This window comes from Budorcas taxicolor, chromosome 11 (genome assembly GCF_023091745.1).
Source record: "Budorcas taxicolor isolate Tak-1 chromosome 11, Takin1.1, whole genome shotgun sequence".
Lineage (NCBI taxonomy): Eukaryota > Metazoa > Chordata > Mammalia > Artiodactyla > Bovidae > Budorcas > Budorcas taxicolor.
In genome coordinates, this window is record NC_068920.1 from 10,243,363 (window position 1) to 10,526,709 (window position 283,347).

Sequence of the window (283,347 nt, forward strand, 5' to 3'; positions counted from 1 at the left end):
ACCCCCCAGGACGGGGGCTTTCTCAGCTGTCGCTGCCCGTGGATGGCCCCCATTCCTCCCCCCCATAGGGAGCCAGCCGCTCCCGCAGGGCTGCCCCAGGCCCTCTAATCAAAGGGCCGGGTGGGAGGCTCGGAGCCTCGTCTTCCGCGGCCGTGGGGCCCTGTGGGAGCAGCCGGCCCAGGTAACAAAGGATGGGACCGAGCGGGACGATGCTGAGGCCCGGAGTGCGGGCGGGGGAGGCGGCGGCGACCTTCCCTTTTGTTCCTCCGTCAGGCTGGCAGTTTTCCCAAGGCCGGCCTCCGAACTGGGGTGAAAGTGGCCTCAGGCCAGCCTGAGAGCGCTGGGCTCTCCGCGCCGAGCGTTGCCTTCTTTGTCCTGCAGGTCGGCAGAGGGAGTCGGACCGCGTTCTCCGGACCCCCGCGCCCTCCCCCACACCGTCGGAGCCCCTGAGATTCTCGGGCTGGGGGAGGGCAGGCCAGAGGATGCGGACTCTGTGAATCCTTGGTGAAGGACAGCTCCTGACCAAGCCGGATTGTGCGGAAAAGGCAAGCAGAGGGTAGAAAATACCCTTGAATGGGAGCCTTCCGGAATACTAAGACCAGCAGGTGCAATCCGTGAAGTCACAAAGGTAGAAATAAGTTTATGACATGAATGCTACACTCAGGAATCTATGGGGGGTGCATTTTAAGTTTCACGCAGTCGCTGAAGTAGAGTGTTATATCAATGTGATTGCGGGGCTGCCTCCCTCCCAGGAGAAACCGGTCTCCCAGCCACTGGGCACATGGAGATCCAGGCAGCTCACCGCTTCTCTTCCAGATCTGCCCCAGAGCTTTGCCTGCCACCTAAATAAAATTAAAACGTGTGTGTTCAGATAGACAGAGGCACACAAGTCCACAGAGTGTCTGTGACTGTCTACCCTTTGCCTCTGGCATTTCGATGGCTGGTCACCATTAACCATTAACCTGGTCATTGACACCTTCACTGCAGAAGCAGGTCAGCTTTTAACAGGGACTCTTGGCTTGACCTGCCCAGCCTTCTTGTCATTGGCCACCGCACATCCATGGTCCATTTTCAAGAAAATTATTCCTTAAGAGAATCTCAGGGAGAATTTCGCTCTTCCCTAGTAATCTCTAGAGAGACAATTTATCAAAACATTTGGTTTCTCACATATATTCAAAAGAGCTGAAAGAATTTTGTAGAGATATTTGCACACTTATGTCCACAGCAGCATTATTCACCATAGCCCAAAGTGGAAGCAACCTAAGTGTCCAGTGATAGACGGATGTATTAACACAAATCAAGTGTGGTCCACACACATGCATGAAATACTGCTGCTGCTGCTGCTAAGTTGCTTCAGTCATGTCCGACTCTGCGACCCCATAGCCGGCAGCCTACTAGGCTCCTCTGCCCCTGGGATTCTCCAGGCAAGAACACTGGAGTGGGTTGCCATTCCCTTCTCCAGCATGGAGTACTACTAAGCCTTTAAAAGGAAGGATGTTTTGACACCAGCTGGAACATGGATGAACCTTGAAGATACTGTGCTTGGTGAAATAAGCCAGTTGTAAGAAGACAAAAATAATGATTTAATGTATACAAGGCACCTAGAGTAGTCAAGTTCGCAGAGGCAGAGAGGGTGAGCACGGGGCCCAGGGCCTAGGGGAGGGGGATGGGGAGTGAGTATTTTTTGAGGACAGACTTTCAGTTTTGCAAGATGAAAAGAGTCCTGGAGAGGTCTGCGGTAGTGGCTGCACCACAGTGTGAATGTGCTAATGCCTATGAGATGCAATTGAAAACGATGGAGAGGGCAGATTTTATGTTTGTGTGCATTTTACCACAATTAAAAATAGCTTATCACTCTCTCTGAAATATATAGAGGCATTTTTTCGTCTTGATGCTAATATGGTGCCCCAAGTTTCCCAGTGGTGGATAGATAGATAGATAGGCGATAAGCACAGAGACAGTAGACAGATATTTTAAATACTAATGTCAGTTTCATCGTTTATTGCCCCTTATTTTGCACCAAATGGTCAGAGGCATCTCAGCACTGACTGGCTGATGGCTCTCCTTGTTCTCACGTCTCCACGATGCCCTGTGGTTCAATCTCTGGCCCAAATTCTTAGCACAGCACTGAGGCCACTCCAACCCGGGTGGTCTACCTTCCCAGTGCTACCCGCCCCCTTCTGCCTCCACAGTATGCCCCAGGAGACTTGACCCTGCCCACCCATCTCCCTTTCGGGAGGGGCTCTCCAATCTCTGAGTCTCCGTCTGCTCCACTGACTGGCGAAGCCCCTCCTCTTCTTTACTGGCGACATTTCCATTGTTCTTCCGGCTGCAGCACGGCGACCTGCGACCCTCCCCACCCCCACCCCACCCCCAGCAGGTCACCTGGAACAATGAGTTGGTGCTGCTCTGCTCCCGGAGGCCTCTTCTCTGGTTAGCGTAGGGCTTACATTTATTACCTAAAAGCAGTGATCACCCCGCTTGTTCATTGTACACCTCTACCCATTAAAAAAAAAGTTGAGGATACATGCCCAATATGTATTCAGTCACTTCAGTCGTGTCCGACTCTTTGCGACCTATGGACTGTAGCCCATCAGGCTCCTCTCTCCATGGGATTTCCCAGGCAAGGATACTGAAGTGGGTAGCCATTCCCTTCTCTAGGAGATCTTCCTGACCCAGGGATCAAACCTGCCCCTTTTATGTCTCCTGCGTTGGCAGGCAGATTCTTTACCGCTAGCACCATCTGAGAAGCTCCCACAAACCCAACATATTTATTATTTATTTATGCCCAAGGTATTTATCCATAAATTGTATACATTTATTTTTACAAGCCAGTATCTCGAGGTACCATGTTATCCTGAGTGACATCAGAAGGTAGTCAACATTTCAAATACACCATTGTCTAATGTCTAATTTTATTTTGGCCAACATCTCACCAGACTTGAGCTACTCATGATTTTCTTACCTGTCAATGGGCTTGACTAAGAGCCTGTGGAAGGAGCAGAGTCTAAGCTCTGCCATCTCCTTATTTTTCATGTGTTTGCGTCACTAATCTCTTCACTTTGCAGTTTCTTTTCTGTAGTGTTTTAAGCCCAGCTGTGAGGACCAGTGGAGCAAAATCTAGATAACGTGGTGGCCAACCCACCATCGCTTCCTCCGCTCCAGGGAATGATTCACAACAGGTGACCACGACGCACAGCATCCGGTGAGGCCCCAGCATCACCGGGAACCCTAACTATTTAAAACATTAGCTAGTATATTAATTTCTTAATTTTTGTGGTAGGGCTTCCCCCGTGGCCCAGCGGTAAGGAATGCGCCTGCAACGAAGGAGCCACAGGAGAGGCAGGTCCGACCCCGGGGAAGGGCACGGCAACCCACTCGAGGATTCTCGTCTGGAGCATCCCGTGGACGGAGGAGCTATAGGGAATAAGCATAAATAGGAATCCTCACAGTTTCTTCCCACACTGCAGTGGCTGCTTTGCCGGCCCCACCTCCAGACTAGATTTCTGCATGAGGATGGGGTTCATTCCATTGAGGCCTCTGTTTCCTGCTGGTTTTTGACCCCTTGATGGCAGGAACCATGTCTTATTAGCCTTTATATCTCCCACATTGCTGGAAATGAAGTGCAGGCAAACAATATATATTCCTCTAGTAAATAAAATATCTCGAATATACAGCAACCAGAGAACCTAGCTGTTTCTAACACACACAGCAGCAGGTTAAAAACAGAAACACACCAGGTCATTTATACAGGTGGAAAAAATCAGTTATCCAGATTTTATAAAGCAACAGTCAATGCTAGAACATGATAGAACAATTCCTATAAAAATTTTGAGGAAAATATGCCTTAATATTTGCATGCCCAGTTACATTTAATTTTAAAGATAATAGGTATTTTGGGACATAAAAGGACTGAGGAAATGTAGCTTCTGCAAGTCGTTTTGGAAAGAAAGAAAAAGAATCTCAGAGAATGTAGAAATAGATCTTGGAAAGGTTGGTTGGTTGACAGCACATGACCTAAAGGATGAAGGTCCCTCTGAACTCAGCCCAGAGACAGACACAGAAGTCCTTCAACTGGTCCTTCGTGAAGGATGCTGGAAATGCTTTTCTAAGACGCTGGCCAAGGACCCGAGGCTGCCAGATCCTCATCAAGTTCCCTGAAATTGGAATTATTACCTCCTTGCAGGGAATTGGTTGTTTGCCAGTTTATTCTGGAAACTTCTCTGCTACAAAGAGTAGAAGATTTCAAATGATGGAACTACAGACGCACAGATGTTTAAAAATGTCCCATGAAAATATAAAATTCTCAGCAAACCGTTAAGATTTTAGGCAGAAGTCAAAGCAACAAAGGCAACATTAGAAGTCAGGGTGCAAAGAGCATGCCTGAGGAGGCGAGTGGGCTTTAAGACACATTGTCGGGGGCTTGGAGAGAGGAACCAGACTGCAGTAGAAAACCCGATTCTTACTTTGATGACAAGGGATAAGTGCCGTGGAAAGAAACCGGACAAGCTACTAGGAAGCCAAAACTCTATGGAAATGTCACGTGTTTTATAAGGAATTCTGTAAAAACCCACAGAGGCAGAAAGAAAATTTTTTAAAAGCTGTAATAAAACTAAATTAGTAAAGAAAAGATGAGGTCTAAACTCCATCAGGCTTATGAGGAACATGGCCAGATTTGAGAGGAGCGTGGAGCAGTGATGGGGGAATTAGGAACACTCTGAGCTCTGTGAACTAACAAAATTATGCAGAAACCCTTAGAAAGATGTGTGAGGCGCCTTGCTCACAGAGAGAAGGAAATCGAAGTTGTGAATCACTGCATTTGCAGCTGCTGCGGAGGCCAGGCCCTGCAGCAACAGTATTTTAAAGAAAGAGGAGGAAGATGCAGGGTTCACAGACAAACCGCTGCTAAATCCTTTGTTTTCAACGTAAGCTGAGGGCTGAGAGGTCAGTTGGGTATGACATTTGCCCAAAATTTCTGCTGGGCTTGCAGCACAAAGCAGAGAACTGCAGAGGAAGTGAAAGCTCGTGGGCGGAAGAAGGAAGACATCCCAAGTGCAGGGTGGCAGCAGGGACAGCTCACAAAACCCCAGGCTGTCCCCGCTGCGCTCACCGGAGCGGAGGGTGATGTGCGCCATCTTGGGACGGAAACCAAGGCAGCCAAACCTGCGGCTTCTCCATGCTGCTCTGCTCACACCCACAGGACGCAGTACCCATGGCTCTGGATTTCTCTTCTTTAGGGAAGAGACAGGCTCCAGGGATCTGCTGACAGGCCAGGGGGATCAAACGAGGTTTCTGGGACGAAATGCGCCTAGGCCGTGGGCTCCAGGAGCTGCCATCAGTAAATGCAGAGACCTCATCCTACTGGCAATGACGACCGCCCCGGGTGATGCTGGTCTGAGAACTGGGTCTTTTGGGAGGATGACTGAGGGTGCCCACAGGGTCCGCTTGGACACCTCCTCACAGGGGGTGGGCTCTGGGCCTCTTCACTGTCCCCCACCCCTCACTCCCACTGGGCTCCCCTCCAGGCCTGGGGACACTGCCTCCTCCGAGCACGCTCCCGTGTGGTGGGACGCCCTGCAGAGAGCCCCCCTCCAGACTCCCAGGCCCTCTGCACTCTGCTCTGACCTCGGTGACCTCCCTGCCGTCCTCCCACCCTGGAGCGGGGGACTGTTTGCCGCCACCTTTTGCAAGATTCTGGAATGTCTTCAGGCTCCAGAGCTGAGCCTTGGCAGGCTCCGGGTCGGCTCTCAGGCCTCCCCCTGACCCGGCTCACGACAGTAGACGGGCCGCTGGTTGGACTCCGCTTCTGTCGTCCTCTTGTACTGACTCTCGTCTACCCAGGCTGAGCCCCAGACGGAGGAGACCCTGCAGATGCAGCTGCCCACCATTACCTGCTTTATTTTGTCACTGTAATCCGAGTAAATTATTTTAAACATTAATGAAAATATGATGAAAATGACCTACCCTTAAAAATATCTGTAAAGTTTAAAAATGTTGTCGAGCTACTTTAAGATGGAAAAAGAAAAGTCCTCGCTGTGATTTGAAGGGCAGGACTTCCCTGATGGCTCAGGGGTAAAGAATTTGCCTGCCAAGCGGGAGCCACGGGAGACTCGAGTTCGATCCCTGGGTCAGCAGGATCCCCTGGAGGACGGCGTGGGAAGCCACTCCAGTATCCTTGCCTGGAGGATCCCACGGGCAGAGGAGCCTGGTGGACTACAGTCCATGGGGTTGCAAAGAGTCAGACACAACGGGGCGACTAAACAGCGAATCTGAAGTGTAGTGAGGTGGTGTCCACCCACCCCTGCGTGATAGTGATTCCCAGTCAGGAATCAGATGGTCCGGAATGGCCGCAGGGGGCCTGACCCTTTGTCCTAGCCGATTCTTCATCCTGGAAACTGAGCGAAATCGGGCGTGTGCCTGGGCGGGGCAGGCCCACTGTCCTCATGATCAGAAGGACCCAGAGAGAGGGGGTCCTGTCACAGCAGAGGGCAAGAGTGACAGACAGAGCTCGCTTCCCAAAGCTTCCCTGGTCCTGGCCCAGGAGGGCAGAGGAAGGGGCCTGGGGCCTCCCCACGACAGCAGGCTGGGCCCCGCGGTGGGCTCCTCGGGGCCCTTGGAAGTGTTATCTTCCAGCCAGCACACCCCGCGTCATCCTTCAGAGAGGTGTGAGAGGCCACCAAGTTCACCCAGCAAATGTCTGCTGTGTCAGGCGCTGTTCTAGGCCCAGAAAGACAAGCGAACGAATCAGGCGGGACCCCCGCCCTCCTGGAGCTGAGCGGCAGCCCAGGTGGTCAGGTTAGCGAAGCCCCTGGGGTCTCTGATGTTTTTCCGTCCTCATCTCCTTCCCCTCATTGCTTTTGTTTAGCCGGTTCTTACGCTTCCCCAAACCTTTCTGCTCTCTGCTAAATCGAGCGTGTGGTCAGACAAGTAATTAAGGGCTGCAGAGGCCGGAGTGACGGTGAGTCTGGGCGGCTTTCGGACTAGGTGCTGTCAAGGTGAGTCACGGAGGCGCTCTCGGTCCTGGCCTGACGAACCCACCCTCCCATCACTTCCCTCCCTCCATCTCTTCCTCTCCCTCTCTCTGAATGTTTACAGAGTACCTGGTGTGGGAGACAAGTGATTGATTCTGGGATTTCACTTTAAAAAAAAGCAAACCCTCAGCTTCAATACTGGTGTCTTTAGTAATTACAGGGTCATCACAGAGGTGACCCCCTGGGCAAAGGCAGAGAGAGGTGAACCTATGTTCTGCGGCCTCTGTGAGGCCCTCTTTGCTCCAGACCAGCCACCCAGACTGAACTCTCTCTGGGCCCCCATGCGCCCGCCCGGGAAGGGCGCAATGTGGCCCTGGTCTCAGTGAGCGCCTCCAGGAGCCCACACAGTGATTCGAGGGTCCTGGGAGAGGCCCATTCGGGAAGCATGTGCAGAGCGGCCGTGGGGCGGGGTGCTGGGGTGCTGAGGGAGGGTAGTTGGGCCTGTGCGCCCTGGAGGATTTCATTTTAGCCACGAGAAGACAGTGATGGAACTGCACCGGTTGACCGCAGTCTCCGTGCCTCTTTAGCAGTGGTGTGGGTTTCCAGAACCCACGGTGCCCCGTAAGGCCGGCAGGTGAGCCCTATTCTCTCTGCCCCGAGCCCCACCCGGCCACGCAGTTTCGAGACTAAAGAGGAGCAGCTGGAGGTGCTGCGGCCTTCCGGCGTCTGTGCAGGAGGGCGGCGGCCCGCCGGGCGCTGGTCCTGCAGCCTCAGGTCCACCCTGCGGGTCCAGTAGCGGCTGGGCGGCTCTGGAGCGCTCCCCGCCGCCCCCAGCGAACCCCGGGCTGGGGTTGCAGTGCTCTCGCTGCTGTGGTTGGACTGGAAACTGGGCCCTGTGGCAGGGAAGGGCTGGGGTACAGGAGACGTGCAAGCCGATGAGTCAGGAACACAGACGGATGGGGACGTCTTCTGAACCCGGAGCGAGGCCTGAAAGACACTTGCAAGGGGAGCCCAGGTCTCTCAGACCAAGTGGGCGAGCAGAGAGCGAAGAACACCCAGTCTGGACTCAAACCGTGACCTAAACGGAGAAACGGAAGGACGCAGACGCCTCCCTGGGTCGCGGCTGAGAGGACATGAGGAACGTGGCAGCGGCTCCCCGCTTGCGGCGGGCACCCCGGCAGGCAAACGGCATCCACACTGCTAGCTGAGAGCATGCCAGGGTTCAGGGTCTGGTGCCAAGTGAGTGGGAAAAACCCAAGTGGCAGAGCTGGGCCCCGGAGGCTGCACTTCCGTGCTGCAACTCGAAGCAAAGTGCAAGGAGCTAGGAGGTGTAAGGGGGCGATGCACTGATTGCTTGCCTGGAATGCTGGCTTCTCACCTCAGCACAGCGCCCGGGGCCTGTGGGCAAGGAGCTTACCACTGTGCTCTGCAGCCAGGCGGAGGTCCTGCCACCTCCCCTGTAGGCCTGCTGCGCAGCCGGGCTGGGCGAGTGGCGGGCAGGGGCTGCACAGTGCCTCTTCCCGGCCTGGAAGCCGTGGTGGGCTTTTAGCCTCGGCTTCCAGAGAGGACTGTCCAGAAAGGGGCCACTGACCCAGAGGGGCTCTTGGAAATGAAGTTGATCTGGAAGTTTACAGAACTGTGAACCAGGACCTCTGCAGCATCAGTAACAAACAATTCGGTGTTCGTTGGGGGTTCTCGGAGAGTGTTCCCACCCGGGTCCTTGGATTCTTGTTCAATAGAAGTTGATAGGAGGCCAGACAGAAATCCAGGCAAAGCTTCTCTGAGGGCTCGGCAGCGTGAAGGAGTCAAGACCAGTAACAGGTGCCCTGGGTACTCCCTGAGGAGGGCGGGCTGGCCCCTTAAATGGGGTGAGTGTGGGGGCAGACTGGAGGGTGGCTTAGGTGGTCTGCTTGCCCCCCCCCACCCCGCCCCCGGTGGTGCTGTGTGCAGAGACCATGCCCAGGACCTGCCTTTGCTCCCGGCACCTCGGAAGTGGCCTCTTTAGTATCTCGTTCATAATCTGCTCAGCTGGGCGTGCCTGTAGTTATTTTTAGTCCCGGCCATTCAGTATCTTTGTATTTTGTTGCTCAAGGAGACGTTTGTCCAGGTACAAGCGCTGCTGCGGCAGGTCCCAGGGCCCAGACTGTCGCGAGGGCCTGGCATGGTTTGGACAGCAGAGTGCGTGCCGGCTTCTTAGGGTGAGGCATGTGTGTGTTGGTTGTGTGTTCGACTCTTTGCGATCCCATGGGGTGTTGCCCGCCAGGCTCCTCCATCCATGTGATCTTCCAGGCAAGAATATTGGAGTGGGTTGCCATTTCCTTCTCCAGGGGATCTTCCTGACCCAGGGATCAAACCCGGGTCTCCTGCATTGCAGGCAGACTGTTTATTGTCTGAGCTACCAGGGAAGCCTTCTTAGGGGGCTGGTTGAATACATCATATGAATGTAGTTGACTTTCCAAGCTCAGGTTACCTTTCTTTTTCTTAAAAAAAAATATGGTAAAACACATAAAATTTCCCTTTTAACCATTCTGATGTATAAGGTCTGTGGTATCACATCCATTCACACTGTTTTGTAGCCATCACACCATCCATCCATAGGGCTGACGACTCATCTTGCAAATCTGAAACTCTACTCCATTAGACACTAGCTCCCCGTTCCTCTCCCCCTGTGTCTGGCTTATCTCACTGAGCACAGTATCCTCAGGTTCCTCATGCTGTAGCCTGTTGCAGAATTTCCTCCATTTTTAAGGCAGAGTCCCCACTCTGAGTGGGGTCCTAGACGTTCAGATGAGGGTTTCTTATAGAGCCAGGTCGGCTGGGAGAATCCTGCGGACTGTAGTCCTCCCCTTCCGTCCGCGTCAGTGCCTTTTCAGCTCATCTCTCTCCCTGTGTACCAGCCTCTGAACCTTCTCTGCCCTGCATCCCCAGGTGTGTTCTCCAGGCGGACCCCAACTGCTCATCACCCTGCACATTCCCCCAGCCGTGCCCAGGCCTCCCGTCATCCATCTGACTCCCCTCATCCTCCTGCACGGCGCCGCCTCTTCCAGGAGCTCCTCCTGAGGGCTCCATCTGCGCTGGGCGGCCCCACCCTACCCACTTTGCCTCGAGCCCAGCCCTTACCGTGCTGCAGTGTAGTTATTTGCTTTTCCATTCCTTTCGTTAAAAAGAGCTTTGTCTTCATTTTCTTTTGTTCCCCTGGTGCCTGGTACACAGTTGTCACTCAATAATTTGTAGGATAAACATATGCATGGGTAAGTGAAAAACTGGGAACTCACTTTCCCTATAAACCAGGAACTGTTAGGGGAAGCACACTGATTGAAACCACCCACCCTGGCCAGGCACCATAGTAACTATTTGCATGAGCTGTTTTATGACAGGAGATCCTGAAAAGGAATATGGAACTAATAAGCCACCACCAACCGGAAAAGTTCGGGAAAGGTCTAAAGGAGACATCGCGTGTCTGTCCACTTCCCGGAATCCCTCTCGCTAGCATCCATCTTGGCTGAGTGATGCATGCGCCACCAGGAAAGACTTTAAATTAGAATGATTGACCAAAGACCACCCGGAAACTAATCCCATCACCTGCAGTTCTCCTGGGTTCCCTTACCCTACTGCTCTCCACCCGGGTGCCCTTTCCCAATAAAATCTCTTGTTTTGTCAGCACATGTGTCTCCTCGGACAATTCATTTCTGAGTGTTAGACAAGAGCCCAGTTTCTGGCCCTGGAAGGGGTCCCTCTTCCTGCAACAGAACCATCATTAGGATCAATGGACTTAATTATTGCATTTTATGGACTGGGATGAAGACCTTTTTGGTGGAGATGTGATAAAATTTGGGGCAAATAGGGAAGGGGCCGGTTCTGTTTAGATCTGGTTCTGTGCAGAGGCAGTGGGAAAGGTGCCGTGGAAGGCCTCCTGCTCTCTCAGTCTATACAGACGTGTCTATAAATACCTATACAGACGCATAGACTCGCAGGCTAGTCAAGGATCAATGCAGGAAGTGCTTAGATGAGAGGGGACGGCTTCAGGACCCTCCTGGTGGACACCGCACGCCTTCCTGGGCCCCTTGGTGGTCTCCATCTCCCGCCCGGGAGAGTAACCAGGTATCGGGCAGCACGGATGCACCTGCGCCCCGCACTGTGCGCAGGTCCATTCATCCGGGCGCGATGCGCGTGCACATGGCCGGCCGCTCTCCGGAAGCTGAGCGTCGGGGGTGGAGGGGTGCGGCCCTCCCCGCGCGCTGGGCAGACGGGCTGGGCAGCCGGGGGCGGGGCGCGCGCTCAAGGGCATCTTTGTGCCCCCAGCACTCGGGGCGGGCCTGGAGCACAGATGGCCTCAGTAAATGTTTGCCGAGTGAGCCCATGAATGGGCGTTTTGTCGCTGGACCTTTTCATTTTTCCTTTGGCTTGCTCCCCGCTCTTCTTGAAATAACAGCTGCTTTCATGGGCCGCGTCTTTCGTTTTGGGGCCGCTGGACTCCTCCTCAGGGCCGGGAAGAAAACACCAGGAAGGGACCCACCCGGCAGCCACGGTCTGGGCCCTGCAGGTCTACGCTCTGGGAGGGGCTCGGGGGCCGAGGGACCGGGCTGGCACCCTGGCAGGAAAGGGGCTGTGACGCTGAAGACCCCCAGTGCTCTGAGCCGCCGGCCGCCTCCTCCCCCTCCCCGCCCCCTCCCCCGCCGGGCCTTGCAGACTGAGCTTTGCTCTGCGTCACGTGACCCTTCCCCAGGAGCCGCACAGTGTTCAGGAGAAGCCGCTTTTGTTCCCCGTTCTCCTTGTCCGCTCCTGGGGGGGGCGGTCCCCGGCTCCGAGGGCTGCCAGGATTCTGAAGAAGCCTGGGGGGCCGCGCCCGGAGCCTCAACCGGCAGCTGTGTCTCCACTTCCTCCCGCGTCTCCTCGTGTCAGCCACCCCACGGGCTCCCCAGCGCCTTCAGGGGGGCCCTCCCAACAGCGACACGCCCACGATGGCCACATGTCCCCACCACAAGGGGCCTACCCCATCCGTGGAGTGGGTGCTCCTCCGGGTGTGTGAGTTTGCTCATCTGAAAAATGCTGAGTCACAAAACAATCCCATTGAGAGCCGCATAACTGAAAGGTTAACAACTGGGGTCGTGGGAAATCCCGAGGTCTGGGATGAGAGAGAATAGAAGTCCCCCTGGCTTTGGTGACCCGGGCCGAGCTCCTGCCCACCTTCAGGGCCGTGGCTGGTGTCCAGCCATGGAAGCCGACGAGGGACGCGGTGTGGAACAGGCTCCCCGCCCCCGGCCTGTGCACGCCCTGCATCCTGGCTCCCTGGCTGGCATTCAGCGCCCCCTCCCTGGTGATGGGAAAAGAGGCCCCATTGGGTAGGTAGAGGCCCAGCCCTGCCCGCAGTGACCAAGGGTCTCTGGGGTCCCTTGTCCCTCCTTATTCATTTCCTTGTTTGAAAACTCAAGTCATAACAGTCAGCTCATGGGATCCTTGTGAGGGTCTCCCCCAAGTGGCCGGGCACCTGCCCCCGTTGTTAATTATCATCTGGGCCCTGCCTGGGGCGGAGAAGGCAATGGCACCTCACTCCAGTACTCTTGCCTGGAAAATCCCATGGATGGAGGAGCCTGGTAGGCTGCAGTCCATGGGGTCGTGAAGAGTCGGACACGACTTCCCTTTCACTTTTCTCTTTCATGCATTGGAGAAGGAAATGGCAACCCACTCCAGTGTTCTTGCCTGGAGAATCCCAGGGATGGGGGAGCCTGGTGGGCTTCCGTCTGTCTATGGGGTTGCACAGAGTCGGACATGAATGAAGCGACTTAGCAGCAGCAGCAGCAGCAGCAGCAGCAGCAGCATGGTTCGTCCAGAGAACCATGAGAACTGGGGCTCCTGCTGGGCCCAGGATGGAGGCGAAGTGAGGGGGTCGGCTGGTCTGCAGCAGAGGCTGAGCAGGTTAACCTCTGGGTGGGGTGGGGCTGTGTTGAAGTGTAACTGGTAAAGAAACTGAACATTTTAAAAGCAGTTACAGAAAAATCTCACGGTAGAGGGTTCTATCCGTGGGAACAGTGACGGCTCAGCTTGCTTCTGCCTCCTCCTGAAGGTCTGTCTTCCTCTGGAGCACACCAGCAGGGTCATCTTGTTTTCCTTTCGTGCCTGAGCCTGATGACGTCAGAACCTGGGCAGAGCTTTTCTTTCGTGCCAGTGCTAAGGAATGCCCTGGGACAGTTGGTGCCAGCAAGAATATTTCGTCTGCATTCGTGGAGAGAGTAGGGGAGCTGGCCTGAGGAGCAAGGGAGAGGTGGCTGCTCTGGGAACGCTAGCCTTTGGGGACTTCAAAGACTGATGGGGGCTTCGCTGGTGGCTCAGATGGCAAAGAATCTGCCTGCAATGCAGGAGACTCGGGTTCAGGTCCTCGGTTGGGAAGATCCCTGGAGAAGGAAATAGCAACCCATTCCAGTATTCTTGCCTGGAGAATCCCATGGAGCCCTCCAGGCTCCTCTGTCCATGGGGTTCACAAAGAGTTGGGCACAACTGAGCAACTAACACACACACACACACACACACACACACACACACACTAAGAATAGTTCTGATAGCCCCTTTTAGAAGTCTTCCCTGGAAACAGACTCCTCACATTAGGTAATTTTGGTTGGAGAATCTAATCCTCTTATTTTAAAAATGAGGGAAGATGAGAGCTGCTTAAAGGACTCACCCTGCTATTCTGAGAATAGATATCTGGCCAGGGGCTGAGATGAGGGTGGAGGCCGTGGGGTGCGGGAACCATTTAGGTTACTGTCTGCATCAGATGGAGGCGATGGGCGGAGCCAGCAGGGAGATGCCTGAATGCCTAACAATCAGGGGCCACGTTCTAAACTGGGAGACTGGAGGGACCAGCTTGCCGGGGGACCCCTGTAAAATGAGAGGTTTCTAGGCACATTCGAATGGAAATGCTTGGTGGGCAGCTGAACTTACAGGGTTGAAGCTCAGAAAGGAGGCTGCCTCCAGGGACACAAATTCGGGGGAGGTCGGTGTGGGCTGTGAGGTGGGGTCCCCTGGCAGGGAGAGCAGCTCGGGCACAAGTGGGCCCTGGAGCTGGGAGACTGGGACCACCATGACCCAGAACCTGGGGGGACACTGAGAAGGGGCAGGAGGGAGGAGACATGCTGGACGCTGCAGCAGCCGGGGCAGGGGAGAGGCTGTGTCAGCCTACGGCTCTCACAGCCGAGGTCTTTGGTGGCGTCGGTGGGACCCGCTCAGGCGCGGAAAGGCAGCTGGATGGAGTGGGTTCAAGAAGGCAAGGGTGAGGAATGGCAGGCATGTTGTGGGGCCGCTCAGAGCCAGTAGGGAGACAGGGATCTGTTTAAAGATGCGTCTGCACGCCGACAGGAGCAGTCTAGTAGGGAGGGGCGGGTCAAAGATGCAGGAGAGAGATGCGACCTGCTGGTGCCGCCCTAGACGTGAGACAGGGCCCGTGTGTGAGGGATTGGACTTAGTCCCGGGATGGAAGTGGACGTAATGGTTCAGTTGGAGAAGGTTTTTCGGGTTGGGGCGGGGGGTGGGACAGATCTGGGGCAGGGCATGCATTATCGAATACTCTTCGGTTTAGAAAATGACTCAAATGGTTTAACCATTTGGGCCACGCCTCCTGACCCGGGGTCCTGGAAAATCTGGACTGCACTGGTTGTGGTCACTCTTAGAAAATCGTGCTGTTCTGTTGTGGTGGCAGAATAGTGGTGCTCATTCAACACTCCATCTGCCCCCCCCCCCGGAGCCCCCCCTGGAGCCCCCCCACGCCCAGCCACAGTGACGGGTGGCTGTCTGCGGTAAGTGGGCTATAAGGCTGTGATGCGTCACTTCTGGGTCAGAGCACTGAAAGGCTGGACCCAGCACTGCAGCTGTGACCCGAGGTGGCACCTGGAGCCCAGTACCCCCACTGCCCCACCTCCTACCCCCTTGTCCAAGCTAGAAACACATCGTGAGCTGAAGACAAGAGTTGGTTCCGTCACAGCACTGCTGTTTCAGGGTTAAAACATTACCATCATGTAACCTGGTCTATTACTAACCTGGCATACAGCAGAGTTTGGGTTTGACTTTGGATTAAAGGCCCAAGGATCTCATGAGAGACTCTGGTGATGCTGCTGACATCCTGGATGTTCTTGTGACTCACTGACTGTGCTGTGAACACGCCGCACACGTGCCTGCGCGCAGCTGCATCTCCAGGTGGGGCCCATCACGAACCTGGGACTCACCTTTCCTCCCCCGGGAGGAAGCTGATAGGTGTCCTCCCCATGGGCGGTTCTCTTATCCATCACCTAAAGCCTGTAGTTCTTGGTTCCTAATGAAATTCACACCAGACCGAGGCTCACAACCCAGACGGGTGGCAGAGAGAGGAGAGGGATGAGTCGAAACACCGGCCCATCCCCTCTTCAAGCCCACAGCTGGCAGGCTGATCTCTCCTGAAGCCTCCTGCTGCTGGCTTTGCATCTGGGGGCTGTGGGCAGCGTGGGAACCAGGACCTGCTCTTTTACCTGAGTGTTCTAAAATTGCACAGTTTAGAGAAAAGACTGACCCTGAGGATAGGATCCAGGCCCTTCCTTTGCTCTGCAAAGCCAAGGTGGCTCTGCACAGGGCCCGCCTCCTTCCCACCTGCCACCCCGCGGCCTCCTGCAGAATTACAGGCTCCTGCCTGTCCTGGAGTGGAAGGATCCTGTTACCCGTCTGCATGCTAATCTGATCTTCACAGGACACTAGCCCTGGAAGGCGCCTTGCTGCTGCTGCTAAGTCGCTTCAGGAAGGGGCCCTGGAGGTGACCTAAGCCAGTCTTTTCATTTCCAGCTAAGGTAACAGAGGCCCAGCGCAGGGACACAGCGCTGGTGAGAGCTGGGCCAGGCCAGGAGGCTGTAGCCCCGTGAAGTCCCTGGCTGTTCCTCCAGCTCCCTCACTCCCCCAACCATTCAGTCCATCTTCCCTGTGCCCCCAGGGCCCTGCCAGCTACCTACCCCAAGGTGAGGGGCCCCCTGGAGCTGCCCCGAGAAGCTTCCTGAGAAGGAAGGTGGGCAGGAATAAGGACATTGTGCTAATGATTGCTCTGTGCAAAGTAAAAAGGCAGGCCAGGAGAGGCTCCCCACTGGGCAGAGTCAGCAAACCTCCCTCCGGACAGGGGGGTTCTCCTGCAGGGAAGTCAGGGAGGGTGGGGGAGCACAGGGCAGGCGGTGGGGGTGGGGTTGGGCCTCCTTGTGGAGCTCAGTGTCTGCAGAGCATCACTCTGGAATGAAAATGGCCCCCGCAGTTGTTCTGTGTTGAGCTGAAATGGCCTAGCCTTTCCGCAGCTGCTTCTGTCAGTCACTGGGTGTGGGCTGCCTGGGGAGGGGGTGCAGACCCCGAAGGAGCCCACAGCGGGAGGCTGTCTGCTCTGGGCAGTTCCAGCAGCTGGGACAGCCAGTCCTTTCTTGAAGGGGGTCTGGGCGGCACATCTCAGAGGCCACCACAGTGTTTGCAGAACTGGCATGGTTGATGGGATGGGTTCCTGAGGACATGCAGGAGGGCAGGGTCAGAGCACAGAGGGAAGAATCAACCTTGGACACAGGGAGGGGGCATCTCTGCTTAATGAGGGGGAGAAGGAGGTAAGAATGAGGCCACTGGAAGGTATGGGTTTGAGTAGAGGGACAAGGCCTTGGGGAAATTGAGCCTGACAACCTCGATTTTCTTTCTAAATGCAGAAGCTGGGTTATCTGGTGAACTTGGGCTTGGTGGGGTTAGGGCTTGAGGGGAAGCATCCTCGAGGCAAATGAGAGGGTGCAATCCTGGGGCCCGCAGGGCAGTGTGTTAAGGGACAGCTGCTGATGGGGTGGCTAGAGGTTGTAAGCCTGCCTGCTGGGTCATGTGACTTCCCTGGTGGTTATCTGAGCCCAGTAGGAAGAACAGAGAGGAGCACGATCCCACCTGTGCTGGGGCTGGACTGGGGAGGAGGCAGGGAACAGGGGGTTAGCTAGTTGCCTTAGGTTCACAGACAGCTCTTCAGGATTCTTCAGAGAGAGAAACTCTTGATTTGAAAATGGCGTTTGTCTTCTAAGGGGACAAGGCATTAAGAGGGTATTAGGAGTTAATGTGGGGTGACATCACCTGCTGTGTCAGTCCAGTTTGTTGACTTATTTTTTCATGGATCACACTTTTGGTATATTGTTGTGAAATCTTGGTCTGATGAAAGGTCACAGACTTTCCCCTATGTCTTCTGCAAGTCCGACAGCTTTAGGTTTCCCATTTACGTCTCTGAACCATTTAGGCTTCACTTTGTGTATGATGTAATGTATAAATTGAAGTTCATTAATAATTAAGGAAATGCAAATTAAACTTACATTGAGATACTCCTTAGGATGGCTAAATGAAACAGACTGGGAACATACAGTGTACACTCACTGTGGAAACAGCCTGTCAGGTTCTCAAGAAGTTACACATGGTACAACCATTCTGCTCCAGGTCTTTAACTACAAGAAATGAAAGCACATGTTCATACAGAGACTTACTTGTTCACACGTGTTTGCAGCAGCTTGACTGCAGTATCCCCAAACTGAAAACTGCCCAAGTGGACACCACCGCATGGCAGCTAAACACACAGCGATGTGTCCAGCCAGTGGAACCCTGATCATCACTGACTCACGCAACAACCTGGGTGAATCTCAAAGTAACTGTGAGGAGAGAAACGGCAGACAAAACACTGTACACACTGTACGTTCCATTTACATACAACTCTAGAAAATGCAAACTACTCTGTGACTGAGTGCGGCGCAGCGTCCCGAGTGGGGGTCAGGAAGCATTCCCAGGGGCTTGAGGAAGCCTCTGGGGGTGATGGACATGTACCCTCTTGATTGTGGTGATGATTTTATGAGTTACACGTGTTACAGCTTCAGTTTGTATACTTTGATCAGTGCAGTTACTGTAGTTTCTTAATAAGGCTGTTAATCTATTATAATATTGACCTGAAAATTATAGATTGAATCATTAATTAGCGAACAGAGCAAACTTTTTAACAGTACTTACTTTCTTAACTGTCAGTTTAATTTAGACCTACTAGAGATTTAAAAAGAAGAACTGGTATCTCTATCCTTAAGCCCAAGTTAGTTGCAACAGAATCTGACAAGAATGGGCGCTGTGTGCTTTTTACTACAAAGACACTCTCTCAACACACTGCAGGGTCCCTGTGTCAACTCTGAGGGTCCCAGAGTGACTCAAGTCAAGCTCCCCAGCAGGGCTGACAGTGGCCCCCGTCCCCGTCTCTGAGGCAGATGGGGAGACTGAGTCTCGGGCTGAACCGTTAGCCGAGGCCCACGCTTGTACAGGGGTCAGCTTTGCGGTCTCGGACCAAAGGTGCGCCAGCCCACGCCCCTAACTCAGTCCACGCAGCTCTCCTTTTGAGAGCTCCCCCAACATCGCTGCCATTCTCATGGGCCTCCTGCAGCTACGGGGCTGCTGGCAGCAGGAGGGTTTTAGAAAGTGTAATCCAGCTCGCGGGACACAGGCGGCCGCGCTGAGCGCTCATGGCACCGAGTAAACAGCGCGAGATCATGCGTCTATACCCGGGAAGGTGCTCCTGCGAGTCTACACTGCGCCCAATGAAGACGCCGGCCCGGCCCGCCCCGCCCCCTCCCGGGCCCGCCCCGCCCCCTCCCGGGCCCGCCCCGCCCCCTCCCGGGCCCGCCCCGCCCCCTCCCGGGCCCGCCCCGCCCCTCCCGGGCCCGCCCCGCCCCCTCCCGGGCCCGCCCCGCCCCCTCCCGGGCCCGCCCCGCCCCCTCCCGGGCCCGCCCCTCAACTTCCCACCCAGGCCCCGCCCTCCCGGAAGGCCCCGCCCACCCGGCCTCTCGGCGCCCTCCTGCTGGCGTCTGGTGGCGGCGGGCGGGTTGGCGCGGCCGGGCTCGGGGCGGATGGAGCGGCCGGCGGCTGCCGCCGGCGGGGACGTGTCCCTGCACAACTTCAGCGCGCGGCTGTGGGAGCAGCTCGTCCACTTCCACGTGATGCGGCTGACGGACTCGCTGTTCCTCTGGGTGGGGGCCACGCCGCACCTGCGCAACCTCGCCGTGGCCATGTGCACGCGCTACGTGAGTGCGGCGGGGGGCGGGGCGGGGAGGGGAGGGGGCGGGGAGGGGAGGGGGCGGGGGGAGGGGGAGGGGCGCAGGCAGGGGGAGGGGCGCAGGCAGGGGGAGGGGCGCTGGGGTCCCGGCGGGGGCGGGTGGGGGAGGGGCCGGGGGCGGCCGGGGGCTGCGCCGCCCACCGCGGGGCTCTGTCCCGCCGCACGGCTCGTTCCCCACCCCCCGCGTCTCTGGTTGGAGTGTCGGGGCCCCCGTGGGACCTCTGCTGTCCGCTCTCACCCTCTCTGGGCCGGGGGTGGCGTGTCCCCCCGGTTTGCTGCCGGCTCCTCGCTGACCGCGTTTGCTTACGTCTCCCGCACGGACCTCTCTCCCGCCCTTTCCCTCCGCTGTCCCCTCGGGCTGTAACTGGTGTCCCACTGGGCGCTCCAGACCCCAGGCTGCTCCTCCAGGGCCGCCCCTCCCGCAGAATCCGGCCACTTCTCACCTCCCTCACCTGTCACCTGGGCCCCACGCCATCGCTGCCCTCGGCCGAGGTCCCCTTTGCCACCGTGTGTCAGAGCTGCTGTAACCAAGGGCCGCAGCCCGGAGAGCTTGAGAACAGCAGAGAAGGCGGAATCGAGGCGTCAGCGGGCTGCTTCCTCCCGCCTCTGGGCTTGCGGTGCTGCTCCCACCTTGCGGCCCCTGGTCTGGCAGCCTCATCACCCCAGTCCTGCTCCAGTGTCCCAGGCCTCCTCTGTGCATCTGTCTCTCCCCTTCTTCCTAAGACACCAGTCCTGTTAGAGGAAGAGTCCACCTCGCCTTGCTTACATCTCAACTATATCTGCAAAGACTCTGTGTCCAAATAAAGTCACCTTCGCAGGTGCTGGGGTCAGGACGCTAGGACCTGGACATTCCTCTTGCAGGACCTGGCTTAGCCTGGCACTGACAGCATCAGCATTGTCGTCCCTCCGCTCAGACCCCCAGGAGTTCAGAGCCTGCATGGACCTCCAGGCCCCATCACGGCTGCGGTGCCCCGGCCCCTCTGACTTTGCACCCACTTGCCCCTCTGGGCTGCTCCAGCCCTTCCCTGGGCAGGCCTGTCTGCTGCTGGGAAAGGACACAGGCCCACCGCAGGGGGAGGCTGGCCTGTGGCAGGAAGGGGGGCCCAGGTGATCCAGGAGGGCTGGACCTCGCAGAGGAACCAGTATCGCTCTGTTTTCCTTGCAGGACTCCATCCCCCTGTCCACTGCCCTCCTCGGGGACACGTCTGACACCATGTCCACCGGCCTCGCCCAGCGCTTAGGTAAGTTCTGCAGCTCAACTGCCGGAGCGCCCAGGTGGGGACCTCGCTGTTCAGTGGAGCAGGGAGGTGAGTCAGCATAGGAGGAACGGTCTCCGTCTGGGAGGTGACCCCCCTGGTTACTGCAGGAAGCCCTGGCCTTGCGCACGGGTCTCAGGAGGTGGTGCCAGCACCCTCTCCAGGGGCCTGCTCCCCACGCGCTCCGATGGCCTTGGTTGCCTCCAAGCCGATGAGTGACAGGTGATTTTGCTCCTCATCCTCATGGGAGGCGAGGGTGAGTGACGCCCACTGTGCCCAGTGGCAGCGGCTCCAGGTAGCATCCACTGCACGTGATGCTGCTCAGAGCTCGAAGGGAGAGGGCCTGGCGAGGTTGGGGGCTCCAGCCTCCGCTGTACCCAGAGCACACGTCCTGCAGACGCCTCGCTGGTCCAGGTGAGGATGCCTGTGCCCAGTGGCCGCTGGTGCTTGGGGGCCTCAATGGGCAGAGCAGCCTCGCCCCCGTCTGGCCTGAGTGTCCCGGCCACGTGCGGAGCCCGGTGCCTGGCCGGGGTGTGGCGATGGGACCCCTGCCATGGTTTTGAGGCGCTTACCTGTGGTTGTGTTCACAGATTTGTCGGCCTGGTCCCTGGGGAGTGGGCATGTCTGTGCCGGTCACTCTGGGACGCCCCACAGTCACGTGCAGCCCAGGGAATGGCAGCTTTCTAGGGCCGGGGTTGTCACAGCGCCCACAGGCCGCACCAGACGGGGTGGAGACCACAGGGCCAGCCGCCCCGTCTCAGGACCATCCACCACACTTGAGCTTTAGTCTCAAGGTATAGGAACCCAAGTAGTACGTTATCTTGGTGACCTCTTAACAGGAAGCAATTCTGAATCCACAGATAACCAACAGGAAAAATAGGAAAGCTTCCTGTTTAGCCTTCATCTGGTTCCCAGGTGCTGCCATTCCTTCTCTGCCTTCGCCAGAGTTGCTAGTTTTTAGTGGAAATGGGTTGGAAGCCTGACACCCTTTTGCTTCACTGTGTGTGCCTGCGTTTCAGGGTAACACCACCCCCTGCAGCAGCCAGACCTCCGTTTGCTGGGCCTGGTGGGGGAGGCCTGCTGGCGTGTGGAGCTGGGACTGGGGGGTCCCTGAGTGTGGACAGAGTCCGGGAGAGGAGGCAGCGGGAGCTTGTTTGAGGAGACACGAATGAGCTGGCTCCCAGTGTCCTGGGGGTGAGGCAGTCTGTGAGCGTAAACGGGGCTCTTTTAATCTTTTTTTTTGCATTTTGTGCAAATGTTGGGGCTTTTTTAAATTAGCATTTTTCTTTCATGTGGTTTACATCAGTTTACAAACAATGTAATCTGGAACAGAATACAGACATTCTCTGTAACTTAAGTCAGATGTGATGGAGGCTCCTACCTACCGATATCCACGAACCTGGCAGCCATTGGCCACTGCCCAGCAGGGACAGGCATGCGTGGTGAGATGCCAGCCCACCGCCCAGAGGGTCAGACGCACGTGGTGAGATGCCAGCGCCCCCCGGGGCGGGTGACATGCCTGCTGAGATCGTGGCCGGCCGGCCTGGGACGCCCCGCTTGTTGTCCTTTGGAGCTGGGTTCTGGACCCTGCAGTGGAAGGCGCTATTAACTGTTATTGGTTGTCTGGACGGTGCTGAAGAGACAAGTGTCCCGAGACCGTCTCGAGTGGGCGAGATGAGCGACCTGGGGGCCTTGGGGGCTTCCCGTGAATGGGGACCCCTTGCTCCATGCGGCTCTGGAGGGCAGAGGGGCTGCTGGGTGGGCGATGAAGGTGGGCTCAGGGTTGGCGCGTGAAGGGATGGGAGTCAGCAGCCCCTGGGGACAGGGACTTTCTGCCACTGAACTCGGAGCCGCTGTGATGTGAAGGGCCCAGGTTCCCCCTCCGCCCACTGTTGCCTCTGATGGTGGGACTTATCTGTCTCTGTGGTCTGTAGGGAGGAGCGCTTTGCCTTTGCCCCGGGGGTGGGACCAGGTGAGGGGGCTGGTACCGCCCGCTTAGTCCTCAGGACCTGGGGTTACAGCTGAGGTTGGTTTTCACGGTTAGAGCCGCTCCCACCTGCCCTGGGTGGTTCTGTAGAAAGGGGCTCAGACGTGTATTCAGCGTCCAATTGAAAACCACACCCGTGTGTGTGCGTGTGTGCACACCTGCACATATGTTCACGTAGGAGCGTCAGCTCCTCTGGGAGGAGGGTGGTGGGGTTGGGGGAGAGGGTCGTATTGAAGGACCTTTATATTTTACATCTGTGGACATCATCTGTGGTTTGAAGATGCGGAGCAGCCAGCCTGTGTGTAGCGCAGGGGCTCGCAGACACCGGGGTCCGTGAACAGACTGGGGGACTGGGGGTGCGCCTCACCGGGCCCTGGGGCCGTGGCTCTCAGAGCTGCTCTTCCAGATGACGGGCGGCTCCGGCAGCTGGTCTGTTTTGCAGCAGTTGCCTGTGATGTCGTCGGAGTCAGAGCTTTCTTCGCTCTCGAAAAGCTTGCCTTTCCCAGGCCTTTCTCTGCTACGGGCAGGCGTGGGGTCACACGCGTCCCTGTGGTCTCTCTCTTCCAGCCAGGAAGACCAGCAAGCAGGTCTTCGTCAGCTATAACCTTCCAAACACCAGTAGCAGCTTCGAGTTGCTGGTAGAAAACCGGATCAAGGAGGAAATGCAGGCCTTTCCGGAGAAGTTCTAGCCGGAGAGACTCGGGCACTGGGGACGCTTGAATAAACGGCCCGGATCCACCGCGGCACAGGTCCACGAGTTCCTGTTTGTGTTTAAAGGGCTGGCCTCCTCCCTCCTGTCACCGGGGTGGGTCCCGGGAGGAGGGCCCCAGCAAGACGTGTGAGGATGGGGGGCCGCCCGGTCCCAGAGAGGGCATGGACCACGACTGTCAGGCCGTCCTGCTGGCTCCATCCCCGGGGTCTCGCTCCGCTGGGCCCCGTCCCCTCACCTGGTAGGTGGGAACCGTCTCACCCGGCTGGGTTATCGCCAGAAACGCTCTGCAAACCCTGGGTGCCGGGGTCCCTAAGGACCTGGGTCCCGGGCTTACCTGCTTCGCTGAACATCCCCGCGTCAGCCCCTCCCCATGCTTCCGCCAGCCCATCTTTCCTTCTGTCTGCTCTCTCCTCCACTCCCCGGGCTTCTCCCGCCCACTCCCCCTCTGCCCACATCTTAATCCTCAGCCTTTTTCTGTGGCTCACGGTGGCGTCAGTCTCTCTGGGACACGTGCTGCTCTCCGGAAGCCAGAGTTCCTGGGTTGGTGGTTCCTCACTTGGCTTCCTGTCACGTCCCTGGGGAGTTTTTACAGCTTCCTCCCCAGAGTCGGGTGGCCCCCGCTTTGTGGGGCTGGAGAGTGCCCCGAGTGCTGCCAGCACAGGACTCTGATGCTTGGGGTCCACGTGGGCCCCTTCTGTCCCGGGAGGTGGTGGTCTGGGACCCTGGAGCTCGTTTCACGTGGTGGCAGGTGTCGTGTCCGGCCAGGGCCCACAGCTGAGCTGGGACAGCCGGGATGAAAGGCCCTTCCAGGGAGCGGGGCCCGGGCTAAGCCACTAACCTGCCAGCCCCGGCCGGTCACGGCTTGGAGGTACGGCGGGCATCTCTCTGGGCGGAGTAGGTAACAAAATCAGGGCTATGGAGAGGAGAGTTTGGTATAAATACTTTATTAAAGAAATATTGCTTTCTTGTTAAAAAAAACACTACATTAAAGAGAGCTCTGGGTGCTGTCTTCCCTGACAGTCACAGTGTGAGAATCGTTCCCTCCTCGGGAGGCTCCAGGCCCCGGGTGAGGTCAGCAGGACGTCCACACGAGAGGGGCGAGCTCGGAAACCTGCCGCCCCCTCCTCGGGGGTCTGAGGGCAGCACTCAGCACGTGGTGGGCGGTCACCCCGCCCTGCCTCCGCCCGGCCAGGAGCCCCCGCGCCGTCCTGGGGCAGGGCCGGGGCTGGGGTCACAACGGGCGCTGAGGCAGAGACACGGTGAGACCTGAAGCAAGACAGTTTATTCCTTGTAGCCAGTGGTCGTGAAATGCCCTGTAGGGGATCCCACCGGATGAGGTAGGGAAGACATTCCAGAGGAGGTGTGTTAATGGGGCAACGTCTTTATTTCTGTACATTTACACAGATCCCCCCCTGGGGTACAACAGCCGTGACGGCATGCAGGCAGCATGGAAGGCCGGGTCAGGGCTGGGCGCAGCTCTGTGCTGCCAGCAGGCACTCCAGGGGGCCCATCCACTCATGGGCTGCACGGGTCCCGTCCAGGAGCCTCCGGGTCAGGGCTATGGGGCACGGAGGGCCTCCCAGCAAGGCCAGCGCGCTGCGTCCCCCCGGCCCGGGGCTGCGTCCTGGCCAGGGTCCCCTCAGTCTTGTGGCCCCTCGGCCCCCTTGTTTGGCTCTAGGAAGTGGTACCTGGGGCAGTACTTCCGCTGCGAGGCCTCATTCTTGCTCTTCTGTGGTCAAACCAGCTCACCAGCCCCTTCCCCCTAGTTGCAAGTGATTAGGCTCTTAGAAAATGAGACATTTAAACTCTTTTACCCTTTGTTTCGGGTGGTAATATGCGGGATATTGCATGAATTGTTACTGGTTTCTGGAAAAGAACAGAAAGCAGAAAGGTCGCTTGTGTGCCTGACTTGTTGGAAGGGGGTCCTGGCTTCCTGGGGTCGGGATGGGGGTGTGCAGGTTGGCGCTGGAGGCGGCGCTGGTCTGCCGGGCAGCGGGCATTCAGGTGCCTGAGCAGCATCTCCCTGCTGAGTGCAGAGGACATGGGCGGGGGCCCACGCGTGACCAGGGCCAGGCCAAGCAGGCGGGCCCTGCTGCCTTGCCCACGCGGGGGGGTCTCAGGGGCTTGGCCCGCGGGAGGCTTTTCTGCTTTGGCCCTGCTTCTCAGCTGTTGCTCACAAAACTTGAGCCTGTGCTGCCGCAGGCCTCTGCTGGGCAGTGCCGCCCTCACGCCTGCAGGAGCCCAGCTCAGCCAGCTTCTCCAGTCCAGCAGCCGGGCCTGACAGTGACGGGACAGTGCTGACACCACAGGCCCAGCGTCTACCGCGGTCACCTAAGACGGACAGTCTGGGAGTGGTGTGCGGGGACACCCTGCGGCCTCACGTGTTCCCTAGAGGTCTACACTGCCAGCGGGAGGCCACGCAGGGCCTGGGGCTGCTGCCACAGGTGCAGGCACAGCTGATGGGTGGGGCCCGGGGACCTCGCTTGCTGTCCCAGCCCCTGCACTGCAGGCCTGTCCTAGACCAGGGGGCCCTGTGCCCAGCACGCGAGAAGGGCTGAGGCACCTCCCAGTTTGGCACTCGAGCTGCGCAGCAGACAGGCAGGCCTGGAGGTGAAGGTGAGTGTGACCCGCCCATGGAAACAGAACATAAGTGACTGAGAGACAGGAGGGGCTGGAACGCAGGCCTGCAAGTTTGCTTGCTTCCCCACAAAGTTCTGAGCCCATGGCCCCTGCTGGGGTCAGCCAGCCTGTAGGGGCGCAGTGAGGGGCAGGGGGAAGACACAGGCCAGAGGGTCAGGTGGGGAGCGTGGGGCTTGTGCTCACCTCTTCCTGGCCGTGGGGGCTGCACCACTGTGTGCTGAAAGTTGACTTGCTGCTTCGCGCAGACCCAGGACCACACTCTGCCTGGAAGAACAGCCCACGGCAAAGACGTGCCCCAGAGCTGGGGGCTGGGCCTTCCAGAGCAGCCCAGGCTGTCCCCAGACGGGTGCCAGAGCTGCGGCAAGGCAGTGCCCGCCTGGCTGGCGAGGGTAGCTTCTTGGCCTCCCCTGCGCTGCTTCTGAAACAGCCGCAGACTGGAGCCGAGGGCCTAACCTGGACGGGCGGGAGGCCGAGGCGAGGAACGCGACGCGCGCCCTAGCACAGTGGGACGGGGCCGGGGCGAGCTCCGGTGGGTTATTGCTTCTCTCGGTCGGCCTCGATGTCCTCCGAGGCTGCAGTTAGGGCCCGCCCCAGGCTCGCTCCTGGCCAGGGGAAGCAGAGGGCACGGCTGGTCCCCCGCAGGCTCCCCGGGGCCTCCGGGCTGGTGCTTTCCGTGCGGTGTTAGTTCAGGGAGGAGCCGGTACTGGAGCCGGTACTCAAGTCCTGCTGCAGAAACGCTGGCTGCGCGGCGGTGCGGCGCGGGGGCCTCTCCTGCGGAGCTGCACCGGGAGGAGGGCCACAGCACTGCCTCGCGCTGGCGAGGCGCTGGCTGCTGGGGAGCGGAGCCGGCAGACCTACGCTGGAAGACCTTGGCGGTGCCACCACTCATCACTTACGACTTCCGGTGAAATGGTGAGGCTTTTCCCCTGAAAGAGCTTCCGGGTCAAGGATAAAAGGATGATCTCCAAGTAGAGACGAAGCTGGTTTTAATGAGATTGTGAGCTGCTTTCTCCTTAACACAGAGCGGAAGTTCTTCCCTTACAGAAAAGACCTTTACAAACCATCACAGAGACTTTAGCAAAACCCTAACCATTCACATCTCAGTCTGAGGAAAGTGCAGCCGTGGGAATGCTCGGGGGCAGGGGGACCCCCCGGGAGCCGGGCTGCGCGGTCCCTGCGCGCGCGCGCGTCCTTCCCGAGGAGGGGGCTCCGTTTCGAGATCAGTGAAGGGAAGGGAATAAAGTGCTTCTTGTAAAAATGACCAAAATAAATACAAACATTTCATGGCAGAAGAGAAAGTCTCTGAAGGGTCGTCTGCTCGCTCAGACGCGGGCGCTCCTCGAGAGTTTCGCAGCGTCCCCCACCCCCAGCCTCGGGTCCCCAGCCTCCGCGGAGCGGGGTCTCCCACGGCCCAGCTACATGGGCCGCCCGCCGTTGGCCGTGGCGCCGTCAGGCAGCCCGTCGCCTGCGGCAGCCGCGTCGTGCAACCCCGAGTAGTCCTTGAGCTCGGCGTGGGTGGGCAGCAGCGGCTGCTCGCCGCGCCGGGGCGGCAGGAGAGGCTGGCGCGTGTAGTGCTCGCCGTCGGGGATGCTCTCGGGCAGCCTCTGGCCCCGGCTCTCGGGCAGCAGCAGGAGGCAGATGATGCAGATGAGCGTGCAGCAGGCGAAGATGACGTGGTGCAGGAAGTAGCCCTTCTGGTTGTGCAGCTCGATGATGGGCGCCGTCAGCATGCCGAAGCCCGCGCTGGCCAGCACCAGCCCCAGCCCGCCGCACCTGCGGGCGCACGCGTCAGCGGGGCGGCCGGGCTCCACCCCCGCCCTGTCCCGCCCCGCGCGCCCTCCCCCCAAGCCCCGACAGCCCAGGCTGCCTCTTCGTTCGCTTTCAACGGCGACTCTACAACAAACACCAGCGTGAGGGGGAAAACCAGCCTCACTGGCTGTACATGATACAGGGTGTCGGGAAACCAAGTGTCACTGGCTTACGCTGTTGTCCCGAGGCTTGCTCTCGGCTTAGAAGAGAGGACGGTGGCCACGGATTAGTGAAGGCATTAAAAGCACATCAAGATGAAAGCTGCCACGACGGCGGAGCATAGGGACCCCGCGCTCACCTCCTCTCACGGGCCCACCAGAATCACAGCTGTCTGCGGAAGAGCCGCTGAGGAAAAGGACCAGAAACTGCCAAACAGACCCACAGCTAAAGACGTGAAGGAGGAGCCACGACAAGATGGGCAGGAGGACCAGACGCACAACACAAAGCCTCATGACCCCCACTGGCCCGCCGACCCACACGCTGGGACTAGATTCCAGAGGATCTCGGGCAGAAGTGAGTTCTGAGCCCCAAGTCGGGCTCCCCAGGCTGGGGGTCCTGCACCAAGAAGAAACACACCTCAACACAATAAAGGCCATATATGACAAACCCAGGCTGCCCGGTGGCGCACTGGTGAAGACTCTGCCTGCTAGTGCAGGAGGCGCAGGTCTGATTCGCCTCCAGGGAAGATCCCCTGGAGGAGAAGATGGCAGGCAACCCACTCCAGTATTCTTGCCTGGGAAATCCCATGGACAGAGGAGCCTGGGGGACTACAGTCCGTGGGGTCACAAAGAGTTGGACACGACTTAGTGACTGAGCAGGAGCATGATCACAGGCCCACAGCTCACATACTCGACGGTGAAAAGCTAAAAGTGTTTCCTCTGCGATCAGGAATGTGAACAAGGTGCGCACTCTTGCCATGTTTACACAGTGTAGTTTTGAATGAAAGTCCTAGCCACAGCAATCAGAGAAGAAGAATCCAAACTAGAAAGAAGTAAAACTGTCACTGTTTGCAGATGACATGATACTATACATAGAAAATCCTAAAGATGCCACCAGAAAACTGCAGGAGCTCATCCGTGAATTCGGTAAAACAGCAAGATAAAAAATTAATAAACCGGCCTGTTGCCTTTCTGTACAGTAACAAGAGACTCTCAGTGAGAGAAATTAAGGAAGCAATCTCAGTTGCCATCACATCAAAGGGAGGAAAATACTTAGGAATCCACCCACCTAAGGAGGCGAAAGACTTGTGCTCTGAAAGCTATGATGCCAGTGAAAGAAGATGACAGAAACAAATGGAAATATACACTGTTTTTGGATTGGGAGAATTAATGTTCTTAAAATCACCACCACACAAGGCAATCTACAGATTCAGTGCAGTCCTTATCAGAATACCCATGACATTTTCCACAGAACTACAACAAATATTTCAGAAACCTACAGAAACACAGAAGACCTCTAATAGCCAAACAACTCTGAGAAAGAAGAGCAGAGCTGGAGGAAGCAAGCTCCCTGACTCCAGACGACACTAGAAAGCTGCAGCAGCTGGCGCAGCGTGGTGCTGGCCCAGAGGCAGAACAGAAAGCCCAGAAATAAACCCACAGCCTCGTGGCCAGCTGGCCTGTGACAGAGGAGGCAAGAACGTGCAGCGGGGAAGAGACAGTCAAGGATTCTCTTCTGGAACGTCCACAGCAGACACGGTGCTTTGTGACCAGCAGGGCGCTGCGGATCGGATCACCCTGGTCCTCAGCAGGAGGCCGCTGGCCGGGTGAACGCAGCAGAGTGACATGATGACCCTGGGAGAGTGTTGGGACTCAGCCCCTGAAGATGGGTGAGCAAGAGCCTGAAACAACCGTTTGGTCCTCACGAGTCTGGTCACGCCAGGGAGCCGCAGGGCGCTGCGGGGCCATGTGCGGTGCTGGCGATAAAGTGCGTGTTCTTCGGGCTTTGGATACCAGTGACCCGTCATTTTCTCCAAAACCACCTGGGTGACCTTCCCGTGTCTGAATCTGGGTGGTGCTGAGGGAGGTGGGCACACAGCCCCCAAGGAAGTCCTGTCCTGGTGAAGGAGCTGGGCTCCCCTCAGAGTCCAGGAGAACTTGTCGTGGTAAGGTGCTAGGTTAGCGTGCGTGCATGCCAAGTCGCTTCAGTCGTGTCTGACTCTTTGCGACCCCATGGACCTGTAGCCCACCAGGCCCCTCTCTCCATGGGATTCTCCAGGCCAGAATACTGGAGTGGGTAGCCTTTCCCTTCTCCACGGAATCTTCCCAAACCAGGGACTCAGCCCAGGTCTCCCACATTGCAGGTGGATTCTTTGTCCCTTGAGCTGCCACTGGCAGGCGGGTTCTTTACTGCTAGCGCCACCTGGGAGGTCTAGCAAATGAAATGTATGTGATTTGCAGTAGAACTTCGGACTCGATTTTGCCTCTGTGTCTACAGACGCGTACATATCAAATCCAATACACGTGTGCCTGCGTCTGTCCTGTGCACTGCGTCTTTACATATTTTTCCCACAAAAGCCATTTTCTGTTGATTTCCTATCAAGGATCCGTTGAAATTAGTAAGATTGGGAACAGCTGTGGCAGAATCTGGTATTCCATTTTTGGCTCTTGTGTTTCAGAAGTCTCAGTTCAGAGAATGGGATGATTACTGTGGCTGGTTCTGAGGCTCTACCCCGTCCCGCAAGTGTTTCTGCTTTTCTCCAGCTTGTCACGAGAGGGCAGCACCTGCCCATGTTTAAGCAATAGATTTACAGAGAAACAAAGACCCGGGTTCACTGTGCACTGGATATCTGGTTTACTAGTGATGTGATGGTGATGCGTCAGTCACGCAGTCGTGTCTGACTCTGCGACCCCAAGGACTGTAGCCCGCCAGGCTCCTCTGTCCGTGGACGTCTCCAGGCAAGAATACTGGAGTGGGTAGCCTTTCCCTTCTCCAGGGGAATCTTCCCCACCCAGGGATCAAAGCCAGGTCTCCTGCATTGCAGGCAGATTCTTTCCCATTTGAGCCAAAGGGCCCTGATTTTTTCCTAGCAATAACACCTAAGTTACTTTAACGATAGAAAGGTAGGTGCGCAGGCAGATTTCTTAGAAGTAGCAAGCTTGAGCTAAGTATTCTGGGATCTTTGGGGGAAAAAAAAGAATAAAGAAAAAGGAAAAACAAAGAATCTTCAAATTATCCTTTTAAAGACATGAACCGGGCATCTTGAACACAGAAAACAAACCTCCTGTTTTTCGCTTCCTCCGTTGTGTTACTTACTTTCACTGCCTTTCTGTGAAGTCAGAGATGAACAAATATTTCTGCCAATCTCTGCATAAGTATCACTGCCAGAAACACTAAGGCTGGAGTCACTGATAACACCACGTCCCTGGGATCAGACCCTCCGCATGCACTCTGTCCGCACCCGTCCCTGCAGATGGGGCCGTCAGGACGAGACTCTCTCGGGGCAGAGGTGAGCTCCGCCCACTTGCGGCAAAGGCCCCGGGTCTTGGGTCAGCCCCCAGGGGGAGTCTGTGCTACACACATTTATATACGATGTAAGCGGCTGCCCCGCGTGTCTCATCACATGCAGGCGTCTTTGTCCCTCCCTAGTGCCCACTCTTGAGGTGCGCCTGGAGCAGGGACTCGGCGGGTTCCGTCTGGCGGGGGTGGTGGCTGGGGAGGAGCCGGTCTGCGAGGAGGAGGGTGGGGTGAGCTCAGACGGAGGCAGGGGGCAGCCAGGCCCCGGCGCCCCCAGAGCCTGTGAGGAGGTATCGGCAGGTGACGCTGCTCATCCCCTCAGGTGAAGGAAACACAAGGAAAAATAAACAGGACCTAATTAAACTGCCTGAAGTTAAAGGTTTTGCACAGTAAAGGAAACCGTCAACAAAGGGAAACGCCAGCCCACTGAATGGGAGACAGCATTTGCAAGTGGTACGACCGATCAGGAGTTAACATCCAAAATAGACAGGCAGCTGATACAGCTGAACACCAAAAACACAAGACCCCGGCCGAAACGTCGCAGAACTGAACATGCGTGTTTCCAAAGAAGACAGGCAGATGGCGACAGGCACAGGGAAAGACGCCGGGGCCGTCAGGGAAGGCAGGTCAGAACCACAGCGAGGCGCCGCTTCGCACCTGTCAAGACGGCCACCGTCGAAAAGAGCACAACCCTCCCCCCCCACCCCCGTCGCCAAGGACGAGGAGAAGACAACCTTTGTGCGCTGCTGCTGGGAACGCGAAGTGCTGCAGCCACCCCGGAGACCACGAGGGAGGAGGGTTCTCAGCAGAGGAACCCTGGAACCGCCACATGGTCCAGATTCCACTTCTGGGCCCAAGGAAAGCCAAAACCACCAAGACCAGACATGCTCCTCAGTGTCTGGAGCAGCATCATTTACAGCAGCCAAGACACGGAAGCGCCCAAGTGTCCACGGACGGATCAAGAAGACGCAGCACATACACGCGACGGAGTGCCAACCATGAAAAAGAACAAGACTGCCATCTGCAACGTGGACAGACTTGGAGGGTGTTATGCTAAGGGAAATAAGTCAGAGAAAGACAAATACTGTATGGTATCACCTATAGGTGGAATCTAAAAATAACAACAAGCTAGGGGATATAACAGAAAGGAGACAGACTCTAGATATGGAGAAGACTAGTTAGTGGTTCCTGGTTGGGGGAGAGCGCGGAGGGGCATGACAGGGTGGGGGGTAAGAGGCACAAGCCAGCCGGAGTAAAATAGCCACAGGGAGGTATTGAACAGCGCGTGGAGCAGAGCCAGCACTTTATAATTTACTTTTAAATTAATATATATGGTGACCTTCACTGAGTCACTGTGTGGTGCGCCTGAAACTCACACTGTGTGTGGACTGTCCATAAGGAAAAGCCCCACAGCCAGGCCCTGGTGCGCAGGCAGCCTGGAAATGTTGGGAGCTGAAGCAGCTTGTCCCCGCCCCCAGCGCCTGCTTCCTCCCTGTCCAGTTTGAGGGTGCCCGCCCGCAGCTTGCAGGTGACACGGGGCCTGTCACACCAAAGCCACTGCCACCTCTTCACCAGCCAGATCCCCCAGTCCTGCCGAAGCCCAAGGGGCGGGGGCCTGCGGCGCCCGAGAAGCCCCTGCTGCACCTGGAGGCCCTCAAGCACACCCATCACCCGAGGACGTGACGGCTGGCGCCCCGGAGCCTTCTGTTTGCCGCTCGATAGGCAGGCCCTGACCTTCGCTCCTGTGTTTGTTCAGAGGGTGTCTTTGTAACAGTGGTGAACAAAAGGCTAGTTCTGTACCAGCAAACATGAAGCTTGCAGGCCTGAGCGGCCCCTCCCAGCTGCCCCAGGGTTCACCTGCGAGATGGGGGGGGGGGCAGGAAGCCCATTTCCTCCCAGCGGCTCTGGGACTGGCCCCAGAGGGGAAACGCCAGGAAGGGCCGGGATGCGAGGTGTCCAGCGGGGAGCGCCCCTCACCTCCTTCCTCTGCAACTACAAACGCATCACCCAGGGGTAAGCTGTCTGTCGGGGTAAGCGGACCCCGAGAACATTCGCTGAATTTCCGTCCCCAATAATCTTGCCAGGTCTGCCTCCAAGGAAAAGGATGACTCCGTTTCCTTCAGTTCAGCTTGTTCAGCAGAACCCAACTGTGATGAATGCGGTCTGCTGACCACCAGGGTGGAGGGTGGCCCACCCCGGAGGAACAACCACACAGGTCTGACCGTGCCCTTCTGCCTCTGCAGGAGCCCCCCTGCTGGGCGCCTTCGTGAAGGGGGGACGTTTAACCTGCAGAGAGACACAGAGGGCTGCTGTCTGCCTGGGCACTCTGTGGAGTCCCGCCTGAAGTAAGCTCCTGGCATCATATTCCAGGATGGGGCAGCCGTCAGGCTTGGTGCGCGTGTGAGAACCCAGAAGGAAGAATCAGAGTGATGCCCACGGACCTGCCTGTCTCCGCCCAGAGCCCAGGGGCAAGACAGTCCGTCCTGGGCACCCTGCCTTGAACGGGATTGGCCTCACGTGTCTCCCACATGGAAAGGGAGGCTGGCAGGGTGTCGCGTGCTGGCGGCCTGGGCTCTATCTTACGGCCGAATAACTGCCACACTCATAATTACATTCAACAAAGTGCTCAGAAGGTTAATGACATTCACACACCAAGTTCAGAAGCTCGACCGAAAGTCACCACTTCACTGAACCCAAGTGACACCCTTGACAGCAGGACACCCTTCCGTGTCGCTATAACCTCAGCACCGAAGCCTGTGCACATGCCCCCTGCCCCTCAAGGAAAGGGCAGTTCCCCCTGCCTTTTCAGAAAACAGACCGCCACTCAGTCTTTGCACGCGGCCCCTGCCGGGCAGGCACACGGAGGTGGGGTGGTTCCCAACAAGTATTTGTCAGACAAATCAGTGACGTAACCGGCTGGGCTTTCTCTCTACGAGGCCTTTCTTTGGACTGGAGACACCGGCTTCTCAGCCAGCAGAAAACCAAGGCCCTTTCTACTCTCCTTTCTGAGACCGGCTTTTCACTGAACCCTAGCAGAGTGGGCAGCACTTGGTGGGGCTGAGGCACGGGCAGACATCCAGGGACCCCGACACCCCTCCTTTACCAGGTCCTTTTGTGCGGCGTGTACCTCCAGATCCCCGTTCCCCATCCCTCTAGCCCCCTGGATGGACCAGGCTTCAGTTCTGCCCTGACTCGGGGATCCCTGGGGGTCAGGGTAGAACAGCAGTCCATCCCAAGTGGACGCCCAGTGCCGGCCGCACCTTGTCCAGAGACCCGGGCTAGAGCTGGTGGGTCGTTCACCAGCTTTGGCAGGCAGCGCCCACTGCAACCCCAGTGTCCTTGGAAGACCCCCGTGACTGCCCCGTGGGCAGCCCACACGCACCTGATGACCGTGGGTGTGATCTCTGCACAGAAGAACACGCTGAGGCTCCCCACCGCGTGGGAGGCGAACATGCCCACGATGGAAAAGGCGATGGAGAACTTGTCCTTGACGCTGTCGCTCATTCCTGGGGGAGAACCGGGGCGGTGAGGGGCTGGAGGGCGCGGGGGAGGCGGGAGGGGGCCTGATGGCCGTCTCCCCTCCTCCCCTCTGCCCGGGGTGAGGTGCAGACCCGGGAGAGGAGCAGCAAGTCCAGGCGTGGGAGGTCAGAGCCCTCCTGGCAGGTTCCCCCGAAGCCCCGGGGGTCTGGAGAGGGGCCCAGGCTGACTCTGCCGGAAGCTGAGCACGGGAGCAACCGGCATGGACGGAGGCTGGGGGGCTCCCTGGCCACGGGCTGCACCCTCCTGTCAGGTCTTCAGGGTCAGCCCCAGAGAGTGGTCTCGGCTATGGAGAGCCTGGCCAGCCTGGCCTCAGGCATGACCAAGACGAGGGACAGGAGCGCCAAGCTTGACTTAGGGGAACAGAAACTCAGATAACCCTGAGAGGGGAACCAGGCGCCTGAAGGGAACCTGCCGGACCGAGTCAGGCATCTTGGCCGTGGCTCGGGGTCTGACCTCACACCCAGGTGGCATCAGGCGGGGGGCGGCAGGCAAGCTGCTGGGGTCGGACGTGGGGTGCAGCCCGTTCCCCGCGAGGATGGTCGGGAGCCCCGGGGGCTCGGCTCGGTAGGCCAGGCTCGTGCGTGCGCACGGCCGTGTCCCGCGCAGGGACAGCGGCCCGGCAGTCCCCGCGGCCAGGGCGGCGGGCTCACATGCGGGGTGGGCAGTTTCCCTTGGCGGCAGCCAGCCAGGCCTCCAGCGCTCCGGGGCCGCATCCCTGAGGCTCCGCATCCCAGCAGGCATGGCTGGGCTGGGCCACGCTGCCAGCTACTGCCAGGGGAAGGGGCGAGGGCAGCGTGCAAGCCGGGTGCAAACGGGAGGGGGCAGCCAGGCTTTCTAGAGGCAGGAGGGACAGAGGACAAGTGGATGTGTGTGGTGTCCAACCTACGGCCAACTTCAGCTGCAACTCTTGGGGCAAAAGGGGTGGGGAGAGAGAGGAAAGGGAAACCACAGGTCCGTGAGTCGCTTTGAAAACGCCCTTCCGGTGCAATAAAAAGAGTGTCGCCGCGCGCGCCTGGGGCTCACCTGAGTCTGGATGCTGGCTGTATTTCCCGATCACTGGGCCGCGGAACCGCAGTGGAGGCGGGCGAAGGCGGGCAGAGAGGGGGGAGAGAGAGCAGGTCAGGGCGGCCGTTACGACCTCGTGCGTCCAAGGGCAGCGGGGCGGCCTCTGCCTGCCTGCCAGGCCCACGTGGGCAGCACGGTTGACGCGGCCAGAGAGCGGGAGGGACACGGTGCGGACGTGGGCGAGGGCCCAGAGCATCCGGGTGGGCGTTCCACCAAACGGAGCCCCTCCTGTTCAGCAGGGAGGCCGGGGGCCCCTGTGGCCCTGAGGGGCCTGAGGGGGGGTGCGGCTCTGAGAGGAGGGGTCTAGGCGCAGCACCCCTCACCCCCTCAAGCCTAAGGGTGACTCTCACTGTGTCCAAAGCCGCTCAGGTCCCTGCGGTCTGTGCTGCGGTACCAAGCTCAGGTTAGACCAGACGGAATCACTGTGCCCTCAGAGCCTGGTCCCCTGGGCTCCCCGGCTCAGGGACCGAGGGAGCAGCTGTGAGCCTGGGCTGCCACTTGCCTGCGCGTCCATGCAACCCAGGGGTGCCGAGGAAGCCTCCCCCAAGGGCAACTCGGGAGGCCCCAGCAGAGGACGGACCCCATGTGGCCACAGCTGAAAGTAAGACCAGTCTCCCGGCAAGGTGCTGAAGGCATGCAGACTTGCCCAAGTCGGAAAACTGAGTCTGACACTGCGCTGGGACTGAGTCCAGAACTGCTCCTGAGTCCAACACTGGCTGTTCTAGAGTCCAGTTTGCACAACAAGGCTGAGGAAGTCCTCAGTCTTTTCCTTCTCTTCCTTCTCTCCTGGACACGTGCTCCCTCCTGGACACGTGCTACCACCTGGACGTCACACAGACCTGGGGCACTAGCAGGCACTGGCTTTCTCAGCATCTCTGGCCCAACTCCGACATCTCAGGAGGGAGGGGGCGGCCATCAGAGGCATCTGGTCGCTGTGGCCCCCAAGTCCGTCAGGGGGACCATCCTGGGTGGAGGGGGCTCGGGTGCCCGGCTCCTGCCTCGCTCCGGGTGGTCAGACACCCTGGGCCTCATCCCTGCCTGGGAGCGGCTTCAGTTCACCAGGAGCCGCACTGAGCTTGACTCTTAGAGCTGAATGGGCTACACAGATGGTGTAGCTTTTCTTTACATAATTTTTAACATTTACTGAGAAGTTCTCTGGCCCCAAGAGCAGCTAATAAACTTGGGAACACAAACTGAAAAGCAGTATCCCAGGGCAAGGGCGTCCCCAAGTATTTATCCTTCCCTTGATTTCACACGAGAGAAAAGTCCTTTGTTCCTTCTCAGGTGATGATGGATCACAAAGGGACAGTGTGGCCACCAGGGGGTCATGTCCACCAGGACTGAAGAGGCCTGGGGTGCCCGGGAGGCTTGGGGTCAGAGTGGGAGGAGGAGAAACCCCTGGAGGCTTGGGGTCAGGGTGGGAGGAGGGTAGACCCCGGGAGGCTCAGAGTCAGGGCAGGAGAAGAGACCCCACACCCTTGGGGCAGTGGGGATGTTCGGGGTCAGGGCAGGAGGAGAAGAAACCCCATACTCTTGGGGCAGTGAGGAGGCTTGGGGTCAGGGTGGGAGGAGGAGAAACCCCTGGAGGCTTGGGGTCAGGGTGGGAGGAGGGGAGACCCCAGGAGGCTCCGGGTCAGGGCAGGAGAAGAGACCCCACACCCTTGGGGCACTGGCTGTGCGTTCTAAGAGAAGCTCATCCCGCAGCCGCTCAGTGCCGGGGTTCTGGGAGGACAGTGGGGCCCCTGGGCTCCCCCACTGTCCCCGGCCGGGCCCACTCACGGTTGAGCAGCCCAAGCTGCAGGAGCGAGGCCAGGGCAGTGAGGATCATGAAGAGCAGCAGGCCGCCCCGGCGGCCTAGGAAGCGCACCGCCAGGCACATGGCCAGGCAGGACGCCAGGGCGATGCCGGCCGCTGCGTAGTAGTCGGCATAGAAGTCCTCGAGCAGCGGCACCTTCACCTCGTGGCCCATCATGCTGCGGGCGAAGCAGTGGTGGATCCCGAAGCCGGTCAGCCTGCGGGCACACAGTGCGTGGGCCAGGGGGTCCTGGGGGCGGGGCCGCCGTGCAGGGTGCTCCTGGTGTGCCCCGCTTTCCCGAGGCTGGGGGGCTGTGTCCGCCAGCACTGCTCCCTCCAGACGCCTATGCGGAAGCTCAGCCAGGCTCCCCAGCTCGCCGACCCCCCCACCCCACCCCACCCCCGCAGCTCCGGGGGCCCCGCCCACCGCCCGGCCCCGCCCGCCGCCCGCCGGCACTCACGAGTTCACACACAGCACCACTATGTTCTTCCACAGGTTCCGGGTCCCCACCACCTTCACGATGCAGACCTTCCTGGGCCTCCGGGAGAGCTCCTTCTCCAGCTCTGCAGGGAAAGGCCCGTGAGCCACACTGGCCAGGCCGGTGGGCAGGGGCCCCCACCGACGGCGGGGGCGAACTGGGGCATCAAGAGAAGAGTGGCTTCCCATAAGGCGGGGAGAACGCTGACTTTGCAGGTTCAGCTGCCACGAGGCTGCAGGGAAGCAAGCCTTTTCCAGAGCTGGCAGGATGCACGAAGCAGCCACCCAAGTGGGCTCTGTCTGCAGGGGCTGCTGGGGGTCCTGAGGCCCTGCTTAGGCTTGGGCAGGGGTTCTCCTCCTTGCGAAGTCTGATTGGAGATGCATGCACTGCCCTGGTCCCCAGACCACCCCTGTGGGCACAACAAGCTGGGCAGGTACAGTGGCTGCATCTTAGAAAGAAAGTGACCAAATGGACAAGGAAATCCAACCAGTCCATCCTAAAGGAGATCAATCCTGAATGTCCATTGGAAGGACTAATGCTGAAGCTAAAACTCCAATACTTTGGCCACCTGACATGAATAGCTGACTCACTGGAAAAGACCCTGATGCTGGGAAAGATGGAAGGCAGGAGGAGAAGGGGACAACAGAGGATGAGACGGTTGGATGACATCACCGACTCAATGGACATGAGTTTGAGCAAGCTCAGGGAGATAGTGATGGATAGGGAGGCCTGGCATGCTGCAGTCCACGGGGTCGCAGAGTTGGACACGACTGAGTGACTGAACACCCACAAGGGAAAGGAGACTTAAATTAAGCAAGCAGGACTGTTGAAGCTGGGGCAGTGAGTGAAGACGGGAAGTGCACCGACCAGAGGCGGCTGGGGGACCTGAGGGGCGGGCAGCCCTGGTGGGGTCCTGGGCAGCCCTGGTGGGGATGTCGGGTCCAGGCTGCAGCTGGGCTGCCCGCAGCACAGCCATGCGGTTTCTCAACAGTGACACGGTCAGGGGATGTGGGACGTTACAACGGGGAGATTGATGGGGAGGTTTCAGCATTCTGTCTCTGCAACTTTAGCATAAACCTGGGATGAATCCTTAAACAACTGTACTAAAAATAAAGCCCGCGGTGGGGTGCGAAGGCCTGGGGGAAGCAGGGTCGCCTCTGGAGGGGCCTGGGAGTGGCAGCTTTCTCACGAGATGGGGTCTTGGGGGTGTGTTCCCCTCCTATACGACCCTGGGACGCCCTGCCTCCTCCCTGCCATCCCACGGGAGAGGGTCACCAACTCACTAGTGACCGCTGGGGGGAAAAACAGGCTACTTAACCACAAGGGCTTAGATTTTCTCTTTTAAAAATGTTTGGGGACCTCCCTGGTGGTCCAGTGATTAGGAATCTGCCTTCCAATGCAGGGGACGTGGGTTCGACCCCTGGTTGGGGAACCGAGAGCCCACAGGCTACAGGGCAATGAAGCCAGCGTCCCACAGCTGCTGAAACCCCCACACTGCACGGGAGACCCAGTGCAGCCAAAAAAGAAAAAAGTCCCGATCAGCATCACCAACGGGGCCCGGAAGGGAGAAGGGATCCCTACATCCGAGGGATACCAGCCCCCTGTCTCCAGAACCTCTTTCCTCCTCACTGTTCAGGCCCAGACTGGAGGCCTGTGCCCCAGCCAGAACAGTGGGCCGTCCAGCCGTCCGGCCACAGACGCTCTTGAGGTCCTCCTGACCTTTATCGTCTCCTCTGCAGAAACAGGCTCGTTAGGGTTACAGACACACTTTCCCCATGGTCAAAACACTAGAAGACTTTTAAAGATCATGGAAATGTGCTCCTAACACACAACACTGATCCAACGATATGAGTATCCTCACTGTTGTAAAACTGCTCGTGAACCTGCCATCACGGCCACATTTGCTCACCATGGAAATCTTCCAAGAAAAACTAAACGTCCACTAGCACAGCTGTATGCTGCTAAGTCACTTCAGTCGTGTCCAACTCTGTGCGACCCCACAGACGGCAGCCCACCAGGCTCCCCCGTCCCTGGGATTCTCCAGGCAAGAACACTGGAGTGGGTTGCCATTTCCTTCTCCAATGCATGGAAGTGAAAAGTGAAAGTGAAGTCGCTCAATCGTGTCCGACTCTTCGAGACCCCATGGACTGCAGCCCACTACGCTCCTCCGTCCATGGGATTTTCCAGGCAAGAGTACTGGAGTGGGGTGCCATTGCCTTCTCTGAGCACAGCTGTATAGATTAATTTTTTTTTGTACTTTTGTACTGTAGCCCAAACTGAATTCCAGATACTTTCTAGTATATGAAATAGAGGTTGTTAAGAAGCTGTAGCAATTGTAATTACGACCCGAGTTTTTTTTTTTTTTTTCCCTAAGCATTAAACTCTGGAGCCCAAGTTGACTGTGGTCGGCAGAGGTAGCTGGATTATTCTGGGTGGAACCACATTGACCCATCAGGGCTGCTGGCATCTTGCGCCTCCCTGTCCTCTCACAGCAACGCAGAACTTCCCAGGTCTGCTCTGGTGAGGCACTCAGGATGGACACTGGAGGTCATTCGGTCTCTCCAGAACTCCCGGGACTCCCTGAGGTCCTCACGTGGGGGAACAGAAGGAGTGACAAGGGGCACCGAGAACAGACTCTGAGCACCCGCGAGTCGACGGGGAGACGCCTCCCCTCTCCCTGCGCCTCTTCCAACCTCTTGGAGCCAGAATCAAGATTCCACGACAAAAGCTAAGTCGAGCCCCTGGGGCTCCAGGCCTCCCCTGCTCTGCCCGCACCCGCCTCTGCCCTGCTCTCTGCGATGGGCCACTGGGGAGCTGGCCCTGGCTGGGCAGATGACAGCTGTCCTCACCTGGGGGGTGAGGGGCCTGATGGAACCCCAGCTCTCACCCTTGGGCTGAGGCTTCCTGCTCTGTGCCTCGGCTTCCCGTCTGGTGAAGGGACAGGTTAATGACCAGACAGAAGACGCCGTGGGGCTGCCTGGCCCCCAGGGTGCAGCGGCCTCCCTGGCCCCGGGCTCTGCCGACTCAGACCGTACCGGCTTCACCCTGCCCAGCGCAGGGACTCCTTCCTGGGCCTGGGGTACCCCCGTTGACCCCTGAGGCTGACCCCTGAGGTGGCCTCTCTGCCTGTGAGGCTCCAGCGGCCTGAGGACCCCGCAGGAGCAGGAAGCTTATGCACAGGGTCAGAGGCAGAGCGCTGGGGGCAGGGAGGGGGCCTGACACGGGGACCTGCTCCTCACCTGGGGTCCAGGACAGACAGACAAGGCAGAGCGAGGCACACGGGGCCGGGTCTACGCTCCGTTCCCGAGCAGGGCTCAGGCAAAGCCCTCTTGGCCTGATGCGGGGACCCTTGAACCTCAGAGCCTCACCCGTCTGACCTGGGCCAGGCGCTTCCCTCGGCGGCAGGCTGCCCAGAGAGGGCCTGCCTGCAGGGGGACAGCGGGCCGCCCTGACTGGCCCAGGAGGGAACGCCACGAATGGGGAGCCCTGCCCCAGCCCCAGCCTCTTGGGGCCCCTTTCCCAGAGGTAGAGGGGGATGATCTGACGGACAGAACAGGTTCTGAGGAGGGTCAAGCGCACAAAGCGCGGCTCAGCCCCGCCTGGCGGGGTGGAGTCAGGGCGGGAGAGAGCCGGAGCGGCCTGGATTAGGTGCTGGGGAGGAGCGTCCACGCAGGCAGTGCCGGGGGCGGGTCTGGGGCTCGGACACCCGCCGTCCGCCGACTTTGCCCGGGTGCTGCCGCGGAGGGAGACCCAGGGGCGGGGACAGTCGCGTGCCCCAGCGCCCCGGGCTGAACCCAGCACCACCCAACTCCCTGGCAGGGAAGCGGGAGGAAGGCTGAGCACCGCCTTCCAAAAACAGGAGGGAAATGAATCCGTGCAACGAGGATGCAGACAAGTTCCTCCCAGATGGCTTCTAACCGGGAAGTAGCAGAGGAGGCGATATAAGTGGGGAAATGCCAGAAACTAGGCACTTTGACTTAAGAGCGCTGACGTGCTAATGGACGGGCTTGGGCGAGACTGGGGACGAGGGCCGGACCATCCGCAAGGAGCAGACGCGGCCGGAGAGGCGCGCGGTCCACCCGGCTCTCCCGCCGCCCCGCCGGGCCTGCGCCCCGTCCCCGTCTCCAGCAGCACCGAAGCCACTGCCGCTGGGCTTACAGGGCCCGCGTCCCAGCGCTACTGCTCACTAGTTGGGTGACCCCTGGCGAGATGCTCATCCTCTCTGTGCCTCGGTCCCCTCACCTGCGAACGGGGACAGTTAGAGCGCCGCGCACAGAGCCGCTGTGAAAGGCTCAGCATGCACCAGTCACTTCTGGTGCTTACTGAACCCAGTGTTCAGGGTTCATTCCAAGATCTACTGGACCAGAGCTCGGGGTGCCAGGAGGGGCCCAGGAGTCTGGGCTCCAACACCTCCTGGTGACGCCATGGGTCTGGTCCAGCTTGTGCTGACGTTCCTGATAAATAGGAATTCTACAGATCTGAACTTTCCTGCCTCTTCCGATGCCCAGTCGGTGGGTCCTGACTGATACAGACAATGGGGTATCTGTCTGAAGGTCCTGCTTGGGAGAGATGGTGGGAGGGCCAGCACCACCCCCAGGCCAGCGTCCCTGGCCATGACTGCTGGCACCACACCCTGCAGGCTGAGTGCCAGGAGCCAGCTAAGCCCTCGAGCTTCCCCTGAGGAGCAGGGGCACGTGAGGTCACGCCTCCCTCCGGACTTGGACCTGATCACGTTCCTAGTCGAGCTGGGAAGCAACCATCACAGGAAGTGAGACCCCTGGATGGGGCCGCTGCCTGGCAGAGCAGGGCCCTCACAGGCACCAGGGGCATGGTGGGGTGACTCCCTGTCCTGGAGGGGTGGCTGGCGGGCCCCCCACACCTGGTGGGGCCCTGGGGTGGAAGGGAAGGCGTGCTCACCGGGCATGACGCCTTTGATGTCGCTCTCGGGATCCATGTGGTTCTTCTGCGTGAAGTGCAGGATCAGCTTCTTTGCCGACTCAAACTGGTGGGTGGCCATGAGCCACCTCAGGGACTCGGGGAAGATCCTGCACAGAGATGGGGCGCAGGTGAGGGTCTCCACATCGCGTGGGGCGAGAAGACGCTCTGTCAGGGGCTGGGAGCGTCCAGGCAGGTCTGTCTGGGTTTCTGTGACTGTGGAGGCCAGTGGGGGCTCGGGATTCATGTAGTACCACTGGCCGAGAGGACTGTGGCCTTGGATGTTGCTAGTTTTCTTTAGAAAGTATAAAGCTGCAAGTTTAAAAAATACGGCAGAAAGGAGCAGTGTCCTCCCAGCTGCGTCAAGAAACCCATGGAGACTGTTGAGCACAACTCTGCGTGTCCAAAGCCCATTCCAGCAACTCACTGACTGCTTTTGTGACAGTTTGTCTCAAAAGAGGGGCTTCCCTGGTGGCACAGACAGTAAAGAATGCAGGAGCTTGGGTTCCATCCCTGGTCGGGAAGATCCCCTGGAGGAGGAAATGGTCACCCACTCCAGCCTTCTTGCCTGGGAAATCCCATGGACAGATCTGTTTCAAAATACAAATGCTCATAGAATGATTTTAAGTTTTAAAAAATGCCCCCATTCTAGCAACCTGACAGGCACTTTCCTGGGCCTCACCTGCAGAACTATTTTCATCTTGCTGCTAATGCCTGGGACTCCTCCCTGAGAGGATGGTTTTCAAGGGTTATTGGCAACAGACTCCTTGCTGGTTTGTGTTTAGGATGAAATCTGATGAGGATTCCCAGTGGGAGAGAAAAAAAAAAAAACCACCCAAAGTCGTGTCTTATTATCAATGCATTGTGTAATTTTACATTTATAACGATATTTGCAAGTTGGCCGAAGAGAACAGCGTGCCTGTTTGGAGCAGGGTTAGCTTGCTTTTTCTGTAAAAGCCCAAACAGTCAATATTTTAGACTTTGCTGCGGGCCGAGAGGTCTCTTCATAAACCACTCACTGCCACGTGCCCAGGGGCGGGCTGTGTCCCCCAGGACTTGCCTCTGAGGCTGGCGGCGCCCCTGGGTGGGAGACGGGGACGACAGCACAGCCCTTGCGTCCCACGCTCCAGTGTCACTGCATCCCCTGTCGCTTGCAGGGTGTCCGGGAAGCCTGACCGATGCTGATAAGCAGTTATCTTGGCTGCTGCCCGGCACCTGCCCTGCCAGCTCTGGAGAGCCTCCAATTAAGAGTAAGCCAGAAGCTGGGAAAGCTGTCAGTGTGGAACTTTTATTTCAAAGTCACATCACTCATGATGTAACAGCTGTCACCCCCTTGCCTGTTTGAACAAAAATCAAATTTCTAAATGTTCACAATATATTCTGCAGAAAGAGTGGACGTCAGCGGTACATTGGGTACACTGGGCTGATCTCTGGGTGTTAATCTGAGCTGGGAGACCTGGGTCGTCAGCAAGAGTCAGAGCCCCCCTCCCACGGAGCTGCAGGAGGGCCCTCCCCAGGGAGGCATGGTTCAAGCCGGAAGCTGGGCTCAGGAGGGAGCCCCATGTCTTTTCCCCTGGGAGCCCTTCAGAAAGCTGATAACACAGGTTTCAAACTGGAGGTACAGATCTTTTTTTTTTTAATAATAAAAGTTAATGTTTTACTAGCTTCTACTTTTTACAAACTAACTTTGAATAATGTATGTCAAGCAAAGAGAAACACTCAGAATCATATTATATAGACATTAACATCTTGCCATATTTTATCAGAGCTTTTCTTTGTAATGAAATAACCTAACACAAATGCTCACCCTTATAGCTCTCAGTGCCCTCTCCCATCCATCTTTCTGATTTATCTGAGTTTAGTGTCACGTTCTCATTTCTTGTGAGAGACACACAGATCATCAACTTTAATTCTTCTTTTCTAACATGTACATTTTGGAATTCAAAATTCCACCTACCATTTAGCTACACTTTACAATTTTTGATAAGGAGTTCTTGCTGAGATTTGATTCTAAATATTTTGTGATTCTCTCAGGATTTTTCCTTACCTATGACAAACCTTGTATATATTTTACAAATGTAAATGTTACGTGTATATGTCTATATAAACATATGTGTACATGTTACATGTATATATACATTTACAAACACACAGGGTTTGAGAGGAGGGTAGTGGTAGACTTGCAATCCTGTTTTCATTGATTTTCAATTTTTTAAAATCATTTTGAGAAAACACAGTCTGTGTTCCTGCAAGCTGGCACAACCAGAACCCTGGGTCCAAGAGGACAGATGGAGAGGAGAGGCAGGGCCCAGGGAGGGGGGCCCCTGAGGTTATGCGGGAGCAGCGGCCCTCGGACCAGAATGAACCCAAGTAAAGAAACTGCTCTCCCAGGAGACCTGGGCACAGGGGACAGGCAGACTCTGTCAGCCACACGACCCATCTCCGGGGGCAGACAGCACTGCAAACCATCTTCCCACGCCTGGGTCTACACTCACTAGGCACCCTGCCACACGTTTCCCATGAGTTTAAGCCTTTCAAGCTCATTATGTGGAAGTAGCATTCTCCCTACTGCACAGACGGGAAGACTCAGGTGAACAAGGTTCAGAGGCTTCATCCAGCTTCCGTGGCGTTAAAGGCAGAGCTGGATCAGAGCCCAGGCACCCCGACCCAGGACCCGCGTCCAGGACCTTGGGGTCACAGCAAAGACGCCCAGTCTGAGTGCGGGGACGTGCTCCTATGATGGGGGATTCGAGGCAGACACTGGTCCAGGGACGCCCCCTCAGGCCCTCCAGATACTGCGGTGGCCCCCAGCCCCGGTGTTTCAATCTGCTGCGGTCATAAAGGACTCGCTGAGCTGTCCGCCTGTGAGAAAGCCCAGGATGGCCGCTGCAGCCTGGGTGATGTGCGGTGTGGCCACATTATGGGAACTTAATGAAATGTCTCCCAACAAGTACATAACGTAATAACACCATGGAAATTAAAAAGCCGGCCAGCGGCCCAGAGTCTGGCAGGAATGTAGCTGAGCCTCAGGAATATCTATCATTTTCAACGAAAAGGAAAGAGCGTAGTGGGCGGCTGGAGCCCACGTCTGCTGTGGGACTCACACGTGGGACCAACACTGAAACGGCAACCGCTCCGGTATTCCTGCCTGGAGGGTCCCACGGGCAGAGGAGCTTGGTGGCTCCGGTCCATGGGGTCGCAGATGAGCCAGACAGGACTGAGGCACTGAACAAGACGCAAGTCAGACTTAGACTCATGGTCTCTTCTGCATCCCTGTCACCCGAAACATCCCTCAGAAATGAAAACCTAATACTGTGATCCTTCATAATACTGTGACGTTGACATTTTCTTCTTAACGTTTAACAATAAAACCAAGTACTGCTTCTATCCCACTGCACACCACACGGGTTGCCTTCCTGCCCATCCATGTAACACCTGGTCCTGGCAAGGGTCTACATCTAAAGCTTGTCCCTCTTCAAATCACTGAACTGGAACATTTGCGCACAAAGAAAGTATGGAAGTAAGGCTGATTGCTGACGCTCTGCAAAATTAATTCTGTCCTCGAGTTGTTCTGTCTGTGATTCCGAGGCACTCAGTGTGGGTGACATGCCTGCTGGTGACACACAGCTGCGGTGACATCACCACACTCATGGGATAAACGTGAGCTGAACACGATCAATCCAGGGGAAAACACGTAAACCAGTGACGCCTTACAGGGAGGGCCTTCGATCAAACAGGTTAGAGGGAAGCACAGGTGAGGATGGAGGAGCAGAGCCGTGAAAGGCTTTGAGGATGAAGTTTCCCTGAACGTGGCTGAGAAAAGGGTCGTAGATGGTTGTTCTAAGGGTGCTCTGATTTAAAGAGGTGATTCTAACTCTGGAGTATTACCAAGCACCACATGTATGACATTCTGAAAAGGCTCTCAAAATGAAAAAAAAAAAAAATCAAAGACTAGAATTGAATGAAACGCCAGCTGGAAGGATATTCTAAGTCTTTGAGTTAAAGCTCCTATAAAAATATATACTTGGCTCCAGTAGGTAAGCTTTCACCTGAAAATTTTTTTTAACTTTCGTTCTGTTTGGTATTGAAAAAATTAGGTAAGGCGGCTCAGTTCGGGGTAGAGCAAATGGCTATGAATTAACTCTTTAAAAAATAAAAGTTAAGTTCATGATTTGAGTTAAATTTAGTAAATTAGGGAGAAGGGACAAGAACAAAATTAAAGAAAGTTTGGCTCTCAGGATGGTTAAACCCCAGAGTCTTCCTAAGGCAAATGAACCCTTCCTGTAAATTTCTGTGGAACAAGGAATTCTTTCATAATTAAATTGCATCCCATGAGCTGATAGGTTACATAAATTTGGAACACAGCACCTTTATTGCTTTTCAACATGATGTACACGTAAACTCCAGAATTCCTCCACTACGGCAAAACTGTGGGGGAGGTTTATCAGCAGGCCCAGGCTCATAGACCAGTTTTGTGACCTTGGGCAAGTCACCTCACCCCCAGGCCTCTGTTTCCCCATCTGTGGAATGGGGCGGGGGTGTGTCCTGACACCAAGGCTCCCCCAGCCCCAACATTCTAACTCATTTCAAGGGGACTTGTGGCGACTGTTGCCTCTTTCTGGAAGTTAAAAATGGCGCTGCTCATGCAGTGCACGGAACAGATGCTCCAACGCTGCTTTAGGTTCTGCCAGGACGGGTGGAGTCAGTCCCTAAGACGCCTTCGCAGCTGGCCTTTTAAAGGTTCGGCAGCTCTGAATGGACCACAGCGCGGAATAGCTGGGATACAATTAAAACGTTCCTCAGTTCCCGCTCGAGACAGGGGTTACTTGGAATTCATCTGGGCTCATTTCCTCTACTTCCTTGGTCTCCCTTCTTTCGGCTCCTTTTACTAATTGATTCACAAGAAAGGTGATCAGGCCGCAGAAATTGATAGACACGTGGGCACTCAAACGCAATACTGCAGGGGAATCAATCTGGCATTTTTACCAACGATAAAAATAAAACGTGGTGCTGAGAAACGCCCTGAGGAGGTGATTGGGCAGAAGGAGCAGAGCCTCTGTGTGCTTCTTTTTCTAACTGGAATTCCCTCGGCTCCTCTAGACAAGCTGCCTGTTACAGGGAGCCTCAGGGACCCCGCAGGGAGCGGCCCCTCGTCCTGCGGCCTGTGGCTGCAGTCTTGAACCCCTCGGGATGATCATCGAGGCCACAGATGGAACCCCGATGGCTCGCCATGACCGCAGACCCGGCTCTGGGAGGCGGCCTGTCGTGGCACACCTCGGCCGACCCCAAAGGAACAGTCACAGGATTGAGGAGGCCTCCCATCTCCTGCCAGGACCCACCCTCATGTGGGCCTGTTGTGGGCTTTGCCGGAGGGCCTTCAGCAACCGAAGGAGGCTGGGACCCGGCCACTCGATCCCCCCGGGGACTCTTGCCAGTTGCCAGGCAGGCAGGCACTTAGCCGCTCCCCCTGCACACCTGTCACCAAAAGGCCACTTCCCTAATTTCTGCTGGCCGCCAACAGCTCCGCCCTGCCACTCCCACAACACACATGCACACCCAACACAACGCAACACACACGTACCTGCATAACACACACACGCACACACGCACGCACGCACACCGCCTGAGCTCGGCCGGTCCCCAGGCTCCGAGATTCTCAAGCTGCTCTGACGCGACCCCTGGCTTCCCCGTGGTGGAATACTGGAGCACAGGCCAGGCACTGGGCCATGGTGTGGCTCCGGGGTCAGCACCGCTGGCCTTTGGAAACGAGGCCAGACCCTGCGGTGGTGCCTCGCTTTGGACTGGCAGCTTCTCTCCACATCTACTTGGAAACGTTTCAGTCGACTGCAGGGGTTCCTATCATTTTACATAATCTCTGCCTACTCAGAGGGCAAAAATGGGGCTGCCTCTAGCCTGAGGACTCCTGAAAATTCCACCCATCAGCAAGTACCCCAAACCCCATTTAGAGAGCATTCCGATTTGTTCATCAAGTGCTTACGACTGACATCCGGCTGCCGCTTTTGTGTCTGTGCTTGCCTTTGTCAGTATTACCTAATTTTTCTCATCCAGATAATTCATAGACAACCAGGAATCCACGGGGCTTCCCTGGTGGCTCAGACGGTAAAGAATCTGCCTGCAATGTGGGAGACCTAGGTTTGATCCCTGGGTTGGGAAGATCCACTGGAGAGAGGAACGGCTGCCCACTGCGGTATTCTGACCTGGAGAACTCCATGTCGGACACGACTTTCACGTACGCACACAGGATCTGATGGGCTTTCCAGGGGGCACAGTGGGGCAGAGTCCACCCGCCAGTGATGCAAGAGCTGTGCCGGGTTCCATCCCTGGGCCAGGAGGGTCTCCTGGAGAAGGAGACAGCAACCCACACCAGTGTTCTTGCCTGGGAAACCCCACGGACAGAGGAGCCTGTGGGGCTACGATCCACGGGGTGGAAAGAGCTGGACACGACTCAGCGACTTAGCACACACACAGGATTTGACTAAAACATTCTTTGTTGGTTTTGTTGCAAGTTTCCCGAAACTCTCCTTAAATTAACTATCTGATGACTGTACGAATAATCACTGCAGAGTCGGTCGAGCTCCCAGAGGCGACGTGTCTTTCATGACTCACTTCTTCCACTTTCCTGGGAGGAAAACGTTGCCCGTGGGGCTTAACCTCTGGTGGCGGTGTAACTGAATCAGGTTTCCTTCCTGGTGTGCAGGGCGTCCTGAGGCCCTTGTTTTATGTCTGCACTGTGTTATTTTGACCCCTTGTTGTGAAGAATATGCCTGCACTGCAGGAGACCAGGGTTCCATCCCTGGGTTTGGAAGATCCTCTGGAAAAGAGAATGGCAATCCACTCCAGTATTCTTGCCTGGACAATCCCATGGACAGAAGCGCCTGGCGGGCTACAGTTCGTGGGGCTGGCTGAGAGACCAACACACACATTGAAATAAATTTTCTCTTGATGCAGAAAGGTGTTTTTTTCCCCTGGTGAGAGTGGGCAAGACAAACACACGCTGGGATGCACACGTATTGTCCTCAAGCTGGCTCTGGAGTCACTGCAGGCCTTGACCTTGGCCGGCAGACCAGAGCTGGGCCAATCTCTCTCTGCCTTTGTTTCTTCACCCGCCCTGGAATCTCCTCCAGAGGTCTGAATCACAGAAAATGCTGGGCAGCATCTGACTCCAAGCAGACCCTCAAGAAATGTTAAAAATCAGTATTATTCTGCCCAGAGTAGCCCTGGCGGTATTTAAAAGAGCCAAGTAATATTTAGGAGCGCTTATAAATTGGAATTGTTAATCATTTTCTTCAGAATGTTATCTAACATGAGGCCCTTCAAATGTTTTACAAACGCTTGTTCCTTGAAATTTTTTAAAATTAAGATTGCTTGCAGCACACACCATGCGCCCGAGGGTGTTGAGTGCTTCTCCTCCACCAGCGAGTCCCAGGCCAGCCGGCTCAGATGGCTGCGGTGTCGAGGTTCGTCCTCCCTCTGAGGGATGGACAGACTGCTTGCTCTCCACCGTTCCCAGGGCCGCGAGAGCCTCCTCTCAGGCCTCTGTTCCCAGGGGGTTGACTCCCTCCTGCTCTCCTGGACGCATCCCAGGGCTCGCTGAGTGCCGGCAGTGCTCAACTGATAATCCCGTACCTTCACACGTCTTGAACTTTCTCACGGCAGCTCACGCCACGCGTCCATCAGGCAAGTCTCGGGGAGACCCTGTTTGATGCAGGGACTTGGCTGGGAGACCATGCCCAGGTTCCCTTCGGGGTGAGGGACACATGGGTGCCAGGGCAGGTGGGCAAGGTGGGACCTTGCCCTCCCAGCAGATGCCACCATGGGCCACAGCTGGAGACTCCCAGACATGCCTGTGCATGGGGATACGTTCTCACAGTGCAGATAACATCCCTGGATTTGGTACTGAGGCTTCTGTGTCTTCTACCGGTTCCAGGAATGCCTGCAACTTCTCCCGTCTGAGATGACCCACAGGGACTGCACACACAGCACCCCCAGCGCACGCCAGGTCCCAGGCAGACGGACGTGCCCACGCTCCTGCTCACAAACCATCCCAGGGGCTCGGCTCCTGCGGAGATGCTCTTCAGGGGGCGACAGCGAGCAGCGGCGTTCCAGGAGCGTGACGGAGCATCTCCACTGTCTTTGGGAACCCTTCCTCCTGGGTCTCCCCCAGCCCTGCGGGCAGACGCCGCGCAGCCAGCCTTCGCCAGCACCTCCTCGGCCCCGGGTCACTCTCGGCAGGGAGACCGCCCGGGCCAGCCAAGACCACCTCTTCTGTGCACACCTTCCTGGTGGTGCACCCCACACTCTCCCTCAGTGAGTGCATGCCTGGACCCCTGAATACAGCCAACCCCCGGCGCACGCTCAGGCCCCAGACCCTCTCAGACAACCCGCACACCCAGAGGCCGCAGCCCTGCCAGCCGCAGGGAGCCAGCTTCCGCCCAGCTCTCCTCATCTGCCGGGAACACGTCTCCGCCCAGAGCCTGGTCCGATCTCTTTTGATCCCTTAATCTCAGCAGAGCCCGTTTCCTCAGAGAGGCTAACACTGAGCCCTGTCTTCCCGTGGCTCTGTCCCACTTCTCTGTGCGCTGCTCATTGGAAAGTGTGCCGTTGGCTCGTTTACTGCTGTTCGAGCCGTGGCCCTCCTCACCCCCCAACGAGCGTGAGCACGGGCTGGACTCAGAGGCCCTCGTGCCTGGAACCGCGCTCGGTGCAGGGAAGGACGACCGCTTAGCACAGGAGGTGAATTCACTTCTCGGTCAGAGTGCTCTGTTTCACAGACTTCCCGAGACGCAGACTCCCTGATGTATTCCTGTTTGGCCTCGGTGACGGGTCCCCTTGGTGAGAATCTCCTTCCACGAGGGTCTCGGATCCAGTGATTCCCCACTGAACTTTCATTTCTGACCCCGAGAGTCCAGTCCCTGGGTTCTCCATCAGCTTCCAGCCGTGGACAGCGACAGGAATTTGGAGGAACACTCCGGCCCCTGTAGTGCAAACTTCCAGGTGCCAACGTCTCAAGGGTGAATGCTCCCTGCCCAGGGTCCGGGGCAGTCAGCCAGGTGTGGAGCTGAGGCTCTGCCGGCGCGGAGACCTTCCGGCCCTGTCATCACTGACGCTCCAAGGGCCAGCTTTCTCCTGGGGCCTCAGTTCTAAGTGCAGACAGGGCCTGAGACCTCAGCCCCGTGCAGGGGCTCACCCAGAGCCCCGGGCCCCTTTCTGGCCCAGATGCCCGTGGTGGCCTCTGTGTCACTCCTGCTTGAATGCTGTCCTGGGTGCAGGCCCCGGCACCCTCTCTCCTGCCCTGGAGGTCAGCACTGTGTCCGTAACCAGCTGATGCAGCCTCTTACCTAGCATGTGTCTGGAAGCCCCAGCCTCATCTGGACCAGGAGGCCTTCATCTGCGCTCCTCCTCCTGCGCGCGCCGCACTCGCCCTGCGTCCCTGGGACTCTGCGTCCTGTGCCCTGCTTCTGCTGCTGCTCAGTCGCTCAGTCGTATCCGACTCTTTGCGACCCCACGACTACAGCACTTCAGGCCTCCCTGTCCTTCACCATCTCCCGGAGCTCACTCAGACCCATGTCCATTGAGTCGGTAATGCCATCCAACCATCTCACCCTCTGTCGTCCCCGTCTCCTCCTGCCTTCAATCTGTCCCGGCATCGGGGTCTTTTCCAATGAGTCGGCTCTTCGCATCAGGTGGCCAGCGTTTTGGAGGTTCAGCTTCAGCATCAGTCCTTCCAATGAACATTCAGTTGATTTCCTTTAGGATGGACTCTGGTTTACGGCCTCTGTCCACGCACCTGCTCCTCAGAGTTGCTCCAAAGCACCAGGCATGCTGCCAGGCACCCAGACCGCATATAAATACTGATTCTTAAATTAAAGAGTGACTTTTAATATTTTGGTCACCAACAGCCGGGCGTGCTGGCTGGCTGCAGCTCCTGCCCTCCCCAGAGGCCAGTTCATGCTTCAGGAGTGAGGGAGCTCCTCCTGCAGCAGAGGGGTGGAAGGGTGGTCATCAGGGGACAAAAAAGAGGGGGCACTTCAGTGGCCTTTAGAAGCCAGTGGCGCCCCCGGAGCTGTGGAGGGCTGCGGGCAGAGGTAGGCCGCGGTTCCCTGGACTGGCCCCCGCGCACGCAGGCCCGCACCCCTGGAAGGGGGTCTGACAACGGTGGCAGCAGCAGTGCGATCTGCCTGCGCTGCTCAGGCCAGACGCGCGCCAGCTGCCTCAGGGGTCCCGAAGTCGACGACAGCAGCTGACCGGGGTGAAGTGGGTCCACCTCAAAGCCAGGGGGCCCGGGCGGGAACCACACTGCGTCCATGCGTCCGGACGCCGCCCATCTGTCTGTTTGCACACACTCCTCACTTATCAAAGCACCCCGGGTGCCCTTTCCACCATCAAGTTTTGTTTTTACATTGGTGTGTTTCAAAGAACATTTTAAGGTTTTATAATGTATTCACATCAATGAATTTTTTTTTTAACCTTGCCTGTCATTAAATCTTGATGTATTTTTTACATTGAAAATAAAAAATAAGATAAACCCTCTAGCACTTGGCACGGGAGCCAGGCTCCCAGACCCGCTCCAGGAAACCCCTCCCGGCCACTTCTCCCCATCCTACCTGCAACAGGTGGGAGCAGAGCCTGGGTGGAGCCTCGGAGCCTGGCGGTGATGGAGACGCCACTGCCTGTCCTCACAGGCGTCTGAGTCTCTGAGAGGCCGTGTGGATGCCCAGGCCTCCAGCCCCCAGGGGTGGCAGGTAGCACCGCTGCCCCTGGGAGCTGTGGAGGCCGGGAAGCCTCCAATGGGTTCGGGGGGTGGGTGTTCCTGACTGCTGAGTGGACATGCCGGGGCGGCGGGCTCCTTTCAGTGGTGGGGAGGTCAGGGATGAGGCACTGAGGCTGAGGGCATTAGATAGCACAGCCCTTGGCTCGGGGGCCAGTGGGTGTCCTCAGTTTTGCCTTCTGTACAATGGGGCCATGAAATGCCCAGCCTGACCCATCTACTGTTTGTACAGGGCTTGCCATTTGTGTTGGCACAAATGCAATGCGAGCAAGTGTTAAGTAAGAAAATGCCCTGAAATTCCAAGCCAAGTGAAGCCGAGCCCTGGGTGCAGCAAGAGAGTGACCAGGAAAGGCCTCCTTAGGTGATAAAAAGGAAGGGCTTCCCACTCCATCCTGCCTTGGGGAACGGTTTCTTTCTTCGCCTCTTACAGCCCTGCCGGAAAGAGCAGGACGTCCTGAGACACGTGGGCTCCTGCAGGAGCGGAGCCGTCCAGCCCTGGGCTGGTGGGGAGCAGGGGGGCTGGCCTATGCCCGAGAGTGGCCTCCTGGCGGGTGGCCTCTACCTCATCTGGCCTCCTCCCCACCGGTGCCCGACTCTGCGGACACCCTGAGCGGGAACCCAGGTCTTGAGGAAAGCCACCTGAGTCTAGGTCATGCGACTGCTCTGCTGGGGGCTCTATTGCCAAGTGAAGATGGGCCAGCCTAGTAAGTTGAAAGTTTGCCGCTTTCTTCCCCTTTCTGGCGGCTTAGAAAAGGAAGCCCAATTAATACCTGTCTTGGCCACAGTGAACACTTAAAGCAAAGACACAATTGACTTCTGGCCAGAAACTGGTTTTCATCAGTAACTAAATAACAGGAACACAGGGGAGCTGGTAAAAATCTCTCTGGTGTCTCAGACTCGGGGCTGGGGCGGGGCTGGAATTTGGCACATAAGTGGGATGGGAGGGAAGGAAAGAGAGAAAAGAGGCTTTTCCAGAACAAGTACAACGCTCACTTTCTGCGTAAAAACCTCTATCGAAGGGCGGTGGTTTTCCAACTTTGGCTAAACATTAATCCCCTGAGGGGTGTGAAAGCCTCTGGTTGACCAGGTCTTACCCCCAGGCCAGTGTGTTCAGTTGCTTTTTTCCCCTAAAGTCAGCAAAGCCAGACACTAAAAGTTACACGCGGTTCTAAAAGCCTAGTGGCCTCGTCCAGGACAAGGGCTGGTCAAACGCCTGCAAGAGACCAGAGATGAATGTTCCTGACTTTGCCACATCGTCCTGGTCGAACCTGCTCAACTCTGACAGCGTGGCGTGAGAGTGGTCATGGATGACAGAGGTGGGAACATGTGAACACGGCCGTGTTCCAATAAAACTTTATTTACAGACACGGACAGCGGGCCGGAGTCTGCCCAACCCTCACCCAGAGGAGACAGGGAGGGGCTCTGCCAAACCTCTCCTGCAGCTGCTGCTGCTGCTGCTGCGTCGCTTCAGTCGTGTCCGACTCTGTGCGACCCCATAGACGGCAGCCCACCAGGCTCCCTGGGATTCTCCAGGCAAGAACACTGGAGTGGGTTGCCATTTCCTTCTCCAACGCATGAAAGTGAAAAGTAAAAGTGAAGTCGCTCAGTCATGTCCGACTCTTAGCGACCCCATGGACTGCAGCTTACCAGGGTCCTCCGTACATGGGATTTGCCAGGCAAGAGTACTGGAGTGGGGTGCCACTGCCTTTTCCGAAACCTCTCCTGAACATCGTCAAACAGGTTTCCTCCTCCCAACACGGGACCCTGCCCTTCGGAAGCCCATTCGGGAAAGCCATGTCAGAACACCCAGCATCGGGGGAGCCCGGCCAGCTGATGGGGCCAGAGGGGGCACCCGGGGCTCGTCCTGCTCCTCCGTCTACTCTCGTGTATGTTAGAATGTTTTCCAAGATGAAACATTTAGAAGAGAAAGTTTTTTAAAAAAGAGAGAGAAACTCCCTCGTTAGAAGCCACAGGCTGAACCTGGAAAAGACTTTGGAAAAGACTCTGATGCTGGGAGGGATTGGGGGCAGGAGGAGAAGGGGACGACAGAGGATGCGATGGCTGGGTGGCATCACGGACTCGATGGACATGAGTCTGAGTGAGCTCCGGGAGATGGTGATGGACAGGGAGGCCTGGCGTGCTGCGATTCATGGGGTCACAAAGAGTCGGACACGACTGAGCGACTGAACTGAACTGAACCTGGGGGCCATCTGGGCTGGGGCGGGCGCGGTGGGTACTCACAACCAGTACACCCGGGGCGGGCGGGGCAGGTGGGGCGGGTACTCACGACCAGTACAGCAGCGTGAGCAGGAAGGGGCAGATGATGAGCGCCTGCAGCACCTGCCAGTCCCGGCACAGGGCGGCCAGCCCGGGCATGAGGAACTGCCCCGCCGTGGTCACGAAGCTTGCCACCATCGTGATCATGAATCGCTTCCCCGGGGGGCACAGCTCTATTCCTGGAACACAGAAGGACGAGAGAGCCATGAGCGCCTGGCCCGTCTGCCCCCCTTCCGGCCAAGATGCTCGTTTCTTAACAGCTGGATGAGCTTGGGTCCCCAGCGTGAAGGGTCGCAGGGCGTGTCGGCAGAAGAATACAGGGATGGAGAGCGGTGGCCCCACAATAGGAGACGCTGCTTCGGACGAAGACTGAGCGTGCCATCACTCGCAGCCCCCAGGCCCTCTGCTGCCCTTCCTCTGCCTCTGCCCTGCACCCTCCCCACCTCTGCTCGGGGACCAGGAAGTCCTCCAGACCCCACCTTCACCACCCTACTGTGTGTCCCAGTTGCCCCCAGACCCTGAGTTCCAGGCAACCTGCTCACACGTGAGCCCAAGTCAGGTCAGCTGCACCCAGCCTTTCTCTTGAACCAGGCAGGAAGCAAACCATGAAGCAGACTGCATCTCCTAAGGGGAGAACTCACTGAAGCCCCCCGCCTCCCACTGCCCTTGGAACTCCACTGCCCCCCGCCCCCCGCCCTGGGCTTCCCACGCAGCCGTCTCAGATGACGGCTCCGCCAGCAGGGGCAGGTCTGATTCACCTTTGAAGCTCCAAAAACACAGTGCCTGCCTTCAGTAAATTTTGGAGCTCCAAAAACTGTGTCTGCCTTCAATAAATGTCAAGGTCATCACAGTCCCTCCTGTTTGCAAGAATCTATGCTCTTAATCTGACCTTGAGTAAAGAAGATGGTCCCCAAACCTTGGACTGTAGCATCCAAGTGACAGCCGGTGTCCACCCACTGCATGAACTCCTGTAATAAAGGTCCCCAATACTAGAACATGCAGCTGGGTTTTATACACGTTCCCCCTATAGAGCATGTAGTCTGTTTGCTATCCTTCTTCAACAATTTGCAGGATTCCCTAAAGTTTGCTTTTATTTTTTTTTCCCAAAAAACAGTGTCGTTAAAATGAAGTTTTAAAAAAGCAGAAGAAAGACCCTCAGGAGATACTCCTTCTCACACCTCTGTCCCCAGATGGTAGGTCAGTGGCTACAGAGCCCCTGCCGGTTGTCCAGAGGTCAGAGCAGAGGTCAGGGTTAAAAAGGTATTAAGAAGGGAAGCAGATGAGGGGAGAACAGGAGAATCACATTTGGTCACAAGGATGGAATCGGTGCCAACAAGGATCACGCGATATGCCAGCCAACACCTCCACCAGCTCACACACAGAAGAAACCAGAGTCATCAGTCTCTATCTCCGCCCTGCCGCAGACAAACAGGTCACCCTCACAGCTGTCCGTGGGTGAGAGAAACCTGGCCCTGCTGATAAAGACCCTCTGCCATTTAATGAAGAAACGGGACCGAACAGCCCTCTCCCAGCCTTTTACTGTGACGCTGTAACTTCCAGTGCCCCGGTCAGGTTCAGTGAAGGATTACTTCCTAGCGTGGCCTGGGTATTCACCCCAGCCACATTTCTGCACTTAAAAATGAGAAAGAGATCAGGGTCTTTTAGACAAGATTGCCAGTGGCAAGTTCTAGTTTTCACGTACGAAGCAGGAGCAGAGGATGTGTTGCTATGGAAACCAGAACTCAGCATCAGCCAGGGCAAGTGTGATGCTCTGAGGCTCAGCACTGGCTAGGACCGGATGAGAAAATCGAGCACCCAGGCACCCGGGTAACCTACAGACAAGGCCAGAGAGGTAACCACGGCTTCACGACCTGGAGCCCTGCACCCGGCTGGCAGCTTTCCTCTTCCCTGCCTGGCTCTTTAATTTCACGGTGCAGTAAGCAAACATCTGCAGCTGCCGAGGTTCCCCCGGATCCCTTGGGGACGTCTGATCCCACACACCAATTTACGTTACCTGCTGACACAGCCAGGGTCACAGGTAACGACCCGAACCTGGGTCGAGGTTTGTGGATGACAAAGGCGCTTCGCCCCTCTACCTGCCTGATTCCACAATCTGACTCCGCCCTCTCCCCTCGCTGTGGCCGGCGCGTCTATGAGGTTTACACTGCCAGGGTGCACCTTCTAGAGGGTCTCTCCTGGCTCTCCCTGAGTGGACCGAGGGAGTCTCTACCTCCTGGCCACCTGAGGCGGAAGCAGCAGCGCCACCTGGGAGCTCGTTAGAGACACAGACCCGCAGGAGCACGTCTGCAACTTTAACTAGATCCCCAGATGCCTCGCGGAGGGGCGCTGGCTCACTTGTTTCCCCCAAACCGTTAAGCATCACCCCCAGCGGGAGAAATGTTTTTGCCTCCCAGACACACAGCGACGAGAGCTGAATGAGTAACATCACTCCCGGACCTCTCCAGGGTTGCTGTTTTGCTAGGAATGCTAGCAGAGGTTTTACTTTCCCCTAGGTAGCAAAACGTAGAGCATCCCGGCAGATCCACGGTATTTTAGCCTTCCTGCTGGGGCAGTGGAAAAACACAGCGATCTGAGGTAAGGACACGCGGATGACAGCTGCAAACAACGACCTTCTGCCTTGACTCACCAGGACTGCCTTCCAAACTGCTTGAAAGTAACTCTGCTCTGAAGCGTGGCTGTAAAGATTTTTTTTAAAGGCAACTATCAAAGAACCGCAGGCACTTCGGGTTTGCCATTAATCACATGTTCCTTTTGGACGATGAGAAATCAGCTTTTCTGAGGTGAGGAGGGGAAGGCGTTCTGCAGAGCGTGAGTCCCCGAGTCCCCGCAGCCAGTGGGGGGTGGGGACTTCAGGTGGACGGTTCTCCCGAGAGAGGCCGGGCCCAGGGCTGCATACGGGCGCCCCTGACCCTCATTCTCTCTTAAATATATTGTAAATAGACTTCCTGTGCCCTTGCTGCAGGAAGGCAGGGGGTCGACGTTTTCCTGAGATCACGCAGTGTTCCCGGCTTCTCTGGAATGAATCTTCGGGGTTTTTCCGGGCGGGGGTCGGCAGTAACGCAGGGCCTGCGCGGGAGGAGGAGGCAGTGGGCCCGGCAGGGGAGGCGGGGCCCCATACAGCCCAGGGCGGCGCGAAGTCGCCCGGCCTCTCCGTGCTACCCCCTCCTCGCCCACGAAGTCAGTGACATCTGTCAGCCGCACAGTGACGACGTCTAGCTGCCGCACCTGGCTGTTGTCCCTGCAGACCGCAGGCCCTGGCCGGGCATGGAACGAGAAGTCGGTCAAAGCACAGGGCCCTGCGGAGCGCTCGGCCGTCCCTACGGAGGAGCGAGCCGGACAAGGGCCACCAGGCCTGGTGCAGCCGCTCAGAGGCCACGCGTGCGGATGTGGGTCCTCCACCCTGCGCCCCTTCCTCCAGCCGCCTCTTACCAGCCCAGCAGCTCAGGAGCTGCTGGAGAGAAACCACCCCACGGAGGAGGATGGCGGCCTGGGGAGCAGCTCCGGCCCCCTGCCTGGCCCCCAGCCTTGGAGTCCTGCTGCCTCCCTGGAGCTGGGCTCCTCCCCGCGCCCCACCAAGGGGGGTCGCTCCCTGGCCACTGCCCCCGGACACCTGCGGGCCCCTCTCCTCTCCGTTGCTTCCTGCCGCTCACCGTGCTGGCCCGGAAGGGGACACTCCACTCACTAATTACCATCCCGGCTGAGGACACGGGGCCCCCAGAGCCGCAGAAGACAGGCCTGCCACATGTCACTGTGGAGTTCCTTATTATAGCAGGAGCGTCCGAAATTGCCAGTCATGGGGACTCAAATAGCACTCGAGGGCGTGAGCGCAGAAGCCTGCGATTATCTTCCCTGCCCCCGGAAAACTTCCTTTTCCTCTCAATTTAGGACCTGCCAACCCAGTGGAATGGTTTAAACTGCCTCCATTTAGGGGAAAAGAGAATAAAAAATATAGAAACATCAATATTTCCTACAAATCACGTTCCAGTGTGTGCCAGACGCGCTGACGCAGACATTTAATGCTCAAATGCGGAAGAACCACACCGCTCACCCACCAGGCCGCCGGATCCACAGCGCTGGGCTGAGGCAGGCTCCCCATCCCTGGGGCTGAAGGCGTAGGTGGACATTTTTCACGTATTAAACTCATTCGGTCTGCTCCACTCTCTGATGGAGGTACTGACTTCGTCCTGTTTTTCAGAAGAACACCTCGTTTGTCAATCTATGGTGTCCAGCACAGTATGTTACAGAGACTGTTGTTTAAAAGATAGTAATTAAGTAAATTACTTTTATCAAGCCACAAAATTGTTATAGTCAGTACACAATGATTTCTTCCTTAAATTCAATTAAGTGTTCGCTATTTGGACTCTCATCAAATATTCAATGACAGACAACATGAACTAAGTCATTTATAACACACATTCCTAGGGTAATATTACAAATGAAGTTTATTTTTTCAAAAGCTTTTTACTGTATATCGGGATCTAGCGTAGGTGGGCTTCCCAGCTGGTGCTAGTGGTGAAGAACCCTCCTGCCAACGCAGAAGATGTAAGAGGTGTGGGTTCGATCCCTGGGTCAGGAGATCCCCTGGAGAAGGAAATGGCAGCCCTCTCCAGTATCTCGCCTGGAGAATCCCATGGACGGGGGAGCCTGGCGGGCTACAGTTCACGGGGTCACACAGGGTCAGATGTGTGACTCAGCATGCACTAGGGTAAGTGCTGTTTTTAATATTCATTTTTCTATCCCTGGGTTGGGAAGATCCGCTGGAGAAGGGATAGGCTACCCACTCCAGTATTCTTGGACTTCCCTGCTGGCTCAGCTGGTAAAGAATCCGCCTGCAATACAGGAGACCCAGGTTCGACCCCTGGGTTGGGAAGATTCCCTGGAGAAGGGAAAGGCTACCCACTGCAGTATTCTGGCCTGGAGAATTCCACGGACTGTATAGTCCATGGGGTCGCAAAGATAAGACACGACTGAGCAACTTTCACTTTACACAGAGGACCCTAAAGCCCAGGGTGATGAAGCGGCTTGTCCAAGATCCCATGCTAAAGAGGGAACAGAGCAGGAATTGAAGCCAGGTGCCCCCTGCCCCTGTGTGTCCGCCCCTGCTCTGGGCTGCAGGGAGGCCCCCAAGCAGAGCCCCTGGTGGCTCTGGCCTCTCAGCGGGACCCCCCGGGATTTCAGCTCCTGGGGCCGGGCCCACCTGAAGATGCCCACGGCCCTGGGACGGAGCCGGCCCGGGGCTCGGGTGTCTGTCATGTGAGGACAGCTCTTTCTGGCGGGTCCAGCGGCGATGCCTGTGCTCCCTGCGCCTTAGAGCCCCACAACGGAGTCCGTCAGGGTCACAGGGGCTGAGACGCACCAGTAAACCCGCAGAAGCCGGTCTCACCCAGGATCTCAGGAGGCTCACAGAGCCACTCGCTGATCACAGGTGCGGGAGACACCGCCGCAAAGCCAGCTGCGAGGCACGAGCCACAGAGCCCAGTGTCCTTCCCAGATAAAGGGTTCTTTCCACCACCTTATGCTTCTTTGAATGAACATTATAATTACTCAAAAGGAGGGAGAAGGATTTAAGTGTTCACTAGTGTTTCTGCTCAGGGAATGCTTCTGTTTAAAGCCAGTGGCTGGCGTTCAATAGTACACACTTAAGCATTTCAATTAATACTGTACCACCAGTTATTTAATAAGAGAAAAATAACCCAAGAAGGGAAGTGACTTGAAACATCAGAACGGGCTCAAGTCCATTGAAATCCTGGCATTTCGGGTCTGCTGAGTGTTTTCAAGCTGAGTGAAGGCGCGGAAACAGAGTGGGCGATCTTCACGACCAGAACAGAGTTCAGGAACCACCCAGGTTTCCAGCTGCTGATTCCAGAGTGACATCCTCAGTGCTCACACTGTTCTGTATCATCCATTCCATGGGTCGAAGCCACACTTACGGACCGATCATGTTTCCATAATTAGACGAGACATCCAAGCAAACAGAGGCCCCAGGGGCATCAGATGTGGAGCCTCAGAGGAATGTGCCCAAAGAGTGGGTCCTAAGTTAATATGTCCAACCCTGCCCCACATCAGCGGCACACAGCTCCCCGGGAGGATCACCCAGCTTTTATTTCTCTTCATCAGCATTGCTGGCCTTGGTCCTTTACGAGCTTGACAAGCAATCAGGAAATTAGGGGGTTGGGTTTACGGTAAAGATATCTCAACCTGAGGTCACAGTATCGTTGCTGGTAACAGTGAATGTCCTCTGCTCTTTGGCATACTTTTCCTAAATAGGGAAGATTTCTTAGCAAGGTAGTCTTTCTAAATGAGTTCTTCATTTTTTATTTTTCTCTTCTTCTTACCTTCCCATTTCTCTTGTGTCTACATTTTTAAAACAATTTTTTAAAATGTAGACCATGTTTAAAGTCTTTATTGAATTTATTGAATACATTTAAGATTCAATATTGTGGTTCTAACATGTTCCCGGGTGATGCAGGAGCTGCTGGCTCAGGGACCACACTTGAAAACCCAGCGTTCTGAACCCTGGAGGGAGAGGTTTACACATCTTAACCCTGAGATTAAGTACGGTCCCCTTTGCAGCATTTTGCTGGGACAAATATCAACAACCTCAGATATGCAAATGATACCTCTCTAATGGCAGAAAGCAAAGAGAGACTAAGGAGCCTCTTGATAAGGCTGAAAGAGCAGAGTGGAAAAGCTGGCTTGAAACTCAGGATTCAAAACCCTAAGATCATGGCATCCAGTCCCATCACTTCATGGCAAATACATGGGGAAAAAGTGAAAACAGAGACAGATTCTCTTTTCTTGGGCTCCAAAATCACTGCAGATGGTGATTGCAGCCACGAAATTAAAAGACACTTGCTTCTTGGAAGGAAAGCTATGACAAACCTGGAGAGCATACTACAAAGCAGAGACATCACTTTGCTGACAAAGGTCTGTATGTTATCTAAAGCTACGGGTTCTCTAATAGTCTCATACAGATGTGAGAGTTGGATCATAGAGAAGGCTGAGTGCCGAAGAACGGATGCTTTCCAATCGCGGTGCTAGAGAAGACTCCTGAGAGTCCCTTGGATGGCAAGGAGATCCAACCAGTCCATCCGAAAGGAAATCAACACTGAATACCCGTTGGAAGGACTGATGCTGAAGCTGAAGCTCCAACACTTTGGCCACCTAAGCGAGTAGCTGGCTCATTGGAAAAGGCCCTGATGCTGGGAAAGCTTGAAGGCAGGAGGAAAAGGGGGCAACAGAGGATGAGATGGCTGGATGGCGTCACCGACTCGATGGACGTGAGTCTGCGCACACTCCCGGAGATGGGGAAGGTCAGGGAAGCCGGGTGTGCTGCCGGCCATCCATGTGCCGGGCTGCAGTTCGTGGGGCTGCAGAGAGGTGGACACGACTCCGCGACTAAACAACAACAAACAGCAAAGCCGCAGCCCTGGCACACCGAAGGCAACGCAGACCAGGGCTGCACACAGCTTCAGCACCAGGCGGCCTGCAGGCCTCGCGGAGGCGGGATGCTTGCTTGTTCGAATCACCATACATGTGATTTTTTTTCCCATTGAAGAAGAGTTCTCCCAGTATCCCAAGGGCAAGGCAGGCAGAGGCATAAAAGACCTGGAGTTGCAAAGAAGTTCAACTGTCAGCCTATTTCAGATGAAAGGAAGCTCAGAGAACACCCAGCAGGGTAGGCGGAGTCGAATGCCAGGCAGGTAAGAAACGTGGAAAGCTGGCCCGGTGTGAGGGGGGCCTGTGGCAAATCGCAGCTTTCCCGCTTCGTTCAAAGGCCTTTAAATTCAATTAGGAAATAAATTGCTGTCTGGGTCACTGGGAACACAGCTGGGCTGGGTCTGCCGCGTGCTGCCAGCCAGCTGGAGTCATTCACGGGAAAGTCAGGTTGCAGAGGTTGTGTGAGCAACCAGCCCGCTCCCGTCCGGCCCCTCTTCACGTCCAGCACTGCATCCGGGACCGAGCAGATGCTCAGCAAACGCTGAGATAAAACCACAAAACAACGCACACGTTTCCACGGGAGCCCAAGATCTGGTACACCAGGGCCTGCAGCGTCTACTGAGCCCCTTCCCACGTGGGCAGGAGGGTGCTAAAGATGCAAGGACCCCTGACCACAGAGGAGCTGGCAGCCTACCCTCTAGCTACCCCACGGCTCCCAGCGGGCATCGGCTACCCGAGGCAGCGCCTTCAGGGGCTGCGGCCAGGATGTGGAGGGCAGCGCTCACCGCTGACCCAGGCCTGCCCCGCCAGCACGGCCGCAGAGGGGCCGGAAGGCTCACGGGACAGAATGTCCAGCCACCCCAAGGTGCCAGGACAGCTGTGTGGCCCTCATTCCCACCACAACTAAAATCCAAGTCAGCCTCCTGCTAACCAGGGTCCTGCCCCGGTTTTATAAAGACGAAGCCAGCGTTCCTTCACCTGCCCTCCTCTCCCTGACATGTGGTCCTGGCACCAGGTCCTGGGGAGACGCTGACCGTCCCTTGCCAGGCACACCGGCTTCCCAAGCCCCAGGCCCAGTCCTCTGGGGCCAAGCCTCAGCTTTTCCAGCTCATGACCTTGGGGGACACCTGCCACGAGGCCAGCCCCCGTCTGCAGGCCTGAGATTACACAGGCCTTATCTGCGAGTCCTCCTCCCGGCCACTCCTTCCCCACGGGAACAGCGTTGTCCAGGACAGACGGCGGTGGGGGGAACAAGTGAGGACATGGGTGGACTCTCCACCCTCCAGACCAGCCTGGTGGCCTGGAGCTGGGTGCCCAACACACTCACGCTACCAGTGCGAAGGCTCAGGATGCGCTGGCCGGCCCGGTGACCGAAGCGGCCTCCCAGCGCCTTCCCCAGCGCCCGGCGCAGCGCCTCCAACTAACAGCGACTCCGGGATGTGGCCCAATAGCCCCAGGGCAGCAGGGGCCGCTCCCAAACACCCCCTTAGTTCCAGGTAACCTCGAAACAAACCAACCTCTGGAAAAGCTTCTACCTCTTGTGAAAGTTGGGGACTTTTCAAAGAACGGCAACTTCTCAAGAGCCGAGAGTTCTACCTGCAGCTTGAGGAAGGGCCTTTCTAAGTGATCCATTGTTTAAAGGTGAGGAAGGTTTCCCAGGGCCCAGATGAAAAGAGAAGAGACACCTCTCACAGCAGATGCAGGCCTCAGGGACACAGATGGGCCTCGGGGAAAGGACAGCCCCAGGATGGGAGGGTGGGAGAGGTCCCGGGGCCTGTCTGTGGATTTGATGGGATCCACCCAGAAGGGACACATTTAGTATTTTTAAAGGCAGCAGGGAGGCACTGTAGATTCTATGTAAATTTTTTAAAAGTTTAATAAAAGGTTTTGTTTCTCTTTTGGTGGCACTGGGTCTTTGCTGTTGCACACGGGCTTTCTCCAGCGGTGGCGAGCACGGGTCCCCTCTAGCTGCAAGTGCGAGGGTTCTCGTGGAGCGTGAGCTCCAGGGCCCGCAGGCTTCAGCAGCCTCGGGCAAGGTGCTCTGCAGCGGGTGGGGTCTTCCCAGCTTAAGGACTGAACCCATCTCCTCTGCATTGCAAGGTGGATTCTCAACCACTGGACACCAGGGGAGCCTGACTCGCAGCAATCCTACTTAACAGAGCAGCGTCTTCCAACCACGTTCCTTCTTCAAGGACAACAGTGAATGGCCGGGAGCCCCATCTTTCACACTCTCTGTGAGCATAGGGCCACACACACACGCACACACACACACACACACACACACACACACACACACACACCCGTTCTGACCACTTCATACCCTTCAAAACAGCCTCCTGTGCAGTCAGGAGTCATACGGCGCCTGCGAGTTCCAGCTGTTTGTAAAGAGTGAGACCCTGTGTTGAGGCCCCAGGCAGGCCCACCCATTCAGGGGCCTCTGTGAGCTACAGCGGGAGGAGATTCCCAGAGAGCAGCCCTCCTCTCAGGCTGGGAGGACACGTCAGGTACAGGACAGAGATCAAAAGTTTGGGAAAGTTCTGCCATCGAGTTACAGCTTTTTCGTTTGTTTAAGATTTTCTCCCAAAAGCCTACTTTCTATACTGCAAGGAGATCCAACCAGTCGAGCCTAAAGGAAATCAGTCCTGGGTGTTCATTGGAAGGACCGATGCTGAAGCTGAAACTCCAATACTTTGACTACCTGATGCAAAGAGCTGACTCACTGGAAAACACCCTGATGCTGGGAAAGACTGAAGGCAGGAGGAGAAGGGGACGACAGAGGATGAGACGGTTGGATGGCATCACTGACTCGATAGACATGAGTCTGAGTAAGCTCCGGGAGACAGTGAAGGACAGGGAAGCCTGATGGGCTATAGTCCATGGGTTTGCAGAGTCAGACATGCCTTAGCGGCTGAACAACAGCAACTGTTTATATGGGGCAAGAGGCTATTTCAAGGTGAAGCTTTGAGGGCACGCCTGAAGCTCATTTTTAGTTAGACGACTGTCAGACCTCCCAGACACATCTGTGGTTTATACAGAATGTGGGGCTTATACCCCATCTTAACATGAGGAAAGAGTGAGGATTTCAAGGAACAGTGAGTAGGGAGAAATGAACACCACAAACGCAGATGAAAGAAGCTACTGGAAAGTAAGGTCTGCTCTAGGAGAGTCTGTCTGTGCAGTTTCTCATCTCGGGCAACAGGAGCTATTTTTCCTGATGTACCCCCCTCCCCCCTCAAAGCTTCCCATAAAGGGGGAATTATGGAAGTTGAATTCTTTTAGAAAAGCCTCTTTGGGGCAGTAAGGGGGGTGCAGAGAACGCCTCTTCCCGCACCTGTCAACTCCCCGTAACCCTCGCACCGCCATTGCAGCTCCTGGACCCTCCCGGGGCAGACGCAGTGGCCTGCATTGCCGCCTCTGTTCCCAACCACATGCGTGTCTGCAAGCAAGAGCCCTTCCCACTTCACAGGGTAGCTCCAAGAGGCAGGGGGCCAAGCAGGCTTCCAGGGTTACAGCACCTGGGACTTGAGCCCAGACCTTCAGATTTTAAACAGCAGATGTGTCCTCTGAGAACAAAGCAAAGAACACTGCCCTCCAAAGGCAAACTCAGATCCCATTTAGACACACTTTAGACACTGTTTTCCTGTTAATCATCTCCTTCCAATAAGACTCACCCAATTTATCACCAGGGCCATTAACAAGACCAGCCCTTAAAAAGCTAAACATATCCATGAGGGCTCCCTCCTGTGTTTGCTGAGACATAATTAAACACTCAGCAACCAGCCAAATGTCTAAGGGCCCATCACTGGCTCCTGAATTGTCCATCTGCTTTCAAACAGAAAGACACTGATTGATGACCTCAGGGACTGGGTGGAGTCTGGCCTAGAGAAGAGCTAATAATTGTCAAACAACAGTGCCAACCAGTGAGCAGCTCTCACAGGCGAGGAGGAAGGGCGCGTCTTATTTGGGAAAGGACAAGTGGAAGCCAGAGGGCTGCAGAAGGAGGGCTCTGCATCCTACGCAGACATGGAGGATGTCGCTTCCTTCAGGGAATCTTACACTTGGTTCATTAATTCCTAAGACTGTTAGGACTTTTGCTCAGGTATAGAACACAAATTGGGCTTCCCTGGTGGCTCAGATGGTAAAGAATCTGCCTGAAATGTAGGGGATTTAGGTTCGCTCCCTGGATTGGGACGATCCCCTGGAGAAGGCCATGGCAACCCACGCCAGGATTCTTGCCTGGAAAATCCCATGGACAGAGGAGCCTGGTGGGCTACAGTCCATGCGGCTGCATCGGACATCACTGAGCAACTAACTCTGAGGCTCTCTGAGGACACAAATTAGAGTGTTCGGCCCTGTCTTTGATGGCCCTAGAGGAATATTCTGATTTCTACAGCTTTTCCTTCCAGAACTGCACATGTCCAATAAGATGACCAACTAAGACTTAAAACTTAAATTTAAGTAAAGTTAAATAAAATAAAAAAGTCAGTTGTCGAGTTGGGCTAGCCACATTTCACATGTTCTATTGGACAGCGCTGATCTAAAATCTGACATCAGTGTCGAAATAAGGATATTTCCACATTCTCAAGAATGTAGAAGTAGGAAGGAGGGGGAGACAACTTAAGAGATGGTCTTTAAATTGTGAAATATTTCAAGTCTACAGTGGAAAAGTATAAGAAGTAATAGAAGATACCTGTGTGCCCACACTCAGCTCGGTCGAGTCTTTACGTTTATCATACACCCCCACTTCCTTTCTTTAGTGAAAATAAGAAACTATAAGAGGTTCAGTGAGAGCTCCAGGGGGCCCCGTCAACAAGCCCAATGAAAGCCTTACTGAAAGTTCAAGGGAGGCCCACGATGGTGCCCGGCAACCATGTGGTGAGCACCCTGGGCTCCGGACCAGACGCGCAGGCCTGGCTCTGTGCATCTCTGCGCACACGCGTGGACGTGGGCCCTGGGGACGGGATGCCACATCCTGCCGTCCTGCCCTGAGTAACCCGGCCATCGCAGGGTGTCCACCCCATTCTGGACACTGAGCTGGGTGCTCCCCACAGCCACGGCCACTCACTCAGAGCCCCAGAGGACTGTGCAATCTGGCTGAGACCTCTCATCTGTACATGGCCCGAGGGGAGCGCCCGTCGACCTCCCCAAGCCATCCCCAGGGGTCAGGCCTGGACCAGGGATGCCTGTGAAATGCAGACTCCGCTTTGGGGAGGAAGTGACTGAGCCCCCTTGCCTCCCCACCTCATTTCCGCCGCCAGCACCACCCTGGAAATAGAAGCTAATCTTCCATTATCTCGTCAGCAAAGTAAACGTTTCTCCCTCTGGGTAAACAAGTTGGGCATTCTCTGAGCAGGAGAATAGGGGAGCCTGGCGGCAGGCCTTTCTCCTGGCAGCTCCGAGCAGGAGCGCCCCACTCATGGGGCCGGGGGTGCTCCAAGGCCTTCGAGTCCAGAGACCCCGGCCCACCACCACCAGGAGGTGCAGGCCTGCTCCGCAGGAACCTGACCTCTTTCCAGCCCTACCTCCCCTTCCCTGCCCTACCCCAGTGGTCCAGTCCAAGGCAGGAACCTAAGGGGCTGTCTCTCCCTTCGTCCACCCCGCACCAGTCACCACCAACACCTCCTGGAGACACTTAGGCACCACTGACTCGACCACCAGCATACACAGCTGAAGGCCCATGGGAGCCCCAGGGGCCCTGGGGTCTCTGGAACCTTCTCCAGGTTGTGGATCACCCCCAGGGCATCCCCGTGGGCCCTGAATCATTACAGCGCTAAATACTCCTTCCTCCGCCTCCAGTTCCTCATGGCCTGGCAAACAGCCACACTTGGCATGACTTGTTTTTATCAGATTAAACTGTATCATCCCTCTTCCCACGCAGGATTGCGTTTCTGTTGGCGAAGGACAGTGAATACCCGACCAGCGCTTTAAACATCACTCAGTGTGGGGAGACAGCGGAGAGACGAAGACGGAGCCTCAGAGCTACGCAGAAATGAGCACAGCGCGAAAGCAGGGCGTTCACGTTTAGCGGGCAGTGCCCCAGCCCACCTAGTATTACAAGGACGAATATTTGCTCCTTACTTCTGTCTCTCAGGCTACGACCCAGGAGACAGATGTATGTATGCCAAGCATCCTGATTCCTGGGGTACAGGAAAGAGGGGAACCACACGCTCTGGTCCCCCTTGCTTCCTGACCTCAGCGCTCCACCAATTCAGAGTCTTTGCATCTCCTGGGGTACACAAAAGGCTGGGGGTGGGGGTGGGGAGGGCCATGCTGATATAAAATTCTGTCCAAGAACTTGATGGCGCCGTGACCCAGCACACACACAAAGGCTCACGACACAGTTGTCGTCTAGTTGCTAAGTCGTGTCCGACTCTGTGATCTCATGGACTGTAGCCTGCCAGGCTCCTCTCTCCATGGAATTCTCCAGGCACAAATACTGGAGTGGGTTGCCACTTCTCCAGGGGATCTTTCTGAACCAGGGATCAAACCCATGCCTCCTGCCTTGGGGGGTGAATTCTTTACCACCAAACCACCTAGGAAGTCCTCATGACATAGTACTCAAGCCATATTATGTGTTTGCACTAAATTCTATTTTTTCCCTTTTAAAATACCTAGAAGGAGTCCCCCAAATGGACCTGGTAACCCCCTAAAGTATTATAAACTGCAGTTTCAAGGGTAGGGTTCAGGGTAGCTGCTTCAGGGGAGGGCTCAGCTCGCTTTAGAAGCACGTGTACAGGGGCTGCCGAGAACTGGGACCCTGGCCCGTCCAGCCCGCCGCCTGCTTGTACTCGGTCCGTGAGCCGCACGTGGTTTTTACATTTTCAAAGGGCTCCCAGCAGTCACAGGGAGAATAAAGCTTCCTGTGTGGAATGTCTGTGAAATCTGAATCTGAGCCAGCCAACAGTGTCCTCCTGGGGCAGGGCCACGCTCGCTCACACCCAGCCTGGCTGAGCTATTCTCATATCAGGGCACAGACCGAGGGCCTGCGGACGGGAAAGACAGAACGTCCGGCCCTTCGCAGAAAAGCTGTGCTGAGGGCCGCGGAGCTCTGACAGGCGCAGACTGGACCACCTGGTCAATCAGGCAGGTGGGGTGCCAGAGTTAGGAGATATGTACGTTTATGGTCTGCGCAGCACGCAGGATCTTAGTTCCCCAGCCAGGGATTAAACCCGCCCCCTGCAGTGGGCGCGTGGAGCCCTAACCCGTGGACCGCCAGGGAAGTCCCAGAGTTAGGGTATATCCATTTCACTTTCGTTTGTAACAGAATGACCAGTAAGGTCACTTGAAGAGCAAGGTGATTTTTATTATGAGAACAGATTCCTTGGAGTTTCTCGGCTGCGGGGTAAGGAGGGTCCTCACTGTGGATTCCAAGGGCAGTGAGCTTGTCATCCAAGGGCAGTTTAATTTTTAACGCTTTTCTCTCATTGGGGCATTTAATTTGTGGTGGAAGAAAAGGATGGTGTTAAAAACCATCCCTTTCGGAACTTATAATTACGAGCCTGAATTTTCTCCACATGAGGGAACACCAGGCTGATTAGACCAAATTTCTGTTAACATTCAAGCCATCGGAATGGCTGCAAACAAAGGTCTGCTGTGGCTGAGGCCAGGCGTGCAGAGGCCGGGCGTGCAGAGGCCGGGCGTGCAGAGATGTGCAGAGGCCGGGCGTGCAGAGATGTGCAGAGGTCAGGTGTACAGAGGTCAGGTGTGCAGAGGCTGGGCGTGCAGAGATGTGCAGAGGCCGGGCATGCACAGGCCGCGTGTGCAGGGAAGGGAGAGCGTGGGCTGGGGCGGCGCGGCTTCTGGGAGGCCCGCCCGGGAGAGGAGAGAAGGCTCCCACAGGGCCTGCCGCCTGTGGGCCTTGGTACAGTGTCATCTGGGGACGCGGAGACGCCTGGGGTCGGCCTCTGGGGTGGACCAAGGAGGAGGAAGGAACAGTGGGAGGGGGAGGAACCCGACTGTGGCTGAGTTGTGGCGGGGTGCTGGGGGTGGCGAGCTGCGCCCCGGGCTCTGTCTGAGGGTGTGTCCACGGGCACACTCAGCCTGTGTGCACGGTCAAAGGCAGGCCCATAAGGGGCCCTCTGGTGCTCCCCTCCCGCCCCAACCCCCAGTAGCTCTAGCACCACCCCCTCGCCCCTCCTGGCCTCGGCCTCGGGCCGGGCCAGGGCCACTTAGACGGCTCGCAGCCCCTCCTGGCCCCCTAGCCCACCCCACCCCACAGTGCCCATGGTACCCGGACCCAGGGAGGCCACCCTTCTGTCATTTGAAACCAAAATGGTGGCCAAGGGGACTCAGTGCTTCCTTGTAAAGTGGGCCAGAGGAAGGGACCTCGCCCGTCACATCTCACACACACACACACACACACACACACACTCACACACACACACTCCCCACCCCTGCTGGCAGGGTCCAGAACCAAGAGGCCAAGGCCCATCCACGCCCCACAGACGGCAGGGCCGGCAGAAGGGCAGGGAGGCCCCAGCTCGAGGCTCCGGTGCCCAGTGCCCGGCTGGCAGCAGGCGACTCCGAACTTGAGTCACGGCACAGGCACAGCCTCCCAGCACAGGCACAGCCTCCCAGCACTGTGCAGGGCTGGGGGCCTGTGGGCCGGCCAGGCCTCGGGGACCACGGAGAAGAGGGCTTTGGGACGGGCAGCGTGGAAGTCACACACACACACACACCAGGCACACAGCACACATGCGTGCACGCAGGCACGCACACCAGGCACACACACGGGGAGGGAGCACTGGGCCTGGCTACAACAATGGTCCACAACAGCAGGGAAAGAGCAGCCCCTCTGACGGGCTGGTTTCCGAGGCGCTGACCTTTGCCTCCGTCTCAGGCTCGTTTTTCCACCTTTAATAAGAAACCTCTATTACACTCCTCCGAGTCCCGGAAAACAGAATCCCCTGGGTCCTTCCGTCATATTCTCACATCAGGAGAAAACTTCTGAGTCTAGGCCACACGATTTTCTGTGTCCTGAGGACGATTACTGTGCTTTGCTGTTCTTCCGTGATCACCAACGTGGACTGTGGCCCGCCAGGTTCCTCTGTCCATGGGGTTCTCCAGGCAAGAACACTGGAGTGGGCTGACATTTCCTTCTCCAGGGGATCTTCCCGACCCAGGGATAGAACCCATGTCTCCTGCACTGGCTGGTGGATTCTTTACCTCTCAGCCAGATTAGGAGTTTACGACTCTTTAGATCGTAGAGTTAAACATCAGGAAAAAGGGTCAACTGAACACAGAAGACGAGGGTGACGGGACTTTTGTCGCCAATCACCAGAGCAGTCACGTGCCTCCTTCCCGGGTGGGATGGGGCAGGGGGAGGCTGTACGCTGTCTCCTTCACTGACGTCTGACACGGGTGGGTCTCTGTCCTTCCCTCTCCTCCCTGGGGACTTTCCCCAGGACCCCAGCCAACCCCGACCGTGACACGGGCAGGGGCTCCGAGTCCCGGCCCTGGATTTTCTCCGTCTCTTACCGTCTCTTGCTTTTTTGAGGGAGCCGCTGGGGGAAACCCCGTTCCTGGCCAGGCTAAGTTCTCCCTGCGTTCTCCAGGGTGACCGGTGGTGAAACCACCTTCCCACGAGGCAATCCTCCTGCGCACCCGGGGTGGTTCGTGGGGGTTTCCACGATCTCAGGCGTTTCCCCTTCGAGTCGGCGCGGCCAAGGTGAGCCGTGTGAGAGTCCAGGCCAGAGACACACAGAGCGCTCAGCTGGCGGGAAGGACCAGACCCTGCCCTCAGGACCCTCCGTGGGAGGTTCAGCAGGAGACGCACGTTGGCCTGGAAACTGGTAAGGGAGGCCCTGAGCCCCGCGTTCTCCTGCGTTCATGTGAGGGCAGGTCAGGGGAGGGGAGAAGATTCCAGAGAGGCCAGGAGTCCCTCAGTCCCGCACCCCACCGCACCTGGCCTGCGCCTCATCACGTCTCCCGTGTGGCCAGACTCCTCTGTCACCCCAAGACCCTGAACTGCAGTCCTCTCACCCTCGGAGCCCGGTGCAGGGCCGTCCCTCAGTAAGTGAGGGATGGGCCACTCGGCAGTGGAAGAAGGGAAACCCGTCTCGGTCTCAGTAAGGTAAGGTAAGGTGAAGTCGCTCGGCGGTGTCCGACTTTTTGTGACCCCACAGACTGTAGCCCAGCAGGCTCCTCCATCCATGGGATTTTCCAGGCAAGAGTACTGGAGTGGGGTGCCATTTCCTCCTCCAGGGATCGAACCCAGGCCTCCCGCATTGCAGGCAGGCGCCTTACCATCTGAGCCCCCCGGGAAGGCCTTGGGAGACGACCCCTTACGAGTGTCAGTGGGAGACGAGCTGGGGGGACGGCCGCCCAGGTTTCAGTCCTCCGCACGGCCGCTGAGCTCCCACCAGTCCATTGAGCCATCAGTGGACGTCCGCAGGGAAGGAGCCGCCCTGGGCCAAGCGGCCGTGGCCGCTGAGCATCACAGCACAGTCACAACACATCACCTTCCTTAGCACGTGTCCTCCCGCGGCAGGGAGCTGCGTCAGTTCCCAGGGAAGAGGGGCCCGTGGGAGAGCGGTGATCTGAGGGTCAGAGGTTACAGCTCTAGTTCCACCCCTAAGAGCGTCTCGTGTCTGGATGCCTCCGTGCTGCCTCGCTCCTTTCAAATGGGAAACGGGAGAGCTTCTGAGTCGGCAAACCTGAGCCGACAACAAGACAGGAGAGCAGCGGCCCCTCTAGGCTGCGCCAGCATCCGCGCCCTTGTCTGCGGTGCCCATCCTCCACCCTCCTTGTGCGGCTGCCGCTTGCCAGTCAAAGCGAAAGGGGCCTCCCTCCAAACCTGACCAGCATCTCTGCACCTTCACACTGTGGGAATCAAAGAGGATGATCAGGGGCCCTGCTACCATCACTTTTCCCATCTTCAGGCTGAAAATCAGAGTATCAGAGAAAAGAGATGAACTTACTGTGTCTGGTAAGAAGCCTTTGGACTTAAAAAAAAAATGAGAGGAAGCCCAGTTTCCCGCTCACTGATTCCTCGTGCCCTATTCTTGGCAACATGACCATCTTTCCTTCTCACTGTTTGTACCACGGAAAGAAAGGGGGCCAGGGCCACGGCCAAGGGCAGGAAGAGCCCCAGCGAGGTTACACCTGTGACGTGAAAACGGGGTGTGATCTGGGCCCTCGCACCCCACGTCCCCATCACCACACTCCCAGGCTGCAGGCTCAGGCTCCAGCTGCCCTGTCCACCGTCCTGTGCCTTCCAAAATTCAGTTTCAGCACGGAGGAAACAGAAGCATGTGATTTTCTGCCTCCTCCACTGCACCCGTTTGCTATTTCTCAAGTCAAGGCCCAAGTTCAGTCCTGAGCAAACGTAACCATCAAAGCTGACTCGGCTCTTGTTCGTCCCTTCCACCCTTGTCTATGTGGAGGCGCCTCCCAAACACAGTGCTGAGCTTTCAAAAAGAAAAAGAGGAAGTTCAGGAGAGCAAATACATTTGCGGTTGTTTAGTTGCTAAGATTTGATCCCTGGGTCAGGAAGATCCCCTGGAGGAGGGCATGGCAACCCACTCCAGCGTTCTTGCCTGGAGAATCCCATGGAGGGAGGAGCCTGATGGGCTACAGTCCATGGGGTCACAAAGGGTCGGACGCGACCGAAACAGCTTGGCACACAGCACAGTGCCATGTGGTGCCCTAGAGAAGGCTTAGGGACAAGGACAGATGGGCTAAGATGAAAGGACATTCATGGGCTGACAGAGCAATGGGAGGTCCAGACAAGCGGGGAGGAAAAGCCGAGGGGCAGGAGGCCTAGGCGATCCTTTTCAAAACAATTCTATCGACGTGTGGTTGGTTCTCAACGTTGTGTTAATTTCTGCTGTACAGAATGACTCAGCTATGCACACATATATACTTTCTCATATTCTTTTCCCTTCTGGTTTATCACAGGACCTTGAATACAGTTCCCCATGCTCTACAGTAGGACCTTGTCGTCCGTCCATCCTGTATATACTACTTTGCACAATGATTCTTTGTCTCTGAGTCTGGGGAGGGGGTGCATAGCTGGGTGACGTCAGGAATGTTTCCTAGTGACCGTGGATGAAAGCAATCAAAGCCCACATGCTCCTCTGAGCGGCTCCCCTGTGCCTGCCCGTTCTCAGGAGTTGGACCAGAGGCTCCTGGCACGTTTGGAAGGAAATGGTGAGCAAGCCAGCAGCTGACGGTGCTGGGCCCTAAAGCAGGGCACGAATCCAGCTGACCAGTGGCGGGGTCATGGGCCATGCCCCTGTCTTGGAGACGGCAGTGGCCGTCTCAGGAAGGGACACCTCCAAGGAGTGACCTTGGCAGCCTCTTACTTCCTCATCTGCTGCTGAAAATACAGCTGACCCTAAACTGAGTTGCCGTCCTCTGCCCTCGGTCAGCATCTCCATTTCACTGGGCAGATCTTAGCCAAGGGGAAGAGTGTTTATTTTAGGACCAAACCTGCTGGCCAGGACCCCATCCGCGCAGGGTGTCTCTCCCCCACCGTGGAGCTGGGTTGTGGCCGATGACTCCATCCTCTGCTGGGCAATGAGGACTGCTGGCCTGGACTGCCGGCTGTTGGAATCGGGCCCGTGATGTCAACAGAGGAGGATGCACGGTTACACCCGGGCCCTTCGGAGCGTTTTTAGACTCATGACCTCGTAAGGCCTCAGTAAACCCTATAAATAAGGGTATCAGGTGTCATGCCCATCTCTAAGACGAGAAACAACACCTTCAAAGGCCGGTTCATCGACACGGGGATACACCAGAGACCCAGGCTTCTAGATCACCCACTGCGGGCATCCCGGAGGCTCCTCTTTAAGCAGGCCAGCCTGGAGGAGATAGTCACAGCAGCACGAAAACCAGACACGAGGCAGGTCTGCACGAGATGCTAACACCTCGTGCAGGGCCCACACCACACTGCCCAGGTCTCAGAAGTCCAGCGGCACGCAAAGGCCAGGGGAGCATTTATCGTTGTTTTTGCCAAACAAACCCTCCCTTACCTTAAAAGCAAAGGTCGAAAGCACAGACTAACTCCCAGTGCAGACAACCGGCTGGAGAATGTGCCGCGGCTTCCAGAAAGCCTGTGCTAATGATCACCCAGACGACTTTCTTCGGTCAGGCAGGCGGCAGCCCGGTGACAGCATGGGGACCAACCCCCTAACCAAGCAGCAGGAGGAGGCGACGCCCACACAGGGTGTGTGCGTCCCAGCTCCCCACGCCCTGCATCAGCCAGAGCTTAACTGCCTCAAAACCCGAACCCCATGCATCGTGCTGTTTACCTCTTTCCAAGTATCAAGAAAGAGGAGCTGTTAGTCGCTTAGCTGTGTGCGAATCTTTGTGACCCCATGGCCTGTAGCCCACCAGGCTCCTCAGTCCATGGGATGCTCCAGGCAAGAATACTGGAGTGGGGTGCCACTCCCTTCTCCAGGGGAATCTTCCTGACCCAGGGATGGAACCTGGGTCTCCTGCACTGCAGGCGGATTCTTTACTGTCTGAGCCACCAGGGAATACCAAAGAGACATCTAAACACGTATCACAAATAAAAATCCAGACTCAACCTTTCTGGTGGCCAGATTAAAAGCTCCTTGAGGTGAGGGGCTGCGTTCCTATTCTAAGTCCCGCGTCCAGCTTTTGACCCAGAGGAAGCTCTGAGTAACGGCGAATCACGGGAAAGAGAAGGCTGGTCGTGCACCATAAACGCGTCCCGTCTGCTCATTCAACAGGGGCTGTGCAGAGGCGCTCTGCTGGGGCAGGTGCCAGGATGAGTGAGCGGCCTGCCGGCCTCAGGGGCCCACAGTCTGATGGAGGAGACATGGGGCTCTGAGGTCAGATCCCTGGGAGGGGGAGGAGGGAGGCGACCCTGGGGAGGACTCTGCAGAGAGAGAGGTGTCTGAAACCGTCCTGTGGGGGACAGGGAGGCAGGGCTGAAGGCAGGGCTCAGCTCACGCCCAGGAAGAGTGGTTGAGAGCCCCCGGGAGGGTCTGCTTCATCACCACAGACAGCACCAGAAGGGGCCACGGGTCCGCGAGGAGGGGCTGCAGCGGGGAGGCAGGCAGGGATGGGGACTCTGTGGGTTCACAGGTGCTCGGGCCACGTCCTGGGCAGCCTCTGCTCTCTGTGCCCCAGTGCCTCGGAACCAGGCCTCCACTGCCTGCCTGCCTGCCTCCACGGCAGGTCTGCCCTCCCCCGGCCCCCACAGTGGGTCTCAGTGATTTAATATGACAGGAAGATGGGGTGCGCCGAGAGGGAAAGTCTTATTCCTTCAGTGCCGCAGAGACGGCAGACCAGACAGACGGCATCCACAACCACAATCATCTCAGCGGAGCGAAGCAGGGGCTCCGGGAAGGACCGGCGGGAAGGCGCCAACGGAGGCCCGGCTGACTCGGAGACAGGGCTGGAAGGCCCACCTCCCGGAGGCCTCGCCAGCACCCAGCAGACGCAGATGGTGTTGAGCCGGTGGGCGGGGGCTGGTCCTCGTCACCAAATGGCCTTCTCAGCCCCCACACAGAGACTTCCACTCGAACAAGGATCCTGAGTGCGAGTTTAAAACAAAACGGAAACCAAGGAAGATCTACAGACAGCCGATAGGCAGGTGTGTGTGATTCCACCCCTACGAGGCCCCTGGAGCCATCAAATTCACAGAGACAGAGAGCACACGGGTAGTTGCCAGAGGCCGGAGACAAGGTGGCAGGATGCTGTGCTTAGCGGGATAGACTTTCAATTTTGCAAGATGAAAAAGTTTTGGAAATGGACAGTACGACAATGCAAACATTTGTAATGCTGCTGAATTATACACTTAAAAATAGTTAAAATGGTAAATTTTACATCATGTGTCTTTTACTACAACAGAAAATCAACAGAAAGTAGGCATAATTGCTTCTGGAGCCCTGCCCTGCCTGCACCCACCTGCCCCACACACCAGGGTCCTTATGTCCCCTTTCCCATTGAGGGACATGATAAACTCGGTCACCATGACATGGAACTGACTCCGGAGGGTGTTGTGTTCCATCCTCAGGGCAAGGATCCTATATGGCTTAAAATAGACACTTCCATCCTGATGGTCAGATGTCAGGCACCTGCTCGGCAGCAGGGAGAGGTCACTTCAGGGTTTTCTCACCTCCTGAGGTCACCTCGGCATCTCCATACACACACCCATCCCCACGTTTCCACTTATTCCTGCATCCACCGCCACCCGAGGAGCGAGCTGAGGCCTTTGTGACGACGCCAGACAGAGGGGCAGACAGCCCCAGGAGGCGCATCCACCACAGGCTTCCTGGGGGAGGAGGCGGGGAGCGTCGGGCCAGGTGTGGGCGGACACAGCGGGCAGCTCAGAGGGAGCTCAGGTGGACAGCTGAGCAGCGTGGGGCTGGGGGACCCTCCGTCCAGGCCTCGGGAGCATCCCGCGTCCCACGTGTGCACACTTTGTGGAAGGACGGGGAGGGCACAGGAAGGGGCAGGATCTCGGCTGTGGGCTCTGTCCTGTGTGCAGCTGGCCGTCTAGGTCTCCTGGCTGAGACAGGGCCAACGCCGCTCGGCCCCCTGACCTGGCGTCGCAGGGATCCCCGCTTTACACCTCCCGGAGGACACAGGGGCCTGGGGCAGAGCCAGGGGATGGCTGGCCCCAGGAGGCAGCGGCCACCTGCAGGCATAGCCCGAGGACAGGCTCAGACTCTCGGCCACAGGCCTGCTCTTGCCGGTGGCTGGGCAGCACAGCTCTCCCTGCCCTGGGCTGTCTGGCGTCCCCACATGCACCGAGATAGGTGCGACGCCCGCCCCCCAACTCCCACCCCCACTGCCCCGGCTCCCCCGGGGGCCCCTCCCTGAGCCCCGCTGGGAGGGGACACCCGTGCACACACAGAAGGCTCTCTGTCCAGCCCCACACAAACTGCAAGAGGGGCTCGTTGGAAATGAATGCCCGTGACTTGACTCAGAACCAACCTCCTTTCCTGCACTTGACCCCAGAGCGGAAGGAAGGCAGGACGGGCTAATTCCGGCCATACGTCGCGTAGCTGACGAAGTGCTCACCGGAGGACCAGACTCCAGGCTCCCGGGCTGGGGATGGCGCTCATTCGTCCCCTTCTTTACAAGAGTGTGCCAGTGCTCGGGACCTGAGCTGGCGAAGCCCTGCGGGGCGAGGTCACACCCGTCCCGGCCCTGCTCACACCTGGGCCGAGGTCACACTGAAGGGCATGGAGACTCGGCACAGGTTAGGGAGGGGGTCAGGAGGTGGTCCCACCGCCGCATTTCAAGGTCAGCCTGTGCCGCTCATACGGGAAGGGATGGCAAGGGAGGCAGTCACTCCAGGCCATGAAGCCCCACAGCCTGCTGCCTCTGGGAGGAGGAGGTGCCTACGCTGCTCCTGGGCCCATCAGGGGCGCCATGCAGGGAGCGGCAGGAGATGTGTGCAGCCAGCCCACCGTCAGGGACACGTGGGCTGAGTCCGAGGTTGCTGAAGGGACCTGAGGCAGGGGAGTGACGTGATGGGCTTGGGCTGAGAGGGGTCACTGTGGAGTGATGAGGAGTTGGAGGGGCGCACGGATGCACAGAGCCCCTGGGAGCAGCCAAGCCCCTCGAGGGGGGACGAGAGGAAGGAGAGACTGAAGGGCGGGTGCCGCTGCAGCCGTGGAGGTGGGAGATGCTGTGTGCTCGACCCTTAGTGGGTTCAGGAAAACGGCGGACAAGACACGACAAACCCATCTCGGCCAGCGCTCTGAGACAGGGCCAGGGCCTCTGAAGTGCCGGCTTCTCCATCCGCCCAGGGGGCCTCTGTTGGACGCCCACTGGGCACCTGTTCACCCACGGAGGGTGCAGGATCAGGAGAAGCAGGTGGCACGCTGAGGGGATGCCCCCTTTCCAGCGCTTCCCATGAGGAATGAAGAGGGAAGGACACAGGTGGGACCAACAACCGTGGAAACGACCCACCAGGGATTTACCAGGATAATCCTGCTTGAAATACCCTTTTCTGCCCTAATCCTGAGACAGGGTTGGGCCATGTGTTCATTTTCTTCTCCTTGAAAACTTTAAAGCATTAAAGGGCTAGCTGTCGGGTCTGTAAGGCCAGTGTCTGTATCCTGATTTCTTCTGGGGACATCAGCTAAGTGGTGGTAAACGTTTAACTCACACTGTCGGCGTGCGGGGGCCGGGTTAGTATGTGTAAACTCTCCAGTAGGGTTCTTGCCTCAACAAACAAGTAACTCATTACTCTACCATCAGTGCCACCAGGAGGCCTCCTGGGGGAGGGAGTCGGAACCACTCACCCTCCTCCCGTTTGGACAAAAAGCATTAATGTTTTCTGGGAACAGGGCGTTTGGGCCTGAACCCGAATCCTTGGTTCTCTCTGATGCACTGCTTGCTAGACCCATGCCTTGTGAACACGCTTCCTGCCCGGCGCCTCCTGGAACGCCTTCCACAGAGTCCCAGCGCTGACACCACAAGTCAGGCTCCTCCGGGACCCCCGCCCCCCACGCCCACCCAGAGCCGGGGGGTCGTCAGCTGGGACGCACAGGCGTGTCTGGGGGGAGCCGCAAATTTCCTGCAGTGTTACATACGACTGCCTGGGTGTAAAATAAGCATTTTTCAGCAGAAGAACCCATAGTTTTCGTCAAATTCTCGTAGGGGTCTCTGACCCAAAAAAAGATTCAGATGACTCGGAAGCACCAGTTTAAAAGGTGCTTTCATTTCTGTCAAATCGGCCATATTTCAACATAAAGTGGGTCAGAGCGATCAGAAGTGGAAAGAAGTCAAGGATGGGCAATTGCATCTGTAAGGTTTCAGGGAAATTAAAACACATCCTGCGACGGGATACGATATGCAAAAGGACTGTGATAGAAGGGGGCGGGGGGCGAGGTGATGGCCACGGAAGCGGGGTCGGGGTCAGGGTCAGGAAGGAGAAAGAGCTGTGGGAAGCCCCAAGTGGACGCAGGACCCTCCTGTCCGCCCCGAGGTGGGCGCCGCAGGCAGCTGGCTTAGCGGGCACACCGGTTCCTCTTTTTATTTAAACTATTGGAAAGCGCGTGTGCAGTACAGCAGTCCTGGCCACCCCCGCCCCCCGCCGCCCCAGACACCACCCCCGGGACAAGCCGCTGAAACGTCAGAACTGCTCGGAGAGACGGGCTGATTGAGATTCTGTGGTCTTCCCAGAGATGCTCTATTTCTAACCCAATTCCGACTGTCACAAAGTGTGAGGTTTACACAGCTTTTTGGTAAGAAAATACCTTTTCCTTTTTAACATTCCCATGAATAATTTAGCCTCGCTGACAATTCCTCCAGTCTCCTTCAAGCGCTGCTTCTGAAGACAGATGGGGACATTCCGGGCAGAAGGGACTGAAAAAACCACGTGAATCTCTGCTTCTCACCCTGCAGGGGCCCTAATTAAAAATAAAAGAACCACCACAACAAAAAGACCAAAAGGACTGTAGTCTGAGGGCTTTGAAGATCACCATCACCTCCTGGTAATTCCCCTGCAGCCCCGGGTTCAAAGTGATAGGTCTCCTTTATGAGCCCTGCCTGAAAGTTCACGCATAAATTGCTTATTAGAAATAATGGCGTAAACAAAGGAGCCTTCTATGAAACAGAAGGAGACTCACAGACAGAGAGCAGACGTGTGGTGGCTCAGGGCAGAGGCGTGGGGGAGGGATGGAGAGGGAGTTTGGGGTTAGCAGGGCTATATATAATAATATATAAGGACGGGTAAGCTCAAGGCCCTACTGCACATTATGGGGAGCTCTAGTCAAAAGCCCATGATAAACCACAACAGAAAAGAGTATGAGAAAAAATGTATATATGTGTAACCGAATCACTCTGTTCTATAGGAGAAAATAGCACAACGTAACTTCAACTGTACTTCAATTAAAAAAAGAAGTAATGGTATGAACATACGTTTAGGCTCTCAATTCAAGGCCACAATTTTTAGGGGCCCTGACCCAGGCTACACAAAGCATTTTAACCCAAAGACTGGTGAAAGGCTTCCTATTTAAAATGTCTGTGTGTGGAAACAACATTGCCTTGATATTATAAATGGTTTTTTAATATATTTTAAATGCAACATTTTTCTTGCGAAAATTTCCATTACATACAGGTACACCTCCAAATTCAAGGGGAAAAAGAACTCACTCCATGGTAACCACTAATTATCCTTTGTTAACATCATAGTTTTGTTTTAGGAGGAAGAGACAAAGTATAAGAAAACAGCTCCAGCTGATGAGGATGACGTCTCAGTGTGGACGCGTGTGCACCCCTGAGCATCACTGTATGGGATCCATGCTTCCACTTTTAAGGATGCCTTGGTTGGGAATTCTTTCCCCTAAACTTTCCCAGTGATTTTTTTTTTTTTTTTTTTTTTTTACAAAATTAAAGGTGGTTAACCATATCCAGGGAGAAGGCAATGGCACCCCACTCTAGTACTCTTGCCTGGAAAATCCCACGGACGGAGGAGCCTGGAAGGCTGCACTCCATGGCGTCACTGAGGGTCAGACACGACTGAGCGACTTTACTTTCACTTTTCACTTTCACGCATTGGAGAAGGAAATGGCAACCCACTCCAGTGTTCTTGCCTGGAGAATCCCGGGGAAGGGGGAGCCTGGTGGGCTGCCGTCTATGGGGTCGCAGAGTCGGACACGACTGAAGCGACTCAGCAGCAGCAACCATATCCAGGGATGCAAGAAGTCTTTAAAGTTAAGCTTTTGGGGAAGTGACTTACATGGAGATTATTTAGCAGGACGATTTAAATGCTTAAACACAGGTGGGAGAAGCCCGAGTGGGTCCTCGAGGAGCTTGGAGCCTCAGGCAGAGGTGGTGGGTGTGGGCCCCCGAGGACAGGGGGCCCGCTCTTGATTCTGACTCCTCGACGCTCTCTCTGCACAAGCATGAAGAGTGGACTCTCCCCGGGACCCTGACTTGGGAGAAAGCCTCATCGGGGTGGGCAGGCTGCCCAGGGCACCGGTCAGTTGTGCTGGTCCAGACCTGCGGCCCCTGCAGCCACGGGGTCCGAGGCCGTGGAGCTCCTCACTCATTGGGCCGTGGGCCCACCTGCCGGAATGCCTGCTCAAACTCCAGGTTGAGCAAGTTCCCCGTGACCTTGCTGATGCCTCTGTCTGCCTGCCTTGTACACATTTAATGGAGAGGGAACATCGATCCTGGTCACGTGTCAATAACTCGACTGACCTCTTGAAACCAGCAGGGCCTTCAAAGCAGGGCATCAGGGACCCGCGTCTCCGCCCCCAAGGCCGAAGGGTCTCCTGCCTGCCGAGCCCCTGCCCTGCCCTGGGTCCTCCAGCCGCACGGCAGGCCTTTCAGGGGCAGACAGCACAGGTCAAGTGTTCGGCTTCCTTAAAACAGCTCTGATCTCACGCTTTCTTTTTTTTAAACGAATTCCACAGCTCCTGGGAATGTGTTCTTATTCTAAAAGAACCAGTTTACATTTTATTTACTCTTTAAGAGATGCTGTAACACAAATATGAACTGATTGGGGAAAGCGCCTTGGAGAGGTTCCGAAACTAGGGTCCTCTCCTTGATGAGCGTTTTTATTTTGACGTTTGTCTGGCACCCGGGTTACCAGCACAACTCGAGATCTACTGTTAAGACTCAGCAGCGATTTCAGAAATTTGAAGTAGCCGCCGCTGGCTGAGTGGCTGCCAAGTCTGGGAGACAAAAATGAACAAGATTCTCCTCCAGCGGACACAGGCGGGCGGGCCAAGACCCAGGCCACGCGTCGGCAGCTTCTCCCATCAAAAGCCAAACGGTGAAGGTGTTGGTGCTTCGGGCCACGGGCTTTCTGTCAGGACCGACTGATGCTGGCATCGCAGTGCAGAAGCCACAGAACTGCAGGGGCAGGGCCGGCTCTAAAGAGCTCCACCGCTGGACACGGAAACTCCAATTTCTTACAGTTTTCACACATCACTAAATACTCATCATCTTCTGATGTTTCCTGAATCGTAAAACAGAATAAACCCACTCACAGCTCAGTGGCCACACAGCACGGGCAGCCGCCGAGCGTGGCTGGGGGGTGTGGCCTGCAGACCCCTGAGTCTGCCCCTTCCTTGCTGGGTGCCGGTGAGCTGCCTGGACGTCCCGAGCCCCGCTTTCCTCATCTGTAAAACGAGGAGGCGAATCTTTGTCTCGTGGGGTCGAACAATGAGGCACCTAAACATAGAAAGCGCTAGACGAATGCCAGCTGGTCTTCCTGGAGGGGCGGCCTCGCTGGTCGCGGCAGTAACAGCTAAGCTTCCCGAACACTTGCCTGCTGCCAGCATGGTGTTGAGCTCTGCGTGCTTTTTATAGTATTTTATCTAATCTACCAGGCCATCGGTTTTTTAAGATGCATCGTTAATGAATGGACCACCGAGACAGAGAGAGCTGCCAGTTAACCTCTGACATAGCATCGATCGTAAGACGCACCCTGATTTCAGAGATGCTAAAATATGTGTGTGTGGTGGGGGTGGGACCAGGGAGGACTGCGCTTTAGAAACAACGATAAACAGTGTCTCCTTGAAGTCCGCGAGCATCCTAGGAGGTGGGTGCTCCTATCCCCACTTTACAGAAGGGGAAAGTGAGGAGCAGCCCGAGTATGCTCAGATGGCTGGGGTCGAGCAAGGGCAGCACAGTCTGGAGTCTGAGCTCAGACCCTCAGGCACGAACGCCTGGCGGAAGCTGAAGCAGCTGGACCTCTGAGTAGGAAATGGCAAGGTCCAGGAGTCAGGCACAGAGGGGGCCTGTCCTTGGTCAGAGAGGACACACATAGGCCGGCCAGTCGTGTCCCCTGGGCGCTTCCGGGCAGGGTGTGATTACAGAAGGAAGTAACAGGAGACTCGAGTCTCAGATGCAGGATAAAAATGGCAGCTGTACCAGCATCTCAGCTGCAGGGTCCCCGGATGGCCACATGGGGAATCCTGTCCAGCTCAGGGAGGTGGACCGAGATGCTGAGCGGACGTGACGTGATGTCCGGGGCCCGGGACTTCAGGATGCATCCCTTGGTGCCCCGGCCGACCAGCGTGGGCCCGGGGACCTACACTGCGTGGGCAGGGTGGTTCACGCCAAGCACCTGCTTCCTTCTGAGAGCCTGGAGTCTGGTCCGAGCCGGGCAGAGGGGGCTGGTGTGATCAGCCCTGGTCAAATCTCCAGGTGCTGGGTCTCCGATGAGCTCCTGGTGGAACCGTCTCCCACGTGTCGTCACGGCCTGTAGCTGGGGAATGAAGCCCCCCTCCGTGGGACTCCCTAGGAGTGGACGCTGAAGTCAGGCCTGGCCGTCTGCGGACTTCGCCCTGTGCTGAGTTTGCTGTTTCCTCTCCTGTGATAAATCACAGCCAAACTAGAGGCCGACATGCTGAGTCCTGAGCACCTCAGTCCCAGGGTGGGCTGGGGGCTCTGATACAGCCACACCCAGCCGTTTCATTTCAGGGCACCGTCCTCAAGAGACGGCGCCGAGCCAGGTGCTGGACGGAGGCCCTGTCTGCACTGGCCCTGGAGGAGAGGTCACAAGAAGCCGGCGGAGGATCTCTGTCCCGCTCAGGGGCAGACTGCCCGGTCCACGCTCCACTGGGAGAGGTGACCTCGTGATTTCTGTGCTTCGAGTGGAAGACAGATGGTGGCGGGAGACGGTAATGGTGACGACGAAGGTGACAACGGCTCACGCTTTCTGGGACCTGTCAGGCACCGTGGGCACTTCCTGCGTCAGCTCACCCTCAGCCACCCTGGGAGGTGGGCGCCGTTGTCGGCTCCATCTTGCGATGAGGACGCGGACCACAAAACAGCTAAGCACTGCCCACCGTCACACACTGGTTCGGGGACACAGTCCTTGGCTTTAGAATCTGAGTTCCCACCACCACGCCCAACTGTCCCTCTCTGGACACAGACAGAAATCTTCACTGGTCTCAGCAGGCCCGATGCCACCCTCCCCTTGAGGAGACACAGGGCGGGTTATCTCCAGGCCTCAGCAGGACGCGTGTGTGCGTGGCACCCTCTGGCAATGTGGACAGTGTGGGCTCTGGGTCCCTCTAGGGCACCACGCTTTGCACCAAACACTCAGAGCACACAGATGGGAGGGGGTCACCGTTTGGGACCGGGGGGTCAGCACAGACTAGAACTGTGATCCAGTCTTGGGGAGCGTGTGGACATGGGGGGATCTCAGAGATGAGTTCCCAACAGCCAGAAGGGAAAGCGAGCAGCCCACGGGGAAGAGGTGGACCCAGCCATGACCGTGAGAAGTGGAGAGGCCCAGGGGTCCACCTGCAGAGAAGTCAAGCTGACGGCTCCTCCGTGGGATGCTCGAGTGGAACAGTGGAGTGCAGCCAAGAAGGAAGTGATGGTTTACTAAGAGTTACGGGGGCAGATGGAGGCATGGGCCAGAGCCCTGGGGACGGGGAGGAGCTGAGAAGATGCTGACGGAGTCTCAGAACCCCGTGAACCCGAGCGACACGCAGGCAGAGGCTAGACCGAAGTGGGTTCCTCGGCCGCTCTCCTGCTGAGACCAGTGAGACCCCGGCTGGCGCGACCTCTCTGAGCCGACGGTGGTGCTGATGGTCCCGGCCTTTCCCAATCTAACCTTTGAGGATCCTGATAGACTTGGGCTGGAACTGCTGGCAGCCGTGGGCTTAAGAACCACTTCCGAAGAGAGGACTGACGGACGGCCTCCAGCATCTCCCTAGCAGCGGCGGGGTGTTCACGATGGCCCAAGAGCAAGCACGGAGAACTGCAGGAATGACGGTGATACTGATGGGGGTAAGGGAGTCAGGGCAGAAAGTCAAAGACATTCATCGCTTCACACAGAAAAACACGTTTAGGGAAGAAACAATCTTAGCAGCGACAAGAAGGGAGGCTCTCAATAACAATAAGCTACATGGGAAAAAGGAAAAAATGAAAAGCAAGCCCAAGAGAAGACAGGCTCGCTGGTGGCTGCCTGGTCACCAGTTAATTCACCAGCTCCGCAGCTTCAGACAAATCACCGCTGTCAAAACACTGCTCGGACAGCTGCAGTCGAAGCCGGTTAAGTCTCAGGATCATGTCCCAGCACATTCTGTGTTTTGAAGGAGGACCAGCCAGTGACCCTCGGGAAGCTAACTGCTTTTCCATTTCCAAGCACAGTCAGGCATCCGATGAAACCATTCATCTCCCAGGTGGCCATGCCCCCTAGCGAGCTTTCTGCCTGGGGACCAACGTGGGCCCATGGCAAGCACCAAGGCCACGACCCTGGGCTGAGGGAGCAGTTCTGGGCAGAAGCTGCTCAGTCCTGGCGTGGAGGCTGCTTCCTGCTCTGCGCACAGTCCCTCTCTCCAGGGAGGGAGACTTCAGCCCCTGATGTGTGTGCTATACGCGTGCATATTGAGTATCCAGGCCGCTCTGCAGCTGGCTCCTTCCAATCAATTAGCGCGCCTTGTACACGTGCACGGGGCTTCCTAGGTGGCTCAGCGGTAAAGAACCTGCCGATGCAGGAGACTCAGGAGGCTCGGGTTCTAACCCTGGGTCAGGAGGAGCCCCCGGAGGAGGAAATGGCAGCCCAGTCCAGTGTTCTTGCTGGAGAACCCCATGGACAGAGGAGCCTGGCGGGCCACAGTCCACGGGGCCGCACAGAGTCGGCCACGACTCGGTGAGTGAGCGCGTGCGTGTGCACTAGGTCACGGCCGCGACTGATTTCCGGGTTAGTGGGGCAGAGAGAAGGGGGCGGATGCAGACGCCTAGCAGCTGGCGCTCTTCCCATTAAAATGTTCCCCTCAGAGGAGACCACACGCCTCCTCTGTTCACTTGGACTTGCCTTTTAAGTAGCTGATACACTGGGAATTCTAAGAGCAGAAATAAATTCGTTTGGTGCCATGCGTATTTCTGTTCCCATTCTAGTGGGCGCTGGGAAGCCTCCTCTACGTTCCACCCTGGACTGTTTTATGGCCACAAACAGTTCTCTGGAAAACATGCTGCGCTCAGGGTAATAAAGACCCTGCAGATTTTATTAAACAATCGTGCCAGTGAGCACGAGAAGTAAATACTAACGCTGGCTTCAGGGCACAAACGCCCATTGTGCCGTCATCTCAGAGGGGAAGGCGGGGGAGCGGCTGGACCAGAGATGTCTCCGGCCCCTCCTCCCCCTCATCACTGGCTTCACTGTCGGATTTGAGCCCTTAACCACGGCTGGGCCAAGACCAAACCAGGCTGCAAAGTGAGCCCCCCCTTCTCTCCCCTGAAGCCCACCTTTGAGGCCATGTTAGAGCCTCTCCCTCCGTGGTAAGGAACCCACCTGCCAAGCAGGAGACAAGGGTTCGGTCCCTGGGTACTCACTCCACTCTTCTTACCTGGGAAATCCCATGGACAGAGGAGCCTGGGCGACTACAGTCCATGGGGTTGCAAAGAGTCGGATACGACTCAGCAACTAAACAACAAGAGCCCCCCTCAGCCCCACCACCCTCCGTGCCCCCCCCCAACCCTTGCAGCCTCATTCGACCACCCTGCTTCCTCTCACTACAGAACGTGCCCTCTTGACTCCTTGTCAGGAAACGTTCCGTTTCAGGCCCCCTCCCACAGGAAGGCCTCCTGTCTCTCTCAACATGCACACTGCTCTCTCCTGGATTTCCGGTGACTTCCAGCCACCTGCACCCATCCTTCATTGATTCACGTGCGTCACTAACATCTCAGCAGCTGTTGATACAGCTCAGTGCAAGCGGTGCAGGTCACTATACACGCACGGCAAGGGGTCATTTGGACAGAACTCAACAGGACACACGTGTACCGTGTGGACCAGCGGGAGAGAAGGGCGCTGACCGTCAGGAGGCGGAAGCAAGGCTTGGTGGGGGCTTCAGAATAGATGGGCCCTCCCCACCAAAATTCCATGGACTGCATGAGGTTGCAAAGAGTCAGACACGACTTTCACTTTTTTCACTTTTCCCCATCGAAAAGTCTTACAACCAAGAAGGTGGGAAGCTCCCAGAGAGAAAGGCCCACCCTAACAATAATCCATAAACTTTGGGGCTTCCCTGGTGGTTCAGATGGTGAAGAATCCGCCTGCAGTGCAGAAGACACGGGTTCGACCCCTGGGTCGGGAAGATCCCCTGGAGAAGGAAATGGCAACCCACCCCAGTATTGCCTGGAGAAGCCCGTGGACTGAGGAGCCTGGCAGGCTATGGTCCATGGGGCTCACAGAGTCAGACACAACTATTTAAAAGTTACCAAATGTTCCCCGAGAAAGGTCCTTGTCACAGATGAGATTTATTTCTCACGCTGTGGGACGCTGTCTGTGAACGGAAGGACAGAGCAGAGCAAACCCAGGGCATCGCCGCTGCGGGGCCCGGGGCGGGGGTGCACAGCGTCTCCACTCGGCTGGGAATTTCAGCTCCTGGGACACTGAAACAACACCCCGGTGGGGCCTGGAGTGCGGCTGCCATTCCTTTCCCTCGGGGCTAGGTTTCTCCCACTGACCGTACCCTGCTGCGCGTCACCCTGAACACGAGCTGGAACCCGACACCCCTGGAGCTTAAGGCAGAAGCTACACGGCTCAGACTGGAGACGGTGGTCGGGTGGGCTCAGGGCCCGCGCCCTGCTCACCCGAGCCCCTCGGTGCCTGGCTGGGGGGTTTCCTAGGAGTCCCGCAGCTCTGGTCACAAGGGATGATGAAAAAGGAACATTTCCCTAGAATCAGGGATCTCAGAACAGCATCGATTTAAATCTTTTGGGGGTTGGGGGAGAGAGACAGTCAGAGAGGAGCGAACACCTACTTGTGAGCAAGAGAAAACGTGGAGGACACGATGAGGGAGAAGGGTGTGGTGAAGAGGAGAGCAACCCCAAAATGACGACCACTGAGGACACTCGGCAGGAAGCGCGTCCAGGGCCGGAGCAGGGTCTGACGTGCGAACCACACACGCGAAGCAAACAGGCTGAGCGAGTGGCCCAGACTCAGCGGGTGAGGCAGGTGTTGGAGATGCTTGGACGAGCGTTTCAGGTGGGTGGGCATCTGTGTGCGTACCTGAGGAGGACGCTGTTGGACCCGACGCCCGTCTGGCTTGCCCTCCTGGAATGTCCAACATCCTGGGTGAGATGTGAGGGGAGGCTCTTCTGATGAGTGAGTCCCAGCCACAGTCACAAGCATTGATGAGGACTCGAGGGAGTGGCCGGTCTGGCTGCATCAGTGAAGGGTATTTCTGCACATCTGGGCTCCTAACGATGGTCTGACCCAGGAAGCAACACTTCCTGACATCATCACGACCCCCGAATTCTTAGTAGATTCATCATCACGTCCATCGCTGACGGCACAGTGCCCAGGGGGACTGTGCTTCCTGTGGAAGCCAACCCTATTTTTGCAACTTATTTATTCTTTATAAAACTCTATCTGAAATCAACGCTAACTTTCTTTCCTGTTCGTCCTAGCTCACTGACATTAAAAATTGGTGCAAGCAGGGGTCTGCACAGAGAGAAGCCCGCATGGGCTTGTGTGTTGGTCGTGGGGCTACGTCATGCCGCAGGAACAAAAAACTCTCTATAATTTCAGATGCTCAGAACACCAGGAGGTCACTTCTCACTCACACTACATGCCCCATGCGGGCTGGTTGGGTCTCTGATTATCAATGCCTCTTGAGGGTCAGGCGGAGAGAGCGGTTATGTGTTAAGGCCCCCAGGTCCCTCGCCAGTAATTCAATGCTCTGGCCCAGGAGGGACATGTCACTTCTGTTCACAGCTCTTGGGTCAGGGCCAGACACGGGGACCTGCCCAAGGTCGAGCGAAATACTGGCCAAAGGTACCAGTGGCATTCACACCTTGTTACAGGGAGTTGATTGTTCAAACACGTGTCACGCATGAAGAGGCGGCCCCAACTTCCTGGAAGCTCTGTGTCCTGAGCTGTCTCTAGGCCCCCAGCTCCATCGCCCCCCGCAGAGCCCAGGCCTGTCCCGGAGGCTGACTCTGGGCCCCTCCGGGGTCTCCCCGCGCCCGCCAGCATCCCGGGAAGCGGCTCAGCACCTGGACTTCGACCCCCAGACCTCAGTGCAGGCTCAGCCCCTCCCATTTCACATCCTCCTCTTCCTCGGTGACACTCGCGAAGGCGGCTTCTGTCTATTCTGCCAAAGGTCGGGCATCCTTGAGGTGGGAGAGCAGACAGGCGGACTGAAGATTTCAGGACCACTGCCCAGCTCCTCGGCAGAGAGGAGCAGCCAACGCAAGGCAGCCGCCCCGTAGCCATGAGCAGCAGCTCCCAGCCAGGCGGCCTGCGTCTCGGCCTCGGTCCCCCACTCACTGTGGCGTTGGGGGCGGCCCCTTCCCCCCGGGCACTGTGCCGTCAGCGAGGGGTGAGGGCCAGCCCCACAGCACCGGAGCCACTCGTCTTCCTCCCGTCCTCGTCACCGGACCTCCCTTTGGCCACATTTGTTTCAAATGACTCGGTTCCACAAAGAGCAAGTCGCCTCCCTCAGGGATCCTGGGAGCTAAGCATCCCCATTAAACAAGAGAAAGACCAAGACGGATCCAGCGTTCGCCTCCATCTACCCGAGTTTGCCCTGATACCATGAGAAGCACACACAAGGGTCAGGAAAACAGCTCAGAAAGGTCGATTCCCCCACTTGGACCTGGAACTCTTCAAAGAAGCCACTCTGCCCAATTCCATACAACATCAGGCCACGTTTCCCCCCGCCCCTCGCCCCTCGCCCCCGAACACACCCTGCGTGCTTGACCCTCCGTCGTCTGCACACACGGCCAGCCAGGCTCCCATCGCAGGGGTTGGCAGGGAATCAGGAAGCAAGGGCCGGGGAAGGACGGGGAGGTGGCCGTCCAAACCCTGGCCCCTCCCGCACCTCAGGGCCCCAGAGGCATCTTCCTTCACAGCTCCACACGCATGCACAGCAGGCCGCTGGAAGGCAAGCTGTGGTCCCGGTCTGGAAACTGTTACCTTCCCACCTGGATGGAGCCACTGAGCTCACCTCTGGCCTCACAGGCGCCAAGGCCCTCCCTGCCTGCCCTCGTCTGGAGGCACGTGCAGTCAGGGCTTCTCCTCTGGAAAGTCCTCCAGAGCAGATGCTGGCAAACGCAGCTGATGGGCCCGTATGGCCCAACGGCTAGTTTTGCAAATAAAGTTTTATTGGTGCACTCCTCTGCGGACACATCATCTGTGGCTGCTTTATGCTAGGATGGCAGAGCAGTTGCGAGAGAAACCCTTCGGCCCAGAGAGCCAGGGATACTTTCCATCTGGCCCTTACAGAGAGTGTGCTGAGCCGTGGTCGAGGACACATGGCAGGGGAGGCTTGGGGGGACGGAGCAGTGGCCCCACAAGGATGCTGTCCTGGGCCGTGACCGCCACACGCAGACCCGCAGACCGAGTGCCCAGCTTCCTTTACTCAATACCTTCGTGTGTGCTGGAAGCTGGGACATGATGATGGCGAGATGGACGCCCTGTGGGAGTTTAAAGTTGTGTGTTGGGATGAAGATGGGGCAGAAGGGAGAGAGGCGTAGAGAGATGTGAAAAATCCATCAAGGGTCAAAGAGCAGTGGGCCAGCAGCGAAGTGAGGGAGTTCCGCCTGCCAAGGTCAACACAGAAGCACCTGGGGCACACGCCGGGGCAAACAAACACGTCCAGGACAGGCGCGCGATCCTGACCTAGACGTTCAAAACGTGCGAGCTAGCGGACATGTCGTCTACAAATCCTGCAGACACAGCGAAAGTGTAAAGAAGAGCAGGGAAGGGGAAAGGCAAAAGCCAGGCTCGTGGGGACAGAAGGAGGGGAGGGGGACAGGCGGGGAGGGGGACACAGTGGCTGGTGTGGGAGGCACACGGGGGACGCACGGGGATGCCAAAGGAGAGCTGGGTTCCTCCACTGTGCGTCACGTTGGGATCCTCCATGTCTGACTTCTTATATTTGTCCCTATTCACTGTCTAATCAAACTGAAGTTTGAAGGCAGTCACTGTGACGAGTGAGGAGGCCCCCAGCTCAGATGGGCTGGGCGGGGGGTGGCGGTGGGGCCAGGAGAAAAACCACTGGGAAAAACGGCACACTTGTCATTTGAGGACCTGAGCAACTTTCACCCAGAGAAAACGTCAGGGGAGAGTGTTCCAGCAAAGAGCGCCATGCAGAATCCAGGTAACAGAGAGGCAAAGTTTCCAAGGGCCTGAACGGGCAGGGGAGGGGGCAGTGGGAAAGCGGGGCTGGAAGGCCCCCCGGCTGCCCTGGGAGGCAGCGGGAGCCTTTGAAAGACTGAAGCCGTCGGGTTAACAGACACGGTCAGTCATTTTCCAAAAAGACTCTTCTGGGCAACATGAGTTTATTGTGCTGTGCGGACGTGTCCCTCGGGGTCCTGCAGGGGCAATGCCAGTCCCTGTCTGTCCCTGACACGCACCAGCAGTTCCACAAACACCGCCAAGGTGTCAGGCCACAACCGCAAGGCCCTTCGCTCCCACAGCTGATGGGTATTGACTATGGACTGTTACCAGCAGGAACACAAACAGTTTGTGCAAACCAATGTTTTTTTTGCACACTGACTTAAAGATCAGCGCACTGGGAGGGATTACAATTACAGAGACATTCCAATGGTGAATCTTTGCAAAGCAGACGCTCCTTCTCTAAAACAATCTCTTACCACAAACCGACCTTACAATGAAAGGCTTTAATCCATCAGAACCGTTTTAAACAAGCATTCCATCTAAACGCACCTTTGTTCTTTGAAAGTATAGACAAGTGAAAACTAGGAATGCTGTAAACATTTTGAAATCATATCAGTAGGAAAATCAGTTCAAAAGCACATTTCTCTAGAGGCAGGAAGAAGCATGCATATGTAATAATAATAATTATTATTATATAAAAAGGTACAAAAAAAATAAAAACAGCACTGCCTTTGGCTTCATCATCACATCACCTAGTTCAAACTTGCAATTTGATTACTAAATAATGACTGTATTTTTTGCCATTCATTCTATTTGAAAAAAAAAAGTCAACATTAACTCTTATTCTGCTGTAGAAAGTTAGATCAGATCGTCTCCAAGGAAAATAGTGACCATTTGGTCCTGGAGATGATGATGAGATCCAGTTTGATGACATAGGAGATGATGAGGAAGACATTGATGATATCTAAAGCGAACTCAGCCTTGCACATTCCAGTTTTCTCTGAAGATTGTTCAACAGTTTGAATGTTTAACTGTGACTCATTAAAATAAATGTTTCATTAGCAGCACACATACACACACACAAAGTCCTCGAAACGCTATGACCCAGCAACTCCTCCTCAGAGCATGTGCCCTAAAGGAGCTGGAAGCAGGGACTTGGACGGACCGCTGTGCTCACCTGCCCACAACCATCCAGAAGAGGAAGCCCCCGAGTGACCATGCCCACAGGGTGGAACGCGACTCAGCCTCAAAAAGGAAGGGGACTCTGACCCAGGTCACAGCGTGGATGAACCCTGACAACACTCCGCTCAGTGAACAAAGCCCCGAAAGACAAATCCTTGGTGATCCCACTTACATAAGGCCCCCAGGGTGACCGGATTCGTAGACACAGGAGGGAGAATGTGGGTGTGAGGGTCTGGGAGGAGGGCATGGGCAGGTGTGGTTTACTGGGGACCGTTTCAGTTTGGCAAGACGAAAAACATTCCAAGATGGATGGTGGTAACACCGGTAACACGAGTATGCTTAAGGCCACCGAGTCGAATTTCAACCCATTTAAAGGGCTGAAATGGTTTTACATTACGTACATGTGTGTGCGTGCTAAGTCGCTTCGGTCGTCTCCAACTGTTTGCAACCCCATGGACTGTAGCCCGCCGGGCTCCCTGGTCAGCAGGCTTCTCCAGGCACGGACAGTGGCGTGGGCAGCCATTCCCTTCTCCAGGGGTGGAACCCAGGACTCTTTCACCTGCTGCACTGGCAGCAGGGCCCTTTACCACGAGTGCCCCCTGGGAAGCCCCTAACGTTGTGTCTATTCTACCCCATGAAACACAAAGGTCCCAAACCCAGATATCTTGATCGAGCCGCACAACTGGTGATCTGTTATAGACGGACTCACCTTGTCCCTCCCTGCGGCCCCAGTGGCCCAGGCTCCTTAAAGGTCTCTGGGCTCCTCGGGGATGTCCTCTGAGGTCACAACACTGACCGGAGATGAGGACATCCGTGTCCTCCCCGCTGGGAACAAACTCAGGTATCTGCTACTGGCCCCCAGACACCACCCCCGTCCTCACAGCAAACCATCCCCAGAGAGCCCTCTGCCACCAGGACGGAGACGCGTCTGTCAGCTGCCTGTCGGCAGGGCAGGTTCCGCCTCGAGTGTTTCTCAGCTCACCTTCTCCAAGAACACCCGCATGGAATGATCCATTAGGCACTAAGATCCCTCGACAAGCGCCTCGGCTCTGAACTCAAGTGGGACGCTGCCAAACCAGACGCACTGCACTCGAAACAACGCAGCTCTCCATCTCCCCATTTAAACCCCTCAGTCCCCGCTGGACACGAGAGGAGGTCTCAGAGGGCTTCAAAACAGCATCTTTACACGCTCTTCCCACGTCTTTAATTACCTGCAAATGCATTTATTACACAACCTGGCTTGCCATTAGCTAGAAACACACCAGTGATGCCGCCCCGGCTCGGAAAGCTGCCCCGGAGTTTAGAAACAGACCAGAGGGAAGGCAAGAGCGGGGCAGGAAAGGATGCTTGGGGATGCGGCCCCGAGGGCACCCTGTAGGAAGGCAGACAGGCCTCAGTGCTGGACAGAGAGGAAGAAGGGAAACTCGCTTGCCGCACAGAGATCACAGACGAAGCCCCAGCCGCGCACTTGGGAAGGGGCACCGTCCTCCTTAACGAGTCGCTTGTTTGTCAAGTCAGGGGAGGGGCTCTGAATAAAGCGGCCGCGGGAGGTTCCCGGTTCTTCTGAGACAGCCTTGTTCTTGGTGCCCGGAGGAGACTGGCACCACTGCCCACAGTGGCTCTGCGGGCCCTGCTCCCCACGGGCCAGGCCCCGCCACGCTGGAGACAGCCCGGGGCCCAGGGCCAAGACTTTCCTCTTGCAGATGGAAAAAGTGAGTCCTTATAATCCAGCAATCCCACTTTTGAGTACACACCCCAAAGAACTGGAAGCAAGGTCTCACCCCTGCTCCCTTCATCAGCCAGAAGGTGGGTGCAACCCAGGTGTCCAGGGGTGGAGGACGGATGAGGCACACACAGTCTAGACAGCCACTGGAGGCCTGCTGCTGCTGCTGCTGCTGCTGCTGCTGAGTCGCTTCAGTCGTGTCCAACTCTGTGCAACCTCATAGACGGCAGCCCACAAGGCTCCGCCGTCCCTGGGATTCTCCAGGCAAGAACACTGGAGTGGGTTCATTGCCTTCTCCTACTCAGGCTTAAAACAGAAATCCGGACACATTTCACAACATGGGTGAACCTTGAAGACTTCATGATACGTTAAATAAACCAGCACAAAAGGATAAAGACGGCGTGATGCCACCGGCGTGGGGTCCCCGGGGGACTCAGATGCAGACAGAAAGTGGAGCATGGTTGTGGGAGCTGGCGAGGGGGAGGGGAGGCGCGTGTGTCCCGGCACAGTTTCAGCGGGAGACGGATGGTGGTGGCGGCTGCACAAGAAAGTGAACGCAGTTAACACGGCGCAGCTGCGCAGAAGGGGTGATGACGGAGGCTCCCTATCAGGGCTTTATGCCTCGATCAAACAATGTTTTAAAAGTGCACGCAGAGAATCAGGGTGTAGTAAGAGAAATAAGCCGGTGAATTCTGTGTGAGCAGCCAGGGAAGCCTCTCTGTGGAGGGCCAGAAGGTGGAGGGCAAGATAAACTCGAGACCGAGCTCACGGGCACCTTTCGTCTGCTGTCTCCAGATCGTCGGTCGGTCGTGGCAGCAGAGGGGTGAACGATCGGTTCTGAATCTAGCCAATTCTCTCGGCATCCGGTCCGAATCTGTCTAATCCACGAGGCTTTCATGCGAAATCTCAGCTAATTGCCGCTACCATTCATAGCCACCTACGTGACACCATCACGTCCCCTTCCCCTCATCCTTCATGGATAAGAAATGGACCAAGAGAACTCCAGCCTTTCCACTCCACACACATACTTCTACTCTGACGGTGCCGTGAATTCCTTCAGTCACTCAACTCATATTCAGACACCCTTTCTGTGCCAGGCACAGCCCTGGGTACCAGAGATACAGGGGGAAAGAAGGGTGAGAGGCCCTGCTCCGGGGAGTTTACTCCAGAGCAGGGGGTGGTACTGATGGAGACACAGATAAATCAGTATATCTGTGGGAGTGGTGGATGCTGGGAAACAGGCAGACAGTCCTAAAGGAATCATTTGGGTGCTGGCCACCAAGGTGATGTGAGCAGGATCACGGTGACAAGACGTGGCCCAGCCTGCAGAGGGCCAGGACGCAGCACTTCAGGCAGAGGGCAGGCCAGTACGGATGACCTAAGGAAGCAGGGAGAGCCCGGCACACAGCGAATGGAAAGGTCCATTTGGCTGGAAAACAGTGAGGTGAGCGGGAGGCAGGCCTCACAGGACCTCACAGGCCGCAGCGAGGAGCTCGGGCTGCACCACGAAAGCCGCTGCAGAGGGAGGCAAAGACCGCGGGCCACTGCCCACACCCTCTGCCCCGCCTCCTGAGGGCTTGTGGACGTTCACGATGGAGCACTGTCGCCCAGTACCATCCCCTCGCCCCCAGCAACCGGCTGGGCAGGACACTAAGCGGGGGCAAGATGCGGTGCCCTCAGCCTCTGAGAGGCGGCCTTCAAGGGGGAGCATCCCGCCTCCTCGTTCCTGCCGCTGTGCTGGCCGGGATGTGGAGGCGCTGCAGAATTAGCAGACAGGGAGTGTCCGGGCCCCAGAGTCAGGAGACGGGCCACACCAGCCCTGGATGACTCCAGCGATGACAGACACGAGCAGCTACTTTGCTTAGACCCCTGTCGTCTGGGGTTTCCCTGCTTTCATAGCGAAGCCGCTGCTGACGAGCCCCGAGGGTCTGAAGCGGATGGGTGCAAGTCCTGGTTCATGCCGTATAAATATTGCCCTGGTTGTAAGAGAAGAATCAGTTGCGTGGCTTGACCAGGAAGATGGCTCAGGAAGCTGTTGCAGGTATTCGGGCAAGAAACGGAAAGGCTTTGCTGCAGGGGCTGCAGCCGGGCAGGTGATCTGCAGGACTTGATGATCAAGAAGACAGTGACTCGGACCCGGCTGGGGTCCCGCTGCGGATGGTGGCTCTTGACAGGCTGGCAGGATGAGCGGGTGGGGCCGTGAGGCTGGCGGGGTGATGAGGGCTCTGTTTCAGCCACACAACACCTGAAAGGCCTCCAACAGCCAAGCCGAATACCCTCCAGGCCGCAGGGCGCAGGGGGTGGAACTCAGTAGGGAAGTAAGAGCTGGTGAAATAACTCACCCCCAGATGATTTAACACTGTGTTTCCAGCAGCGCGGGCTTCCCAGGGGGCTCAGCAGTAAAGAACCCGCCTGCCAATGGCACCCTGGGTCGGGAAGGTCCCCTGGAGAAGGAAATGCTACCCACTCCAGTATTCTTGCCTGGGAAATCCCACGGGCAGAGGAGCTTGGCGGGCTACAGTTTATGGGGTCGCAAAAGAGTTGGACAGGACTGTGTGACTAAACAACGTGTTGGGTGGTTCAAGCAGAGCTGACCAACACAGACTTTAATTCATTAAGCTTCATTAAAGTCACAGCCACCCTGCCCTGCCCAACGGCCCTGTGGTGACGTCAAAGCCCCGGGCGGTGTAGACAGCACACTCTCAGCATAGCCGAAGGTCTCTGCGACCGCTCTGGTCTACGCCTCTTTAGAGACGGTTCATTATGATGGATTTGCTTTGTCTCACAAGCTGAGGTGTGACAGAGATCAGGAGAGAAAATCATTTTTATTTCTTCTTCTGTAACGTGGACCCCAAACCACCAGTGTTCTCACGCCTTTGCCCAAACGCTTCAGGTTCACGTCTATACACTGCTCACAACAATTCCCAGTATTCACCGAGGACAGAGGTCTGCACGACCGTGCAGAAGGTAACTAGCCTGAGGTCTCAACTGTCCTTTTACTCGGGGTTGCCTTCTCAGCCCTGAGAAAGGATGGGCGCCTAAGGGACGCTCTTGCATCAGCTGAAGGCAGACACCTCCCGCGCCCTCGCCCCAGCCCCACACGGACGCCGAGCAGCGGTGAAGCGACAGAAAAGCCAGCTGTGCAAACGTTCGCTTCTACGGTCACAAGGCGGACGGGAAATCGCCAGACAGGAGAGCCTGGAAAAGCACCAAAAGAGCAATCATCCCCTGAAGAGAACACAAAGTAAGACCCTACCGTGACCCTACGAAGAGGCAGAAAATAAACTCCCCCCACAGACGAGCGGGTCAGAGACGAGCACCGGGTTTCCAGGTGACAATCACAAGGAAGAGCAGGTCTGGGCTCCGTGGCACTCCTCCGGGCGTCCTGTGGACCCCACCTCCGCTGTGTGGCGTGCTCCAGGTCAGCTGCTGTTCAGTTGCTCGGTTGTATCCAACTTTTTTGCGACCCCATCGACTGTAGCCCGCCAGGCTCCTCTGTCCAGAATTCTCCAGGCAAGAATTCTGGAGTGGGTTGCCATGCCCTTCTCCAGGGGATCTTCCCAACCCAGGGATTGAACCCACATCTCCTGCGTTGGCAGGCAGATTCTTTACCATTGAACCACCTGGGAAGCAAGTGATTCAATTTCAGTCTCTTAAAGGACAAGACCCGAGTACTCTGGAGCAAGCTGATATCCAACAGCTCCAGGCTGACATCCCAGTTCCAGCAACATCCCCGCCCTCCATGAGCCACGGAAACGCCAGGAGAATGCCGAAGGGTGATCCCAGAGGAGACCCTCTTGTCTGTGACAAGACTGCCAAGAGAAGGAAGGCTGGGGTAAACGTCATCCTTGAGAACCAGAGATCTGAGTCACTCGTTCCCCACTGAACCCCTTCCAGGGACGCCTTCTGTGACAGAGGATAGTTCGGTTCAAACCAGTTAGAACCGGGGAGAACTAGAACAGCACAGTCACCATGGGATGGGAGGGCAGGACCCCCAGCACCGCCTCCCCAAAACACGGAATGGAGCAAATGCTTTCTCACAGAGTCAGCAATGGCCATCCTCGGCCGGCACCCACGCCCCAGGGAGGCCCCAGCCCTTTGGGGAAACCTTCTCCTTCCCCCATGGAGACTCCCTGGGGAGTTACACCTGCTGGTCAGGCTCCTGGGCTAGAGGGTGGCACATCGTGGGAAGGCGCCTGGTCCTCAGCTGGACAAGGCCGGGGAGGAAGCGGACCCTGGAAAGGGAGGGGGGTCGAGGCAGGAGAAGCCAAGCCATCAACCTGGGGATGGGGGCCAGGGGGAGCTGAGGGTGGCGGGAATGAGGACAGGGAGAGGGCCCCGCGGTGGGGCTGGACTCCGGACTTTAGAACACAGTTCCAGAGTTGGGGGGAGGCCTGCGGCCACCTGCGGACACGTTCCAAACAGTCTGCAGAAACCCATACATTTTATGTTCTCACGTCAGTGAAAACTCATCTATTGATATGTTAACATAAGCGTCACCCTGATTGTCTGGTGAATAGCCAGGAACCCAGAGTGGAGCTAGTACTTCAGGCCTACATTTGTGTCTGAATTTACACTCACAAAGGCCAAAGGTCACCCTGACTGGCGGCACAGATGCAGGCTTAATAGTGGTTTGAACACAACAGCAGAAGAACGGAGTCTCCACACGTATAGACAGCAGTCCAGGGCGTGACCAGGCTGAAGCCAGCTATGGAAAGGCCACCAGAGCACCAGGAACTGCGGGTTTGGTAGGGCTGGAAGGGTAGGTGTTTGCTATTTGCACTGGATGCTCAGAGGCAAGAGGAGCTTAGTGCATTCTGGGTCCTGTGGGTGATGAGGAACCAGCGTGAGCCTAGTGCATCCTGGGTAATGTGAGTGGTCAGGGGAGCCTACAGCATCCTGGGTAAAGTGCTTAGGGACCAGCCAGAGCCTTGAGCATCCTGGGGAATGAGAGTGGCTGGGGGCTGGGTAGAGACCAGAATCACGAGGAGGGAAGCCTGGGAAGGAGGCTAGGACACCGCACAGAGATTCTGTCCTCCGTGACCATGGGACAGGCCAGGCTCCTGTAGGTCTCAAAGAAGAAAGGCAGAGTTTTAGACGCACGTTTCGGGGGGCTGCTCAGGCTGGGGCAGTGGAGAGCTCAGGCCAAGCTGAAAGCTGCAGGCCGCTGTGGCATCTGGGTGAGGAAGGAGAGCCTGTGTGAAGGCCGTGGCCACGGGGAAGGAGAGACTTTGGGGAGGTGGGATGGGTCCTAGGTGACTGACAGCGGACGAGGGAGGGGGCAGGACCCGGCGATCAGCTGGGGCACCTGGACTGGGAGGCAGCCCAGGATCCCGATTCCAACCCCTATAGATTTTGAAGCCACTGGCCTCTCCCTCCTCGGGTAGGTTGCTGGGGGTGATGACAGACAGCTTCACATTCAGATACGATGAGTGGGTGGTGCCTCAGGGGTACCCCAGGGGGCTGACTTAGCAGGCGATCGTCTGTCCAGGAGTTCAGGGGCAGCCACAGGCTCCCGAAGAGCTGAGTGTGCCAAGAACCCAAGTGACAGGAGAAGTAAGTGGGTGGAGGGAGGCGGGAAGCGGTAGCCTGAGAGACCAGTGGGAAGTCAGAACAGCCTGATAACCAGGGCGCCAAGAAAGGGCCAGTGAGAGTGGCCAGTAATGCAGGCCGAGGGTTGAGAAACGCAGGCCGCAGATGGAGTAATGGTCGCCCAGTAGGTCAGAGGTAACTGGGACAAAAGCAATTTCCATACAGTGGTCAATGTGATCTAAATCGTTTCAAGCACAGCTTTTAATTCTTGTGTTCCCCAGAAAAATACCACCTTGTCTTCATGTCAAGTATTTTTGGAAGGAAATAACTTTCAGAAGAAAATATGGTTAAATGTATATAATATAAAATTTGCCACCATTTTTAAGTGTATAAATTAGGGGCTTAAGGGAATCTGCACTGTTGTGCAAGAAAATAACAATGGTAAATGTTCCTTATCATTGGACAGGAAAAACCAAGTTAGAAGGCAAGACAGTAATGAGATCTTTTTCTTGAAGTCGCCTAAAACAGCACATTATCTTGGCTCGATCGCTGGGAATTCAGAACCGCAGTAGAGCTGGAGAGGCAGCTGGGTCCTTCGAGGGATGTTACGCTGCTCACACTGAAGGTGGGGTGTGTGTGTGTGCACACGCCTGTGAGTGTCTGTGTGCGCGTGTGTGGCGTGGTGCCGAGCTGTGTTTTGATGTTAAGGAGTAAAAAGGAGAGACTGAGGAGGACGTGGTGATAGGTCTTTAAGTGTGTAGCTGATTTGCTGTGCTGTCTTAGTTTCAGGCGTACAGCAAAGCGGCTCAGTTATAAAGAGACACATTGTCACTTTTGTCCACTCCAGGCTGTTAGGAGATGCTGGCTCTAGCTGTCTGTGCTACACAGTAGGACCTTGTTGTTTGTTTCATATACAACAGAATGTACCTGTTGATCCCAGCCTCCTAGTCTATCCCCCCCTTTCTTTTCTCCCTCTTGTACACACAGTTTGTTTCCTATGTCTGAGAGTCTGTTTCTGTTTTGTAAATAAACTCCCTTGTATTATTTTTTAGATTCCACGTGGAAGTGATATCACGATGTCTGTCTCGTCTGACTGACTTCACCATGAGCAGGTCCGTCCATGTTGCCGCAAACGTCACTGCTTCACTCTTTTTAAGGCCGAGTAATACTCCACGGTGCACACACACTGGGTCTTCTGAAACCAGTCATCTGTCGATGGGCAGAAGGGCATGTTGCCTTTGCATGCTCGGCCCCTATTAGGGCACAGCGAGTACTCAAGTTCATCCTGGCTCCCCGGTACCCAGGAAGCCCGCCACTTGCTGAGCTTCAAGACGCTCCAAGCGAAACCGAGGCTCTCTGAAGCCCAGCTGCTCTGGCGTGACGCAGAGTCACACCGGGGCTGACAGCAAGCGTTCATGGCTCCTCACCCCGGGAGTCACATTTCTCTCCGGTCTCAGAGCCAAAGCTGTGTTTCGTTTTGTTTTGTTTTGGCCAATAGGAGTCTCAGCAAACCACTCACAACTTCGCCTCCCACCAGATCCATTTGGATGTGGATGTCTTTGAAGAAGCCTGGTCTTCACCTGCTCCCAGGGCGACGCGTATTTCCTCTCTCTTCTGTTTCAAGAGTGAAAAACAGCCTCGGGCCGCTCTCACTTCTCCTCAGCCTGGCTTCCAGCCCCGTGTCCCTTCCTGTCTTTCCAGACGAGAAAAGAAACTTCCGTAGCGTCTAACGGGATTCCCAGAACAGACCTGTGAGCCCACCTGGCAAGCGTGCGGCAAGACAGGAGGGTGCAGAGGGCAAGGCGGGCTTCCCCAGGGGGTCGGGGTGCTCCGACAGCGCCGTGGCGGGAGGGCAGGGCCTGGCCCCCGGGCGCCGGGAAGGCGGGACCGTTAATCTGGCCGCTCGCTCACCTCCTCCCGCGTCGTCACCTTGGACTCCAGACCCCATGCGTGGCAGCCTCCGGAAGGGAGTGACCCCGGCTGCCCACCTGGGCTGGAGGGGGATGCCACGTGGAGCCCAGCACCCCTGGTTCCCTGTCCTCCCCGCCCCCGGGGGCTAGGACCCGCTCACCCTGGAGGAGGCTCCTGGTTGGGCCTAGAATTTCAAAGCAAGAAGGCAGCAGGGTTTCCCCTGGTTTTGCTGTTTTCTTATTTGGACTGCCGTATTCAGTGTCCACACCCGGAGTCTCTTCATCTTCGTTTTCTACTCATTTTCTCCACCGATGGTTCCAGAAGCGACTCCGTAGTTCCGTGGTTCCACGGGACACACCTGTGCCCTGACTTTAGAGAGATGGAGACAGAGGCGCAGGGACGAGGCGGTTTGTGGCAGGTGCAGCCAGTCCACCATGGAGCTCTCACTACACCTGGGTCTCCAGACTTCCAGATCGTCCTGCTTCCCTCTTGCTGGGCGAACACCTTGTTTCAGACGAAGCTCTCAGCCACCACTACCATCCCACCGCTAAAATCACTGTGTGTCTGGAAATGCCTAGTCCTTAACGACAGACACGGTGTTAATATTAACATTATCCCTCATTGCTGAAAAGAGGTGGGGGACTTCCCTGGAGGTTCTGTGGTATAGAATCTACCTGTAGGGCAGGAGACAAGGCGTCTATCCCTGGGCCAGGAAGATCCCCTAGAGAAGGGAATGGCTACCCACTTCAGTATTCTTGTCTGGGAAATCCCATGGACAGGGGAGCCTGGTGGGCTACAGCCCCTGGGGTCATAAGGGGTCGGACACGACTGAGCAACTCAGCACACACGCATCTGGAAAAGGCATCCAGATACTGTAATTTCAGAATGCTGGACAGCTAAGTATTTTCTCTTCTTTCCTGCCAGTTTTGAGACAGACTATATTCACCAAGTTCAAAACACCCAAAGAAATATGCACTCAAGCCCACACACACACAGGCTGCCCTAACTTCCGGCAGAAGACGGGCACCGGCGCTGGGGCTCCTGGGAGGTGGCGGGCAGGTGGGTGAGGGCACAGAGGCCTTGTCACCTTCCTCTTCTATTTGCTCTTCACTTGTCCCGGTCTGTCTGCCGGGCTAGCAAAGTGTCTCCAGAGAAGGAAAGGACAGATGAGAACCCAAGTCCATTCTGATTTCCCAACCGTATCATTTGGAACCTGCATCACACAAACTCTTCTGAAATTAAAATAATAATAATAATAATGCTTGCCAAAGGCTTTGGGTAAACTCTGACTCACTGCCTTGGCTGACAAAGCCTGTTGGCAGGTCCGGTCCCACCAGAAGTGCAGGGCTGGGGCTCCCGGGACGGCTGCTGAGAAGGCGGGGCGGCTGAAGACGGGGGTGGGGGTGGGGTGCAAACAGGCGATGGGTCACGGTGGCCGAGAGCACGTTCTCGAGAAACTGTCCCTTCACCCAAATGCAAAGCACATATTCGCGCCCTAGCCCAGCTGAAGTCACTACGCGGGGCCCCACAGCCCAACCATGCCCGCCACCTGGAGGCATGGTTCAGGGGATTGTTTTCTTATAAGCACGGCGGCTCTGACACTCAAAAATCCTGGTGACTGAAATACATCCCAAGGAGTATTCAGAAAAACATCAGACTACGGAAATACACGCAGAACTTCCCTGGTGGATAAGAATCTGCCTGCCAATCTCTGCCAGTCCGAACAGCTGACACCAGTTCTACCCCTGGTTTGGGAAGAGTCCATGCAGCACAGAGCAACTAAAGCCTGTGAGCCACAACTGCTGAGTCTGTGCGCCTGGAGCCCATGCTCCACGAAAGAGAAGAGCCGAAAGGAGGAGCGTGAGCGCTGCAAGAGGAGCCGTCCCTGCTCCCCCCAACTAGAGAAAGGCTTCGGAAAAGCAATGAGGATCCAGCGCAGTCAAAAGTAAATAGAAGAAAGAAACTGTATTAAAAAAAAAAAGATAAAGAGCCCTGGAGCGCCAAAGTCCCAGATTTGAACAAAGAAAGAAAGACACACAAGAGCAACGAGGAACACCACCCAGCACCCTGGAAGTGACTCCGCTGGGGGCCAGATCCGTCATCTCGTGAGCCACATCACCCCGCCCAGAGCAAGCTCGAGGCTCCTCTGAGATTATTTACCAGTTAAGACTCGGCTTCTCATTTTGCAAAGTAATCAGTAACTCAGTCACCTGTGAAATCACTCCTTGATTATGTGTAAAATTCGTCCAATTATTTAAGCTGTCTGGGTTTGAGGAGGGTTGTTATGAGAACGTGAAGCTTTGAGAGAATTTTTCAAGGAAATGGCTCACTGCTGTTAGGCCAAAAAACAAAAACAAGGAGTGTTCATTCACCCACCGTCACTAAGGTATGGTCTCTGCCATCAAGAAGCAGGCTTCATCACTTCCACTTGGGGCGGGGGAGGTTGCTCAAAGTGGGGAGACGGAGAGAGATTGAACGAGGACAGATTCAGAAAATGTATGAGAAAGCCATTCCTCTCCCCCAGGACTTAGGCCATGGAGCAAGTCAGCTCCAAGAGCTATTTTCTCCCTGCGCTTCTTTTCCACAAGGACACATCCTAGCAAAAGCTGCCTCGCCTCGTCTGCGAGGTGAACCATCCCTGGAAAAAGGAATCACACAGCAAGTCGTGGCTGCCCACGTTGAGAAGCACATGGGCAGGACTTTCATCTCTGGCGAGTCCTTATTTTCATAAACAGATAAGGAAACAGGATGCTCGCCTCTTTCCTTGGTCTGTGGTTCCCTGCCCCTGGCCTGGCTAGGTCAAGATTTTCTATTTTTCCGTCTTTGGTCAGAGCTAAAGAGATACAAGGAGGGTACCACAGCGGTCCAGGTGGGTCAAATGACTTGAGTGTCTCGCGCAGCCTCAGAGGCGGCCAGACCCCGCCTGCAGCCGCCTCTCGCAGCTCAGCATCTGTCCGTCTCTGCTTCCGCCAACGGGCTTCCAGGTACAGGCTCCTGGGGAAGATACCAGCGGTCTCTGGTTTATGTCCTAATTACGCAACCTCGTCTCCCTTTGGTGAATTTAAGGAAACTACAGTTTAAAGGAGGGAGTCTAGCTGGAATGTACCGTAGAAAAATTCCAAAGCAGAAAAAGCCTTAAGCGAGCCTGCACATAAAAGCAGTTCCCCACATCAGCAGCACATCTCAAGACAGAGTCCACCTTCACAGCGAGCTCCGCGAGCCACGAGATCCGCCAAAACCGTGGCTCTCCCCACTTACAGTGCCAGGCACCGGCGAGACAGAAAGGAGAACCACGTCCTGTCTCTTCTGAGAAAGTTCAGACCTTTCCAGCAGATGCACGAAGTGAGATAGAAACCTGCCAGTGGGAGGGATAAAACGTCAGGGCCGCTTAAAAGCTATCTCCCAAATCATCAGCGCCTCTGGTGTGAAAGCTTCGGTCAAGAAATACTTTAACCCGGTGACCAGGGTTAGCACAAAATTCCTTTGAGTGAAAAAATGGCCAAGCATTCGCTAAGCACGGGTGCTCCTTGTGGACGGAGCGAGCACACTGGCTGAGAAGTTCAGAGCTGCCAGCCCCGAGGACCGAGGGCTGGGATCTGCAATGCCGATCAGATCACCAGCCTCGGTTTCCTCCAAGACTGCCAGAGGGAGGGGCCGCCCCCGCCCAGCACACAGCTCGCCCGCCCCGATGCTGTCCACTTAGAACTTTCTTTGCTTTTTTGAGCCTCTCTTCCCAAACTTAGTTCTCCTGCCGTCTCTCAGTCAACCCCCTGATTCACGCTGTTCGAACATTATCTCAGTGAACTCCAGACGATCAATTACATCCTTCTTCTTCATGTTAATTTTGCTATACCACATGTCATATCAACTTGACAGTGGGCCACTAGGGCACACTTGGAAATTCTCACCACAGTGGTGATCTGCCGTGACGTCTGGTTTATAATTCCAATCTAAGAAAATGTAACTCTTTATTTATGCCCTGTTTCATTGCAGAGAAAAGACTGCTCACACAAATCCATATGAACTTATGGCGATATGAAAATGGGACAAAGGAAAAATGAAAGCAGAAAATTTCAAATAAAACTAGGAATGGGGCCAGCATTTAAAGCTCAGCTGGCCGAACCCACACACATGCTAGATAAGACTCAAAGTTTTCCAAGCTCCCCAGCAGTCAGCGGAAAGAGAATCACTTAGGGTGGAAAACTACACCGGCCCACTGGTCAGATCAGCCACCATCTGCTTCTGTAAACAAGGGCTTACTGGGACACAGCCACACCCAATCAGTTACACCTTATTTACCGCTTAGTGCTGGAGAAGACTCTTGAGAGTCCCTTGGACAGCAAGATGAAACCATTTGTCAATCCTAAAGGAAATCTACCCTGAATATTCATTGGAAGGACTGATGCTGAAGCTGAAGCTCTAATACTTTGGCCACTTGATGCGAAGAGCCAACTCATTGGAAAAGACCCTGATGCTGGGGAAGATTGAAGGCAGGAGGAGAAGAGGGCGACAGAGGATGAGATGGTTGGGTGGTATCACCGACTCAATGGACATCCGTTTGAGCAAGCTCCAGGAGATGGTGAAGGGCAGGGAAGCCTGGTGTGCTGCAGTCCATGGGGTCGCAAAGAGTCAGACAAGACCTAGTGACGAACAACGATAGGATATCACGGCAGAGCTGAGTACCTGCCATGGAATACAACATTTACTACCTGGCTCTTTAGAGAAGAAAGCCTGCAGACACCTGGGTTACTTGTTTCTGCACCCGTCAGGTAACAGCACAGCTTTCCTGGGATAAGCATACTTCCTGTATGGTTCTGAAGTACAGAGAACTGTCTACTGTCAAGAGCTCACTGTGTAATCTCTTGAAAAACATCCTTAGCTTCATTTTTCACAGTCACAGGCTCTACAGGGCCAACGGCGATTCTAAGTGAGGCTGAAAGGGTGCCGTGGGGGTAGTTTTTCTCCAGGTCTGCTGAAGGCAGGGGAGTCTGCAGAGATGGCCAGTGCGGGTCCTCCCACTCCTGACCAGAGGCCGGCAGGGCTCCTGGGTCAGGCTCCTTCCCCGCTGAGCCCAAGGGCCCCCGAGCCCTCCCTGCGGTTGCTGGCAGCAGTGTGCAGGGCTCTGTTCTGTGAACGTCCTCTGCGCTGAGTTTGACAGGCACCGGGGTTTTGAGATGGAGGCCATTTCTCTGCTCAGTTCCTGAAGCCTGCTGTCCCATTCTGCCAGCCTGAAGAGCTGCCCCTAGAACAGGGTCCTTGAGGGGGCACAGCATGGTGCCCACCTGTGAGAACTGGAGCCCCATGGGGATGGGGCCCTGGGGAGCAGACCCCACACGCTGGTATACACCCGGGGCTTGTGGGCCCGAGAAGAGGGCTGGGGTCTCCTCCAGAAAGGGGGCTGCTCCTCTGTGTAGACCATGGGGGCAGGGAGGGAGGAGGGCCCAGGCAGCTCCCACGGAAGTGCTCAGGCTCAACGCCCACCCCCGAGACCTCTGTTCGGAGAGACAAGCCCTCCACGGGACCGTCACCCCGACCCGCTGACCCGGGACATGTACATTCCTAAGAACCCCCCAGAGCAAGGCTTCCAGGATAAATGCAAATAACCTGAAAACGGCCACGTCTAAGAAACCACAACTCAAGTCAACGTCAGAAGAAGATAACAGAACCGCCGACTGTAGATTCCGGAGAACACATCTGTAGTCCTTTTCTTCTCTGTGACAATAAAACCATGCTGTAACCGACTCTAGTTCTATCCTCTACAACAGGGAACAAAATCCAACTTATTTAGCAGTGTCATTAAAGGCATCATCCACTAAACGAAGGTAGCCGCATCCTAAGATAATCAGAGCTATCCTTATCGACCCCTCTAGAAACTGCTGCTTAATCTGTGATCCTACAGATGTCGTCAAAGGGAAAGAAAAAGGAAATGTGTGATAAATAATCATATTATTCCTTCCAGTTCTGTCCACACCATGATTAAAAAACATGAAACTGGAAAATAAATATCCACACCTAAAACCTTCCTTCTCCTTGTGGGTGTGCGGCCATGCGCTAGAAAACACCAACCACAAAGAAGGCAGGCAGGCATCCTTGGCAGGGATGTCCACACGGCGCCCACATGGTAGATCAACAGAGGACAGTTTCTTCACCCTGAAAAGATCTCCACGTAACTCCCCCAGCACCCGTAGTCCAGACCACTCAGGCCACACGGGAATGTGGGACACTTGGACCCTGCATGGCCTTAGCGGAAAACACAAAGAAAGAAAACTTTTAAGAAACCCATGAGAACATGGAGCCCACACCAACCGTGAGCCACTTGGCTTGCTCTCTGGAGCCAAGCGCGGGGATGCCTGGGTACGTCTGGGTTGGAGGAGCATGGGACGTCAACACGGAGGACCCCGGCCCCTGCGGCAGGCCGAGCCCCACTTCTCCATGCGGCGATGCAACCCTCCACGGGCTCCGAGCCGGAGCTCAGGCTGGAGGGCAGGTGAGACGCACAGCCCGGAAGCAGGGTCCTCGCCACGGAAGACACCGTCCTCTGCGCTCCAGAGCTGCAGCACGCAGACACCTGCCCGAACCTCACACGCGGCGGCCACAGGCTCCCTCACCTCCTCGAGGCCCCCCCGGAAGGCCCCTACTTACGCAGCGCGTACAGGGTGAGGGTCACTCCCGCCAGGCAGAACCCTTCGAAGAACCTGAGTGTGCTGAACATGGTCACGTTCACAGACAGCGCCACGGTCAGTCCGAAGATGAGGATGAAGATGATGGAGAAGAGCAGCACAGGCCGCCGGCCAAACCTGCGAGCGGACGGGGACACGGTTAGTCACCGCCGGCCGGGCCGGGCCTCCCCAGGGGCCAGCAGGCGCTGGGCCGGGACCCCACGGAGCCTGCATCCCTCCTGCACCCTCGTGGGGAGGCCCAGGGGTAGGGGCCCTCGGGGACGCGCACCTACCCCTCGTCCTGTAAATAAGGGAACACAGGTCAACAGCCGCTGTGTGACAGACGTGAGATGGGAACCAGTTCCTGTTGGCCGGCCCACTCCTGAGTTTATAGGGGTAATTCAGCAGAACCAACAGTGACTCCCCAAACTTCAACCTTGGCACGCCCAGCATAAAGCGGCTTGGAGGCTATGATCTTTGGAACTGGCTCCAGAGTCAACACAGACACAGGGTGAGCGGCTTCCAGCTGTTTCTCTGAGTTGTTAACTGGACTGGCCTCGACCTTGCCTGCGGCCTGGTGGAGCCAAGGGCTGAGCTGCCGGCCGGCTGATTTCAGCTCCACGATGGGGAGTGACCCGAAGGGAGCACAGACTGAACGGGGGTGGCCTGAGCTGTAAGGATGCACGTGGACCTGGGAGGGAGGTCCCCAGGGGCCTGTCCTCTGCACTGGGGAAAGGCCAGCACACCCTGGGCGGGCGGTCACAGGGCTGGCCCGAGCGGGCTTGGGTAGCACCAGGGATGTGCTTCCGGGCGTGGCTGGGGGCGGGGGGGTGGCCCTCGGGCCTGGGCGGCCCTTGCTCGCCACCCCTCCCGGACCAAGCCTCACACACGAGGATGAGCGTGGCATAGCCCGTGTGGACTAGGAGAGCTCTCAGACAGGCTGGACTCTATTTGCCAAGGGAACAAAGTCCACGCCTGGAACCCCCAACACCTGGACATGCACCTGGAAGGGGAATGTCCAGAAGGGCAAATAGAAACGAGGAGCAGGTCTGGGGCTGCCTGAGGTTGGGGTGAGAACGACAGGGACGGGAATGGGCAGAAAAGGGAAGAACGTCCTAAACGCGGTGTGTGCCAGAGGCCACACATGTGTGACTCTGCAAATACGCCAGAACTCACCGACCGTACACTTCACATGCCCGAGCTGCGTGCTGTGCAAACCATCTCTCAATTTAAATTGGTTTTTTAAAAAAGCAATACGTGGCAGCATCCGGCCTTGCCTGTGCAGGAGACGGATGTCATTGCTATACACTCTGGGGGCGGGAACCCCAGGACACCATCTCATTCAGGATTTCTCAGGCCTCTGAGCATCCCAGTCCGTCACTCTGGGTTAGAGAAATGGAGCCAATGCTGTGAGCTCAATGCGACGGAAGTCGATATTCTTGTTGAGATTTTAGCCGTTACTTCCCTTCCCCTGTGCTGGGGTCACTCAGCCCTTACCAGGAACGACTATAGGAAGTTCTGTCCAAATCCAACTCGTCTACAGAATGAACTTAAACACGGCTCAGCGGGCCTATTGAAATGAAGGAAACCAGAGTCTGACTTATCTCTCTTTACTTCCCTCTGCTTCCGTCTGTCCTGCATCGCAGAGCGTTGAGATCACTAACAGGACGGCAGACCGGGCACCAAGCAGCCGCGGCCCACTGGACACAGCCTGCTCTTCTGTCCCGACACTTTAGGGAAGGCCCTGGATTTCTGCTTAACTTGTAGAAACAATTCTAAATCTTTCCCTCCCAAGTGGCTGCTAAAGTCATTAAGTGAAAATTCGTATTAGGAATGGGGGGCGAACATGGGCTTCAAGGTCAGAGCCCTGGCCCCGATCCCAGGCTCCCTGGGGACGGAGGTCCCGAGCAAGACCTGCTGGGTCCGGTGAGCCTCAGGCTCTCTTCAGGAAGGGCCATCGGGTGTAGATATGTGCACGTGTTTAGAAGCCCCTGGGGTTCAAGTGGGCCCTGGCTCTCCCCAGGGCAGAGGTCTCCCACCAGATGACCAGCAAACTCACACTCCCAAATCTGCGATGCAGAGGCTTCATCGGTCAGCCAGGACCTGTGACGGGCAGAATATCAGCCTGGGGGTGTCCCTGTCCTAACCCCCAGAGGCTGTGCCACCTCTCACGGCACAAGGGGCTCTGCAGATGGCGTCAGAGTGGAGGGCCTCAAGGTGACGCAGCTCTGCCGGCAGCCTCTCTTGGCTGCGTGGAACCAGGGAGACGGTCTCACAAGCAGGACCTGAGCAGCCACGGTGGGCTTAGACTAGAAGTGGGGCTGGGAGCCAAGGGACAGGAGAGCCTCTGCTGTTGTTTAGTTGCCAAGTCGTGTCTGACCCCGTGGCCTGTGGCCCTCCAGGCTCCTCTCTCTGCAGGAGTCTCCAGGCAGGAATCCTGCCGTGCCCTCCTCCAGGGGATCTTCCTGACCCAGGGAGCGAACCTGCGCCTCTTGCATCTCCTGCATTGGCAGGCAGATTCTTCACTTGGGAAGCGCGGGAGAGTCTCTCGAAGTTGGAAAAAAACTCCTTCGCCACCAGTGGCCAAGCTCAGCCCAGAGCCAGAGGGGAGGGGTCTGCAAGGCAGCCATACACAGCCTCCCAGGACTGGCAGGATGAGAAAGGCGCAGAGCCCAGCAGAAGACCCAGCAAGAGAGGGAGCGAGGTCATCTGGCCACAGCCCCTGACCCAGCTGGCCCCCGTCCTCCACCTAAACTAACACATTTCCTGCAGGACATGCTGTCCAGCCCCGACTGAACGTGGGTGCAAAACAGTCACCTTTAAAAAACGCAAACAAGAAGCCATGCAGCTGAAGTTTCCCTAGACATTGACCGCGGTCTCGGCATAACCTACGAGCCGATCAGCTTCCCGACACAGCCGTGGAATGGTGCCAGCAGCTGTGAGACCCGGACTTCCCTCTGTACATGTTTATCTCCTTTGAAGCAAGGCTCCAACAGGGAGTAAAATGCTAACAGTAAATCAGTCAAGGGTGGAAAATACCAAACCTTCAAACTGGAACTGAAGCTCACTCAGAATGTTCAGAAAGCCGCAGCACAAGCCGCCTGCCCCGACCCTGTGGGCACCCCTGGCCCACTCCCCCCAACCCCCGACCTTGGAGAAGTGCCTGCAGCTCAGACCCTGGCTGCTTGCCAAGGAAGACCCCACGCTCTCCCGTCTTGGTGCCCGGGGCTGGTGTGTGCCCAGGGAGGCCGAACACCATCCATGGGAAAGGCATAAGAAACCACAAAACCGCCTATAAGCAGCTTAAACCACTGCAGACCTCTCAGATCTCACTGCCTTTGCTCTCCCTCTTAAGTCACTGAGGCAGGACGCTAAGACCTGAGTCAAGTCCGAGTTTTTAGGAAGAAGTGATGTGGCTGTGTTACTCTTATCTTCCTATCTCAGTGTAGGTTTCTGGGAAACAAAATTCCTTGTGGTTAAAACATTGGGATTGGAGGGTCTTTTAGGTCAGTATAGCTCACTCTGAAAACCTTTAAAAGTTCAAGTATTTGGTTTGAAAAAAAAATAAACCGAAACCCTCTTTCTTTCCCAATTCTGTTCCCTCCCCTCCCCCCCAAAAATCCCACCACCAAACCCCACGTGAGGGCCTGTGTGGGTTACCACAGGCCACCCCCAGCATCTCTGCTCCTGCCCCGGGGGGGATGCCCTTAAGAAGCATGGTTCAGCAAATTCTGAGCACACAGGCAATCGCACTTCATGTCAATGCAAGGAACACCCAATTAGATGCTAGCTTTTGGGGAAGAACTTTCCAGAACTTGAAAGTGGTCTCTCTGGGCTCCCCGGCCCCCCGCCGCAGGCACCCCCGCAGCGCCGGCCAGCAGTCTCAGCTGACCAGGACAGAGGGCACCCCGGGGCGCAGCCTCGGCCTCGAGGAGCCTGCTCCGAATCACTGCCGGCTTTATTAAGTCTGGGGTTCAAGAGGCCCTTATTCGTAACTAAAGTCCCTTAACGAGAAAGAACATCAAGCGGGGAGGGATCCCCACACCTCTCTTCTTCGGCAGTCCCCTGCTCCCCGCCAACCCCAGCAGCACTGGGCCGTGCTATTCGGGAGACTCAGTCCACACCCGTTGAGTCTGGCTCTGGGGCTGCTAGGAGCTTAGTTTCCAGTGCTGGCTCTCCAACCTAAGGGCATCCCGGGATTTTACTTAAACATCTGTGCTTCTGTTTTTCCCCAGGAGATAGGGGTGATGCCGCTTTTCCACTGGGAAACGGGGGAGCTGTGCGGAGGGGCTCTTTTAATCCACGGAGACACTCAGCACGGAGTCTGGCCACACAGGCGTCGGTGAGGGCGGGCTGCTAACGCCATCACTGCTCCCACGGCGACCTGCATCTCCATCCCACCACCATCTCGCTCCCCATGGGACCCTCACCTGGCCCCTTACCCGCCCAAGGAAAGCACATTTATTCTTGACTCCGGTCCCCACCCCTCTGCTTGCCCTGCTCAGCCGCCACCCAGAGGCCAGCCACTTTCCAGAGCCCAGCTCCCCGTGGCCCTGCAGAAGCATCTCCTGGCCAAGCCAACTTACAAGGATGGTCCTTCTCTGAGGTCTGCCTGCGTCCGTCCAGTTCTCGAGGGTGAGGAGTCTGGCTGCCCTCTTCCCGTCTTTTGAAGCCCCTGGTCTGTGTATGCCTGCTCAGAGCCCAGCTCTTAAAGCCTGAAGCCACGTTTCCCAGGCTCTTTCTAACCTCGCTCTCTCAGGAGGACATGGGCAGCTGGCTGCAGGCTGGTTTTGCTAGATTCTAGCAGCCAGGGAATGGCAATGAATTTAAATTCTCACTTCAAAAGGGTCTGCTCTACGCACTGGCAGCTCTCTCTGTCTGAACTCTGCAGGGGGCGGCTGCCCCCATCAGCGCTGGCCCCAGTGCCAGGGCAGGGGGAGGGGGGAGCCTCGGTCGCGGCAAGCTCAGGCCAACCTCGCTCTGGGAGGCCACAGAGGCTGCTGCGGCTCCGAGAGGTGTGGTGTGGCGGGCGTGCGGGTACTTACCAGTCAGCAATGCATCCAGTTATCAGGTAGCCAAAGATTAATCCAACCAGTAAGGAGAACTTAGCGACATGGACCTTCCAGGCATTGTCACACACAAGATCCCACTAGAGAGAGGCAAACAGAAAACAGGTCAGAGAGAGACGCACAGAGGCCGGCGTCATCAACCACAGAGCGCTGATCACGCTCATCCCACGCACCACTGGGGGCCTCTCGATGGTCTGGAGAGTCCAACGAGAAATATCAACTGGCCACAGAAGGTGGTGTGATGCTTTCATCTGGGGCAGAGGACAGAAGTCTGCAGGGTCTGGTCCCCTGATGCCATCTTGGGGGGGGGGGTTCCTCCCTCCATCCCGGCAGGGAGGCAAGGGCAGGCACCCCCGGGCACCGACACGCAGCAGGAAGCCCCTGCCAGCTTCTGTACAGAGTGTCACAACAGCATGAGCTCTGCGTTTCCAGCCTGAAACCCAGCCCCCGCCCCCAGACTTCAAAAGTCATCTTAATAGTTAAGACGGTTAGCGGTCAACACTGAAATGTCCACGTGAAGCAGTCTGCACTTTCCTTGTCAACGCCGCGCGTGTTTCCCCATACTCCAGGCTAAAGCCCCCTGCTCCACTTGGAGAGAAAGCCAACCAGTTGGTGCACACAACTTTTAGACTAGTTTTACAACTAAGCTTTATTATTTTTAAAAAAATAGAAACAGCCCTCCAATCTTTCCCTCCTGCTTTGGCAGAAGTGGCAGAGAGACACACATCTGCTCCCTCCCACATGGAGCACACGTGGGCACTGGCCCTCAGTCCGCGGGCAGCTGATGGCTGGGTCCGAGGGGGCAAACCACCGGGGTCTCTGCATCAACGGGCTTTGGGAAGAGCCGCGCCTCTGCACCGGCCTCCGAGGAGGAGGCACCACCGCCTGTGACGCCACCCGCTGGACTCCGGGGGACACACCCAGGGTGGGGCGCCAATGGCCACACAAGTCGCATCACTAATGACTCAGAATCAGGGCTTCTTTACGGGGTTGCCGTCCTCCTGTGTCCACTCAGGGACCCCACAGAAGCAGCAGCAGCGTCACCTGGGCAGTCGTCAGGAACGCACATTCCTGGGCCCAGGCCAGACCCCACGGGGGCTTTTGGAGGAAGCGCAGCGAGGCGGTTTAACAAGCCATCCAGGTGACCGCGAGGCTGCCCGGGGCGGCCACGTCCCTGCCCATTCGAATTTGGCGAATGAGCTTCCCAGGCCGGGGCGGGGGGTGCTCAAACAATCCACCCCCGAGCGCAGGGGCCGGTCAGAGGCTCCAGGGAACACACCGGGCGGGGCTGGCCAGTGCAGCCCACGCCAGCTCAGAAGACTGGAGGGGCAGCTAAGGCGGCTTCTGGAGGCCAGCCTGGAAAACCAACACTCACGTATACCTGGCTTCTAGAAGCAAACGTACTCATAACAACAAATGCCTTCCACGGGGCACCCTGTGTCTAACCTGGGACACGCAGCCCGAAGCACTGCTGTAAGCCACAGCATCGGAAACAGAGGGGCGTCGACTCTTTGCTCCCGTGGTTTCGACTCAGAGGCTGTTCCATCTCCTCTCCTCTCTGCCCTCCTGTGAGTCACAGCCCGGATGCGCCCGCGTGTGTGGAGTCTGTATCCCTCACCCCGCTTTCTACCTTCTGAGGCTGCTCCTGCTGTTTTCCCGTCTCTCCTCACCGCCCGCAAGGGAACCGATCCTCAGGGTACCAGCTGCATCGCCCCGCCCAGCTGGCCCTGCGGGCCGAGGGGAGGCTGACAGCCCCCGCGACCATCGCAGCCCAGCGCCATGGCAGCTGCCCGCACCTCCGCCCGGCACACGCTTGGCAGGGGACGGGCACGCCCTGTCCCAGGTGCTGCTGGGGGAGGGGGAGGGGGCAGCAGGTGCCCACTGGGAGCTGATCTGAGGTCAAGTGATGCCCGCAGCACATTCTGCTTATAGGAGCCGGCCAGGAGGCATCAGAGAACAAAAGCATTCGGGAAGGAGGTGGGGGCTGGGGGCTGGGGACTGCCAACACTGCTGTGCGCTCAGGCCTGCGAACCACAGCCCGACCCGGCCCCGGCCCCGGGCAGCCACCACCCAATCTGGCTGTTACCTAAAGAGATGTCCAGGGCAACCTCTGTCAATTAACAAGGCGGAACAGAAGACTGACTGCCCGAGCACACAGGCCTGGGGACGGGATCCAGAACAAGGCAGCCACCTGGTGCCCTAACCCCCTCAACCAGGTGCCAGGGCAGACAGCATCTCTGAGTCAACAAGAAAACCGCCCCAGACCCCCGCAAGCTCCTCAAGATAAAGATCCCCCGCCTCAGGTCTGCTGGACACCCCCAAAGCCTGGAGGCCCCCCTGGAGGCACATTCCGTAAACCAGGCAGGTAGGACGGAGATCTCTTGTCTGACCTCCATGTCTGATGAGAATAAAGTACACTCAGATGGGCTATAATCTCTGGAAGGATTTCAGGAGTCTAAGGAAGGCTTGGAGATCACTTAGCTTCCAAGACTTGCCCCATTCCCAGTAAAATATGGCTGGGCTTCCCTGGTGGCTCAGTGATAAAGACTTTGCCTGCCAGTGCGGCAGAAAACACTGCTTCCGGACTGCCTTACTGCTGAGCTTTCCCATGTGGCTGGGGTTCAGCCAGTGATCGGCCCCTCAAAAAAACCTTCCGCGGGTAACCCGAGGCTGACTTCCAGGAGTTGGATACAACTGAGCGACTTCACTTTCACTTTTCATTTTCATGCATTGGAGAAGGAAATGGCAACTCACTCCAGTGTTCTTGCCTGGAGAATCCCAGGGACAGGGTAGCCTGGTGGGCTTCCGTCTGTGGGGTCACACAGAGTCAGACACGACTGAAGTGACTTAGCAGTAGCTGCAGACACGGGTTCGATCCCTGGTCTGGGAACTCCCCACATGCCGTGGTCCATGAGCCATGATTACCGAGCCGGGGCGCTAGAGTCGGGAACCGCAAGTGCTGAGCCACGAGCCACAGCTACCGAAGGCCCGCGGATGCTGGAGCCCGCGGCGTGCGCCGAGAGAGACCACTGCCCACCCCAGCCAGAGAGAGTCTGCAAGAGAGACCACTGCTCACCGCAGCGAGAGAGTCTGCATGGAGCAGTGAAGACCCAGCACAGCCAGAAATAAATACAAAAATAGACAAAATTATAAGAAAAAAAAAGATACAGCAATCAGCCATTTCGCTAAGCAAAGGCGTGTTCAAAGAGTCTAAACTGTGCAAAGCCAGGACTCAGGGGCGTGGGTTTCGTCCCTTGAGGTCACCCGCTGTCACCTGCCTCTTCTAATGCACCCCACACCAATCACCAGTCACCAATGCCCAAGGGCACTCTGTGCCCAGCACACCAGCACCCGCCCCCACCCCGTCCGCTCTGCAGACAGCCTGCTTCACGGGGACCTGCAGGGGTCCACATGCCACCCTTCTGCTGTGGGTGCCCGCAGGGAGGGCTGGAAAGCGCTGCTTCCGTACTGCCTTGCTGCTAAGCTTTCCCACGTGGCTGGGGCTCAGCCGGTCATCCGCCTCTCAAAATAACCTTCTGCGGGTAACCTGGAGCTGACTTCCAGGGTGACTGAATTAGGAAGAGAGTGAAGTGGGGGAATATGGGAGCTGCCCGGGAATTCTGAGTGCTGGTTTCCTGCCCCATCTCCCTGGGGAGGAGGGGAGAGGGCCAGCACATCACCATCCCCCACCCCCGAACTCACACGGGCTCCACGCATTAACCCCTCAAACCACTCCCTGCTTCAACAAAGGCGGGAACAGTCCTCTCATTTAGCACTTCATCACTCCAGCAGCAGTCTGCCAAGGCCGTGCAAGTGTAGAAGTCACGCCCCGTTTTACAGTCTGACACTTGCTTTCTTTGCTGTTGTTCCAGGACCAGGGATGGTCCTGTTAGGGAACTGACCTCAGAATATGATCTCAATCTTAGTTGCCCGTTTTTGTTTTTGTTTTAAGGCAGCAGTTACAAAACATCTGGTAAACTGTTTACCTACCTATACATTCCAAGGATAAGCTAAAAGAAAGAAAACTGATATTACTTTCTAAGGAATAAATCTAATTGCTTGACTTGCCAGAGGGGAGAAATATTCATCGAGGAAACTAATGAAATTTCTAAAGAAGATGGAAAATAAATGGGACGGGAGGAAAAGAATCTTATTTTCAGCAATAATGAATACTCTGATAAAGTGAAGTGCAAACAAGAACATAAAAAAAGACGGACGGAAACAGATTACTTTTCCAATTTTGAGGTAAAGAGGGGCTCCCTACGGATAAAAACTAAAAGAGGGAAAACTACCAAGGAAAAGATGATGGATTTTCTAAGTGGATCTGTTACTCCTGAGTTATTATTCATTTTACTTATGTAAAATCTCCTCACATCAAAAATAACATAAGCAATATTATAAAGACTTAAATTTCAGGATACATTGCAAGGGGATAGGAGTCTGCCAGCCCCTGGAAAGGCCACTTTGGCACAGAGGTGATCTTCATCTGGAGGCAAAGGCGGGTCAGCAGATGCAGAAGGCAGCCTCCTCAGAGCCACTCCACCTGCCGAAAAGCAGAAACTCCGGAGAAGAGGAGGGGGCCATAAACCCCTCCTCCAGGGAAGCCCTGAGGCCGTGGAGACAAAGCCGGCGACGAGATGTGTCTGCAAACAACCTCGCCGACAGATTAGGAGTCTGGGACTGCCAACTGGACGCACTGCTATGCGTGAAAAAGTAAATCGACAAGGGCCTGCTGCACACCGCGGGGGGCACGACTCGGTACTCTGCAACAACCTCAACGGGAAAGGATGTGAAGAGAACAGGCGTCCTGTGAAGGTAACTGAATCGCTTTGCGGTACACTAACACAACATTCTAAGCCGACTACGCTCCAATATAAAATAAAAACGTCAAAGAACCTCATGGAAACAACCCTCACCTTCCATTAGTTCCCCCCATATATTTACCTCCCAAGCCCGGAGTCTTCTCCCCCTTTTCTGCAGGCCTGATGTCCTTTGTTAGGGTGCTCCTTCTGAGCGCTCCGTGTGCCCGGCTGCACTTGGCAGTGAGCCCTGGTTCCCTCTTGTTCGGCCGCCTTCCCTCAGTCTAGCTGCCAGGGCCCCAGCCACAGAGCCTAGGAGCATGGAAGAAAGAGATTTCCTCCTACGATAGCCAAAGGGAACAGCCATTCGCTCCAACACGCTTGCCTGGAGAATTCCAAGGAAAGGGGAGTCTGGCGAGCTAACGTCCATGGGGTCACAAAGAGTCGGACACGACTGAGCAGCCAGCACTTACTAGCCGTAGTCAGCATTTCTGTAACAAGGCCGGCTGATAATCGAAGTCTCTGGTCAAGCATCCAGGAAATAACAAAATATGAAACGGACGGTTAAAGGACATCTGGGAAATGCTCCATTCCGCCAATGAAAATCAAAGCTCAATACGTGATTAACTAAAAAATATTTTGTGTGTGTTTGTGTGCTGTGTCAATTCAGTCGTGTCCACCTCTCTGGGACCCCGTGGACTGTAGCCCGCCAGGCTCCTCTGTCCATGGGATTGTCCAGGCCAGAATACTGGAGTGGGTTGCCATTTCTTTCTCCAGGGGATCTTCCTGACCCAGGGATCGAACCTGCGTTTCCTGCACTGGTAGGCAGATTCTTTACCACTGAGCCACCAGGAAAGTGATATTAACTAATGCTCACCGACTAAAGCCAAAAACATTTTTTAGGGAACTAAGTGAAAAATTTCCCCCAAGTTTCATCTTCAGAGCTGGAGATCCCCATGAGAAACCACGGGGGCTTTAGCAGGCACAACACACATGTGCTCTAGAACTGAGGAGTCAGTGGAGATGAAAGGAAGCGTTTCTGCTCAGACTACAAAGGGGATAACAGTGCTGAAAATTTCAAAAGCTTAAATAAAACAGCATTCCTGACTGAGCTGTAGGGATTTAGAGAAATGCAAAGTCAGCATTCTTCTGCAACCTTTTTTCCCCCTGAGGCGGCATTTCACTGGTCGCTCGTGAACCACCATTTCATACTCTGAGGATTCGCCCTGCTCTGTGTTTCTCAGCTGGAGACAACAGAAGTGGCAAAAACACACACTCACACACACTCTCACACTCACACACATTCACACACACACACACACTCACACACATTCACACACACACACACACTCACACTCCCTCTCCACCCTGGAAGGCTGGCCATGTAAGCTGGATCCATGAGGCACATTAAAAAGCTAAAATCCATAAAGCTAAAATCCATAAAGCGAAAATCAGCTGTTCAACGGTCTGTGTTTTTCAGTGGTTCTTTCTTTTCTTTCTTCTTTTTTTTAAAAAGCTAGCTGTATTTGGATTTTTCTCTAAAAGATTCTATCAAAATTCAAGAAATACTGCCTGTTTTGAAAACCCCAAACTATTCTCTGCTTTTCGCCTCTAAGCTCATTCTGCAATTTTAGGAGGTTGGCTACTGTCGACAGTAGCCAACAGAGCTGCCAATTAGGGCTGGCACTCTCAGAAGCTTCCTTAAATGACATAACGAACACCCTTGCCAGCTACTCTGGGAGGTTTTTTTGTTTTTCTTCTTCGTTTGGCTTCTCTGTCTTTCATTCATTGCTGCTCACGTGGTTACCCCCTCCCCCAACCTGGTGCCCAAAACTCAAACACGGCACCCTGAGGGCAATATTTGAACCAAAAATCTACTTACTGCGAGCCTGCTGGGGCTGCACGGAAGAGACCAGCAAGCCTGAATTCCCCGTTCGTGTGTGTGTGTGTGTATGTGTGTGTGTGTTTGGGCGGGCACTGTTCCAAAACCATAGCATCAAAGCTGGCACATGCCTTCCGCCTCACGTGGCCCACTGTGGACCAATGCAGGCACCTTGAGTTATCATAGCCCTTTGCTCAGTGACCCTTCCTGTTCTTTTTTTCTTCCACCGTTGATTCTAAGCCTGCTGCCCTTTGCCTTCAAATACTGCCATCAGGGGCTTTCCTGGTTCTAATTGACCATTTTTTAAAGCTCTGGAAAAATAAAACCTCTTATTCATAGTACAAAGAACTATATTCAATGTCTTGTAATAAACTATAATGGAAATAAAAGAATACAATGATATAATATATACATAAAGTATATATGTATTTGATCTCCTTGGACAGCAAGGAGATCAAGCCAGTCAATCCTAAGAGAAATCAACCCTGAATACGCATTGGAAGGACTGTTGCTGTAACTGAAGCTCCAATACTTTGGCTACCTGATGTGAAGAGCTGACTCGCTGGAAAAGACCCTGCTGCTGGGGAAGAGGGAGGGCGGGAGGAGAAGGGGATGACAGAGGATGAGATGGCTGGATGGCATCACCGACTCAATGGACATGAGTTTGAGTGAACTCTGGGAACTGGTGATGGACAGGGAGGCCTGGCGAGCTGCAGTCCCTGGGGTAGCAAAGAGTCGGACACGATTGAGCGACTGAACAGCGACAAATATAACGAATAACTGGGTCCCTTTGCTGTAAACCTGAGACCAACACAACACTGTGAATCAACTATACTCCAATTTCTTAAAAAAAAAAAAATTAAAGAGCTTAAAAAGGAAACAGAAAATTATCTACCTAAACAGGCCCTGAGTATCGGATGCAGGATCATCCCTGGGCAGTAACACTCAATTTTCCTTCACTTTTTCTGAAGGGAAGCAAGGGGGCGTTCGGTCTAAGCAGCGGTTATGTTAGTGGATGTTCTGATTAATCCGCCATCACGCCCTTGACGGCACTGGGCGATGCTGCATCTACGTTCCGCAGGCAGCCGAGACGACAGATGAGCAACGACCTTCTACCAGCCAGAACCTCGAAGAGTCTCTCCAAATGTGGCAGGGCATATTTCACTACCTCCAAGAGACAAAATTGAGAGCACACACTATATATTCAAAAGGACTCCTGCAGAACCAGGAAAAAAAGGGAGAAGGAAAAGCCGCCACCGAGAGCACTCAACCCGCGGAGCTACTCGCGGCCTAAGTGAAATCAACACACCGGCTTCTAACACGTAACTGGTACTAGTAACTGAAAGACTCTTAGATACTAAAAAGTTGTCTCATGTGTTACTAAAAGAGATCTTAGTATAATGCAGTGAAGAGCGAACGCGAAAGTTGCTCAGTCGTGTCCGACTCTTTGCAACCCCATAGACAGTCCACGGAATTCTCCAGGCCAGAATACTTCTCCAGGGGATCTTCCCAACCCAGGGATCGAACCCAGGTCTCCCGCACTGCAGGCAGATTCTTTACCATCTGAGCCACCAGGGAAGCCCAAGAATCCTGGAGTGGGTAGCCTATCCCTTCTCCAGCTGATCTTCCCGACCCAGGAGTTGAACTGGGATCGCCTGCGTTGCAGGCGGATTCTTCACCAACTGAGCTACGAGGAAGGTGCCAGCAGGAGCAAAACTGGACTCTACCATTTAAAACAGCCTCCCTAATTCTGGAAAGGAGCCAAATGTGGGGACCTCTGGACAGGAGGGTCAGGGAAGCCGCGGAATGAGAAGAATGCGATGACCCCGGTGACCGACCCCGGAAGAACTCAGAGGCAGAAGGAAGAGAACTTCTCACCCGCAAGGTGCACGCCCAGCGGGCTGCACCCTGACCCCTCTCTGCCTGTGAGGAGCCTCCGGGCCGAGCCGCCCTCACCTCTGTGCCCACGGCTGCCCCTGCCCAGCCAGGGCCCGGCCTCGCCCCGGCTCCGCGTGCTCCCCACGCTCGTCTTCCCACCTCCACGCACACCCGATCTTTCCTCAGTGCATACCCAAAGCATAAAACTCGTTTCAACCATAGTCTTTAACAGGGACCATCATGTGTGTGCTGGAGAACGGCAGCCTTTCTGTACTGCTGGCGTTTTTCCTTTCAACTGGCACATATTACCTTTGTAAGCACACAGTTAATTACAAGGAGTAAAAAATTAGAAAGACGCAGTGAATACACTTCTGAATATTTAACAAAGACAACTGAGCCGCTCTCCTCTTCCTCGCGCCGCGCTCTGCGCCCTACGGCACCTGTTCTCAGGGGAAACAGACCACTCGTCAGAACGTATCGCACTTGCCTGCTGCTTACAGATCTTTCCTTCCCCAGCTCAGGGGTTGGCAGACCACAGCCCACAGACCCCGCACGGCCCTGCCACCTGTTCTGCACATAGTCTGATGGGCGTCCAGCCGCATGCCTTGGTCCTCGCCTGATTCAGCTTGTGCACGTGTGTGTGCAGAGCAGTGTGGTGGCAACACAGACCACACAGCCTGCAAAGCAGAGAACGTCTACTATTCAGCCCTGCACAGGGACAGTCTGCCGACCCCGGGACTGGACTGACAGCTCCTGGAAGAAAGGGACTGCGTCTTCAGTCTCCGAGCTGATGTCCTCGAAGGGGCAGGATGGCAGCTGGAGCCGGCTCCCGGAAGCGGATGTGTCCGCTTGTGCTCACCATGCCAGGGACCGTCTCACCCTTCCTCCTCTCTGCAGTTATTCCTTCCAATAAGATTCAAACCATGAACACACAGCTTACGACATCCGTATAGGCAATGTGGTATTTAAGTGTCTCTGCCACATTTTTCACTATTAGTCATTTTCCCCAAGGGAAAGAGAATTCTAATTTTATTATAAAAACCCATAGGATATTGGGTATGAGAAATTTACTTAAAACAATGAACAATTCTTTCTTAATAGAACAAATCTGTTATATAAATTAAGCATCATCTCAACATTTGTTGAGTACCCGCCATGGTCTAGGCGTCCTGTTGGCTGCTTTGACTAAGCATCTCATTCAGGTATTGGAACAGCCGTAGAACTCAGGCTTTATGACCAGTGAGCCCACTTTACAGGTGAGGAACCTGAGGATGAGGGGAAGCAACAAGAACAAAGTCAAATGGTTTCTCACAAGGTTATAAATCTGTGTCTGATTGAAACTCATGCTCTTTCCCCACCATCAACTCAAAGAGACAGCCTCACGCATGCAAACGCAAGCAACTCTCTGGTTTATGTTACGCTGTTAGAGGTCACAGCATCTGTCTTGCCAGGTATTCAGAAGACTTCAGATACATGGAAGCAAAGCAGAACCACGGAAGCAGAACAAGCTTTGTTGTTGCTTTATTGTTCTGATGACTACACAAAGATAGCTGGTAACGTCCCTGTAAATAGCAAGGACGTACTCAAGGGCAGTAATTAAAAATAATATCCCAGTGTCTTATTTTTCATAAAATTTTAGTACCAAAATGCTGGAAAAAGTCAAGGTCAACATCCTGATTTTGAAAATGAGAAATCTGAAACCCAGAAAGGTGAAGTGACTTGTTCATGTGACCTGTGGCTGGGCCAGGACTCCTGGACTGCAGTCGTCCCGGTTCAGGCTGCCGTGCAAGGTCGCACTTCCTGACAGGTGACCCCAATGCACGCTGTCCGGGTCCATCACTGCTGAGCAAGACAACGACACGTGGTCCAACTTCTGACCTCAAGGTCACCTGTCTGCATCACCTTTACTCTGCTCCAAAGGATTTTCAAAAGTTGACTCAACATTCTAATTGGGACCAACTCTTGGGCTTCTTGTCAGATGGTCCCTTCTTAAATAATAAATGAATCAGAACAGAGGAGAAGCTAAACCAGTTCTCTCCGTTTCAACATCAGCCTAACCATCTTGAAGGAACACGAACGCTATGAGGTGAAGTGGCGTCTTCAGTGAGGATGCTGTTTGCTTCGTCTGACTCAAATCAGCAACCAGGGCGACTGACGATCTAAATGACCGCCTTCTCCAAGAGCTCCGCCAACACCAACTTGCTAAGCGAGCTGCACAGAAGCCTCAGCTGCTGAATCTCAGAAGTTCTAGGACAACAAGATCTGGGGAATTTTCACCAATCTGGCCTTTTTCTCTGCTGCACCTGGGCTGGGCAATACTTTACCAGGGTCTCCGAGGAAGAGCACCATCAGATAAATGAGAGCCTGGAGGAGCCCAGGAGTTCGGAGACCGCCTCGGGGGCGGGCTGGGCGGGGAGCATCTGGCACCTGGGTGAGGGCGCAGGTTCCCCGAGTTTCGGTTCTAGTCACGTGACCCGGGAGCGTTACCTCACCTCTCGGGGGCCTGGGTTGCAACATCTATGATATAAAGGTCATAAAACTTGTAGTGTGGGTTTGTTATGAGTCAAACTCATATAAAGCATGTGCCTGTGTAGTCACTGGCACAAGCGATTACCGCTCACTAATTCAGTCTGCCATTTCAGCAGCTCCTTTAAGACTTACGTCTGCTGGGAACACTTGGAGGGGACCTACTAGAGCTGCTTTCTGAAAGGGTTTGGATACTGAGAGTCTGGGTCATTCACGGAGCCTTACCCCAACTGATCCCAGCGGAGGGATGGCACCAGAAGAGACGGGGCAAGGCGGGCAGAGACGATGCCCCCAGGGCACAGCCGTGTCCACCGCTGGGCAGGGTCTGCAGGGCAGTGGGCGCCGGTCCCCACAGGGTCTGCACCCCTCACGCCCTTCCCCTGAGCTCAGACGTGATGCCCTTCGCTTCAGCAGCCACAGACAGGGACAGCGACCCAGCCTCGTGAACCAGACATCCCACAAACAGGTATAAACACAGTGCTCTTCTGACCCCAAGGAGGAAATGGAGGCTGCTTCTCAAAAGCTAACAACACATTTTACACCCAAAAGGGTGTTTACATTCGCCCCTCCTTGAGCCAACTATTAATATCTCCAAAACACTGAGCTGAACTGGCAACGTGACGGCTCGAGGTGACGGTGCGGTTTGTCTCCTGCCGCCCAGGGCTCAGCGGGACCTGGACGTGCAGAAACAGATGCAGGAGGGGCCCCGCCGTCCACATCCCGCGGGGCTGGGGGACCCCCGAGGGGAATGGCCCCCGCTCCCCTGCAGCCCCCAGCCCCAGCGGGAGACACGGCTGTCCCTGGGGGGCACAGTCTCCGGCACTGGCTGTACAGACAGGACATGCAGCTGGAAGACACCCCTTCCTCGGGATCAGTGAGGGACCAAGTTAACACACGATTCTCCAAGATCTTTCTCGAATAAAACGCAAAAGCATCCTTAAGCCAACCCTAGAACCAGCTCCCCAAGGAATACCACCCACTGCCAGTCGAACCGGAGGGACAGACCCCCTGGGACCCGCGGCGGGCTGGCCAGGTGTGCAAGGGAGATGGACAGACAGCCAGAGTGGTGAGACAGGGGCAGACACCCCTCAGGCCCGAGTGGCTGCCAGTGGCCAGGCTGGGCCTCAGGTGGCCTCCTTTGCGGGCTCCCAAAGCTGCATGGGTGTACTCACCTCCTCGCCAGGCTGGCCAGAATCACACGGGCTTTATTTACTACTGAGGACAGGCCTGGGAACAGTGGACTCCTAAGAGGAGCCTTCTGCTGGGAATGCATTTGAAATTGCAGCCCTGGGGAACCTTGGGAAACCCGGGTTCTTTCTTGTAATGGTATTAACTGCATCAGGGCTGGGGCTTGGTGGGCATGGCCTTGCTAAGTAAGCCAGGGCACCTGAATTCCATCCTAGCCCTGCTGCTCCTGCTGCTGCTAAGTCGCTTCAGTCGTGTCCAACTCTTTGTGACCCCATAGACAGCAGCCCACCAGGCTCCTCCATCCATGGGATTTTCCAGGCAAGAGTACTGGAGTGGGTTTCCATACCCTAGCCTTGGTCACGCTCTAAAAGCACGCAATTCACAGATGACCAGATGAAAACCTTCCATCACCCACTGATTCAAGAGAGCAGATTTTGCCACAGGGCCACCAAGGCGAGGCTCTGGGCACTCCATCCCCTCTGTCTAAGGCACACAGGAAGCAGAAGAGAAGTGTTCAGTTCAGTTCAGTTCAGTCGCTCAGTCATGTCCAACTCTTTGCAACCCTATGGACCACAGCACGCCAGGCCACCCTGTCCATCACCAGCTCCCGGAGCTTACGCAAACTCACGTCCATTGAGTCGGTGATGCCATCCAACCATCTCATCCTCTGTTGTCCCCTTCTCCTCCTGCCTTCAATCTTTCCCAGCATCAGGGTCTTTTCCAATGAGTCAGTTCTTTGCATCAGATGGCCAATGTATTGGAGTTTCAGCTTCAGCATCAGTCCTTCCAATGAATATTCAGGACTGATCTCCTTTAGGATGGACTGGTTGGATCTCCTTGCAGTCCAAGGGACTGTCAAGAGTCTTCTCCAATGCCACAGTTCAAAAGCATCAATTCTTCCACGCTCAGCTTTCTTTATAGTCCAACTCTCACATCCATACATGACCACTGGGAAAACCATAGCTTTGATTAGATACTTTGTAAACAAAGTAATGTCTCTTCTTTTGAATATGCTGTCTAGGTTGGTCATAGCTTTTCTTCCAAGGAGCAATGTCTTTTAATTTCGTGGCTGCAGTGATTTTGCAGTGATTTTGGAGCCCAAGAAAATAAAGTCCACCACTGTTTCCACTGTTTCCCCATCTATTTGCCATGAATTGATGGGAAGAGAATGGCCCATAAATGAAAGCTTCAGAGGACTGTGCTCCCCTGAAGGCCTATGTCTTTAAGATGCTTTCACTTCTAACAGCAGTGGAGGCGTTTCCTGATGGTGTTTGAAAGGGCACCCATGGGTGATGCGGGGAAGCTGGGAGTCTGCCCTGTAGGACTTTTCAGAGCCTTTACCAGACTGCACACCACAGATCCGGTGACTGCACCTCCCAAACCTGAGGCCTTGGAAACCCTCCACCCTACACTTTGTAAAGGACATTTTCCAAGCTGCACAATAAGAGATGCTGCTGTGTACATTCTGTTTGCCTTACGACCTAATATACAATTACGATGCAAATTATAACATGGCAATTCTGGGATTTTGAGCCTGGGGTAAAACACTTCAGTCACCCCTGCGCCCACATGTGGGAGGGGCCTGCTATTCACATGTGTCAAAGGACAATCAAAGGAAGCAGAGGAATGTTTTCTACACTTGGTCAGAGAAAATAAAAACAATAACATGGTTCTGTGTCTCTATAAAGACTATAAAGGCGAACTGGTGACGGATGAACAAACACTCATTACTCTTAGAAGACACGCGGAAGGTCAGCCCGGCAAAGCGCCATCACCATGCACAGTCCAGCCTCCTGGAAAGGACGGGAGCCTGCCCGGGACGCCACCGCGTCTCACAGGAGGACGCTGGCTCAGCAAGGCCAGTGGCACCTATGGATCCCTCAAGGAGCAGTTCCATCAGCAACAGAAGTGAACACAGGGACACAAACGGTTATTGCTATGTCCCTGTGCAAACCCAGGCGGCTCAGATGGTAGAGAATCTGCCTGCAATGCAGGAGACCCGGGTTCGATCCCTGGGTTGGGAAAATCCCCTGGAGAAGGGAATGGCAACCTGCTCCAGTATTTTGCGTGGGAAATCCCATAGATGGAGGAGCCTGGCCGGCTATAGTCCATGGAGTTGCAAAGAGTCAGACACGACTGTGCGAACTAACACTTTCAGTTTGTGCAAAGCACAACAGCCCCAAAGGAGGAGCAACCCAAGGGTCCATAAACACATGAATGGATATGTAAAATGTGGTCCATGCACACAGTGGAATATTATTCAGCCCCGAAAAGGAAGGAGAGTCTGCCACAGGCGACACCAAGGATGACCCCTGAGGACACTACACTCAATGAAATAAGCCAGTCACAAAAGGACAGACTGTTTGGTTCCACTTACACGAGGTGGTTAGAGTCAGATCCGTGGAGACAGAGAGTAGAAGGGTGGGTGCTGGGATGCAGGGAGTGGAAATGGGGAATGAGTGTTTAATGGGGACAGAGTTTCCATTTAGGAAGACGGAAACCTTCTAGATGATGGTGATGATGGTTGTATGATATCGTGAATGTGCTTAATGCCAGTGAACTATATACCTAAAAATGGTTAACACGGTTACGTTTTACTTAATATATATTTTATCAGAATTTTTAAAAGTGGAATAAAATTGTGTTCCAGTTGAACAACGATGAACCTGAGATGACTGGCCAGCGTTCTGCTCGGCTCACACACCGAGGCTGCCCCTCCGAGAGCAGCCAGTGCGGGGCAGCCCCTTCCTGCCTGCAGAGTCTCAGTCTCATGGGCGAGAGTCTCAGGACCAGCGTCCCCTGCCCAGGCCGCTCTGCACTGCACCTCCTGTCCACAGGAGACGAGGAAGCCCCTCGGGATGGCCCCGCCCTTCCCCCGGGCTGCACTTCCCACGACGCTTGAGCCAGACTCCCAGCCCTAAGCTTCTGTGCTCATGCACACAGGTCCCTCCGTCTGCGTGCCCACCCTCGGGCAGTGCCCTGGTCCAGGCCTCTGCGTGTTCAGAGGGTGGCACAGCTTCAGGGTTTGATGGCGACGTGCCAGTCACGACTACATGCCAGAGCCCAGGAAATAACAGGGCACAGCGCTGTCCCTGCGGTCGAGCCTCAGGCTGGAAAACGGGCTGTGAATAAGAAACGAGATTCCCCTGAACTCCAGGTGCAGTCAGAGCCCCAGGGCCAGACGAGGCAGGACTTCCCCTCTGACCTCTTCCAAGCCTTGGCCGGGCAGGGGATCAGGAGGTGTGAGCCAGACACCAGGCTAGAGGTGAGGGTAGGGGGCAGGGGCAGCCCCCGGAGGGCCTGGAGCCTTACGTGCAGAGGGAAAACCCACCACAACCAACTTTTCCATGCAGTTCAAACGTCAGCTGAAACCAAACCTCAAGCTACTCTAGTTAGAAATACCCTGATCCAGGCTAGCAGCCTTTCAGAGGGAGGGGACCAGACCCCCAGGCCTGCTATTCAGGGGACCGGGGAGGAGAGAAAGAGGAAGGATGATGGGGAGGGGAGGGCACACCCCAGCCTTTCTAGAGACACAGCGACCGGTGGGCACGGGGGTGCAGGCCACAGATCAGCTACCGAGGAACAGGGCGAAGGGCACCGATGAGCCCCAAGGAGAAGGATGAGCCCTGTGTCGTGTGTCCTTCGCTGTGACACCTCTGAGCTGAGAAGAGTTGCCCAGACGTTTTCTTAAGCTAAGAAGCAGGCTCCCCACGTGTGGCTGTGCCTCAGTTGGCTGCCACGGGTCACAAAAGCTCGTTTGCCAGGGCCGATCTTAATTTTCTCCCAAGACCTTCCAGACGTCTGGTTCTAAAGGTGCCGAGTGCACAGCTGAGATCCTCCGGGGTCTGTATGAGATCCTCCAGGGTCTGTGTGATGCCTGAGAGCAGCCGTCCTCCCAGCCCCGACGGGTCCTTGAGAAAAGGACTCAGACGACACACAGGTCTCCAAGCTCACGCCCGGCGGACGGGGAGCTGCACGCGTCCCCACAGAGCCGGCAGCTGCACGCGTCCCCACAGAGCCGGCGCGCTGAGCGCGTCTCCCGCTGGGAAATCGGGTTCCAGGAGGCCGGATAACTCTAGGAGCCGGAGCGCTGAGCGGAAAGGCGGTGAAGATCCGGAGACCACCCCTCGTCCCCTGCTCAGCACGGCGCGCGCGCGGAGCTGCACCTCCGCCAGACCCCGTCTGGGTCAGGACCACGCATGCGTGCGGCGGTGAAGCCCACACTGTGGACAAGCCACGCGTAAAATCATGTTTCACAAGGTCTTTCAAATACTGGGGCTGATTTTACAAAACCTGGAGGAACCAAGCCCCCGGCTGCCGCACACACTGCCGTTCAGAGCACTGCCTTCCGGAGCGCGAGAGAGATGCTTTCCTCTCGGGCGCAGAAAGATCACCACCATCAGGATGAACTCAGCCTCTCTGCAGAGCACGGGGGCCGCCCGTCCCTAAACTGGGGTCTCAGGACAAGCGCATCCCTGGTGCCTTCACCTGCTTCAACAGGAGTCCAGTTCACCGGGGCGATGCGCCGGCACAAACACGCTTCCCGACGAAAGGCCCAGGGACTTGAAAACGGGACAACCCCAGGGAAAGCGCCATGGCTTCCGAACTTCAGAAGTGGCAGGAGCCGTGTCTGCCTGCACTTCGCGGCTTCCTCCAGGGTCTGCAGACGGAGGGGAGAGGTCGGGAGGACCAACCCCCTCCCCACACCCCAGCCCTGCTGGTAAACCCTCTTCTAACCCTTTCCTCGCCCTGAAGGGAACAAGCAGGACCCTGCGAGCACGTCCATGGGAAGAGACTTCCCTGGTCCAGCCTTACACACGGGCTGAGCTGGCTGGTGGACGGCGGATGCCCCCTCCGTTTTGTTTGGCTCCTGCTCCAAACTTCATACCAGAGCTGTCTGCCTGGACCAGGCTCACCCGGGTCTCCCTAAGCCACGAGGGATGGGGGTCCCCAGCACAGTTCTCACGTGGCTGGAGAGCCTGCATCCCAGAGTCCCCGGATTGGGGTGGAAGACCACAGCACACATGGTACCCGCCCCGTGGTCAGGGGACCAGCCGGTCCTCGTGGGGCTCCTCCGCCCTCCCCAGCACCACGTAGTACCCACCCCGTGGTCAGGGGACCAGTGGGTCCCCGCGGGGTTCCTCTGGCCACCTCAGCATCATCCCCGGCCCCCTCATCGGCTGAGGGGTGCAGGGCAGCTGTGGGCCAGGATGCTCACCCGGGAAGCTCTAGGTAGATCCCTGCGTCCCAGAGCCTGCAGCGTCTCCCCTACAGGCACCCCCTCACTCCTGCTTCCGACCCCCAGAAAGAAGAGAGCGGGAGGCTGACCCAGATGACAAGCAAGGCAAGGCCTCCCACCGGCTGCTCTGATTCTGTCAATCAGCTTGGAAGCCTCAGAACTGAAAGGTAAGAAGGATCAGGAAGGGCATACTAAGTTCTGAACTTCACCTTCACGGAGCCTGCGGGTAACGGCCGGAGACAGGTGACCCCAAGCACGGCACAGAGCGATGGAAGACGGGTTAGAGGCCGTGGGAGCAGGAGCAGCCGTCGACGTGGCCGGGACGTGGACGAGGCTCACGGGAGACACCGGGCGAGCAGCGGACACGAGGCCGCGGGTCAGTGCTGCGCTGCCCGAGGCGGACACGCCTGCTCGGGGCGGGGTGACGGAGCTGCGCGCGCAGGGTGCACTGAGGCTTAATTCAGGTTCAGAGGGAGTTTCCCTGGGGGCTCAGATGGTAAAAAGTCCACCTGCAGTGCAGGAAAACCAGTTTTGATCCCCCCGGATGGGGAAGATCCGTCACCCCAGCGCAAGGATAAGAACCTGCTCTCGTCTCCCAGAGAGCTCCCTGTCGTGGGCCGAGCTGTGTCCCCAACACGAGATGGTGGCTCAGAACACGACCGGACGTGGAGAAGGGGCTTCACAGAGACTGTGAAGATCAAGTGACATCAGCAGGATGGGTCCCCATTCCGGGGGGCTGGTGTCCTTAGGAAAAGGGGACAGGTGGACACAGAGACACAGCGGGCAGAGAGCGGGGTGAAGACACGCAGGGAAAGCCGCTGTCGGAGGGTCACCGTGCCAACACAAGGATGGAATCTGTCCCCTCAAAATCCACCTGCGGAAGCCCTGCCCTCCAGCGCTTCAGATGTGGCAGAATCTGGACACAAGGCTTTCAAGAGGTGACAGTGTTAGTCTCTGAGTCGTGTCTGACTCTTTGCGACCCCATGGACCCTCTGTCCGTGGGACTCTCCAGCCAAGAATACTGGAGCGGGTTGCCATTTCCTTCTCCAGGGGATCTTCCTGACTCAGGGGTCAAACCCTCTTCTCCTGCATTGGCAGGCAAATTCTTCACCATGTGAGCCATCAAGAGGTGATTAAGCGGTCAAGAGGAGGTCATTGGGGGCGGGGCGGGTCCCACGGTGTCCTTACCGAGGAGGGAATCGGGACACAGATGCTCAGAGGAGAGACCTGTGAGGACCCAGGGAGGAGGCAGCCCCTACCCAGGGAGAGAGGCCTCGGGAGAAACCACCCTGCACAGCCCCACCCCGCACAGCCCCCCTTTTCAGGCTCCCCCACCCACGCTGTTCCCATTCTCCTCTCCAGGCCCTCCCTGTCCAAGGGGCATGACTCATGGGCTCAGTATGGCGCCGAGCAAACAGAGCTGCCCAGCAAACATCGGACCGGCACACCCTCTGCACTTTGCCCCCAGGGTCCCCTCCCCGTGTGAATGGGAACCTGAGGGGGTTCAGCTGCTGCCTCTGCCCTACGGGCTCAACCTGGTTGCCAAGGAGAGGCGGGTGTAGACCATGGCCTCACGCCTGGCAAGGAAAACGCCTCTTGGAGACTGAAAACCTACTCTTGGTATCAGGGGTGCGTGCTAAGTCGCTTCAGTCATGTCCAACTCTTTGTGACCCCATGGACTGTAGCCCGCCAGGCTCCTCTGTCCATGGGATTCTCCAGGCAAGAACACTGGAGTGGGTTGCCATGCCCTCCTCCAGGGGGTCTTCCCCACCCAGGGATCGAACCCACGTCTCTAGTGTCTCCTGCACTGGCAGCGGGTTCTTTCCCACCAGCCCCACCTGGGAGGACCTCAGTAGCATAAACAGTCTTTAGACCCTGGTCACCCCACCCTCCCGCCTGCTCAGGTCACCTCAGTTCAGTTCAGTTGCTCAGTCGTGTCTGACTCTTTTCGACCCCATGAATCGCAGCACGCCAGTGTCCCCTAAATTGCTACTGGACTGAGACCCGTAACCAAGCCTCAAGGATTTCTTTCTTCACTGGCCTTCCTGTAATCACTTCTCTGAGACTCCGGTCAAAACTCCAGTCAATGGAAGACTAGTTACAAATGGGGAAAAATAAGATGGCAGGTGAGAGACTCATTAAGGAGAGAAACCACTGCTTATGCCTAAACCACAATTCAATCCAGACTTGTTATCTGCAGACACACAAACGCCCAAAAAAACTCAAAACAGCCTCATAACCTTGATAATACCCATTTTTGAAAAGTGGCTTCTTCTGGGACTTTCCAGAGAAAGCATTAAAAGTGAAACTTCTATCACGATGAAATAAAAAATGCTACCCTGGAGCCTAGGAGTCACCCACCATGCGACAGCTCCAGAAGCTTCCAGGCGCGCCGCTGTCTCTCTGAACGCTGTGTCTCTGCGGGTGACTGCGGACCGAGGCATCTTTATTTCCTACTGGAAAGTTACCTCTAGGAGCGCGAAGATGCGCTCCAGCCCCAGAACGCCCCGCGAGGCCTCCACGCCGGCAGCCCCGGATAGTTCTTCCTATCAGGACGCTGAGCACAGACCCTCAGAAGGACAGCGAGCGGACAGACGGACGGCACGGTGAGCGTCTAAGGAGGGAAAGATCTCACCGGGGGCGAAGCCGTGGCTCCGAGCCTCCCCGAAGTGGGCAGTGGGCTCCAGCCAGTGGAGGGACCCCACGCCAGCAGCTGTGGAGACCCTCCAAGGGTGAGTCTCAGAGGCACACGTGTGGTGGGCGACGTCACACCTGGACGGCGGCAGGTTCACTGCCTGTGCTGGGGAGAGGGGGTCACCCCGATCGCGGCTCTGACGCCGTGAACGGCGCTCGCTCGTGCCGGGTTCCGGCCTCGCAGGGGGCCGCTCGTTTCCGGCCGCTGAAAACACTATCAAACCACCTCAATGGGAATTACGGAAAAGACTGGTCTGAATTAGGACCATTTTAAAAATAAATACCTGTTACTTGCAAATAAATGTTTCCTTTACAAGTAGTTAACCACTATTCTAAGCAGAGGTTTAAAGGGCATGTTTAGTCAGGGGCGGACTTGTTGCCAACACCCGTTTCCAGGTAAACTGGGCCAGCTGGTGTTTCACAACGTGCCTCCCCAGGGCAGGCTGGCCGCGGACCGAGCCTCGCTGACGGCTCTCAGAGCCGCACATGCCCCTCCCTGAGGCTGAGGGCCATTCCCGGCCTCTCTGCAGCTCGGACCCGCGTTCCCGGGGAGCCGCGGTCTCAGCTGGGCTGCCCCCGGCCATCTGTTGGGTGGGCATCTACACTCGCCGGGACCTGAGCCCTCGGCACACAGAGCAGCGCCCCTGCCCCGGGGAGTCACCAGCACCCGGTCCTCTGATGTGACACCTACATGTCCCCCGGGGAAGAACAGCCCACGTGGAGATACCCGAGGACCTTTGCAACAGCGGATGCCGGGGTCTGCAGGCGCTCCCCAGGGCTCCCCAGGCGCGCCTGCGATCCTGGATCCTGAAAGACCGACTCTGTCCTCACGGACCTTTCACTGGAAGAAAAGACTCTGACAAACAGGTCTGGAAAACACTGGCTTAAAGACAGGATGGGGCCCGGGGCCCAGGAAGGGGCCCAGCATGATGAGCCGCTGGTTCAGATGCATCGCAGGGCTCGGCACGGTCCTCAGCAGCTCCTGGAAACAGGACATCGGGCCTGAGCTGGCCCGAGCTGACCTGCGGTTCCGTCCTCTGCATCCGAGAACTATTTCAGCTCACCCCCCACCCCCATGAGGACGGAGAATGATTCCACTTACATGAGGTGCTGAATAGTCAATTCACAGAAAGTAGAGGGTGGGGCCCAGGGGCTGCGGGACAGGGAGCTGGTGTTTGATGGGGACAGAGGTTCAGTTTGGGAAGATGAGAAAGTTCTGGAGGGGGTGGAGGTGACAGTCGCACAGCACAGTGACGGCCTCAGTGACATCAAACTGTGCACTCACAAGGGCTCAAATGGCCAACTTTAAGTGACAAAGGTTTCACCACAGTTATGAAAAAAGTTTTAAAGTAGGACAAGGACTTTGTGTTTTCTGCAAACGCTCATGTGTGTCCATTTGGGAATAGTGGGATGCCTCAGGAAGAAGCCACCAAGAGTGCCCAATTTGTAAAGCATCTTTTTTTTTTTTTTTAAGCACAGTCACACTTTATTATATACACTTAATATTCCTGTTGATCAGGGAATATTTTTATCATTTTTAACCTCATTTTTAATAGAGATGAAAAGAGGGAAACCATGATCATTCATGATCCCCTCACACAGACGTCACTCTGCAGACACTTTGATCCATCTCCCTGCTGATAAACACGTACACCAATAATTGGGATCACAATACATACTTACAATCTTCCTATAATCCTCCAGGTGGAGGATAATTGCTTTATGTGTTGTGCTGGTTTCTGCCATAGTCAACATGAATCAGCCAAGGGCATCCACGTGTCCCCTCCCTCTTGCGCCTCCCCCTACCTCCCAGCCCATCCCTCCCCTCTAGGTTGTCACGGAACACAGCAGCGCTCTCCTTCTTACACGTGGTGCTCTCTTGACTCGCCCCGGCCTCTCCCTCCCCCAGGGTCCGCGGGTCTGCCCTCTGTGTCTGCGTCTACACTGCTGCCCTGCAAATAGGTTCGGCCGGACCATCTTTCTAGATGTCATATGCGTGTGTTGACATATAGAAGATTTGTCTTTCTGACTTAGTCACTCTATAAAATAGGCTCGAGTCCCATCCACCTCATTAGGACCGACTCAAATGCATCCTTTTTTATAGCTGAGTAATATTCCATTGTATACACGTACCATAATTTCTGTATCTATTTATCCATCGACGGACACGTAGGTTGCTTCCATGTGTTAGCTACTGTAAAAAGTGTTGCAACAAACATCGTGGTACATGCCTCTCTTTCCATGATGGTTTTCTCAGGGTATATGCCCAGCAGTGGGATTGCTGGGCCATGTGGCAGTTCTCTCTCTGGCTTTCGAAGGACTCTCCGTACTGTTCTCCATAGTGGCTGTATCAAGTCACATTCAGGGTTCCTTTGCTCCACATCCTCTCCGGCATTTACTGTTTGTAGATTTTTTTTAATGATGGCCATTCTGACGGGGGCGAACTAATACCTCATGGTGGTTTTGACTTGCATTTCTCTAATAATGATCAGTGCTTAGAATCTTTCATGTATTTGCTTGCCATCTGTCTTCTTTGGAGAAATGTCTGTTAAGGTCTTCTAACCATTTTTTGATTGGGTTGTTTGGTATAAAGCTGCTTGTATGTTCTGGAGATTAATTCTTTGTCAGTTGTTTCACTTACAGTTATTTTCTCCCATTTTGAGGGTTGTCCTTTAATCTTGTTTATTGTTTGCTTTGCTGCAAAAGCTTTTAAGTCCCATTTGTTTGCTTTTGTTTTCATTTCCATTACTCTAGGAGGTGGGTCACAGAGGATCTTGCTATGATATATGTCAAAGAATGTACCTATGTTTTCCTCTAAGAGCTTTACAGTTTTGGGCCTTACATTTAAATCTTTAATCCAATTTGAGTTTATCTTTGTGTGTGGTGTTAGGAAGTGTTCTGGCTCCATTCTTTTACATGTAGCTGTCCAGTTTACCCAGCACCACTTATTGAAGAGGCTGTCTTTTCTCCATTGCATACTCTTGCCTCCTCTGTTAATGATAAGATGCCCAGAGGTGCATGGGTCTATCTCTGGGCTTTCTATCTCATTCCATGGGTCTATATTTCTGTTTTTGTGCCAATACCATAGTTTGTTAATAACTGTAGCTTTGCAGTATAGAGAGAAGTCAGGAAGGTTGATTCCTCAGGTCCATTCTTCTTTTTCAAGGTTACTTTGGCTATTCAGGGTCCTATGTGTTTCCATACAAACTGTGAAATTTTTTGTTTTACTCCTGTGAAAAATACCATTGGTAGTTTGATACGAATTGCACTGAATCTATAGATTACTTTGGGTAGTACAGGCAAAGAAGGAACCTACCTCAATATGATAAAGGCCATGTACAACAAACCCACAGCAAACATCATTCTCAGTGGTGAAAACCTGAAAGCATTTCTCCCGAAATCAGGAACAAGACAAGGGTGCCCACTCTTGCCACTGTTATTCCACATAGTTTTGGAAGTCCTAGCCACAGCAATCAGAGAAGAAAAAGAAAGAAAAGGAATCCAGATTGAGTAAGAAGAAGGAAAACTCTATTTGCAGGTGACATGATATTATAGATAGAAAACCCAAAAGACTCCACCAGAGAATTAGTAGAACTAATGAACGAATATATCAAAGTCGCAGGATATAAAATTAACACACAGAAACCCCTTGCATTCCTATATACTAACAATAAAAAATCAGACAGAGAAGTTAAGAAAACAATCCCATCCACCACTGCAACAAAAAGAAGACAATCCCTAGGGATAAACCTACCTAATGAGACAAAAGACAGTATATAGAAAACTACGAGACACTGACGGAACAAACCAGAGACGGCACAGGCAGACGGAGAGACACACCGCGCCCTTGGATTGGAAGAGTCCCTGTTGCGAAAAACGACTATACTACCCAAAGGAAAGCATCTTTTAAACACACAGGAAAAGCGGCTTTTAATCTAATCTGGGAGGAAACAGTCTGCAGCGCAAATTACGGGGCTGAGTGCATAACCACCCATCGTTTAACATGACCCCTGGAGGCTGGTGGCTGGCTTACACCGGCACTATCGTCATCGAACGTAAAATGTGACCGTCAGCCGGCAGGAATTAAGTTATACAAAGACTGACCCTCTTCCCCACTTAAAGAAAAAAAAAAAAAGCTGACAAACACGTAACCAGCATCCCTCCCCACCGGCCCCTGTGACTCAGCGGTGGGTCCGCTGCTCAGATAAGGAAACTGTCTCACTTCTCTGAGCAGCCGGGTTTCCAGGGCAGGGAGCCTCCCGGCCCCTCGGAGCGCTGCAGGCCCCCTGCTAACTAGACACTCAGAGCTCAACAGGTTAGGGCCGTGCCCCCAGACACAGGCCCCCCAAAAGTGAGTTATACTTTCACTGCAAGACAGCGAGAAAAAGACGCGAACACAGAGAAGGAAAAGCAGAAGCAGAAGGATGTGAAACTGGGAGGCGAGAGGCGGGAGGGCAGGGGGACGCTTGCCGGGCTTCGCAGCGCTGACCGCTGGCTCTGTGGAAAGGGACGGGTACACAGCCCCCAGGGCCAGCCCAGGAGGGCCGCATTTGGCTTCCGGCTCTGTGGTTGCCATCTTCGTCTTGGGAACCATATGAACAAAAGGCCCTGCGTTTTCATCTTGCAAGTTACATGGCTGGTCGTGAGTAGAAGAAAGGTTTGCAGACCCGCCCTGAGGGGCAGGGGTGGGGGCAACGCTGGGCCGCACCTTCCAGTGCCTGTCCAGGGGCTTGTTCCAAGCCCCTCTGACCTGGAGCTAACAGCCGAGGCCATCTACACCTATTTCCAGAAAAAAAGCCTCAGGAAGCATGGTCCTGCCGATTCCACACCAAGCTTAAGGAGCCAGGTAGGTTACATCCTGAGTCTCCGGGAAGAAGACAACTTTGTCTGAAAGCATCAATATTCATTTATTCTCCATTCATTGCCAAGAAGAGCCATCTCTTAGCAGCAGCAGCTAGTCCCTTTCACCCCAAAAAAGAACAGCGACTCTTGTCTCCTGTCAGAAGCTCTGGAAGGGTCCCCCACCCTGGGTAACTGCACCCTGTGTTCCGAAACCTGCCTCCTCGGCCCTGAGTGGACATAAGAATTGCACCCAGGAATCCAGCGTTGGACGGAGGCCCACGCTGGCCATTGCCTGACCCAAGGCCAGGTGAGCGACATCCAGTCTTGAGGGGGTGGAGGGGAGCCAATTCCAGGAGAAGCTGACGTGGCTTCCAAAAGGCTGAAGGTGGTGGCAGGGCCCCTGAAACAGCCCCCTGCCCCACTTTCTGCTCTCAGATCCCACCCTGGGTTTCCTCAGCCATTTCTGCATTTTTCCAACCAATTTCTTCTCTGTTTTGTTAATCAACATCCTTGGAGATTTGTTTCATTTCTTGGAACCAGACGAGTCCTGAGACGACAAGGCGTGTCAGCACTTCATCTGTGCGAGTGAGGACCCAAGAGCCCACTGGCAGTATTCTAGGACAGCAACGATTTGTCATAGGGGAAACCCACTTCAACCAGCCCATAACCCTGCCCCCTTTCCCAGAAACACAGGCTTCTGAATGTCCAGCTCACTTGTCTGGGGCAGGTCAGCCCCTACATAGTGACCAGCAGCGGGTAAACACTGAGACAGGCAGAGATCGCAGGTCCGTGGACCACCAAGGTCAGATCAAGGCCTCCCACAGACAGAACCAGGAACACCACTCGAGGCGGGGTCTGGCCCTTTCCCCGCTTGCACCTGCCCTGAAGTCACCTCCCCTGATCTTCCTTGCGGTCAGGGCTCAGGTTACCCTCTGCCTCTGTTTAAAATTCCACTTTCTCTCCATCCGTTTCCACCCAGCACAGCCAACCAGGCTTCCAAACTCAGAACACTGTCTTCCATCGAAGGGCATGGACTTAGATTTCTGACCCAGGGCCTCAGTGGAGGCAAGGAAGCCTCCCCGCTCTTCCACCCACCCACCAGGCGGCCAGAAAGCTCCTCTGCTTTGTCAGATTCCTGGGCCCTGTGGCCACAGACCTGCTCTGTCTTCACACGAGAACCACAAATACCAACCAGCCCCTTCAGGGGTCTTTCAGGCAAACTGCCCGGAGGTCCCTCTTGGCCGGCCCCCTCCGGCCCCCTGGATTGGGGCAGCCAGTCTGAAAGGAGCACCTGGCTCCCCGTGTCATCAGTTTCCTGGCGGAGGTGAGAGACGCGCTGGAACTGCCACAGAATCAACTGCCTGTCCAGGTGTGGCCTATCACCTCCTCCCCATCTAAGCATTTCTGACCTGACTCGTTCAGCCAGTCCTCACCCCACAGATGAGGAGGAAAGGAATCTAAGATTTCCAGGTGCCTCCCGGAGGGTGGGGGGGCTTGCTCCCATTCTGTCCCATGGCAGCCTGGCAGGGCGGGCAGCCCTGAGCCCTCTCTACCCATGAAGGTCCTACAGATGAATGGGTCATAACCTCCCTGTCAAACTATAAACCGGCAGTCTTTTCAAAACATGAGCTCAGGCGAGCTGATGTTCGTGGTGAGGACTCAGTGGGTGAAAGGTACACCTCTAGCGGGGAGAAGTACAGACACACGGCCAGTCCTGGGGGCACTGCGTGCAGACCGGGCAGATCTAAAGGAGGAACAGGGACCGGCAGGCTGACGGAGGAGGGAAGGGTTCCAGGAAACAGGCTCAGAAGCCAGAAGGAGCAAAGACCAGGGAAGCTGCCTGCCAGGTCTGCACTGCCCGCTACAGGAAGCCACAGTAACAGCCCCCAGCCACCCCGACCCTCAGGCAGCAGCAGGACCCCGCCTCGGATTGGCCGGCAGAGATGAAGATAAAGGGCAGGCTCCCCCCATCAATCCCGTCCCCCAGATGGGGCCCCAGGCCGAGGCAGGCACACCCTCAGGGGGAATGGGTGAGAGATTCTAACCCAGTGGCTCCAGCTCTGGACATGCCAATGACCTCCCGCCTCCTCCTCCCAGAACTGAACTTCAGACTTGTAGATAACACCACAGTCAGCCCAGGTCAGCCTTTCACCCATGTCGGGCGCTGGGCGTGGGTGAAGCTGGTTGAATGAACCCCACGCTAGCCGGTGGCTTCCCTTTTCAGGGCCCTCAACCTCGGGGAAATTTACTTAGCAGCCTCCCCTTTGGAGCCAGAGGGCAAGAGAAAATGCTGAAACTCTCCAAGGCCGGTGCTTCTCCTATCAGCAGCGCTGGGGCTGGGTCAGGCCCACATGTCCAAGGCCTGCTGTGGACCTGCTGGCCAGGGGGCTTCTCCATGGCTCCCCTTCAGGCCCCTCCTGGGGTCAGCAGCCTCCCTCCGGCAGGAAAAGCAGGCCCAGCCTCCCTGCCACCCGTCTGCGGGGCCCCAAGCAGGGTCAACCCCAGCCCCCATCTCACCCCACAGGCCTTCCCTGGGTGCCTGCCTTTCCAGCCCCTCTCACCGCCGGCTGAATTCATCTTGTGACTGTGAGTCACCCCGGCCTGTGCTCTGGGCCGCCCTGCAGACCCAGGCTCCCAAAGGCCCCAGGGCCCTTGCAGAAGCCACTTGCTTTCCAAGGGAAAGACCCACGCGCACTCATCCCCGCCCCCACCACCCTGCCCCGCCTCTCAGCATATCAGGCCTCAGTCTCAATGCGAGGCCAGTCCGCCTGGACCAGGCGCTTTGCTCTCGATCTCTCTCACTTCCCTTTCTTTCTGTGCACTCAGCTCAGTTTGTAATTAAAAAGTCATGACGATTAGTTAAGGTGCACCTCGCTCCTTAGTCTATCAGCTCGGTGGGACCTGCGCTATTTCCGCCTGGCGCTGTATCCCCCGCACAGAGCACAACGCCTGGCCTGCGGAAGGGAGGACGGGGGTGGGGGAGGTTAGGGAAAAAAAGAGAGGAATGGCCCAGGGTCACACTCAGGCGCCTGCTGATTGCCTAACAACGGCTTCAAAGAAGAAAAATAAACCCAGGTGTGCAGTATTTGAAGATGTCCACGGGGCCAACACTCTCACGGCGGCCAGCTCCCAGCCGCCAGCCCTGCATCCTGACCGTGTGGTCCAGCCAGCTCCCAGCCAGGACGGACATTCAGGGTCCAGCGTGATCTTGTTGTTGTTCAGTCGATCAGTTGTGTCTGACTCTTTGGGCTCTTTGACCCCATGAACAGCAGCACGCCAAGCTTCCCTGTCCTTCACCGTCTCCCGGAGTTTGCTCACATTCATGTCCATTGAGTCCATGATGTTACCCATCCATCTCATCCTCTGTTCTTGAATGGCATCAACTTTGTTTTAAAATTACTTTATTTATTTTCATTGGAGGCTAATTACTTTGCAATACTGTGGTGGTTTTTCCTACACATCGACATGAATCAGCCGCGGGTGTACGTGTGTCCCCATCCTGAACCCCCCTCCCACCTCTCTCCCCACCCCATAAATGACATCAACTGTTGACTCAATACTACCTGGGACTGAAGGCCAAGATGAACTGAGACTTGTAAGAAAACGCTGAAGACAAGAGGTTGTGCAGCTGATCCAGACAGGATGAAGGAGAGGTGAGGTCTGGGATGAGCACCGTCCCCCAGAAGATGGAAGAGCTGCTGAGTAACTGTAACTTCCAGTCTCCCCGTCAGGGAGGACCAGGCCGGATTCTGAGCAGAGGAGCTTGTCACGAGCAAGTCGAAAACCTTCGAGAAAAGCTGCTATACCCGCTGACCTAACATTTGTTTTCCTTCCCAGTAATTCACCCTAATATAGCTCAAAAGAAGCAAATCTGACCCTACAACACCAAATCAAAAAAGTACTGAGATCATAAAAATATTAGAAGACAATGTTTTTTCCCTGATATTCCAGGATTATAGAAGCCCTAAGTCTAACACAAAACCCAGAAACCATGAGAAATTCATTTGACACGATCCGAACCAAAAGCCTGTGCGCGATGCAAACGCCATAAACAAAATCAAAAGACAAACAACACACTGTGGGAAAAAACGTCTACAAAACATCCCAACACTTAATTCACTTTACGCATAAGGCCCTTCTGTAAATCAGAAAGAAAATAACGCCCCCTGCCCCCAAAGATACACACAAAAGGGATGTGAAGACGCAGTTCAAAGAAGAGGAAAGACAAGGCTTGAGGATTTTCAGAGATGTTTAACCTCCCTCCTAAGAAGAGAACGCAAATTGCAAGAAAGGTCACAGACAATTTCTCCTTTAGAGACAGGCCCCGGGTGGGGGTGGGGGTGGGGGGAACGGGCCTCTCTCCTTTAGAACTGAGACAGGCCCCCGGGTGGGCTGGGGGACGGGCCTTCCACCTAACCAATGCAAGTGTGAACTGGCAATAAGATCTCTCTGGAGAGCACTTTGACAACATCTATCAAAATAAAAACACAGCCTCCACTTCTAAGTTTCACAGTGTGCAGAATTTCACTATATGTTTATAACCAAAAGGCCCCTCCGGAAGGCGACCTGTTCACTTGTTATACAGAAAACCAGTGAGGCGCCTCCAGGTACTGATGAACACCCTCCCCCCACACAAGGTGATCAAGAAACATGAAACAGTGCCTAGGATATGGTAAGGTTTAGGAGAGAAGATAGATATAAATGAAAATAGAATATTTTTGGAAGAACACATAAACTGTAACCATGGTTGCTTTTGAAGAGGGAGCTTAGAGGCAGAGATGGTGAGAAATCTTGCTTTTATTCTTTACGTTCGGTCCCATGTGGGTACATTTTTTTTTATTACGGTCAATTTCTTAAAACAAAACAAAACGGAACAAAACACGCGCAGAGATGTTCACTGCTGCGTTGCATACAGTGGGCAAACAAAACAAAACCACACCAGGATGACCTAAGGTGAGTTCTTTCTTAAACTATTCCTATTGTGATGACATTGTAATTATTTTCCATCCTAGTTGTACAGAGCCCCTTTAAAGAACTTCTAGTCTTGGGCCCCAGAAAAAGAAGTCAAGTTACTTCCTGGGATATTTAAACAACTCTCAGGTTACACAGGAGAAAAGCCAGCAATCTATGAGAATTCTTGGCAAACTGAAAAAAATATCAGAATGTGAGATAAACAAACATCTTAAATTTCACGTACAGGAAGAGAGAGAAGCTTAGCAAGTATTACTGACACTGATTCTAGGCTAAATTCTAAGGGTTGTTCAAGGAAGTGGAGAGCATTAGAAACCAACAAGGGTTCACACTGAACAATACAGGATTCATGCAAATTATCGAGAGGAGTGTTTTAAACTCAGCAGAGCTGTGTTAAGCAGGACAATCTTCCTACGTGGCTGGGGACAAAAGGAAGAGCAGTCAAGAGCATGTGGAAGTTGAGGACCAACTTCATGGTCCACTCAAGGCTGGTGAGCCGACTTAAAACTCAAGACCACACAGTGTTAAGACTGGTCTTGGACAGCTCAACATTCTTAATCAAAGGCAGTAACACGTGAAAATGCTTTGAAGACTTTACAGGGCAGCACAAAAGTGGCATCAACCCATTATTTTGAAGGCACCACGAATCCTGAAACACCAGGCACCAAGGCAAAGAGTAGAAATTTACAAAAACAGAAATAAGGTAGAAATGAACAAAGATCCTAACAGGAGAGATCTAGCAACCCGAAACTAGCAAGCACGCCACACGGGCACTGGCTTAGAAATCCCTGCCTGGACAGGATCTCATCGAGCTTTGGTGACCGTGGCCTCAAGGTGGACAGATGATGCGTCTACTGAAAGCCTTCATACGCTGACTATGAACTTCGTGAGTGGAAGATTCTGATCAGAACAGATCAGGGTTGTATGTGCCTGCCAGCCATGTCCTGAGTGGTCTGCTTAAGAGACACGCAGGCTGCGTGGAGCCATCAGAAGGGCAAATTCTGTTCCTTACGGAAGGACTGAAGGAGCTGGAAATTTCCTAGTCAGGAAAGAACCCAGCCCTTGTACGCTCAGATGTCTGAGCAGGTGTGACACGAAGGAAGAAGAATCGCTCGGCGGAGAATGCTGCGCAAACAGGCTTGAGATGATCCTTGTTGTCGCTGCCAAAAAGCACGTCTTTCTGTCGGAAGAGCAGCTGAGAAGTGGGCTGCTAGCTCTCGAGGGGCTCTCAGCGAGGGACGGCCCCACTGGGGATGCCACCGGGAGGGGGTGCAGGTCTGTCCGCTCCAAGGCCCCTCCAAACTCTAACAGCCTGGAGCTCCTCCTGGCCTGGCAGTTTCACATGTGTAGAGGCTATCCTAGCCTGTATAACCCAGTGGTCCCCAGCCTTTTTCACACCGGGGGCTGATTTTGTAGAAGACAATTTTCCACAGCCTGGGGCGAGAGGGATGGTTTGGGGATGATTCAAGTGCACTGCATTCATTGGGCCCTTTATTACTAATTTAGTGCTGCTACTGATCTGAGAGGAGGTACTGGTCTGTGGCACAGAGGTGGGGAGCCCCTGTAACAGAAAGGACAATATATGATATGTATATATTAATGGTATATATCTATAACATACATTTAATATAATGTAATATATTCATTGGAAGGACTGATGCCGAAGCTCCAATACTTGGGCCACCTGATTCAAAGAGCTGATTCATTGAAACAGACCCTGATGCTGGGAAAGATTGCAGGCAGGAGGAGAAGGGGATGACAGAGGATGAGATGGTTGGATGGCATCACCAACTCGATGGACTTGAGTTTGAGCAAGCTCCAGGAGACAGTGAAGGACCGGGAAGCCTGGCGTGCTGCAATCCATGGGGTTGCAAAGAGTCGGATGTGACCGAGCAAGTGAACAACAACACCATTGTGTACAACAATATAAGGAAGGGCAAGGAGCCCCCTCCCCACCTAACACCTGGGGAGAGGACAGGGTCTCTGGGGCAGGGAGGGGCACACGCTTGCCAAGGGAAGCCAAATGACAGAAACCTAGCACGGGCTTCTTTGAGTGGGAAGACCTTGGCACTCCGCTGGGGAGGAGGGCACCAGAGGGCACTCCTCAGACCCTGCACTTCCACTGACAGGAGAGGCTGCCAACTCTACCCCCAGGCAAGCCAGGCTTCCAGGCCCCCGACCCTGGAGCTGGCACCCACCCAGGATGCGCTCCACCTCCGTCCGTCTGATTCAGGATCCAGGGGGCATGGCCCGCAGAGGAGACGGCCGGCCTTAGCACTGCAAGAATGTGCTTAAAAGGTTCTTGAGAGCATCGGTTATGGAACGGAACACCGTGGAAGGACAGACCTTTATTTAGATCCTATTTGTGCGTGAAAATCAATATGTCCTTTTTAGTCTTGGTCTTACAGGGAAATGTCTCTCTCCCTACTGTCCCCAAGTCTGCATCTCCTGGACTGCCCTGTCAGCTGCACGGAGCAGACACAACAGGCACCCCAAACCATGCTGCGCATACGTAAGCCCCTCGATCACTCGCCTGGAACACCTGTCCAGCTCTCCGAGGTGCCCGCAGAGCCTGCTTTCAAGGACGGTTGTAGTTGTCTCCTCCCACCATCCACAGCACCGCTACACTAACAATTCTCTGTCCCACCTCCTAACTCCAAGTTGGCCTCCCCTGTCACCCCGGGACAGACCACTCTGCACATGCCTCTGCTTTGATCTCCGTTATTCCTCCCCTTCTGTAGAAAGAGGCGCTAAGTATTTGACAGTGTTGCAAACCCTTACTTTCACAGACAAACAAACAGTGTTAAGATACTCAACGTTCTTCATTTTTCCTGCTGGTAAACAAAAGACAGATATTGACCTCCATGGATGAGAAACAGTCACAGAAACGCCCTGGCAGAGGATAGGCTGACGGGGGGCAGGGGACTCAAGGTGAACAAGCTAGAAGCCTCTCCCTATTAACAGGTAATCCAACAGTTCCCAGAGGCTAGATCACTTCTCACCAGGCTGGTACAAGCCGAAGACAATGGTTATGATGATGTAAGAGTTTCATCTTACACATCCATGAGGCACAACTGTTTACTAACACACGTTTCGGGGAAAGAGGGAATACATGCCCATGGATTATTATAAACCATCAAATTTCAGTCTTGCATTTAAGCAAAGCATTTCAAACTCTGCCCAGAACTGCACGGAAGTGGGAGAAAGATCCACATTTACTTTGAAATGCAAATTAGTTGTTTAAGACACACAAGGAACAAAATATCACAAGTTGTTTGACACACTGGCATACGACCTTTCTGACATGTTAAGAAATCCAGACAATATGTAGATGTCTTGGGTGTTAATTTCCTAGCATCTTTGTGCAGGCCACACATCTCTTGCAAACACTCTGTTCTGTCTCCCAGGATGCAGGACCTCGGCTAGAGGGGACCGCTGGGCTGGAGCAAGTCCATGTTGAGCTGAGGCTGACCAGGATCTGATCTCAACGCCGGGACAAGAGGGCTGCCGTGTGAGAGCCGGGTTGTCCCAGAACAGCACAGACTCAGCACCCTTCCTATACACCAGAGGTGTCTGCTTTCTCAGGAACAGGGGGTGGCAAACTCCAACCGGAAGTAAATACCCCAGCCTCTGGAGAGGACTGAGCTTGGGGACAGGGAAAGGGAATTTCAGGAGCCGTTTCTTTCTCTGGCCCCCACTTGGGCTCTTCCCTCAGCTTCAGTCAGTTTCCAGAGCCAGCGGGGGATGGCTGCGGTCTGCCAGGAAGAACGCCTGGGCATAGGGGCGACTCTAGTGGGCCTGGTTCTCTGGCGGAGACTCGGGGCAGCGGGCTGGCAAAGGGCTGAGCCCGGGGCCTGGCTCCAGCGGGCAGACCTTGAGAGAGGCGCATCCTTAGGGCCAGGTCCTTAGGGCCAGCGGCTCACAGATCAGCCTCTCGCCCTCCGTGGGCCATCCCTGCCCGAACGAAGTGACAGCTCCAGGGTGGGGGAGGGAAGCTCGCTCCCTCGCAGAGGGAGGGGCGCCCCTTGCGTGTGTGCCAGCGGGGACGAGAGTTGGGGTGCCCCTTGGAGTCCGGAGGCAGCGCCACCGCAGAGGGCTGCGGGAGTCCGGCCGCGCACCTCTGTCTGGGGGACGCAAGGAGGGCGAGCCCACGGGAGGCCGTGGACACGCGGGCGCGCACCGCCGCAGGACCCCCTCTGCAGAGCGCGCGGGGACCGCGGAGGGCAAGGCGCTCGCTCGGGAGGGGGACGAGGGGCCGGCGCGGTCGCTGCCCTTACCTTGCTGACCACGTTTTGCACCAGGCCTGTGCGGATGCCATAGTCCCACGCGTGGCAGTCGCAGTTGGAGGCGTTGTCCCCCTTGTCCGGGGGGGACGGTAGGGGCGGCGCCTCGCCCCCGTCCGCGCCGCTGCCGTTGCCGTTGCCGAGGGCGCCCGCTGTCCCCCAGGGGGCGGCGGGGAAGAGGGTGGTCGGGGGGCTGGTCCCGTTGGCCAGGTCGCCGCCGCCCCACCGGCCCGTGGCCGTGACCCCCGCAGACTCGGCGCCCTTGCCGGCCCCGCGGCACCAGAAGTTGGGCTGGTCCAGGAGGAAGGAGTCCGAGAACTGGCTGAAGCCGATGAACAGCGCGGGGATCCAGGTGAGCAGCACGAGGGTCTTCTGGTAGCCGCCGCCCAGGCCCCCGAGGAAGGGCAGCACCGACCCGTCGTAGTCCAGCAACAGGAGGCTCGGGTGCGGGCCGCCGGCGGCGTGCGGCGCGGGCAGCGGCTGGATGTCACCGCCGCCGCCGGGGCCCGCGCGTCCCCCGAGGGGCGCCGAGGCCGCCGCGTCCCCGGGCGGCAAGGCGCCGTTCTCCTCGGCCGCCGGCGGCAGCCTCCCGGGCCCGCCGCCCGCCGCCTCGCGCCGCCGGTCTATCGCCATGGCGCGGGCCCGCGGCGCCCGCAGAGGCGCATAGAGCGCGGCGGAGGCTCCCGCGGGGCCCCGGGCAGAGCGCGCGGGCCCGCCGCCGCCGCCGCCGCCGAGCAGGGCCCGCCGCTCGCAGGGAAGGTCAGCCGCCGCGCGCGTCACCGCGCCCCCATGGCCGGCCGCCCGCGCCCCGGCTGCGGCCCCGGCGGGCGCCGGGCGGAGGGCGGGCAGAGGCCGCGGCCCTCAGCCGCCGCCGCTCATCGGCTCCGCGGCCCGGGCGCCGGCGGCCGAGCCCGCCGCTCTCCGCGGCTCCGCGCGCGGCGCGCTCGAGGAGGAGGAGCGGCGCGGTGGCGGGGTCGGCCGGCGGAGCTCTGCGGGGCGCGGCGCGCGGCGCGGGCGGCTCGGCGATCCCCGCGCGCCCGGGATGTACGTATCCGACCCCGGCGCCTCCCGGAAGCCGCGAGCCCGCTGCCAGCCTGCCGCGCCGGCCGCGCTCCCCGGCTCGGCTCGCCGGCTTCCCCCCGCCTCCCGCGCCCCGGCCCGCCCCCTCTCCCCCCGCGCGGTGGAGGTAACGCGGCACCTGCTGCGCCCGCTCCTGCGCGCCAGCGCCCCCTCCGGCCCGCCGCCGCCGCCGCGGGAGGGGCGGGGACTCGGGCTCCCGGCCGCGGGCGAGAAGATCCCCGCCCGGCTGCGCGCGGCGCCCGGCAGGGCGAGGGGGCGGCGCGCGCGGCCGCGGGCGCGTGGGGTCGGGGGCTCGGAGGGGGCGGCGCGCGCCGGGCGGGTGATCGGGTGGTCCTCGGGCTCGGCCCCGGCGGGCGCCGGCCGTCGGTGACCTCTATCCGTTTCCCAAGTGCCCGCCACCAGCTACCTGCACCCCACGCCCGGCCCCGAGCCCAGGGGTCGCCAGCGTCCGGGAGCAACCCACCCCCGGCGGTGTTTCGAGGTGCCGACACGAGTGGAGTGGGCGCGTTTGCCCATTTCAGGTCGTGGGTCTTCCGCAGCGTCAGGTCCCCCGAGACCGACCGCAGCACCCACTCCCGAGTCGCCATTTCTCACCCTTCTCCCAAAGGAATGCTGTCTAAATACGATGCCGGATGTATTGCCAGCCTGGAGTTATATGTAAACATCAACACCGGATCGAGAAGGTGCTGGCGTCCCCCACCCCCTCCCCGAGGTGCACTCCGATCCTGGCGGAGCTCACGGGGCACCGCGGGGCCGGCCTCCCCTCCCCTCCCGCGCTCCCGGGCGGCTGGTGTCGCCAGCGCGGTACACAGAACACCGCCCTGCGGCAAACGGCCGCATTCGCACATTTCCTCCTGCACCCGGCTTGCCCAATGATACAGACCCTTGACTTGACATTCTGGGAAGTTTATTAATGAGTGTCTCAAATAGAGTAGTCGATTTCCACCCTTGTTTAGGGAGGGGGGGAGTGGAAGAAATGCTTTTGCTTTCCAAAAGCAGCTGTGCTTACAGAACGCACTCTTGGATTTCCATTATCTGCTTACATCTTTAACCTGGGGGTCCTCTTTGTTATGGGCAATACGTACTTACTATATAAAATACTAGCACGCCCGGAGAGAGAGAGAGAATTCTTTAAAGGCTTCCAGGGGCTTGGGGGCAGGGAGCTCGTGGAGTCTCCTGTGAGCCTGAGAAGGGGAGATTAGATAAGCAAGGGGCCCGCAGGAAATGCCAGACCTCGGAGAAATGGGTCTCAAACCCTGCACGTATCTAAACACTAAGCACTTCGTTACTGTTCAGTGTTTCCATCAAGACGGAACCTGGCAGTGTCGGCTTTCAGATACACCGGGTCACTCAGTCCTCTGGGGACCCCCAAGAGGCAGGTTCTCAAGATGAAGCTGCAGGCTTAGGTGAATACCAGGCCAGGCAGAGCCAGACATCTAGCTTGGAACCAGATCTTCTGACTTTACACTCAGGGGTTTCCTCCATTTCAACAGGCAGGGTAAACAACAAAACCTCAACAAAGCAAACAGAAAGAAAATCAAGAAAAAAAATAATAGGAAAGACTTTTATAAGATGTTTGTCAATATGCATGGGGTGGCAAAGAGTCAGACACGACTGAACTGAACTGATTTTTAAGTGGGAGAATCCCTGGCCTTGGGGAGGAGTTTCATTGCCAAGCTCTTGTTAGCTCCTGTTAGCTCTTGTTAGCTCTTGTTTCAAAATGATAGCAAAACCCCTCAGGTGGTACATTTCCAGAATTTGGGGACATACTTGAAATGGTACCCCTTAAAATTCAAGCTATATGGAGAGAGTAACATGGAAATTTATACTGCCATATATAAAATGGATAGCCAACTGGAATTTGCTGTTTGTCTCAGGGAACTCAAACCTCTGCTCTATAACAATCTAGAAGGGAGGAGAGGGGAGGGGGGTGGGAGTGAGATCCAAGAGGAAGGGGACATACATGTGCCTGTGGCTGCTTCATGTTGATGGTTGGCAGAAACCAACACAATTCTGTAAAGCAATTATTCTTCAATTGAAAAATAAATTTTAAATTAAAAAAAATCAAGCTAAAAGGAAGTCACTTCATGGGAAATAGATGGGGAAACAGTGGAAACAGTGTCAGACTTTATTTTGGGGGGCTCCAAAATCACTGCAGATGGTGATTGCAGCCACGAAATTAAAAGACACTTACTCCTTGGAAGAAAAGTTATGACCAACCTAGAGAACATATTGAAAAGCAGAGACATTACTTTGCCAACAAAGGTCCGTCTAGTCAAGGCTATGGTTTTTCCTGTGGTCATGTATGGATGTGAGAGTTGGACTGTGTAGAAAGCTGAGCACCGAAGAATTGATGCTTTTGAGCTGTGGTGTTGGAGAAGACGCTTGAGAGTCCCTTGGACTGCAAGGAGATCCAACCAGTCCATTCTAAAGTAGATCAGTCCTGGGTGTTCTTTGGAAGGAATGATGCTAAAGCTGAAACTCCAGTACTTTGGCCACCTCATGCGAAGAGTTGACTCATTGGAAAAGACCCTGATGCTGGGAGGGATTGGGGGCAGGGGGAGAAAGGGACAACAGAGGATGAGATGGCTGGATGGTATCATCAACTCGATGGACATGAGTTTGAGTGAACTCTGGGAGTTGGTGATGGACAAGGAGGCCTGGTGTGCTGCAGTTCATGGGGTCGCAAAGAGTCGGACATGACTGAGCGACTGAACTGAACTGAACTGAGATGTTTGGAATTAGCCAGCACCACACTGACCTGGTCATTGTAATTAAGTTACCAATAAAATTAGGGTTTTCCTAAATTCATCTTGGATCGCCATGGCCCCAAAATCTAGTCAAGAAGATTAAAAGTTGACAATTAAAGTCCTCTTTAATTTATTAAGACATATCACAAGTGACCTCACAGAGGGACCTAGAACAAAACTGAGTCAGGAGAAAGAAGTGGAAACTGAAGGCCGCCAGGCCAAGTGCCCAGGATCCCTAGCTGGTACAGGGCAGTCTATCAGGCACCTGCTAATGCGTTACTGAACCCTACTTTCCTGCACCGTAGTTACCACTAAGGGCTAGTTTTCTTGTTTGTTTATTTATTTATTGCCGCCTGACTCTAGACAGTTCCTGTACTCAGCTGTATTTCTGCTGCCTGGGGCACCCAACTACAGTATGTATCGTTGAATAAATGAGTGTGTCCCGTTGTTATCGGTTGGTGATGTCGTCTGTTAGGATTCTCATCTCTGTTTACTCTGATTCTTCAGTCACCCATCAACCTTTTCACGTTTGTTGAATCTCTCAAATATAGTGCTCAGATCAGCCAGTAGGAGAATTCAAATGGTCCTGGCAGTTCTATGTCTTATTCTATGTTATTGTGGTTAAGTCGGTTAGCTCCCAGTGTAAAGTTCTGGGCAGTCAAAAGACGCTTGCTCCTTGGAAGAAAAGCTATGACAAACCTAGATGGCATAGTAAAAAGCAGAGACGTCACTTTGCCGAGAAAGGTCCATATAGTCCAAGCTATGGTTTTTCCAGTTGTCATGTAGGGATGTGAGAGTTGGACTAAAGAAAGCTGAGCACTGAGGAATTAATGCTTTTGAACTGTGGTGTTGGAGAAGACTCTTGAGAGTCCCTTGGACTGCAAGGAGATCAAACCAGTCAATCCTAAAGGAAATCAGTCCTGAATATTCATTGGAAGGACTGATGCTGAAGCTGAAGCTCCAATAATTTGGCCACCTGATGCGGAGAGCCGACTCACTGGAAAAGACCCTGATGCTGGGAAAGATTGAGGGCAGAAGGAGAAGGGGATGACAGAGGATGAGATGGTTGGATGGCATCACTGACTCAATGGACATGAGTTTGAGTAACTCCGGGAGATAGTGAAGGACAGGAAAGCCCCACAGGATCACAAAGAGTTGGACACAACTTAGCAATGAAACAACAACAAAGGGTTTGCAGATGATTTGTGGGTCAAAAGCAGCTCACAGACCACACACTATGCTTCCAGAAAAATAACTACTATCTTAAAAACCAGGAGATTTTTTAAGCACATGGCAGAGGCCCTGGCCCTTGTGATGCTCTTTTCCTTGAAAGACAGTGAACAGACAGGAGTTCTCCAGCTTATCTTGTTTCTGCTGGGCACAGTGTGTGCCCACTTGTGTGCACGCCACTTGTCTGGCCCCAGAGAACGTCTGAGGTTGTGACCCTAAATTTATGTTAGTATCCTGAGCTCACTGATCTCCATTTCTCTTCCTGTGAAAGCATGTCAAAAACGTCTGTTTGTAATTTTATTAAAATTGAGAAAATAATGAAATAAAAGATACAATCAAATCACCAATACACTTGAACAATTTTATTTCCTTGGAGATAGCAAGAGGAAAAAAAATATTTAGCTTACTTCTAAAGTTGATAGAAGCCTAATTTTAAATCCTCCAAAATTCTGGAAGAGTTAGTTTCAACGAATTCGTATCAGGGTTAATAAACTTAAAATGTACAAAGCAATCATAGCAAATGGATTTCACATTGTTTTCTTTTCTCTTTTTTTGAACCCTGTGTGTTCATGCTTTTTATTTATACTTGAAATGCAGGTAGATATATTTTAAAACATCGTGTCCGTTTTTTTTTTTTTTTTACTACAGTCTGATTTCTTTCTTTCAAATAGCTATTTGAAAGGTAGGTTATCTTGATTTTTGGAGGATGGGAGAAAGTGATATGAAATTACTTCAAAGTCTACTGTGTACATTTGAACTTTATTTACATCATCCTTTGACTTTTGAAATGTTAACTTTTGACTAACAAGGAATTTGACATTTACAAAACCCATCATAAATGAAAGTGCAACAGCTACTTTTGTTCTGTGGAAGTAATAAAAATGTCACAAAATCTATCCTTTAAAAAACCTTCAGGGAATATCTTGAGAAAAACTGGAGGAGTACAAGCCAATTCATTGTTCCTGATCAAAGGAAGTGAAAAGAAGTAACAAAGTGAAGATAAGACTTCTATGCAAAAAGCAATTCAATTATAAATCTGATTAATAGGGCCCAATTGAAAGCTGGGTTAAAAATTAATTTTGAACTCTTATTGAGTTTAAAAACAATTAGTATAACAAATTGATCTAGAATTGGGGGCTGGCTTTTGTTTGGTAAAACTCACAGATGTCACGTTTGCCTTCCTGTGGTTAGGAAGTGTGATATCACTTACATGTAGAAACTAATCCGTGATACAAATCAACATATCTACAAAACAAAGACAGACTCACAGACCCGGAGAACAGACTTGTGGTTACCAAGGGGGTGGGCAGGGCTCAGGGAGGGGAGCACTGGGAGGGTGGGCTGAGCAGATGAAAACCATCATATATGGGATGAACAAAGAACAAGGTCCTACTGGACAGGACAGGGAGCTACAGTCAATATCCCGTGATTAAATCACAGTGGAAAATAATATGAAAAAGAATGTATATATTTGTATAACAAATCACTTTGCTCTACAGCAGAAATTAATACAATATTTTAAATCAACTATGCTAAGTTGCTTTAGTCGTGTCCGACTCTGTGTGACCCCATAGACGGCAGCCCACCAGGCTCCGCCATCCCTGGGATTCTCCAAGCAAGAACACTGGAGTGGATTGCCATTATCAGTTCAGTTCAGTCGCTCAGTCGTGTCCGACTCTTTGCGACCCCATGAATCGCAGCACACCAGGCCTCCCTGTCCATCACCATCTCCTGGAGTTCACGCAGACTCACGTCCATCGAGTCAGTGATGCCATCCTGCCATCTCATCCTCTGTCGTCCCCTTCTCCTCCTGCCCCCAATCCCTCCCAGCATCAGAGTCTTTTCCAATGAGTCAACTCTTCACATGAGGTGGCCAAAGTACTGGAGTTTCAGCTTTAGCATCATTCCTTCCAAAGAAATCCCAGGGTTGATCTCCTTTAGAATGGATTGGTTGGATCTCCTTGCAGTCCAAGGGACTCTCAAGAGTCTTCTCCAACACGACAGTTCTAAAGCATCAATTCTTCAGCACTCAGCCTTCTTCACATTCCAACTCTCACATCCATACATGACCACAGGAAAAACCATAGCCTTGACTAGACGGACCTTAGTCGGCAAAGTAATGTCTCTGCTTTTGAATATACTATCTAGGTTGGTCATAACTTTTCTTCCAAGGAGTAAGCGTCTTTTAATTTCATGGCTGCAGTCACCATCTGCAGTGATTTTGGAGCCCAAAAAAATGAAGTCTGACATTGCTTCTACTGTTGCCATTATACTTCAATAAAATTTAGAAGAAATAAATGGAATGTCAGAATGTTCCTTGTCACACACACAGCAGCAGAGCCATGTCAAAGAGACAAGCTCCTGATTTGAGCAACAAAATAAAGTCATGTTGGTTAATAACCCAAAGTATAAAAGAACTATGAGCTTTCCAGATAGCACAGTGGTAAAGAATCTGCCTGCTGAGGCAGGAGACGCAGGAGACGCAGGTTCTATCCCTGGGGTGGGAAGATCCCCTGGAGGAGGAAATGGCAACCCACTCCAGTATTCTTGCCTGGGAAATCTCACTGACATAGGAACCAGGCAGGCTACAGTCCATGGGGTCGAAAAAGAGTCAGACACGACTGAGTCCTGAGCACATCACCGAACTATCCCCAGATTCATAGGATATAGAAAACGACTGAATAAAGCAAGAAAGAAACGGAGGAGAGAGAACTCTCTCCCGTGAAGAACTGCAGACAATACATGTAGGTACGTGGCCCTCGGGAAGGTGGAGCGTAACTCAGCACTCGTCCAGTGTCGGCTGGCCACGGCGTTTCCTTCTGAAGAGGAAAGGTCATCACTTCAACAACAACAAGGACAGATCAGCCGGAGAGCATGTAACCCTGACCTGATGTGATGAGAAGGGCCCTTACCTCTGGAATCTTCCTCCCCCAAACCCAAAACCTGTCTAACCAGGAGGGAAGTACAGGCGCATCCTGGCTGAGGGATCCTACAGAATACCTGACCGGAACAGACAACTACCCGGATCATCCAAGCAAGGGAAGTGTGAGAGACACCACAGCTCGGAGGCGCCAAGGAGAGGTGAGGGTCAAGCGCCACGTGACAACTGATGGGATCCTGGAAGAGAAGGACCTCCCGTCCGAGCGAACTAGAGACTTTAGTGATTAAAAATGCATCAGTATTGGCTCATTCGTTCTGACACATATACCATGCTATATCAGGGGCGTTAGGTGTAGGGTATATGGAAACTGTACTATCCTTGGAATTGTTCTCTATGTGTCAAAATATTCTAAAATTTAAAAAAAAATGTCAGGCTTCAGCAATACATGAACCGTGAACTTCCAGATGTTCAAGCTGGTTTTAGAAAAGGCAGAGGAACCAGAGATCAAATTGCCAACATCCGCTGGATCATGGAAAAAGCAAGAGAGTTCCAGAAAAACATCTATTTCTGCTTTATTGACTATGCCAAGTCCTTTGACTGTGTGGATCACAATAAACTGTGGAAAATTCTGAAAGAGATGGAAATACCAGACCACCTAACCTGCCTCTTGAGAAATCTGTATGCAGGTCAGGAAGCAACAGCTAGAACTGGACATGGAACAACAGACTGGTTCCAAATAGGAAAAGGAGTACGTCAAGGCTGTATATTGTCACCCTGCTTATTTAACTTATATGCAGAGTGCATCATGAGAAACGCTGGGCTGGAAGAAGCACAAGCTGGAACCAAAATTGCTGGGAGAAATATCAATAACCTCAGATATGCAGATGACACCACCCTTATGGCAGAAAGTGAAGAGGAACTAAAGAGCCTCTTGATGAAAGTGAAAGAGGAGAGTGAAAAAGTTGGCTTAAAGCTCAACATTCAGAAAATAAAGATCATGGCATCTGCTCCCATCACTTCATGGGAAATAGATTGGGAAACAGTGGAAACAGTGTCAGATTTTATTTTGGGGTCCAAAATCACTGCAGATGGTGATGGCAGCCATGAAATGAAAAGACGCTTACTCCTTGGAAGAAAAGTTATGACCAACCTAGACAGCATATTCAAAAGCAGAGACATTACTTTGCCAACAAAGGTCCGTCTAGTCAAGGCTATGGTTTTTCCTGTGGTCATGTATGGATGTGAGAGTTGGAATGTGAAGAAAGCTGAGTGCTGAAGAATTGATGCTTTTTGAACTGTCGTGTTGGAGAAGACTCTTGAGAGTGCCTTGGACTGCAAGGAGATCCAACCAGTCCATTCTGAAGGAGATCAACCCTGGGATTTCTTTGGAAGGAATGATGCTAAAGCTGAAACTCCAGTACTTTGGCCACCTCATGTGAAGAGTTGACTCATTGGAAAAGACTCTGATGCTGGGAGGGATTGGGGGCAGGAGGAGAAGGGGATGACCGAGGATGAGATGGCAGGATGGCATCACGGACTCGATGGACGTGTCTGAGTGAACTCTGGGAGATGATGATGGACAGGGAGGCCTGGTGTGCTGCGACTCATGGGGTCGCAAAGAGTCGGACATGACTGAGCAACTGAACTGAACTGATAGTTGATTTACAGTGTGCGATAATATTTTTAATTAAGTAAAGGTTTGGTTTTAGAACTCAAAGCTTATGGGAGAGCAGAAAAAATAAAGCCTTGAGAATGGATTTTAATTTTACTGACTTTCTTTTGGCTGCGTCTCCTCTGCCGCATGGACTTTGCTCTGGTTGCAGCGAGCGGGGCTCCTCTTCATCGCGAGGGCTTCTTACTGCAGCAGCGTCTCTTGCTGCAGAGCGCAGGCACTAGGGCATACCGGCCTCAGTAGTTGCAGCGTGCGGCTCAGGAGTTGCGGCTCCCAGGATCTAGGGCACAAACTCAACAGCTGGGGAGCACGGGCTCAGTTGCTCCACAGCCTATGGGATCTTCCCAGACCAGGTATCAAACCCAGGTCCTCTGCACTGATGGGTGGATTCTTTGCCGCTGAGCCACCAGGGAAGCCCGAAAAATAAATTTTAATAAAAGGCCTGTTCCAGGAACATTGTTTAAACTACTCCAAAATATCAAAGACCCCAGCAGCAGTAGACCTGCCTGCTGCGGTCCAGGCTGTGGTCCATCTGAAAGGCTGGGGGGTGGGGCATGAGCCTCAAGGCAGCCCGAGAGGCCTGCAGACTCAGTGTTCAAGTTCTCCTGTCTCATTTGTTTACATTTCCGTCTTGTACCGGGTTTTGGTCATCAACCAGAAGTGCACTTGTCCCAAGTTTTCGCTTCATTTTGGCAGAGTTTTTTCCTCCTGCTTTGGTAACCTTCTCAAAGACTCCATTTCTTTAGCGTTAACAGAGCCTTCGGGGAGGATGGGGATACACGTGTGGCGGAAATAGCCACTCCTGGGTGATGGGATGGAGCAGCTCCAGGTTAATGGTCTTTGACAGAATCTTTTCATTAACCAGAAAATGCTGGGATGTAAATCTAAGGGCGTTCGAGGAAAACTCCATTTTTCTAGTGTACGTCTCTGAAGGCCAGAGCAGAGCCCTGGTTATACGTCTCAGTAGCCACGCTGCCTGGCACTCGATAAATATCTTCGGAATGGATGAAGACTGGGGCGGTAGGCAGGGTCTTGCCAGAAAGAGAAGCGGGAACAGTGGAAGGAGCAGCAGGCGGGAAGGCCCTGAGGTGCGAGGAGAAGCACCATTCGTGAACGTTTAGGGACCTCACGGCATGTCTATCTGATGACTTAACTATGACACGTAAAGAATAACATTGTTGTGAAATAATAAGAAATACATTCAAGGAGGAAATGGCACTCCACTCCAGTGTTCTTGCCTGGGAAATCCCATGGACGGAGGAGCCTGGTGGGCTACAGTCCACGGGGTCGCAAAGAGTCAGACACAACCGAGCGACTAAACAACAACTTCAACAAAAAACACATGTGTGAGTCTCTGTCGCTGGGTCCTGGCACAGATCTCCCACATCCCTTGCCATTTCCAGGTGATGAGAACTCTAGGCTTGGGCCTTCCCCCGTGGTCCAGCGGTTAGGACTTTCTCTTCCAATGCAGGGGGTGAGGGTTTGATCGCTGGTGGGGGAATCTCACATGGTTTGTAGCCAAAAGACCAAAACAGAAAGCAGAGATAACATTGTAACAAATTCAACAAAGAGTTTAAAAATGATCCACATCCAAAAGGAAAAAAAAAAATCTTAACACCAAGCCAACAGAAAGCACTAGGAGCATCCCTTGTTCTAATGAGGTGAATCTGGGAGGCTCCCGGATGCAAGCTAGTGGCCAAAACACAAGCCAGGGTGAGAAGCTCGGAATTTGCAGCACCTCTCTCCCCGGATGGCAAGAGAGGGGGAAGGGGCTGGTGATGCACTCTTTAATAAACAGGTAAAGGCAAGTAAACATTTCCACCCCTTCTGTGAGCCTGTCTATCAAGTGAATCACACTCAAGAAGGAGGTCATTGCAACCTCTGCTCCGTTGGGTCAGAAGCACCGGTGATGCTGGGCTGTAACAAGCGGCTGCAGTGGGGGCGGGGAGGGCAGTCTTGTGGGACTGAGTCTGATCTGTGGGGTTTGATGTGACTCCGGGACAGTGGTGTCAGAGCTGGATTAAATTTCAGGACACCATGCTGGCGTCCCAGAGACTTGCTGGTCGAGAACCCTCTGTACGCGGTGACCAGAAGCGAAGCGTTTTCCGTGAGCAGCAGAGGAGACCCGTCCATAGGCCAGAAAGACACAGGGGCAGAGGCACGTGGGAAGGAGGAGGCGCACTCTTCAAAAGACTATGTTAAATATAAACACTAGGAGTTTTGAGAATCCTGGGGAAATCCTCATTAGAAAATGACTTTACACGCCAATAATAAATTTAAAGTGACTTTATTGAGGTACATTTTATACGTGTGCGTTTTAAATTTAAACAAGCATGTACACACCCGTGAAGCCCTCGCCCCCGTCAAGGTACAGACACGTCCGTCACCCGGAAAAGTTCCGCGGTGCCTCTTTGCAGACGGTTCGCACCCTCCAACCCAGCCTGGACAGTGGGAGGCCCGTCCCGTTCCTGTTCTCGGTGTGTAGGTGGAGCCAGACGCCGCGGTCCGGTGTCCGTCTGCGTTCGCTCAGCGGGGCGCCCGTGAGAGGCCCCGCACTCCATCTTTGCGCGCGCCGGTATCTCACTCCCTCGTGTCTGTTCCGTGACCGAGTTATCCATCCCCCTGCTCACGGGCCACTCGGGATAGAGCTGCTCTGGTCCCTCAGATACCCAGGTGTCCTCTGTGTAGGCACACTCTTTCATTTCTCTCGGGTAACGATCTAGGAGCAGCGTCATGAACTCAGTACTTTTTGGGCCACCAACCCACGAAAACTGTCCCAACGGCCACTGTGTGAGCAAAGGGCCCTGGCCGGGTGGAGCGCCGTCCGAGAGGGCGTGGAACAGCTTGCGTCCTCAGGCGATGCGGACAATGCCCGTATTCTTTGAGGACACGAGGGACCGTGGGGAGACAGCACCGAACCAGCTGGCTGGTGGTCTGAGCTGACGTGAGTGATTGGCATGTCAGTATCTGGAGATGGACTTATTTTAGGCAGCATAGCGGGGTCTCATACTGGCTGACACAGCAGGACATCAGCAGGAAGTTACCAATACTGAGAGTATGTCGGTATTTTTTTCGTACAGAAACTATAGACCGAAGGCAAACTGACTTATGCCAAAAAATAAAGGGACTTCCCTAGCTTATGTAACCAAAGAGAGCAGGGGTGGGCTGGCTTCTGACACGCTGCAGCCTGGTGCCTCTCTCCCCGGAGCTGCCGTCTTCTCTGCCCTCGTTCTCAGGCTCGTGTGGTGGGTCCCCTGCTCACCCACCCTGGCAGCTCCCACAGAAGGAAGCAGCTCTTCTTGAAAGGTCCCAACAGCGTCCCCGGCCGGTTTCCACAGCTCTCGCGGTGGCTGGAGGGCCCCGTGCTCTTGTGAGCCATGGCGCCTGGGCTGCGATGCTGCGTCCTGGCCTGGTCTCGTGCAGGGAGGGGCCCGAGGCTGGTCTGAACCACGAGCCTGGTGGGGCGGGAGGCGGGTAGCGGAGTCCCCTGGTGCAGTTCCTGAAGCAGAAACGATGTCGTCCATTTCTGTGCTCATTAGACACGGCGTGCAAACTGTACTATGTTGACCTCACCCAGGGCCCTTCCTCTCAGAGAGAAAACAGATGAGACATTAGTGACAAGCTGTCAGGAGGGAATCCTCCATTTCTCGGGATAACTCAGCAAATACACAAGAAGGACTTGCTGCCCATTAAACAGCGGTGACCCTCAGGTACTGAAATCCACGTTTCCCTGAAGCAGGGGTGGGAGGGCTGCTCACGAGGCCGTCACCCTGAGGTGAAGATGCAGGACCTTCCAGGCCTGCTGGCTGCAGCCCTGCTTTGCCCAGACCCCAAAGGGCACAAGCAGCTGTCGCTGTGGGGAGGCCAGGGCAGGGGGCTGGGGAATGGAGGCCAGCTCCACGGGGCGTTCAGCCCGTCAGCCCCCAGTGGAGACTTCTCAGAGCACTGGATTCCGGGAGGTCACGGACCGGGCAGCAGGAGGCCCTGGAATTCAGTGCCTCTTCTCCTGGGACAAGGAGGCCCCTGCCCCCTCGCCGGCTTCCTCATTCCAGAGTCTGCTTCCAGGCACCACAGCCCAAGTCCAGGAGGAGAAGGATTTCAAGCCCCCAAAACACTCAGCAGGATCTCGTCGAGGAGAGCAGGGCGTCTAGAGTCAGACTTCCTGATTTCTTCCAGCTGTGTGACCTTGAACTGGTCCCGATAGCTCTGTGAGCCTTGTTGTTCTCTTGAGTTGTCGTCGTTGTTTGGTTGATAAGTCATGTCTGATCCTTGTGACCCCATGGACTGCAGCCCACCAGGCTCCCCTGTCCATGGGATTTCCTAGGCCTGAATACTGGAGTGGGTTGCCATTTCCTCCTCCAGGGGATCTTCCCGACCCACAGACTGCCTGCATTGGCAGGCAGATTCCTTACCACTGCGCCACCAGGGAAGGCCTTCCTCATCAGTAAAGTGGGAATGATCTTCACACCTGCCTCAGCACCAACTGCCCACCACACGGGGGGGCTGTGAGGAACATGAGACCGTGGGAGCTGGGGACTTGGGCGGGTGAACAGCTGTACAATATCCAAGGTCGTTCAGGTGCCGTCAGAAGCGGTCATCCCGGCCCCAGGCCCTCGAGAGACCCAGACTGAGCTGAAAGGATTCCTCGTGAGCCCCAACCAGGGTCAGCTTCCAACAGCAGTCAAACAGAGCAAAGAGGCTGGAATCCCCAGGACGTTCCACTCCGTTAGCTCCGCTAAGTGATTCTGCAGCCAGGCCCGACAGACACGGAGCTGGACTTTGCTGCCTGTGGTCAGATTTCCTAGTAGCAGTCACTCTGGCCTTGACCTCTGTCCTTCCTCCCGAATCCCCGTGGCCCCTTTGCCCAGGGGCAGGCCAGACAGCCCTCTATCTTATCTAAGGAGCTGAGTCCACATCATCAAGAGTGAAGGACTGCCACACCCTGCCGTCCGGTGTCCCATCCACCGACCCAATCGCGCCCTGGAGCAGTCCCAGGCAGGCTTCCCCGACCCTGATTTGACACCGAGAGGAGCTAACAGCTGAGTTGACCCCACTGCCCTCTGCCCGCCCTCTCCTGGTGCAAACACATGGCTCCGAGTCTCTGGTAGAACGAGGGACGGGCCACGCTCCCAACCATCTCAAGAGCCATTCCGGCCCCCAGACCTGCCTGCTGCATCACTCCCTGAAATGCCTGCACACCCGTGACGGCTGCGGCAGAGGTGAGGAGGGCAGCTTTGGCGGCGCTGAGTAGCCCATCCGAGGTTGCGTGGTACCCGGCCCAGGACGCAGACGGACCTCAGCCGGGTCCCCTGCCGGCCTCAGGACACCAGCCTGCCCTGTGGCACGGCTCTGCCCGCCCCATCCTCCCAGCAGAAGGTCGTGTCGGGGGCTCCTTCACCCCGAGAAAGCCTCACTCCTGGAGCCCCTGGCTCTCTGCCCCAAGGCTGGAGACCTTGGGAAACCCAAGTGCTTCCCCACAGGGAAGCACCCGCCTCCAGCTCCTGAGGCCAGCTCTGTGACCCCTGCCGTCCCGGGGACACCACCGAGCCTGTACGCTCTCCGGAGTCCCCTACCTAGTCAGGAGACTCACCTCTGCATCCCCTGGTCAGTGAACAACACAGAGCCCCAGACAGGGAGGGCTCCTTGGAAACCTGCCCGATTTGATTGCCCTTTGGGTTGGGCTCAGAACTGTTCCCCCACCAAGAAGGCTCTGGAGTCTAAAATTCTGTGTCATCCCCTCTGTCTTCCTGTCGGACATGGCGCAACGGAGAAGCGCAGGGGAACTTCAGCCCCTCCCCACCCCCGGAGGGACTGGCGCTCTTGGGCTGGAGCCTGAACTGGTCTGAGTGGTCACGGGAGCCGGGATCACCCTGGTGTGAAGGGGCGCTTTCTGCAGATAGATCTGAAAAGCGGGAATCTAGACTCCATTGTCTAAGATTCTTTTTTACGTCTTTACCTTCTTTTTCACGTAGATCATTAAAGAAAGAAAAAAAAAAACTCAACCCTAATGCCTTGTATCAGATGAGACTTTTACATAGAAAAATAGATATTTTATTTTATTTAAGAAATTTTTATTTTAGAGTATCAGTTCAGTTCAGTTCAGTCACTCAGTCGTGTCCAACTCTGCGACCCCATGAATTGCAGCACGCCAGGCCTCCCTCTCCATCACCAACTCCTGGAGTTCACTCAAACTCTTGTCCATCGAGTCCGTGATGCCATCCAGCCATCTCATCCTCTGTCGTCCCCTTCTCCTCCTGCCCACAATCCCTCCCAGCATCAGGGTCTTTTCCAATGAGTCATCTCTTCCCATGAGGTGGCCAAAGTACTGGAGTTTCAGCTTTAGCATCAGTCCTTCCGGTGAACACCCAGGACTGATCTCCTTTAGGATGGACTGGTTGGATCTCCTTGCAGTCCAAGGGACTCTCAAGCGTCTTCTCCAACACCACAGTTCAAAAGCATCAATTCTTCGGCGCTCAGCTTTCTTCACAGTCCAACTCTCACATCCATACATGACCACAGGACAAACCATAGCCTTGACTAGATGGACCTTTGTTGGCAAAGTAATATCTCTGCTTTTGAATATGCTGTCTAGGTTGGACATAACTTTCCTTCCAAGGAGTAAGCATCTTTTAATTTCATGGCTGCAGTCACCATCTGCAGTGATTTTGGAGCCCAAAAGTACAGTTGATTATTAATGTTGTGATAGTTTCAGGCGTACAGCAAAGTGACTCAATTATACAGATACGCATATCTCTTCTTTTTCGAATTCTCTTCCCATGTAAGCAGTTACAGAATATTGAGCAGAGTTCCCTGTGCTATACAGTAGGTACTTAATGGTCATCTACCTTAAATGTAGCAGTAGTGAATACACGCCCATCCCAGCTCCCGGTCTACCTTCAACCCCATCCTTCCCCACTGGTAACCGTGAGTGAGCTCGTTCTAAGTCTGTGAGTCTGTTTCTGTTTTGTAATTAAGTTCACTTGTATAAATTTTTTTAGATTTCACATGTAGGTGATATATATATTTGTTTTTCTGTGTCTGACTTTACTTAAATGATAATCAGACGAGACTTTTACATAGAAAAATAGATATTTTATTTTATTTAAGAAATTTTTAGAGTATCCGTTCAGTTCAGTTCAGTCACTCAGTCGTGTCCAGCTCTTTGCGACCCCATGAACTGCAGCACACCAAGCCTCCCTGTCCATCACCAGCTCCCGGGGTTCTGGTTGGTCATAACTTTCCTTCCAAGGAGTAAGTTGCTGCAAAATGGCATTATTTCATTTTTTTAATGGCTGAGTAATAGTCATTGTAAATTTGTGCTACATTTTATCTGTTCATCTGTCTATGGATAGATTGTAAGGTGTACTTCTATGAACACTGGGGTGCATGTGTCTTTTTGAATTTTGGTTTTCTCAGAGTAACATGCCCAGGAGTGGGATTGCTGGGTCCCATGATAGTTCTGTTCTCAGCTTTTTAAGGAACCTCCTGCTGTTCTCCAGGGTGGCTGCACCCGTTCCCATTCCCGCCAGGAGTGTAGGAGGCTTCCCTCTTCTCCACTCCCTCTCCACCATTTCTTGTTTGTGGGCTTCTTGATGATGGCCGTTCTGACTGATATGAGCTGATACCTCATTGTAGTTTTGATTTGCATTTCTCCAAAAATTAGTGTTGTTGAGCGCTTACTTTTCATGCGCCTCTTGGCCATCTGTATGTCTTATTTGGAGAAATACCTCTTTGGGTCTTCTGCCCATTTTTTGATTGTTTATTTTATTTTTGATATCGAGCGGCATGAGCTGTTTGGGAAATTTGGAGATTTAACCCTTGGTAGGTCACACCCTAAGCAGATATCTCTCCCGTTCTATGGGTGGTCTCTAGCTTTGTCTGTGGCTTCCTTTGCTGCACAGAAGCTTTGGATGAGTCAGGTCCCACTGAGAAGCAGGTGTGTTTAAGTGATCGGAATATGAGCCCAGGAGCCCCTCCTCTTCCCAGAAGACAACGGACCTGTGAGGATGGCACTGCTATGGTTCAAAACTTTCAGCCTGCTTCCTGAAACCGCCTTTGGAGTTTGCAGCACATTCTTTGAATTTCCTCAGTTGCAAAAAAATTTTTTTAGAGTCCTGACTTTCAGTGGCTGAAAGTCTGTTGAAACCAAGTTGAGTGATTCAACTGAGAAGCATGACCTGGGATTTGAAAGGACCTTGTGTATGGCTTACGGAGGTGGGCTTCTTGTCCTGCGAGGCTCTGAGGGTCCTGAATTTCTTCTGCGGCCCAGGAGGCCGTGGGGAGAGGAGGCCTCACACTGGCGACGGTGACAATGAGTGACAGGCTGGGCTCCCGTCTGTTCCGTGCTTGCTCGAAACCGCCACGGTCCCTTCTGATCTCAGCTGAGCGTTCATCCTGCACATTTCCATTTAATGAGGGCGGAAACGTGTCCAGGCCCTGGGGCGCCCTGAGAATCCAGCTGGTGAGATGAAAGCTTCCTCCGGGGTCTCTCTTCTCTGATTTTCAGTTTTCTCCCTTTCAAAGAAGAATGCACGCCCAGGCACCCGTCAGTTCCCATCCAATCGGATCTCTGGGTGTGAGGTCCTGCTGGTCCCGCCATGGCGAGGATCCACACACACCACCTTCATCGAGGCTGCAGGAGAGAGACCTACTGTAGCTCCCGGCTCACCCGGCCAGGCCAGGAGGGCAGACGGATCAGGTGGCACCCATCCCTCCTCTGGGCACCAGGCCCCGTGGGCTCTGGACTCCATGTCGACTCAGTGGCCTCTACGCTGGTGCAGGGCTCTCCGTTTGAAGCTCTCTGTAGCCAAGAGAGGCTGTTTTGCTTTGAACCCAAGTGCAGACTTGCTAATTAAGGCCTCTCTTGGAAGCTTTGCAAACAGCCGACCCAGCCCCTGCCCCCGGCAAGGAGGGACTGTCTCTCTTGGGCCCGGAGGCCAGTCTGGGACGAGCTGGTTAGTGTGTTTGCTCGGGCGTTGTGGCTGGTTTTTTTCCAAGGCAACAAAAAAATCAGTAACTTCTTCCTCTCCCGGTGGTGAATGCAGTTTTCGATGGTAACACACGAGGAAGCTAAGCAGACCCTCTCATTGTCTGACAGCCTCTCGCATTCTAGGAGAGGAACCTGAGGGCCAGGGAAATCCAATCCTTCCTCCTAAAGGGAAGAGTCCATCAGAGGCCAGCTCAGGGCGAGAGCTCAGGTCTGGAATCCAGTTAACACACCTTGGGTGCGGCGCCCCAGAAACCGTGTCTGTGGAGGACGACCAGGGTCAGCCATGCAAACAGTCCACGGGGCTCCTTCCCTCACGTCCCTCGAACCTCAGCTTTCTGGAAACAAATACGTTCCTTCTGAGTTGTTCTCTTAAGCATGAAGCTCTCTGAAGATATGACTGCATATCCTTCATCTTTTGAACCTTGTAGGGGCTCAATAAATGGGGATGAAGGGGTGAATAAACCCAGGCAAAGCATCACCTCCCAAATCCCCTTTGACACTTCTGATGGTGCCAATGAGTTTGGTTAACCAGCCATTAAGCAACTTTCACCATCTTTCCCTCTATTATTTTGAAGAAGTTGGCTTCTTTTAAAAACATCAATGCAATATTTAAAATAAATTAAAATCCAAAATAAAAATGTTACTCACCCAAAGTTTCACTTTATCTCCTGAACCTAATTAAATGAGGCCCCCCAAAGAAAGATGATTCTTCTGGAAGGCCAGCTTCTCTTATGAACTCTGCCCTCCTTGAGATTTCTAAGCCTTTTTCAAAATTTCTGAGTCTTTTTCAATCAACCTCTTGCTAAGCACTTAATCCAGGAGGAGCTGACTTCTGTTTACGGGGGATCATTTTGCAAACATCGGAGGCAAGAAGAGCCTCCGAGGCTCAGCACTCACTCACAGCCTTGAGGCTCCATGGTTTCTCTGGGTGCTTTTATGGGTGTGTGGACACATCGGGGGCCGTGGGTCTTAACAGAGGAGGAAGTTCCTCTTTCTTTCTGGCAACATCATTAAATTGCTGGACCAATGCAAAGTGAAAGAGCTTTGCAAAGTTAAAAGCAGTGCAAATACCCATCATACTTCTGGGTTGGCCAAAAAGTTTGTCCGGGTCTTTCCATGCAATGCTATCGTTCTTATTTAATATCATTCAATTATCACTGAATTATTGTTCATTATTATTCCACTAAACTATTACTGTTATTCTCGTGGGTGCAGTGACTGAATGTCAGGGGAGATGACTGCTAAAAGCCAGTGTTTCTCCTAAAGGGACTCTTGCTAAGAGGGGTAGGCATTGGGCTCTTCTTTGGGGCGAATGCACACTGACCTGGAGTGGGCAGCCCTGAGATCCGGGCTCCCCACGTCACCAGGGCTTCCTGCGGATGGCTCCTCCTGGCTCTTGGTTCCTCCAGGCGTTACTTGCTCTGTACACATAGGCCATGTGCTGGTTAGATGGTGCTTGTGAATAGAGGAAAGTATTTCCACTGCTTTGCTGACTGCTCCAAGGTCCTTTCCTGTCTTAAAGGAGAAAAAAAAAAATCCACTTGATAAAATACTGTCTGGTCCCCAAGGCGGTGTCTGCCCAGTAAGTTGATTCCCGTGACCGCTTCCTGCCTCCTAGACCTTCGCAGAGAACTGGTGGGATTAATGCATACTTGTTTAGTCGCTCAGTCGTGTCCGACTCTTTGCGACCCCATAGACTGTAGCCTGCCAGGCTCCTCTGTCCATGGAATTCTCTAGGTCAGAATACAGTAGTGGGCAGCAGTTCCCTTCTCCAGGGGATCTTCCCAACCCAGAGATCGGACCGTCTCCAGCATTGCAGGCAGATTCTTTACCACTGAGGCACAAGGGAAGTCCTACCACAAACTTAAAACCCTTCAAAACATCATATAATCAGCCGATGATGATAGGGATTTTCAAGGTGGTCATGATTTCCAGTGTGTTGCTGGGGTTGTTTTTATAATAAGAGAGACAAGGTGGCTGCCCCGAGTGCCACGTGGAGACAGTGTCCACCGATGTGTCCAACAATCGTGGGAAACTCCAGGACAACGCTGGGTGAGGGCGGTATACACGGCCTTGCCGACTTAGGGCGGAGGCTGCTTGCTTGGGGTCTGTGCCCCTGGAGCGACACACCAACTGTGTTCCTTTATCTGGGGGAGACGTTCTCATCTCTCCTGGGGCTTTTGTATGGGGCCAAGTCGTCTTGAAAGTTGAAGTTCCTGAATTTTTAAAGTTCATTTTTCCTCCGTTGTGGATGTGCTGGGTCTTCGTGGCTGTGCACTTTCCTCTGGTTGCAGTGGCTGCGCCCACGCCCTCTCTGTGCTGCACACTGCTCACGGCGGAGGCTCCTCTTGCTGTGGCGCACAGCCTCCAGGGCCGTGGGCTTGCCTCCAGGGCCGTGGGCTTGCCTCCAGGGCCGTGGGCTTCAGCGGCTGCAGCGCATGGACCGTGTAGCTGCAGCTTCCAGGCTCTAAGCTCAGGCTCCATAGCTGTGGTCCATGCGCGTAGCTGCTCCGAGGCATGCGGGCTGCTCCCAGGCAAGGATCGAGCCTGTGTCTCTTGTACTTGGCAGGCGGATTCTGTATGAAGTGGGGATATTTTTTTAATGTCAATTTACTGACACGTGCCATCAACAATCCCACTTTGCTACAAAATTTTAAACATGCAGCTGTACAAAATGTGGATAATTTTACAGTGAATTAGTTTATTTTAGGTCTAGAACCATGAAAGACGGTGAGAAAGCCATCCCACGCATTAGTGTGCTCCAGAACCAAGTACATCCCTTCCCTGGATGAAATGTCAGTGTGAATGGTGGCTGACAGGTATCTAAAAACATGGATTCTTGTTTGAGCTTAAAGCGTCCATTGACCCTCACACCACGTTCCATGAGGTACTGTGCTAGGACAACCGCCCAGAGGCTGAAGGCCCGGATGGGGAGCTCACGGTCCAGGGGGCATCTGGCGATAACGCGGAATGCTTTGGGGAAAGCGGGTGCAGGGCATTGAGGCACTCCTGACCCAGATGGGAGCTCAAAGAGATGTTAAAATATCCTTGAACTGCTTCCGGGTTTAGGAGTTCGGGAGGTGATGCTCAGGGTTGCTTCTCAAGAGGGAAGAGGCCAGTTTCATGTGTGTAGGAATCATCTGGGGCTCCTTAAAATGCAGATTCTGAATCTCCAGGGCGGGCCAGGCCTGAAAAGCTGCATTTGTGAGAAGCTGCTGGCCGACCCCACTTTGAGTAGCTCAGGGTGGCCAGGACTCACAGCAGGGTACAGACACCTGAAATGTTTTAAACTTTCAGAGAAGTACAGGTAATAATATAAGCTGGTACCACCTCAGTTTTACAGACGTCAGCATATCTGGCTTGTGAGTTTTTTGAAGACACACCCTCCCTTCCGGCTTCTCTCTCATCTCTCAGCAGAACCTGCTTCTGCTCCTGGTGTCTTTGTTTTCCATCCACAGTGACCACAAACAAATATCAAAGCAGGGCCTGGGTTTAAAACCATCTGAACACGTTATAGCCCATCAAACCAGACTCATCGGGCGTTGGAGAGTCATTTATCTGAAATGGGTCTCTGGAATGCACCAGGACATTGAAAACGGCTGTGAATTATGTTTACTTCGTGTTTTACACTAAAAAAATGGGAAGCATCACGGTTCCTGTTGGGGACAAGGCGTTTTTCTAATCCCCCAAGTCACTGTGCAAATGTTGAATACAGCATCTAATTCCAGCCTGTGGAAGAGCCACCTCTTTCTCACAAGCCAGCTAATATATGCGTTTGCAGACACAGAGACCAAAATAAATCAAGGGGGCCTGCTTTGGTCCCCGCAGGTGATGAGATGCGGGAGGAAGGAACAAGAGCAGGATGACGCGGCTGGCACCTCCCGCCCGGGGGACTTGACCACACGCACCTCCCAGGTCTGCAGAGGACAGACCAGGCTCCGGTGGCATAGACTGAACAGGGAGCCTGGGCCCCAAGGACTTCACCCTCCAGGGAGGGAGACAGAATTAATGTCACTGTGATGCGGGGAGGACTCAGTGGCGAAGGCGGGCCGTGTGAGCACGGCGTGTGAGACTCGGGGGACACAGGCAGCCTGCTGGTCACCGGTTTAATTATTGTGGCCTTTGTCTTGGCTGAGCTGTGGCGGTCTCCCGTGCTGTTTGCTTTGTGATTCGGGGCACGACGCTGGAGGCCTGAGGTCTGCGGTGTTTTCGTGTGTGCGGGCAGGAATTCACCCATCAAACGCTCACTTGCTGGTGGGGGGGGGGGTGGTCCCTGATTGTTTCTGCAGATGCTAGGGATTGACGGTGTGGGGGGGTTTGGTTTCATCATTAAACGGTCCTTACCACCTCCTGATGTCTTGGCTCCATGTCTCTGGATAACAGACCCCCACAGTGGAGGGGGAGGTCGCGTTACTCAGAGCCTAGAAAACTGGAAAACAAGAGCCTGGTGACCGTCTCTGGAGCCCCTGGGGTCTGGGTTCAGCCTGGCCTGCCCCCTCTGCCCTTGGTGGACACCATCGCCCTCTCAGACTGGGACCAAATGCAGCTGAGACTCCTTTGGAACCCAATATCTGCCATCACTGGTGGTGGCTCAGCGGGTAACGAATCCACCCTCAATGCAAGAGACACAGGGGATGTGGGTTCGCTCCCCGGGTCGGGAAGATCCCCTGGAGGAGAAAATGGCAACCCACCCCAGTATTCTTGCCTGGAGAATCCCGTGGACAGAGGGGATTCTGCCTGGTGGGTTGCAGTCCATGGGGTTTCAAAGAGTCAGACATGACCAAAGTGACTGGGCACATGTCTCTGTTCTAAAAGTGCCTGCCACTCCAGCGAAAGAATGCCACCCTCCCACACTTACCAGCAGGCAACAGGCCAGTGCTGTGGCCAGGAAACCCTTAGGTGTGAGGACACCGAGAGGCCTGCACACTGGCGGCTGGTTTAACCCTTGGGAGGAGCCTGGGGAGAGGTCCTGTGCGCCCCTCCCCACCCCCTGCACCAGTGCTGAGACCATCGTGGTTGGCCGGCTTCCCCGGGAGGCAGGGCCAGGAGAGGGGAAAGGGTGGGGGGACCGAGACCCGTGCTCATGCCAGGAATCCCAGCCGCCCACACGGCGGGCCAGGGGACCCGCTGCCCGGGTGGAGCGGGGGAACAAGCTTCATATGTTCGGGAAGGTGCTGCAAATGTGGGTGCTCATGTGGAAATGAGGCGCGTGTCACTGGGAACTGGAGGAAAGCAAGCCCGGTTAAACAATAACCTGACTATATTCTAGGGTTGAGCGGAAGGTGGAACTTGTGTGTGATGAACTTGGATATTTAGCTGAGGCGATGCCTAAGCCAAGTTTGAAGGAGCAGCTCGATTTGCTTCATGTAAAATGAGAGAAGAGCAAGAGAAATTAAAAAGCACGGCCTGGAACAATGATTTGCACACTTGTGCTCACAGCAACATCCTTTACAGTGGCTGAGAGGGGGAAGCAACCCAAGAGGGGCTTGATGGATGGTGGATAAACAAACGTGGTCCATATACACAATGAAGTATGGTCTAGCTGACAAGAGGAAGGCAATTCTGACACAGGCCACATCGTGGATGAGCCTTGAGGACGTGATGCCCGGTTACATAAGCCAGATACAAAAGGACAAATGCTGCATGCGTCCACGTGGGCGAGGTTCCCCGAGCCATCCGGTTCACAGAGGCAGGAAGCAGCATGGGGCCCCGGGAACGCGGCGTCAGGGTTTAACGGGGACGGAGCCTCGCTTTGGGAGATGGTGCTGGGGACTGTCATACATCCCTGTGGAGGCGCCTGTGAATGTGATGCTCTGCACCGGTCCCGTAAACGGTTAAAATGGTAAATTTCATGGTGTACATTTCACATTTTTTTTTAAATAATAAAAATACTTTTTTAAAAAAGAGAAAAGAAAGAAGAAAGCTCTCCAGTGAATCCCATGCCCTGAACCTTTTATATCTCTCACCTCCTGGGGTCTCAAAGGCCCACTCTTCTCTATCTGCTTCCCACCTGTCCCCACCTCCTGCCCATCTTCCCCGGGATTGTCCTTTCTCTCCCGACCACGTCCTGTGACCCCAGGCCAGCCCACACCTCGTGCGGCCCAGCTCCTCTCAGTTGGCGTTGCTGGGGCCTCTGCTCTGGGTTCTGTTCTGCCTGCAACAGGCTGAGCTCTGAATCACCTGCTTCCCTCGGCGTTTGACCCTGCCTGCCGTTTGACCCCGTCTGTCGGTGGTCCCTGAACACAGCCCCCTGCCCGGGCCCTCAGCCGCTGCAGCTTCTGCTCCTGCAGTCACCCCTCGCTCCGTGCCCCCTCCGCCTCTGCCCACAGCTGCCTCCTGCTGCTGCACCTTCAGCACCCCTCACAGCTGGAAGCCCAGCGCCGCGCTCAGCATTCCTGGAGACTCCCCGGAGGCAGGAGGTGCGTCCCCGCGAGCCCCACGTGGTGCTGCTTTTGCCTTGGGCTCCCAGCAGGTGCTCCACCGCCACCAATCCATCGATAAGGAATAGATTTCAGCTCAAGCAGCTGAGCCGAGCAGACATCAGGCTGCTAATCAGTCTCCAAAATGCCAGCTGTGCTATTTTAAAGCTGTTTAGGATGTGCAGTCCTGCCCGCGAGGCCTCCGTGTTCGGGAGGCGGCGGCTCCCAGGTCATCTGAGGGCAGGGCTGGGGGCCCCTCAGAACCGCGTGGGAACGAGCTGAAAGCCGTGAGACAGAGGGCTGCCGCACGGAGGGCTGCCAACTCCGAGAAGCGGCCTCTGCAGGAGGGCAGCTTGGATCCTGTCTCAGACCTCAGCGGTGCAGGGGTTGCCAGGGCCGGCCTGTCTTCAGGGCGGAGGGATGGTCAAGGTCAAAGATGCCCCGGCCTGCCACGGCCCCCCCACCCTCCCCATCCCCTCCTACTAAAGCTGCATCCGTCTGGGGGGATGGAAGTCTGAAAAGGCACGGGCGTGTCCCTTGGTGGGGGGAACCTCACTTGCGCATCCTCACCACCGTGAAGCTCTTGCATCCCCCGTGCTTGAGCCCCTCTGTGCCAAGTGCTGGGGGAGAGCGAGTCCTTCAGACCAGGCTCCCAGCTCTCCCAGGGTTGGTGCTGTGTCTCACACCCGTGAGGTCACAGTATGCTGGGCCTGGTCTAGTCCCCGACGGGCCCTGATGCACAGGCAAGGGCTCCTGTGAGGAGAGGGACTCACGTCGGGGGAGGGCTCGCATGGGGGAGGGGCTTGTGTGTGGGGAGGGCTCGCATGGGGGAGGAGCTCGCATGGGGGAGGGCTTGCATGGGGGGAGGGGCTTGCATGGGGGGAGGGGACCGTGGTCAGCAGACAGGGACAACACTCAAGGTGTGTGACTCGCTTTCCGGATAGCAAGGTACTGAGGACCCAGGGCTCACCTGTTACACCTGAGCAGAGGAAAGACAACCTCTTTAACGGGGGCACATGACCTGTCTCTTGAGAAACCTACATGCAGGTGAGGAAGGAACAGTTAGAACTGGACATGGAACAACAGACTGGTACCAAATAGGAAAAGGAGTACGTCAAGGCTGCATACTGTCAACCCTGCTTATTTAACTTAGACGCAGAGTACCTCATGAGAAACGCTGGACTGCAAGAAACACAAGCTGGAATCAAGATTGCCGGGAGAAATATCAATAACCTCAGATATGCAGATGACACCACCCTTATGGCAGAATGTGAAGAGGAACTAAAAAGCCTCTTGATGAAAGTGAAAGAGGAGAGTGAAAAAGTTGGCTTAAAGCTCAACATTCACAAAACAAAGATCATGGCATCTGGTCTCATCACTTCATGGGAAATAGATGGGGAAACAGTGGAAACAGTGTCAGACTTTATTTGGGGGGGGCTCCAAAATCACTGCAGATGGTGATTGCAGCCATGAAATGAAAAGATACTTACTCCTTGGAAGGAAAGTTATGACCAACCTAGATAGCATATTCAAAAGCAGAGACATTACTTTGCCAACAAAGGTCCATCTAGTCAAGGCTATGGTTTTTCTAGTAGTCATGTATGGATGTGAGAGTTGGACTATGAAGAAAGCTGAGTGCTGAAGAATTGATGCTTTTGAACTGTGGTGTTGGAGAAGACTCTTGAGAGTCCCTTGGACTGCAAGGAGATCCAACCAATCCATCCTAAAAGAGATCAGTCCTGGGTGTTCATTGGAAGGACTGATGCTAAAGCTGAAACTCCAGTACTTTGGCCACCTCATGCGAAGAGTTGACTCATTGGAAAAAGCCCTGATGCTGGGAGGGATTGTGGGCAGGAGGAGAAGGGGACGACAGAGGACGAGATGGTTGGATGTCATCACCGACTCGATGGACGTGAGTTTGAGTGAACTCCAGGAGTTGGTGATGGACAGGGAGGTCTCGCGTGCTGCGATTCACGGGGTCGCAGAGTCGGACACGACTGAGCGACTGAACTGATGGCTTTTTCCAGTTCTTTATGATTTAAAAACAGCGCTCTTTGTAGAATCACAGGAAGGACGGTCTCCGGTTTTGCAGGCTCCCAGGAAATGGCAACCCACTCCAGTGTTCTTGCCTGGAGAATCCCAGGGATGGGGGAACCTGGTGGACTGCTGTCTAGGGGGTTGCACAGAGTCGGACACGACTGAAGTGACTTAGCAGCTTAGCAGCAGGCGTCTTGCCCTCGGGGTCACACGGGAGCCAGCAGATCGTTTCCCTGCTGGACAGTCCCGAGGGTTCTCAAGCACCTGCTGTTGGGAATGTCCTGCTCGGTGTGGACCCAGAGGACTGGGACAGAAGGAAGGCTCCAGATGCCTTGTTCAGTGGAAGCCCCGATGACGAGCCCCCTGAGGGCTCCAGGGGTCACGGGGTGGGGCGGGGTTCACCTGGAACAGTCCCCTGTCCTCGGTAAGAAACGTTCCCACCCTCGGCCCCACCCACACACTTCCTGGTAAGATCTTACAGAGCCCCCGGGTGACCTCATTCTGTTGTTATTTAGAAAACAAAAGATGTGTCTGTTCACAAATACTTTCCCACCATCGAAACAGATGGTTAAGATTCTCACAGTTGAGCCGCTTTTTACACAAGCGCACCTGTTGGAATGTGGTTCCAGGACCCTAGAGAAGGGTTCCCGAAGGCGGAAGTGGAGACACTCACCTCGGCCCTGAGGACCTTTCTCGAGCACCCTGGGGAGTTTTAACAGCTGAGTGGGTGGAGAACCGCTGCCTTGAGCTCCCAGGACTCAGGGAACCCCTGAGGACGGTCAGCGAGTCCTGCGGAGTTGCCCACCTCTCCTGAGGGTCTGCTCACAGCCCAGTCTCTCCAGCCAGTTAGAGATCCAACCCACTCAGCCCCAAACCCAGCCCCAAACCCAGCCCCAAACCCAGCCCCAAACCCAACTTGGAGAGCTCAGCGAATGACACAGTCGTTACTGAAGGTCTGTTGGGGGCGGAGGAGAGGCTTGCGTTGCCCCCACAGAGGCAGCCAACTGGAATCTGCGAACTCCTCTCCCCTTTGGAAACTGCCAAAAGCCTCTTCTCAGTCTCAACACCCACCTCATCCTCCTCTCGGTACCCGTCCCCCAGATCTGGCAGTTAGGAGCTAAGGAGTAAGTCTAACTCCGTTACCCCGTGGACTGCAGCACGCCAGGCTTCCCTGTCTTTCAGTATCTCCTGGAGCTTGCTCAAACTCATGTCCATCAAGTTGGTGACGCCATCCAGCCATCTCATCCTCTGTCGTCCCCTTCTCCTCCTGCTTTCAATCTTTCCCAGCATTAGGGTCGTTTCCAACGCGTTGGCTCTTTGCATCAGGTGGCCAAAGTATTGGAGCTGCAACGTCAGCATCAGTCCTTCCAATGAATTCAGGGTTGATTTCCTTTAGGATTGACTGGTTGCACTTCCTTGCAGTCCAAGGGACTCTCAAGACTCTTCTCAGCACCACAGTTCTAAAGTGTCAGTTCTTTGGTGTTCAGCCTTCTTTATGAACCAGCTCTCATGTCCAGTTAGTGTAATCTGCTCCATCAAACAGCTGGGGACAGTATTGTCCAGGGGTCGTGGCTGGAGACCCCCGGCCACATCTGTGCTTGGACAGGTGGAGTCGTGACCCACTGCCTCGAGGGAGAATGTTGCCATGGGAACCGTGGGTATCTGGGGAGGGGACGTGGGAAGCACCTGTTATAGATTCGGGCTTTGGCTGGATGACTTGGGGGAGGGTCTAAGGAAGCTGGCGTGGGTCTAGATGGGAAATTGGATGCTGTCGGAAGGTGGGGGCACTTCTCTGACCAGGCATCTCAATAAAGAAGGAGAGACTGAAGATAAAGTTGTAATGGGCAAAGTAGCAGTTACTCATTTTAGCCAAAAAAGAGTTTTTGTGGGTGTCACAGTGACCTTGTGTTTTTCTGTGCAGATGAAACTATAACGTGGTCTTGCTCTGACTCATCTTACTGTGACGCTGGGGGCTGGGGTCCAGCGAGCAGCCGTCAGGCCAACCTCCCATGGCAGCAGGGGCTCTTAAAGGCATTTTTCAGTGGTGAGCTGGGGCGCTGAATAACGAATCTTCCTGTCAGTGCAGAAGACACAGATTTGATCCCTGGGTCGGGAAGATCCCCTGGAGGAGGAAATGACAACCCACTCCGGTATTCTTACCTGAAAAATCTCATGGACAGAGGAGTCTGGCGGGCTATAGCCCATAGGGTCGCGAAGAGCTGGACACGAGTGAGCAACTAACTGCTTGTGTTGAGTTGGTTCATGGTGCTTTTCAGGTTTACTGTATCCTACTTTTCTGTCTATTCGTTCAATTTTTAAGAGTTTGATATTGAAATTCCAACTAAAACTCTTAATTTATCTACTTAAGAAAATAATTATATAGCGGAACTATATGTAACCTTGTTCTGTATTTTCCAAGTCTCTACATGTGTTATTATACTTTCAGAAATTGAAAAATAAAAAAATAAAGATACCTATCATGGTGGACTAGGTCCCTCCCCAACGACCTCATTTAATCTCCTGGGTTGGCGCTTCAACATGAGAATCTATGGGTGGGGGGACACAGTTCAGCCCACGATAGGGGGTCAGGTCGTGGTGTGAACGGCTGCGTCCATGCCCCAGAGGCCGTGGTAGAAACCTGTTGGCCTGGGGTTGCGGTCACTGCGGGGTGGGCAGGAGTCCCAGGGGCCCCGCAGTGGTGTGGGCTGGGCCTCTGCAGGTAAGCAGGCTCTCCCAAGGGCCCAGGGCTGGGTGGAAGAGCTTGGAGGGGTAGCAGGCTGCCTCGCCCGCCTGGGCAGCTTTGGGCAGAGACAGGCTGCCTTTCCTAGCAGGGGTGGGTGATCCTGGGGCTCACGCTGGGCAGACTGGGACCCGGCTTGGCAGCCCCTTCACTTGGAGAAGCCCCTCTGCTTCCTCAGACCCCCTCCGGCTGGGGGTCTCTGGTCTGGGTCTGTCTATTCATGCCCCGAACTCGGCCCCCAGTGCCTCACAGCGACCTCTGTGTGGGCCTCAGGTCCCGTTGTCTTCACCCACTTTGGGCAGGTTCCCTCACCTTCCTGGGCTTGGTTCCCTCGCCTGGAAATTGGGACAAGGCCACGGCCCTCCAGGGCCACCCCAAGGACCACGTGAGTTGGGGGGGCAGCCCCTGGGCCAGCCCTGATGGAGTGGGGAGGAGGGCAAGGTCACACCGTCAGCTCCGACTCAGCAGGCTGCTGGGGCTCACACGCTTGCTACATTGGAAAGTTGAAACAGAAGACGTGCCGGGCGTGGTCACAGCCCGCAGAGACTCAGAGGGCGTCCTGCGAGCTGCAGAGGTCGCTTCGTCCTTCTATGAGAAGGAACCTTGAGCGTCAATTCGCCAGTCCTCCCGTCTCATGGCGGGGAAGCTGCGACTGAGTTGTGAGCAGGGGTCTCGGGGCGGGGCGTAACTCGGGTCACCAGACAGAGAGCATCTAACTAGCAGCTGGGATTGGCTCCCACTTGGCCTGAGAAGTGCTGGGCCCAGCTCTTTGTTTTGTTAACCCTTTGATAACCCTGTGAAGCAGCTACTGCCATGTTGCCCATTCTAGAGATGGGAAAACTGAGGCACGCGTAAGTGATCGTCCAGGGTCCCACAGTGAAGGTGGAGCAGGATCTGGACCCAGGCGGTCTGACTTTCAGAGTCCCTGTTCTTCACCTTTCTGCTTTACCACCTCAAAACCACTGGTTCTCAGAGAGCAGCTCCTGGCCCGGCAGGGAGCTGGCCCAGACCTTCTGGGTGGAGCCCACAGGCCCTCCAGCGGGTTCTGGTGCCCAGGCCTGAGAACCACTGCCTTCTTGTCCCCTCAGCCCATGGAGGCCTTTGCCGGAGGTGGAGAGGCATACGAGAGGTCTGGGGGAGGCTGGGACAACTCCTCCAGGACACATCGGGTCACTGCTGTTGAATTTTAATGAGCTCAAGAAATGGTCTGGGCTGGGAGGATGCCACGTTGATGTTTGGTCTATTTCTGCAGAAGGAAGCTCGGGGCTTATTTCTATCTTTCCTTCTCCCTCTAGCCAAGTACCTACCACGGGGCCGACCACTGGTAATCAATAAGCTTTTATGGTGCTCCTAAATTACTTGCTTCTACATAAGGTGAGCCTGAGAGCAATAGATCTCTGCTGGAAAAGGCTTCCTGGATGGAGGCTGTGTTTGTGGGAGAGAAGGGGCTCTGCGCGGTGAGGCGGCGAAACTCTGGAAACCCGGTGGTCTCTAGCGCCAGGGGCTTGTGTCTCCTTTTCCTCCTCTCTCCTTCGTTTCCATTTCCTTCCTTCCTTCTTTCCTCCTTCCTTCCTTCTTTCCTCCTTCCTTCCTTCCTGCCTCCATTCTTTCCTCCCTCCCACCCTCTCTGCATCGTGCCTCCTCCCTGCCTCCTCCCTGCCTTCCTGTGCCAGGACCTCGGATCTGGGAGGCCGGGGGTGGCAACGGGCAGGGGCCGCTCCGTCAGCAGCAGCAACCCCTCGCAGAGCTGCTGCTCGCTCCGGCGGCTCCGATCTCGCCAGTTCAGACATCTTAGCAGGGACAACCTTCCCCACCCCAGGCCAAACAGTGGCCTCATGGAGTTGGAAGATGACCCTGTCACCGGGCTCTCTTGGGCTCTTGACGCCTCGGAACCACTGGGCAGAAAAAGGGGTCAGGCCACTGGCTGGAGTGACGAACCCTGGTAACCCGGAGGAGCGTGCGAATCAGGCAGCCAGGACTGCGTCTGGAACCCGGGGGCTCCTAGGGTAACTCGGCGCATTCCCTGCCTGATGGGAAGGTCGACGGAAAACTACAGCAGCCGGAAAAACAGGGAAAGGCTGGATGACTCAGGGCTGAGACCACTGCGCGCAGGAAGGTTTGGGTAGTTTCACCCAGATGACGGTGGACGTTCCGACTGGGGGCTCGTTAGCCTGGACCGGGCGGTGGGCGGAAGGAAGTCGCCGCCTGGCGACTCACAGGAGGCCGAGGACCTGGCCTGTGTCCTCCCCGCTCAGATGTGTGCGTCTCTGTGCGTGCGTGTGGACAGGAGCGTTTCCCTTCTCTTTCCACTGTTATCTCACACGCAGACTGACTTTACCGTCTAGTCTTCCGGTGACGGAATATCCAGCGGGGCTGGGACTTGAGAAGCAATGACCGTGTCTGGTGGTGGATGCAGGGGCTTTAAGCAAATTCACTTGCTCCAAACTGCTGTTCGGTCCTCTCTCCTCACCGGACCAGGGCAAGGCCCTGTGCACGACGAAGGGGCTGCCCTCCCGGGATCCAGGGCCGCTCCCCCAGCCAGAGGCCTGGCAGCTCCTGGGAAGCTTCCCCGGCAGCAGTGGGAGGGGGTGACGGAGGAGGAGTGGGGTGGCAGAGGCAGGCAGGAGGCCCAGGCCGGGCGACTCAGGCACGTCCCCGGGTCCCTGCATCAGGATGGACACGGCAGCTCCCAGCCGGCAGCAGCTTGAACGCGATCAATACACAGCATCTCCGCAGGGAGGCGAGCCCCAGGGGCCTGGGAAGTGGGGGTTTGGAGGCTTCCAGCCTCTGCAGGCTCAGAAGTCACACTGGTAGGTGACTGGGACAGTGCCGGCCGGGGTCCCCTCAGACACACAGGACCGCCCCCCCAAAATGGCCCCAGAGGAGAAACGGGATGAAAGCTGGGGAGTGAGCCTCCCGGGTGCTCTCGTTTCCTTCCCGCCCCACCACGGGTCCCTTCGCAGACTTCTCCGTGGAGACCAGGCAAGGGCCGTGCAGGAGGCGCTGCGGGAGGTCTGCCTCAGCACACTGCCCACAAAGGGCTTCCACAGGCGTGACATCATCGGAAAGCAAACACACAGTTCCTGAGGGCCAACCAGGTGCTTCCCCGAGTCGCGCCTGCGGAAGCCGAGGCCCAGGGAGGTCAGCTCACCCCTGTCCCGGGGTCGCCGTAGCCGACTTGCAGTTTGGGCTCTGTGGTCTTCTTGACCACATACCGCAGAGCTTCGCGAATACTCTAGAAGGGTCATTGGCCTGAAAACATTGTAGTCTTGCACCTGGGTTCTAATAATTGTATAATCTCTGAAAATATAATTGTAAAGATCTCTGAGAATCTTTCCTCTCAAGGCTGAAAGCTATGTACAATGTTTAGGAGGAAAACTTTTGAGTTGTAGGTAAAATACCGTGCAGTGCTGTAAGAGCCGTTGAGCTTAAGAGATGTGAAAGGTGTGTGGAGATGGTCTCCACTGGCGCCGAGCTCTAGATAGACAGATAGGTAATAGGCTCTCAGGCGTGTCTGACTCTTGGCAACCCCCTGGACTGCAGCCCTCCAGGCTCCTCTGTCCATGGGATTCTCCAGGGAAGAACACTGGGGTGGGTTGCCCTTTCTTTCTGCAGGGGATCTGACCGACCCAGGAATTGAACCTGGGTCTCCTGCTTTGCAGGTGGCTTCTTAACCATCTGAGCCACCAACAACGCTTCTCTCCTTGCTAACCCTCCAGTATTGACAGTATCTAGGGAGGGTGGTTGTTTCCAATTTCTGCGGTAAGCAGCCACGGTAGCAATATCCACTGCTGCACACGGATTCAGAGCCGGAGAGGCACAGAGCGCGTGGTCTGAGTATTTCTGAAGTAATGTGATCGAATTCTGAAACAGAGAACATAGAACAGGCTGGTTTCTGGGCTGGGGAGCCTGATTCTAAACAAATCACATGGTTTTTTAATCTTTTAATTATTTATGTATTTATTTTTATTGAAATATATTTAATATGCAGTGTTTCGGGTATACAACAAAGTGATTCAGTTATACACACGTATGTAAGCAAATACATGTGCGCATATGGGCTTCCCTGGGGCTCAGCGAGTAAAGGACCTGCCGGCAATGCAGGACACCCAGGTTCAATCCCTGGGTTCAGAAGAACCGCCGGAGAAGGAAATGGCAACCACTCCAGTTTTCTTGCTTGGACAATTCCATGGACACAGCAGCCTGGTGGGTTACAGTCCATGGGGTTGCAAAAAGTCAGACATGACTAAGTGACTCACACACACAGATTCTTCTCCTTGATGGATTATTACAAGATACTGAATGTAGTTCCCTGCACTACACAGCAGGACCGTGTGGTTTATTTTATACACAGTAGTATATATCTGTTAATCTCTAACTTCTAATTTATCCCTCCCCTCTTTCCCCTTTGGTAACCATGAATTTGTTTTCAATGTCTCAAAAAACCGCATGTTTGGAGGAGAATAAAAAGTACTCCATGGAGACAGAACAAGTTCAAAGATACCCTGAGGGAACTTAGTGACTCAGATTTCAGACAAATAAATTACACCTTTGGTTCAGACTAATTCTGTGTGTTTGCTTCTAAAAAACATATGCAAACAAGTGTGAGCAGTTACTCAGAGCTTAATTGGTTTAATGTATTAATCACTATGTTGCAAAACCAGGACACTAAGCTAGAAAACATCATTGCAGAAAGAGAGTCCCACTGAGGACTGTCTCTGTCAGGGAAATATTTACTTCTGCTCTGCAGATTTCTGTTCCAGCTGTGAGCAGTCCTCTTCACCGAGGTCTAGCGTCACTGCAGAAACAGGAACAGTTTGTTCACCTTCGCACCATCGAACTGGGAAAGAAATGGGCAGATGAGCTGGAGTCCACTAGAAGGATGCCCAGTGGGCAGATGAGCTGGGGTCCGCTAGAAGGATGCCCAGTCTGAAGGGAAAACCCACGGGGCCCAGTTGACTGTTTCTTATACCTCGGTTTCTATGAAGGAAGCCAAGGTCACCCTCAGAAGAAGTCTGTCTTTGAAACAGACCCATCGGCATAGAGAACAGACTCCTAGGTGCTGGGGGAGGGGGGTGCAGATCGAGAGAGAGACAGGGAGCTTGGGGTTGACAGGTGCAGAGTGTCACACATAGAATGGATACACCTCTAGGTCCAACTGTGTTACACTGAAACTCCACATCCTGTGGTAAATAAACCGTAATGGAAAAGAATGTAAGAAAAGAATGCATGTGTGTGTATAACGGGGTCATTTTGCTGTACAGCAGAGACTGGCACAACACCGTAAATCAACTATACTTGAAGTATTTTTAAAAGAGAGAGAGAAAGAAACAAGTTTTTCAAAAGAAAAGGGGCCAGCAGGGTAGCCTCTGCCTCTGAGGCTGTGGGCATGTGCCCAGGGCGGTTGAAATACAACTTGGAACCACGCGGAGAGAAGGAAGTCCCTCATGGTCCCTTCAGGATGCATTCGACACATCACTCATCTTCACTGGGTTCTATAGAGGAAACAAAGGGTCTTCAAATGCTGTTCTCTGGCCTCAGGGAGCTTGGATTTTTATTTATGTATACCCAGGGGACTCACTTTTCTCCCTAAGGAAGAGAAAGAGAAGATAAAAAGCAGACAGCCAGGAGTCCCGGTTTGCCGGAGGCGCACAGAGGTCTCCTGGGAAGACCTGGCCATCTGTTCTTCGTTCTTTCCTCCCGGCCGGGGGGGTTAGTCCCAAGGGAGGCCCTCGAGCCTCACCAAGAAGGCGGTAAGCCCTGTGGTCAGGCACGACTCCTCAGCGGCTTCAAGTCAGAGTTACAGGGTCTCAGTGTTGGTCCTCAGTCACGTCTGACTCTGCGACCCCATGGACTGCAGCCCGCCAGGCTCCTCCATCCATGGAATTCTCCAGGCAAGAACACTGGAGTGGGGTGTCATTCCCTTCTCCAGGGGATCTTCCCGACCCAGGGATCAAACCTAGGTCTTCCCTCCTTGCAGGCAGATTCCTTACCATCTGAGCCACCAGGGAAGCCTTAGGGAAGTTACTTAAAAGTTCTCATTAGCGAAACGGAGATAATCACATTTACCTCTCAGGCAACCAGAAGCCTCGTGAGCCTGGTCATCTGTGGCTGCAGAGGCGGGAGGCGGGGGAAGGGAGGCAGACGTGAGGGAGCAAAGGACAGGAGAAACGAGAGAGGATGAAGTGAAGAGGGGACCCTGGGGGGCAGGAGGGGAGGTGGGGAGGGGAGCCCAGCACCATATGCGCCCTCCTGCCTCCTGGACACGCTTGCGGGTGTTTTTTTTTAATAATTATTTTATTTTCAATTGGAGGATAATTGCTTTACAATGTTGTGTTGATTTCATCAACCATGAAAGTGAAGTGAAAGTCACTCAGTTGTATCTGAAGCTTTGCGACCCCATAGGCTATAGAGTCTATGGAATTCTCCAGGCCAGAATACTGGAGTGGGTAGCCTGTCCCTCCTCCAGGGGATCTTCCCAACCCAGGGATTGAACCCAGGTCTCCCACATTGAGGGCGGATTCTTTTACCAGCTGAGCCACCAGGGAAGCCTAAGAATACTGGAGCGGGTAGCCTATCCCTCCTGCAGTGGATGTTCCCAACCCAGGAATCAACCCGGGTCTCCTGCACTGCAGGTGGATCCTTTACCAGCCGAGCCTGTCTGAGCTCCTAATGTCACATTGCAACTTCCCACCAGCTGTCTGTTTTATAGGTGTTCATGTATACGTTTCCGCACTGGATGCACTTGTTAAATGTTGGAGCCAGGACAGAGCCCTCAGCCACGCTTCTCAATATAGACGCCTCAGTGTATATTCGGAAGACAATAATTTCATTTTTGAGGGAGAATTTTTGGTAAAAAGAGTTTACATGGACAATTAAATTCTAACCTCTCGACACATCTGCTAAAAGCTATAGAAACTATAGTGTCTTGTATTTCCTATGAGCCAGCACTTTGCAAGGACGTTGATGACATAATGCATCCTCAGGACCCTGTGACATCGGGGCCGAGAGACCCGTTGCCCAGCCATGCACGCTGAGCTCAGGGAGGTCAGGTCAGCATCCAGCAGGAAGGCAGAAATGCCAGGATCCAAGCCGAGCTCCCTTTTATCCTGAGTGCCGTGCTCTCCGCCTCTGGCCTTGGAGGCTGCGACCCTGCCACCCTCATGGAGAAGAGTCACCGTGCTCTCAAACTCTGCAGCGTGGTTGATTTCTCCATCTCCCCTTCACCCTCGTCGCCTTCATTCTCCATCCTTGCTCATAAGCGCCCCGTTCATGAACTGAAGCAGTAGGGGAGGTCGGCGCTGAGACACCTCCTTCCTGCCCGGCCTGGCCCCCACTCCGCACCTGCGTCCACCCTAGCTTCCTCGTGCCTTCGGTCTCCCTTCTCTGTGCAAACTCAAGACCAATGACATGCATGTTCTTATTTCCTACCTTCTTACCCCAGAGTTGGCCCACCAAATGCACCACGCTTTTCGCACTTACTCTGTTTCCGCTTAGTCAAGTGCCCAGGGAATATTTGGCTTTTAGCTCCAAGGGAGCGTCCTCTTCCCCCCGCACAGACAGGCCCTGGTAAGTCATCGGGTGGCCTAGCCCAGCCCTTGGATTCAGCCACTTCCTGGTTTGCACATGTTTTAGAATCATAGATGATCCTGCAGGGAGCCACCTGGTCAGAGGTCAGTGCCCCCACGTCAGGGGTGACCTAGGAGCAGGTCACGGAGTCGGGGAAAGGCCGTTGGACGTCTTGCTGGCCGTGCCCCTCACAGGCAGGCAGGCACCTCCACTGAGAAAGGACAACAGCCTGGGCACCCCGGCCCCCCGACGCCAGAGAGCTCGCCCGCCGTCCTGCCAGCTGGCTGATGGGAGCCTGGACCCTGCTACGCTGTTACCGCAGCGGTCTCTGACTGTCGGGCCTGCACGTGTTTTGAGCCATGTGTGTTTCCTGTTCCGTGACCCGCCCGTGACCTCGGCCTGATTTTCTGTTGGTCTTGTGGTCTTTCTTGCTTTCATCTCCGAGAGCGCTCTGTGTATTTTGGAGGAAAACACTCCTCTGTGTCGTGAGGTGCCATTATCTTCCCTGGGTTTTGCCCTTTTCGCTTTCCCTTCTGTGTTGTGCTTTGGTTTGGTTTTCTGTATGGAAGTGGCTGTTGCTCACATTTGCAGTTTTTTTAAAACTCTGGGCCATTTTCAAAGTCCCTATTGAATCTGTTACAATACTGCTTCTGTTTCTTGGCTCTTTGGCTGAGAGGAACGTGGGGTCTCAGCTCCCCGACTGGGGGTCTAACGGGCGCCTTCAGCATTAGAAGGCGAAGCCTTGACCACTGGGCCACCCAGGAAGTCCGTATGCTTGCAGCTATTCGCCTCTGTGTTTTGGCTGCTGGATTCTAAGACATAGCTCCATGTCCCTCCACTCCAAGGTTATTCTATTCAGAGTCCCAGCAGGAATTACAGGGCACACCCAAAGTCAGGGGACTCAAGTAGAGGTTACATACAAAGGCACTAATGCCAAGGGCATGGGCAAGTTTTAGGGGGGCCCAGGGGCAGGGCGAGGATGGGGGCCCCGCGGCAACAGAGAGGCCATCACCCTGGGCCCCCAGGGATGGAGGAGTCATGCAGCCTGGAGGGAGGGAGCCGTGTAGACCAGGCCCCCCGGAGAGGGGCCCCCGTCTGGGGGGACCAGGAGCGAGCACCCGCCCTCATGTTCCTCACGCCCCCCATGTCTGGCCGTAGCTCCATGCTGGGAGAAGCCTGCCGTGGGTGGTGTCCCCATGGGCAGCAGTCCAGAGCCCAGAATGAGGCAGCGAGGGGTCCGAACTCTGTGTGATGGACGTGGGGGGCATACCCTCTGGCAGCACCTGCCGGGGCTTACTTTCACATTGACAACTTTGCCATAGGGTCTCTCTGGATGGACTCTGGGTGGTCCCTGCTTCCCTTCCCCCAGCAACTAGCCACTGTTCCCTACGCTGTTTACCACAAAATCCCGTTTTGCCCCCATTTGTCATATATTAATGTCCCATGGGCACACGGGGCTATTTCTGGACTTTCTCTGCTGTTCCAGTGGGTCGTGTGTCTATTCATATTCTGTATTAATCACCGAGGCCTTGTGAAGGTTTTAAGAACTGGGGAGACAAATGCCTCCGTGTTTGTCTCTTCTGCTTCAGTCTTGCTGGACTGCACTTGCTTGTTTATCTTGAGTGAATCTGCTTGTCTGTTTGTGAAGGAAGGAAACTCTTTAGGTCATTTGGGGAGATTATATAAACCTAGGCACTTATTAATAGATGACTCCCATCTTTAGCACGCAGCGACCTGGGGCTTCCCTGGCAGTCTAGGAGCTGGGGCTCTGCTTTCATTGCCAAGGGCACGGGTTCCCTGCCTGGTTCCCAAGCCATGCGGTGTGGCCAAAAAAAAACAGATTTTTTAAGAAACCAGTTTGTTCCTGTGTTTTGTCACTGAGAACAAACAAGCAAAGGAAGACAGCTGGCAGACTCTACCTGGCCAGGTGAGGAAAGCCTTTGCTGGCAGTGATGGGTCAGACCGACAGCCTAGGGGACGCAGAGAGACCACATCTCTCAGGCGCTGCTCCCGCAAAAATGCAAATCCCACATCTCATCCCGTGACATGACACGGCTGCAAAGTCAAACTGAGAGCATCCTCAAGAGAGGGGCCTGTCCTCTTCACCAATGCCAGGGTTGTCAACTCTCCATCAACAGCACTGAAGACGCTCAGTGTCCTTACGGACAAAGAAGGGAGAGCCACCTTCTCCAGATGAAGAGAGATGATGAGGACCTTCAACCCGCGGCTCCACACTGCCTTGTGTGGGTCCGGAAAAGGGGACCCCTGAGGATGGAATCCGCATGGTGGGTTAGAACACAGTATTGCTTCTAGGTCAAATCACCTGATCTGATCATTGTACTGTCAGTGTGTCAGGGAACACTCCTGTTCTTGCAAAACGCGCGATGGAATATTTAGGGGAAAAGAATGTCCTGCTACTGACTCTAAAATTGTTCACACACAAGAAAAATAGAAGTATGCATATAAATGTCGGGGGGAGTGATAAAGTAAATGTGTTCATTATTAACAATGGAGAACTGGGTAAAGGATACGTGGGAATTCTTGTTACTGTTCTTGCAGCTCGATGCTGGCGCGGTTCCTGGAACATGGTCTTCAGGCTCCTCCCCACGGCATCCTCGCAACAGCGGATGCTGCTTGGGTGGGGCTCGTGAGGTCCCAGTTGGCCACCAGCCTCTGGCCACAGTAAAACTGGGAGAAACAGCAGCAGCCTCAGGGACTGGATAACTCCTGGCCTTACAGAGCGCAGCCCAGGGCTCCAGGGAGCTGGAGTCCTCGGTGGTTGAGAACCCAGCCTCCAGAACCCTGCCAGGGGATCAGGGGATTTTGTATGTAGACAGAGCTGCTCTGGGAAGGACACAGAAATACATCCTGTGGGTGCAGAGGAAGTCTCAGATCAGGGACAGAAGGAAATGGGGCTCGGGAAACGGATGCTTTTCCTCAGTCAGTCGCAGAGGCGCTAAGAGGTGGGAGCCGGAAGGAATAGCAGGGAGGTGGGGGGGGGGGGGGCTGTGTGCACAAGGGTGTGGGCCCGAGGTGGGGGCGGGGGGCCCCATCTGGGCCAGAGTCCCGGTAAGTGGGGTCCAGCGTTGCTGACTGCTCTGGTGCTGTGCTCGGAAGGCAACTGGAGTGTGTGCGTGCATCTGTGCTGTGTGTGTGTGTGTGTGTGTGTACGTGTATGTGTGTACGTGTGTGTGTGTGACAGAGACCACGAGCAGCTGGGAATGGGGCCCATCTGGGTTCCTGCTGGTGCTCGGACTGGACCCGAGTTCCCCGAGGTCATTATCCCCAGCTCTTGGCCGCCCAGAGTAAGGAGCAGCCCAGCTGGGCAGCCGGAGCCCAAGGTCCCAGAGCCGGACGTCCCAGCGGGTGGCTTCTGCCCCTGACCGGCTCCACAACGGGTCAGGACAGGACTGAACAGCGGGCGCCCCTGCAAGACCCCAGGTCTGTGATTGGAATGCCGACTGCACGAAGGGAGGCAGGGAGCCACTCCGGCTGGATGGATACAGCCCCCGCTGCCTCCCCAAGGGCCTGTTAGTGAAGGCAGAGGCCATGTCCGGGCTAAACCTGAGTCCTCTGTGCGGCGTCCCACAGGTTGGAGGGGGGCATGCCGGGGGGCGGAGGAGGAGGATGGCAGACTCTCTGTGGGTGATAGAGTGTGGACGTCCCGCACGCCCCATGGCGTCTATCCGCGCCAGCGTCCGCTCACTGCTGAGCCACTGCATCTGGAAGAGCAACGATGCCTGTGCAGGGAAGGGGCTGGGCCCCAAAGGCAACGCCGCATGTGCAGGAACGGGGCTGGGCCCCAAGAGTACAACTCGTGTGCAGGGAAGGAGCTGGGCCCCAAGAACAACGACGTGTGTGCAGGAACGGGGCTGGGCCCCAAGAGTACAACTCGTGTGCAGGGAAGGAGCTGGGCCCCAAGAACAACGACGTGTGTGCAGGAACGGGGCTGGGCCCCAAGAGTACAACTTGTGTGCAGGGAAGGAGCTGGGCCCCAAGAACAACGACGCGTGTGCAGGAACGGGGCTGGGCCCCAAGAGCTGGCGGCATCACCCCAGGCTTTCCACCGGCAGATTCTGCAGTCCAAGGATGGGATCTCTGTGTAGCTGGAGAATGTGACCTTAGATCAAGGGGCGTGAAATACACTCCAGAGAAAAAGAAGGGGCTCATCTACCCATTCTCTACACGGTCAGCCCAACTGCAGACTGGTGTGCCCTCTCCCCCTCAGCCTTGTCTGGAAATAACCTCCCAGAGTCAGGCTGCTGGCTGTGAAAAAGAAACGAAAGACGTAGTCCTTGAAAACTGGACACCGTGTACCTCCTGTGGACCAGAATTCCAGAGGGCTTATCAGCTCCGGCTTGGTTGTATGTTATCTGGTACAACCCTGTGCAATTAGAAACAAAATAATCCAATTTAGCCGACATTAAGCAGCAGCTACGTAGTGGGCATGCTGCTAGCTGCCAGGACTTTCAATATAACCAGGTCTCTGGTTAATTCACACACTTCTGACGGTGCTGGTGGTTGTCAGGGAGGCAGTTAGTATCAGAATTGCTTAAGGAACAACTTTGTAAGTAGTCACTAGGGTCTTTAAAAGAAGAGGAATCTTTACATTGAACATTTGCTTATTTTATAGAATACTGTATACTCTTGAGACAAGTGTCTCTTTATCACAAAAGTGATTATTCCTCTTAGTGTAAGAGATTACAGAAAAATGAGTTATTGCTATTTAGTCTCTCTGTCCTGTCCGACTCTGCGACCCCACGGACTGTAGCCCTCCATCCAGGCTCCTCTGTGCATGGGATTCTCCAGGCAAGAACACTGCAGTGGGCTGCCGTGCCCTCCTCCAGGGCATCTCCCCACCTGGGCACTGAGCACGTGCCTCCTGCATTGGCAGACGGATTCTTTACCACTGGGCCACCTGGGAAGACCTGCAGAGAAATGAGTGTGCTGGGATTTTACACACGCCTGTGTGCGCGCACACGCACACACACACCCACACCCACGTCTACACTGCCTGTCTCCACTTGAGAACAGATCAGTTGTCTCTTCCGAGTGAAGACGAGGCTTTTGGGGTTCCCGTGCCGCTTCTGTTTCCTCCCCGCTTCCTCTTCACCTTGTTGCGCTTCTGCTGCTGGTTGCATGGAGTTTCCCCCAAGGTATGTTCCTGCCGTGGTCCCTGTGACTACGGGCTGTCTGAGCCAGGGTCTTCGCAGGCGTGATCAGGTTAGAATGAGGCCGTACTGGTGACGGGGGTGGCTGTCCTTACAGACGGACACTCTGACACACAGACACACAGAGGCTGAGACTCGGGTGGGACAGTTAAAGCCTCAGACACCCCGGGCTGCTGGCAACCCCCGGAAGCCAGGAGAGGGCCTGGGACAGCTCCCCCTGCGAGGCCCCGGAAGGAGCTCACCTTGCCATCACCTCAGCTGTGGGCTTCAGCTTCCAGAAGAGGAGAGGAGACCTCTCTGCTGCCCCCAGTTTGGGGTGCTTTGTTACAGCAGCCCCGGCCGACCTGTGCAGCCTTGCGCCGTCCAGCGTTACATCAGCCACAGTCTGCTTGGTGACAGCGGGCCCTGTTGATGTTCGACCTGCGCTCTATCTGTAAACAGACTCATTTTCCATTACCTGTGCCTTTGGGCACACGTGCTCCCTTTCTCAGCGGTTATTTCGACTCATCTTCGGACTCTTGAAGTGGTCTGGTCCTCCCCCTCTCCTCCCCTGCCCGCCCCCTCCCTCCCGCCCTCCCCTGCCCGCCCCCTCCCTCCCGCCCTCCCCTGCCCGCCCCCTCCCTCCCGCCCTCCCCTGCCCGCCCCCTCCCTCCCGCCCTCCCCTGCCCGCCCCCTCCCTCCCGCCCTCCCCTGCCCGCCCCCTCCCTCCCGCCCTCCCCTGCCCGCCCCCTCCCTCCCGCCCTCCCCTGCCCGCCCCCTCCCTCCCGCCCTCCCCTGCCCGCCCCCTCCCTCCCGCCCTCCCCTGCCCGCCCCCTCCCTCCCGCCCTCCCCTGCCCGCCCCCTCCCTCCCGCCCTCCCCTGCCCGCCCCCTCCCTCCCGCCCTCCCCTGCCCGCCCCCTCCCCCCCTCCCCCGCCCTCCCCCTCCCCCCTCCCCCGCCCTCCCCTTCCCCCCTGCCCCCTCCCCCGCCCTCCCCCTCCCCCCTCCCCCCGCCCACCCCCTCCCTCCCCCTCCCCCTGCCCTCCCCCCTCCCCCGCCCCCCCCGCCCCCCACTGTGCTGGGTGCTTTGCCTGGCTGCTCACTCCTTTGTTTCATCCGACACCTGCTTGAGGAGCTCCTTCCAAACACTCTGCTCTGAATGAAAGAGGTAACTTGACATGACTCCTTCCGTCCCTGAGACCGGGTTGTTTTTCTCTGCAAGCAGCTTAAAGTCTGTTTCCCTGGTGCCTTAGAGTATGGCCCCGGCGGAGGGAAGGCCTTGACCTGATCGGGTTTACGTGTCGCGCAATCTGGACTTTGTTTCATGAACCAAGACCTGCTCCGCCTCGCGGCAGGTTCACCCGCCTCTCGCAGGAAACGCCCCGGGATTCAGGGCCTTCCCCTCGGGCAGTCTGACAGCAGCCCTCGCCCACCGCCTCCTTCCGTTACCCTTTCTCACAACTGATGCCACCCGCTCAGTCAGGGAGAGAGACAGCCCCCATCTCAGCTGGGGGGACCCTCCCTTATGGCTTCTGGGCCTTAAAGACTGGCTGTGCCCTGGACTCTGTCCTGGAATCTTTCCCTGCCCTTGGTTTCCGGTTTTTAAATGCACTTTTTCGGGTTGTATTCTTTCCTCCTTGGTGGCTGTTGGAAAATCCTATTTTTTTGCCAGTTTGAATTTTTTTTCTTATTTTTATTGAAAGTTGGGAAGGAAAGTTCTGTAAAGCCATCTCATTTTAATAGTGAACTTATGGTAAACTGATGTTTGATATAATAGCAGCTAATAAAAGTGATGAAAGGCCAGGACACCAGGAGAGTGTCTAACGGACTGCTCCCGGGCCGGGGCGGACCCCAGCGAGGCAGGTCGAGGAAGGCCGCGCCCGGACCGTGTTGGGTGTGGTCTCTATACGTTCGTTGCCAGGGATGGTCAGGCTAGATGGACGGGGGCTCGGATAGGTCGCCAGGCCGAGGCGTCGCGGGCTGACAGGTCCTTCTGCGTGGCTGGGGCGGGGCGGCTTGAGCTGGCGAACTGTGCTGTCATTGGTCCCCAGGATCTGGGAGGCTCCTTCCGTTAGAGACCTCCCCCGCCAGCGGGCGAGAGAAAGGGGCAGCCCATCATGGCCCCCGGGGTCCGGCCTTACAGCAGTAATAAGAGTGATGATGTCGATGGGGTACGTGGATGAAGACACTGCTACTCAGACTTCCATCCCATCATCCTTCTTCTAGGGACATGGCAAAGAGGAAAAGGACGCCAAGGAGGATTTTGCTTGAGAGGCAGTGTAGTAGGCCTCTCCGGAGGGACAGAACCAGTGGGATCTATGCATCTGTCTGTCAGTGTCTATCTTGTTGCTGTTTTTCAGTTGCTAAGTCATGTCCAACTCCTTGCGACCCCATGGACTGCAGCACGCTAGGCCTCCCTGTCCATCACCAGCTCCCGGAGTTTACTCAAACTCATGTCCATTGAGTGGGTGATGTCATCCAACCATCTCATCCTCTGGCATCCCCTTCTCCTCCTGCCCCCAATCTTTCCCAGCATCAGGGTCTTTCCCAATGAGTTGGCTCTTCGCATCAGGGGCCAGAGTATTAGAGTTTCAGCTTCAACGTCTGTATCTATGCCTTTATACAATCTACACCTGTATCTATTTCCTCTATACCTCTTCTTTCTCTATCTCCCTCCCTCCTTCCCTCTTTCCTTTCTTTCTTCCTTCTTTCGTTCTATCATCTATAGAGTGATTTATTATGAAGAAAATAGCTCATCTGATGATGGAGACGGAGAAGTGCTATAAACTCAAAGGCCTGAGGATGGGAGATATAAGTGCTGTGAGTCCCATTCCAAGTCCCAGGACAGGAGACGATGCCGGTCCCAGCTCAACAGTCAGGCAGAGAGAGAGAGAACACCCCTTCCTCCTCTTCCCACCCCGTTTTGTGTCTTCAGGCCTCCAAAGGTTTGGATGAGGCCCACCCACGCTGGGAGGACTACCTTCTCCACTCAGTTTATGGATTCAGATGCCAGCCTCTTCTGGAGACACCTTCACAGAAACACTGAGCATAACATTTAACCAGATACCGGGGTGACTTGTGACCCAGTCAAGTTGACAGATCAGATGAACCATCGTAGCCAGTATTCAGCATAATAGCCAAGAATTTAGACCCTGGACTCAAACAGACACAGGTTTGACTTTTTCTGCTATTTACATGCTGTGTGGTCTCCTCTTAGCTCCCCTGACCTCTCTGTGCCATCGTTTCCTCATCTGTAAGATGGAAATGAAAGAAAACCTAGCTGTGAGGCTGACAGGTGATTGTGAGTGAAAGCCACTTAAGACTGGAGTTTCAGAATGCTTAACCTGGATGGTAACTCAGAGTCAGTCTGCTCCTTTCTTATGTAAATATTGCACAGATCAACAAGACTGGAACTCAGAAAGTCTCAGCTTGCCTGCCTCCAGGGAGAGGGCAGGGGAGGGCGTTCACACCTGGCGGCCAGAGCGAGCGGAGTTACGAGATTATAGGTCCCGCCATGTGCAGCAGCCTTTGTGAGACAGAGCCGGGCCAGCCTGCTTGCTCGGCCTCCTCGAGTGTCCCTGGTCATCAGGGCCTGCCATGCTGACTGGGCCGTGTCTACAGCAGGCTCTGAGGCCACTGGGTTATTCTACTTATGTAAACTGTTTTGTTTATGCTGATGAAGCTGTCTTCAGTTCAGTTCAGTTCAGTTCAGTCACTCAGTCGTGTCCAACACTTTGCAACCCCATGAATCGCAGCACACCAGGCCTCCCTGTCCATCCCCAACTCCCAGAGTTCACTCAGACTCACGTCCACCGAGTCAGTAATGCCATCCAGCCATCTCATCCTCTGTCATCCCCTTCTCCTCCTGCCCCCAATATCCCCCCCAGCATCAGAGTCTTTTCCAATGAGTCAGCTCTTTGCATGAGGTGGCCAAAGTACTGGAGTTTCAGCCTCAGCATCATTCCTTCCAAAGAAATCCCAGGGCTGATCCCTTATGATTATACAGTGGAAGTCAGAAATAGATTTAAGGGCCTAGATCTGATAGATAGAGTGCCTGATGAACTATGGAATGAGGTTCGTGACATTGTATAGGAGACAGGGATCAAGACCGTCCCCACGGAAAAGAAATGCAAAACAGCAAAATGGCTGTCTGGGGAGACCTTACGAATAGCTGTGAAAAGAGGAGAAGCGAAAAGCAAAGGAGAAAAGGAAAGATATAAGCATCTGAATGCAGAGTTCCAAAGAATAGCAAGGAGACAGAAGAAAGCCTTCTTCAGCGATCAGTGAAGTTGTCTTCATGTGTCCCCATTTCGCTATGAGTTTTATCTTTTGCTCATACTAAATATGACCTTTGATCTACAGTACAGCACTGGGAACTCTGTTCAATATTTCGTGGCAGCCTGTCTGGGAGGGAGTTTGGGGGAAAGTGGATACATGTATATGTATGGCTGAGTCCCTTCACTGTTTACCTGAAACTATCACAACGTTGTTAATCGCCTATGCATGCAATGCTTGCGTGCTCAGTCATGCCCGACTCTGGTATATCCCAATACAAAATAAAGTTTTTAAAAAACTGGGATCATCTAGGCCAGCACTGTCCAATAAAAATAACCAGCTATAACTGTACTTTTAAATCTTCTAGCAGCAATATTTTTAAAAACATAAAAGAAACAGATTAACTTAAATAAATAAATAAATATGACCATTAACTTAAATAAATAAATAAATATGACCTTCGCTGGGCGGAATTTTTTTAAAGCGATTCGGTGAGTGCTGGGAGCTCAGCCATCATCCCTCAGGGCGTAGATACTCGCTGTGATTTATTCATCACAGCAAACCTCTGAGCCCAGAGCCCCCACCTGACATCCTTCCATCGTACCCTTATGTGGCCTGATGACACAGCAGAAAGCGGGTTCTCCTCCTCTTTGGGCCGTCCGTGGGGAAAACGAGGCACAAACTTGGCCAACGTCCACCCAGCGACTGCGTGTTGCAACAGCTCGGCAGCAGGCGGCCCTCCTGGGACGGGAAGGGCCTCGGGCCATCACGTTCCCCTGTGGGCTGCACGGCCTGTCTGTGGCGTTCCGTGCTCAGGCGTGGGCTCAGTCATGTCTGACTCTCTGTGACCCTGTGGACTGTAGCCCTCCAGGCTCCTCTGCCCATGGGATTCCCCAGGCAAGGATCCTGGAGTAGGTTGCTATTTCCTCCTCCGGAGGATCTTCCCGACCCATGGAAGATGGTGTGCACCCACCCAAAGCCAGGGGAGCAGGACCCTTCAGGCAGGGAATAGGCTGTTTGACAATGTGGTTTGAATGTCTCTCATTTTAATATGGCGTTTTCTAAGGAAACAGCTTTATGGCTTGTATCTCCAGCCCTCTCCTCCCTCTTTTCCTGGCCACGCCCCCACCGGCCACACCCACCGGCCACACCCACCGGCCACACCCACCGGCCACACCCACCGGCCTCGTCCCCCCTGGTCTACCAGGCGTAGCTGCTGCAGAGGTGTCTCTCTGGCTCCGCTCCCCCCACTCCCCGCGCCACCCCCTCCTCCCCCTCACCACCCCCGAGGCCGTTCCCTGAACGTGCGAGGTGTGCAGTCCACACTTGTAGAACTGACCTGGATCAGTGAATTAATTCGTATTTAAAGGATGATGGTTTCATAACACTGCCAATATTCCAAGTAAATTTCAAAGGCAATTCTAAATGGAGTTTTTTTTTTTTTGCCAGGGAAATTCACTGAAGGATGGCTGCTGTAAAGTCTTAACACCATGGTGGTTTGTCTTGCAAGCATATCTGAGTCCCAGGGTCTCTGTCCTCCAAGGATGCGTCTGTCTGGGCTGCTTCTGTCACTGGCCGTCCACAAGTTGTCCCTGGTGGAAGGCTACCAGCCGAGTTACACAGGGATGATGGAAGTTCTGACTTCTGCCAAAACTGTCTTGTGTCTTTATGAAAAGTGCTAGATTTGACAAGCATCCCTGGTGGCTCAGACGGTAAAGAATCTGCCTGCCGTGCAGGAGACCTGGGTTTGACCCCTGGGTAAGGATGATACCCTAGAGAAGGGAATGGCAACCCACTCCACTATTCTTGCCTGGGAAATCCCATGGACAGAGGAGCCTGGAGGGCTACAGTCCATGGGGTCACAAAGAGAGATACAGTCCGAAGAGTCTGGCGGGGTGTGGTGAGGAGTATCTGTTACTGCAGGAGGCTTCGTTCCCACAGGGACTCTGGAGCCCACGGCCCTCAGGAGCTGTTGGCGAGACCAGCTGTGGCGCACAGCTGCCCCAGGACGTGGTGTGACCTCAGTCAAGGCTGCTTTCTTTAGCGGTGGGCAGTTCCTGGTGGCGACCCACTGGGGCCTCTGTCTTCGAGGGATTTGGTTGAGAAAGGTTAGACTCTGAAGCCTGGAAATCAGTTCTTCCCATGGCATGACCTGAACATCAGCCTGGCTCTGGAGCGGCCACAGGCTAGGAGCATCGAGAGTCAACTCATTTCATCTCCAATGTTTGCAGGGACAGGAGGCTGGCAGAGGCCCCACAGACAGCCCTCTCGGCCCTGCGTTCCTCTCCGTGGCCATGAACTTGGTGGGTTTATGACCTTCTGCCCTGGCAGGCCCCAATTCTACCAGCAGTCAGCATACTTGGTGATCTAAAATTTACAGTCTTCATTTTGTTTCAGTTCGGAGTAACTAGGCTTTGTACCAACTGCTCTGAACCCTCCTCGTTGCGGGAGGCCTTATGGAGGCAGTTGGCTTATGGGAGGTGCGTTAACACTCATTGTGCCCTGTCCGCCCTCTTCGTAAGGTGCGCATCTTACTGGCAGCCACCAGGGTCCCCATGACTGCAACACAATCGGCCCCTCCGGGCAAATCTGGGAAGTGCGTTCAAGAACTGCTCTGAAGTCTTTGCTCAGGCTTGCAGAGTAGCGCCTTTATTCTACCATTAACCCAACCTCACAGGTCACTGGGGCCCGTGAGCATCTTAGAGGGGCCCGAAGCTGGCGACTGAGTGCCCCTTTTTCTTTCTTAGAGGCACACAATCCGTCTGGGTTAGAAGCCTGGCCCAGCCATGGGACCATCGGCAAGATAACGCACCTCTCTGTGCCTCGGGCTCCTCCTGTCTAGCGGAGAGCTGGGGCTAGCACGCAGGGGGATCCCACACAGGCTGCTGTTACCATCACCCCTGCTCCGGGGTGGGGGGCACGCTAGCGTCAGGGGAGCTGGTTGAGGTGTCAGCACCAGATCCAGACTAGAGCTCAGGGGTTGTGACAATCACCTTTTCTTTATTTTCAAAGTGAGGTTTTTACAGCTGTTGTAAAAAGGCAGGCTCCTGAGTGCCCCTTGTCACCGTGGAGGCTGACATGCGTCAGACCTGGGGCTGTGCTGGAGATGCCCACTCTGGGTGCCCCAGGGCTCCAGAGCGCCCATGTCCCCCCCACCCCCGCCATTGGGAGCTTACTCCTCACTGCCTGGACCACGGGGCTGGCCTGGACGACCTCATCCTAACCGGGAGTCTTGGTCCTCCCTCCTTTCAGTCCTTTTTCAAAGGCGGGAGCAGGAAGAATGCGCATTCTCTCTACAGGGTGTATACAGGTTTTTACAGTACAAGCCTTCTCTGGCCTCTTCGAGAAATGCGTTGTTTTGTATTTTTCTATGTCCGTCTTCTTCCTAACGTCTAACCCTTGGCGTTGGAGCAGTATCTACGGAGAGCAGAGAACAATACCCAGAGGGGTGCCTTGGTGTGGTGTGTGTGTGTGTGTGTGCGTGTGTGTGCTCAGTCGTGTCTGACGCTCTGCGGCCCTGTGGACTGTGGCCCGCCAGGCTCCTCTGTCAGCAGGTTTCCCAGGCAAGAATCCTGGAGCGGGTTGCTACTCCCTCATTCAGAGGATCTTCCCGACCCAGGGGTTGAACCTGCGTTTCTTGTACTGGCAGGCAGATTCTTTACCTGCTGAGCCATCAGGGGAGCCTTGGGGATTCTACGAATCTGTGCTGGATGAACGAAGGGTTCATAGTGCTAAGTGAATGAATGAATGAATCAGCGGGGCATTCAGACACAGGTGGACTCATCCCAAAGCCCCGCCTGAAACGGCCAGGGGATGCCATGGTCCTCAGAGGTGTCCATGAGGTTCCAGACAAGCGTGGGAAGCCCCCCATTCCAGAGGGTCCTCAGGGCCCTGCCTGAGGGGCACCAAGGGCCCCAGCCCTGGGGCAGCACCGAGGATGTGGCAAGGCTGGCACTGGCAGGGCATGGGCACTCAGGACTGCAAGGGCACAGAAGGCGAGGTCCCGCAGGAGCTAGTCTCCCTTCCTCTCAGCAAGTGGCCTCAGGAGCCCAAGGTCAGGATGGGGCATGACGCCTCCTCACTTGGACTTGCATGATTCCCGGGGAGCCCCAGAGTGGGCAGGGCACAGGCTCACAGCCCAAACCCAGGACAGGAGGTGGGGCGGCAGGGAGCCTGGGAGGCCCGCTTGTTCATTTTCTTCCTTTACCCCACATATCTTTTAACTAAGCTTTCTCCCCCATAAACAATTGCCAGGGGCAAAAAAATGGGAAGCGCCAACACAGGAATCAGCTCAGTTCAGTCGCTCAGTCGTGTCCGACTCTTTGCGACCCCACGGACTGCAGCACGCCAGGCCTCCCTGTCCATTACCAACTCCTGGAGTTCACTCAGACTCATGTCCATCGAGTCGATGATGCCATCCAGCCATCTCATCCTCTGTCGTCCCCTTCTCCTCCCACCAGGAATACTCCTTGCTTTCTCCGCGGTTACCAGCTGCCAGTGAAGACGGCTGATAGATGTCAGGAAATGCCGTGGAAAACTGAAGTTTCTTGTGCAAAAGGAACTTTCAAAGAAACTTTTAAACTTTCAAAGTAAGGAGACATTAAAGTTTAAAAATAAAGAAAGGAAAACGGAAATTTCAGTCTCTCGTCTAACTGATCAATGAGAAAAAAGCTGGAAACTGGACCTTGGTTGGTGATCACAGGCCGGTGGAAGGGCACACTGATGAGTCCTCAGGAAGTGTGGAACGAGGGAAACATGTGAACCCGCCTGTCCAAGCCTTCGTCAGGAGTTCTTTTTACGGCTCTCCGGATCTGAACAGTTGTTTTAAGAGTAGATGGTGTACAATTGCTACATTCTCAATGAGTAACCACGTACAGCACCTGGAACTCTGCTCAATGCTATGTGGCAGCCTAGATGGGAGGGGAATCTGGGGGAGATTGGATATATGCATACATATGTTTGAGCTCTTTCACTGCTCACCTGAAAATATCACAGCATTAATCAGATATGTTGTCCTTCAGTTGCTAAGTAGTGTCCAACTCTCTGTGGCCCACTCTCTGTGGCTGTAGTGGACTACAGCCGCCAGGCTCCCCCATCCCTCACTGTCTCCGAGGAGTTTGCTCAAATTCATGTCCATTAAGTTGGTGATGCTGTCTAACTATCTATCTTCAATATAAAATAAAACTTTTTTAAAAAGAATAAGGTATTCAAATTTGGAAGGAAAATAGTCCTCAGCCCACACGCCCTCGGGTCTTTGTCCCCTGGGACCTGGCCTGCTTACCGGAGGGAAAGGCCTGGGCGTCTTACTGGACTTGGCGTCATCCTGCAACTCAGCAGTGCTGAGAAAATTAGGGTCTTGGCTTTATCTACATCTAATTCGGTCTTCCTTCTGAGCCCTGCCCACTGGTTATCAGGGGAAGCATTTTTAATTATGCTGTATTTTTAATTAAAAAGTGTAAATTCATGTCCACTGTGATTCAGATTTTGACCTGAAAATGTAAACAATTTCTTGGCATAATTCTCTTTTTCTGGGCAAACACGCCCAGACACTGGCTGCCTCCCCACCTGTCTAATGGGTGGAAAGTAGGGGCACCAGAGATGCTGGCGTTGACCTGGCACCCCCGGACCGTGTCGTCTGCTGAGGGCCGTCCCACACCCCGCCAGTGGCTGCCCTCAGGGGATACTGTCATGGGGTCGGGCTCGTCTGGTCTCCCGCTGGTGCCCACCTGGCAGAGGAGCCTCGCCTGCACCCAGGTCTGCAGACCCAGACCTCTCTCTGCACCCGGAGCTCTTAGCCGTGCAGCTGGGCTCTGCAGTGGGGTCATCGTGCGCAGCTGTGACCACCCTGTGGCTGGCCTGGCGGGGGGTCTGGCCTTGCAGTGTCCATGGCCCTTTGACACTGGACCACCCAGGGCCACCTCTGCCGTGCCCAGCTGTACCACGGGCGGATGTGGCCTCCCCGGGGTTGGCAGTGGCAGCTAGGCCCTGAGCGCTTTCCGGAGTCTGAGAGGGCAGCAGGAACAAAAGCCCGCCGTGCTCTGGGCTCCTGCCTGGACCGGAGGCCTCTTTCCTCTCTGGGCCGAAGCCACAATGGAGAAAGAGAAGTGAGACCTGCCCTCTGACCCCTGGGGTCCCCTCTCCCCCTGTCCCCCTCCCCTCCTACATCAGACCCGTCTCACCACTGAGCTCAGGGCACGGCCCTCGTGGGTGGGGGAGCAGAAGTGCCTCTTCTGTGCCAGGGAGAGAACCCCAGGGGGAGAGAAACATCAGAAGAGCCTCTCGCAGGCCAGGCTCCTGGCTGAGCTGTCCTGCCCTGTAGGCAGGGTCTGCAGGTCCAGCACCGCCCTCGCTTCCCTCCTGGGCTCCGGTCCCTCGCTCACCCCGTCCCCTCCTTGTCTCCACTCCTGCAGTCGGTGAGCAGCCTGGGGAGGGGGCAACAGCTCACAGGTGGTCCTCAGGGGTCAGCGCTGTGCATCCCCGAGGTGGACCCCGTCCAGTGGGCTCTCCGGTAGGGCTGCCAGCAGGAGGACCAAGCCCCTTACTCAGTTAGCGATGGCAGTTTTTCCTTGCTTCTTCAGCTGTTGGCTGTAAATTTGGGGGTGGGGGAGGGGAAGAACCGCTGGGTAGGAGGCCCGCACTGTGGGGCTGGGAGCACCGACAGTGCCCAAGCGTGCACACACGTGTTGACGTGTATTTCTGTTTCTGGGGGACCTTTGTGTGCATCTGTCTGTCCGCTCCAAGCTTGACGCCCTGGCCGCCTGTTGAGTGGCGGCGGAGGTGGAGATTAGGCTCTGAAGCAGCCGGTCGGGCTGAAAGCGCACGCAGAGAAACTATCCGTGGGAAGCCCCTGAAATGGCCCGTGAGCGCAGTGAGCAGAGGCCGGCTCTGTGAGCTCCACACACACCGCTTTCCTCTGTCGTCAGGCCTCACTTCTGCGCATCTGCCTGGGTCCTGGGCCGGGGGTGGCTCTTTGTGGGGGCAGAGTTGTGTGAACCACACGCACCTTCCATCAGCCCCGCGGGTGTGGGAAGAGGCTCACACCACCCCAGATGCTGCCGTGGCGCCGGACGTCCAAGGTCGAGGTGCCACAGGGCGGGTTTCTCCGAGGCCTCTGTGTCCTCCGACGCCCGTCCCTCTGGAGCCTCTTTTGGGGTCCGAACCTCCTCTTCTAAGGACAGCAGTCAGAACGGGTTAAAAACCACCCTGACCGACTCATTGAACTTGAACTCTTAAAAGTTCTGTGTCCCATCACAGTGACATTCTGAGGTCCTGAGTGCTAGGACGTCAGCATGGATTTTGGAAAAGGGGACAGAATATGAGTCTGCCAGGATTCGCTTTATGGCGCAGTCTATAATCTCTCTTCTGCTCTTGCCCCATCACCCTCAGTGCCCCAACCAGCAACTGAACTCAGGCCACCCCAGCGACATCCTGGAGTCCTGACCAGTAAGGTCACAGGAGACCCGCTAGTAGTTTCTGCAAACAGTCTGTGGACACTTTAGAAAGATTTTGTGTTATACAAAAATAGTATATGTGTTAAATAAAGCCTATTGTGTAATTGGAATACTCTAATCATATTCTTTTTCTACTGGATTTGTTAAATTTAAAAATATAAATTTTTAGGGCTCATTGTGAACTTGTGAAAATAACCTTGAATTCCTAATTTTTTTTTTTTTTTTTTTTTGCTTCAAGTAATTCCACACAATGTAGTCTGTGTGGAAATGTTGATGATTGCTGCAATTTGTTTGGTGATGATATCTTTCTCCAGTAACATTCCTCTGAGCCTTATTTGATATCTTGACTTTAAAGGACTTCGGCCGTCTGGCGTGGTTGGCATTTTCTTGGAAGACTGTCACTCAGTCCTGTTTGTTTGCTGATGGAGAAGCAGGTGGGATCTTGGCTCCACGACCAGGATCAGATCTGCACCCCCTGTGCTGGAGGGCGAAGTCCTAACCACTGGACCACCAGCGCAGCTCCCCCTGCTCGAGTCTTCATTTCTACCTTTCCCCTCTATCATTAGTTGCAGGAATGTACCTTAAAAGCAGCATCAGGCTGACTTTTTGCTCTTTCACTTAGTCTATTCCTTTCTTCTCAAATGTGAGACGTAGCAAGGGGAGTCATTCCCTCTGTGCACGCTCTGCACTGTGATTAACGATACGTTCAGTCTTTCTCGTGGTGCCTTATTTTATGCTCTGTGTTCATTGTGACTTCCTGTCACTTCCTTTCTTTCGCCTTTCCTGCTTCTTCGTTGTTTGATCGTTCTATGTCTTCTTTTCTCCTCCAGGAGTATGAAAAATTGCATCTAAATGTTATCCCAATTGTGGTTACTCTGAAATTATTACAAACATATTTCATCCTGTACTGTTCTATCAAAGTGAAGAATTGGACATTGTTCATAACCGCCAGCCTTCCCATTGCCAAGAATTTGAATATGCATTCACTTCCCTTTCCCCCTTCTTATCACCTGGTTATTGTTAAGTACTCTGGGATTTTCTTCAAATTTCTCCTTCTCTTATTCATTCCTTTAAAAATAGTTTAAGACTCGTTAATTGTGAACATTACATGTAATGGTGAAGAGGGGCAGTTGCATTTGTTTCAATGTTTTACGATTGGGAAGAAGAGGGTTTTGGAGTGTGTGCCGCTCTTTATCCAGGAAGAATGTTTTAATGAACCCTCTGGCCATGCTGGCTTCCCTGATGCCTCAGCGGGTAAAACATCCGCCTGAAATGCAAGAGACAAGGAGACTTGGGTTCAGTTCCAAGGTTGGGAAGATTCCCTGGAGGAGGAAATGGCAACCAGCTCCAGTGTTCTTGCCAGAAACTCCCACGGACAGACACGACTGAGAGACTAAGGCCGTGCTTAGTCGTGTAAGAAAAGCGTCTACTCAGGCTTCCCTGGTGGCTCAGAGGGTAAAGCGTCTGCCTGCAGTGCAGGAGACCTGGGTTTGATCCCTGGGTCAGGAAGATTCCCTGGAGAGGGAAATGGCAACCCACTCCATTACTCTTGCCTGGAAAATCTGATGGACAGAGAAGCCTCTTAGACTACAGTCCATGGGATCACAAAGAGTCGGACACGACTGAGCGACTTCACCTTCAAACCAAGTGCAGCTGCTCCGAACTGATGATAAGGGTTTTGTTCCATTCAGTAGGTACTTGTTCATCCAGATGAAGACTGGCCCGTGGTGGACCCGTGGTGGAGCACTCTTTGTCTCGGGAGATGCGGGCTTCCTCCTGCAGGCAGCTTGCTCAGGACTCGGGCTGGCCTACAGCCTCGGTTCATTCGAGTGCTGGTTTTCTCTCCATCTCACGAGGAGGGAGTGACCGGGCCTGGGACAGAGCTGGTGTTCGGATCAGAGCTGTCCCAGCACGCATCTTCTGGATGGAAAGCCCAGGTGGTTAGAAAGAAGTCCTGTGAGTAATCCAGACCCTCCTCACTGGCCTGTGAGCATGGGGCATCGTGTTCGGGGTTGGGTGCGAATGACTCAGCAGGAAATGAGAGTCTTCGATCACCCTGTATTTTGAACAGTCGCCTTGCTCACTGCGTATTTTCTCTCTCTGCAGCTGCTTTTTGTAAATGCGGTATCTAATCATTCTTTTTTAAAATTTTTACTTACTTGTTGGTTTTTGGCTGTGCTGGGTCTTCGTTGCTGCGAGGCTTTTTCTGTAGTTGCGGGGAGCCGGGGCTACTCTCCGGCCGTGGCGAGCGAGCTTCTCAGCGTGGTGGCGTCTCGTGTTGCGAAGCACGGGCTCCAGGGCTCACAGGTTTCAGCAGCTGTGGCTCCGGGCTGAGTCGTTCGGCTTCCGGGCTCTAGATCTCGGGCTCAGTAGCTGTGGCCCGTGGGCTTAGTGGCCCCGCAGCATGCGGGGTCTTCCTGGACCAGAGATCGAACCCACGTCTCCTGCATCGGTAGGCGGATTCTTAACCACTGCACCACCAGGGAAGCCCCATCTGCAGTTTCTTTTAAAGCGCTTAATGCTGAGCTGCTCTCTGCGGCCGAGCGCTGCAGCCGGCTCCTCTCCCGGCCTCACCTGGTTGCTCTTGGCAACTGCATCTCCATGGCTCTTCCAATCCATGGCTCTTGAGTTAGGAGTGGCCGCTGAAAACCTCAGTGCAGATTCCGCTGGTGACACATGGCCTTCAGAAGCTAACGTTTAGAAGAATGTGTTTCTAATTAGATAATAGGCACCATCATTCCAAGCAGAGCCAGCTCAGCGGTTCCACTGCATCTCGGGTGGAGGTTAGCATGGTCAAGGTGGGGTTGTGCCCAGGCAGGCAGGCAGGTTGATCAAGTCAAGGCACCAGCTTGCCTAGGGCGCACCCAGGGCCAGGCTGGCATTACTAACACAGAGTACGGTGCTTTCGCCTTTCACACCTGCAGTCCTCACTTCCTGGGTTGCACTGCGGACACTGTTGGATGAGCCGTGTCGCTCAGGACACGATCCTGCTGGACTGCCAGACCCCGTCTCTAAGCTACGTGCGTCAGAATTTTCCCTGCCGTGGCTTTTCTGCCCTACGTTTTGCCACCATGCTCACTTCAGCTGACTTCCCCAAATCCTCTGGAGGCACTTGGGACAGATTCTTACTGCCTGGGAACAGCTGTACAAGGCGTGCAAACCACCCCCCTCTTGGCAACTCCTAGGACACCTGGTCGCCCCCTCCCCCTCTCACCTCCACTCCAGGTTCTTGGAGGGCAACGGGTGGGGGGAGTCCTTGATTTATCGCCGAGGCTGCACCTCGGCATCCCAAGGTGTTTTCCTGGCATCCCAAGTTGGAGTGAGAGTAGCTTTTCTAAACAATGCTTAGAAAGGGCGATTTGGTTCTCTGCAATAATTAGCACTGTAGTCAGAGTGCAAAAGAGCATTTAGGAGGGGAGATGTGGTGTGGCGTCTTCGGAAACATAACCCAGGAGAGGGGAAGGACCTGGGAGGATGGGGAGGACTCTGCTTCCATCATAGTTGATAAAACTCAGTACTGTGCTTGCCAGAAACGGCATCATTTGCTTCTCATAACACTACCATTGTATAACATGACTGATATGCCCACTTTACAGGGGAATGTGGGTCACGGAGAAAGCACATAATTTTAAATGTCACTCAGTTGGTAAGGAGCGGAGTCGGGATCCCCACACTTCAGCAGGACTCCAGAGCCTGCATCTCCATCGCTGCTGGTATGTCCAGAGCCTGTTTTGCACAAACTCCTCCATCAGTGTTGACTGGCTCAGAGAAGACGCATGCAAATTTCTAAACCCATCTCCTCTTCTTGGGTCTTGAGAAAGCTCATCTCCTCTTCAGCTCAGTTCAGTCACTCAGTCGTGTCCGACTCTTTGCGACCCCATGAATCACAGCACACCAGACCTCCCTGTCCATCACCAACTCCCAGAGTTCACGCAGACTCACGTCCATCGAGTCAGTGATGCCATCCTGCCATCTCATCCTCTGTCGTCCCCTTCTCCTCCTGCCCCCAATCCCTCCCAGCATCAGAGTCTTTTCCAATGAGTCAACTCTTCCCATGAGGTGGCCAAAGTACTGGAGTTTCAGCTTTAGCATCAGTCCTTCCAGTGAACACCCAGGACTGATCTCCTTTAGGATAGACTGGTTGGATCTCCTTGCAGTCCCAGGGACTCTCAAGAGTCTTCTCCAACACCACAGTTCAAAAGCATCAATTCTTCGGCGCTCAGCTTTCTTCACAGTCCAACTCTCACATCCATACATGACCACAGGAAAAACCATAGCCTTGACTAGATGGACCTTTGTTGGCAAAGTAATGTCTCTGCTTTTGAATATGCTGTCTAGGCTGGTCATAACTTTCCTTCCAAGGAGTAAGCGTCTTTTAATTTCCCGGCTGCAGTCACCGTCTGCCCTTACTGCGCTCTCACCACTGTATCTCTGTGGCTCTAACACCCGTGGTGGGCTTCCCCGGTGCCTCAATGGTGGAGAGTCCTCCTGCCAGTGCAGAAGACGCGGCTCTGACCCCTGGGTCGGGAAGGCCCCCTGGAGAAGGAAATGGCAACCCATCCCAGCTTTCCTGCGTGGAGAATCCCTTGGACAGAGGAGCCTGATGGGCTGCAATCCATGGGGTCGCACAGAGTTGGACACGACTTAACCACAGCGACAATATCCCGATGCTGAAATCTGCAGGCTTCTCCTGTCCCCTGAGGTACGGTCTGCTTTATCCTCATCATTAAAAAGATGTTGATGTTGAATTCACAGTCCGTCCATCTATGACCTTTCCCTGCTCAGCAGAGCGCAGGTAATTGTATTCAGAGATGTTTCCCAGCCTTGAAGGAAGCTGGAGGCTGCTGGGCTCCAGGCGCTCCTGGAGGGCTAAAGGCCTCCTCTGTGGGAACAGCATGGGTGACCCTTCGATTTTTGCTCTAGTGGTGAGAGCAGCCCCGTTAGCCCGGCTCTGTGATCCACAGACTCCAGTGAACCCGGCTTTTTTCCTCTTTTTCCCCAAATGGAGCAGGCTAACAGATTCGGCTGCTATTCAGAGAAGTGGTGAACGTGTGTCCGTACGTGTGTGTTTTATAAAACGAAACCTGAAGCCCAAAAAAGAAGCCAGTGGGCACTCCTGTTCTTTAAAGAATGACAGCGGGGTTGGGGGCGCCTCTCCCCAGCCCACAGTCAGGCAGCGGGGTCTGGACGAGACTAAGGCCGCCTGGACACACAGACTCCCCGTCGGGGTGAGTGGCCCAAGACCAGCTGGGGCGAGGCTGAGTAACGGAGAGGGTCCTCTGCTTCTTCTCGGTGTGTTTTCATTTCTAGTATCTAAGTTCCCGTCACTCGTCATTTTTCTGGGACGGGCTCCAGGTTTATTTTATCTCTGCTTTTCAAGGATTTGCACACAGTGGCGGGGGGGGTGGGGGGGGGTCACCAGATAGCTGTCAAATGAATGAATGTGAACTTTTGCTTTTTTTTTTTTTTTTATCAAATAGCTTTGTACAGTGTGATGCCGAGGCACGCTTCGGTCTCACCAGATCTTACTGCTGACACCAGGATGTCAACAGACTTCTGTGGCTGAAGCCCTAGCGTCACCTCCCCAAGCATCAGACAGCAGCTGCACGGGCAGGTGTGGGGAGGACGGGTCGCCAGGGCAGAGGAGACTGGGGACCCAGGCGCCGGCTGCTCGGCGCACACAAGGCCCACCTGCCGAGGCTGCTGCCAAGGCCGCTGCGGCACACGTGGGAATCCCTTCAGATTCTGAGGGCTGACGGTGCAAGTGAAGGGCCTCACCCAGAGCCTGCCTGCCCTCATTTTGGTTACAAACATGGTCTTTCCGTTTCCCGCGACAGGTTAGGAGCTGTCGGTCCTGTGGGGCAGCGGTGACGCCGCCAGGCAGGCCAAGAAGGTGTCCTTACAACACCCCCGCGTCTCAATGGAAGAGCTCTTTTGCCATCGCGGGGACCACGAAACACGCATGTTCTCAGCACCCATCTCCATCTGAGCTGTGGCGGCTCCTGAAAACCTACATTTCTCTGTGTTTAGAGCAGCCTCCGGGGATGCCAGAGTCTCCCTGATGGCTCAGCTGGTAAAGAATCTGCCTGCAATGCAGGGGACACAGGAGACGTGAGTTCGACCCCTGGGTCAGGAAGATCCCCTAGAGGAGGAAATGGCAACCCACTCCAGCATTCCTATCTGGAAAACTCCATGGACAGAGGAGCCTGGCAGGTTCCAGTCCAAAGGGTCGCAAAGAGCCGGACATGACTCAGCAATTGAGCCGCCACGCACAGGTGGAGGAAGGACATCAGTATTAGGCCTCAAGCTGGATTTCTTGAGAAGGCAGCTCGACGTGGTCCTCCTTGAGCAGGCTTTTTTTCTTTTTAATTAAGAGAAATCTCAATTGCTCAGAGTTAATAGCTTTAATGATTTGGGATGATTTGCAATTTGTCCTCCATTTTATTTTCCATAGTCAATCTTTCCCTTCGTAAAAGAGCAACGTTTTCATAACCGCTATTGTGGCCATGTGTCCACTCTCATTCCCCACTGAGGACAGGCAGAGGGCCAGACGTTTTTGAGCGCGCGTTTGTAAATAGTTTTTGTTTAAAATCATGGTATAACTCTATGTGTTGTGAAGGCAGGGCCAGAAAAGGATGCTTCAAAATGTATTTGCAAAAAGAAACCCATGGGTCAGCCCTGGGGAAACAGAATTATTAGTACTCAGTGTTCTCTCTCTCTGAAAAGAGTCTGGCCCACGGTCTCTTGCGAGCTTGCCGTTAAGCCATCAGCAAGACTGAATCATCTGAAGGCTCCACGGGGGCTGGAGAAGCTGCTCCCCAGGTCAACCCCCGGGATGTGATGGGAGCCACGACGACCTCAGATCCTCCCCGTTCCTGACGATGTGGGGGTCTCCACCGGGTACCCTGCAGCCCTTCCGTGAGTCAGAGTGAGAGAGCCGACGCCTCTAGTAACCAAGACTCTGACTCACCATCACTTCTGCACCGTTGGTCACACAGGCCAACCCCGGCCCAGAGTGGGAAGCACCACCCAGGCGTGCAGACACCTGGAGCAGCCTCAGGGAGGGTCACCTCCTCGGAGACTGGTGCCCATAACCCTCCTCTGAGGGGCCGAGTCATGCGTGTCTTTTCACGGCTCTATTAGGAACAGGGGTGGTTCGGTGAGAGGTACACACAGAGCTCTGTGGATGGTAAAGAGATGCTGGGCACTCAACAGAAGCTGGAATCAAAATACTCCTGAGGATAAGGCATAAGCAGAAATATTTTCTAATGAGCATAATAAATGCTGCAGATTTTTTTTCCTGATTTTCAGTTGTTTTCATTCATATTAATGAAGTTAGGCTTGAGCCCACATAGAATAGAATTAAGTGTCTGGGGAGGATCTGGACGGGCTCTAGCTGACTGTTTCCTGCCTGAGTACAGTAATAGACGCGGATTCTGTTCAAAACCCCGCAGAAGGATGAGGCACCATCGGAGAACGACCGCCCTCACGGTTATACCCCACACCGTTCCGTGCAGATTGACACAGAGCCCTTGCCTTCTGTGTTCTCAGAAAGCTGAAGCTGAACTTCCTGGGGAAAATGGCAAACCTAACTTCAACAGCTGTCTACTGAGAATCTGTTCATTTATAGATTTGAAGGAAAGTGTTATCTCCTCTCCTAACTTCTTCGTTCTCCACGAGTTCTTAATTCCTGAGACCAGAAAAGAAAAAAAACCGAAGTATTTTCACGGTCAAGTTGATATAAAAAATTCCCCATCATTTTCCCCACTGTTTTCCAATTTATGGAAAAATAAAGCTGACGTTAAAATAATGACAAGTACCATTTATTGTGTGTTTCTCGCATGCCTGACACGGTGCTGGGACATGGACACACTCTTTTATTTCATATTTCATGGTGATGCAGACCCAAGAGTAAGGGAAGTAAAGTAATTTGCCCGAGGTTGCAAAAGTTCCAGGCGAGGCTTGGGTCTCTTAACCACTGCCTTATCCATCATAGTCTACAAAATGTAAGTCTTCCTTCAGGAGAAAATGGCACTGAATTATAGAGCTTAATAAAACCTGATATGAGAAATGACTGACAGTTGCCTACTCAAGGATTGCTTTTGGTAAATGGAGTCTTACCATTCAATGTTTTAGGAAAGATGACCGCACACTGGCCTTTCTTCCACTTGAAATGTGTTTACCTCCCAGAACAAGCTTAAAAGATAAGTCTAAGCCACACAGATTCTTTTTTAAGAAAATCCTACTCTCCTTTTGATAAGCTTGATGCTGGTGAGTTGAAATGTCATAATAAACTAAGCCAGTAAGACCAGCTGTCGCCAGACTTTGGCTAAAACGACGCTAGGTCAGGCAAGGCGTGTTGCAACAAACGACGCTGGGTCAGGCAAGGCCTGTTGCAAGTCAACTTTGTGGAGAAGGACTGACAAAGAAAAGCAGAAAAGGCACCCACGCGCGAGCCTCATCCTCGGGCAGGAGCGGGCGGGCAGCCAGGGCAGTCCCGCTGCTTCCACGGGGTTAGGAATGGCCCCCTGAGCAGCTTCGGACTGCCTGTTCATTCCTTTAACAGGTGCTTACTGGGGTTGCTGTGGTGAGAATTGAACGGGCCTGTACATTAGAAAATCCACAATCATTCCTGGCACATAGCGCATTCTTAGTAAACACCCACGTTGCTTGTCCGTGTGGCTAAGTGCTTCTCACGGAGTGCCGGGTGAGGGAGACGCTGGGGTCCCATTTCACAGATGGTGAGATGAATGTGGAAGGAATTCTGCTCCTAGACCAAGGTCGCCGGGTAGGAGGTGGAATCTCGGGATTCTGACGCCAGAAGCCAAGTCCATCGTGGAGGTGACACCTGCCTCCCGAGGCAGGTGTGGGCTGGACCCAGGGGGCTTCCTCTGCTCCTCCCCGCCTTCCTTCAGCGCAGCCTGGGCACCTGTCGGGACCCAGGTCCTGCCTGGACGCCGGGGGTGATGGGGAGCCGGTGGACGGCATATGCCTCCCCTCGGGGGCTCACTGTCAATCCAGAGATGGAGCTCAACCCCTGGTCGCGATGACTGAGGTGCGAGGGCAGCGGGTTGACCTGCTCGAAGGAGTTATGTCTGGAGGAGCAGAGTCAGAGCTGAAATCTGAGGAGGAGGAGGACAGACAGGGAGCAGGGGGCACCAGGGAGAAGGGAGGCCGTGGGCCAGGCACTCCCGGGACAGCCGTGGTCCTTAGAGAACCCAGGGCGCTGCGGTCCGAGGAGCCAACGGGTGGGGATGGAGCTGAGAGAGGCCTGGAGTGGGTGGGTGGCCGTTTGGCTCGTGAGGATGTCACCCGCCACGTGAAGTGAGGAGGGATGTAGGGCTGGTATTCGGGTTTGCAGGGTGGTCCGGCTGGGCGTGGAGGGTGGTTTGGGGGCAGCAGCGTGCAAGAGGAGGCCGGCTTGGCCTCCAGTTCGCCGCTCATCCAGCCTCGTCCCCTGCAGCCTCCCGCACCCAGGACTCATCCGTGGGTCACTTGGATGCCAGCAGGACTTCAGAGCCTATCCCTCACTCTGGTTAGCCCACCTGCTTTCTCTCCGCCCAGAGACCACCCCCTCCACCGAGCGTCTTCCACCTCTTCTCTCAGCTTCCCCGCCTCCACTCACAGCTGCTGCCCTTCTTGCGATAAAAGCGTTACATGACACCATCTCCCTGGCAATTCTTCTCCACTAACGTCAGAATTAATCACCTAAATTTTATTTGCAAGGGGTCTCACATTTCATTTTAACATTTCTTGAATTAAAAGCATTTTAAGAAATGATATTTAATATACCAAAGAAGTACTGCCCATTAAAATAATTTAATTTCTTCACACAGGCCTTTTCTTCGTAAGATGAAATTTTTTATCTTTCATAAAATGAGAAAGGAAAGTGTCGCTGGGGAGAAACCCCTCCCTTGTTCCCACCGTAGCCCGTGACTTCACGAGAGTCCTCTCACTCATTGCATGGTGACGCCTTCTGTAAGGCGGAGATGACAAAGAGTCTGTTGTGTGTCCTGCCCCTAGACAGTTTATTTTTATGGACCAAATAATGCTTGGTACACGGTGACTCCGTCTAGGGGGCTATTCCAGAACTCCAGGGAGGGCTTTCAGGGTGTCAGTAGACAGGGAAGGGGCCTCAACTCTGCACAGATAGGACTGACCCCAACAGAGCCGCTTGGGACTCACGGGTCACAGGAAGAGGTCTGCCTTCTGGATTTGCCCTCCAGGGCTTCCCTGGGGGCTCAGATGATAGAGAATCTGCCAGCCAGTGCAGGAGACGCGGGTTTGATCCCTGGCGGGGGAAGATCACCTGGAGAAGGGAACGGCAACCCACTCCAGTGTTCTTGCCTGGAAAATCCCACAGACAGAGGAGCCTGGTGGGGCCGCAAAGAGTCAGACACGACGGAGCAACTAACACGTTTGCCTGTTTCACTTTCGTCAGCATCGCCCACCCCGCCGCATACACACCACTGCTCTCTTCTTTCCCTGGTGCCCAGAATAGCGTCTGCATGATGTGGAGTCTGAATAAGTAAACGGTTCATTAAAAGAGGATAAAATGGGATGCGATCTCGTGCTTCTGTTTGGGAATTTTATCTTTTTAAAATCTGGGGGGGAAAAAGCCCCATCACATTTCCCTTTCTGTCTGAACGCAGTGCCCACGGCCGTCTCCTCGGGGGCAGGCGTGACTAGGGGTCCTCGGGACCATCAGGGGATAAACAGACTCCACCGCAGCAGGAGCCAGGCGGCCGCTGAGCAGCGGGCTTTGTTGAATAAGCACATTTTTAAGGTGAAAAAGCGTGAAAGGAGGAAGCAGAGGAGGGGCTGGGTGGCGAGTGAGTGTGTGACGGGGCTGGGGTGGGGTGTCCGGCCAGCCTCCCTCCATGGAGAGTGTGGATCGCAGACCTGGAAGAGGGCCCCGATGGGATCTTCTGAAATGGGTGGGAGGGTAGACGCCCCCGAGGGTTCCCCTCTGACTCACAGGGAACAGCTCCAGCAGCAGCGCTGGGCTGAGGCTTCTTGCTCAGCAAAGCATCTACAAGCTCTTCTTCATGGCGCCCCTGCTGACATCAGCTGCTAACGCATGATGGGTTTAGAAACACGGCCTTCCTGAGGTGACCCACGCCCTCCTGGGACTTACGACTACGCTGCCGGGGTGTTGGGGACAGCACTGGCCTCCCTGAAGTCGGAGCAGGGGCGGGCAGGAGAGGCTGCTGCAGGCTTGGTGGCTGTTCCTGCCAGGGCAGTCTCCCCAGCCACACCTCACTGCCGGTGGGACTGGGGACCAGGCCCCAACCTGCGGAGACACAGGTGGAGGAAGACCTTCGAGAAGCAGGAGAAGCCGGCAGACACGCCTGGGGGAAGGCGCCCCGGCCGCCCAATCGCCTGGAACCTCAGTGCGGCAGAGCAGGCTCCTGGGATCTGATCTGTCCTGAAGATGGAGTCTGTTTTCATGAGAGGGCTCACTCTAAGCTCAGTGTTGACACACACACAGATGCTGCGGGCCTGCGTCCTGCTCGGTCAGGGGGGCGGTGCTTCATCCGCAGGAAGTCAGCCTCGGGGACAGCTGCCCGCACCGCCGTGACCTGGGGGTGGGAACACAGGGGTGGGACCTTGAGGCTGGGCACCAAGGTTCATGGAGCTCTCTCTTTCCCGTGTGGCTGGAGACTGCACCCCTTTCCATGTCCTGCTTTGTTCACGCCTCTTGGCCGGGCCCACAGATGCCTGTGTGGTCACATAAAGGAGAAGGGTGGCTTCACATGCCTGTGGCCTGGGGGTGCGCCTACCCACGGGCATGGACACCAGGCACTATTCTGTCAAGCTCCGATCACCATGGGCCTTAATGTCATCACAGGTGGGAAAACAGATGCTCGGAGCTTGGCTCTCCACTGGGCCTGACTTGAAAGATGTGCTTTAAGAAATTCCTGCGGTTGATGGGAAATGGCCAGAGGGTGCCTCACGTCCTGTTAGAATCTTGTCTTCGGCTGCGTGGCACGCAAAGTTCTTAGGAAACATCACGGTGATGAATGAGACAGGAAATGCACGCGGTTCACATCAAAGAGATTCAGAACACAGGTTTGACAGTAATGGAAGTGCCTTCTCTTTTGATTTTCAATTCCAAGTTTAATCACTGCCTGGAGACACAGTCCTGGAAAGTTGTGAGGATATTGGATTTTTATTCATGCATTTCTTTGACATCCTTGACTTATAAAGTCAGCTCCACCATTGAGCCAGGCAAGCTGTGTCCTGCCTGTGGCGGCTGGGGCTGGCGGGGTACCCTGAGCCTGCTCTGAGACCCTGTGGGTCCCAGGCTTCATTTCTCCCTTTGGGACATTCTCCAGCCCACTGCCCTCTGTCCTCTGCAAAGCGTTGACCTGATGCCCAAAGCTCTGGGCCTCGCGCTGAAGGGTCATCCGGGAAGGTTTGGGTTAGCACTGCCTTGTTCTTAGTCTGTGCACGTGCGTACACATGTCTGCACGGGTGTTAGAACTTGTGTGCCGGTGAGGCATAGCCCCCGGAGCAGCTGGTGTTCTTGTAACCTTTTTGACACAAGGCAGCAAGGTGATTACATGCCATTTCGTTCAATGAGATGAATAACTCAAAACAAACAATCAGTTTCATTATGCTAATTAGAAATAACTGATAAAAATTGCTCAAGGTAAGTCATGGGAAATAAAATGAACTTACAACTAGCAATGTGTCACAGGCTGAAAAATGCAATTGATAGTAAACACGAATGATGAAAAACATTGTTCTTTTATTTTTCAATACCTTCCCTGAGTAAGTTTTCTTTCTGAGAAAATGAAGTGCCTTTTTATTATGCTTAATATTAGCTGCACTTACTATAAATGATGAAAATGAAAAGCCTTATTTTTATTGTCAGGAAATCTAGTATAACACCACCACTGAGAGCTCAGACAGCAATTTGTGAGTTTCAAAACATTTTGGCAGCAGGAGTAGTCTGAAGCCTTAAATAAAATAATTGCATATCTCTCGGAGCTCTAAAATCTCTGAGATGAACAGAGGGAGTGAGGGAAGCCAGTGGTTGGGTTTTCAGAGCTGGGACGGGCGGTTTTATTGAAACGTGGGCTTCCCCAGCTCGGATGTGTTCTCACGTCATATAATTAGTGGGGTTTAAGGAGAGGGTGTAGCTCAGTGATTAAAGACTGGAATCAAGGAATAGGAGGCATCCCGTCTCGCATGGAGAACCTGTGTGGCTCCCATGGAAATGCCCTCTCACTGTGCGCTCCATGAAAAGCTAAGTCAGAAGCCCCCAGGCAGCAGGAAACTTCTGATCCCTGGGGGCCAGGGGGGCCCGGGGAACATGCATTTAAACATCTCCTGAGGTACTTCTAGAGCGTGGAGCCCCATGGCAGAGGGCATTCTTGCTCAGACACGGATGGGGAGGCGGAGCAGCAGCCGGAGGAGAAGGGTGGTGGCTTTGAGCAGACTCGGCGGGATCCTTCTCAGTTTCCCAGAGTGACCTGGGGCTGGCTCCTGGCTGGGTACAGTCCCTCCCACAATACCCAGTCAGCGGTTTTAAACGGTTCCCCACGGTGCATTTCTCCACTTGGAAAGCAGAGTCACACACACAGGCCACACAGTCCCAGTCCGAGCCCCTCACACACGGCACAGAGCGTGGTCAGCGAGGCCTGAGTCACCGTCACAGCCCGGGCCCTTGGAAGATTTCTCACACCCGCTCGCCAGACACCCAGGCCAGTGATCTTGGACGCACAGGCCCTGCGGAGGCTCAGGAAACTGTATTAGTAAGAAATTCTTGTTCTTTTTTTCTCTTTCTTACCAGTTCACTTCAGTTCCGTCGCTCAGTCGTGTCCGACTCTGCGGCACCATGGACGGCAGCGCGCCAGGCTTCCCTGTCCTTCACTGCCTCCCGGAGCTTGCTCAGACTCATGTCCATTGAGTCAGTGACGCCATCCAACCGTCTCATCCTCTGCTGCCCCCTTCTCCTCCTGCCTTCAATCTTTCCCAGTATCAGGGTCTTTTCCAATGAGTCAGTTCTTCGCATTAGGTGGCCAAGGTATTGGAGCTTATCTCTGTGTTATACTAACTGAGAAATTACTTAATTCAATTCAACTTGGCACCCATTAAGAGCTTAGCACTTAATTAAAACCCTCATTTATTTTATTCAGGAAACCATAGCCCATAAGGGTAATGAAAGCTGATGCTGAGGGGACACTGGCCCTGGGCCTTTGATGGTGGTGCTGACGGTCTTCACAACCCTGTGGGGAAGGGCTTGTGATTAATTTCCTTCGTGTTTTATTAGATGCCATCCTAACCTCCATCCAAAGGGGCAAAGACCTGAGGAGCTAAGTTACACGGTCTTAAGTCTTGTGCGTCTTGACCCCGGGTCTGCAGTGCTTCTAACACAGACAAGGGGGTGGTAGCCACTGGGTTTTCTCCCAGGCTCCATCTGTAGAAACGTCTTTCCATTCGACACTACTTGAGAACTGACCATGTGCAAACTGGGGGACAAAGGCCAGGAAACGTGGGCTAAACTGAGGGGTCTGAGTTGCTGGTGGGGCAGGGGAGGCAGGGGGGTCCAGGTGTCCCTCCCCCTGGGTGCAACCCCTGTCCCCGCAGAGACAGGAGCATGGACAGAGCTGCCCACAAGAGACTCTGGGGCCAAAACATGCCACAGAAATGACAGCTGACTCTTCCCTGAGCAGCTGGCAAAATGAGCAATTAATTCTGGAAGAGACTTCAGCAAATCTGAGGACGCTGCCCTGAAACAGTGCAGAGAGCTACCTGAATGTCTAGCACTGGGAGCAATTAGATAGACCGCTAATCACCCGCACAGCCTGGTATTAAACTAGACAGCGATTGTGGATGATGCCGCAGCAGACGGGGACCTATCGGCCTGGAAAGACGTGCAACCCTCCAGAAGTGAGAAGCAAAGAGCTGAAAACGCCAGGTCACAGGAGGCCGGCCGTGCATCATCTTGTTTGAAAAATAACAGATGCACACACAAAGGCTCACACGAGAGGCGTGTGTGTTCACATGTGCTTGTGTACATACTTAAAAACACATTACATGCCTTGCTTGTGTCTGTAAAAGTCACATGTGATGCACATGTGTGTTTGTGTACATGGGAAAGACAGGCATAATGTACGTGTGTACCTGCAAGCATGTGAAAGAACCGTCAGAGGTACGTACATGTTTGCACACATGTGGAAGACACATGATGCGGGTGTTTGTATGCTTATGTGCAAGACAGAGCATGTACACGTCTGCAGACACGGGAAGCACATGCAAAGCATTCGAATATTTGTACGCATACGAGACCCCTGTGTATATGCTTAGGTGCCTGTGGACAGACGTAGGACGAACTCTCCAAGAGTTCAGCAACCTTCTCTAGATAATTTAAACTATAGCTGTTGGACAAGGCTCATCTGCTCACCTATATTTTCTGATGTTTCTATAACGTACGTGTAACTTCTTCTGTAGAGAGAGGCAACAATCTGCAAAACTCCATTTCAGAAGCACTGGACATTCATGGGTTCACTATCTTCCTTGATTAGGGACATGTATCTGGTTTTAAGAAAGAACCAGGGACCGCATCACAGTCTGGTCGTTAGCAGACGCTCTCATCCCTGGAAGGGTGAGCCTGGAGCGAGGGGTCTTCAGAGTCCGTGGACAGCAGGCGCTGGCCGCTGGCCCAAGCGAGGGGGGTGCCGTGCTGGCCCCGCCTTCTGCCCCATCCTTGGGGAGCCTCGGGGAGGCAGAACGCCAACACCTGACTTCCACACCAGCTAGGAGCGTGACCCACGGTGGTGGAAGGAAGCCGGTCCTCTGGCTCTTCTGTTCATTGGCAGGTCCCATCGCAGTGGCGTCCACACAGTCACTCACCCTGGGGCCTGACCTCCAGGAGAGGACCGGCCAGCGCTGAGTCAGTAAGCTGTCAGTGAATCATTTCAGGATGAAAGCAGAGACACTGCCGTCAAGCACATCAGGGCGCTTATTCAGCCACTTCCAGCCGGAGACTCACTCCATCAGGCAGCCTCTCGCAAGCCAGGCGCTCACTCACCACGCGAGCACGTGCGCGGTCAGCAGGCTCCCAGCCCAGACGTCTTCCCTCCTGGCTGCGGCCCGCGCCTCCTTTCCGCTTTCATCTGTCCGCCCCCCACCACCAGTTCCCGCACCACCCCGCTTCCTCTGGCGTTAAGTCATGACAGACACACTTTTAAAAAGTACTGCGGCCTCTCCCGCTTGGAGCTTTCTGGTCCTCACTTACGGTCACCCCCGGAGCTCCTGAAATGCAGGAAACCCGTCCTTAGTCTCCACGTGGGGATCCTCACACCAGGACGAGCTGCGGGGGGTCGGGGGAGCAGGCACGGGCCAGAGTAAGGGGGCAGCACTTGAGGAAAGAGCCTCAAAGAGACCACAGTCGGCCCCACCCTGAGCCGGCCCTGGCACCCTCTTGCTGCTAAGCAGGGAGAGGGCAGCCTCTCCCACCGCAGCTTTCGGCTTTTCTTCTTCAGTGATGCCTGCAGTGCCCTGTTTAGCCCGGTCAAAGCGTGGGAGACAAGGAGGGCGGGGCGGGCACCTCAGGCCGCATCTGCCACTCATCCTCCAAGAGCCGGCGGGGCCGAAGACCCATCAGCCTGAGAGGCCATCGCCTCACCCAAGGCGCTCTAGACTCTGCTCCATCTCTGGGGCCAGAGAGGAAGCAGACATCAAAGTGGGGGCTAGCCTCTGCGGAGGAGGAGGGCAGGGAGCGCTGGGGGCCCGCCGTTTCCTGGGTGAGGAAACTTCGGGGGGGAGAGTCCCAGGTTTTAGGGGAAGAGGGTTGAGGCCCTGTCTTGTTCTTGTAGAAGAACCGGAGGGGAGGAGAAAGAACTTGCTGGAAGCTGCAAAGGGGAAAGGAAAGAAGATTTACACTCAGGAAACATATCTTGGAAAAAATTAAGCATAAAATATTTCCTATCCACAAAAAAGTGGATTTTTTTTTGAGGGAGGGAATTAGTTTGATATAAAATTAAAATGAGGGTGAAGAGATGTTACAGGGAAATAAGAGAGAGGAGAAAGAAGGCAAAGCCGGAAGCTCCCTGAACGTTCTTGACACCTTCAGTCGGCCTGTCCACCCAGCCTGGCCCTGGACCCCAGGTCCCTCCTCGGAGCGCTGCCGGGCAGCTCCCTAGGTTCACTGGCCCCCAGTCCGGCAGCAGTGTGGCTGCAGGGCCTTGGGGGTCAGACGCAGAAGGGGCGCATTCCCAGGCCTCCTCCGGCCTTTCCTTGGGGGCACCCTGAATCCCTGGTGCCCAGGCTCCAGGCTGCTCTCCTGGGATGAGCAGGTTAATCTCAGCTTGCAGCCAGCAGCGTCCCTCCCAGTGCAGCTGCCCGCTGCTGGGCCACCCGTTAACAAAGCACAGGGATGCCCTCCCCTGTGAGGCCCCGCCCGCACAAGCTCGGCTAAAGGGCGGGGCGCAGGCTCCTGCTGGGCCAAGGGCTGACTGGGGACCACCGTCCATGGCGTTCCTGGTACCCAGGGGTGCTCTGAGGCCAGAACCGTGTCTTGTCTGTGATTCTCTAGCACCTAATGCGGGACCTGCAACAGCAGGAGCTCAGCGATGAGGACAAGAAGGAGAGAAAGCGAAGGACGGGATGGGCCTTTAGGCCCATTCCAAGGTGTGTAGAGGGGAAAGCCGCAGCACTGCCTGGCTTCAGGAACTAGTTCCCCAAATACCCGGATTAACCAGACGTGGGCGAAGCTGTTCTACAGCAAAAGATGGGGCTATGAGGAGCTGGAGCAGAGAAACCAGCTCGACGAGCCTCAGAGCACCCGGAGGGAGGTTCTGGCCCTGGGCCCAGGGAAGGGGCTGAGTCCGGGGTACCAGCCGGAGGGGGTCACTGACACGGGGACAGCGTGGTCCTGCTGTTGCCCCTCCCCCTGCTGTGACGTGGCCGCTGAGAAGCCAAGGATGTTCAGATGGCACCGTTCACAGGGAAGCTGTGGACAGGAGCTGGGCGGTGCCGTCCACAGCACTGCTGCACGGCCAGGCGTTTCCCTCACGCTTGTTCCTTCAGCATTAATTTCTTGGGTTTTGCCATCCCACCAGTCAGGGTCGGAGGCGACGCCGCAGAGCACGGGGGCCTCTGTATGGTGCTGTGTCAGGACCTGCATGGGAACGGAGTCTAGAGGAGAGTGGATGCTCGTGTGTGTAGGGCTGACCCGACCCGCGTTGCCATGCAGCAGAAACACACAACGCTGTAAATCAACTCTACCCCAAGTAAAAAGTTTAAAAACGAGCAAGCAGAGCCTCTGCAGAGCGGGGCCCGTGAGCACGCCGAGTGTGTGATCCCCACGCAGGCGGCGATGAGCAGAAACGCACCGATGCACGCTGCTCTGCGCACGAGCAGGTCTCGAGGGAGGCGAGTTCACAACACGAGTTTCCCCTTAGTCCCTGCTTGTTCAGGAAGAAGAAAGAGAAGAAAGGCTGCTGCTTCTCGTCTGCTTTAACAAAAGACGGAGTTTAAGCTTCTTGCCTTTATACAACCCAAATGGAAGAGCAGATGGGAGCTCTTCTTCATTGTCAGAACGGCTTCTAGCCTGACGGCTCTCTCATCGTCATGCACAGAGGGTTGCTCTTGCCAAACCTGTCATCACGGAGGCAGGGTCTCAGCCTCGGGTCGCTGTTTGGAAGCTGTGAGTGAGCTGTGGAGAGAGACACCTGCCTGGGTGTCCCCTGACACCGGGACCCCGAGGTCTCCCTGGTCCCCATCATGTCTGAAGGAGGAAAGAGCGAGGCTGGCATGGGAGGGCCCTGGGAGGGGCATCTTCAAGGGGCCACTCTGGGGAGACCCTAAGGCCGTGCTGTGATGGCTTCAGACTCAGAACCAAGGGCCATCCGTCTGGGAGCTTCCAGGCACCGGGACGGCCAAGGCCTCGCTGGGAGACACAGGGGTCCTGCGTCAACCACCACTTTCCATGAGGACTCCTGTGCTACGGATGCTGGGCCCACTGCTGCTGAGGCAGCCACAGTCCACTGAGATTCACCCACAGTCCAGGCAAGTACACACCTCCTCACCCTCTGACAGCCTCCAGGACGGGAGAACAGGCTGGCTCGGCCAGAGTTCAGGGCTTCTGGGCCTTTGGCGTCCACAGAGGCGCCCACGTTGCTTCGGAGGTGAGGGTGTGGGAGAGTTGCCCGCACATCAAGACACTCCTTGCTGCTTCCCTGGGGGCTCCCGGCGCCTCTCGAGGCCCGGCAGGGATCCTGGGCGTTCCCCAGGCTGACTCTCAGGCCCCTCTCCCCTCCCAAGGTGTGGTCCCCCCGAGTCTCTCTCCGCTGACTAATTAGGGTGAGACCAGGGTGCAAGGCCAGCCCTTGGCTCTGAGACCAGGCAGTGGGCAGGTGCGTGAGCCAACAGTCCGAGTCAGTGAGGACTATGAAAATGACGGGATGGCGAGGGCAGCACAGCCTCTCGCTTTTTTCTGAAACGCGCAATTTATTTTATTATCCACACTTTAGGCAGTTTAGCTAACTCGTGAGTGCCAATGAATCATGTGGCTTGGAAGAGGACATCTAATGAATGCACGTAACAAATCCTTTATTCTGGACAAAAAAATTATTCACATATGATATTTATTTGTAAAAATTGCCTCCCCTTCTAATTAAATGTTGGATTGTCATTAAAAAAACAGTATCCAGGAATTTAAACGGCTCACAACCTATGAACCGGATTTCATGAGTCACTGATGGGTCACAACCCACAGTCTGAAGGGACTCCAGCCTCCTGGGACCACGAGATAAAACTGAGCCCGGCCATTCCCTACAACCAGGTCTGACCACATCTTATCTCCATTTCTAAGCGGCTGGTGGGTGTCCCCTGGGAGCCTGTCAGAGACGCAGATCCGCAGGCCCCACCAGAGACCTCTGACTCAGTATCTGGGTGCCCAGGTCCCCAGGTGACTCACACACGATTCACACTCAAGAAGCACTGGTTTAAACGGCTTCCCAGTGGAGCCCGCAGGACTTTCACAACCCCATGGCAGTGAAACAGCGCTGAAATCACCCCCCAGGGAAAACCAGCCAGCCTGGGCTGCTCTCAGATCTGTTTAAGGTGCAGACGGAGCTGAGCCAGGCTAAATGCAGGCCCCCAGACTCTGGGGAGGGGCGGGGTCACTGCTGGAAGCTGTGCGAGGGGAGTGGTCCCCTTGATGAGAGGTGCAGGAAGCTTAGGGTGCTCACATAGGGCTGCCAGGCTTAGCAAACAAGAATGCAGGTGGTGCTGGGGCTGCACTCAGGCTAAAGTGCTTTTGCTATTTATCTAAAATTCAGAACAACCTGAGCATCCTGCATTGTACCTGCAGCCCCACAGCAGAGGCCAGCCTCCGTGCTCCCTCCCGCCCCTACCCTGCAGTCTTCCATGAAAATGGACAGAAAAGGAGGACTGGGAACCGTGGCGGCCCTGGGGACACCGGAGGTCGACCCTTTCTGCCTGTCCCTCTAGTCTGGTACAAAGTCCCCCCGTACCTGGCCCTGGAGAGGGAGTGGCCCCCCGCCTCCCTGGAAAGGTAGCTGCCAGCCCAGTGGGGGAGAAGGTGGTTTCTCATGGAGAATGCCCGTCTTTCAGCCAGCCCATCACTGTGTTGGCCTAAGTGAAGGAGGGACCCTCGGGGGCTGGAGACAAGTCCTGGGAGCTGAAGGGTCCCTGGGGCCAGTCGTCAGGGAGAAACACCAGAACGCACCCAGTACACCAGATCCAGCCCGTCTGAGGCTGGCTGTCAGGGAACTGGGGTACTTCCCACCATCCGACGTGAGAGGCCACCTCTACCCCAGGGCTGCCTGGCGGGATCCTGGGCACCCTGCTATCCGAGAAACCCCGCAAAGTGCCCAAAGGGGTGGCTGGTGAGGATCTAGGGGATATTTTCCAAAAGAGAGGACTGGGTGGTCAGACAAGTCACTGAAAATATACAACACGATTCTGGCTACCGCAGAGTTTATAGAAATATGTTACAAAACAAAACAAAAACCCAGGCCCTTCCCTGAAGGAAGGGAGACCAAACACTTACGTAGCTAAACCCAAAAGAGAACGTGGGCCATGGCACGACGACCCTTTGCTGGAGGTGCGGGAAGCTCTCTGCGACCTCGGACATGGGCCTCTGATGGTCACGTCCTCCGCTGGCCATGCCGCCCATGCCTGGCCAAAGACTCCTCTCCCCTGACGTCACATTCACTTAGGCCTTTTACTGCAAAAGCCGATGTCCTTTTTCTTGGAACGTGGGCGTTTCCAGCGTGTACTAATGCTGGAACCCTGTGCATGTGATGTCCGGAGCCTAGAGCGTGGGTTAGAGTCTATTCTGCCTGGAAATTCTGCAAAACACAACGATGCCCTTGTTTACACGTTTGGCAAATTTAGAAACATTAAGGGGCAGCAAGCCCACCTTTCCGCCGTGCGCTCTTGGAGTGCGTGCGTTCACCTAGTAAAACATGCAAACTGAGCTGAAGGCCAAGGGCAAGCCCCCGAGGAGCTTGGAGCAGGCCCCCAGGCCAGAAAGGAACCAGAGGAAAACACCAGAGAAGGTGGGGTCACAGGTGCCAAACCTAGAGACGGTGTTGCTGTTGTTTTTCCCAAACCGCGGAGATGCTGTCCCAAGGTAAGCGTAGACGAGGGGTCCAATCCCTACCCAAGCAATCTTGCACGGTGACGTAGCCCCCATCAGTCCAGTGTCCTCGGAGGAAACAGGACCTGCCAGCCCCCATCACCCCAGAGGCTTGTTGAGAGACCGCACAAGCTGGTGGGCGTGAACCGCCTGTCACCAGCGGGCCTCCCTGAGGTCTGCCCCTCCTGCAGAGGATGTTCTCACAGCCCCACATAAGCAGAGGTGACTGGACACAGTCAGCAAACCAGCACCCCACTCTACACGTTCCCAGCCATCTCCGCGATTAGAATTCACGTTTCAGGGGGACACAGACAAGAGCGTCAGGAATGCAGAGACCACGCCCTGTTCACAGGTAACAGCACGTGATAAAAATGTTCGCTGAAAGGGTGGCTGAGTAGAGGAAGGAATAAATAGTTAATAAAAAGGGCTACTGCTGCCTGGGGCAGAGTTTTGGGCACAAGTTGGACCCACACTCGTGGAAATCAAAGGAGATCCTTATTTGCTTGGCCATTTTCTAAATATTTGCCTTTTCCCAGAAGGGTTCCAGGAAGCGGGTTGAGAAGGGTAAATAGGAACACCTGTGTTCCAAGGACGGGTTTGGTCAGGGGTTAGAAAAAAAGCCACAGGAAGACGTCAGGCATTCAGAAGAAGGAAAAGAACAAGGAAAAGAACAAGGTTTGGTTTGGCGACGCCGCTGTTCTTTCAGCCCAGAAATATTTGGAGAAGGATTTTCAGCTTTGGTGCCTTTAAAGTCAATAGTGAACACAGAGCTCGGTTTATGCTGAGCGAGGGTACCCACCCTCCCCTCCCCTCCAGGTTAGAATCACAGGGAAGCATACAAGGTTCTCCTCTTTGCAAAGAGGCCAGGGTGCTGGGCCTGGGCTCTCCTGCCTTTTATTTGGAGCTTAAGTTCCTTTGTGAAAGAGGTCCATGGGCCAGTAGTGCCTACAATGTGTATATTTTTAAAAAATCTTGAACGTGTCAAGTTGCGAAGGAGGCATCAAAAGTTAAGCAAGTGAGATTAGAAGCAAGATAAACGTAAGCAGGTGAGAAGGTGGGGCCTGGCTGCGTGGGGAGGGCCAGCCTGTAGCCTTGGACTTTGAACTGGAAGATTGGACAGCCAGCTTGTCCTGTTCAAGCACAGTCAGAGTCCTCATGTTCCACCCCCAGGCCCCCCGCGTCTCAATCACCAGCCTCCTCAGCAGACAGCACACACCGTCTCCCGTGACCCCGTCTCCCGTGACCCCGTCTCCCTCCGAGGGCTCCCCGACAGTGGCATTTGCCGGAAGACGATCTGCCTAATTGCTGGCAATGTCACTTTCTTGAAACTGCTTTGATGGCCGAGGACCTCAGCAAACGTGTGCTGTCACGCCAACGTCTTGTCAAGTGTGTGTTTGTACCTGAGGAGCCCCCACCGCTATGCTAAAAAACTCTTGAAATAGGGATGACTGCGTCCAACAAAATCTGCCCTTCTTATCCTTTGCCTTGAACGTTGACTCTTCATTTCTGTCTGGGTGCCTCAGAAAAAAACATAACCTATTAGTTATTAGATCACCGAAATGCCCCCTTATACGAGGGGAACTGCTTGGGGGGTATAAGCATCGCTAGAAAGGAAGCAAGAAACGTTCCAAGAATAAATTAAAACACATATAGTTTCTCTTTTAAAAATACAAAATTCAAATGAAGAAAATACAATTCAGACTATTTTAGGTGAAAGAGCAAGTGACTGACTCTTGTGACAGAGGACAGAGACGGGGTCGGCCTCAGGGACGGCTGGTTCAGGGCTCGCAGGCCCCAGGCTCTCTCTTCCCCTCCTCTCTGCTTCTCTGCACATCCCCTATCTCTCCACCTGTAGACCCATGCTGTCCTGCTGCCCCCTAAGAGCGGGTCCCCAGCTCTGCTAGAAGATCCTGGAAACCGACCTTGCCCACCTAAGGTCAGGCCCCTCAGCCAGTGACTGAAACCATGGGGACAATCATCTGAGAAGACACGTCATGAGACGGAGAAGGGAAGACCCTCCTCAAGGGAAGAAAGCCCTGGGCAGGCAAAGCAGCCGCTGCCTCGTGTTAACCGTGTCTTTTACCCTCTATGTGATGCTTTGCTTTCTGAGACCTTGAAACCGTGTCTTTTAACCTCTATGTGATGCTTTGCTTTCTGAGACCTTGATAACCCTGGAGGGACCACCCCTCCCAGGGTCAGCGGTGCCTAGAGACAGTAAACAACCCACCTGCCAGTGAGCCTGTCATATACAAACCAACCGAAACACACTCGCTGGCTGCCAAACACCTCCAGGAAGGAGCACGACCCCTCTGCCCCAATCGCCCAGGCCCAGGGCCCAGACAGCCAAGGTGGGCTGGGTGGGCCTGGGCTCTGTCCGGCTCTGACACGGCCACTGCCACGACGGGCTGCCCTGGGCAAGGGACCCTCCCTGCTCCCACCATGTGCGTCCAGGGCAGCGGGACGAGGCACCCTGGGCCTCAGAGGGCCGCTCTGTCCAGCACGGCCAGGCGGCATGCCAGGTACTGAGACCACCCCAGAACATAGACCCTCCTTTCCACTGAGTTAGAACCTCCGATACCCGAGAGGGACGCTTGGCAGCCACACGCTGGTTCCGTGGTGCAGAGCGGGGCTCCCGGGGAAGGCAGATGCTCAATTATTCACTTTCCCTTGGGGGAAAGGAGATACAGTGGCTTGTTTTCAACCACCTGGAATTTTCCAGCTCCCAGTGAGGCTTCCATGAGGTGTTAATTATTGGTTGGTGTCTTAGGGGAGGTCAGCAGATTTGAGGTTGGAAGAAAGGAGACGCATGACTGAGGGGAGGGCTGGGGAGAGGGCCGCACTCCAGCTGGGGTGCCCTGGGTTCGCCCAGAGACCCCGGCCCACCTGGCCCACCCCCGCTTGCCCCAACTCAGCCTGTAAACGCGGGTCCGAGAGCCTCCTAAGCTCCATCTTCCCACCAGGGAAACCTCCCCACCTCACAGTCCAGCTAAAAGGTCAAACGAGTCGTGGGCTGTGAGTGTGTTTTGGCAAATACGAAAGTGAAAGTGTTAGTTGCTCAGTGTATCTGACTCTTTGCGACCCCATGGATTGTAGCCCGCCAGGCTCCTCGGTCCGTGGGATTGTCCAGGCTAGAATACCAGAGTGGGCTGCCATTCCCTTCTCCAGGGGAATCTTCCCATTCCAGGGATCGAACCCAGGTCTCCTGCATTAGCAGGCGGACTCTTCATCGTCTGAGCCACACGGAAGCCCGTGGCCGTTCATTGTCATCATTCCTATTGCTGGTTCTCAGTTTTGCCCCAGGTTATTTCCCCCACGTCCCAGGAGTCAGCTTTATCAACCCTCTTTGAGGGCTAAGATGGGGAGCATCGTAAGCATGAGGCTGAGGGCACGGACTGAACGTGCCGCGGGCCTCCACGAGCCGTGGAGGGAGCAAGTGGCCTCCCGGGCAGATTTCACAGGAGCGCACCCCCGGGCCTGTCTTGAGTCCGTGCGCCCCTTTACTACGCATTTGCTCCACCAGAGCTCCATCGATCCTTCTTAGAGGGGCATTTGAGCCTCTTCTGAGTTACCGCCACACTGAGTGGTGACCGAGGCCTAAGGGGGACCATGTGCCTTGCGGTCCTCACCTGGCCGACCTTCTCCGTTGACGGCTCTGGGCCAGGTCCTTCTGAAACTTAACGTTAAGAGGGCAGCAAAGTAGATCCTCACTCCCTGAGCTTGGCGGACCCCTGGCCGGTCTCTTGGGGAGTAAAGTCTGAAACGTTCGCAGCTCCAAGTGAAGCCCAGGGTCGCAGGGCATCTCCCCACAGGGGTAGCTGGGTCCTCGAAGGCCCTTGAGGGCGGGGATCTGCAGGCGGGCGCTGGAGAAAACACTCAGGGTCTCCGAGGGCATCCTTGCCACAGGCAGGTTTTCATCTCCTCCTTCCTCACGCCCCAGGCCACGACGGGGCCTGCACTTTTCTTTTCTACTAAGCAGTTAATTACATGGGTTGGCCAAGCACACATTTCACACCTCAAAACCATCACCTGCTGCATTCTCTGGTAGGTGTGTATTGATTTCCCATTAGTAAAATATGCACTCTTGGGAGCCTGAAGCTAGGAGAAGACGGGAGTTTAAAACCACATATAGGGACTTTCCTGGCAGTCCAGTGGTTAAGATGCCATGCTTCCAAGGCAGGGGTACAGGTTCAAATCCTGGTCAGGAAGCTAAGATCCCACATGTCTCTAGGCCAAAAAACCAAAACATAACACAGAAGCAATATTGTGACAAATTCAATGAAGCTTTTGAAAATGGTCCAAAAACGAAAGTTCTTAAAACAACAACAACAAAAACACCCCTGTATATTTGGTCATATCAGTGACATGTGGAAGGAACCTTGACCCTGGATCATGTTCCAAAAATAGAGGTGGATGCTTTCAAGCCAGACAATCACTGAATGCAGGGTCCTTGATACTCCATCTCTGAGCTGCGCTCAGATGCTCAGTTGCATCTGACTCTTTGCAACCCCATGGACTACAGCCCGCCAGGCTCCATGGGTTCTTGCATGGGTTTCCCCAGGCAAGAGTACTGTGGTGGGTTGCCATTCCCTTCTCCAGGGGATCTTCCCTACCCAGGGATAGAACCCGCATCTCCTGTGTCTCCTGCATTGGCAAGTGGAGTCTTTACCCCTAGGACCACCTGGGAACTCCACTGCATCTCAAAGGAAGCTCACAGATCCAAAGGAGTAAGGGTGACTACAACCTAAATATCCTGAGATCGACTTCTGTTTTTAGAGTTCTATTTAACATGTTTAGCAGTTTCTTAAAGGCAACCAGATATGAGATTCAATATTTTTGTCATTCCTTCTAGTAAATCTGTATCTCTGTATTTCCATCTTATAGGAAATGGCTCTCTGGGCCAAGAAACCACTGAAGTTGCAAAGCTTATGACTGGGCGCCTAGCTCAAGACCTTTAGGCAGTAGCCCCCAGCAGGGAAACCATCCATTTCTCTGGGCCCTGTTTTCCTCCTGGTGACACAGCGTAAGCACAGAACCCAAGTGAGAATGAAGGAATGTGTTGGTAAAACGCTTTGCTCATCTTGGTTGTTAGGAATGGGTGGCTGGGCTGGGGGCAGGGCACGAGGGGGGACCACGTGGCGGGCACAGGGCCCCTCACTCCTTCCCTGGGGTGCCTCCCCTCTGCCTCATCTGAATTCACAACAAATTGTCGGTCTGGCAGGGGCGGGGAGGTGACATTAGCTTTTCAGCGTGGGCACACTGAGGTTAGCTTTAACGCCTCACACACCAGCTGTGGAGTCTCCACACAGGCAGGTCACTCCATGGACTGCCCCCCCACACACACACAAGCACCCTGGCATCCTGGCACCCCCTGGCTGGAGCCCAGGGGGTGCACACAGAAGCCCTTCCTCGGATTTCTTCCCTATCACAGCGCACCGTCTGCGACTGCGGTCAGCCCCTTAAGACTCGCCAAGAAACAGTTGCAAAACGTGAGGCATGTTGATCTTATCCCTTGGCAGCGAAAATCAGTTCAGTGCTTGTTGGGGAGGCCTCATCTCGTGCGAGGCCGTGTGGGTGAGGGTTTCCGTCCCTGCATTTTCTGGTCCTGACTCTTCTCCATCAGCACACGCGCAGGGAGGCTTCCAGGGGCGCTTCCAGCTGACGTGCCATTGCTGGGCCTTGAGTCCAAGGCTGCAGGGAAGGAGGGAGGGCCCGGAGAACTCCTCCTTGGAGGAAGGGAGAGCCCCGCCGTCCTCCGGGGGCATCTCTCCCTCCCTCCATGCAGGCCGCCCTGTCTGTGCCTGACTAGTTTGTAGGGCAGGAGACCTGGAGGGCGCCCACTCCCGTGAGAGATCTAAGAACGCTCCCCCGTCTCCAGTAACAGAACATGTGCGGATCTTGCAGAGGTCTAAAATGCATGTGATCTTTTGGGTCAAAAAAAGTTACGTGTATCATTTGACCCACAGCCAGAGTGACGATAGAATGACGCAGAATTCAGAAGGGTGAGACTGGGCTCCCCTGGCAGCTCAGTGGTAAAGCGTCTGCTCGCCCATGCGGGAGATGCAGACCCTGTCCCTGGATCAGGAAGATACTCTGGAGAAGGAAACGGCAGCCCACTGCAGTGTTCTTGCCTGGAGAATCCCACAGACAGAGGAGCCTGGCGGGCTGCAGTCCAAGGGGTTGCAGAGTCGGACACGACTTAGTCACTAAACAACAATAACATGCCTTCTGTCAGAAACCTGAGTGCTGAAGATGGATCCTCCTCCAGCTCCTCCTGGAGAAGTGTCCCAGAGGGTGGACCCGAGGTTGGACCCATGACCACAGTCCAGCTGGGCAGATGCCAACTTGTAAAATGCATACAGAGGTGCTACACTCCCATCTTAACCAAGGGACGCAGGCCATTAAGCGTTTAAGCAGCTCTCATACTCCTGTCTGTTCTTGAGGCAGTTATGGCGTGAACGGCATCTCATTCAGCATTTACCAAGGCGTTGAGCACACTGAGCTAAAGATGAGACTTCCAAGCCTGTGCTCGTGAAGGGCTGGCAGCAATTCACAGAGACAGACACAGAAACGTGTGGGCCCAGGGGGGCTTCCCGGGTGTCCAGTGGTTAAGAATCTGCCTTCCAATGCAGGGGACAAGGGTTCGATCCCTGGTCAGGGAACTAGATCCCACAGTCCACGGGGCAGTTGAGTCCAAGCACGGCAACTGCTGAGCGCACGCGCCGGAACTAGAGAGACGCCTTCAGGCAGCAGGGAAGGGCCCGCGCACTGCAGCTGAGGCCCAGTGCAGGCCCAGTGCAGGCAAAGACGACGTTAAAAACGAGAGCAAAGCACGAGTCTGCGGGCGAGCAGGGGACACAGCAAGCGTGATCTGCGGACTCCAGTGCGAGGGTCTCTGCTTGTCCCCGGGGGCTTTCTCCCGGGCCAAGGGGAGACCTCACAACAATAAATCCCCAAACCAAGTTCAAATCAGAGTGCCGCAGCCCAGCGGGTACTCTCAGCCTTCACACACACACACACAACACACATCTGATACAGAGTCTCATTTACACACTGTTCCTCGCGTGGAGATGGCACAATTTTTGTGAGTTCTCGCGGCCAACTTCGGTTTCCGGTCATGAGTTTAATTCATTTTAATTCATTACTTTGTGCCTCCAGATTTCACGCATTTCCTAGTGACGATCACCCTGACCCCCGACCTCTCCCCTCTGCCCCTGCCCTCCTCCTGCCCCTGGGAAGGGGCCGTTCCCAGCCACACAGATGTCTAAGCTTCACAGGTGAGGCCTCAGGGGCTTTGGACATCCCACTTTGAGTCCTCTTCTGTCCTTCATGGTGAGTGTCAAGCTTCCTACCGAATCACACTCTTCTTAAGGCCCCCTGGACCCCCACAGAGTTACACAGTCTACCCACCTCTCAGATCTTTTTCACCAAACCTGTGCCCCTCCAACGAGTCTGAGGCAAACCCCTTTCATCTGGACTCCGTGTGTTGATACAGACCTGAGATCACAAATAACCTTAATTATTCTTCGAGTCCCCTACCTGGACCTGGGCCCCCGAAGGGACTTCAGCCACCGATTCAGCGAGGAAGCACCCAATGGCCACCAACAGTCATCTGTCAGGGGCCGAAAACATGATGTGTTTTGCTTATTAGCAACTTGCCAATGTTTTTCCCTCTCGAACTTAAATCTACCTGGGTTTTAAGGAGTTCTTCAGTACTACGTACTGGGCTTTACAGATAAATGGAGTATGAAATGGCAGCCTACGCCAGTAATCTTGCCTGGAGCACTGCATGGACAGAGGAGTCTGGCGGGACATAGTCCACAAGGTTGCAAAGAGTCGGACACGACCGAGAGACAAACACGTACAGATGAACACACAGCGCTCAGGGAGGCTGACTGCCCAAGGGATGCACCTCACTAGGCCAGAGCTGGGCCTTGCATCCATGTCTCGTGGCCAGAGCCCCGGGCCGCCTGCACTCGGGGGCTGAGTGGCATCCAGGACCCCACCCTTCTGCCCGTGAGACAGCTCATCGCACAGGAGCGGTATCGGGACCCAGAGAACAGCAAGCAGAGCTTTAAGCCCGAAGCCACAGAACAGGCCACAGACTGGATGCCCTCCTGGCAGGATGCCTGGCTCAGAGCAAACACTCAGCAGATTTCTGTGTAACGAGGGCATGACTTCACGAGTGACTGGGGGACTTTGTCCAGAGAGCAGCGAGGAGGAGGTTGTTTGGGGACAAGAGGCGTTCTTGGCGTGTGATCCCCGCCCTCCCCCACTTAGACTTCTTGGTGGGGATAAAGACAGACTGGACATGACCCCTTCTCTGGGTGACAGTCACCATGGGTGTGAAACCAGAGACTTGGCCCAGATCACAGGCATTTCCCGGAAGGGTTCTCTCTGGGCCTGGACCCTGCCTGTGGACGGTGGGTTTGCTGTGGTGCTAAAGCCTCACGCCTCTGACTTACATTGCCTGCTTCCAAGGTCCTGGAAGGGCGCCGGCAGGGTGTTCACAAACTCACATCCTCCTGTGAAATTTGCCAAGCTCGGTATTTTCTGTTTATTTTTTTCAAACGTATAATATCCTTCTTAGATATTTAGGAGGATAAAAATACAGAGTCAACCTAAGAATCAAACATGCAGTGAAAATAAAGTGCTTAATGAAAGGGAAGCGCATCAATACAAAAGAGAAATGTGGAAAGAAAGGGAAGAAAATCGGTACACTTACCTTCTCCAAGGACGTCCCTGCAACTGCAGGCAGGAAGCCTGCCTCTTCCCATTCAACCACCCCCCACAGCCCTCTTTCTGTGGATGGCGCGCCAGGGCTTTGCTAGGATTCTCTGAGGGAGGCTAAGGTGGGGATACATTTAGTCTGGACTTGGTATCATATCTGAACAAGACTGGCAGCTCCTTCCAGGTATGGTTAAGATTCTGCCAGCCACCCAAGTGCAGAGTTATGGCTTCCAGAAGGAAACATAGAGTATTCCACTTAGAGCGAGATTTTAAAAGATTGGAAATCATCTTTTAAAATACAAACTGTTACCTTGAAAAGCCTAGATGACCAAGTAGACGTTAGTAACGACTGCCATTCAGTGTTTGCTCAAGGCCTTGGTTCTCCAGCCCCGCCCCGCCCCGGGGAGCTCCCCCAAGTCACTGGCTCCAGCTCCCTGGAAGAAATGTGATTTTCTCTTCTGTTTCCTCCTTTTCTGCTCTCCTTACCCCCCACCTGGGCTTTTTCAAGGTGGCAGGACTTTCTTTTTATAGCTTATTTTCTTTAAAATTTGCCTCTAAGTTTATGGGCTTAAAAAACTGGAACACTATATTTTTATTTGACAACATAGAAATGTTTGAGTTTGATCATTGTGCTAAACCTTTCTTGTGCCTCAGCTGGTAAAGAATTTGCCAGCAATGCAGGAGACCTGGGTTTGATCCCTGGGTAGGGAAGATCCTCTGGAGAAGGGATAAGGCTACCCACTCCAGTATTCTGGCCTGGAGAATTCCATGGACTGTATAGGTGCAATTCATGGGGTTGCAAAGAGTCAGACACGACCAAGTGAATTTCACTTTCATTTGTGCTCAACGCTTCTGTTCTTGTTTGCAATAAAAGTACAATGGATCTGAAGAGCAGCCTCAGCTTAGTCGAGCAGAGAGAGTGAAGGCCGGAGACCTTTGTCTGCCTGTGTAAAGACCCTCCAGTCTGCTCTGGAAAGAGGACTGCATGGACCAGTCTGCACTGACCAGCAGGCCATCTCACAGCACGATGTCACAGGCTCCGCTGCTCTGCTATTTTCATCTGTAGACATCAACGTGTTTCTTGTATATTTATATTTTTTGATGTATTTCCATACTTGCCCTGGCTGTCAGCAGGGGATGCTGAAGCCTTTGACCTGAGCCTTCATCAGCTCCCCTTGGAGGAACTGGCTCCCTCCCCGCCGTTTCTCCCCGCAACTTCGGAGGAGAGATGCTCAGCAGGCGCCAGGGCTGGTCCCCGACTCCCACGTGGGCCCCACTTCTCCTCCGTCTCCTGCTCCTCCCCTTCTTGCCTTTTGTTATCACTTCTCAGGCTGTTGAGCATGAGAGAGACGAATCTCACCCCCTTCTGTATTTTGGGCCCTTTTCCCTGACTTAGAGCTCAGTCACACCCCGCCCTGCAGTGAAGCCCTGGGTCACAGGAATCTCCCACCGCTGCCCCCAGGCTTCCAAGGACTGTGTTGCAAAGGGGCTTCATGAAGCTGGACCCTGGGGACTTCACGACTTCTGGCTCCGTTTTGCCGGCGGTTTCTGAAATAAAAGGTGAGAAAGGCTGCAGGCTGCAGGCCATGGGGCACGGGAGGCCTGCAGTCTGGCCCCCAAGCGCCTCTCTGGTCTCGTTCCCCGCCGCTCAAGCTCTGTGTAACCGTCACGTGAGCAGCTCTAGGGCCGGGGCATCGGGCTTGGAGGACACATCTGAGCAGGAGCAACCAGACCCCTGTCTGCATGGAGCTGACGGTCCAGTGGGACAGACGGACGGTAAACACGGAATTGCGTAAATCATCGCTTGCAGTCATGGGAAGCGCAACATGAACAGAGAACAACGGTGAAGACTGTACACAGAGAAATGCAACCCAAACAGTGACCGGTGAAGTCTCTACACAGTCTGCCCCAGGTCCTGGCAGAGTTTCCAGCTCTTTGGAATTTCCTTTGTCGAGGAGAGGGTTTCCGGTATGCTAATAAGGTAGCTGGGGCGGGGGGGTCCCCAGGGAGCTTGGGTCGGAAGACCCACAGCGGGACCGAGGGTCCTGGCCACCATCCTCACCGGGATGCCAGGATCTCCAGGGAGGGACGGAGCCCAGCGCCTGCTGTCAGCAGGGACTGTCCTGCCAGGAACCGCAGGACGGCCTGCAGACCCTGGGGGTTAGACGAGCCCCTCCCAACCTGGTTCTCCTGATGCAGGAAGAGCTCTCCTCCAGGGTCGGAATATTTTTCTGAACTAAAACAAAACAAAGCATGAAAAACCGCAAACACACACACAAACCCTCTGATGTCCAGGTGCTGAGTGTCCACGGGAGTGTCCGTGTCTGTCCCTGCGTGTTGGGAGCATGACCGGGGGCAGAAGTCCCATATTTGGACATGCTTCCCCCCAGCTCTCCCAGGAGACCCTGGGCGTAAACACGCCCCTGTGGGGTGCAGATGGGGGTGACTCGATGACCCCAGGCGGGCTAACCCATCCTTTAGAGGAGGTCTCTCCTTTCACCCGCATAGTTCTGAAGACACACCCCCGAGTAGCTTCCCCTTTGCGGCTCCCCTGGACCCCCGAAGGGCCAAAGCCCCAGGTAGCCAGCCACTCAGATCAAAAGAGAAGCAAGTTTGGAAGCACTCAGACAAGCTTAGGTAAAAAACTCAATTTGAATCACATACAATAATCCACAGATCCCCAGCAAAGGAAAATCTGTTCCTTTAAGGAGCTTTTGAGGCCAGGATGGACCTGGCCCCACTCCCACCTGCTGTCCTTGGCCTTGTGATGGATTCTTGCCAAGATTGGAGGGACGTGGCTGATACGCCTGCTACAAGCCAGTTTGTGGGCACAGGTACCTGACTGGGGCTGAGCTCAGACCCTGGGATCTGGTGGCCTGGCAAGGACTGGCAGGCAGTGGGTGGCAGGGGGCAGTGAGGACGGAGGTGAAAGGTAATCTGGAGAGAGGGTTTCACGATGGCCTGATGGTGGAGGGGACAGAGGGCCAAGAACAGTCCCCACATTCCTGGCTGGAGATCGCTGGGAACGGGCAGGTTTGCAGGAGGAGGGGGCGGCTGTTCTGGACGCATTAAGCTGGAGAAGACACAGAATCAGAGGAGAATTTGTGGGTGCCTGGGGGCCTGAACAGGCACACGGGCGGGGCGGGAGGCTCCAGACATCCCTGGGGTGGTTCAGAAAAACCCCGCCACCTCATCAGCTGAAGGGTTCACATTCGTCTGGGGCCTGGGCCCCACGTATTTTCAATTTCACGCCCTCCAGGCTAGGACGAGGACTTGCACCAAAGATCTGTTTCACAACTACTACGAAGACATTTCACAAGAAATGATGGAGAAAGCAAACTCACAAGATCTCCTGGCAGACCTATGGCCAATCTGAGATCAAATACAATCTGGCCTTGGGAGCCAGGCCTGGGGGACAAGTCCAGCCGCTCCCGCCACTCCCGGATCTGTCCGGGGAGCATCCGCGGGATCACTGCTCTCCCCAGAAAGAGCCCTGAAGTCAGGGCAAGACACAGATGCCATCAGCGAGGGGGGTGGGGCGTGTCTCCTGCCCAATGCGGCTCAGTCCTCTTGTTTACTAGCAAACCCACACCGCACACGCCAATTCATCGTCCTGAATAATTGATCCAGCGTGTTTGAATAATTCAGGCTCAGCTGGGACCCACGGTGGAGAAATCCTATAGTCCTTTGGCTTTCTCTCCCCGTGTGACAAAGCAGGGGGAGACCAGGAACCACCCCCCAGGAAGCCAGCCGGTAGGTGAGCCCCCTCCACCCCTGCGTGAACCCCCTCCACCCCTGCGTGAACCCCCTCCACCCCTGCGTGAACCCCCTCCACCCCTGCGTGAACCCCCTCCACCCCTGCGTGAGCCCCATCCACTCCTGCGTGAGCCCCATCCACTCCTGCGTGAAATCCCCCCACCCCTGCGTGAAATCCCCCCACCCCTGCGTGAACCCCCCCACTCTTGCGTGAAACCCCCTCCACCTCTGCGTGAACCTCTCCCCACCCCTGCGTGAACCCCTCCACTCCTGCGTGAGCCCCCCACCCCTGCGTGAACCCCCCACTCCTGCGTGAACCCCCCACCCCTGCGTGAGCCCCCTCCACCCCTGCGTGAACCCCCCCCCCTGCGTGAGCCCCCGCCCCCCCTGCGTGAGCCCCCGCCCCCCCTGCGTGAGCCCCCGCCCCCCCTGCGTGAGCCCCCGCCCCCCCTGCGTGAACCCCCTCCACCCCTGCGTGAACCCCTTCACCCCTGTGTGAACCCCCCACCCCTGTGTGAACCCCCCACCCCTGCGTGAACCCCCTCCACCCCTGCGTGAACCCCCCCACCCCTGCGTGAGCCCCCGCCCCCCCTGCGTGAGCCCCCGCCCCCCCTGCGTGAGCCCCCGCCCCGCCCGCGTGAGCCCCCGCCCCCCCCGCGTGAGCCCCCGCCCCCCCTGCGTGAACCCCCTCCACCCCTGCGTGAACCCCTTCACCCCTGCGTGAACCCCCCACCCCTGTGTGAACCCCCCACCCCTGCGTGAACCCCCTCCACCCCTGCGTGAACCCCCCCACCCCTGCGTGAGCCCCCGCCCCCCCTGCGGGAGCCCCCGCCCCCCCTGCGGGAGCCCCCGCCCCCCCTGCGGGAGCCCCCGCCCCCCCTGCGTGAACCCCCTCCACCCCTGCGTGAACCCCTTCACCCCTGTGTGAACCCCCCACCCCTGTGTGAACCCCCCACCCCTGCGTGAACCCCCTCCACCCCTGTGTGAACCCCCCCACCCCTGCGGGAGCCCCCGCCCCCCCTGCGGGAGCCCCCGCCCCCCCTGCGTGAACCCCCTCCACCCCTGCGTGAACCCCTTCACCCCTGTGTGAACCCCCCACCCCTGTGTGAACCCCCCACCCCTGCGTGAGCCCCCGCCCCCCCTGCGGGAGCCCCCGCCCCCCCTGCGGGAGCCCCCGCCCCCCCTGCGGGAGCCCCCGCCCCCCCTGCGGGAGCCCCCGCCCCCGGCTGAGTGACAGCATTTCCCCCTTTCGTCGCAGGCCAGGCCTGGGACCAGCGGCTTCTCCTGGTGGGCGTGGCTCTGGCTCCCTGGATCCGCGTTGGTGCAACATCTTCTAAATTCCAGAACATGCTCTCTTTGTGAGGGGAGCGAGATTTTTCTAGGGCTTTCATAGGGGAATCCATGGACAGAGGAGCTTGGTAAGCTACAGTCCATGGGGTCGCAAAGAGTCGGACACGACTGAGTGACTTCACTTTCACTTTCACGTTCGTAGGGAGATGGGTGCCCACGGCCGTGGAAAGGAGCAAGCCCGCCCTGCGCCAGCCGGTGAGGTCTCCCTGCTCGCTCCCCCTCACTGCTCTGGGACAGTCTGCGGAAGAAGCTGGTCAGCAGAAGCGCGGCTGCTCGAGGCCACGCTCCTTCTGCTCACGGGCTTTGCGGGTGCCGCCCCCTCTCCCGGGCTCTTTCCTGCCCGCCCCTTCGCACTCGTCCTCCTTTCCCACTCCAGCTCAACCGTCTCTGGCTCAGGAAAGCCCTGCAGACCCTGGGGCTGCCTGAATGTGGGCAGCAATGAAGATTTCAGCCCACACACGTCGGCCTCCAAAGCTCAGAAGCTTTCCTTCAGCTAGCGGCAGAAGGAAAGAAGACTTCAGAGGTCGTGCCCGCAGCTTCCAGCTTTATCTAAACACACATCTTAGTGTCCTAGAAACGACCCAGAGCTGCGAGCTGCGGGTGAAGCAGAGTGAGAGCCCCCCTAGCCTGCTTGCCCTCGTCTCGCGGGCCCCAGGGCAGAGCCTGGCACCCCATCTCGGCTTTGCTAAGACCAGCCGGGGACCGTGCTCAACACTATTTCAGGGAGGATTCTGGTACTGTCCTGACACGGGACCCTGTCCTCACCCTGCCCACAGCCGAGCCCTGGAATCCGACCACCAGAGCCCCTTCCTTGGGGTCTGGAGTTTGGTCCCTGGTCACACTTCGGATCCCCAGGGAAGGGATGCTCCTTACACTGTGATGAGGGTTCTGCACCTCAGAGTAAGGAAGCAACCAGGTGGCAGGTTCCACCAGGGGAAGGGAAGCTGGGAGGGTTTGATGGAGAGCGACTCTGCCCATGAGAATGCTTGGGGGGTCAGGGGGTCACCCAGCAGCTGCACCTCCAGACAGAGCGACGGCGCAGCCCACAGTCACCTTCGAGCCTGCAGTTCTGCCCAACACTGAAGACCGTGCTTCTCTGGGTTTGAATATGATGAACCAAGTGGATTAAATCAGAGCAAAGTGCCCGTCACCCTTTTCTCACCATATTTATCTCCGTGCTGTTCCTCGGGCGTATTTCTCACACATACTGGGTGCTTTCGTCTGAATCATCCATGAAAGCGTAAGAAATGCCCGTAGTCAGGTGCGTGATCCGCCCAGCTCACGGCCACCAGCGCAAAGCCTGGCAATACCCTGCGCCTGTTGGACGCTTCCCCCTGAAACCGGCTGGGAACATCCCCTTGGCAAAGTCTACTACGAATTGCTCCTAACACAGGTGTCCAGTAACAGACTCCATCACCTACTGGCCACAGATTGTTTTCCAGACACTGCTAAGCATTCCCATGCTTTCTTTCACTGGATTCTTGTAACAGACTGTGAAGAACCTACGAGCACCCCTCTTTCCAGGTGGGTAAACTGAGGCACAGAGGGCTCCTGGGACTGGCTCTGAGTTACCCTTTGGGGGTGTAGCTGAGATCTGAACCCTGTCCACCTGGCTCTGAAGTACAACTGCTGCCTAGGGACTCACTGCAGCAACTTCGACCCTTATCACTAGCACACGACTGTTAAGAGGAGAATTCCAGCCAGAGCCACTTCACTCCTAAACGGTAATAACCGTCACGAGCAGTGATTAACATCAGTCATAGCACTTGAACCTGTTCCAGGTGGAGAATCAGGGCAGCGAGTGACGGCGAGAAACGACGGGCTTGGCGACCTCGTGTGCGAGGAGGAACGAGCCGGGCTCCCGAGAGGGCGGGCGCGTCCCCGGCATCGGGCTGCTCGCAAATCTTCCAGACCCCACAACCCCCGGGCCTGCTCAGAGCTCATTTTGGAAGCTGATTACCAGGACAATAATCAAGTAAATAGTGGAGCATATTCAGGCTCCTGAGGTTTTCGGAAAAGATTTGTGAAGAGAGAATTCTCTGGGATATTCCATTCAATTTATCACCAGTTTCTATTCAATGCATCACCCAAACTGGTTTTCATGTCCCTATGCAGAGCTGGCCATGCAGAATGGATTATGTGGCCTCTGAACCGAGGGCTTGGGGCCCAGTGAGACACAGGTCTGTAAACAGAACATAGAAGTAATGAGCCCACTGGTGACCAGAAGCCCCTCATGGTGATGGTGGAGGATCGGCCGGCCGTGCCGCTGGGCCCATGTGTGGACAGGGCTCTGGCCACGGGTGGGCTGTGGGAGCGGAGCCCTGCTGGACAAGGTCAGGAGGTCCGGGCTCAACACAGAGCAGTGGGGTCAGGCAAGGCCTGCAGGTCTGGGGCCTGGGGGCCACAGCACACCCAGTCCAGGCTCCCCTGGGGCTGGAGGGGCGGCCACCAGCCCACAGCAGTGACGGCACCCAGGTCAAGGCCCCCCTACCGCGGGGAGGAGCCCCCCAAACCTAGCGGTTTCCCCGGACGACCTGGGACCTTCCAAATCCAAACTTGCCTCTGGCTTCTAGTGACCCAGGAAGCCGAACAGCCCGGGGGCCGGCCAGCCTCAGGGGCGGGTCCCGCCTGTCCTCCTCCGGCAGACGCGCGGACAGAGCCCGTGGGTTGCACAGCTGCACGTCCTCATTCCTTTCTCTTAGTTTCCCTCTGGGGAAGCGCCGGCGCGGCCATCCCCCACCACCACCCTGCGCCCAAAGGTCCAGTGGAGCCAGATTCCCGAGGGAGCAGACATGGCCCGGTGGGGGCGGGGCGGCAGCAGGCTAACCTGCCCAGCCTGGGGGGAGAGGAGGCCCCACACCGTCTTCAAGGGGCTGGGATGACAAGCGTGAGCCTCTCACGCCAGGGCTCTGAGCTGGTCTAACCGGATCCCAGGGCCCCTGAGGGGCTTCTGGGCCCGGAGAACGGCTCAGTTCCTGTCTGCAGGCTGAGCCCAGGCCTGAAGAAAGCAGCTCTGCTCAAGTGTGCGCTGGGACCAGCCTGGACAGCAGAGACCACCCACCCATGTGTCCCCCTCCTGCACCCACATGGCCAGGAGGGGATGCAGACTGGCCTGTGAGCTGCCCACCCTGCCAGGCTCCCCGGAGAATGAGCTGTCAGGCCCCGTTTCCCCACGTTCAGGCCCAGAGGTGCGTCTCACGCTCGGCCGCGGCCCTTACCTCCCTGTGACCACAGTCCCTCCTGCTCACCCTGCCGCCTCCTCGGCCTCCCTCACGCTCTGTTCAGAGTTTTCCACCCTCTGGATGATGCCTTCCCCTCCCCTGCTCCCCGAGGTGGCCTCCCGGCCTCCTGGAGGCTGGTGTCTTCAGTCCCCTCCCAGCATCGCAGCCTCAGGGCTGGGAGGCCAGGGCAGCTCTGCCTAAGTGCTCAGAGCACCGACTTCGTGGATTGTATTGAAGTCTTCTCTCTGCAAAACAGCAGGCTGACTCAGTCAAATCAACTCCACGCATCAAATTATAAAAAATAAAATAACCCAGTGGGAGGCGGATGAGGCTCGATCAGACCTCTCTCAGTGAGTCAGCGTTTCGAGTCACGGGAGGACTTCGCACTCCCGTCATCCAGCTGTTCCAGCTTCTTAAAGCCCTACTGTTGACGTTGTCTGTTTCCATCAAACGCTCGAGAAACTGAAATGGGCAACAATCAAACTCTCCCTGTGGGTGGGGTAGGACGCCAGAGGGGTACCTGGTCATTAAGCTCCCTTTCAGGAAAGGACAGCAAACAGTTCCAAAAATAAAAACGTATTTTCAAAACCACGAAGAGGAGGTGCGGCCTGCGGTCAGCAGCAGCCATGTCCCCGGGCCCCACACACTGGCCAGACCTGCTTCTCCCGGAAAAAATGGACTTCAGCGGAAGACGCCCGTGTTCTCGACCGGAAACTGGGTGACCGGCGGCTCCAAACCCACCAAAGAGCCTGGAGACCGTAGCGAGGCCAAGAGGCACACGAAGAGATGCGCAGCGTCGATGACTATGGGAGAAACGCAAATCAAAACTGCAGCGAGGCATCACCACTCGTCAGAATGGATGTCGTGAGGAAGTCTACAAATAATAGATGCTGGAGAGGGTGTGGAGACCGGGGAGCCGTCCTGCACGGTCAGGGGGGATGCAAGCTGGCGCAGGGTCTGGTGTACAGCAGCGACTCAGTAACACAGAAACACCTAGTCTTTTTCAGGGTCTTTTCCAACACAGGTTATTACAAGACACTGAGTATAGTCCCCTGTGCTACATAGCAGGACCTTGGTGTTTTCTCTTCTTTATGCAGTGGCTTAAATCTGCTGACCCCAGGCTCCTAATTCACTGGTTGACTTTTTATGGTCTCAGGTGTTTTCCATCAACTCTGAAGTCTTGATCCCAGGGGTATTTACACTGGTATTTGATCTAATTTCTTCCCTCCCTCTCCTCCAATGTCCACACTCACCAAACAGGTTCAACTCACCGGTGGACTTCCCCACTCACAGGGGTGTGTGGACCAGCGAGTGGACTTCCCATGTCCACCTAAGCCCTCGGGCATCAATTCTCTGAGCTGATAGTCCAGAGGCCCGAAATTCCTGGCTCTTTTACTTGGTCGTTTCTCGTTACTTTTGCTTTTTGCAACATCTCTAAATTGGGGCACTTCACATAGGAAGTCAGATTTCCAGCTTCTGCTGAAGGGCTGGGTGGACTGGCTGCTCTGCGCCCACAACACCCACGTGACCGCCAGCTTCCACACAGGGCACGAGCCCGAGTCCCCACCGCCCACAGCGGCGTCCTCACCAGGAGTTTGCATGGGCCCGTTTACTGCTGCGCTTGAAAATACTGATGTGTACGCCCGCTTCTTCCAAATGTGGGCACGCAACAAATGGGCCTGGAAGATCATGTTTTTCCAGGAAAAAAAAAAGGAAGTCAGAGAACGCTGTGATGTATTTTATAGGAAAACATGCAAAAATCTGACCCTTACCTTAGAGATCTGGGTGCATGCTGACTGGAAAACGGAGAATTCTGTGTGAAAGCTGCGGTGGGCCTGGGGAGCCGAGCCGGGCCCTGAGAGGTGACACGGTCCCCGTGAGCTGAGGAGCTAAGGGAGCTGCCCCCACTGTGACCGCACAGCTGGGGAGAAGCGCCCTGTGGAACATGGATAACGAGGAAGATACCCAGGAACGAGCGATTGGAACTTGGACGCTGATCGAGTGAGTGTGATTGATTCTAACCCTGTCAGGAGGAGACCCCATCCATTTAGAACTGAATTTGACCCCCAAGAGAGGAAGGCAGCTGTTGACCCCGTCAGCCACCCAACTACCTATTAGGAAGCGGGCTGCCTTGACCGAACTCGGCTGGAGGCCAGCGAGGTGCGGAGGCCACGGGAAGGCCATCTGCTGCCCACTGGGTCACAGGAGGGTCTTCCCGGGGCCGCCAGCAGGGAGCTCTCAGGAAGGGGAGACCCAAAGTCAAAAGCACACACACCGCCTGTTTCCTTTTCCAGTTTAGATCCGCTGGAGAAGGGATCGGCTACCCACTCCAGGATTCTTGGGCTTCCCTGGTAGCTCAGCTGGCAGAGAATCAGCCTGCAATATGGGAGACCCGGGTTCGACCCCTGGGTTGGGAAGATCCCCTGGAGGAGGGAAAGGCCACCCACTCCAGCATTCTGGCCTGGAGACTTCCGTGGGCTGGGTAGTCCATGGGGTCACAAAGAGTTGGACACGACTGAGCAACTTTCACTTCTTCTTTGCACAGATCACTCCCCAGGGTGAGAACACACTTCCTAAAGGACAGCGAGTGCCGGGGCGGCTGGCCGGGCAGTGTGTGGGGTCCCCTGGCCCCGGGGCAGGGACAAGAGCCACGTGATAAACAGATTAGAGGAGAGCAATGTGTTTTATTTCATGAAAATAGATTTAAAAACAGACTGTGTAAAAGAATTAGGATTCTCAATAATTTACTATTATTTACACAAGCAAATTCTGGTCATTAGTAGACTCTGTGAGGAGATGAACACGCAGAACCCAGACCCTCCCCGAGGGCAGCTGGGGACCCGCCAGGGACACTTGGTGACCTCCCGGCTCCCGTCTTCTCAGGCTGACGTGGTGGCTGCATCACTGCAAGCTTGGTGACAGGCAGGGGAATGGCCCCCGGCTGCCCGGGGCCCCAGCGTCCTCACCCCTCGCAGGAGGCCAGGTGGGCTCCATCCTCTCTGTGTCCCCCATGTGGGCACCGGTCAGCGGGTCCCCCGTGCCCGCAGCCGATACCCCACTCACGACCAACGTTCCGCCAACACCCCTGGGCTGACAGGAAGCCCATAGCTTCTGGGAAGAAGGTAGGAGGCAGGACTGGAAGCCGCACATTCTGGTCCTGGGAAACCTGGGTGAGAGAACACCCCCCGTGTCGTCCAGAACCCGGGGACCCAGCAAGGTCTCACTTGAAACGTCCTGTGCGCTGGTCCAGGGAGGGCGCGTGGGGGAGGCTGGCCGGGTGTCCAGTCCTGGCCCGGGCCGTCTCGCAGGCACTTGTGGTCCGTCCAGGCTCGAGGGAGCAAGTCCTGGGTGGGCTGGGGGCGGCGCCCGGGGAGCCTCAGTCCAGAATGTCCGTCTCGAAGGGCACCAGATGGTAGTAGGACAGGTTGGTGACGTAGGCCGCCGGGTCGTCCCCGTCCCCCAGCTCGGCGGGGAGTTCGCCCCCGCCCTCAAACCTGCGCGGGGAGGCAGGTCGTGAGGCTGGGCGGGCGCCTGACCCCCGAGCACCCCAGGTGGGGAAGGGCTGCCCGCGGAGTGCAGGCTTCCGGCCCGTGAGCACAGACAGGGCAGAACCCGCGAACCCAGCTGGGCCCTGCCAGCGACAATCAGTCCACTTACAGGTGCTCCGTGGGGTCCACAGCCCCGAGCTGGTCTTTGCCGTTCGGAATACTGTGGTCAATAACGATCGTTTCCGTATTTGCTAAACAGAATCCATTGGACCTCATGATTTCTGAAAACGAGAGCAACGGGGGAGGTAATTCACAAGGGGGTCAGGGTTTGAAGTTCTGACATTTGGGGCTCACGCATCTCCTCTCGTCCTCCTCCTACGGCTGACACTTCCTGGACTGCGTGCCCAGCCCTTCCCTCAGCAGACCACAAACCCCAAGAACAGGCACCGGGGGCTGGGGTTGGGGGGCATTACCAGGGCGGCAGCTGCCTGAACGCTGGCTGGCCCCCAACTGCCAACCCTGGTCAGCAAGCCCCGTGCTCAGGCCTTCCACCTACCTCACTTTAAAAACGCGCTTAAAAACACTCCAGACTCCTGCTTTCCCAAGGCACCACCGTCTTCCACGCAGGCCCTGACGCACGTGCACAGCTCACAGCAGCATTCTCTGCCCCGGTCAGGCCACAGGACACCCCGCGCTGCCATCTCGGCGGGCGTCTGATGCCCTGGTTGTCTGGGGCACCGTTTCCTTTTATTTCTTATACCATAACCATCATTTAGCTTATTTTATCCCCATGGACAGATTTGCTCGTTTTAAACAAGCGGGACTATAATTTCGTGTCTGCTTGTAATCTTTACAGGTATTTTAGGTACTCGCATCTCCGTTTTCTCAGCTTCTCTCCGTAGGAAGACACTTAGGGAAACCACACAATAAAGAAGGCAGAAAACTAGACTTCCTTCTCCCGCTCCCAGGACCAAATGACTGTTCATCAGACAGATTTGCCAAGTAATGGCTGAAACTTCCTCCAACTTTCTGGAGAAGGGACAGTGCACATCTCACTGGCCCTTCCAGGTGGGCCGTTGGACCTGCCCCCCGTGAGCGGCACCAACAAGCGGCTTGTCCTCGACCTCCTCTCCCGGTGGAGCCCCCCCAGACCCCACCGCCTGAGAAAGCTCGTGAGTCAGAAGAAGGAGCCGAAAACCAGCAAGAAGTTGGTGACTGTAACCGCCAAGGTCAACGGCACCACCGGGTGCAAAGAGGAGGCTGACAAGCGCCTGAGTGGGCAGAGAGACCCACAGGGGATGGGCCCTGACAGTGGGAGCAAGACCCCCAACCTCACAGCTCAAAACGTGGGACAGCACAGAACCACTCTTTCTTTAAATTAAAAAACAATTGTTGGGGCCGCATCGTGCAGCACGTGGAATCTTAGTTCCCTGACTAGACTGACCCCAGCCCCCCTGCCTTGGGAGTATGGATCTTAACCACTGGACCACCGGGGAGCCCGCAGGACCACCTTCTTTTCTGCTTTTATTAACTGACTCAAATCTGCCCCAGGAAGCATGTAAAACCTCAGCGACCTCAGCACAGCCAGCTGACAACTCCAAATCCTCTCTCCCACCCCTCTCCAGGGGAACTGGGGGGGAAAGGATCCTACAAGTGAAAACAAACATGAGTGCTGCGAACAGCCACCTCACATAGGAATCTCCTCGTCTTTATTAACCGTGAGATTTGCAGTTCTGGAACACGGAATCTATAAAATGGAACCAGACCCCAGAACACGTTTGTTGCAGACCATTCCTTAATGTCGGTGAAGAGAAGCCAGCTGGGCCTCCAGGAAACTCCAGGTCTACCACTTAAGCCTGTGAAGGAGGTTACTCTTTGCTGTTTTTTAGCCTGTAAAATAGGAGAAGGCAACGGCAACCCACTCCAGTACTCTTGCCTGGAAAATCCCATGGACGGAGGAGTCTGGTGGGCTGCCGTCTATGGGGTCGCACAGAGTCAGACACGACTGAAGCGACTTAGCAGCAGCAGAAGAAGCCTGTAAAATGGGAATAACAGTGTCTATCCTAAGGGGCACTTTTGGGGGGGACGTTAAATGAGATAGTTTTATAAAGACTCTAACAAACGCTGGTGAAAATTAAGGCTGAGACTGTACAAATGCCTGGCTAATAAAAAGTTCGGAGAAGGCAATGGCACCCCACTCCAGTACTTTTGCCTGGAAAATCCCATGGACGGAGGAGCCTGGTAGGCTGCAGTCCATGGGGACACTGAGGGTCGGACGCGACTGAGCAACTTCACTTTCACTTTTCACTTTCATGCATTGGAGAAGGAAATGGCAACCCACTCCAGTGTTCTTGCCTGGAGAATCCCAAGGACGGGGGAGCCTGGTGGGCTGCCGTCTATGGGGTCACACAGAGTCGGACACGACTGAAGTGACTTAGCAGTAATAAAAAGTTAAATTATATTTCCAGCCTTCCCAAACCTGAATACTCTGGGTTTTGTGGCTGATATCAGTTCAAAGGTGTATGCTTCCTTTTAAGCTGCACAGCTTTCTTAGAGTTGGTAACAAGCGTTTAGATTAACATGGTGTGAAGAATGTTTCCGTTTCCATCGACTCAAAGCCTCGCCAAAGAGGCCAGAGCTCTTGCCACAACCAAGGCCCCGGGAGGCGGCTGGTCCTTAAGCCACGAGCGCCTGGCGCCACCTAGTGGAGGCCTGGCCCCCAGCCGGTCAGCCTGGAGGCCTGAGTGAGCCGAGGCAGGGCTGCCCCCCAGGCGGCGGCGCCTCCCGAGAGGCCACGTCAGAGAAGTCTGGGAGGAAAGGGGGTGAGCGCGGGCCAGGGCCCTTTCAGGAGCGAGGGGAATTTAGCAGGACCGGAGTGGACGTGCATGGGCGGGCTTGCGGGAGAGAGGAGACAGGCCCCGCGGGGAGGAGGCTGAAGGCCTGTTCCGAGCAGGGCTCCGCAGTGACGGGAGACCCAGCGGGGCCACATCCTGACCTGCCTAGGACCACAGGAAATCAACAAATCAATGAGCCAGGAAGTCAGATCCGGGGTGGCCCACGTGGGTGGCCCACGTGGGTACTGACAACGTGTCCTGGGGGGAGGCCCGGCCTGGGGATCCCCGAGTCTGTGCACACCCCCAACACGGGCCGAGACTGGGAGCAGGGCGGCTCTCGGCGGCCAGGACCTCAGGGGCTGGCAGCGCTGCCGTAAGGAACCGTGTTATGGAAAGGACTCCTGAACTGACCCTCTTCTCGTCTGGATACGTTCAGTTCTCCATTCAGTGAATGACGAAGGTGCATCTTACCTCCGGTGGGAGCACCCTCCCCGTCCCCCCAGGGCGTGGTCCCACACGACCTCACCCGGGCCCAGCCAAGTTCCTGGGCTCCCGGGACAGACCTCTCCCTACAAAATGCTCCTCAGAGCCTCGCCTGCAGCACCGAGGAGAGAGTCTAGCGCCGCAGTGACGTGTGCAGCCTGGATTAGAGGAAGCTGCCCGTGGGCTGAGCCCCGGCTCCCCCTCGCTCCCCTGAGACCTGCAGGACAGCTGGCCATCTCCTCCCGCTGCCGACTTTTGCCAGAAGGCGCGGCCCAAGGCCCACACTGAGGAGCTACACGCCGGGTGTCCCTTTCTGTCCCACCTGCCCTAAAGCCCAGAGCAAAGGCAATGCCGCGCAAGCTGAAGTCGTATTTTTGCGCTTGGTGATGGATTCCAGCCATTCGCTTCAAGACGCCTCACTAATGCTTTCCTCATAGACCATTTCTTTTTTAAAAGTTAAGTTCCGATTTATACACCTTTGGAAGCAGGCAGCGGGCAAGCAGCAGGCCAGCAGGGAGACGCGCACCGTTTCACAAGATCTGGAAGCAGCCCCTCCCCTCTGCTTCTGTCCTTCTTCGGGCCCCGACGGGGGCAGGCGTGCCCAGCACTTGGACAGGGGCTGGGAAGGTCTCCGGGACCCTCAGCCGCGCTGCGCCCACACCACCCCGTGCCTCCCCCGCGCTCTCACCTGAGATCTTCACCGGACTCTGAAAGCTGGGTTGAATTTTATGCACGTTGTCATTCTTTAACACCTGATCCAGGGGCGATCTTTCAAAGAAGGTGAGCACGACTTCTGACCTGGAGTACTGGGAAGAAACATGTTCCTTCCTACACACGTTCCTCCTGCTGGCGGGATGGCATGGGCCACGTCCCCCGCGCCCCGATCAGGGGCTCGGGGAGCTCGGGGGGCTCAGGGCCCAGGGAAGGCAGGATGGGGACTGTGGGAACAACGCAGGCCAGGTCTGTGCTGGCGTTTCACACATGTCCCCCTCACTCTCCAGTAAACTGTGAGCTCCTGCTTCCGCTTCTTCCCAGGGGGAGAAAACACTGGAGCTCCCAGAGCCCAAGGAGGCGCCCTCTCCTTGGCTCCTGGCCCCACCCCGCCCCCGAGGCCTCCAGGAGGGCGCCTGCCACCCCACCGGCCCACCCAGTGCCCTGCCCCGCCCCCCGCCCGCACCCCCACCTTGCGCGGCATGCTGATGATGGCCTTGAGAAGCTTCTCCACCTCGTTGAGCCTGGTCTCAATGTCATGGGCCTCCTTGATGGCGACCAGTCCTGGGGTCGAAGCAGAAAGGCCTCCATCAGAGGAGCAGACCAGGACATGGGCTCCCAAATGAAACATAGGCCAACAGGCCGCCGGCAGCGGGGACACCACCCTGGGGTCTCCCTCCACAGAAGGGCACTCAGCCTCGCGTGGGCCCAGTCCTGCCCTGGGAGCCTGGTCCTCAGCCCCAGTCCGGGTCTCAACGACCCAAAGTTGAAGGCATGTGCTGAAGAGGGGCCGTCTGAAATCCACAGAGGCCCCGAAGGCCTCTCCGAGTGGGACAGGCAGGCCAGCTCCATCCACACCCTGCACAGCGGGCAGGGCCAGACCCTGGCCCCGCCAGTGTGTGTGGTGGCTGCCGCCAGGGAAGCTGCCCTTCCCCACCCCCAGTGACACAGCCAAGGCGACCACAGGGCCCTTGGAAATGGAGCCTGTACTAGAGAAGTCATTTAGATGTGGGGTTAGAAGGGAAAAACCAGATCTTTACTCAGAGAAAACCAGCATGGCATGACTCATGGCACCTTCCAGGAACCTGAGCTTTTACCCCTCATTCCAGTTGCCAGACATCCTGACTGGCTACTAGAAAGCGCAGTCAGTGTTTTGTCTTTAAAATACGAGAGCTAACAGGCGGGAGGAGAAGGGGACGACAGAGGACGAGATGGCTGGATGGCATCACTGACTCGATGGACGTGAGTTTGAGCAAGCTCCAGGAGTTGGTGATGGACAGGGAGGCCTGGCGTGCTGCGGTCCATGGGGTCACAGAGAGTCGGACACGACTGAGCGGCTGAACTGAACAGCACAGAGAGCTGGGGTGCGTTTCCGTCTCCCCGTGAGCCGTGCAGAGCGCTGACCTTCCGAGGACCGGCCCTTCACATCAGCTTCCCAGGAGCAACACGGATTCCCAGGACATTTCACATGACCCGGGACCCAAACCACAGAGGCTGGCATCCCAGAACTACTTTCAGTCACTGAATCTCAGTTTTCAGAAGTCCCGGTTTTGTTAGATAGGAGAATGGTTGTTCATTTTGCAGGCAACTCACTAAATCCACATTGAGATAAAATTAACTTCCTAAACTGCCTGACTGAAGTCCAGAGGCCCCTCGCATCAGTCCCGAGTCGAGGATGTCCAGCCAAGGTCAGGAGCTGGTCCCTGAACTTCCTGGAAACAGACCAGTGCCCCTTCACCTGCTGACCCGGGGTCTGCTCCGCAGTGGCCTGTCTGGTCCTGACAAGCGCTCTCGGCCACGTGGGCCCAGGCAGCTGGCCGCAGACCCCAGACTCCGGTCCACACACCCTGTGCTGCCCGCCACGTGGTGCCCCAGCCGTTGGCAGAGAGACGGGACTGAGCCACCCCTCTCTCCCAGGCTGCCTGCCCCACCGCCACCCGGCAGGCTGGGGGCAGGAGGAAGGGAAGAAGCTACACCCGGGGCAGAGTCTCAGGGTCTCAGGACACATCCTCCCAGGCCTGCGTGCTTGTTTAGAAGTACACACACACACACACACACACACACACACACACACACACACACACCCCACACACACAGCTCCATCTTGCTCCTGCTGTGGACAAGTCTTTGGAGGGAAAGAGGGATACTGCAAAAATCCTCTGAAAAGCTTTCAGAGAGGACAGTTGTAGAAATCATCCCCACGAGGTGCTTCTTTGTTCTTAGACCATCTCATTTCAGTTTTTATGACACCTAGAAAACTGCTGTTAAATCACTCAGGTTCACGACACAGTCGTCGTGTTTTTATATTCTGTAAGGACAAAGGTCCGTCTAGTCAAGGCTACGGTTTTTCCAGTGGTCATGTATGGATATGAGAGTTGGACTGTGAAGAAAGCTGAGCGCTGAAGAATTGATTCTTTTGAACTGTGGTGTCAGAGAAGACTCTTGAGAATCCCTTGGACTGCAAGGAGATCCAACCAGTCCATTCTGAAGGAGATCAGCCCTGGGTGTTCTTTGGAGGGAATGATGCTAAAGCTGAAACTCCAGTACTCTGGCCACCTCATGTGAAGAGTTGACTCCTTGGAAAAGACTCTGATGCTGGGAGGGATTGGGGGCAGGAGGAGAAGGGGACGACAGAGGATGAGATGGCTGGATGGCATCACCAACTCGATGGACGTGAGTTTGAGTGAACTCTGGGAGTTGGTGATGGACAGGGAGGCCTGGCGTGCTGCGATTCATGGGGTCGCAAAGAGTCGGACACGACTGAGCGACTGAACTGAACTGAAGGACAATACAGGAAGATTAGCCTTGAGTATGGCCAGTGCACATAGCACATTTATTCCCACTTTCCAGGACGTAAAGCCCACCGTTGGGTTTATAACCAAGGGTGCCACTGAGTCGATACACACACTCTGGTCTCCGCTGACCTTCCCTTAGGGCTCCAGCATCAGAACGCAGCGCACAGGACGCCCAGGGCAACGGGCACTTCAGACACAGCGACTAACGCGGGAGCGTGGACAGACACACTAGATACTATCCACTGTTTATCTGACATCAGACTTATTGGGTTCCCTGTAGCTTTACGTTCCCGGTGACCTGTTCCCAGAAGGAAGCAGAGAAAGGCAACAAGTGCCTCATCAGACTTCCAGTCACACATCAGCGTTCCGGCTCGGGGCGCAGACCCTGGGGACCCTCCCCTGCTCGCCTCATCAGCTCGGGCCCTGTGACCCCACACCCTCATTCTCAGTAGGACCCTGTGGTTCTTGCCCCACCCCATGTCCTCAGCCTGATTTCTGTCTGTGGGAAAACTTTAGCCAATGGATAAGTTTAATCAGAGAAGTGAGAACAAGCAGGGAAAAGAAAGGAAACCAGCCAAAGGAACCTACATAAAAACGAGAGTCAGTAAGCGTGGTCGAGGAGCTTCCCTTTCTTCTCAAGAGCCACAGACAGCACTCGGAGGCACCGCCTGTGAGCTGCCTTATAGACACGGAAACCCCCGCCCGGGGGGAGAGCACATGGTGGCCGGGCTGCAGCAGTGACGTGTGTGTGTGCGCGTGTGTGCGTGCGTGCACGTGTGCTCAGCCTCAACCGCGTCCGACTCCCTGTGACCCCACGGACTGTAGCCCACCAGGCTCCTCTTTCCATGGGATTCTCCAGGCAAGAACAGTGGGGTGGGTTGCCATGCCCTCCTCCAGGGGATCTTCCCAACCCAGGGACTGACCCCGCGTCTCTTACACCTCCTGCATCGGCAGACGGGTTCTTTACCACTAGCGCCACCTGGGAAGCCCCAGAGGGGAAGCCAAATGCTGCTCCTAGGAAACGAAAACACTTCAAGACAAGAGGGGCTGAAGACATTTCAGCGGGGAAAGAAGCTGCCAGCATCCCTCCGGCAAGAATGCCCAGAGACCAGCCAGGCAACTGGGACCAGCGTTCCCAGGGCAAGCCCTCCTTCCTCCGAGGGAACCCGTCCACGTGAACAGCCAGGACTCTGGCCTCTTCCCAGGGCAGGGGGGCTGTGGCCAAAGGTGGAGATTCGCAAGCCATAGATTCCGCTGGGTGCCTCTGAGAGGCTGCCCCCCCCCCCCCCCCCCCCCGTCAGAGCCCCTGTCCCAACCTCACATCAGAGCAGGGAGGGGTCACCACCAGCCACGTGGCCTCCAAGGGCCAGGCCCTCTCCAAACTGGGGTGGGGTGGGGAGGTGGGGGATGGGGAGGTGGGGGCGGGGGGGTGAGGGGTGGGGGGAACACGACAGGTACCTGGAGCCCACATCACCCGCGACCCCAGACCAAGCACACGCAGCTGGGAGCCTCCCATTCTGCCTGCTCTGTTCTTCCTCTGTGGCCGACAGCTTTGGCTTTTACTGACTGGTACCGCTCTTCCAAATGTCCCTTGTTTACAGTAGGATTTTTAATTTTATTTTTTAAAAAATGTGCTGACGTACAATAATTTGGGATTATTTAGGAACGTTAGCTTTTGTATTCCAAATATTGTTGATGGAGCAAAAACTGTGGCAATCTTGTTTGACCCAGATTTACTGAGATCGTGGTTCTAAAAACTGCAGGAGGGTAAGGTGGTTTTGAATTTGCAAGGCTGGGCAGAGAAACTCCAAGGCCTCTTGATTATGGGCTGCTGTCATTCCAGGGCCAGCCAGCAGAGGGCTCCAGCAGCCCGCGAGGACCCGCCGCATCCACGTCGTCCTCTCAGGAAACTGGCTCGGAACACTTCACCTTCCGGAAAATTGTCTCGTTTCTGATAAAGCACAGTCACTAATACAACCTCAATCTTAAAAGTTCACTCTACACAGCTTCTGATGTGAGAAATTTATCCAGACGTCACCCAAAACAGTTAACAATTTGAAACCCAAAGACTGATAACACAACTGTATGTAAATTTCAGTATGTTGATTTCACATCCTTTTGGGGGGTTAAAATTCAGGCTAGAGCAGCCAGGGGGCCCTTTCTGTCCCAGCTGGCGCAGTCTTGAGAATCGAGGCCAGGACATGAGCTTCTGTGAGTTCCAGGGTAGGTCTTTCTACGGACACGAACACCGACGCATTCTCGGAACCCAAACTGAACACCCTGGTACAAGCGCGAAGATCAGGCTCTGAGCTGCAGACACCTGGCCCCACGTCCCACATCCCTGGCGGAGGTTCCGTGCCAGCCTCCAGGGATGGGCTCGGGGCGCAATCCAGCTGAGCGCCTGGGGCCCCTTCAGTTCTGGGTGTGAACACAGATCCTTCTCGGGTCAGTTGGGAAGGCGAGTCCGTTACCCAGAGAATGCAAGTCTCTCAACTGGAGACCCACGACAGAGCCCTGGGGAAATCTGTGACGTGAACTCTCCGACCAAATCAAGCAAGACGTTGCATTTCAAAAGTCCACCCTTCACTGTCCAGAGAAGCAGACGGGCTGGACAAGCTGGGGGATGCAGGGTCACCTTGTCTGCACAAGAGATGTGCGTGCTTTAAGCTGTCGTTGCTGTTTGGTCACTACGTCATGTCCGACTCTTTCGCGACCCCATGGACTGCAGTCTGCCAGGTTCCTCTGTCTATGGGATTTTCCAGCCAAGAATACTGAAGTAGGTTGCCACTTCCTTCTCCAGGTGGTTTTTTCCAACCCAGGGATCGAGTCTGCGTCTCTTGCATTGGCGGGCAGATTCTTTACCACTGGGCCACCAGGGAGTGTAATACAAATTTTGGAAACAAAGTGTTTTAAATTTTCCGGGAAAACCCTCCATGATAACTTCCTAAATATGTGTTGTCTGTATGGACAGGCAGGGTAAAAGCAGCGGGGACTCACTCAGGGAGCGCGAGCTAACCCAGGTGATTCCTCTTCATTACACTCAGCGTCCAGCCCACAGCCCGCTCGCCCCAGGCGGACTGCGGCCTCTCACTCCAGTGGCGGGCTCCGGTCTCTGCCCTGGGCTCCCCTGCTGCACATGGGGCTCGGGAGCCGGCTGAGGGAAGACTCCTTGGCTTCTTCCCACACCTGTGAGGTGCTCCCCTCGTACCAAGCCTTCCTTCCCCAGGCCGCCTCCTTCTCCTCCAACCGCGAGCAGAATTCCTTACTCAGCTTCACACTCAGCATGCCTAAGGAGCCACTCGCTGAGCCTTAGTTTGCCTTAAAACTCGGAAGGAATTTAAGGAATAAACGGCACCCGCCCCAGGCCCTCAAACAGGAAGCCCTGGGCTGTGTCAGGGGACGGGCACCGGGTACCAAGACCCTGCCCCCGGGCTGGCTGGGACGATGCCCATGAGACCGAGGTGACCACAGGGAGGCGTCCCCAGCGGGGCGCAGCAGGGGACTTCCCAGGAGCCTCTTTTCAGCCTGGCGACCAGAAGGGCTGGTGGAAGTCCCCGGTCACCCAGGGAAGTCAACATGAACAAAAGCGCCCACGGGAACGATTTTAGTGGGACAATGATACCAAGCCCTGGCAACGCCGAGTCCTTGCTCACGGTCCCCAGCTCACCCTGCTGACAGCCGCTGGGCTGCACCGGGGCCCGGGGTCCCCATGGGGGCATCACTCCCGCAGCCCCTCCTGCAGCTCCAGGCGGAGCCCCACGGAGCGGGCACACCCAGCCCGCGTCTCAGGGTTCTGCCGTCACCGCACACCCACCTTCCCTGGCTTTGAAGGCCCCCAACCACAGGCACCTTCTGCCTCTTGGGAAAGCATGGATAAAACACACAGCGGAGCCACAGCAGGCTCACGCTATTTTACAAAGAGAAGAGGACCGTGTCCCGGGGGCCAGCCCCAGGGCAGCCGGACGCTACCAGCAGGGCCCGGTGCTGAGAGGCAGAGCCAGGCCTCCCCGTGGACATCTGGTGGGAAGTGATCACGGCTGAGAAGCTCCAGAGCCAGCGACGGCCATGAGCTTCTGACCACTCCTTCCCCAACTGGGAGCTGGCCCGGTTCACCTGGGCCCACGGCACAGCTAGGACCACGGGCCGCACGCCACCGACGGGGGCGGAGTGTCTGGGGCCCGGACAGGGGGCTCGGAGCGACAGCAGCTCCCAGGAGGCGGGTGTGGCCGTCTCAGGACCCGGGGGACGGCGGAGCCCCACAGCTGAAGCCAGGCACCCTATATAAGGAAGAGGTTCAAAACTAGGCCTGTGAAGCAGAGAGATCCCCCAAAACGCCCCAGAGAAGGGAAAGCAGCCCCCTCACTGGAAGAGGGAGACCCCCTGCAGGGAAGTCAGGCTGGGGGCCACGCCGGGTATGGGCAGGGCAGAACCCCAGCCCCAGTTTGGTGTCCATTGGGTGGGAGAAGGTGGCCTTCACGCCGCTGCTCCGCGGCCCGGAGCCCTGCAGCCGCTGCTGTTTTCAGCCACTTTCACCAAGAAAGTGAAATCGGGGTCCTGCAGTTGGCCCCCAAATCAGACAGCGATCTCCCCCCTCGTGTGGGGAAAGCACAGAGCTCCTGCCCTGTCCGCCTGAGAGCCGGGCCTGGGAGTGAGCGCTGTCCCTGGAGCTGTCGGTGGGCAGGGGTGTCCTGGCCGGTAGGCCCGCATCCGGGCCCAGCTGGCAGGTGCTGGACACCTTCCCTCCACCCCACGTCTGACAGATGGTCTGCGAGGACGCCGGCAGATCCAGGTCCCTGGGGGCAAGGGTGTACAGACGTCACCCCAGCACACACGCAGGCTCTCAAGGAGGGGCCTCACTTGGAGAAACGCTGGAAACTCCGCGTTCAAAGCCAGGCCCTCTGTCAGCTCCTCCCGTCGGCATTCTGCCTCCCCTGATGCTCCCGACAGGCACGCCTGGCCTCTCGGTAAACCCCAGGCTCTCCCTCCAAGATCAGCTGTGTTTGACCACTTCCCTGGGCTTCCCCTCGTGGCTCAAAGGGTAAAGAAAGAATCTGCCTGCAATGCAGGAGACCGGGGCTCGATCCCTGGGTCAGGAAGATCCCCTGGAGAAGGGAATGGCAACTTATTCCAGTATTCCTGCCTAGAGAATCCCCATGGACAGCGGAGCCTGGTGGGCTACAGTCCACGGGGTTGCAAAGACCAGGACATGACTGAGCGACTAAATGCCACACACATATCATCCCTGGCACCTCCCCTGGTCCTCCTCCAGCCTTTCCAGCACGGCAGCCAGACTGCCCATCCATCCAGTCCCTGCTCCCAGCTCTCCATCTCCAGCAAGAGCCTTGCACCGAGTGCAGTCTGCCCACTCCCCCCCGACACACCTGCATACCCGGGCTCAGGCCCGCCTCAGGGCCTTTGCACGTGTGCGGGCAGCCCCATCCCAGGCACTCACGTCCCTTTCTGCCCCCTACCCCCACCGGCCCATCTGAAAGTGAACCCTTCCCTTGCCCCAACAAGTTACAGCTCCTCTCCTTCCCTCCTTGAATTCCTTTCTTCTGAACATGTACAACCATCTACCATATTTTTAACTTATCTTGATCATTATCAGATTCTTCAAACCGAGACACAGAATCATGAGGGCTAGGGTTTGTCTGTTTTGTTTCCTGCTGCATCCTCAGCACCTAGAAGCTGCCTGGCACAGGGGAGGCGGACTGGGAGATACTTGCAGAGTGGACGCAAAGCCAAAGTGTTTGGTATTACAGCGATCAGGAACCGAAGATCACCTGACCACTTTGGAAATAGAATCTCTGGCTGCGGAGCTGACTGTATAGGGCCTGAAATGGGTGCTATTAAAAAAAAAATGATCAAAATAGTCCAAAAACTCCAAGAAGTCGTTGGGGAATTCTGCATGGTTGTCTTTTAAAGCATAAACCTTTCCAGACGTGCGCAATGTAACAGGCAAGTGACCTTGCCACATCTGGTCAGGAAGCCCTGAGCCAGTATATTACGCAGACGAGATTTCAGCTGGAGACGTGGCCCACCTGTGTCAGAGGGTGGGAAAGCGCAGAGAGGGACGCCTCGGTCACCCAGAGATAATATGCACAGGAAGCAGCTGCCTCCCTCCCCTGGCAGGGGGACAAGGAAGCAAGGATGTGGGCATCAGATCCGGACGCAGAGGCGCGTAAGGTCAAGATGCCAAGGAAAAGGACAGAGGAAGCAGGACAAGTCCCGAGCGCCGCCTCGCCCAGACGGAAGGCCAGGGAGGTGGGCCGGCGAGCCCCGAGCCGCCACGGCACACAGGGGTTCAGTACCTCACCGGAAGCACACACATTGCACGGACAGACGGCCAAGGCACCACCAGCACGTGCAGAAGGCAGGGACAGTACACGCGCGGCACAGAACACGCTCCCACCGCAGCTCCCCAGGGACCACGGCAGCCGGCTCCGCATCCCGAGTGCACGCGGGGTCTCGGAGGCAGGTCGGGGCCAGGGCTGCCCGGTGCCCTGGAGGTGCCCAGTCCTCCGCTGACAACAACCACCAGCAGCCAGGACGAGTTCTGAGAGACAGGCTTGCTCACAGAACTTTTGAAAAAGACAACAGGGCCAATCTAACCCAGCCCAGAAATACGCAATGTTTAAACTGAGGGCCTCTGATGGGGACTTATACTGAGAAAACTTGCCATCTCAACACAACACACACTTCTGGATGCCTTTTGCTTGTACGGTTTGGACATCCAGTCCATCTTTTTATGCAAACAATAAATCTGCCTGGAAATAAAGTGAACTCTTCTTTGACCTTATGGCAATGTATTTTACTTAGCAAACAACTTCCCTGGACCTACGAGGATTGAAGGAAGGACAAGGCCTTCCTGTGGTTGTGGCCCACTCGGATGGTGTTGGGGGCAGTGGCGTGCCTCCAAGCAGAGAACCGGGACCCAGACAGACGGTTGATGTTGCCCTTCCTCGGCCTCCGAGGCGCTGAGCTGGCCTCGCAGGAGGCCCCCCAGTCAGATGGAGGTCTCCCCACTTGCCTCGACTGTCAAGACTCTAGCCGGGAAGATGGCTCCCACAGTCCATCATGGGCCGCTAGAGAGGGCGCACACCCAACCCCGGTCCTCATCTAACTGCCCCGCACCCTATCGCATGTAATACCCCCATCTTTCTGATTTCACCCTTCAGACGCTTAAACGCAGCTATGAGATCCCTTCTGCGTCTTGGTTTCTCCCTGGTGACCACCCTCTTCCTGTCTCCCTGTGGGTGCCCACTCTGCAGAGGCACTCTCTGTGCTGACACTTCAGAAACTCAGGACTGACCCAGTGCAGCCTGCACACACAGACAGAGCTGGGAGCGTGCGGGCACACAGCGGGTGTGGGTGTGCATGGCAGGTGTGGGTGTGCACAATGGGAGCCTGCCTGTGCACGATGGGGGCCTGTGTGTGCAAGGCAGGTGTGTGTGCATAATGGGAGTGTGCATGTGCAAGGCAGGTGTGGGTGTGCACTATAGGGGCAGGTGTGTGTGTACTTGACGGGAGTGTGTGTGTGCATGGCAGGTGTGTGTGCACAATGGGGGCGTGCGTGTGCACGGCGGGTGTGGGTGTGCATGATGGGGGCAGGGGTGTGCGTGATGGGGACGTATGTGTGCAAGGTAGGTGTGTGTGTGCATGATGGGTGTGTATATGTGTGCACGACGGGGGTGCATGTATGCATGGGGGTGTGGGTGTGCACAGCGGGTCACGTGCCTCACAGTCACCCACGTTCTGCACAATGTGGGCGTGTGTGTGCACAGCGGGGGTGTGTGTATGGCGAGTCACACGCCTCACACTCACCTGCCTTCTGCTCCGTTTCCCAGGTCCCAAAACAACTGAAGCTGCGCCCTCCTCCCGCCTGTGACCCTCGTCAGAAGCCACTGAGGGTGACGACAGAAGGCACATCCCTGGAGGGCTTGCTGCTGCCAGACAGGGAGCACGAGCACCAACCCGCGCAGGGAAAGGGGAGGAGCCAGCCCGGAGCGCCGCCGAGCGGGGTCCTCTGACACTGAGACCTGGAGGCCTGGGAGGGCATGAGGGGAGGAGGGGAAGGCAGACTCTGGGCTAGCTCTCAGGGGCACCTGTTTGCTTACGGCCCTCCCCGTTCCAGAGAAGATGAAAGGCATTGAATAAAGCGCTGGTCCTTCATCTAAGCTTTCCTGATTTGGGCATCCATTTGATACAGTGAAAATACAATAATACACACACACCCCCAAACAGCGAGTCAAGGCAAACTGCTGCCATGCTTGGGATGGCACTGAACTCCCTCCAGAGCAGCCATCAGCCTGAGACTCCAGGGACAGGGCCGGCAAACTTGCCAGCGTTGGGAGACTTGCCAAGTGACGTGTCTGCCAGAAGATGTGTCATGAGAATGAGCTAATTACCCAGATAATTCACACTCAGGGCAGGGATGTCACCAGTGGGGGTGGAGAGTATCCCAAGACCTCAGGGAGACGCCCCCGAAGGTGCCCCTGGGCTGCGTTTACAGGACGGTGCCCGCCTTCTCAGCTGGGCAGGTAGTCCCGCTTGTGGGGTGGTGAGGGGGCCCAGCCTTCCAGCCTCAACTTCAGCCTCGGCTCCTTCTCCTCCAGCCTCCTCTCCGCGGCCCACGGGCTGGCCCTGGAGGCCGCGGAGAGGAAACGGGAAGCCACCCAGTCCCTGCGAGCCAGGAAAAGTCACAAGGCCTGGAGGAGGCGGCCCGGTTCATCAAACCCAAGGCGGACCCACCCCAGCGGCCCCTCCCGGGGAGGGACAGAGGCCGCGTGGCACCTCGCACTCGAGCTGTCGGCCACCCAGCCACCGGGGACACGGGAAGCGGCCCCGCGGGGTAGGGGGTGCCGCCAGACAGGGCGCGCCCCCCGCGGGACGCTTTCCTTAACTCTCCCCAAGGCTCTCGCAGCCCCTCCGGCCGCGGTCGCAGGGGCTGGCCGGTGGCTCGCCCGTCCCGCCTGCCTCGGCCCGCCGGCATACTGCCGCCCGCCCGCCAGTGCTCTTCACGGTTCGGGGGCGGGCGGAGGTCTGAGGATCCCTGTCCCGTGCCAGGGGCCGTAGGGCGGCCATCCCGGCTTAACAAGCGCCCCTGCAAGCCCGCCCTCGCACTTTACACGAGCCCACTCCTGCCTCCCAGACCTCGAGGCCCTCGGTCCCCGAGCCCCCCGATACCCCCAGTTCCCCAGGCCGGGCCCGCGCCCACCTTGGCGCAGCGGCGCGCGCGCCAGCTCCGGCCGGTCCTCCGGGAAGGCGTCGCGGAGGCGCTGCCACAGGCGGCCCAGGTCGGCCAGGCTGCGGTGCAGATAGAGCACGCTGCGGTCCGACCACTCGGTGCGGATCTCGAAGAACTCCTCCTCGTCGCCGCGCCGGCTGACGACAAGCCGGCGGATGCCGTTCACCCAGCAGCCGCGCACGAACATGTTCACGAGCGACGTGCCCTCAAACACCGCCGAGGCCATGCCGCGGGCCGCGCATCCCCGGCCGGCAGGGGCACGCCCGCCCGGGCCGGGGTCCACCCGCGGCCGGCGTCCGCGCGGGGTCCGTCCGGGGCCGGGAGCTGTCCGCAGCCGGGATCTATTCCGGGCCAAGGTCTGTCCGCGGTCCTCCTGCGGCCGGAGTCTATCCGGGGCCGGGGTCCGTCCGAGGTCTGTCCAGAGTCGGAGCGATCCGGGATCTGTCCGGGGTCCGCCCGCGGCCGGGGTCCGCGCGGGGTCCGTCCGGGGCCGGGAGCCGTCTGCAGCCGGGATCTATCCCGGGTCGGGGTCCGTCTGAGGTCTGTCCAGAGTTGGAGCGATCCGGGGTTTCTCCGGGGTCCGGGTTCGCCCGAGGCCGGGGACGGGCCGAGGTCCTCCCTTAACCTGTCCGGAGGCCGGCTCGGTAGGGGCCCGCCCGGGGCCGGGGGCCGCGCGCTCTCGGGGGTGGCGCGGCCACAGGCTTATAAGGCGCTTCCCATCGCGGGCGGCGCGGTCCCGACGTCGAGGCCGAGGGCGCCTCCGCCGTCCCCGCCTCCGGGCGGAGGGGTGGCCTGGCCGCCGCGCCCGGCGCCGCCTCCGGAGCCCGCGCCGCTGGGGCCGCGGGTCCCCAGGCCGCGGGGCGGAGCGGAAACCCGAGCGCCGGCCCCGCCTCCGCGCCCCGCCCGCCCGCCAACCCCCTCCCCCGGCCCTAGCCGCCGGCCCGGCCGGGAAGAGCCTGGGCCGGGCCCCGGGTGGCGGCTGCTCTCGTCTCGTTTCTCGATCTTGGGAAACTCTCGGGTCAGGGGGCGACGCGCCCCACCCGACCTGCGGGAGTGGAAGCTGAACTTACGCGCGGCGGGGCGCACCGCTCCGGGGACCCGGCGCCGGGACTGTCTGGCGGGTTCCCGCCGCCCGCACGTCCTCCCCGGGCCGGGCCCGAGGCCGGAGCCGCCCGCCCCGCGTCCCCCGCGCATTCCAGCCGCGCCACTGCCCGGACGCGGCAGCGGACAGACGACGCGGCGGGCCCGCGCCGGCCCCCAGGGCCCCCACCCCCGGAAGGAGAGGGAACCCGGTGCTCAGAAGCGGGCCGGGCCGGCGGTGGGAGAGGGCCCGGGGGAAGAGCGTCCCCGCCTGCGCGGGGCGCGTGCTGAGCCGAGGGGTTTCGAGAGTGGCCCTGGGGCAGCTGCCGGGGGAGATCCGGGGGTCGCAGCCGCTCGCTCCGCAGGATGGTCCTCACTGGGAGGTAACTTCAAGCCAGAGTTCAAGACTCGGAAGTTAGTTCAGGCGTTGGAACTCGATTGCAGAGTGTCTTGGGCGACCTCACATCGCCCGAGGCGGGGTGGTCAGACCCAGGGCGAGGCCCTTCAGCGCTTTGCACTTCTAGAAAGTGTAAAGAAGCTCGGCAGAAACTGTGGGCACCGAAGGCCGGTTGTCGGTCACGTGACGCAACTTGTCCGAGGGGTGTGTCCCCCACCCCCCAACACACCCCCAACACACCCTACACACCCCCAACACACCCCCAACACACCCTACACACCCCCTACACACCCCCAACACACCCCCAACACACCTTACACACCCCCAACACAGGTTACACACAGTCATGACTCCAGGTTTTACTCAGCCGGCTCCAGTGACTCGCCTAGATCAGATCGTCAGCTTTCGTCCAAGTTTTCCTCCAAGTTTCTCTTTACCTCCTGTTTGCCTTGTGAGCTGAGAAGAGAAGGTGTTTTCCACAGGCTGGCGACCCCCTAAAGTGGCAGCAGCCCGTCCATGCTGGTGACTGAGGGGCTGACCGCTGAATCCTGGTGACTGATGGGCTGACCACGGGGTCTGCAAGAGGTACCAGAGGGTGGAGGTGGGGGGCTGGGCCGAGTATCCCCACCACCACCACAAAGCCCCACTGAGGCCTCCCGCCTCTGTGCCCTTTCCCTCTCTGCCGCTGGGCCGGGCAGCCTCTCTGCCACCAGAGCGCAGGAGCTGTTAGGAAGTCAAGTCACCCAGTCACAGCCGACTCTTTGCAGCTTCTCTAGCCAAGAGTACTTCTCTAGCCAAGAGTACTGGAGTGGGGTGCCATTTCTTTCTCCACAGGATCTTCCAGACCCAGGCATTGAACCTGGGTCTCCCACATTGCGGGCAGACTCTTTACCCTCTGAGCCACCCGGGAAGCCCAGGAGCTTTTATGCATCCAGCCAAATCTTTCCTGGGAGCAATCAGGTCTTGGTTTCCCTGTTGCCTAGGAGATCTAACTTCGTGAGGCAGCCCTTCAGCTGTGCCAGACACTCTGGTCACTAAGGAGAAGGAAGCATTTTCCTGTCAGCGATGTTTGTTTAAAGAGACCTGGAACTAGAGAGTAAAAATAGCAACTGCCCAGAACTTACTAATCATTACAGAAATTCTGAGTAAAGCACAGTGAGCTGCCACTTTTTAATCCATTGTTTTGATACAGATTTTTTAAAATCTATTAAGAAAAATTATCCAAAATCTGAAAATGAGACCAGAAAAACAGTGATCCTTTCAATGTCCTATCAAAGGATATTTTTCAAGCCCAAGGATTACTTCCTTTTCTAGTTGAATGTACTGTTGTTTGATGCTGTGATTCACTATTAATGAAAGGCATACCAACCTGCAGATTTGTGCACAGAAGAGATGCAAATAATTTTTGTCCCAAAGTAGAGTTAACATCAAAGGTTATAATGTACTGCCCTATAAGACACTGACCATTTTTATATCTAGCCTTGCAATCTTATTTTAATATAATCTGACTCTACAAATCCATTTCCACAAATGGTCTTTGAATCAGCTTTTTCATCTTATAAACGTCCTCAAAAATTAATGAGGTGAATAAGCTTTTGGCTCCTGTGCATGCCATATTTGTAGAAAGATATGAGAGTCGTGTTTAATTTGGAAACTTATACTTGGGAAAGTCTGACAAGAACGGGAGCTTTTGCCAGGTTATGGAGAAATATATACTCTCCTTGAGTACTGATTTGGGGCAGCCCCTTTGGAAAGGGCTCTTTGGAAGGCAGTGTGGCAGTTGTTAAAACTGAAGACAGTGCAGTGCTGCTGATCCAACAGGTCCTCTCTTAGAGCCAGTCCAGAGGAACAGTCCCGCGTGAGCACTAAGGGAAATGTGCCGTGGTTGCCGCGCTGAGAACGTGGAATGGAGGCCTTCCGCCACATACGGTGGCAGGTGCGTGTGGAGAACACTATGCAGCCACAGAAAATGCATCGGTCCTAAAAGTAGGGCCTGTGATTTGCTCTTTAGCCTCGGTTGTGTCCGACGCTTTGCAACCCCATGGACTGTAGCCCCCACCCCACCCCAGGCTCTTCTCCATGGGATTCTCCAGGAAAGAATACTGGAGTGGGTTGCCATAGCCTCCTCCAGGGGATCTTCCCGACTCAGGGATCGAACCTGAGTCTCCTGCACTGGAAGGCAGATTCTTTACTGCTAAGCCACCAGGGGAAGCCCCGGAAACCACGTCAATGGAAAAACTATAGGTGGAAATGGCTGGTGGGTACAGCATGGTGCTATCAACAGTCACAACAAATTTTTTGGCCAACCTAATAAACAGCTGGAGTGCACCCAGCGCTTGACTCCAAAAAGTGGGATGAGGTCCTAGTGAGATAACAGAAAAAGCCTGAGAAGAAAACCTCACTTGGACCTCATCCCACTTTCTGGAGTCAAGCACTGGTCCAGCCCAGCCGCCAAGTCCGGTGTGCTGTCTCGTTGCTCACCTGGGCCCTCAGTCTGGATTTGCCTTTCCAGGTATCAAGTGAAAGTCTTTCTGTCGTGTCCAACGCTTTGCAGCCCCACGAACTATACAGTCCGTGGAATTCTCCAGGCCAGAATACTGGAGTGGGTAGCCATTCCCTTCCTCAGGGAGTCTTCCCAACCCAGGGATCAAACCCAGGTCTCCCGCATTGCAGGCGGATTCTTTACCGTCTTAGCCACCAGGGAAGCCCAAGAATTGAACACGAAAATGTAAGAAGCCCACGTCTGTGAGGCCAGCCGGGTGGAAAGGGCAGAAAGTGTGCTGTCAGACGTCTGAGGACCCATGTTATATAAACGTCAGGAGCAGGCACAGAGGAGGTGGGGTGGTTTCAGGTTGTGAATCAGGCTGATTGGGTAGCTGGGCGCCTGGGGCTACATAATACGCGTGAAGCAGAAACAAAGAGCAGCTCTCTGGGTCACCTGCTGGGCTGCCAAGGCAGCTAGAATTGCACAGGTGTGTCTGAGGAGCCCTGGTTGTAGGCAAGCGCTTGGGAAACCAGACACTTTAATCTGATTCTTAAGAGGGAAAAACAGGAGTAAAAGACTGCATGAAATTCCAGGCCTTTACCCTCGAGAGGAGGATCGCTTCTCCGTTTATTTTTCTTCAGTGGTGGTTTGGTTTGGGTTTAGCTTATTTTGTTAAGCTCTATCCTTTCCCAAACCCTGGCAGTTAAAGAGCAAAGCCTGGTGGTCACTCCAGGCCACCCTCCGTGTCCCTCCCGGCCCGCATCAGACAGCACGGTGGGGAGCTGGGGGCTCCAGCCAGGAAGGGAGACGGGGTCGGGGAGGCCCTCCTGGCCCCAGAAGGACCCTAGGCCCACTGGTTCCACCGTTTGTCACCCCTCCCACCTCCACCACATGCAAAATTGGAGCTAGAGCGGTTTTCATCACTGCCTGTGCTTGCGATGAGTTGGGTAAACTAGTTACGGGGACATCATTATTTTTGTCACAGAAGGCAATGGCACCCCACTCCAGTACTCTTGCCTGGAAAATCCCATGGACGGGGGAGCCTGGAAAGCTGCAGTCCATGGGGTCTCTAAGAGTCGGACACGACTGAGCGACTTCACTTTCACTTTTCACTTTCATGCGTTGGAGAAGGAAATGGCAACCGGCCCCAGTGTTCTTGCCTGGGGAATCCCAGGGACGGGGGAACCTGGTGGGCTGCCGTCTATGGGGTCGCACAGTCGGACACGACTGAATTGACGCAGCAGCAGCAGCAGCAGCATTATTTTTGTTAACTTAGTATTGGAGTATAGTTCATTTACAATGCTGTGTTAGTTTCGGGTATACTACAAAGTGGCTCAGTTATAGTATACAAATGTCCACTCTGTTTTAGACTCTTTCCCCTGTAGGCCATTACAGAGTAGAGTTTCTTGTGCTATACAGTAGGTCATTAAGTTATCCGTTTCATATATAGTCATCTGTACATGTCAACCCCAATCTCCCGATTTATCAGTTCCCCCCACACACCCCGGGAATTCTGTTGTCTCGCTCTCTGACTCTGCTTCTGTTTCATAAATGAGTTTAGTTGTACCATTTTTTTTGGATTCCCCGTGTAAGCAGCATCGTGTGATGCCCGTCTCTGTCTGACTTACTTCACTCTCCATGTCGCTGCAAATGGCACTGATTCATACTTGCCTATGGCTGGGTCGTAATTCACTCTGAGTTCCGCCGCATGGGTGGTTCTGGACCTGGGAATGCGGTTCAGGACGCCTTCTGAAGACACAGCTCTTCTCTGTTCTCTGCAAATGCGCAGTCTTGGCGGGGCCTCAGCACTGAGTCTTCCAGACACATTAACTGATCTGACCCTCAGAACGGCCCTCGGGGGTGGGGAGGGTAATTGCCCCTGCAGGTGAGGAAACGGGCTCGGGGAGGAACCGAAGTGCCCCCAAGCCCAGGACTGCCCCCCTACCCAGGCCTCCCAGCTGATCACACAGCTTCCTCTGGCCGAGGTCCAGCCACACCAGCTTCCTCCCCGGCTCCTGTCAGTCCCCGTGGGGGCCATGGGTATTGGGCTCACGGGCCTGTCGGGCTTTCACTCCACACTGCACCCCGCCCCTCCCCGGGACTGCGGATGCCCACATCCTTCAGACCAGCACTTCTCAAGCCCTGATGGGCCTGTGACTCCCCTGGGAACTTGTGAAAGAGCAGATCCCGGTTTGGTGGGCGGAACCGGAGGGTCTGCATTTCTTACAAGTCCCCGGGAGGTCTCAGAGCCCCTTCTCTGCAGGCGGCTCTGGATAGCAAGGCTGATCCTAGCCTCGGCCAGACCAAGAGAGTCTGGACAGTGTCAGGAGACCCGGATGCCCGCTCAGGGTGTCCTCCTCATCTCCTGACTGTAAATACGTGTTAATTACATTTTCCTGGCTGGAATTTCATCTCCATGAGGACGGGGACTGTAACTATCTCCTGCACATCTATCTCCCCAGCGCCTGACCCAGGGCCTGGCACGTGACAAATGCTGAGTACCCGCCGAATGAATAAACTGAGCAAGGGGAAGGAATGCCTGAGCCATCACTGTCCTTCCCACCAAAGCGATCCATCCCCAACCCCCAGAAGAGACATTTGGAGGGTTCTCTATTGTTATTGCTCTAATCTTATCCCCAAACCCAGATCTTCCAGGAGATCCAAACCCCAGGCACCGACCCATCTAGAAAGGATTCATAGAGATCATCTCTCAGGAACAGGATGGCAGAGTTTGTCTTCCTTTGTGCACTTTCCATATTTTCTGAATTCAATGCAGAAAGCGAGCGTTGCTGCAGTAATTCAAAGGACATGGAAGCATCCGTCTAAGCAGATTCTCTCTCGGCCGCTTCTGCGCTGTCACTGCCGACGCCAGGCTGGCCGGGCTGTAGTCAACCAGCGTGTCCAGTGTCTCAGTTCCTGACTCTAAAGGAAGGCAGGGCTGCAAGTGACCAAGGCTCGCGCTGGCATGAATTCTCTCTAAATCTGTCATCTTCTCCATGAGTTCCTTCTCATCCCCATCACTCCTGAGGAATCCTGACCCTATTCCTGTCAACCTCATCTCTGTGGGTTCTTGCCATGCTGAATACCATTCCAGGAGGCCCCTTTTCAGAGGATGGAATTTGTTACCTAAGGCCTGAGTAACAGACTGCTGAAGCTGAAACTCCAATACTTTGGCCAACTGATGCGAAGAACTGACTCATTGGAAAAGACCCTGATGCTGGGAAAGATTGGAGGTGGGAAAAGAAGGGGCGGCAGCGGATGAAATGGTCCGATGCCATCACTGACTCAGTGGACAGGAATCTGAGCAAACTCCGGGAGACGGTGCAGGACAGGGAACCGTGGTGTGCTGCAGTCCCTGGGGTCGCGCAGAGCTGGACGCCTCTCAGAGATGGAACGGCAGCAGTGGCAGACTTCTCTGGTGCAGCTGAGGTGCGTGCATAAGCTCAAGTCACCGTTTTTTTTTAACATGACACCGAGAAAAATGAAAGGAAAACCTGACTGTTTAAGACTGTTAGCCTTCGTCACAGCACTGAATAACCCCAGTGGGAAGGGCTGCTGGAGTTCTATACTCTTCCGTTGCTCCCATTCAGTAAATAATGATCATTTGACAGTAAAATGCTTGTTGGTTGTAAAGTGATTCATGCTCCGGGGCAGAGATGCTGTCCTGAATGTACCTGCATGAGCTGCATCCCACAACACGGACTCTGGGTTGGTACCCAGGCAACATTTCATCTGCACAACACGGACTCTGGGTTGGTACCCAGGCCACATTTCATCCCACAACACGGACTCTGGGTTGGTACCCAGGCAACATTTCATCTGCACAACACGGACTCTCGGTTGGTACCCAGGCAACAATTCATCCCATGAGTGAATGAAAAGGAGATGGAGGTACTCCGGGCTTGTTCAAGAAATCAGGGCGGGCGGTGGGGGGAGGTTTGGGCTGACATTCGCTTCCTTTGACGTCTGCTCACGTCTACACACCCAGCACACCCTCCACTTGGTGTGGACTCCATCCACGCTCACCATCAGCCACTGGGCACGAGGGGATCCAGAATTCCTAGTTAAGAAGACCATGGCTGAATTCCACTGCCCCTCACTTTACAGAGCCGACATCTCTGTAATATGTGGATTAAGTTTCTATAAATTTGATTAAAATGAGCAGTAATTTGCATTTGGGGGGTGTATTTGGCCAGTCAGCCTCACCCACATAGGGAGCTTGATGTATTCCAGCAACTTTGCTGAGCAGGACTTCCTGTGCTTTTTGGGGGGGAGGGGAGGGAATTACATGATTTGGACTATTTAAGAAAGGAACTAAGAGGCAGTTCTGGGGCTCAGCGGGTGTTTGGAGAGGTGGGCACCCCGTCCACAGCAGAGGGCAGGCAGGGGTCCAGGAGCCCCGGTCCAGAGAGGACAGAAAGGGCAGCTCCCCAACCTGCCCCCTCGTGTGGCTCAGCCTCCGCCGGGCAGTGTGTGTGGCTGCCGTTCACCCCCTCGATGCCCATTCCATGCCCACTCACCTCCCAGCAGCCCTGCCCCATGCGCGCTGCCCGCCCCCCAGGTGGCAGCCTCTTCCTTTCCTCTGTGTCCGAAGGATAAGCTCTTCTTCTTGCCCCTTCTGTGTCCTTCCTTCTTAATCTCAAGAGCATCCTTCTGAGGTGGGAAACCATGGTTTGCCTCTCTGCCTTCCTGGCATGCTGAGTCTAGCTCTTCTTGAGGCTGAGTCTAAGCAAATGGGGGAAGTGCACACCAGGGTCACAGCCGAAGGTGTCTGTCTTACAGAGGAGCCACAGGCGGCCCTCCTCTCTAGAGCGGACAACCACTTCCCGGTTTCCTTTCTGGCGTTCGTGAACATCTGCCGTTTCATTCCCAGATGTGCTCACTGCAGGCAAGGCCATACCCATAAAGCCTCTCATTTTAGTCTTCTCTCTGTCTCTCCGGTTGGCCTGGGTATTAACTTCCAAGCAGCAGCCCCGGTGACTTCACTTGGCTGTCTGCACACCCCAAGTATTCCAGCTAATTGGCAAATTTCTGCTCTCCGTTCACCGTCTCAGGCCTGCGAGCACCCCACCGATGTGGCTTACACGGACACAAAGCGTTCAGTGAACTGAAACCAGAAAAAAAGCTCAGGGCAATGGCACAAATGCCCACGTCTCGGTTCAGGGAGTTGGCTTTTATAGAAATAAGTACATTTGTATTAGTTGTTATGATGAATTGTTCTGACACTCACCCAGACAGGAAGATAATGAAAGTTTCTTTTCCCAAGGGCTCCTTAATTCAAACATTCAAAATGACCTGGCCTCAGCTGGCCCAGGGCAGAAGTCATAAGATTGAAAAAAATGAGTAAATACATTTTTAAAGAGATGGGGGAACCACTGCTTTCCGACTCGGGCCAGTGGTTGACAACAAGCCAGCATACGAGGAATGTTTGCTTCTTCCTTACTTAAAATTGTTTAAGTTGCTCATATAGAGCCTCCTAGCTAGGAGAGAGCATGTGGGGAAAGTTCACACTTGAGGTCTTTCCACCGCCTTCCCAGACAGACACATTCTAGAAAACCAGCGCTAGGTTGATGACCAGCTCTGGGCTGAGCTGCAGTTTAGAAGGTGAGCCACTGCAGACTGCTCTGCCAGGCTCTGCTTTTTGTTAATAATCTATTTAAAGCTCAGCAGACCGGCACCTCCTTTGGTTCTGATTATACTCCTAAAGCTCCTCCAAGTTCACTGTCAGTAGATCCTGCTCTGACAGTCAGAGAGACTGCTGTCTTGGTTTGCTGGGGAACCGCATTTGAACATCAGACTCCATCCAAAGCAGCTGCCATGACGGACCCCACACAGCCCCTCACGGGATGGATTTGTTAAAGGCCACCTCCCTGGGAGAACTGGTCTACCCAGGCGGCTGTGTGGACGTGCTCCAGGCAACAGAAGGTCTCCATGATCTCCACGCTGTTCACCCCTGTAACCGTGCCCTCCTGGATTCAGGCACTGTCTAGTTTCCAATGATAATAGCTCTTGGTGATTAATTTTGCTGGTTTGGGTTACTTTCAGGGAAACGGCTTTTGACATGTAGTCCATGTCTTTCAAAATGAGACAAAATGGAATTGAGGAAACCATTTTCCAATTAAACCCAACAATTGTAAGTCCTATGTTAGAAGAAATTCAGTTCTTCCTAGAATACAAACACAGAGGGATGGTTTGATTGTTTGTGACAATTCTTTCATTCCAAAAAGGGCTTGAAGTGGCTTCCAAAACAATGAAAAAAAGAATGAAATCGACTGCTAAGGGTATTGGGCAGAAACCATGCTTCTCTAGGACGCCTCATCTTTCCATTGCTCTGGCTGTTCACTTCACCTCAAGGGGCACCAGGAAACAGGAAGGATGACCATCCGTGGAAAATGAATCTGAGAATACCTAGAAGGGGAGAAAGGGGAAGCGGTGACAGGCTTTATTTTCTGGGGTTCCCAAATCACTGCGGACAGTGACTGCAGCCATGAAATGAAAGAATGCGTGCTCCTTGGAATGAAAGCTATGATAAACCTGGACAGCACATTAAAAAGCAGAGAGATCACTTTGATGACAAAGGTCCGTCTAGTCAAAACTATGGTTTTTCCAGTAGTCACGTATGGATGTGAGAGTTGGACCATATAGAAAGCTGAGCGCTGAAGAATTGATGCTTTTGAACTGTGGTGCTGGAGAAGACTCTGAGAGTTCCTTGGACTGCAAGGAGATCCAACCAGTCCATCCTAAAGGAGATCAGTCCTCAATATTCACTGATGCTGAAGCTGAAGCTCCAATACTTTGGCCACCTGATGCGAAGAGCTGACTCACTGGAAAAGGCCCTGATGTTGGGAAAGATTGCAGGCGGGAGGAGAAGGGGGCGACAGAAGATGAGATGGTTAGATAGCATCACTGACTCATGGACATGAATTTGAACAAACTCCAGGAGATGGTGGAGGGCAGAGGAACCTGACATGAGGCAGTCCATGGGGTCACAAAGAGTCAAACACAACTTAGCGACTGAACAGCAGCACCAAAATGCCCGTTTAAGTCTCAGGCTCACAGGAAAACGAACCGTCTAGGTGTCACCCGCTCCAGTGTTCTTGCCTGGAGAATCCCAGGGACGGGGGAGCCTGGTGGGCTGCTGTCTATGGGGTCACACAGAGTCGGACACGACTGAAGCAACTCAGCAGCAGCAGCTGCTGCAAGTGTGTTGTTGAGACCTTTTTTTACACCATCTACCTGTTACACACAAACTTAGAATTAAAAGCATTTTAACAAGGTGGGTAAAAATATTTACACATATTCCAAACGTCCCACTTTAGATATTCCATCGTTCAGGAAGCAGGCACTGTCCACCTCCTCTAAGATTTGTTCTTAATAGCTCAACTTTCCCTCTGAATTGGCCCCCAGCTGGGAGGGACAATCAGTTTTCAAACAAAAAGCACTTCCAGGAACTCTTAAGTAAGAACGGGTCCAGAATTCTTTCTGTCGGGGGAGTGGGCAGGAGGGGACCTTTCTGTTTCCTCTGGATCCAGTACTTGGTGGTTCCCCGGGTTCTTCAGTGAAACAATGAAATGGCCGGAAAACACTTTAAACAATGTTTCTATGACAACCTGGTGTGAATGAGCAGACTTCCTAAGGAAATGAAACCCCTAAACGCCTCTGTGACTTTACTGGTGATCTCAAGAGGAGAGTTTCTCTGTTTGTCTGTTTTGCTCATTTTTGCTTTTCAGTTCCCTGACTCTAAATCCAGCTTCAAAACTTATGACTATTTACCCCAGGAGCCAGCTGCGCTTAGTGTCATGTTTTCACCCCTTCAATTTAATTTTTAAAGTATTTGTCTGACACGCTTGCTCTCTCCCTGGAAAGGTCCCTCTTGTCCCCCGTCCACACACTGTCATCACTGGCTGCTTAGCTCCTTCAACAGGTGCCTCTCGCCGGATGGGAAGTCTGGTAGGGGCAGCACGAGCGTGAGCAGACTTCATCCGACTGCTGGAGGCTCTTCACAAAAGATGAAAAGGCTCTGGATCCTGAGACGTGACCAAGTGGCCAGGGTTTTCCTCTAGGTTTTCACTTTTATTTCTCTTTAACTTCCATTGGAATGTGACTGCCTTGCACTGTTTTGCTTGGTGTCTGCTGCCAAGTGCTCAGTTATACATGCATGTATATTCTTTCCATTTTTTATTATGCTTTTATCACAGGATAGTGACTGCAGTGCCCGGTACTACACAGTAGGGCCTGGTTGTCTGCCCATCCTGTGTGTATTATAGTTTACACCGGCTCATCCCACACTCCCAGTCCTTCCCTCCTCCCCCCACCCCCACCCACAAGTCTGTTCTCTCTGTGTGTAAATCTTCCTTTTTGTTTTTCAAATAAGAGCTCCTGACTCTTGAAGACTGCGATACAGGGAAGATGACATTCTAGAAGCTGATCAGGTACCTCTGACAACTCCATCTATTAATTTAAAAAGATAGTAATTTTATTTATTTATCTTGGCTTTGCTAGGTCTTCGCTGCTACACGCTGGCTCTCCCTAGTTCTGGGGGGCAGGGGCCACTTTCATTGTGGTGCCCAGGCTCCTCGCTGGGGTGGCTTCTCTTGGGGCCAAGCACGGGCTCCAGGGCGCGCAGGCTTCAGTCGATGCAGCCCCCAGGCTCCACAGCACAAGCTCAGTAGTTGCGGAGCGTGGGCTTAGTTGCTCCACGGCGTACGGGATCTTCTGGGACCAGGGATGGAACCTGTGTCTTCTGCACTGGGAGGCGGATTCTTTATCCCTGAGCCACCAGGGAAGCCCCATCTATCCATTTTTAACTCCAGCACGGTTTAGTTTCAAAGAAGAGGTTTGTAGTAGGCTGGAAGCCATAGCGGCCGTCTCCCTGACTGTACTGGTGTGAGATCTTCAGAACCCAGTTTCGCTTTTAGTAGGCGGCCATGCTGCCTACGCCTTCTATAGAATGCACCCTGGAGATGAGGCCTGGGGGGTTCGCTCCGTGCTCAGACGTTGGACCATTCACCTCTGCACCAGTTTCTTCCCCTGTTTTCAGGGGCCCTTCTCCCTGGTAATGAGCTCACTTACCAGACTGACATCTTGAGGGCCCCTCTTTTAGACCTCGCTAGTGAATTTAAAGCTGCGCTTTCAGTTTGTCGCAGCAGACACCTCCTGTTCTCTTTATAAAATTCACATACACAAGTCTTGTCCTGGATTTAGTTAGCCTGTTAGACTCGGGGAGCAACTCATCAAGGAGAGGCGTTATGGATATGTCACTTTATGAACAGGAAATGTCCCAAACTTCCAATTTCATCCTTTCAATTAAAAAAAAGAAAAAGAAACGAGCCCCACATGGTAAACATTTGCTGTTAGAATTTTGCTGAAACACACTAATAATTTTCAGCAGTTAAGAGCATTGTGTCTGAAAGGAAGGAAGAGATAGGAAGTCAGCTCGCACAATAGATGGAGAGTAAAGGCATGAACCGTAAAGATAAAGATGAAAATAACTGTTCCATTCCTTCCCCTCCTTTTCACCCTAGTGTGTGGTTTGGTTGCATTTTCAGTGCCAAGATGGGGGGGCGGGTACCCTGGAGGTGAGGGGTTTTTCCCAGGTGCCTCCCAGACCAACCAGTGGTCCTGAGAGGAGATGCCCTCTCGGGGAGGGGCAGGGGCTCTTCTGAACCCTCCATGTCTTTTCTGTAAGGAACGGAAAGGCTTCGAAATTGCTTTCTTTGTATTTTTCATCACTTCTCTGACTAATACAGACACACTGTATTTGCATAACATATTTTTGGTCCGCATGGGACCCCATCTCAAGCTTCCTGAATATGCATTTTATTCTGTGCAACTTCTGAAAGTTGAACCTCTAATCTCATTACCAGCCTGTGTGCTTCCACGGAGTTATTTTTCTGGGCTTCAGAACAGCACCTCCGATTTGTAAGCCGAGCTAACAATTATATTCTCGTCTCTGAAAGACGTTCAATGAAAGCGTGCTTTGTGGGGAGAATGAATCAAAGACCTGAGGAAGAGTGACGCCCCCACCAAGCCAGCCTGGCTGCTTTGCTGGCTCAGTGGAGACTGGCAAGTGAATTCTCTTTCTCTAGAACGTTCGTCATTGCGCAGAGAGCCAGGAGGACTCAATGTTCCAAAGACAGCACTGTTTAGCCCCCTTCACCGAGCCGCCCTCACCTGATCCCCCCAGCCTTGGAGACAGCGCAGTGAGCCAAGTGCCAGCCCAGGGCAGCGGCAGGAGACCCCAGATTGCCGGGATCCGTGAAGACACCATCCATCCTTAGAAGCAGAGGACAGCAGACAAGTTACAGCTACAGAAACGAGAATAAGCGTTTCACCGAGGCAGGTTGGAGCAGAGTCAGAATCACTCTCCCAAGTCATCTCCCTTTCTCTGGGTTCTCAGGCTCAGCTGCTTTGGGGCCCAACGCTTTGCCTAGATGATTTCTTTGAACCCTTAGCACCATCCTCAGAGGTTGATGAGGCATCAGAAGTAGAATCCCACGGAAAGAGACGGATCAGAAACAAGTCCCTGGGTCATGGGCTTGCAATAACGTGCAGCCTCAATCGTCTGCGCCCTGGGCCTCTCCCTTCAGTGTCTACTGCCCTCGTGCCAGCTTTCTAAGACCTCCCATGGCACGGCCACACTCCTGTCAAACCTCCTTTTGCCAGCCATGTGCTCTGCCAGCAGACGTTTGATTTTATGGCCTTATTTTTTTCTGACAAGAAGGGTGTTTTCTACACCAGGCTCATCATCAGAATCATCTGGGGATGTTTATTAAAACTAGAAATGCTCTCCCAAAAAACAGGTGCCTCCGTGTCTCTTGGAGACTCTGATTTGTGGCCCTGGGGACGGGCAGGGGACCAGAAGTTTCTTTGTGTAATTCTGGTAATCAAGTTGGGAAAGAGATGCCATTTCCCCCAAAGTTTTAGACCCATAAGCACTTCATGTAATGTATAATCTGAAAACTCCTTCAAAATCAAGAAAAAAATATTTTTACATGCTGTTAGCCAAAAGTTATTATTTTAATTTTAGTATCTTATTTCAGATCAGTATGATAGCAAGGATGTCATGAAGCATTTCTAATGTATCATTATTGATGATTATAATTTGTAAGATACAATTTTACTTTTTCTCACTTTATGGGTGGCTTGTGCTGTGTAAACACCATAATTTAATATGAAAACCCACAATTTTTTGGCAATCCACTTTAACAATGATGTTTGTATTGTGTTTGGTTTGGGCAAACAACAAATATTACAATGCAGTTGGAAATTTAACCATGATAAGGGCATCAAAAATGGGCCATGGACTAATTTTAAAGAATTTTCATGATTTGTTTCAAAATGATAAGACAATGGGGAGAGTGTTTCATTTGTTAAATTTTAATTTCAGTAAATGGAGAAGTAATTGGATGTAACAGTTACTGTTTTTTTTTGATTTGGAGATACTAGAATGGATTTCCTGTAAGAATTCCAATTTATTTTTTAAATTTTATTTTTAATTGAAGGATAATTGCTCTACAATATTGATACTTTCTACCGTATATCAACAAGAATCAGCTAAAAAGAATTTCAATTCATTGAAAGTAATGTTTTTGAAGCTGATATGAGGAATGATGATGTTATTTTTCTTCATACACTTGGATTTAAATGTCAGTGTCCCGAATGCTTTGTTGGTTTAACCGATGGTCCAGCGTGAATTAAACAACGTAAACCCAGGTGAAGACCCGCACAAACCCGAGAGCCTGTCAGGAGGGGCCATGTGGCCAGCTGTTCTCGGCAAGCTGGGTAACAAACTCCCACCCCTCCTCCCGCCACCGGCCTGCCTCCTGAGTTCAGGCTGTCAGGCAGTAAAGGGGAAATCTCTGAGTGGTTATTTTGTTCATTTATGATTTTAAATCAAAGTAGAGGGGACTTCCCTGGTGACCCAGTGGTTAAGACTCTGCTCTTAATGCACAGGGTGGGGCGTCCATCCCTGCCTGGGGAATTCAGATCCCACGTGCCTAAAGCTGAAGCAACACGGTAACAAATCCAATAAAGACTTTTTAAAAGTGGCCCACATCAAAAAATAAATAAAAATCTTCCAAAAAAAACAAAAAAGAAAGCAGATGCCATCAGCACCTCCCTGACATGAGCCTCTTGCATTCAGAGAGGCTCCTGGAAACAGGGAAGAGTCTGCTGCCTCAGCTGGGTTCTCAGTCCTGACCACCCATCAGAGTCATCGGGTCAGCTCTTCAGAATGGGACGCCCAGGACCAGCCCCTCAACCAGACTCCTAGGCGGAAGCTTCTAGTGTCAGGACCTACTTCCCCAGGTGAGTCTGTGGTGTGGTTGGGCTGAAAACGGGCAGCCCAAGGGGATGAATTGGACTCTGTGGCAGACTTAGTTGGGGAAGGTGTTTGGGGGCCATCAAGCCGAAGACCTGAGACCCCTTTAGTATCCTGGCCATCTCCCCCAGGCTCTGTGTCTTCAAGGAGTCTGCAGGCTTAAGGGAGGCACGCACACCCACAAAAGCGTCCCGCCTGAAGGGTTTTGGAAACATGCCTACAAGTTACTGGTAAAGGTGAGTGAAGTCGTTCAGTCGTGTCAGACTCTTTGCAATCCCATGGACTGCAGCCTACCAGGTTCCTCCATCCATGGGAGTTTTCCAGGCAAGAATACTGGAGTGGGTTGCCATTTCCTTCTCCATTAGATCTTCCTGACCCAGGGATTGAACCCAGATATCTCGCATTGTAGGCAGACGCTTTACCATCTGAGCCCCCAGGGAAGTCCCAAAGGTGACGCCTTTGCAAATGCAGGTTGTGGAGGCCACGCCCGCCTCACTGAGCACCCCGTCACTGTCCCCCACCCAGTACAGCGGTGCTCCCCAGTCCTGCTTCAGGACAGGCTCTTATAGGAGCTGCGAGCCCTGCCCACGCCCTCTCCTGGGAGCTGGCTCTGCACCAGCCCGCACTGACCACTCAGGACACGCAGCTAAAGCTGTGGCCCTGCCTCCGGGGACCTCCACCCACCGAGGACAGCAAGCAGTTCAGGGCTACAGCCACTAGGCTGAGAGCAGAGACGCCTGCAGGCAGGGTCCTCACCTTGCCCCGCCCGAAGGTGACGAGGGCGGGGGACATCCTTTGAGCCATTTCCCCCTCACTGTGTACTCAGCTATGTTACATGGAAGCTTATATAATATACAGAAATATGTGTAATAGATGCGTGGTCTTTCGTGCGTGTCTGTGTATGTGGGTATGCTTACGCAGCTTTTGTTGTTGTCTGTAGAACAACAGCTGCACACTAGTTCCCGGAAACTTCTCCTGCGAGTCATGAGCTCATTTCAAGCAGTCCCTAAAAGTGTCATCAGGGGAGCCTGGGGCTTCTGGCAGGGAGGCTGGGTGAGTGGATTGGAGTTAACGGTGGGAGCTTAGCATGCCAGGCTGGGTATTGTTTAGAGGTCTTATTCTGAGTTTTACGAACAGTGCGTGTGTGTGGATGTGTGTGGCTGTGTATGCATGAGTTGGGTGGGAGTATTGGGTGTGTGTCTTGTGTGTGATGGTGTGTGTGCGTCACCCAGGCACGCGTGTGTCGGGGGCAAGTGTGGCTGGGGCAGACCCGCCCTGGGGGGCCTCCGGTAGCGGCTGTACCCTAGTTCTGGGACCCTGAGTGCTGTGTGGGGGACAGTCTTGGGCGCAGCGGGTTAGGCTGCGAGTCAGAAAGTTCTTGTGGAAACAGAAGCAGCAGAGGGCCCGAGAGGAACGTGGGCAAGGGGCTGAGGCCAGGGTTTGGTCCCCAGCAGACGCGGGCCTGGGAGGGGTGGGGGCTGCGGGCCACACCCGCCCGACGGTGCCTCTGACCAGGGAGGGCCACCCGAATGGGAAAGCCCCTGAGCTCAGGTGAGGCAGAGTTTGAGGATGCGTGTGCCCTCTTCCCTCAAGGGAAACGGGAGCAGCAGCAGCAGTTCAGACACGGACTGAAAGAGAGGACAGAGTGGGGAGGGAACCGCAGGAGCCGGAGGGGAACTGCGGGGCCAGCCCTGGGGTCCCGCAGGGCCAGCCTGATGACCGCCAGTTTATGGTCCTTGGCTGTGCCAGAGGGAGCGCTCAGGACCCCGCGCCAGCCGAGAAACTAAGGGAAGGTGCCCGGAGCCCAGGGCCCCGGGACAGCAGGGCCTGCAGGCCAGCTGGCCAGCGGGGCCCGCTGGGGCTTCTCGGGGCTCTGCGCCGCGGGGGGACCCACATCAGGGCACTCGGGCGCAGCCCCCCAGCAGCAGCTCCCCTCCAGGCCCCGGGGGTGGGCGCCATGCCCCGAGGGCTGCCCCTCCTCTCAGCGGCTCTGCTTCTCACCCTGGGCCGAGTTAGTCAACACAGTCTCTTTGTCAGCTCTTTTCCTTCAAATAAATATATCAGTAAGTGCTGATCTCCAGCAGGGAAGGAAGAAAGCTTTCCTGGCCCTCAGCCTCCCGTGGGGCTCCCCCTCCTCCACGGAAAGCTGCTCAGGAAAGTGGCTTTGGGGGTTTGGTTCTTTTCCCTCCACCAACGTGTAATTTTCATGCAGCAGCTTGAAGTTCCTTCTAAGAAAACAGAACGAGATGGAGCTAGTAAGACTTGTGACGACACGCACGCTCCATGCTGCCAGACAGATGACGGGGAGGGGGCCAGGGACGGGAGAGGGGGCTCAGGCACGGGGGAGGGGGTTGGGGACGGGGGAGGGGCTTGGACACGGGGGAGGGGGTCGGGCACAGGGGTGGGGCTCAGGCACGGGGGTGGGGGGGCCTGGTGCAGGGGTCGTGGTGTGGGGGACAGGGCCGCCAAAGCCCCAGGAAGCTCGGTGCCCAGGCCACCCGCTTGGCTCAAAAGTGGAGCCTTTCTTTCCCAGAACAGCAGCCTGAGTTAACCCAGTCCAGCCAGCTTTCCTCCCCTTACTCATAACTGAAATCCGTGGTGACGTCCAAAACCTCATTCACAGTGAATTATTATTTCTCTATGACACCCAGGCATGAAGCTCTCCTGGCCTCACGCTGAGCGTGTGTGTGTGAGTGTGTATAGGTATGTGTGAGTATATAGGTGTGTGTGTGTGTGTATGTGTATAGATGTGTGTGTGTATAGGTGTGTGTGTGTGTATAAGTGAGTATGTATGTGTACAGGTGTGTGAATGTATAGATGGGTGTGTGTGTATGTATATAGGTGAGTGTGTATGTATATAGGTGAGTGTGTATGTGTACAGGTGTGTGTGTGTATACATGTGTGTGTATATAGCTGAGTGTGTATGTGTACAGGTGTGTGTGTATAGATGTGTGTGTCTATGGGAGGGTGTGTGTATATGTGTACAGGTGTGTGTGAGTGTGTATAGATGGGTGTGTGTGTGTATATATAGGTTTGTGTGTATGTGTATAGATGTGTGTGTATGTATATAAGTGTGTGTGTATGTGTACAGGTGTGTGTGTGTATATACTGAGTGTGTATGTGTACAGGTGTGTGTGTATAGATGGGTGTGTGTGTGTATGTATACAGGTGAGTGTGTATGATTATAGATGTGTGTGTGTATACATGGGTGTGTGTATAGATGGGTGTGTGTGTGTATGTATACAGGTGTGTATGAGTATAGGTGTGAGTGTGTGTATAGATGTGTGTATGTATAGATGGGTGTGTGTGTATATATATAGGTTTGTGTGTATGTGAATAGATGTGTGTATGTGTATGTATATAAGTGAGTGTATATGTGTACAGGTGTGTGTGAGTGTGTGTATAGATGAGTGTGTGTGTGTGTATATATATAGGTTTGTGTGTATGTGTATAGATTGTGTGTGTATGTATATAGCTGAGTGTGTATGTGTACAGGTGTGTGTGTGTATGTGTATAGGTGTGTGTGTATAGATGTGTGTGTGTATACATGTGTGTGTTTGTGTATGTATACAGGTGTGTATGAGTATAGGTCTGAGTGTGTGTATAGATGTGTGTATGTATAGATGGGTGTGTGTGTATATATATAGGTTTGTGTGTATGTGAATAGATGTGTGTGTGTGTATATAAGTGTGTGTGTATGTGTACAGGTGTGTGTGAGTGTGTGTACAGGTGTGGGTGTATAGATGGGTGTGTGTGTGTATGTATATAGGTGAGTGTGTATGTGTATAGGTGTGTGTGAGTGTGTGTGTGTGTACAGGTATGTGTCTCTGTGTGTGTGTATATGTACAGGGTGTGTGTGTGTGTGTCTGTAAGAGAGAGAGACTCTACCTCGCACACTGCCCTCCGCTCTGGACACCAGCAGTCCCGTCCTGCTGGACGAGCTGAGCTTTGGGTGCCAGCGCAAGGCCCAGGCCCGCACTCCCTGAGGGTGTGGGGCAGATCTGGGTACGATGTTCCCCTCCCCCAGACAGCGGTTCCCCGCCCGCCGTCGCCTCTGCCCTTTAGAACTTGACGTGGAAGGCAGTATCATGGTGCCTGACAAACTGCACTGATTCGTGTCCTAATGAATCCTGTCAACCGCCCTGACTGTTCTCTGCCTCTCGCCCTGCGTGTCCTGACCAGCCTGAGGTTTCCGTGGGTGACTGCATTTGACGGCAAACAGTGGTGCTGAGTGTGCGTCATTTTTGGACTCACCTCTTGGAAATGACCTGAAAAGCACCACAGCAACGGAGCCACCTCTCCGCAGGGTCCACTCGGGCAGGACAAGCCTGCCCCTGGCCCGGCGGGGAGCTCTCGCCAGCGCTTGTGTTGTTTCCAGACGGTGCTTGTCGGAGCTGCCCAGCGCCGGTGGGTGAACGCTTCCCAGAGCCCTGTACAAGTTGCCCGCCATCACTGAGCCAGGAGCACTTTCGTTCCCCGGGGGCCGCTGGCCCTCTTCACCTACTGCTAGGGTGGGCTCACCTCTGCCACAGCAGGTGAGCGTCTGAAACTCACCTGCCAGGGCCCAGGGCCCTGCTGGGTGCAGGTGGCAGGGCCCGGGAGGCTCAGCCAGCGTGCTGGGCCCCTGTGGGTCTCCCAGCTACAATTAGTGTCTCTTCTGTTTGTTCTTACCTGAAACCATCCAAGTCAAATAGAGCTTTAGACACTAAAAACGCAGCAGCAAGCAAGGCAGGGGCATCCAGGGGTCAGCCTGGGCGTTAGTTGCAGAGGGTTCAGAGGCTCTTAGCTGGGCCGGGTTACCCTTTAGCTGGAGCCCATGGAGAGATCTGGGTTTCTGGAAGAGGGGCCGGGGAGGCCCAGGCACCAACGGGGGCGCACAGCTAGTCACCCACCAGTCGCCTCTATGCCCAGGGGCCACAC

At 55.2% G+C, this 283,347-nt stretch overlaps 3 protein-coding genes across 6 annotated transcripts; 1 reads left to right on the plus strand and 2 right to left on the minus strand.

Annotated features, from left to right (window-relative positions):
* Nucleotides 1-18,789: 18,789 nt before the first annotated feature.
* On the plus strand, nt 18,790-23,056 carry PSMG4 (proteasome assembly chaperone 4). The gene is made up of 3 exons (XM_052648630.1): nt 18,790-19,027; nt 20,225-20,300; nt 22,870-23,056. Exons 1-3 carry the CDS (start codon nt 18,854-18,856, stop codon nt 22,989-22,991), a joined length of 372 nt encoding a protein of 123 aa, XP_052504590.1. The 5' UTR covers nt 18,790-18,853; the 3' UTR covers nt 22,992-23,056.
* Nucleotides 23,057-23,992: 936 nt separating this feature from the next.
* Nucleotides 23,993-150,301, minus strand: SLC22A23 (solute carrier family 22 member 23). Of its 4 annotated transcripts, none has more exons than XR_008200136.1 (11): nt 149,663-150,301; nt 115,343-115,446; nt 110,281-110,435; nt 55,809-55,977; nt 42,715-42,842; nt 37,780-37,882; nt 37,304-37,536; nt 35,483-35,515; nt 34,302-34,425; nt 25,838-27,427; nt 23,993-24,880 (listed from the first exon to the last, which is right to left on the minus strand). XR_008200136.1 is itself a non-coding variant. In XM_052648610.1 (10 exons), the coding sequence occupies exons 1-10, from the start codon at nt 150,299-150,301 to the stop codon at nt 27,070-27,072; spliced, it is 2,046 nt and encodes a 681-aa protein (XP_052504570.1). In that variant the 3' UTR covers nt 23,993-27,069. The 4 variants fall into 4 exon arrangements, 2 of the variants coding, with proteins under 2 accessions (XP_052504570.1, XP_052504571.1); XR_008200137.1 differs by having other exon boundaries at nt 23,993-24,280; nt 24,703-27,427; XM_052648610.1 differs by having other exon boundaries at nt 23,993-27,427.
* Nucleotides 150,302-245,280: 94,979 nt separating this feature from the next.
* On the minus strand, nt 245,281-262,376 carry PXDC1 (PX domain containing 1). Its single transcript, XM_052648843.1, has 5 exons — nt 262,114-262,376; nt 250,574-250,665; nt 250,079-250,196; nt 246,243-246,354; nt 245,281-246,079 (listed from the first exon to the last, which is right to left on the minus strand). Exons 1-5 carry the CDS (start codon nt 262,367-262,369, stop codon nt 245,962-245,964), a joined length of 696 nt encoding a protein of 231 aa, XP_052504803.1. The 5' UTR covers nt 262,370-262,376; the 3' UTR covers nt 245,281-245,961.
* Nucleotides 262,377-283,347: the final 20,971 nt, after the last annotated feature.

Bases quoted from the DNA above. Each gene is read 5' to 3' on its own strand.
- SLC22A23 (XM_052648610.1), bottom strand. From the start codon at position 150,301: ATGGCGATAGACCGGCGGCGCGAGGCGGCGGGCGGCGGGCCCGGGAGG. The intron at 37,883-42,714 runs GTGAGCACGCCT...CTTTCCCTGCAG, and splicing joins CATCAAAGGCGTCATGCCCG to AGCTGGAGAAGGAGCTCTCC. The intron at 34,426-35,482 runs GTGAGCCCCAGG...GTTCTCCCCCAG, and splicing joins CAGCCAGCATCCAGACTCAG to GAATGAGCGACAGCGTCAAG.
- PSMG4 (XM_052648630.1), top strand. From the start codon at position 18,854: ATGGAGCGGCCGGCGGCTGCCGCCGGCGGGGACGTGTCCCTGCACAAC. The intron at 19,028-20,224 runs GTGAGTGCGGCG...TTTTCCTTGCAG, and splicing joins TGGCCATGTGCACGCGCTAC to GACTCCATCCCCCTGTCCAC. The intron at 20,301-22,869 runs GTAAGTTCTGCA...TCTCTCTTCCAG, and splicing joins CGGCCTCGCCCAGCGCTTAG to CCAGGAAGACCAGCAAGCAG.
- PXDC1 (XM_052648843.1), bottom strand. From the start codon at position 262,369: ATGGCCTCGGCGGTGTTTGAGGGCACGTCGCTCGTGAACATGTTCGTG. The intron at 246,355-250,078 runs GTGAGAGCGCGG...TCTCGTTTTCAG, and splicing joins GAGTCCGGTGAAGATCTCAG to AAATCATGAGGTCCAATGGA. The intron at 246,080-246,242 runs GTAAGTGGACTG...CTCCCCGCGCAG, and splicing joins GTGGACCCCACGGAGCACCT to GTTTGAGGGCGGGGGCGAAC.